This window comes from Labrus bergylta, chromosome 22 (genome assembly GCF_963930695.1).
Source record: "Labrus bergylta chromosome 22, fLabBer1.1, whole genome shotgun sequence".
Classification (NCBI taxonomy): Eukaryota; Metazoa; Chordata; class Actinopteri; order Labriformes; family Labridae; genus Labrus; species Labrus bergylta.
Genome location: NC_089216.1, coordinates 19,218,182 through 19,461,974, shown reverse-complemented (window position 1 = coordinate 19,461,974; position 243,793 = coordinate 19,218,182). Strand labels below are relative to the sequence as shown.

The 243,793-nt window shown below is 41.1% G+C and overlaps 15 protein-coding genes, 1 long non-coding RNA gene and 1 other non-coding gene across 29 annotated transcripts; 9 read left to right on the top strand and 8 right to left on the bottom strand.

Annotated features, from left to right (window-relative positions):
• The first annotated feature begins 1,302 nt into the window (after positions 1-1,302).
• trnar-ucu (transfer RNA arginine (anticodon UCU)) lies at positions 1,303-1,376 on the top strand. Its single transcript has one exon. It is a non-coding gene; the product is annotated as a tRNA-Arg (tRNA).
• Positions 1,377-3,583: 2,207 nt separating this feature from the next.
• Positions 3,584-44,700, top strand: kirrel1a (kirre like nephrin family adhesion molecule 1a). Of its 4 annotated transcripts, none has more exons than XM_029279648.2 (15): positions 3,584-3,858; positions 22,089-22,238; positions 27,161-27,310; positions 27,448-27,605; positions 27,713-27,863; positions 28,207-28,312; positions 29,768-29,916; positions 30,121-30,248; positions 31,579-31,705; positions 32,002-32,102; positions 33,952-34,168; positions 35,968-36,072; positions 36,316-36,443; positions 36,709-36,822; positions 41,965-44,700. In XM_029279648.2, exons 1-15 carry the CDS (start codon positions 3,813-3,815, stop codon positions 42,634-42,636), a joined length of 2,502 nt encoding a protein of 833 aa, XP_029135481.1. In that variant the 5' UTR covers positions 3,584-3,812; the 3' UTR covers positions 42,637-44,700. The 4 variants fall into 4 exon arrangements, with proteins under 4 accessions (XP_029135481.1, XP_065806530.1, XP_029135482.1 ...); XM_065950458.1 differs by having other exon boundaries at positions 3,585-3,858; positions 36,745-36,822; XM_029279649.2 differs by having other exon boundaries at positions 3,585-3,858; positions 35,968-36,075; positions 36,745-36,822.
• Positions 44,701-45,351: 651 nt separating this feature from the next.
• ndufs2 (NADH:ubiquinone oxidoreductase core subunit S2) lies at positions 45,352-61,131 on the top strand. Its single transcript, XM_020645637.3, has 14 exons — positions 45,352-45,504; positions 47,045-47,148; positions 50,255-50,445; positions 51,021-51,141; positions 51,536-51,648; positions 52,885-52,959; positions 53,051-53,128; positions 53,239-53,324; positions 53,784-53,903; positions 55,473-55,602; positions 57,346-57,441; positions 57,706-57,789; positions 58,183-58,240; positions 60,929-61,131. The coding sequence occupies exons 1-14, from the start codon at positions 45,398-45,400 to the stop codon at positions 60,964-60,966; spliced, it is 1,401 nt and encodes a 466-aa protein (XP_020501293.1). The 5' UTR covers positions 45,352-45,397; the 3' UTR covers positions 60,967-61,131.
• Positions 61,132-61,379: 248 nt separating this feature from the next.
• fcer1g (Fc epsilon receptor IgFc epsilon receptor Ig) lies at positions 61,380-70,412 on the top strand. The gene is made up of 5 exons (XM_020645639.3): positions 61,380-61,575; positions 66,145-66,239; positions 67,483-67,545; positions 69,225-69,248; positions 69,342-70,412. Exons 1-5 carry the CDS (start codon positions 61,509-61,511, stop codon positions 69,393-69,395), a joined length of 303 nt encoding a protein of 100 aa, XP_020501295.1. The 5' UTR covers positions 61,380-61,508; the 3' UTR covers positions 69,396-70,412.
• A 136-nt stretch (positions 70,413-70,548) lies between these two features.
• Positions 70,549-91,052, top strand: nectin4a (nectin cell adhesion molecule 4a). Of its 2 annotated transcripts, none has more exons than XM_065950460.1 (11): positions 70,549-72,198; positions 76,740-76,931; positions 77,341-77,508; positions 79,341-79,619; positions 80,353-80,476; positions 85,274-85,428; positions 85,537-85,696; positions 86,057-86,132; positions 86,473-86,535; positions 87,880-88,056; positions 88,211-91,052. In XM_065950460.1, exons 1-11 carry the CDS (start codon positions 72,144-72,146, stop codon positions 88,598-88,600), a joined length of 1,839 nt encoding a protein of 612 aa, XP_065806532.1. In that variant the 5' UTR covers positions 70,549-72,143; the 3' UTR covers positions 88,601-91,052. The 2 variants fall into 2 exon arrangements, with proteins under 2 accessions (XP_065806532.1, XP_065806531.1); XM_065950459.1 differs by having other exon boundaries at positions 87,880-88,080.
• A 1,910-nt stretch (positions 91,053-92,962) lies between these two features.
• On the top strand, positions 92,963-102,637 carry otub1b (OTU deubiquitinase, ubiquitin aldehyde binding 1b). Its single transcript, XM_020645636.3, has 7 exons — positions 92,963-93,059; positions 95,120-95,181; positions 96,346-96,444; positions 96,590-96,708; positions 97,925-98,009; positions 99,404-99,598; positions 102,355-102,637. The coding sequence occupies exons 1-7, from the start codon at positions 92,975-92,977 to the stop codon at positions 102,550-102,552; spliced, it is 843 nt and encodes a 280-aa protein (XP_020501292.2). The 5' UTR covers positions 92,963-92,974; the 3' UTR covers positions 102,553-102,637.
• A 140-nt stretch (positions 102,638-102,777) lies between these two features.
• Positions 102,778-104,831, top strand: cskmt (citrate synthase lysine methyltransferase). The gene is made up of 2 exons (XM_020645635.3): positions 102,778-103,333; positions 104,099-104,831. The coding sequence occupies exons 1-2, from the start codon at positions 103,255-103,257 to the stop codon at positions 104,782-104,784; spliced, it is 765 nt and encodes a 254-aa protein (XP_020501291.2). The 5' UTR covers positions 102,778-103,254; the 3' UTR covers positions 104,785-104,831.
• A 3,638-nt stretch (positions 104,832-108,469) lies between these two features.
• epdl1 (ependymin-like 1) lies at positions 108,470-111,179 on the bottom strand. Its single transcript, XM_020645580.3, has 6 exons — positions 111,032-111,179; positions 110,885-110,919; positions 109,993-110,127; positions 109,721-109,913; positions 109,485-109,572; positions 108,470-108,877 (listed from the first exon to the last, which is right to left on the bottom strand). The coding sequence occupies exons 1-6, from the start codon at positions 111,096-111,098 to the stop codon at positions 108,754-108,756; spliced, it is 642 nt and encodes a 213-aa protein (XP_020501236.2). The 5' UTR covers positions 111,099-111,179; the 3' UTR covers positions 108,470-108,753.
• Positions 111,180-116,249: 5,070 nt separating this feature from the next.
• On the bottom strand, positions 116,250-119,636 carry LOC109975406 (ependymin). Its single transcript, XM_020625830.3, has 6 exons — positions 119,482-119,636; positions 119,294-119,328; positions 119,058-119,192; positions 117,719-117,905; positions 117,533-117,620; positions 116,250-116,923 (listed from the first exon to the last, which is right to left on the bottom strand). Exons 1-6 carry the CDS (start codon positions 119,546-119,548, stop codon positions 116,794-116,796), a joined length of 642 nt encoding a protein of 213 aa, XP_020481486.1. The 5' UTR covers positions 119,549-119,636; the 3' UTR covers positions 116,250-116,793.
• A 1,197-nt stretch (positions 119,637-120,833) lies between these two features.
• LOC109975408 (ependymin) lies at positions 120,834-122,871 on the bottom strand. The gene is made up of 6 exons (XM_065950536.1): positions 122,725-122,871; positions 122,539-122,573; positions 122,299-122,433; positions 121,879-122,062; positions 121,695-121,782; positions 120,834-121,320 (listed from the first exon to the last, which is right to left on the bottom strand). The coding sequence occupies exons 1-6, from the start codon at positions 122,789-122,791 to the stop codon at positions 121,191-121,193; spliced, it is 639 nt and encodes a 212-aa protein (XP_065806608.1). The 5' UTR covers positions 122,792-122,871; the 3' UTR covers positions 120,834-121,190.
• A 1,544-nt stretch (positions 122,872-124,415) lies between these two features.
• On the bottom strand, positions 124,416-133,950 carry LOC109992851 (alpha-protein kinase 1-like). The gene is made up of 13 exons (XM_029279651.2): positions 133,820-133,950; positions 132,235-132,389; positions 131,950-132,148; positions 131,235-131,294; positions 131,049-131,135; positions 130,881-130,957; positions 130,672-130,767; positions 130,475-130,579; positions 127,580-129,404; positions 126,951-127,098; positions 126,709-126,871; positions 126,032-126,218; positions 124,416-125,898 (listed from the first exon to the last, which is right to left on the bottom strand). Exons 1-13 carry the CDS (start codon positions 133,932-133,934, stop codon positions 125,717-125,719), a joined length of 3,399 nt encoding a protein of 1,132 aa, XP_029135484.2. The 5' UTR covers positions 133,935-133,950; the 3' UTR covers positions 124,416-125,716.
• Positions 125,723-136,457, top strand: LOC136177464 (uncharacterized). Its single transcript, XR_010665078.1, has 4 exons — positions 125,723-125,863; positions 126,715-126,825; positions 130,441-130,610; positions 135,131-136,457. It is a non-coding gene; the product is annotated as an uncharacterized lncRNA (long non-coding RNA).
• Positions 136,458-143,213: 6,756 nt separating this feature from the next.
• LOC109975373 (ependymin) lies at positions 143,214-146,561 on the bottom strand. Its single transcript, XM_020625795.3, has 6 exons — positions 146,407-146,561; positions 146,219-146,253; positions 145,983-146,117; positions 144,683-144,869; positions 144,497-144,584; positions 143,214-143,887 (listed from the first exon to the last, which is right to left on the bottom strand). Exons 1-6 carry the CDS (start codon positions 146,471-146,473, stop codon positions 143,758-143,760), a joined length of 642 nt encoding a protein of 213 aa, XP_020481451.2. The 5' UTR covers positions 146,474-146,561; the 3' UTR covers positions 143,214-143,757.
• A 1,204-nt stretch (positions 146,562-147,765) lies between these two features.
• LOC109992830 (ependymin-like) lies at positions 147,766-158,829 on the bottom strand. 3 transcript variants are annotated; one of them, XM_065950316.1, is made up of 6 exons: positions 158,686-158,825; positions 149,462-149,496; positions 149,222-149,356; positions 148,802-148,985; positions 148,618-148,705; positions 147,766-148,243 (listed from the first exon to the last, which is right to left on the bottom strand). In XM_065950316.1, exons 1-6 carry the CDS (start codon positions 158,750-158,752, stop codon positions 148,114-148,116), a joined length of 639 nt encoding a protein of 212 aa, XP_065806388.1. In that variant the 5' UTR covers positions 158,753-158,825; the 3' UTR covers positions 147,766-148,113. The 3 variants fall into 3 exon arrangements, with proteins under 3 accessions (XP_065806388.1, XP_020501254.2, XP_065806387.1); XM_020645598.3 differs by lacking the exon at positions 158,686-158,825 and adding an exon at positions 149,650-149,795; XM_065950315.1 differs by lacking the exons at positions 147,766-148,243; positions 148,618-148,705; positions 148,802-148,985; positions 149,222-149,356; positions 149,462-149,496 and adding exons at positions 156,804-157,281; positions 157,656-157,743; positions 157,840-158,023; positions 158,260-158,394; positions 158,500-158,534 and having other exon boundaries at positions 158,686-158,829.
• Positions 150,618-155,599, bottom strand: LOC136177347 (ependymin-like). The gene is made up of 6 exons (XM_065950314.1): positions 155,445-155,599; positions 155,257-155,291; positions 155,021-155,155; positions 153,642-153,828; positions 153,456-153,543; positions 150,618-152,828 (listed from the first exon to the last, which is right to left on the bottom strand). The coding sequence occupies exons 1-6, from the start codon at positions 155,509-155,511 to the stop codon at positions 152,699-152,701; spliced, it is 642 nt and encodes a 213-aa protein (XP_065806386.1). The 5' UTR covers positions 155,512-155,599; the 3' UTR covers positions 150,618-152,698.
• Positions 158,830-160,376: 1,547 nt separating the features above from the next.
• On the bottom strand, positions 160,377-169,910 carry LOC109975372 (alpha-protein kinase 1-like). Its single transcript, XM_065950309.1, is given in 14 exon segments — positions 160,377-161,859; positions 161,993-162,179; positions 162,670-162,832; positions 162,912-163,059; positions 163,529-165,353; positions 166,425-166,529; positions 166,622-166,705; positions 166,708-166,719; positions 166,833-166,909; positions 167,001-167,087; positions 167,187-167,246; positions 167,908-168,106; positions 168,193-168,347; positions 169,779-169,910. Coding segments are annotated over 14 exon segments (3,399 nt in total). The 5' UTR covers positions 169,894-169,910; the 3' UTR covers positions 160,377-161,677.
• LOC109992852 (RAS guanyl-releasing protein 2) lies at positions 166,400-225,594 on the top strand. 7 transcript variants are annotated; one of them, XM_029279653.2, is made up of 18 exons: positions 166,400-166,522; positions 171,114-171,189; positions 188,978-189,109; positions 190,506-190,608; positions 190,893-190,949; positions 192,679-192,810; positions 193,524-193,674; positions 194,754-194,927; positions 200,677-200,793; positions 201,209-201,490; positions 206,615-206,689; positions 207,210-207,332; positions 209,474-209,589; positions 209,688-209,829; positions 216,015-216,051; positions 220,348-220,506; positions 221,469-221,531; positions 224,108-225,594. In XM_029279653.2, exons 3-17 carry the CDS (start codon positions 189,040-189,042, stop codon positions 221,525-221,527), a joined length of 1,797 nt encoding a protein of 598 aa, XP_029135486.1. In that variant the 5' UTR covers positions 166,400-166,522; positions 171,114-171,189; positions 188,978-189,039; the 3' UTR covers positions 221,528-221,531; positions 224,108-225,594. The 7 variants fall into 7 exon arrangements, with proteins under 7 accessions (XP_029135486.1, XP_029135485.1, XP_065806382.1 ...); XM_029279652.2 differs by having other exon boundaries at positions 166,420-166,560; XM_065950310.1 differs by lacking the exon at positions 166,400-166,522 and adding an exon at positions 167,080-167,099.
• The last annotated feature ends 18,199 nt before the right edge of the window (positions 225,595-243,793 follow it).

The window sequence follows — 243,793 nt, the reverse complement described above, 5'->3', positions numbered from 1 at the left end:
AAACAAACAAACAACACATAATCAATTACAAAAACAAACACTTAGCCTACAAATGGAAACAAAGTGGCTAGTTGGCTATGTACTGTATGTCGGCTAAATCTGCTCAGATTCTGTCTCTTGTTGGTTTACAGTCCAAAATGACTACAATAATTTAGGCCTATTTTTAGATTAATTGTTGTTTTCAGTTGGTCTATGTATTTTTTTTCTGTCCCTATCAAAAAAAAAGATAAATTAAAAAATGTATAAAATATTATCTTTGGTGAGACTAAGAAGATGACTGGACGCAGACTTACATGAGGCTTTAACAGTTTACATAATTATTATTATTTTTGTGACCCTGGTGAGAAGAAAAGGGTTTTGGACCTCACTCTGATATCTTATCTGAAAACTCAACACAGCCAGCAGCACAACAGAACAAAAAAGATCTGCTCCTTTGTTCTGAAGTGTCCTTGACAAAAAGTGAGTTCAAAGACAGCGAGACTACATGAAATGTGTCACAGTGTCACGCTGTGGCGGAAGGCGTGTGCACTGTAATTGGTTATCTGATGCAATCTCGGTGTAACACGGCGATTTCCATATTACAGCAGGACGACGACTGTGTAGGACCCCCCCCCCCCCCCCCCCCCCCCCCGAAAACGTCTAATTTAGCCTATACTGAATAAAATACACGATTTGACTCAGCTGCAATAGAGATGTATGGCACCATCTGATATTTATTAACGCTATTTCTATCTGATTCTGTTATTTCATTGATAAATAGAAATAGGCTTTTTTTTTTTGCTCCGCCTATTATTTAAAAACGGCGATATTCGATTTAAAAAAATACACATTAAAGCTAAATACAATATTGAAACCTCACATAGTCCACTTTTCTTTTATAAACGCCGACAAAACACCCTGATAAATACTACCAAAAGAAAAGATAGGCTACTGCTCCAACGGGCACCATTTTGGCTCAGAGGATGCTGTTAGAAAAACGTTAAAACAGCTTGAATAAAACAAGCTTCCTAATTTAGGCCTTTCAAAATAAAAGCACTGTTAACGATCACATACTGCAGCGCTATGTAAAGGTACGCTGACTTTTATTTCTTTACACTCGTGTCATCCACTTCCCTTTGCATGCAGGCTCACTTGACGCAGCTCCCACTTCAGAGTGTGGCAGCCGCGCCCTCTGGTGGTCGGCCCCCGGTACTACAAACATGTCCGCCATGACTGGTCCTGATGCTGCGAGGATGCAGAGAGCGGTGATATAGGAGGATATGAAGTATCTAAACCGTGCCAGACCCGAGTTATCCTGGCGCAGTCTCTGTGGCGCAATGGAATAGCGCGCTGGACTTCTAATCCAGAGGCTCCGGGTTCGAGTCCCGGCAGAGATGAGTCACTCTGTGGGCCACACGGTAGACCTGCGGTCATTTTTAACTGATTGTAACAAAAGGGATGATGTTTTAGCTGCGGATTCTCAAGGCTTGATATTTGATCCCAATAGTTGATGCAATAACGAGAGATGCCCCATCACTGCTCTTCTACATCCTTTAACTGATTTTACATCTAATACTAAAATACATTTATCATGAGAAATCTGGATTAGAGATTGTCCAGATATAATTAAGATGAATCGTTTAAGACTGTCTGTTCCTTTATTCTATTTTTTTTTACTTCCTGGGATCGAAAATGCAATCTCTATAATATCTAAAAAAAAATGCACACGCTGTATTTGACTTAGCCTTTAATCCTGAGGTCTCTTACAATGAATTTTATTTTCTTAGTGCTGCTTTTTTTTTATCTGGATTTCTCGTGAAAAGGGAAGTTGACATCATAACCCGAGCTACATTGAGACAGATGTTTATAGATGGATGTTTTTGCTCGTGGTATCTTCTGCAAAAACGTAGATGTGTTGGCTCTTGAACAGTGTGGTCTATAAGGAAAACAATTATTGTATTTAAATAAATAAAAAATCCTATTCATCATGTATTGTATGCATAAAACAATATTTAAGATTGTCTTTAAATTAAATGTTTTTCAGATAACTGTGTTGATATGACCACCTATAACCCACATGTTTGACTAATTACGACGTAAATGTTTTCTACCAACCAAATAAGTAAATACCAAACTGCTCCCGCAGGGTCGTTCCGGGTCACGGACGCAAGAGGGCGCTCCAGCATCAGTGTGTGTGTGTCCCCCTCTTCTGAAACGAGAGGAACCGGCTCACTGTGCGAACTTACTGAGCTGTGACAGAGACAGTATCACCAGAATCTGAAGACCACATTATGTTTATTCACAAGTGCTTAATGCCTCATAGGAGGTAAAATGATTCTACAAGTGTCACGTCTTCCTGTTACACTGAGTCACTACAGTCACTACAGTCACTTCATGTTTATTGTATTATTAGTACATTATTTGTAAAATAGTACCCTCATTTTCTCATGCATATCAGCCTGATAAGGTTCGTATCTACAGTCCACTCAAATGAATACATGGATGTGTGTTGGTTCAATAACTAGCCTGTTTGAATGATGAAATAAGGATGATACTGGAGTAGAGGTAAATATTATTCTGTGACCTGATAGCGCAAAACAAAAAGAAAAAACAAACACGACAGCAAAAGTGTCAAAATGATTATGCTTCTCTAAGCTGGTTTATTATTTATTTATTTATTTACTTAATATGAACTGTAGTTTTTTTGTGTGCATGTGTGCCGATGTTGGCCTTAGCAAGAGCCAGAGGAAGAGAGAGAGAGAGAGAGAGAGAAAAGGGGGCAGTGCTGTGGTGCTGCTGACGTGAGAGACAGAGACAGAGGCAAACGAGAGCGAGAGAGAGAGAGAGAGGAATGCCCGGTTAATGATTATGATGTCAAATTAGAAAGATTACAGCGTGGACCAAACCGGAAGAGAGCGTGGTAACACTCAACGAGTTATCTTTAAAATTATTATTATTTTTAATTAAGTTAGGTTGTGAAAAATGAATCTTGAAATGTTAATAAACAGCCTACTAGTCGTTTATGATACAACACACTTTATTGTTGGGGGAATTTGTCATTTGTTTGAATAAATCCAAAATGAATATTTTATGTTTTTATAATTTACCACAATAATATTTTTAAAGTTGAATGTATCATGATTTATCCTCATAAAGCTGAGCGTTAAATAATTAAACATAAAAGTAATTTGTTGTATTTGTTTTACATACTTTATAAATCCCGAGGGGAAATTATCTCCCCCAAAACCCCTGTTTGGAAAAAATGCTCTGCAAAACGACAATTAATAAAGATTGTATTTCACTATTACACCTCAAGAATCAACACAAACCCCTGAGATGCTTTTATTTCGAAGGAAGCAGCTACCTTTTCGTTTTTGTTTTTTTTAAATAACAGTTTTTGTGAGATTATTAGGCCTATAGGCATCATATGACTACTGTGTTTACTGATTATATTAAATTATATTTTTTAAAGGCTATAGATTTAATTCCTCAAAAGAAGTTTCCGTGTTTTTTTTTTTTACATGTTTTGCCAACTTCTTCGATTTTATCTTGAAGGAACAGACCGGAAGTTTCTCGTGTCGTCATCGCCAGCTTAACGCTTCGGTGTAGAGTAGAAAACGGACAGTCGCTGGAGAGCAAAGAAGAGGAGAGAGGTGGAGGAAAAAAAGCAGTGAAATGGTGTAAAAGCTGAGCGACCCTAACCCAAGTCAGGGGGACAAACGAGGAGGATTATTTTCTTTGTATAATTATCCTGAAAGTCAGTAAACTCCCGCTTTTTGATGCTGTCCTCACGGAGGTTTGAGCCAATAACGGACTTATTGGTCGGCTGAACCATGCAGAGGCTGCTGCTCCTGAGTTTGGTGTTGAGTTTTCAAACTGGTAAGAATGCATTTTCTCTCTTATTAACACAAACACATCCGGTGAATAGTGTCAAAAATGTGATTTTTGTTTGAAACTACAAAGGCTTGAAAACACACGGAGCCCTCTGTGCGTCGGCATGCCTTCAGGAGCGCATGTGTGTGTTGGAGAGGAGAAAAAAAGAGAATTTCATTTCATAGCATTCCCTTATGAACCGCAGTAATGGATCACCTTAAGGCGTGTGGGTGACTGCGTGTGTGTGACACCGCACCAATTGATAACCACACTTTTTTTTTTTTTTTTTTTTTAACATCGGCCAAAATGAAATGACCTTTTTGCTTCTGACAAACCCCACGGTGCCACGGTGCCGTGATCGAGACGGTGCCGTGGTGAGGCGCGGAGGACGTGACGGGAATGACAGTGATTGAGCAGACGCTGCTCTACATGCCAGCAGCACTAACCACGCTGCTTGTAAGTCAATGACACCACTGCTACCATCCCCATGTAGTGATCCTGTAGTGAAAGATAGCTCTTAAACCCCCCCTCTGTCTCACCCTCTCCTCACACACACACACACACACACACACACACACACACACACACACACACACACTCACACACACACACACCACCCTTCTGCAGCTACCTGTGTGTCCGACACAAAGCCCCGCTTCTCCCTCTCTGTTGCATTCCTGTGTGCAGTTTTCATCAGCGCAACGAGGCTCCTGCAGCAGCGGCGCCCATGCATCTGTTCCCCCCTGTGTACCTGTGGGGTGCCAGGTAGGCTATTGGCTTAGGATAATCACAGCTGCAGCTGAGTTGCTGGGAGACAGGAGGCTGAAAGAAGAGGAGGATGAGGAAGGAAGGAAAGGATGGATGTCCATTTGTATAAAGCTACCTGTTTGATCGAAGCACATTTTGTGTGTCGTCACTGCAAAAACATCCCATTTTTCATTCCTATTGTCTACCTTTGCTGACTGGGGAGCGTGCACCAGGCGACTGGCTGGACCAGTAGACCACTTCATCATAGGTGGGGGGGGGGGGGGGGGGGGCGTGTTCGGGGAAGGGAAGGTATGGAAAGGGATGATGTCACTGTGTCTGCCAGGCTTTGTGTCGCTCAGCCGAGCTCGCTGCGTTTTCGCATCCACCCATAGTGTGTTGCTGAGGGGTTCAGGCTAAGCACACAGATATGTGCACATAGCGAGGAACACACAGCGATGTGCACACAGCGAGGAGCTTTTCATCAGGTGCTCAACGAGTCCACATGCGACACAGTGTAAAAATGATCCAAACTTCAAAAACAGACATACTTGTTACTGTCACATGTCCTGTTTCATAAACCACCAAGTCCACACATGACTACCTCACTGACACACACCTTACAGATGTGCCTAAACACACACACACACACACACACACACACACACACACACACACACACACACACACACACACACACACGCACACACACGCACACACACAACATGACTGGAACCATGTGTCCTATTGTCTGATGCTGCCGCTGTTACCACACGGTGTAAAATCCATCGTTACTTCATGTTGGACTCTCACACAAACACAGACATTGACTCTCAAGTGTTTTTCCTGGAGACAAGATTAGCAGGCTGCGTTTTGTCCACTAAGATTAAAATGATGTAATGGGTGTAAAATCTCAAAATGTTGCACTACGGAGCATGCAAAGAGTGGTAAACACAATCCAGAGAGCCTCACAAGAGATAACACTCATTTTGGGATTTTTTTTTTTTTTTTTGTCAGAAGAGCACCCAGACTGTTAATCTTTTCATTCGACAAGTAAAACAGTATTTTTATGGGCTGCAATTTGCACACATGTAATTGCCTACTAGTGCTAATGATTGGATGTTTATTAGAGCAGCAGCTAATTAAGCCCGGGAATCTGAGTGTTTTTAATTTATTCATGTTCAATGATACAGATGCAACCAGGACTAACTACGGCCTCTCTGGAGGGACAGATTTAGTACCCCGGCCTTGTGTATCTACATACCAGCCTGGTAATAAGTCCCAAGCAAGCTCCGCCATTAACGCAGCTGTTAAATGTTACTGCATAATCAATCACTGCAAACACACTCCTTTCACTTCCTAATGAGCCGGGAGCCTCGAGGTCGGACTCGCAGCACCTATAGCCCAGACTCAACTGCTGACTCGGACAAAAGGCTCCGACGCAGGTGTACCATTTGTCAGCCTCTGTCCTTTTGTGCGGACCGAGGCCACGAGCTGCTGCTGCCTCTGCCGCCGCCGCCTTGTACTGTACGCTCAGGCTCTGAATCACACAGCCCAGACGTGAATCATAGACCTCAGACGGATTCCTGTGTAGAGCTCGGCAAAGAGGGAAGATTCAGATGTTGGAAGAGTCAGATGCATTCGAGGGGGCTTTTTAGACCCAGAACAAAAAAAAAGGATCCTCAAGGGGTGTTAGATCAAGAAAGTAGTGGATCTACTATTATGTGTTTAATGACTCAGATATGAGCCCAAACAAAAGAATGAGGACGAGAGGAGACTCATAAAGATACTAAAACTCTGGTAAAACTGCTGATTTGTTGGAAGTAATGTGTCACATTTATACCCAAACAAATTCCAATCGCTCTGCTCTTCATCCCGGATTCATAAACTGTAACTCTAAATACATGAAGATGAAGAAATCCGCCGCACATGTTATTTGTTTCTTTAATAAAATAACAAACCGTGAAGTCAGCCCGAGCTAATCTCATGTAGACGGACCCTCCATCTCATTAAGCCTGTGCAGATAGTGAGAAATGCTTCCTCTAAAATTGGTTACAAAAGAATGGGGACACAAACTGTGGGCTGTAATAATGACTAAAACTGCACTTGGGAAAAGTTTCTTTGCTTTTCAGATAAATGGCTGTTACAGTTTAAGAAGAAAACGTGACAACAATCGGGAACCCACTCGCCTTGATCCTCCATTGAGGGTCTTGTGGATTACCCCCTTATGGAACTATTTATAGCTCCATCATGAACCTTCCTGAAAGCCATGGCTTCAAGGCTAACCAGCTATGCTGCGGTGGTGCAAATAGTGAACCCTGTGCGGGGCGTCGAGTATAGATCTGGAGTGACATATGTAGCGAGGCAGAAGTTACTGATTTTTCATTTTGATCCAAGTGAGCGAGACTCTGGAGCATCCTACCGATGGGTTAATGTGGGAATCCAGGTCATGTTTTTTTATTCTTACGGGAACTGAATGAAGCCTGTTTACAGGAGGAAAAAAAAGCATCTCTAATTGACATAAGCCACTGAAAGCAATCAGTGAAGCAGTTGTAAAGCTTAATGTGGGAATGGAGCCCATCATGTTATATTGTACATCCACGCCTCTTGTCCCCCCGTTGGGTTCCCTTCAATCAACAAATTCTTAACATTTCTGTCTTAGCGGGTGTTTGTCAAAGTGTGACATGTTGATATGTTTCCTGTGGACATGAGTGTCCTGTAAAGCTTTTTCAAATGAAAATTAAAGATCTACTTAAGAGTGAATTTGGAATATTTTTATAGAATTTATAGTCGGATTGTTTTGTTGTCAAACTTGTGGTCATAGGTAAAAAAAAAAAAAAAGTGTGCAAAATTCCTTTCAGCATCCCCCGGCAGCTACACAAACATTTCCCAAACGAAGCCCCAGGATTAAAAAGGCCTTGTAGTCTGATTGTGTTTGACAGGCCGGGGGCATCCAAGTTATAAAAAGAAGAAGGCAAAAAAAAACAGGAAAAAAAAACACACATCCCCTTAAAATTGTTTCTTTATGCAGAGTCCCCCGAGCAAGAGAGGAACACTTCATCACATCTGACTGAATCTATTGGCCTTGTTTCCCCCATACTGCATGGGCCACATTCTGCAGTGAGGTGATGGAGAAGGGGGGGGGGGGGGGGGGGGCAGCGGGGGCGTTGGGGTCGGTTACAGCAAAAGTTGTTTTGGGGGAGAAGGAGGGTGGACAAAGAGGGGTGGTCTTGTGGGCAGGTGGGTGAAGCCCGATCGTGAGTGATTAGACTTTTATTTTTTTTTTGGGGGGGGGGGTTTGTTTAGAGGTGGTGAGGTGGAGGGTGAGGGAGGTGGGGGGGCAGTATTGTAGTGCAGGGAAGGAGGGTGTGCTGGGTGAAAAAGAAAAAAAAAAAAGCAAGCCACAAGAGTGGAGCGAGGGACGTGGATGAAGGAGGAGGAGGAGGAGGAGTGGTGGGTTGGGAGGCCGGTGGCAGAGAGAAAGGGACGATTACTCAGGCTCGACTGCTCCCTCAGAGGGGACGGGGAAGCTGCTCATTCACACAGAATATGGTCGAGGCCGGTTCAAAGGCTACAGTGCGCTGGAATCAGGACTGATTGAACCTCAAACGGAGGGCTCTTCCCCCCGCCCTCTTCCTGACGAGGTTAATTGGCATTAATCCGTGTTAATGTTTACTTTCTTTAAAGCGCAATTAGATCCCTTTCCCAGCATGGGACCATAAATGTATTCTCTCACTTCCACTTTTTATTAAATTTGACTTTTATCTTTGCCCCTCCCACGCTGAGGGTAGCATACACTAACCCAGTGTTGCTATCTTTTTTAGCATATTTGTTTCCCTCTCCAACGTACACTAAACCTTTTTTCTGCTTCCCAAAGTTTCCTCTTACTGTCCCTTTCCAAAAGAAGTATTTTTCAGTTTTTCCCATTTTTGTTAACCCTTACCCCGCCTCACCATCACTCCCTAGGTTTTTTTTGGCATTAATCTGTTTTGCTGTTTTCTATCTTTTTAGAGTCATTTAGATCCCTCTCCCAACATGAGCCTTTTTTGTACTTACCAGAGTGAATTCCTTTTCCTCTCCCCGTCCCCTGCTGAGGTTAATTCACATTAATTGGTGTGGCTATTGACTATCTTTTGGCTGACTTATGTTCCTCTCCAAACTTTTTTACCCAAGATCATTCCATTCCTCTTTCTCACCCTTGTTGGACCTTTTTTTTTTTTTAAATTGCCCTTTACCCTTCTCAGTTTCGACTCAGATTAACCGCCATCAACCGGAGTTGGTGTTAACTTTCTCTTTGGTCCCTCTTCCTTCATGAGCCCTTTTTTCTGCCAACCAAAGTTTAAACCATTCCCTTTTTTTTACCCGTCACATTTTTGTCTCAGCCTGACCCTCCCCCCCCTCTTCCTCTGCCCAGTCGCTATCGGGGTTAATTGGCATTACTCTGAATTGCTGTTAACTTTTTCTTTGGCATATTTGGGTCCCTCTCTCAGCTGTCTTCTTACTGAGTTCGTTCCTTTTGCTCTTTCTCTTCATTCTTCAATCTGACTCATCCCCCCACTCTCGTGCCCCCTCCCTGCTGAGGTTAATATGCATTAATCAGAGTTGCTATTAGCTTTCCTTTTGGCGCATTCGGGCCCCTTTCTCAACATGAGCCTTTTTTTTTTAAAACCAAAGTCCATTCCTTCCCTCTGTCTGTCCCCTCCTGGACCTCTTTATTTTTTCAATAGGACATTCTGTGTTTTTTTCTTTGCCCCCCCCCACATGCCCCCTTTTCTGCCGAGGTTAATTGGCGTTATAAGTGTTGCTGTTAACTTTTGTTTTGGCACATTTGGGTCCCTCTCCCAACATGAGTCTTTTTTTTTTGCTTACCAAAGTTCATTCCTTTCCCCTTTCTGTCCCCTCCTGGACTTCTTTTTTCTCAATCTGACTCCTTTTTTTTTTTTCTTCTTCTTCCACAGCCCCCCCACCCCCAACTCCACCACCACCACATCCATTACTTCTCCTTCTCTTTCCATCTACCCCTTTCTCTCTCTCTCTCGCTCTCTAATAAGTTCCAGATGTGGTTCCTGCATTCCTCTGGTCGGTGGAGAGAGAAAGAGACGAGGGGAGGAGAGGGGGTGGTATGAGTTTTTTTTTGGGGGGGGGGGGACAGGAGGAGAAGCACATGAATTAAAACAGGGAGCGCATGATGAGGAAGAGGAGTCTATGTACTGTAACACACTCGCAAACACACACACACACACACACACACACACACACACACACACCAACGTGCGCTGGAAAACACACACAAGCAGAAGGAGGGAGAATGGATGCATTTGTGTGTGCATGAGTGTGTGTGTGTGTGTGTGTGTGTGTGTGTGTGTGTGTGTGTGTTAAGGGGATGGGGGAGGGGGGATGTCGGTCCTGTAACCTCAAAAGTTTTGGGACATTCTCCTCCTCCTCCTCCTCTTCCCTGCCTCCCCCCTCCCTCCCCCTCCCTCCGCAGGAATGTGGCTGACGCTGATGATGTCACTTCATTTCTCTGCTCTCCCAGTTCCTGCTCCTCTACAGGGACAGGACCGAGAGAGAGAGAGAGAGAGGGAGGGAGGGAGGGGGAGAGAGAGAGGGGGAGATATTCGACTTGCTCCATCCATCTTCCCTTTACGATAACAACATTAGGGTCAACCTTCCGACTAAATCCGCTACCACAGTACCGCAATGCCCGCCGTCCCCCTCGCCATGTAGTATAACAGCCTGCAGGCTAAATTGTTCCCGACTACAAATAATGAGTGAGCCATCTCTTAGTGGTAATAATCATCAATGGCCTTGGAGTCCGGTCATTAAAACCATCTTGTGCAGATGCAAAGACAGCTATGCTGGCTTAATATGATACCCTTGAGGCCATGCTTACCTTAACTTAGCTTCCCCATATTTTTAGTTCCTGATTGGCCTTAACCTAGTTTACATCAGAGCAAGTCATGTCCACTCTTCTGGCTTCAGACAGCTTCAGACTTCTGTGCTGTTACACAGTGAAGTCTGACAGAAGGTTATGAATTAGAGTCGGTTGAAAAGCCCCAAAAGAAATGAAACGCTTCAAATCCACATTAGTGTAAAAAAAAATGACTTTGGAGGCTAAATCTTTTTTATTCACTGATCAAGAGAAAACTGTAGCATTTAAACAATGTAACATGATCATTGTGTTCTCTTTGTGCATGTCCACCATCTTGACATTTATTGGTGAGGAGGAACATTGGAACAAACCGTCTATGATTGACGCTGTTGCCTGATTAAGAGGAAAACAATAATGGCGACTACCGCCCCTCGACTGACAATCCAAATCCATCTTCAGGGAGCTAATGAAACACATGTCAAAGAGATGGAGCTGAATGGGTTTGGTGTTGAAAGGTAGGCCTTGAGGAAGATGAATGCATGATGTATTCATCACTTTTTGACTATTTCACACAATTCTTCTGATTAAATTCACTTGTGAACACCTGGGTGTGGGACATCACATCCAGTGTAAACAGGTGTTAAGAAATCTTCAGTTGGAATGATTTCATGATTAGATTGACCCACAGCTCCTGATACTGGTTTAAATGACGTGGGGGAAATGATCTGGAACAGCAAATTGAGGAAATACATTTTTTATGGACCTGTTCATGGGAATCTGGTGTATTTACATGTTTGGCCTTCAACAAAGTTTTACTACATGTAGGAAGCTTGTTAGTGTTCATATGTATACCACTGTGTGCCATAGCTTAAAACATTACCATTAACTGGAACCTATAGGGACCTAGTCACAATTTAGCAGCACAACAACGGACTAGCAGGTCCGCAGACTTAGGTCGTCCAGCTCCAGCGTCGGTGTCGGCACGGTCGGTGAGAGGAATCTCTCTGATTGGCTGTTTGGAGGTTTCATTTATCTGCAGCTCTCGTCACAGGTTCAGAAAAGCCCCTTGATTTTTTGTCAATATAAATGTTAAAAATGTTCAATAAAAGTTTGATAGATTTCAACATGTAATAACACCATCTAACCAATGGGAAACGGGGGGCGCTAATGCGTCTTCAACGCTAGATGCCACCCGATATTAAAGAGAAAAAGAAACGGATGACGAACAGCCAATCATGTCCCAGGGATATGGGTAGGCGGCCTTACAGACGCTGGGAGCGGAATGAAAATACAGTCCAAATTAGCGATCGTGGCACTGAAGGAAACGCTGATCCTACCGGCTCAAAGCAGGAGAAGACACCGTCAACAAGACGACATGATGAAAAATTTTGTCATATCACCCAGGCCTACTTTCACCCATTAGTGTGGTTTCTCCTTATTTGTCTCCTCCTCCTCTTCTTTTCTTTTTCCACTAAAAGATCAAGAGCTGACAACGCCAGCTCCATTTTCTACTTTTTATCAGACATTATTCTCCATTAGTAGACTACCTATAATAGTGGTAAGTGACAGCGGTGTGAAAATGGTCTTCTCGTATCATAACAACGGACTACCGCTGTTATTTTCTCTCACGCATGTGCAGATCGTATGTGGTGGTTGACCGTGGGCTGTAGTCTTTGCGGTGTGTTCAAGAGCAACTTTTTGGCCAAGAGAAACGGCAACGTGAGGCAACACCACAGGCGGCCTTCATCACCACTAGTTCTTTGCCGTCTGCTTCGTGTGTCAGGGCCTTTATGTTGGCGTGCTTTTTGTCACATAACGCCAAGAGTAATTCATGGAAATCATGGAAATCCTTGCTTTTTGGTACATATTTATGTGCATGATGCAACGCTCCTCATTCATTAGGCAATCTCTGCTGTACTTTTTTTCTTCTGCCATCCAAACGCTTTAAAACTTTAAAAGTCGACAGAGCTCATCTCTGATTTATTAACACCCTGCTCACTTTGCTTTCTAGTCATTTAACATTTTTGCTATCGACAAAGAAGCCTCCTCTGAAGAGCGACAGTATATGCAGACGTGGTGTGTTATTGGTGAGGGGCTCTCTGCAGGAGGTCAAGGCCCCTGGCTTTTTATTGGACGGTTTGTGACAGATGACATTGCAAGAAGCTACAGTACATACCAATAAAATTAGATTACAGTGGATTGAATTAAAGCAGACCTTGGAGGAGGTGATTTATCGACAGGACGCTGCTTGTAAAATAGTCCTGCTGCTGGATTCCATTACCATGCTGTACTGTAACGGGACGTGATTTGGTGGAGCATCTGAAAAGCTGTCACAGATGACGGTGCCCCATGTTTACTAGCTTTTATCACGTGGACTGTGGCGGCAGTGTGGCTTTAGGAATGGGTCGCTGCCCGAAATCAATGGGGAACCGCTGCCGTTGAATTATTGATCCATTATCATATGGATTGTGCCGGTTGGGTTCTGTGGCGACCCCTGCGCTACAAACTACAGAGAAGCAGCTTGATATGCATGTATCCCCCCTGTTTGAGCTTATCCAGAGGACGGCTATTGTTAGTTCTGGTCACCCTTGGTTACAGCAGAGGATTCTTTGTGCAGCCGCTCGGCATGTTGGCCGCACAAAGACTCGTGGATTACTAGGGACGGGGCCGGCTTTCCAGCGCCTGAGCATATTCATGCGGCCCGTAATGTGTCAGATGCCTCGTCCATGAATTATCATATTACCCAACACTGATCCTGGGGTTGCTATGGCCACGGTGGCTGTCATTGTGTCAGTGGTCCTCGCTGGCTGTAGCCATGGTTACAGTGTCTGTAACAGAGGTTTGGCACAAATAGAGCTCTTCAGATGTGAAATTCTTGTATGAGAGGAGACCCAGAGGACGGAGGGGTTGCACACACACAAACACACACATTTAAAGAGAATGCACACCTTCAGCAGAGCATGTGCACTCTCATTCACACTGAGTAGTAGACAAAGCACAGGAGTCATTCTCCTCCCGCCATTTCCAAATAAACTTGTTTCCACAGCAACCATTTTGATAGTAATGGAGAGAAAGAAAGAAAGAGAAGCGGACATGCTTGAAGGTGGAGAGGAAGCACAAGAAGGGAATAATGTGGCAGGTGAAGGTAAGAAGACGAAGTAGGAGGAGGAGGAGGAGGAGGAGGAGTGACCATTTTTAAGTAGATGCTCGACAAACAAAAGGAAGTGAATAGGGAACGAGAAGGGGGCAAGGCCACAAAGGAGACGAAGAAAGAGAGAGGTCGCCGACTGCTAGTAAGAGGGAGGACGGCAAGGTAGGAAGACAGAGGAAGGGAGCGAGGAGGCAGACAATGCAGCAAACAAAGGAAGGAGTCTCTGCGTCTCCCCCCCCCCCCCCGATCTTCCCTCAGCTCCGTCCCCACCTCCAGGAGTCACCTTTGTGTTTGAGTGACACCGTGTCAGCACGCTCAGTGGGTCGCCTCCTTTCACTCCCTGCCGCTCTCCATCTATGTCTCTCGCTTGTTCCTATAGCCCCGTCACCATGGTAACAGGTTATTATGGCGATCGTGCAGGCGGCCATGTTGTTGAGAGAAGGCAGGCACAGGTGGTAGAGTTCCCACAGGCTGATAAATAGAGGGAGAAAAGGGCGTGCACTGGAGTACTGCATGGGGACTCTTTTAAGAGGAATCACTGCTTTTTTTAAATTTGGCTTAAAAACATTGATTGACAACAGTTTTGATTTAAGGTGGTTACCCATGCTTACTTTAATTTAAAATGACCATTAAATTACAATCATCTAAATTCAAAAGGAGGATCAGCTTAGCCTGCAGTAGCTCTTCAGGATTTGCGAGTTCAACCAAACCTGGACACTCCTCCCGCTCCTGAAGTCATTGATGTGACTACATTCAGCCTTCAGTCATGTAAAAAATAACTTTAAAAAGACATTCCAGTTTCCGGCACTAATTCCAAAAAGGCAATATTCCTTGTTGTTCCTAGGTGTTTACATGGATAGGGAAAATGAAAATTCTACAAATAATCCTGTTGACATGCTACTGTACATCCTCAGATTAACCCCATCCTTTGTTACAAACACACAGAGCCGACCACCAACAGACAGCCAGCTCCGACTGGTAAAGATCCCAAATTAGACACATATTCTGAACATATCTAAATATTAATATTTCTTATTTACTTTATTCTAAAATTCTGATTCATATCGGCATATACTACATGACCCAGTTAAAGAATTAGACACTTTTTAATGCCATTTTGTTGACATACAAATGGATCATGCTGTTGACATGCTCTGCTTCATTGTCTCCCATATCACATTAATCAACAGACTTTTTTATTAGGGTTATTATTGTACACTTATTAACTAATACTCATGTTATATAGACCCCTGTAAACCCTGTTAAGTAGCGTTCTGACTTATTTAGTCACATTTACAGTTATGTTCATAATATAAACTGTCCCTGAGGGGAAAAGAAGAATAAAGATTTTTAAGCGATCTGGAGCATTGTCATGTTCATAATAGAGGAGGAAAATGGACTCGCAATTTCTGGCAGGGCAGTCGGTGCTTGAACAACATTTTTTAGATTAGAAACCTGAATCATATCTTGACATTCCTAAAACCTTGTTATGTCTAGTTTTGATAAATAGTTTGGGTTGGTTAGTCAGCCCAAGAACATTTCAACTGGTGTCTTTATTCCCTCTTAATTGTGTGTTATGTAGACTGACAAGATATATCAGTGCTGGAGCTAATTATTACTTGCAGGCTTAAATATACAGTTGATACACTTTGCATATATTCATAAAATGTATACAGAAGTCTACATGGCATGCATACACAAACACTATGCTGGTGCACATTTAAAATGCACAGAAATGTTCTTTATTAAAATACATTCATATTTCCTGAAGGTTTACACAAAAATCTGTTTTTTTTAAACTAGTTTTCTCAAATTGAAATAAAACTCCAAACCGGAGCCGCCAGAGCATGCACACAGACTGACTGATGGATTGACATCTGGACTTATGCACGCTCGCATACAGCCGAACAGGGGGAGGGCCAGTCAGTGCCGCATGACTCCTATGGCTGCAACTTTGTCCTGAAACAATGATGTCATCCTCCTCCATCACACTTCACAGCCCCGTGTCTGTGGACCCTCGCCGCCGCCGCCGTCTCTTTGTTCTCCTGCTCCTGCATCTCATTTTCCCGGCAGTCGCTCCACAACACCAACACGTTCGGCCACACGCAGCAGCGGCGATATGGAATTAGACTGATAACAGAATCAATTTGGAGCGGATTGACTAACAGTGAGGAGAGTGTGGAGGGGGGAAAGTGAAAGAGAGGAATAATGAGGCACCAATGCGGCCGCCTGACTATTAATTGGATAGGTGGAGGGAGGATGAGGTCATTGAAAAATGTTTTTTTTTTCAGGAAAATGGGTGTACTGAGCATAAGGGAGGGTTTCATCAGACACACAGATGCACACATACGCGTGTGCGCTCGTACAGAAAACTTTTTTTTTGGGCAGTTACTTTACACGTCAGCTGTTGCTATGGTGACGCAAGCCTGTGATCCAGCCGAGGCTTCGGGATTGGCTGGAGATGAGCGAGGGAGAGGCAGGCAAGGGGGACTTTGTCGGAGGGGTGCAGAGGGGGTACAGGGAGACGGCCAGACACAAAGATAAATTAGATGGATGCATCACAATCCATAAAAATGTTGTTTGTATTAAAACAGCGACCGGTGAACCCTCTCTACTGCATGACATCACTCCTAACTCCATCTCCTGTCCCATTCACAGAGCAGAGGCATGCATGTGTTCAAACGCTGTAAAGAAAGCTTTGACATTCACCACCTTACAGCAGGGTGTGTGTGGCAAATTAAAAAAAATGCAGGGCACATGAGCAGCACGCCGGCTAAAAATAGCTCCAAACATCTTTTGCATGCTTATACCCTTTAAGTCATTTTCAGCCACAAATTGTCGGTTCATTACCTTACTATTAAAGCACCATCGCATGGTGCGAGAGGTGCTCTCGGGCTAAATTGCTGTGGCGGTTCACACTATGGTGGCCGTGCTTTTTGGTGAGTCACCCGACCAAGCTGTGCGTGCTCGCCCCTGGCTTTGTGTCTGCTTTGACAAGCCAAGGTTGGTGTCACTGTGTCTGCAGGGGCTGTTGTCCCAGGATCCAGATTAATCCTAATCCTTTTCCAAACTTTGACTAGGGCTGTGCTTAATCCCAGACTAAACTGAGGCCTGCGCCCCATTGGAGATAGAGATGCTCCACTGAGTTTGACAGTTTAGTCCCAGTGATGGTTGAATCCCTGTTTTGGGAAACCGCCTCGATGTGTCGATTATATGTTTGGGGTTTAGGGTGGTTGTGTTTGTGTGTGTGTTGACAGGAAGTGGTTAGCCCATGTGGTGAAGGTTAGGTCAGCTGCGCCGCCTGTTGTTTTTTTTTGTGGATGTGTGTGTATCCATGTACATGTGGTCACAGCTTTTATGTGACCGTGGTCTTTGTGTGGACGGGGTGCTCCAAGTCTCCCGGTGGTATCTTGGGGATCGGTGACTCAAGGAAATCAGGACACACTCTAAATTTGTCACTGCAGCATAACCCACATAATGAAAGAATACAAGCTCCCTCGCATACACGCTCCTGTCTTGCCTTTTTGCTCTGACTGCTCTCTGCGTGTAGATGAGCGCACACACACACACACACACACACACAAGCAGAAACACTCATGTTGACAAGTGTTAACTGGGTAATATGGAAATCAGAAGGCGATGAGCACATGTTTAAATGAGTCAGTGTTTTCAGTCCTCAGCCTTTGCCTGGGTGTTTTCTCTGCAGATTGTGTAGCCTCCACTAAGGAGTATTCACTTTGGATTATGTTTATGGTTTACTGAGGCAGTTGAGGGAATACCTCCAGCTTGCAAATCTGAAGTGGTGGAGAAAAGGATTTGCTTGCCCTCAGGCTACTGTCAAGGTTGCGGGGTACTTTAAACCCAGCTAAACTCTTTTTTTACACCCATGTATGTCTGAGAAAAGGATTTTCATGCTTTTTTAAGACGGCATAAATCCACACTGTACATTTCAGTAATTAGCATTTGACGGACAAATTAAGTTGCAGGAAATTAAAGTAAATCTCTCTCGCTGTCTGGAATTATCTTTTGTTTCTAATGCCTTCTCCACCAGAATTACCACAACATCACATGTCCTGAATCTTCACACAAGATTTCTCTTAAACCTCAACACTGACAGCATGCGAGATGATGGGTTACAGCATTCTTTTGAATTCATCAGCAGTAAATGGAAAATGAAAAACGTAGTAAAATTGTAAAGGGGTGGGAATCGCGGGGTAACTCAAGACACAATACGATATGTGATATGTGGCCAAAGATAATGGTAATATCACGATACAGCAATTCTGCAATAACTGATGTATGACTAGACGATCAACTGAGGTACATAAAATGCCCCTTTAAGATAAAGTGCCAGATTCATGTATTAATTCACAGCAATTTGGTGTAAATTTCCCCTCATATCACGCTTCATCCTTAAACTTCTTTTCGCTGTTGTACGACATCACCCCACTCTTCATCTTGTCTTTTGGCCAATCCACTTCTGTGCAGGTTCCCCTCATTCATGACATAAGCAGCACCATGAGGAGACATAGAGTAGTGACAGGGTGGATCAAATTAAAGGGAAATCTGGGGCGCCAGTGGCCGAGTGGTTAGGGCATCATGCGCCCCATGTACAGATGCTGTAGTCCTCGGAGCGGGCAGCCCGGGTTAAAAGATCTGACCTGTTTCTCCTTAACCGCATGTCATTGCCCACTCTCTCTGTCCTGGATTTCTGACTCTATCCACTCTCCTATCTCTACAATAGCACAAAAAGCCTAAAAATATAAATCTTCCCAAAATTGGAAGGAAATCTGTTTAGAGCACCATATCTGTTTTTTTTAAAGAATCAATATTTGGCACCAGTGATTCAATGAATGTATTACTCACATTTCGGATGACCACCCCTAGTAAAGATAATGTTTTAGTCATCACTTTAATGTTGAAAGAAGTTCATGACTACTTGAGTTTGAGAAGGGTTGCTCATACTTACAAACTTCTATTAATCCCCAATTTTCTTGAGCCTGCAACTCTGCTGTTGTGCTTCACTGACATCAAGGGTTTTTTTTTAGCAGTTGTTGACTGCAGTTTCAAAAAACAACCTCAGATAAACCCACTGTACAGTACTTGCCTGGCACTAAATACTAGAAATGCTGGAACAGATATTAATTAGCTGGTTGAGTTAAGTGAAAAAACAACATCCCTCAGGAGTTAGTGGAAATAAAGCTGAAGCTTGAGTAAAAAGAAGAGTGTCTGTTTTTTTATTTAGTTTGCAGTAAGAAAAACATCCAATTAATTCTATTGAAACTCAGTTATATTTGACTGTGTGAATATGCAAATCTTCAGTCCTTTGTAGGTTTCTGCTGCTCCCCTAGTGGCCAAAAAATCAATAACTGCAGGCACTAGTCTGTAAAAAGTGATTTGTTCTTCTGATTTGTCAAATGACTGAGGAAAATTGGCAACAATTCTGAAACAATTTTTTCGGCAATTTCCAAGCAAATCATTGTTATATCAAACTCTATATTTGAGATTTAGATTGTGGGTTAAGCAAATATATTCTAATATATCATCTTGGGCCAGGAGAACTTTGGTTCTGCCCGCTGACTTTGGTTGAAACCAGAAAAAAAACCAAGTTTGGGCGAGACAAATAAATGCCAAAGTAAACAGCAATCACACTAAAAAGTCGAGTCCTGATAGAATTAAAACACAGCTCTCTTAAAAGTCCCTGAAAACTTGTTTTGAAAAGTGTTTTTCTGTGATATGAAATATTTATGACTAAATGAGCAACAAGGAAATGTCAAGTATGGAGACAAAACATCCTTATATGTCATTTATTAAAGATTTAACAACAAAAAATGAAGTTAATTTGGTCCTCTTGACATTGCTAAAACATTATTAAACAAGTGAAAAAAGCACTGAAGTAAAGGAAAGGATGAATTTTTAATGGCCACAAAACAAAGATAAAGTTTTGCCGAAAATTTTGTTTTAATATAGGACCTTATGACAATAATGACAGGAGGATTGAAAAAAAAGTGATGATTTGACCTTGAAACCTTAATAAACCAAGACACTCATTAACACTTTCTAGAGCCTAATACTTGTATCAATGAATCAATCGATCTTTATTTGTATCCCACCAAATCACAACAAATTTTGTCTCAAGACACTTTACAAAAGAGCAGGTAAAATACCTTGTCCAGTGGCAAGAAAAAACATCCTTTACGAGGCAGATACCTTGAACAGAACCAGACTCATGATGAACAGCCATATGTTGAAACTGTGTTGTGCTTAGAAAGTGTGATAGATGGAGATACAGAAAGAAAGAGAAGGATAGAGACAAACAGAGCAACAACAACCAATTACTACCACATACATGTTAGTGATACAGAAAATACAGTAACGATTTAGTATTTAGTGGTGATTCAAAGAATCACTTAAGGCAGTCCGCACTGACTCAAATTTCCTGACTGCTGAAGCATGCGTTCTTGTGGTGCAATTTCTTCATGTTTAGAGTTGGAGGCTTTGCTCATCATGATACTTCCTAACTATTCCTGGCTTATTGTTGTTTCTATGTTGTTTTGCTTTTTTTATCTTTACTCGTTAATCCAGTTCATTTGGGTGTTCCTCAGGGAGCAAATTAAGGGCCACATCTTTTTTTCCCTGGTTCACTGCGAAATTATTTTAAGGTATGCATGCTGCAAAGCTCCATCTGCATTTGATTCCCTTTTGTATCCTTGCACATCTCCTTTATCTTCCGCATATTAATGCCCTGCACTGCCAGAAGCCATTGTTATGATTGGTTAGGAAAAATTTTTTTTGCATGACTGGTTCCCTTTTGTATTATCAGGCATATTGTATCTCTGCACATCATACCAAATCTGACATGATAGGGGGAGAGTGCATGTTCTCCGAGTATATGAAAGGGCAAGGAAATGTGAGAGATAGGGTCCGAGGGGTCATCATGGGGGGCCAAGTGCGGCTGGGTACAGAGGCATATGGCAGTTGTTAAAAAAAAAAAGTGAGAGAGATTGGAACCTTTGGAGAAACGCCAGCGGGCTCAGAGGGAGAAGTGTGAGGGAATAAGAGAGAGTGTATGAGGGGAAAAAGTGATAAAAAAAAAGTGGAGAGGACAAGTGAGAGAAGGAGAGATGTAAATGGTATGAGGTGAAGAAAAAGGGAGTGAGGGAAAAAAAGTGAGAGAAGAGAGAGAGATGGGTAAACGGAGGGATGAGAAAGAGAGAGAGAGAGAGAAAATGCTGGAGGGCTGATATTTAATGTGATAAATGAGTTGTGACAGTCCGCCTCTAACCCCCTTCCAACCAGCGAGGAGGAGGAACACAGAAATAGAAAGCATTATGGGTAAAAGGACATATACAGCATTATGTATGTATATAGAAAGAAGGAGGAGCACAGCGTACTGTAGAGCGGGAGAGGTAGAGAGAAATCAGTGCAGGCAAAAGGACATTCATAGACAGCATTATGGATGTACAAAGTGAAGGAGGCGAGTGGGGATGCATACATATTACAGAGAGGAAAGCAGAGAGAGAGAAGCAAGGCAGTTTAGGTAAAGGACATGCAACATTATAGAGTGCGGGGGGGGGGGTAGGTAATGGGGGAGGAGGGGGTATACAATGCAGCATTGGGTTAATGATCTACAGTACAAGATTCTTGGGAATAAATGGGCGAGGGGGAGAGACAACATTGGGAGAATGAAAATCTAAATCCTCCACTGTGATTGCCTCTCCTCCATTGTGCGGGTGTCATGTCTTCAAGCGACGGCTAATTACAACTTGTCATCAAACAGTGTGGAACAATAGCAGCTGAGCGTGCTTTATAGTTTTTTTGCCTTATTTTTTTGAGAGTAAGTCGGTGGGCCAGTGTCGGTCTATCTTCCGTGGAAGTGGACTACAGACTGAAGAGGGAAAGAGTCTAGTAGACAATGACAGCCACTGTAGTTTTGGGAGTGGAAGCCTGGGAGATGACTCATTGGGAGGAATGAAGAAACAGAGAGACGGGGAGGGAGAGCTGGAGAGTTTTGAAGAAATAAAAAGTCAAGCGTGAGCAGAAAAGGGGTGTGAGATACCCCTATAGCTGAAGTTTTTGTTGTTTGATCTCTTCTCTACTGAGTCAGCGTTTACCATCTCTTTTGTCTTCCATCTTTTTTTTCTACCCTAACTCTGTTCTGATTTCCTCGTCTTTGACACCTCCGTCTTTTCCATGCTGTTCTAACTCCTCTCCGGCGCTCTGTTAATGGCCGCAAGCCAACGTGTGATCAAAGATGGCAATCGAGGCATTCCACTTCAGCTGGGGGAATGCAGTTTCCAATCAATTAAGTATAAAACCACAGACACAAAAATATGTGATATCTGTGGTTGGGGGAATTTTTACAGTGGCTTGTCTGCCTGAAGTGTGTAAACAGAGAAAATAAAACAAAAGTCCCTAACTTATGTTCCTCTCTTTCTCCCAATCCCTTCCCTCAATCTGTTTCTCCAGTGTGGACAGCAAGGTTCTCTCAGGAGCCGGCAGACCAGTCGGTGGTGCGGGGCCAGAGGGTGATCCTGTCCTGTGTTGTCTTCAACTACTCAGGCATTGTTCAGTGGACCAAGGATGGCCTGGCTCTGGGAATCGGAGAGGACCTCCGGGGTGAGACATCACACAACCACCTCAGGCTTCCTGTGCTCTGTGCAGCATGTGACTAAGACGGGTTGATTCAAAGCTGACTCTGATACTTTTGGATCGGAGCTGCTGATAGGCAAATTATTATGCAGCATTGTTGAGAGTTATGAAAGTGGAAAATTGTCAAAGTTATTTTAGAGTTCTCTCTGGTTCTCTTGCACCACCATTTACTCGCTTAACTTGCTATACCACATTTCAGAGGGGAAGCATGTTAAATGTTTAAAGCCTGTTTTATGCTTACTGTGGCATCTGCAACATTTGCAGTGCAGAGGCTCAGAACTATATGGTGCCACAAATAACATTTCTCAACTTAGTTTAGAATTTCATATATTACTTTAAAGTAGATCTAGGAAATACAATCCAACCCCCAACTACAAAAGCACTCGTACCACTGTTGTTGCATGCATGCTATCTATTCTGTAGTTGCTAATTAGACCTGTGTTTTCAAATCAACGGTCCTTGAATCTTAGTGCGTCTTTCTGAAGTGACTGGGGTAGTTGTATCGCACTTTGCAGAAGCATACACATAATAAAACTAGGGGGTATGTGGATACATTGAGGAGTAACTCAGCTGATAAGAAACCAGACTAAGGCCCTATCATTCCCCTTGAGCAGTGTCACTTGGCCATACCCCTCTCTTTTACCTGCTTTAAGGTAGGATGTTCCATTACTCCTGAGACTGGGGGATGTTGGTCATTTTGTCCCACAAATGGAGGGTTTACATAGACCAAACGTTTATGTTACTTCCTAACTATTCCTGGCTATGTTGTATATGTTGGCATATGTCTATGTTGTTTGCTTTTTTACCTGTTAATCCAGTTCATTCGTGTGTTCCTCAGGGAGCAAATTAAGGGCCACATTTTTTTCCCCCTGTTCACTGCGAAAATTATTTTACGGTTTGCATGCTGCAAAGCTCCATCTGCATCTGATTCCCTTTTGTGTCCTTGCACATCTCCTATGTACAAAGCATAGAGAAGCAGGGGACATAGTTACCTGTGTGGGGAGAGAAGGCAATATCTTTGCAAATGGTCATGCAAAAATCTTAAAATGTGCAAAGATATATGTAATGTGTCATTATGATAAGGGTTTCAGAAAAAGAGCCTTTCACCTTATGAAATTAAACTGTAGATTAGATTTAAGTAGATATCTTCGTTGTTTAGTGTAGAAGATTGAAAATGTACCCGTTTGATTCCAGCATTTCTAAATTGAATGTTCATTAATCTGCCATTATATTACAATGAAGCATTATCTGAGTAGTTTTACATCAAAATATCTGTACAAATATCTGATGACTCATCCTGCCCTCAGGGACGTTTACTGATATTTCGACCAATTAAAAAGCTTTGTCGAAGGTCACGATCCAATCCAATCATCCCAACGTTATGTCCCGCCATCTATCTTGTGACCGGTTCTATCCCGTTTCAGTTAAAAATATGTCACGGCCCGGCAGTTAGATACTAGTAATGCTAAAAACAGTAAGACTACAAAAGCCGCTCTCCAATCAAAACCATAATGTGACAAACTGTGCATTGATTTCAGTTGATGTTAACTTTAGCCACCTTCTGCATAAATCATCCAGTGTTTCATGGGAAAGTCTACACTCCCCCGGGCACATTAAACTGACACCCTTCAACTCGCTTTAGCAGCATCACGTTATTGAATCTGTCATATGAGCAGTGGGTGACACTGACTGGCTAATATCTCGTTTTATCGAGAGCCCAATTCATCGGTTCATTTCATCCCTCTTTTCCTGTTGTGTAGCTCTTTGCACTTTTAGTTCACTTGTGTTGCATTTTTGTCCCCGAGTGAAGACACTTCCAGTTTGATTTATGAAGTGTCCCGCTTGTCTGTTTTGTCAAAAAAACAACAATTTGAGACGTCTGTTGTCTGACTTTGACAAAAACTGGGGGGAATGATGCATCTTATTGCTGTGTTGCAGAATTTCCAGAATTGCACTGATTAGCCCGGGGGGGGGGGCAATTACTGGTCAAAACAATTGTGCATATTTTTAACTGATTGGTCCAGAGGGAGGATGTATCATTTGTGACTTGCTGTTGTCTTGTTTTCCACATGCTCCATTCTCCATATTCTCCACGTATCTTCCTCCTTCTTTTACTTTTCCTACCTTTCATACTTAATTTCTTTTCTTTTCTCTGCTGCTCTTTCCTGTCATACACTGCACGCTATGAGCTTATTTTTGTAGTCCTGTGGCCTCAGTAATGACTCTCTGCTCCTCTGCTCGTCCCCTCTCCTCACCTCTCCTCTCCTCCACATGTCTGTCATGCTATTCCACTGCGACCTCCCCATCCCAGCTCCCTCTTGTTCCTCTCTCTCTCTCCCTCTCTTTGCTCTCCTTCTCTCAGCTGCCTCTGTTGTGCAGAGCCCTCTCTTCTCGTCTCCATTTAACTTCCCTACCTTGTCGCTCCTTCTCTCTCTCCTTACACTCACCTTGCTTGACACACTCTCCGCTCGCACTCTCCTCTTTCCTCTCAACCCCTTCCTTCCTCTCCTCTTTTATGTCCTCTCCTGTCCCTCCTCCGTTCTTCCTGTCTCTCCTTCTCTCCATTCTTTTAATCAAATTGTTACTGTAATGGTCCAGTGCTTCAAGCCAAAGCTTTTAAATAAAAAACATGTGAATGAACACTGGCCGCTTCATGCATACATACACTCAGTGTGTGTGTTTGTGTGTGAGGCTCTGTCCCTCTGTGTCCCCCCCCCTCCCTTATTCTCTGAGCTTTTCATACGCTCTCCCCGCTCTCGACATTTCACATGCAAATGCACGTATATACAATGCACACACACACTCTTGCACACATGCATGCAGAAGCAAGGACACGCAAGGTTAGGCAGGCAGCGCTGCTCAGTTCAGACGCTGCACATGGAAGCGGCACAGAGAATTTCACATGCGATCTACGTCTGGGCAGCAAACATGAATTCTGCACCACGAACTGGAGTCGATTTGAGTCCTCTAAAACGTTGCTGTCATAATGCATTCGTCTTTTTCCCCTGCTGGTGAGAGAGAGAGAGAGAGAGAGAGAGAGAGAGAGAGAGAGAGAGAGCATGGATGCCACCTAATGGTGAGAATGTACGGCAGTGACACAGCTGGGCCGTGTGTGGGATGGGGGAAGGGGAGTGGATCGGAGAGGCTTGTGTGTGTATGTATATGATTGTGTGTGAATGTGTTTGTTCAGTCATGCGTTTGTGTTTGTGCAGATCTAGCGCATTAGGGGCCACACATGTCTCTGGGGTCATTTAAGCTGAGAAAGAAAAAAGTCTTGATTTCACTTCATGCATGACACAGATCTGATGTTTGCTCATAGCAGGACGCACTACAAGCTGTGCGCTGTGTGGTTTTCTTTTTTTTTTTTTTTTTTGCATTCTGGCACAAACCACCAGGGTATGTGAGGAAACAGGAAACATGGGATGAACTCGCTGTTTGTAGTTAAAGTTCAGATATTAAAGTTGTAGTGACATGAATTCCCCTTCAGTAAGCAGCTAGCTACAACAAAAGGATGAAAAGAAGGGTAGGAAATGTAAACTAACCTGATCAGCAGTTTTAGGAAAAGTTAAGAGATTTGAAACTAGCTACAAGAGAAGCTCTAACAGTCACCATAAAATCAAAAAATCATGGCACCAGTGTTTGTGTTGTCTGAGCCAAGGAATTTAGATTTGCCTGTATTAGTATCGTTTTTTTTTTAGCACAATAAAATACTGTTGGCTGATATTTTGAGGTCGATGTTGGTCTATCAAAATGTACCAAGATCAGAGTATATGATTTCCTATTATATGCCACAATGACAATACATTTTTTTTTCTTGACTGATGAATAAATCTGGTATCAGCGCATGTCTGCGATAAAATTAGCCGATAACGATAGCCACTTGTGCTAATATCGACCAGCCGATTAATCAGTCAGGCTCTAATATGGATATATTGACACCTGATGAATTGGTGCTTGAATTTGAATGAATTTACGACACTCTCAGTTTATTTTGGATTCAGAATGGACATTTTGCTTACACAGATATTGTGTAAAACATGAAAGACAGCAGATTAATATAGAAACTTTGAGAATAGCTGCTAGGCACTCTATAATTAGTGTTGATTAATCACACTTTATATCATTATTATTATTATTATTATTTTTATTAGGTGCAATAGAGTGACAAACTGGTGACATATACATAACAAATGAGGCACAAATAAAACAAACAGACAGGGGCGCGCTGGTGGCGCAATGGTTAGGGCGCGCGTCCCATGTATTGAGACTCTCGTCTCGAGCAGCAGGGTTCACTTCCACCCGTGGCCCCCTTCCGCATGTCGTTCCCCGCTCTCTCTCCCTGGTTTCCGACTCTATCCACTGTCCTCTCTCTGCATTAAAGGCACGAAAAAGCCCAAAATAAATCTTTAAAAAAAAACAAAAAAACAGACAAGGTTAGGACAACGACTCCAAAATACAGTAAATAATAAAATAAAACAAATAAAGACAGCAAAATACTAAGACATCAATAGACACACATCAGACTACAACCAGCAAATACATTACAAAACTATATGAAATACCTAAGAAGGGATACAAGTGAAAGAAGCGATAGAGAGAAAGAGAGAAGGGGAGGGAGAGAAGGTGCTTTGGAAGGGGGACTTGAGAGGTAGAAGAGAGTTGAGGAGTTGAGCAGTGTGTATGGTATGTGTTGAATATGTTGACGTTAAACAATGTTGTGATGTGAGAGTTTGTGTAATGATTATGTTTTAGCGGAAGTTGACTGCAGCTGGGGTTTTGGGTTTGGTTTGAGCGTTTGATTTGAATATCATTATTTTTGTCTAATTGTACAGACCTTCTACGTATCAGATCGACTAAAACAGGATCTTCTGTGACTTTGTGTTTCCCAGCCTGGCCCAGATACCGTGTGCTCCGCGTTCAGGACTTGGGTCAGTATAACCTGGAGATCCTGTCGGCTGATCTGTCTGATGACTCTCTGTACGAGTGCCAGGCCCCTGATGCTGCCCTGAGGTCAAGAAGGGCCAAACTCACCGTCCTCAGTATGTTTGAATTCAGGTGTCAGTGTGTGTGTGTGTGTGTGTGTGTGTGTGTGTGTGTGTGTGTGTGTGTGTGTGTGTGTGTGTGTGTCTACAAAAAGCATGTGGGATGTTTCTTACGCTGTCCTATCCTGCTTCAGTCCCCCCAGATGAACCGGTGATCGATGGGGGTCCAGAGGTGTTGCTAAACGCGGGGGAGTCGTACAACCTGAGCTGCGTGTCTCGAGGGGCGAAACCTCCTTCTGTGATCGAGTGGCTTAAAGACGGTTTGCCTGTCGAGGGGGCCGCCAGCATCACTGTAGGTCCAAAAATAGAAAGACCCACTAAACACACATTCAGAACATCCAGTTACCTTCTCACCGTGCTTCATCTTCACTCAATGTTTCCTCCCTCCGTCGTCACCAGGAGGTGCTTCCAGACAGGAAGAGGGTGACCACACGCAGCTACCTGCCCATCCAGCCCGTCGACACCGACACCGGGAGGAACTTCAGCTGTGTGGCCACAAACCTGGCTGTTCCCAGTGGAAAAAGCACAACCGTCACCCTCAACGTACACCGTAAGTAGTTAAAAAACAGACAAACAACAAAGCCAAAACTCAAGAAGTATCAGTTAAAATTCAAAATCATAAAATGTATTGCATTTCTATTGAAAGAATTCCAATTTTTAACACAATATATGATTATATTTTCTTGTTAATTGCTACATAAAAAAACATTTTCTGAATCCCAGCCTCATTAAAAGTGTCATATTTTGAAATATAAAACATCTGGCAGAAGCTGAACATTTTATAGCCATTTTAAGTAATGCACAGAAGCCATTTTACACCCCACAGTCCAGATTGCAGCATAATATTAAATGAAGCAAGGCTGTTTTTATGAGACTCTCTCTCTCTCTTCCAGATCCACCATCAGTGACCTTGTCCATTGAGCCTCGTTCTGTCCTAGAGGGGGATAGAGTCACCTTCACCTGCCAGGCATCCGCCAACCCTCCTATTATGGGCTACAGGTCTGAATCCACGAGCGAGCACACTCTCATTTATACAGGGCCTCTTAAAGCAGCAGTTACCCCCCCCCCCCGTTTTTCATATGTTATGCTTTAAAGGAATGTTATTCTTTTACACTGTTTGTCTTGGACTCTAGTGCTGCAAACATTTGGCTGCCTCCCCAATAGCATCTAAAAATTTACTCCATTGAGAAAATGTTTTGGGAAAAAAAGACATTTAGATAATTGTAGTTTTGATTAGAGCCCAACCAAAATGGGATTTCTGAGATCGTAAGCTATTTCAGAACGGGAAAGTTAATTGGTTACCAATATGACGACCCATATTTAACGTTTTTTGGCTTGGAATGAAATATACATTTTCTCTGTGGATTGTTCACCATATTTGCACCGATATGTTTTTGTACACGTTGACAGATGGCTTACACCAATACTTTAATTGAACAACATTATTACATATTATCAACCAATTGAATCCAACACCACAGTCAGCTTAGCCTTGATGCTCTTTTTGCATGTGCTGCAGGCAGTGTCAAGAGTATTTTTTTTAACTATGCAGTTGCACAAGCTACTTTTTAAATCTAATGAATCCATTACTTTCAGGATTAGATGTTTTTATATGATATACATATATAAATTGGGAACACACTTGACAAAGATTCAGTGGGACCAACATTTTGTGTGTTTTTTTCTGATACATTGGTGATGCCTAGCAAGAGCAGTGTGAAGGTTTCTTCTTTTCAGAGTGATGGTTCAATGCCCAAAGCACCTACTTCATGAGATAGTTGGATATGCAAACACCTCCTTTAAAGGCTTTATATTTGATGTTTTGATCCAGCAGATGTCGCCCTTGAGCACCAGCATGAAACCAAAACAACTCTCGCTGCGTTGTTGTGTTAGCATGCTAATGCTAGCGATCTTTATTGTGCTCGTATAATTATTATGCTAACTATTATAATTATTAATTAATGATTATTATGCTAATATTATGCTAATCCTACACTGCATGTAAATTTACCTGAAATGAGCGTGATCTAGAAACACAGTTAAGCAGTGAGTACAGTATGTTATTCTTCTTTTCTCTAGTCCCTCAATTAAACAACTTTTATACATGAGGGGAGGAGTCAGCCGGCCGTCCGGGCGATGTAAACAAACTGAAGATAGGACTCTGAAAACTCTGAAAACATCACAGACAGTGGGACTCGGGTGTTACACCCATTGTAGACAGTCATGACTCACAGAGTTATTTTCAGAGGATAGACTTGATTTATATTACATTTAAGTGTGAAAAATCACATAGAAAGCCTTTAAATCAGGCAAATATAAACTGTCATCTGTTATGGGCCTTTATTTGCCTGTCCATGTATTGCTCAGCCCTAATTTACAATTTTGTCAGATATGTTTTCTCAGGGATTTTGCATAATATTATTTAGTATATAACATGGTGTGTTTCAATCCCAGGTGGGCTAAAGGAGGCGTGGTGCTGCAGGGTGCCAGGGAGAGTGTGTTTACCACCAAAGCCGACCACTCCTTCTTCACAGAGCCCGTCTCCTGTCTGGTCTTCAACGCTGTGGGAAAGACCAACGTCAGCATCCTGGTGGACGTTCACTGTGAGTCACACGCTGCTCGTCTCACCTCGTTCACTCACTTGTGGCCCACTTCGCTCACTTCAGTGTAGTGTCAGAGGGATGAAACACACCGCTGTTGTGTTTTCTTCTTTCCTCCGAGCGGCTTCTCCCCTTTAGTCCTACTGCATTATTACTCAGGCACAACAAAAAGAACATCTCTTTGTGTGTTTTTCTGTGTGTCTCCAGTCGGTCCGATTCTGTTGGTGGAGCCGCAGCCAAAAACCGTCGACGTTGACTCTGATGTCACCCTCAACTGTAAATGGGCTGGAAACCCTCCTCTCACACTCACCTGGTTCAAAAAGGGTTCAAACATGGTAAGAGAATCAAAACGTACGCTTCTCACATTTCTTTTCTCTTCTAGTATTCACACTTTTTTTACATTTCACACTTCTTCACTGTTTACAAAAGCAGCCTGTCATTCATGGGCTTTCTCTTGTCTGTACACAAAGATGCCTTTCTTCCATTCCTCGCCATCAGGCCCTCTTTCTATCAATTTCACCTATTATCAAGGAAACATAGGGAGAGAGTGAGTTTGACATTATTAGCAGTCTTGCAAAAAGAAAATAAAGGAAGTACAAAATTGATTCAACCTCTGTGTCTTTAAATGAACTAGGCGGCTAAATTCATCAGCAGGTTAGCTTAGCATTAGCACAAAGGGAAAAGCCACCATGGCTTAGGCTAAAGGTAAAAATCTACTCGTATGCTTAAATCAGATGAAAAAAACAACAAACTGGCTAGAGTGCTTAAAACACTGATTGTGGGAGCGTGTCTATATCCCCTCAGCCCTATATCCCCTCAGCCCTATATCCCCTCAGCCCTATGTTCCCTCAACCCTATGTTCCCTCAACCGTATGTTCCCTCAACTATATGTTCCCTCAACCCTATGTTCCCTCAACCCTATGTTCCCTCAACCCTATGTTCCCTCAACTATATGTTCCCTCAACTATATGTTCCCTCAACCCTATGTTCCCTCAACCCTATGTTCCCTCAACCCTATGTTCCCTCAGCCCTATCTTCCCTCAACTATATGTTCCCTCTGCCCTTTTGTTCCCTTCCCGAGTACGGTACGTTTGTGTTGAACTGGACTTTGGGGTCAAGCGTACTCGGATCCAGGCCCGGGTCCCTAGTTTAAAACCCCCCTTGGACAAGTTGAGTAGGTGTTGTAACTTTCACAATGTTGAGTAGGTGTATGTAAATATCACTATTGTTTTTAGTCAACATCAGGACTAAACACAAGACAGTTGGAGCATAGTAAATGTAATCGGCCTCATTACAAGTCTGCCTTAGCAGACCCTGGCCTGACTCGGCCTACACCTACTTCTATATACTCAGCCTTTTGCAGGTACATATCTCTCTCTAGGTGGTTACATATTTAGACATCATTTTCCCACAGCTAATTTCCACATCGATGACGTTGCTAAGCAACTGCAAAAACCTCTGTGATGGGTTAAAAGCAAGTTTGCATTGTTAGCCAGTAAGGGTCAGAGTAATAGAAAGTATACAAGATGATTAATTACAATGATAAGGTAAACAGGTGGAGGTATAACACGTCTGCACATGTGGGCTTCTGTTTTATTTATCCCCCCGTCCTGCGGTTTAGCCGACTTGTTTATATTTATGTCCGTTCTGTTCACTCCCCCACAGGTTCTGAGTAACAGCAACCAGCTGTATCTGAAGTCGGTGAGCCAAGCTGATGCCGGCCAGTATGTATGTAAGGCCATCGTCCCACGGATTGGAGTAGGAGAGACTGAGGTCACGCTCACTGTTAACGGTCAGGAAAACATCCACACAAATTTAATATGACACTGCCTGTAGATGAAAAATTGTGCACTTTCTAAAAGGTCAGCTTGTCAGTAATTGAAAAAAAAGTTTGTATGTCCAAAGTGGTGGCCAGTTATTTTTTAAAACCATACAATTGTGCTTGAACACACTGACTAAGGTCTTTAAAGGGAATGGAAAAATGCCACTCTTGAATCATGTTTTTTGCAGTATTTTAAGAGTCATTTCTTTTATTTCTCTCACCCAAGCACTCAATTGTTCCCTCTTTTTTTTTTTTAACCCATACAGGTCCACCCATCATCTCCAGCGACCCAGTCCAGTATGCAGTGAGAGGGGAGAGAGGCGAGGTGAAATGCTACATAGCCAGTACGCCTCCTCCAGATAAGATTGTGAGTAAAAAGACTCAATGAGAAGGTCCAGATCTAAACCCAGCATCAATTATACAGACAGAACAAGGAAAAGCTTTGGCCACAAAGAGCTCCAGTCTGACAGCGATTTGTATTCTACTGTACCTTTCTGTTCCTAAATGGCTCCACTCCTGCCCGGTAATGCTTTTAGGCAATGTCCCTTTTTTTCCCCCTTTTTTTTGTTTGAGTGGTGACTCACCCTTAAACTCTCCCAGAATTCTCCTCCATCCACATCACATAAACAAACCAACACTAACACTAAGCCGGTCTGCTTTTAGCTCCCTGCGTCAGAATCCATCCTGAACGCTCTCTTCACTCTCCTGTATCGCAGAGCGGCAGCAGCAGCAGTAGTAGTAGTTCCTCGGCTCCTCCGGCCTCTGTGACTGATCCGTCCTGACTCGCGGTGCCCGCCTCTTAATGCAAGTGGCGTAGGTTGGGACAGAAAAAGATTTATAAAATATAAAGGACTGGAGAGGAGCAGTTGTCCCTGTGAACGCAACAGCCAGGAGATTATCCTTCTCTGGAATAAGTGGGCAGATTATGGGAACATGTGGGCTTATGCATAATTAACTCGCTCTGGTACAGTACTTCTGTGCTGAATAATACAGTTGCTTTTAGTGGCTTTAGAGTCGGAGAATGTGTAAAATTCTCACCGGCTATGTCAACCTCCACCAACCTCCACCCCTTGTCTGTGAAAACATACAAACTGTTGCTGTTCTTGGCAAGTCGTGCAATGTGTGTGTTTGGATGTGAGTGTGTTCTGGTGGTAAATCTGGATGTGTCAGATCTTTCTGCACTTTGTATCTGAGTTAGACTGATAAGGACAGTAATGGCTCTCTCCCTAAATAAGATATATGTATAAACCAGTCAGTCCTTTAAGATGGACGAGATCAAAATCTGTTATCAAATAGTTTAATGATTCAAATGTTTGGTCATATTTTCATTTTCGTTTCGTTTTTTTCTTTCTTTCTTCCTAAATGTATTATTTAGGAGAGACAGAAGATAACCTATCAAACCAAATTAATACAGCTGATTAGCTTAGCTTACCATGAGAACTAGAAACAGTGGGAAACAGCAAGTCTAGATTATCTTAAAGAGGACATATTATCGCCCTCCTCCACCTTTTCAAACAGTCCCCTGTGGTCTAAATGAAACATCTGTGCTGTGCTTTGGTCAAAATATAACATGAATCAAGCACCAGAGGAGGTTTGTGACCCTGTATAAACCAGCTCTCTCAGAACGCTCTGTTTTGGTGTGTGTGTCTCTTTAAATGTAATGACCCCCCCTGAGTTTTCCCCGTAGACATCACTCCTCTGTAGCGAGAATAAAAAGGAGAGCACATTTGAAACTGAGCATTTTTCTCTGTAAGACTTATGCAGACCACAAACAAAGGACTGGATGGGTTTATTTCACATGTTGTGGTTCAGTAGACACTCAGGTTACCCAAATATATGTTCAGAAACACTGTACAAGTGGATTTTTCACAATATGTCCCCTTTAATACTTTTTCTGATGCGTTTAGACCCTAACAAGAGAGGACGTTCTAACGGTTAAAAGCAGCCATGTTAAATATTCCCGACTAATATGTTCATGTGTTTAAATACATAACTGGATGCATATGACCTTAGTGTGGGTGATTTTATCATCAAACTTTGTTTGAAGCAGTGATGGCTTGTTATAGCTACAACAAAATAAGGTTAAAATCATGAAAACGTGTCAGGTTTCAAGTGTGGAGTTGGGAATAATTGATTCATCGGATATATTCAGATTTCTTTAACAACATACCTGATGTCTCATGACTTCATCTGATGTGGCCTCCTGTGTGCTGCAGGTGTGGGCGTGGAAGGAGAACGTGTGGGAGAAGGAGAAAGGGACCCTGCTGGAGAGATACACGGTGGAGCAGAGCAAACCGTCAGCGGAGGGCGGCGGCGTCCTCTCCACCCTCACCATCAACAACGTGATGGAGTCCGACTTCATGTCCACCTACAACTGCACGGCCTGGAACTCGTTCGGCCCGGGGACCATGATCATCTCTCTGGAGGAGACTGGTGTGTTTTTTTTAAATGACCTTACCTGACACAGCATGAAGTGGTTTCAGCCGGATATTTTACAGAAAGATAATAGAGTTAATATGAGTTATCATACAACAGTCATGTTTTAAACTCCTATTCCCAAAAATAATGTCAAATATGAATACACGAGTAGCTTTCAGGGATAAAGCGATATTAGAAAAAGTCCATCAGGACATGTTTCCTATCCACAGAACTGTGGGCAGAAACTTTCACTGATGATGTTTTTTTGGAAAGCAGAAAGAAAAGAAAAGAAAAGCCAAAACCAAATGAGGTTAAAGAAACAAGGGGTTGGATGTCGGAGAAATTGACCAAACAGAAGAAGACGTGTGAAGTAAAACTCTCAACGTAACATGATATACGTCAACAGCCTTCGACATGTACGGGTCAGAGAGGGAGCGAGGAGTGGAGTAGCTGTGGAAGCTCATGAACTGTTTTTGAGCAGAAGTTTAAAATCACTTCTTCTCAGTAAATGTAGCCCTGTAATAATCCCTATCCATTACAGTACGCTTGTTTTCACAAAGGAAATAAACTCTTATAAGGTAACGCACCTGCTTATTGTACATTATCCCTTACTCCCCTATGAGCTAACTAAAGAGCGCTAACATTAGCATGCTTACACAACAACGCAGCTCGAGACAAGGACAATTTTGTCAGCAGCTTTGCGCTTAATTGTGTTAAATTAATGTGTGTTCTATTTGATAACTCCTTTGTGTGAATGTGAGCTGGGAGAGGTGGTTGGAGGTGTGCTGCTGGAGGACAGGGGAGGATTCAGAATAGAGGAGGTGTCACCAAACAGCAGTTTGTTTTGGTTTCATGCTGGTGCTCAAGAGCGACATCTAATGGATCAAAAAGTCTTCTTTTCACAAAATATCAAAAGACGTTTCATTCATCTGTCCTGTTAGATATTCATTAACATAGTCAATTACAAAAAAATATGCAATAATTAACAAGGATGAACAACTGGTACAGCTACACACCTGCACACTTATACACACACACACACACACACACACACACACACACACACACAGATGACACATGATTAGTTCAAAAGCACTTCACTCATTCCCTTTCAGTATTTATTCATCTGTTATTACAGCTAAAAAAACAATAATCCAAAACCATCACACAACAAACTACAACTACATCTCACTGGCGTCCATTTCACTGCAGGTTAGCGCCATCTTTTCTTCCAAAAAGAGGTGAAATTAACACCAAATAGCGGTAAATAGAAACATTAATCGTCCACTTGACCTTTTTTTAAAAAGGTATTTTTGGGGCCGTTTGGCCTTTATTGGACCAGACAGCTGAAGAGAGACAGAAAATGTTGGGAGGACAGGATGACATGAAGCAAAGGGCCAAGGTCGGATTCAAACCCACGGCCACTACGTTGAGCTCTATTGCCTCTACACATGGGTTGCCCAACATAACCACTAGGCTGTCCGGCGCTCCTGACACTTGACCTTTTTAGGAGTATTCTGTGTTCTTAAGTTAACCAGAGAGCCTGATTTATCGTTATATGGTTTAAACAGGAGAAATCCTGACTCTACATGTAGTCTATATTTTTCATCACAAACGGATCTGGAACTCCATATTTAGCAAAAATAATTTTCTCTGCGACTCTTATGCAATTTAGGTTTAAAGATGTGTTTTTTTTTTACAGTATATCTTGGATTATGCAGCTGAATATTTGGCATCCCTAACGCTCTCTCTCTCTCTCTCTCTCTCTCTCTCTCTCTCTCTCTCTCTCTCTCTCTCTCTCTCTCCCACTTCAGAGGAAGTCCCAGTGGGGATAATAGCTGGTGGGACGGTGGGCTCCACCATCCTCCTATTCATCTTCCTGCTTGTCCTGGTCCTTATCTTCTACAGGCAGCGCAAAGGCAGTGAGTCATACCCTCCATGTGCTGAACACATACATAATAAAACAAAGAGCATATATCTGCATGTACAGTACAAATCTGCATCCTTTTTTTTTTTTTTTTTAAAGGATTATGATTTAAATCCTCCTCACTAAAGCAGAGTAAAAAATCAGACACCTACAACTTCCCCTCTGACATATGACAAAAACACAGCACCACGCGTGTTCCAGCTGTATTCAACCTGGACCTTTGTTTTGCTTCCAGGTCGGCGCGGGGTCACCCTGGGTAAGCCTGACATCAAGGTGGAGACGATAAACAAAGAGACCCACAGCTTGGAGGAGGACTCCGGCAGCGTGTCCACGGCTTCGCGCATGGTCAAGGCCATGTACTCGGTGAGCAGCGGCGGGATATGTTTACACAGCCTGTAGTCGTAGAAGAGAAAAACCTCAGATTAACTCAGTAACCTCTCCCCATTCTCAATGAAAACAAGCCATGTTTCCCCTGTGAGTGCTCCTTTTAACTCGTTTAACAACCCGTTCTCTCTTCTCCTGTCATACTCTGTTGCCTCCTTCCCTCTTCCTGTTTTTTGTTGCGGCACCTTTTTCTCCTCTTTTTTTTTTTGTTTTTGTTTTTTTGTTTTGTTGTTTGATGGTTTAGTTTCTCCCCTCTGTGTCCTTCTCTCCTTCCAATCAGCCCTTTAAGGACGACATAGAGCTCAAGTCTGACCTGCGCAGCGACACCCTGGACACCCGCCAGGAGTACGACCTGAAGGTGAGCTCACACAGATGCAGGAGACACATTTCTATCAAAACCAAGGGAGCAGATCGTCCTCACAATCTAAGCTAACAAACCTTTTCCTTGTTAAGATACTTAGAGTTCTTAGAGGTGCAGAAAAAATGAAGAAAAACACTGATATAGCCAGGTCTTGTGCAACCACTTTTTGAGCAAGATTTCGTTTGAAGAATACCTCATATCCTAAACATGACGGACATGATGACTCCTCCTCTCTCATGGAAATGATGTCACCCAGGACAACACAGAGAATGTCACCAGGCAGACATTAAAACCAGATGTATAGCATTAGAATAAATGAAGCAACAAAGTCATTACTGACATCTGATGTGTTCTTAGAGGTGACATCACTTTTAGTCAATACACCAAAAAAGGTCATCTAGAGCCCTCTAGAGGTTGCACATGTGCACCTGAAGTATCCACAAGAGGACGAAGAGGAGAGTTTCTGAAAACACAGCCTCTCTCTGGTTTTCACAGGTAGAATTGATAAAAAGGTGAATATTGTCATTATAGCGCTGTTTTCACATTTGCACTCTTGGAGTTATCTATATAGCTTCAGGAGAACTGCTGCGGATATCCTCCTGACCTGGCTGTTCACTTACTGTTCTCCTCAGAACGACATACTGAAGAACTGAAAATGTAATGCAGCAGGTTAATTACACACACCGAGATGATAGTGGTCGCCTGCATACAATTCTACAACTCACTTAGCAGACGCTTTTATCCAAAGCGACGTACATCAGAGAGTAAGAACAACACAAGCAAGGATCTAGAAAAAAGGGAACAATGTCAGTAAGAGCAAACGATCAGCTTTGAGTCTGATTGGACACACAGGTGCTGACAGGAAGTGACCAGAGGCAAAGCACAACATTGAGGGCAGTTCTTGAGAGCTCTAATCAGTATAGAAACCATCTTATAAGATGGTCGTTATCAAACAAAAACCATCATCATCATCAATAATATGGAGACCATCATCATTAAGTTAGTAGGTATTCATGAAAGAGCTGGGTCTTTAGCTTTTTCTTAAAGGTGCAGAGGGACTCTGCAGATCGCATACAGTCTATGCACCGTGCAGCACTCACTGTATATACTATAAACGCCACTCCCCCTCCCATTGGCTCGAGGTGAATTTGAAAAAAAATACTGTCTGAGCCAAAAATTTGTTTGTTTGCGTTCACACATACATCTCCTACGATAAACATCAGGAGTTTTTTCAGGGGTCTGCTGTCTCTGCACCCCCCCCCCCCCCCCCTCCTGTCTCACAGCTATAGTGTGAGGTGCATGTGTTAATCACCACATCAGGAGGGTTTCAGGAGCAATTTTTTCAGGAGTGCATGTTTAGAATCTGATAGATTTTCTTTGTGTGTTCATCGATCGCCTCACAAACACTGTAACACTTCACAAGACTGTCAAGAAGAATGCTTGAAAGCTGATTTAATAGATTTTTCTTTGGTGGTGAAAGTCAACCTGAAAGGTTTCAGTAGTTCCATTTTCCTTTGACTTTCAAACCTTTTTATCTTTTCTCCTTTAGCACAGTGCTTAAGAGTGAAACCTACAGCGCTGATGTTTGTTTAACTGTTGCTAGACAGCCAGGATGACTAACAAATATGACTACGGTCCAGTACAACTATCCCCCCCCTCTACATCAGTACAAACTCCTCTCTCTCGCTGCAGCTGTCTCAGGCCTGGAGAATTTTGAGACCTCTATCTGTCCTCTGCTGTTAGGTGTGTGTTGATGCATTCCTGGCATCAGCTGCTTTTTCAGGGGAAAGCAGTTCAGTTCAACGTCAGCGTGTTCTACTTATGCACTGATGTTGTGTTGGAGGCTCGTAATGTGTGTGTTACTGTTGCACAAGAGGAGGATATTAAAAACAAAAAAAGGATGATTGGATTTCTTTAAATCTGCTGCTCCTCTGTTCTCCTTCTGCCCCTGAAGTGTCCGTCCAACTGTTAGGCAACTTCTCTGATTACTGACAAAGTTGGCTTACTCATCGTGGGGATTGTTAGAGACAAAGCAGGAAAACAATCAGAGTACTTTTAAACAGATAAATGATGTTTTAGTCGTACTCTGCTCATTCAGCTGGCGTAAATCATTTATACATTTTGACACCGGGGGGAGGGGGGCAGGGCTTAGCTGGTGGATGTATTTTCACGCGTGAAGCTGCCAAAATGTTCTGCTGAAACCCCCCCATGAATATTTTGTGAGGGCAAACACACCACCCCTCTAGCTGGAGTGCTGCCTTGGATCACTTTGAAGAAACACAGACATGAATCCACCCCAGGAGGTGGTTAGATCACCCCAACAACAGCCTCAGCCAGACTCTCTCTCTCTCTCTCACAGCTGCCTGAAGCACCAAAAGCAGTGATACAGAGTTAGGAGTGGGGTTGGGGTTTGGGGGGGGGGGGGGGATGGGTATGTTAGAGACAATGAGAAAAGCAGAACCGTGTCAGAAGTGATAGTGGAGTACTCAGCAGGGGGTGCAGTGAACAGGAAGACCATCCTCCACAAGAAGCCTCCTGCTGGAGAGGCCCACAGTTAAATAGAGATTTTTAACTTGACGAAAGCTTTGGGCAAAGAATGTCCAAATCAGGATTTCAGATTTTTTTTGTAGTTAACTTGTTCAGAGAAGAGAAAGCTCAAACTCTATATTAAATATCGTTATATTCCAAGCATTTTTTCAGAACTCAATGTGTACAAACTGAAGTATGGAGAAAGATAACTTCATATAGGAGCCCGACTGATATATATGAATTCTAACTCCACTTTACTTATATAGCACTTTATATGCATGAAAGCATGAAGCCAGAAGTGCTCCACAAAAGAACAGACAGGCAGGAAATAAAAACAGACATGAGAGACTAAAACAGGAAAGACGTTAATAAAATCATTAAAACAACAAATTAAAATAAATACAGAAGGATATGATACAATATGTAGGAACAATCAATACATTAAAATCAATCCTAATGTAAAAACAATGACAGAAACGTTGACCAAGGCTATACAACGACTCCCAAATTAAAGGCCAGACTAAAAAAATGAAGGTTTTAAGATGACTTATTTTCAATGTCTGAAGATAGTGAGTTCCAGAGTTTAGGAGAATAAGAACAGAAAGCTCTCTTCCTGTGTAGGTCACATGAGGGACATTTAAAAGGGAAGCATTCGAGGACCTACAGTTAGTTAAATGATCCGGCCTGTCACAGATATTTTGGTATTTGCATATATGTTTGTTTGTTTTTTTAGCATTTCTTAGCATAGAGTTGGAAAAGGAGCACAGGTCACAACAACAGTCTCCACACATCCTCCTGTTAATGATCGTTGTGCAACCTCTTATATTTAATTTGGGTTCATTTAGTCAATTTTTTTGTTTTTAGGGTAATTTGTTCTTTTTCATATTTTAAACATACAAATATATTCCCCCTGTCCCCCACTGTCTCGACCCACTGTGAAGCTGTCGTTCTGTGGGAAACGCTGATCCATCTAAAATGCTTCTCGGCTTGTTTGGCAGAGGCGTAAAAAAACTGCGATGTGGTAATTCCAGTTGAGGACTTGTTTTTCTTCACACATCAATTTGCATACATTTGTGAAAAAGGACTCTGATCCCAAGCAGCTGAGTCACAAAGAAGAGTGCAAAGTGCCCTCGCAGCACAATCCTGATGAATGTGGACCTGGATGCTGAGCAGCCGTATACACTCGGTTCACCCTGACCTTCTGACGCACAGACACATGCTCTTTGGGGATCAGGGAGGAGCATCACATTATTAATGTTATTATAGAGACCTTTAAAATCGACTTTGGCATGTGCACAATTATTTGACAACTACCCTCCTTAACTTCCAAACTTTTGGAACTTTTTAAACTAATGTTTAAGTGCAGAGAAATCCCAAAAAGTCGTTCTGCCTTTTACAGTTTGCTCATATTTTGCGTCAGATTGCAGAGTTGAGCCGTCAGCACATGCTCTCTTTGCTTCAGGGAGATGCACTCTGCACTTTTTATCAGAGCTCAACTCTGTCCACATAAAGATGATGAGCTGGATTGAAGGGGGGGGAGTTTATTGTGCAGTCGAGTCCTTACACATGTGATACAAGTTTCACATTTTATAACAAAGCTTATGTAATGAGCCAGAGAGAGCAACTCAACCAGATAGATAGATAGATAGATACTTTATTGATCCCGAGGGAAATTCAAAGCATCCAGTAGCAGGTTACAAAGACGTACATGACATGAAACATTTGATACAAATTAACCACAAAACCGACGCCCCCCTCCCATACATATATATTAACCCGAAAAAAAAAGATTTAAAGAATACCCCTATGAATCAAACTTAAACTGTGCATTTAAATAAAGAATTATTCAAGAAATGTACATAACCAGTGCAGGGATAAAAATATATGTGAGATTTAAAGAGATAGGATAAGAAACACTCCCATACCTATCCTGCGTTACGACCAAGCCTGTCTCTCCATGCTGATTAAGTGTGTGCCAGGGTGAGTCTCTGGTAGTCCTGGTGTCAAAGTCATATTTACATAGACGGCAGACCTTTTACAACCTACGGACGGTAAAATAAAAATTTCCCTCTAACTGCGAGTTTGTGAATTTCACCTCTTTTGCATAAAATGGGCCAATTGAACTCAAAAAAACAGTACGGGCACATGGAGACTGCATCAGTGAGAGCTGCTCAGTGGCGCAGTCTGGAGTGCATTTAACCCTTTGTGTGGCTTTCTTTCATTTGCTCAGATTTAGCAGGTGCATAAGCCATGCATCTGTTCTTTATGTGTTACATTAACGCCCACTGGACTTTAAAAATGTATTTTCCTTACATGCACTCTGTGAGTAGGTTATATACACATAGTCCATATATATTTTTTATATTTAATATTTTACATTTTTAAATTCAATTTTATACATTACAATATCTTCTTATACTGTATTATTTAAGTTGTTGCTAGTTCTACTTTACTTCCTTGTTAATTGTTTAGCACCAAGTCAAATTCCTTGTATGTGTAAATGTACTTGGCAATAAAACCAGATTCTGATTCTGATTCTGATTCCTTTTGTAGACCAGGTCCTTAATGTCACCTCTTGTGTGTTTGTGTTTTTTTTATTTCTTGCTACAGGATCCCACAAACGGCTACTACAACGTGCGAGCCTCCACCCACGATGAAGGCCGCCCCGCCTCCCGCTCCACCATGCACTACTCGGACTACCGCTCCCCTACAGGAACACCGGGGGGCGCGGCGTCCATCAGCAGCAGCGCCGGCGGTTCAGGAGCCACAGCCAGCGGTGGAGCCCCCGTTCCCCCTGGGCCCCTGACTTCCCCTGGGCGCCCGCAGGCCTGCTACGACCCCAGACCGCCATCCAGACTCTCCCACATCAGCTACGCCCAGTTCAACACGTTCACTCGCGGGGGGCAAAGCCAGCAACCCCCGACTAACCCCGCCCCTGTGGCTGGTGAATTCCAAGGGGACTGCAGCCTGTTGGACTCCAATTCCCAGCTGGCCTACGATAACTACGGATACCCCTCCCATTACCAGACGTACCGCATGGGTTTCGCCCCGTCCAGCCTGGCCCCACTCGAGGCCGGCCCATCCTATGAGATGTACGGGGTGGGGTCAGGTGTTGGGGCACCAGCGGTCAGCGTCAGTCCCGGGGGTCCTCCTCCTCCCCCTGCCCCGGGATCAGAGACTGGACTTGGGAAGTACGGCAGCTCCACTCGCTTCTCCTACACCTCGCAACACTCTGACTACTCCCACAGCCGACACACACAGAGGATGCAGACTCACGTGTGAGACGCAGAAACACACCTCACAGTCTGAGCAGAGCACGAGGACGCATCTTATAAATAGTGTCACACCTTAAAACCCACACACACACACACACACACACACACACACACACACACACACACACACACACACACACACACACACACACAATCATAGAGGCACACATTTTCACACACTAACACGCCCTACAGAACCCCCCCCCCCCCCAAAAAAAAAAAAACACATCACACATGCACAGAGTCAGAAGACCATGCCCGTGAGACAGGGAGGGGAAAGAAGGAGTTTTTTAAGCGAGACAGGGAAGGGAAATTCCACACAATTTTTAAATTCCCAAAACTCCCGACGGACGTGTTCGTATATATCCGAGCTCTGAAAGAGAGCGGACAGCGCAAGTCACAATCAAGACTGGGAGAGAGAGAGAGAGCGAGAAGCAGAGAGGAGACGAGAGATCACAGATCTTTTGGAGCTCTATGAACTGACTTTGTAAATGATGAGCGAGAACGTCTTAAGGCAAACCTGACTGACTGTCCAATATGGTACACCCCCCGATCAGGAGAAAACCTCAACCAGTGGAAGTCATTCCTGGCCGCCATTATTTTTTACTTTTTTTTTTTTTGCTGGTTGTCTTATCCATGATCATAGAGCACATATAAATGTAGTCTCCCATACTGCCCTTTGGGTGCATTGGTACATTCCATCCTGCCTGTTAGGCGGCGGCGTGCAGACGGTGGAGTGTGAGTGAGTCGGGGAAGGGGTTTGTCATCATTTTTGCACTTCATCTACAGTATTCATGCATAGACGACGTCCCTTATCTATATCTGTGTATTGTCTTCTTTTTATTTGCACACTTGACTAGAGCTTTGTATTCTATTTTTTAACATTACAGAATTATTTTTGTCAATGTAAAACATGTAAATGTGTATGTATGGACCAAACGTTTTGAACACGAGCCCACATAACTTTGGGGAGTTTGCCTGGGTGATTCCATTGAGACAGGGTGAAGAGTTGTGCCAACAGAAAGATCCTTCATTTCAGGATTTTATTTGAGAGAAGGGTATATCAGTGTATAAAAGAAAAACCTTGTGCCAAGTGTTCATGTTGTTCTTCACCTTAGACCATGTATATGCAGTAGAAGCTCCTTCTATTGGTGACTGTTGCTTTACAAACCAGGCTCCGGGGGTCTTGAGTCATTCCCAGACATTTTTTTTTGTCCGAGCTCTTAACTACACGCCTGGTGCAGACAGAGAGAAAAAAACAACACAGATGTTGGGTTTAGAACTGAGTGGCCTTATAGAGGAACATGTCGTACATTTCCATTTTGAATCATTCCTCATCGTCTGTCTGCCAAAAACGGCCAGAGGAGAAATGCGTAAGGAGAGGTTCAATGAAGGCTTGTCCACAATATTGACATGTAGTAGTGTATGACTGTGACTGTGTGGGTGTGCGAGAGTGTGTGTGAGAGAGAGAGAGAGAGTTCAAGAGGGAGTGTGTGGGCGTAGGCACGCACATCGATTTGTACAGTGTGTTTGTATAGATGTGTGAATGACTGCGCGTGTATGGAAGGCATACTGTAAACACACAGCGCCCGACTCACCTGCGTGTGATGAAAGTATGCATCTGTGTGTGTGTGTGTGTGTGTGTGTGTGTGTGTGTGTGTGTGTGTGTGTGTGTGTGTGTGTGTGTGTGTGTGTGTGTGTGTGTGTGTGTGTGTGTGTGTGTGTGTGTGTGTGTGAGTGTGAGTGTGAGTGTGAGTGCATGTCTGTGTCAAAAGCGTGCGGGTGTGAGTTTCAGTATATGTCCATATCATTTCTCTCACAATCCTGTTACAGTACTTTTATACCTCTGGTAGGACTGTATCCTGTATTATTGTGTCTTTGAATTTAGGAAAATCCAATGTTTATCTTATTGTACTGTTCTTCGTAGCAGAGAAAACTGTTCAAAAGATGTACAACGAACGTTATCAAACTCTCATTTTTTAATTTCATTATCTTCAATATTTTTTAAAAATGGTATGTAATTATTTTTCCACAGTATTACATAAATAAAAGCACTGTTTTTTATAAGAAATCGGACTCTGTCCTCTTTTTGGGTGGAAGTGATCACTTCACAGACTACTCTGCGTAAATTCATGCTAAATGTAGACATGATGTCAAAAAATAGTTATAATAAAAATAGCTAGCTTGTTTTTCTCTGGTAATTATTTGAATTGTTGTTGTTAACCTTTCATGGGGACAAATGGTATGAATGAGAATGGATGCATAATGTAGGATAAAGATGGTCAAGTAGCAATATTATATATGTTGGTCTATAGCTAGGTAAAATAAAAAAGCAGAATTACAAGAGACATTGAATATAGAATTAATATAATAAAACAAGGGTGAAGTATCACATAATTTTTAAGATAAGATAATCCTTAATTTATCTCACAACGGGGAAATTTACAGTGTTACAGCAGCAAAGAGCAAAGATTGCAAACAGAAAGTGAACACAGCACAATTTAAATAAAAAAAGAAAAAATAAGAATTTACAAAAAAATAGAAACTAAAAATAGATAAAAATAAATAAAAATAACGTAATAAAAAAAAATAATGTACTTAAAAACGCATATATAGGCTTGTACACTGCATTAACAAGTACGCTTAATTGTATGTGTGGTTATTAGTCATATCGATAGGTGGCAGCACACACCCTAAACTGTTAAAGTCTAAACAGCAAAAGAAGAAACTACAATACGTCATTGGCCAGAGGTTGTCTAACAGCCAAGATGGCTGCCACGATGTTGAGGTCGCTCTCCAAACTAGGACGTCCTTCAACAAAACTTATATTAAATAATAATTTACTGAGCCCTGGCTGCACTGTTCTGCAAAACAGGTAAGATAACAAAGAGGCCAAACAAGACGCTTTATGTCTCCTGTGTGCTGCTTGACGCTTTAGCTTTTAGCTCCTTACAAACACAGAAAGGCTAATGTTAGCATAGTGCTAAAAAGAAAAGAAAAAGCCGACTGGGTGTATTCTCTTTTAAGTCAATATGTAATTCATTTTTCTCAATGGAAGAGAGTTTCTGCACACATATAAATATCGTTGCATTGTCCTCCTTAAAGCTCACATGTCCAGATGGATTATCTGTCCTGTTGGTGCTGCTAATGTCCTCATGCTAAGCTAGCATACAGATTAGCCACCGTGTGTCAGTGTGTACCACTTCACTTGTTTGTTATATTTTCTTTACTCTGTGAGGTCAAATTATGTATCACATTCAAACAGATCATAATAGGTTTGTATACAGTTTAAGGTTAGGAGATTATATCCTAATATATCTGCTTGTTGTTAACTAATGTGGACGAGTAAGAAGTGTCTGTTTACATCTTATGATCAAAGTTTATTTATAAAACAAAACAAATACAGTGATAAGTGAATTATAGCGACTGGACACAAGAAAAAGCTTAAAATAATGACAAATACTTAGGTACAAAAAAATAGAGACAATTGCACACGAACAGCAATAAGAAAATATGTAATTAAAACAATAAAAGGTAAAAGCGTCAACAAAAGAATTAAAGTAAAGCATCAAAAATAACCCAAATATAAATAGTAAAAATATAAAGATAAATAAAAGCATTTAACATGAGTTGATTGAAAGATAATCAGTCAAAAACAAAGTAAACAACACCAATATTATGTAATAAAATTGTAAAACCTTACATACAAGCGAGACTGAATATTTATGTTTTCAGTTTATTATTAACAGTAGGACATTTAAAGTTACCTCTAAGTAGTCCTTTATATTATGTATGTTATAAGAGGGTTTTACAAAGTGGGGATCCCGACCCCCTGGGGGGTCATCAGGGGTCATGGAAACTTCACATAACTGAACATAACATTGTTATATTTATTTTTAGACATCACTGATCACTGTATATGGAAGTGTCAGTTCTTTACTATGACAATCTTTTAATTTAATATCACACGACACATTGAATGTACAACATGAGAAATAAATGTAAGAAACTGTGTTTACTGTTACTATCACTGTTGATTACAACAAAAGACATTGAAATAAAATAAAGAAACATATTAAGAATTTGTGTATTTAATTTTAGATTTTCGCCATCCTAACGTACAGAGAAGGGTAAGTTAGCTAACCTCTGTGTTACAACAATTTATATTGACAGATTTAGTCTTTCTACATTGACCTTTATCATTAGTTCAGTGCACGTTTCTCTCATCATTTACTTCTGATTATAAGTAAGCCAACACAGTACAGCACGGGATCCAAAGAGCAGCCTCAACAAATAAGATTAAAGCCTTTCTGGTTTCATGGCTCCTACACTGCAGTGTTTATGTTGGCACAGAGCTGAGTTCCTGTCAAAACATCCTTCCCCTCTGTTAAGAGAGTTTGTAATGTCTTTTACAGGCAGAAACAATGGCAGCCAGACGTGGAGTGGACAGAGCAGTTTGCCGGGGCCGTGATGTACCCCACTGCTGTTAATGAGAATTGGAAGCCACCCCCATGGAATGGTACTTTCAACACACAGCGTTAAGCCGTTTTGCTGAAGATGTCTAGAGAACTAAAGGCCGACTGCCCCTGAAATCCTCTTGATCTGGTTGTTGACACATACACATAACAGCAGGAGACTGTCCCTGGTGGGCGGGGTGGGGTGGGGGGGTCTCCTGGGGCAAGACATGAAAAAAAGTGAGAACACGGCAGATGAAGCACCAGAATCCGCTGTACGACAATATAATGAGAATATTTTCCTTTATATACAGTATCTCACAAAAGTGAGTACACCCCTCACATTTCTGTAAATATTGTATTATATCTTTTCATGGGACAACATTGAAGAAATGACACTTTGCTACAATGTAAAGTAGTGAGTGTCCAGCTTATATAACAGTGTAAATTTACTGTCCCCTCAAAATAACTCAACATACAGCCATTAATGTCTAAAACGCAGGCAACAAAAGTGAGTACACCCCTAAATGAAAATGTCCAAATAGTGCCCAAAGTGTCAATATTTTGTGTGGCCACCATTATTCTCCAGCACTGCCTTAACCCTCTTGGGCATGGAGTTCACCAGAGCTTCACAGGTTGCCACTGGAATCCTCTTCCACTCCTCCATGACGACATCACGGAGCTGGTGGACGTTAGAGACCGTGCGCTCCTCCACCTTCCGTTTGAGGACGCCCCACAGATGCTCAATAGGGTTTAGGTCTGGAGACGTCCTTGGCCAGTCCATCACCTTTCCCCTCAGCTTCTTTAGCAAAGCAGTGGTCGTCTTGGAGGTGTGTTTGGGGTCGTTATCATGTTGGAATACTGCCTTACGGCCCAGTTTCCGAAGGGAGGGGATCATGCTCTGCTTCAGTATGTCACAGTACATGTTGACATTCATGGTTCCCTCAATGAACTGTAGCTCCCCAGTGCTGACAGCACTCATGCAGCCCCAGACCATGACACTCCCACCACCATGCTTGACTGTAGGCAAGACACACTTTGTATTTGTATTCCTTACCTGGTTGCCGCCACACACGCTTGACACCATCTGAACCAAATAAGTTTATCTTGGTCTCATCAGACCACAGGACATGGTTCAAGTAATCCATGTCATTAGTCTGCTTGTCTTCTGCAAACTGTTTGCGGGCTTTTGTGTGCATCATCTTTAGAAGAGAAATCCTTCTGGGACGACAGCCATGCAGACCAATTTCATGCAGTGTGCGGCGTATGGTCTGAGCACTGACAGGCTGACCCCCCCACCCCCCCCCACCCCTTCAACCTCTGCAGCAATGCTGGCAGCACTTATACGTCTATTTTCCAAAGACAACCTCTGGATATGGCGCTGAGCATGTGCACTGAACTTCTTTGGTCGACCATAACGAGGCCTGTTCGGAGTGGAACCTGTCTTGTTAAACTGCTGTATGGTCTTAGCCACCGTGCTGCAGCTCAGTTTCAGGATGTTGGCAATCTTCTTATAGCCTAGATCCTCAGAGAGTTCTTTGCCATGAGGTGCCATGTTGAACTTCCAGTGACCAGTATGAGAGTGAGAGAGTGATAACACCAAATTTAACAAACCTGCTCCCCATTCACATCTGAGACCTTGTAACGCTAACGAGTCACATGACTCCGGGGAGGGAAAATGGCTTATTGGGCCCAATTTGGACATTTTCATTTAGGGGTGTACTCACTTTTGTTGCCTGCGTTTTAGACATTAATGGCTGTATGTTGAGTTATTTTGAGGGGACAGTAAATTTACACTGTTATATAAGCTGGACACTCACTACTTTACATTGTAGCAAAGTGTCATTTCTTCAATGTTGTCCCATGAAAAGATATAATACAATATTTACAGAAATTGAGGGGTGTACTCACTTTTGTGAGATACTGTAAATGCTGTGTTTAGTTCAACAACAGAGCAGAGCAGAACGTTCTGTTGAACAGAAAACATCATGCAGCCTTTTCAAAACGTGCACAGAGATCACACCAGTCTGTGGTCGTGCACTGTTGACGGGGAATAAACGTCACCACCCCCTCCAACTCGCTCAACGGTTTTTTTCCTGATTATATTATATCCTGCCGTGTTCTCATATCAGCTCATTTAGACTTTGTGCAGAAGAAGTACTCGGGGGGCCGGCAGGAGAAACTCTGGTTGAAGTCTGTGCAAAATGTCTTAGCCGTTCGCTTTCACAGGTACAGCTCCTCCGATAAACATCAGCACTTTTTCAGGGGTTTTCTGCAAAGAGTGAACAAGCTTAACAGGTTTCAAGCTAGATAAAAAAAATTGATTGCAGAGTAAAATATAAAAAGCAGAAAATGTTCTATGTTGTGCTTACAGTATAAAAATCTTCCAGTATAAATCTCCTCACAGTGTGCATGTTAACAGAAATTATCAGCGTGCATTAATGTAACACACAAAATCTGTTTCAGCCTTCACATTACTGTAATGTACTCTGACTGAGCTGGGGAGGAGGGAGGAGGGCAGGGACATTATTAATGAGGCCCAAACTGTTCTTGTGGCGAGAGGTTTTAGTCTTAATGTACCTCAGCCTCTTACCAGAGACGAGGGTCTTAAACAGTCTGTGTCCGGGGTGAGTCTTTGTGTGTTATGTGGAGAGAAAATCATATTACATCTAGTTTCAAAGTGATCTTAATTATAATATTCAACATTCGTGGGAATTATCATTTTTGTGTATTTGCAGCGAGGGCAGCTCTACAGTAGTTCATCACAGCGCTGTTTTATCACTCTGAGGTTTCTTTTATCAAAAACAAAATCCAGCCTCTCTTGAATCAGGCTGTTTCAAATGGCCATATTCAAACTGTGGTTCTAGTTTTACAAATAGTGAACCGGACCCCTACATTAACCCCACACATTCCACATGTCTGAAAATGTATTTTCAAGGATCTCTGTGCCAGAACGTAGCTGGAAAAAAGTTTCTTGGACTCACTTGTAAATATTGTTTTGGTATGACATGGACACCAACTTGATGAGTTGCAATATGTAAAAATCAGCTTTTTTTCTCCTAATTTCTGTTCATGTGTAGATTTGGAAATGACATCCTTAAGTGATCCCCACCATGTCATCCTGTATCATTTCCTTTACCTTTCCTGAGTTATTTTGTTTTCTCTCCGCAGACAGAGATCCTAACGCAGAGAAGGATGTGTCCAACCTGACCATAAACTTTGGTCCCCAGCACCCAGCAGCTCACGGCGTGCTGCGCCTCGTGTTGGAGCTGAGCGGAGAGTCCGTCAAGAAATGTGACCCCCATATCGGACTGCTCCACCGCGGCACAGAGAAACTCATCGAGTACAAGACCTACCTGCAGGTACTGAACAACTTGAACCATCTCTCCAATGTGTTGTCTTTTTACTTCTATCTTAAGAATTGTTGGGGCATTTTTTCACCACGTGAAGAGGTACAGGAAATATTGTGACGTGTCAAAACACCTGACCACTGAGTGAAACCATCACCCTATTTCTGTATTTTCTAATAAATTAAAGAAGGATGTGAAATCAGGAAGTGTAGAATTAGTGGTGCTCCTTTTTGGTTTTAACCAGGCTAACAAACAAAGAACAACACAGCGGATTTGCAACACACAAACTATTACAAATATTTATGTTTTTTATATTTCAGGCATGGCACAGTAAATTTCGTTTTTGGATTCTTGTGCAATGACAAAGTCTATTCTATTCTAAAAATACTGACTCACATACTGTGAAGCTCCATGACCTCACTGTGATTAAACTAGAGCAAAGTAGCACCTCCCCCCCGATCTCTCAGAAAACACAGTTAAAAATTTTTTGGAGCCAACTGCATTCGATCGATGAGGAGGAGCTACCTGTTGCATTTTTCTTGAAAGTCCCTTACCCAGCATCACTTCCTCTTGGTTTAATGTCACAGGCTCTACCCTATTTTGACCGTCTGGACTATGTTTCTATGATGTGCAATGAGGAGGCTTACTCTCTGGCTGTGGAGAAGCTGCTCAACATCCAAGCTCCGCCCCGTGCCCAGTGGATCAGAGGTACAGAGGAGAGGACGTCTGCATGTTCTGCAACGGCCGTTAACAAAGACAAATAGAAAGAAGGCCATACAATGCTTATGATATTAGAATTATAAAGGTCTTGTTTGTTCTGCACTAAAGAAATTCTCTTGTTACATTTTATTGTTTTAAATTTGGAACAAACTTTAGTTTGACAGAAAAAAGTGCATCAGACATATGCACACTGCCTTTAATTCTACTCTCCAGTGTGTGTGATCATCATGACATATAAACTAATTTATGCTACTTTTAAGGGTCACATGACGTTGAAGTTACTCAGAGTTCAGAAAGCCAAGACGGGGACCATGATGTTAGAATCGTAAGCTTTATCGTTTTAGCTTCAAATGTTTGAGTGTGCTCTTTGTTTATTTTGTAGTTCTGTATGGAGAGCTGACTCGCATCCTGAACCACATCATGGCCATCACCACGCACGCCCTCGATATCGGGGCTATGACCCCGTTCTTCTGGATGTTCGAGGAGAGAGAGAAGGTCAGGAGTGCAGCTGGGGGATGTCAAGCACCCTCCTCTTGTTTTGTAGCCAGTGATGATGGAAGGGGAAACACTGTAATGGTTGGAAAGACTACAGAAAATCTAGTGACAGTGATACCTGTTTCAATAGCATGGCACAAAAAAGTCATAAGCACCCAATCATATCCTGTTTTTAATTATCAAAACAATTGAAGAACTCCTGCACACTATCTGAATTGCACAAACACATTTACCACCTGTTTGTGATGTTGATACAGTGTCACCTCCTGTCGTCCGTCTGTAACAGACTTCATGTGACGTTAACGCCTAAATGACTTGGAAAACCTCAGCACATACAAATCTGTTTGTTCTAATGGATCACTGCTGCTCACTCGTCATCAATCAATCATTATTTGTACAACAAATGTTCTCTCAAAACATTTCACAAAAATGCAGGTAAAATACCTCACTCTTTGTTTTATTATCCACAAAGACCCTGACATTAATCCATCATGAGCACTGAGCAACATTTATTTAAGAGGCAGAAACCTTGAGCTGAACCAGACTCATGATGAACAGCCATCAGCTGAAACTGTGTTGGGCTTTTAAAAGTGAGATGCAGGAAGAAGGAGAGAGACAAACAGAGCAACATCAACATCCTGGCAGCTTTAGGCTAAAATTTAACTGATCTGTAGTTTATTTCTTTAAAAAAAAGCTTCTGAACCTTTCAATCCCATTGTTCATTAAAGTAACAGAAATTGTAACGTTTTAAAACATGTGGTATTTGACGACCTTCTATTGGAGTGCACCAGTTATACCTGGCAGAACTTGCAGACATATAAGACAGCTTAAACTGGGTTTAGAGTTTAGAGGCCAGCACACAGAAAACCGTCAAAAAGTAGATGCGTAGAGTGCTGCATGGGTGTTGGAAAATGTTTTAAAAATAGTTGAAAAGAATGGGTGCTCTTCAGTAGGTGGCTCCAACTTAGAAGCTGTTGAAGAGGTCTGATGCAGTCAGAGGGGAATGCTTAAAAAGCCTTTAATTCATCAGGGCTACAGATTCATAAAAACATGTTTCAGTCATACTGACCTTCATCACAGAAAACTGTTTTGTTCTTTACAAAAAGGTCTTCTAAAATAAAATGAGAGCTCCAAGATGTTATCTTTGTCTCCTTTAGATCAGACTCTGTAATGCATTAACTATAACTTCTTAATGTTGAATACTTGATGTCTTGTAACCTTCTTGTCTCCGTGCAGATGTTTGAGTTTTATGAGCGAGTGTCAGGAGCCAGAATGCACGCCGCATACGTCAGACCCGGTGGCGTTCACCAGGTGGGAAATATTCAGAAGAAGAAAAATAACGGCTCTTCTCATGTCGGGAGAAGTTTTTGTAATGTAGCTAATGATCTTATCTCGGTTTCAGGACATGCCCCTCGGCCTTATGGACGACATCTATGAGTGGTGCAAGAATTTCTCCATCAGAATCGATGAAGTAGAAGAGGTGAACGCCTGCTTTAAAAATAAAAATCCTCACAATCCTGTGATAAGCATGCAGTGGAGAACAGTTTGTGAATATTGGATTATGTTTTATTTTTTTAATTTTTTTGGCAGATGTTGACCAACAATCGTATCTGGAAGAATCGTACCGTGGACATCGGGGTGGTCACTGCAGAAGAGGCTCTGAACTATGGCTTCAGGTAACACACCAATACAATGAAAGTGACACCCTCCTACCTCACTGATCTCCACTGTCACACTCTTTTTTTTCTTCTTTTTATTGATGATAAGGTGAACAAAATGAAACAAGAATATATAGACATGACAACTAAAGCGAGAACAAATAAACAAAGAAAAAGAAAAAAATAAATAAATAAAACGGACAACCTCGATACAAAATAGCAAAACATAAGCAAATATACAGAGCAACAATACAGACAAATACATTTACATTTTACTCCACTGTCATACTCTTTCCTGTAGCCATCTTGTCTCCACCTAACAGAGCCTTCTCCATAGCCCCTCCCTCCCAACACATATTCAACACTCCACATTCATTATTATTAAACGTTGTTGCTCAGATGTAAAATTAAGGTTTAATTATCAGCAATGTGTGTGGACTGTGGTGTTTCTCATTCTTCTTCTCGTCTTTCCTCCAGCGGCGTGATGCTGCGAGGGTCGGGCATCAAGTGGGACCTGAGGAAGTCTCAGCCGTACGACAAGTACGACGAGGTGGAATTTGACGTCCCCATCGGAAGCAATGGAGACTGCTACGACAGGTGAGAGAGGAGCAGATGGCTCTTTTTTTGTTTTCCTGACTCAGCTTCTCTCAGACGACGGTACTTACTAAATGTTGCAACACGCAAGCTGTTCATTTAGAAAACCTTTGTGGAGAGGAGAAGCGACGCAGTGGCAGATGAGGGCACACATTTGACATGTTTGATGATATGTGTGAAGATTCATATCGTGTGTTTTCTTTTTTTTAAAGCAGCGACTTTCTTAATCACTTGAACGCAGCAGTTCCAGTTTTTCACTTGTGAAAGAGATTTTTATTTTTTTTGAATCTTTTAGTTTGTTTCTTGATGTGGAAGCTACATGTGGGACTGAGTCAATGAGTCGTCTTATATCAAAGAGAAGTTTGAATGAATCTTTAAATCATAAGAATGGATATTTGCAGTGATTGAAGTCAAATTAAAAGGGATTATTTTATAAACTTTTATTTATCACCTTATTACTTCTTATTTGCACATCGAGCACATGAAGACGTTTTGTATAATTTAATAATTTCACATTTGGTGGTAGTTAAAATATATATTATCGTGTGTATTTATGTGTTTTATTTAGAAACTTTTGTCACCAAGTTCTGTTTTAAATGGGGTAGTGTGGGGTAGTGTGAATGTTTGATAAGTTTATTTTAGAAAAGCATACAAAGTTGTGTTTAAACTTCGACTGGATCAATGTGTCTAATGGCAAAGATTTCATGTCACAAAGTCACAGTTAAAGTGCAGATACTGTACAGCTCAGTCATTCTAACTTAACAATTAAAATGAGCAATCAAGGAGAGAGAGAATGTAAATCCACAAAGTTCAACTTCTCACCAGTTTGGGCGACTATGGCCCAATAGTCCAAACAGTCATCTCTCAGTTTGAAGGTCGGGGGTTTTCATCCTCAGCTGTAGTCACATATCGAAGTGTTCTTGGCTAAAGACTCTGACTGAACCCAGAGTGTTACTGATGGCAAAGCCAGCAGTGTGCGAGTTATTAGTGGTGATGAGTTAGTGCTGATGAGCTTTACATAGCGGCCTCTGCCATCAGTGTTTTAGGGTGCCCTCACACTTGGCAACCGGTACCGTGCCCGAGCGATTTTACCCTAAACGTCCAGTTTGTTGGACGACTGTGAGTGCTCCGATCTGTGCTTTTACACAGTTCACTTCCTTGGCCCTGGCACGGATGGAAGAGGTGTGCTTAATCACTGCTCGGATACACAACATGAGTATGAAGTATAATAGATCCATACCTTCAATTATCGAGAAATCTTGGTGTGTTATGGCTATATCTGACCCAAATAAGTCAGTAAATGCAGATTTAATTTTTTAAGTTTGCCTATCTTGTAATCTAAGCATGCTTCATGTGCATGTCAAGCCATGCATTTGTTATATTACAACATTAAATAGTAGCCACACTCAGGCCCGGTTAGTCCTGGAGCAGTGTGAGTGAAGCTGTTGTGTGAATGTAGTATAGAAGCACTTTTAGGGGTCAGACGACCAGAAAAGGCTCATATAAGTTCAGTCTTTTTACCACTGAGCTTCACAAAGATGAAATGTGTATGTGTTTGTTTGTTTGGTGCAGGTATCTGTGCAGGGTGGAGGAGATGAGACAGTCCCTGAGGATCATGCACCAGGCGCTCAACAAGATGCCAGAAGGAGAGATTAAGGTGGATGACGCTAAAGTGGCCCCACCCAAGAGGTCTGAGATGAAGGTACGTTTCCGACACTTGGACTCTTTTTCAGACAGTTTTTCTGACGCCCTGCAGCCCGTTCGATCTCAAAACATTGAACCCTGTTTCATCGGGCCAGGTTTTTTCCTCTGCGCTGTGTCACTTTTGGCTTTTTAATTAAATTTCAGCGGTGTCACTAATTTGTCTTCAAAACTTCCATCTTGAAAGAATTAGGCCAGTGAAGCTGACTTTAATTTGGCTTCCCCCCCGAGGCTTCAGATCACCTCTAGTTCACCTCAGAGAGCGAAATTAAAGTGTATTACATTTAAAGTCCACAGTCGTAGATAAAACTTTCTAAGTTTTGTACGGAGTTCGAGAGATGCGGGATGAGGGTGTGGGAAAAAAACTGCTGGTGCTTTTTTCTGCTCTGTATTGCAACAGGAAGAGAAAGTTTGACTAGAGACATTGTAGAATTTATGATTTTCCTACTTCACTGGTCTGCTTTCTTCAAACAAAACATCCCTCCTTATTTTTGGTTCAGTCCTCTATCAGCTACTGACCACGCGACACAGAACCACTGAAGAGAGATTTGTTCAAAAAAACTTGTTCATGAACAAATAGAGTAGAGGTTGTAGATGTATTCTGATATTTCTGAATGTCTGTTTAATCTGCATGGAGGAATTGAAAGAGGCCTCTTTGAGTGTCTGAGGATGTGAAACTGAAGAAACGATCAGATATGTCACTTAGCCTCCAGATAAATATCACAAGTTTTTGTACCTCGCGTATATGAACTTGTGCTTTTATCGACCAACCTTTATTACATGTAACAGTAGATCTGCTGTCATGACACACACACACGCACTGCATAACAGACTGCACTGACTTATTGCTTCTTATTTTACACCACACGTCTGTGACTATTGAAGTGGATATAATGTGCTGACTCAAATCAATATCAGCCCCTTAAGCCTGATTTATACTTCTGTGCTGAATCACCATATCAAAACGTTGCACGTTGGCATAGCCCTGTACCTAGAGAGAGAAGCCGACATAAGCAGCCTGATGTGTAGCTCCTCAAAAATGTAACTATGCAGTGAAACGACTCCGTGATTGGACAGCTGGGTGGCATTGCATTTCCTGCTTTTACAACATTTCCTGGTATCGCAGCTATTTTCAAAATTCTGCAGAAGGGAGAAGACTCATCAACTCACACTCCAAACATCATACGCTCAGTCAGTCGACATGGTTTCCTGTAGAGAATCAAACAGAGAATGCGGCTGAACCGGACGCTGGCTATAAAACTAGCACTGAGTCATCACACTGCCAACTAGCGTTTGTTAGGTGGGGAGTTGATTGAAGAGCTATGCAGACACAACCCAGGCACAGGTAGGGGGGGGGGGAGTGGCTGTAGAGCTCACAACGGCCAATATGGCGTCGCTACAGCGTAGATTCTACGCAGAAGTATACATCAGGCTTTACACGTTGCCAGTTCATGAGGGGATATTTACAACAGTAAGGCCTCATCTGCAATGTTTATGCACGGTAGAGGAATAGTGGGGTGCATATGAGGTTAAGAGGAGGAGACAGCAGGGTGGAACAGCGCTGTGTGTGTGTATGTGGAGCTTCTGATGTTGGTTTACATGCACAACATTTTGCACATCTTACACTTTTTCAACACTGTACCGTGAGTCAAACAAAACACTGCAAAGCAAGAGTGAAAGTGCCGTAATGGCAGTGTAGCAGTAGTGTTGCAGAATCATGTGTTGTGTTTGCTCTTTCTCCTAGACGTCCATGGAGTCTCTGATCCACCACTTCAAACTGTACACAGAGGGCTACCAGGTCCCCCCGGGGGAAACATACACAGCTGTGGAGGCCCCCAAGGTCAGACTTTTACACCATGTGTTTTTAAAACATATTTTTAAACAATTTTCAAAGTAAATAATTCTGAAAATGGATTCGCTGTGGTTTACCATTTGAGTTTTATCCTAACAAACAACAATCCTACTTTTGTAAGCACTCTGTTGATCCTCAGTATACATGAGCTTCTTCCGGTCCTAATTAATTAAGAAGCCTTTGTAGGCCTTCAGGGACTGGTTGTGATGTAATATGCTTACTGGTTTGTGTGTGTGTTTGTGTCCCTCGCAGGGAGAGTTTGGTGTTTATTTGATATCTGACGGCTCCAGCAGACCCTATCGCTGCAAGATCAAAGCTCCTGGATTCGCTCACTTGGTACACACACAGAAACTTCACAAAACACTGTGAAATATTAAACACATCCATTATTCAGCGTGTTTAACGGCTTGTCCTTAAGGCTACTTTTACTTCATTAAGTATGTTTATCAAGCGCTATAGAACCATTTTTAACAGCGTACATAACTCCCCCCCTCACATCCCTCCTTCCTGTGCATCTCTTCGCTCGTGGCTAAATGAATGTTGAACACAGTCAGTTGCATTTCGTCTGTGAGGCTAAAAATGTCTTTATAGTCGCACAAACAAACTATTAGAGTCGTTAGTGCATTGACTGGAGGCTTGAGTCTTTGGAGCTATGAATATTCACTTTTACAGGAGCTCCTCTAAACAGAGCTGTTGTTAAGAAATGCTTTCTTTCTTCTTTCTTTCTAGGCTGGTCTGGATAAAATGGCCAGAGGACACATGCTCGCTGACGTGGTCGCCATTATTGGTAAGAACTGATTATCGGTGGAGAATGCAGCTTCAGGAGTAAAGTCATTCTGATGCCGCATGAAGTGTGTTGTCAGTCTATTCTCTGAGCTCTCATCTTAAAGGGATACTTCACCCATTAGCATTAATCTTTGTATCATTAGAAACCTGGTAGTATTTTTGAATGGTCGTGCATCCCGCCCTCATTTTCCCCTGAGATGGGAAATCTTTGTATTTCTGAGTCTGAAAAGGAGCTTCCAGTGACGCAAAATGACGATTTTTGCGTCACTGGTTAGCGAGACGCAAAAAATCGTTGCTGGTTTCAGTTAGCGTTGTGAAACTACAACGCTAGTTCCTCATATATTCGACCAATGAAGCTACAGATCAGTGCGGGGAACTCACTCCCAGAATCTAAACTTAACGTGCGCCATATTGCTTGGAAGCTGTGCTAACAGGCTCTATGGAGAAAGCTGATAATGGCGAAAATATATCAATCCAGCGGTGAGATGGCCGAGAGGACGAGGAGCCCGAGCTGGGGCGTACTGGTAGTGTCGGTGTTCTCGCTGTTTGCCTATGGACACAGACATAGAGTTTGTTTTCTCTGAATCAGTTGTGTAAACGGTAGGGGTGTAAAGATACACGTACTCGGACCGGAACGTTTTGGTACAGGGCCTTCGGTCCGGTCCACACGTGGACCGATCCGAGTACGCGCAGAACAGAAGTACTTTAATCTGTGTTCCCACACGGACCGCAAAGCAGAAGCACACCTCAGAGTGGAGGAAGGCTGCGGCCGCTGGTATGGCACACAGCTTTTAGTTAGTAAATTGTTAAAAAGTTCAAACATAAACTGTACAGATTACTAGTTCCTCGAGTTCTGTCGGTTTGGACAGTTGCATATAACCGGGATGGAGTTCTTTTTACAGACTTACTCTTAAGTTTCGTTTTCAGCTGCGCAAAAGGGGAGACGCGTCTGTGTGGGAGCATAACCTGCAGCATGATAGAATGAACACCCTCCCTCCCCAACACACAGCCTTTTGCTAGTAATTCTGAACGGGCCAAAGCCATAACAAATGCTGCTGAAGTTCTACTATACTTCTTCTATATCGACAGAGGGAAACATTAATAGTTCTGTGATGAAACTGTCCCAGATGTGATTATGTTTATTATGTGCTCAAAGGGCATTCAAAAAACAGTTGGCTTAATAAACTAAAAGGTGTCAGTGTAATTTAAAATAAACATTTTTACATATAGGCTATATTAATTACTCCATTTCATTCTAAAATATTTTTTTTCATTCATATCTTTTATTTATTGGAGACTCTTTTGGTTAAAGGATGCAGCATAAGTTTATTTTTTTTACAATGTTTAATTTAAAATGTTATTAAAAAGTAACATGAGCAGGTGTACAAGTCTGAACTGTTGATGCTGCACTTAGCACAATGTGTAAAAGGGGAATTCTAAATGTTTCTAATAAAGAAAAAAAGTGTTGCATCAGGTCCCTTTATTGTACCGAAACCGAAGCTTCAAAACTTGGAACCATACCGAAGCAAAATTTTTGTGTACCGTTACACCCCTCGTAAACGGCCTTACTTGTTGAAGTAAATATGTCTGTAAACCTGACCTTAGTGGGAGTGGCCTGCGGTGCTGTGCATTCTGGGATTTGGTGTCTTTCATCCACATGAGCCAAAAAGACACTTTCTGCCTTTTCTCGGCCAAGAAGGCACCAACTTCAAAATGTATTTCACATTTTTACATATATGACCCAATGTCAATACAGATTCATGTTTCAACGGGTGAAGTATCCCTTTAACTGTTTTTGGACTGGAAAATAATGTTTCTGTCTCAGTGGAATTCAGTTCAGGTAGTTAATCATTAAGATGAAGAGAATGAAAGGCTGGTTTTCTCATCACAGTTTCTTATGTCTGTTCTGTGCATTTTATAGGAGCAACCTGTAAGATATTTAATCATTAAATGAACTCACTATATCATCAGACATTTAGGAAACATCCTTTAAAATGTAAACCATCTCACAGTGAAATTGTGCAAATTTAACCATAGAAAAACAGTGCAATTATATAATGTGAAAAAATCTGTGTTGCGACTACAACTTATTTATCTTTATTCTACCCTCATGTTTATATTGCTACTCTATTTTTTAAAAATATACTTTTAACTTGTCCTGTACATCTAATCTCATCTAAAGCACCCTTTCTGTAAGACGGTATAAAATACAAAATAAAAGCACAGCTAAGATCATTTTGCAGAGAGAATCATTTAGTTTAATTATTTACATTAACGGGGATACTTAAACAAGCGGTTTCATAATAAGCTCAAATATGAAATCAAACAGATAAAAGCGATTCTTAGATCAGGATTCATGAGGGGGACTTGAACAGTAGATCTTTTTCTGCTGTTCTTCACTGAGGATGGGGATTGTTGAACAGTGGGTGTATGTAGGGGGGCTTCTGCTGGGTCAGGTTTGGCTGACCCTGTCCCATTCCAGCCCTGGCAGTCGGTGAGCAGCGGGATATAAATGTTCTAAAAAGAAACACACAAAACAAAATGACGCCTGAAATAAACCTGATTGTGATTATAAAACCGTGCAGCTGACTTGATGTTGTGATGGTCGTCAGGAAGATGTTTTCTGGTCATCTGTTGGCAGCTTTTATATGAAGCACGTCTGAGTCTCTCCTCCTTCTTCCTCCTACAGGTACACAGGACATCGTGTTTGGAGAGGTCGACCGTTAACGTGATCATGTTTGTTCCCACGATGAAGAGGATTCAACGTCTGTGTCGCACATCTATTAGTCAGGTTCTCTTCCTGTTAACTGTTTGCTCGTAGTTGTGCTTTTGACAGAAGAATCAGTGATGTACAATGTCCAAATAAACCCTAATAAATATTTTATGACCGAACAGAGAGTTTGTGTTTTCACCGTCCCGCTGGACAAAAAAGATGATTTCGAAAAGACTTTGTTGATTTTCTAAAGTTTCATGTCCTCGCTTCACTTATCTGAAAAAAAAAGTATTAACAATGAGAGCAGAGAGAGCAAACCCTCGGCCTTCTGGGTCCTTCCTCTGGTTTGGTGTTGAAAGGGGTGGGGGAGTGGTCTGATGAGAGCTCAGACAAATGGACTAAATGCTCCGACCACAACTTCCCCTCCAGGCTGTGAGGTATGTAACAGTTTTTATCAGAACTCAGAGGAAAGACAAAAAGCACCCAGAAGTCGTCCGTGTTTGCAGTTCGCTGGCCTCTGAAGGATCCTGCTCGTCTGTATTGAGCCTGTGTTGCCATGGCGTTCTGGGGCAGGAGCCCGCTACTGCTCGCCGTTCCTCTGTGGATGAGCTTTGGGGGAGTGGGTGAGTTGGGACGTCAAATTCCACTCTAACATTGACGTTTTTTTATTTATTTTTTATTCTCACCGTTGCTAAGGCTGGTTGGTAGGTGTCGAAAAACCTCAAAGTTTGGATCACTATTTAAAATCTAATGAGAAAAAGAAACTTGTTTAGATAAAGTCTGACTGAACAGAGTCAGTGGAAACATCATGAAGATTTTATTAGACGACTTTTATATTTTCTCTGCCAAAAAAAACAAAAAACACAGAATTAGAAAAGCTGTGAGTGGATGTCAGTCTTTAGTGTTTCTTTCAGAGCGCTGATGTTTTCTGACATCTGCGGCCTCGTTACTCAGGCGGCAGAAATGCTCTCACACGTTCCAGTTCCTGTGTAAGACAAGCTGACCCTGTTACTTTTTTTTTTTTTGTTGCTCTGCAGCGAGGGGCACAGAGGCTGATGTTCAACGCCACTTCTTTCTTTTTTTTCCTGCTCTTGTTGAGCCAGTTTTCACACACACACCATACACAAACAAGAAGTTCTGTTGATCAGGTTCCTCATATTTCAGTGAAGCCATTTCCGTATTTCTTCAATGTTTCAAATATGGTATTAATCTGGATCTACTTCATTATACAGATCAAAACTGCAGAAAATCAAGGAGGTATCTTTTATTATCCGTTGAATAATCCTGACATGATGTTAGTGAGAGAGAAGTCAACTGAAGGAAGTTTTTTTGATCAACTTTTAAAAAAAAATGTAATTATAATGTATGTATAGGTCAGTGGATAGAGGCAGAAAACATAGGGAGAGAGAGAGAGCGGGGAATGACATTCTGGATTCAAACCCGGGTCACATGCTTTGAGGACCTCAGCCTCTGTATATGGCGTGCGCAGTAACCACTAGGCTCCGCGCCCCAACAAGAGGAAGTTTTAATGCTTCTCTCAGTACGACAACAGATCGAAACATTGACTGTAAAAATGTTTGAATATAAGAAAGGCTTTATCGAGGCGCTGGTGGCGCAGTATGGGGGCTGTGGTCTTCCGGGTTGGCGGCCCGGGTTTGGGTCCGGCCTGTGGCCCCTATCCCGCATGTTGTTCCCCTCTCTCTCTCTCTCTCTCTCTGATTTCCGGCTCTATCCACTGTCCTGTCTCTCAATTAGGGGCACAAAAAGCCCAAAAATAGATCTTAAAAAAAAAAAAAGGCTTTATCAGGGGAAGAAGACATTAAAGTAGACGCATCACAGAAGAACTAAAACTGTTAATTAAATGCTTGATTTGTGAACATTTTATTTATAATAAAATATAATCATTTAGGTAATTTATCAGGCAAAATATAAGATGTTATAATGTTGAAGATTTGTCTTCAACATTATTAGAAACGACATCATATGGGGGGTATTTTGGATTTATTGATGGATGACTTTATTTCAAATGTGTTAAATAAAAAGTAGAAGAACAACTGAAACCGAAAAATATTAGGATATATGAAAAATAAAAACACCAACAGCCATATTCAACAGGAAGCAAACACTACAAGTTTATTACACTTAAAATACAGACTGTATCTACTATTGTGTCTGTGTATTCATGTTGAAGTGTAATTAAAATATTCATAAAAGCACTAAAAGTTTGAAAAGGAGTATTTTTAAATAAGTTACATTTACACTTAATTAACCTGCAACTCAAATATAACTCAAGAAAAACTAAAAGACACAAAAAAACAGAAAATAAGGAAACTCAGGGAAATGTAACTGAATTTAAGGAAAGTTTGACAAGCATTTTTCACAGTTTTTTTTCTAAAGTAGGCTATTACAGATGAATTAATAAATTATTGAGAAATAAAGTGAAATCAGTTAAGCTCCTTGTGACATGTTTCACTTTAAATTTAAAGCCACATTGAACTTTGCCCACTTACAGTGTCGCTGATTTAGGTGTCTCTACGGGTAAGTCACAATAGAAGTGGTTCATTAATGTGAAGCTGTTTAAATATTTGCAGGAACCTGCTCAGTCTGACTCTTAAAATGTAACGACCCTCCACTGATGTAAATGTAAAACTAAGAGAAAGAGAAGTTTCTTACAGCACCGACACCTCGTTTGAAAAAAAGGTTCCTAATTTAAGCTCCATGTTGAGTTAGACTTTGGTCACATACTCACATATTAGTCATATTTTATTGTCAGGCTTGATGTTATTTTTGGCTGCTTATAGTTTACACATCGTATTTTTTTTGTTTCCTTTGCGGAAACCAACAGAGATGTTGAAGTAGATATTGCACCACATCTCTCATTTGCGAAACACGCACACTTAGAGTTAGAAAACCAAATGCAATATTTCCTCTCAGCTGCGTGACTTCAGAGGAAATCTGTCCATCCATCCATCCATCCATCCATCCATCCATCCATCCATCCATAACCCCGCAAGAGCCACAAAGTGTCCAAAAAGGATCAGTCAAAAACAAATCAAGTGTGATGGGCATGAAGGTGATTTTTTTCACATCCTGTTTTGTTTTCCTCAGCCTCAGAATAAGGTACCACCAGGAGTGATCCCTCTTAGTGGGAGACGATCATTGCATCATAGATAAAAGAAAAAGATGAATTTCCATAAATGTTAAAGAAAGCAGGAAGTACTGTGACGTGACAGAAACGGATGTCTGTGCTCAGAGGATTTCATCATGGAGAAGTTGTCAGTCAAGGTTCTTGTTTCTAAATATGAGGGGGAACAGACGTCAGCGTTATATAAAATAAATAAAGTCAATATAGTTCAAATTCAAATTCGGTTTTCTGAAGTTTTTGGTGTTAAATATTCTCAATATGAAAAGCTCAGACAAATCAGTCACATTACATTTAATATAAAAAAAGCCAATTAGACATAAATGTGATTTCAAAATGTCCTATAAAGCCCAAATGTGCCTGAAAATGGGCCTGACTGATGAAGCTAAAAACCTAGAAACAAACTAATAATTAGCAACTCCTGTCATACTGTAAAAAAAGAAAAGAAAAAAAAAGGTGTAAGTCAAATGCTAAATCCCAGAACGTAAGACCTTCTCGCGCCATCATGCAAAACTGCTGCAAAAGTTTTCTTTCAAACACCTATAGGGTCAGGGTGCCAGTGGCCTAGTGGTTAGTCCGCGCTCCAAATGTACTGAGGCTGTATTCCTCCAAGCGGACAGCCTGGGTTAAACTCCAAATCCACTCTCAAGATCTTTCCTGCATGTCATCCCCCACTCTCTCTCTCTCTCTCTCCCCAATCTCTCACTCTATCCCCTCTATGGACGCTGATGAAGGCCTAGTGCTGAAACGCGTCACTCTTATCCACATAAAGGAAACTTAAAGGACATTTTGTGTGCTGACTTTTCTGTCTCTCTTTTTAGTCTTGTTGCAGTCGTGCACTTGAAGCTGTGTTTACTCTTGAGTATTGCTCCTTTTTTTTGTTGTTGCTGTTTTTCACTCTATCCACTGGCCTACCTATACATAAAAATAAACCTTAAAGTACATTGCTTGTCATTTTAACACGATATTCCCCATGCAAAAGGTTGATGAAACATGAAGGCCTTTTGAATGTGAGATGTGTGAAGAAGAAGAAGAATAGCCTGCACACTTGCTCAAGTCTGCGGGCTCTTCTTCTTCCTCATTCTGCTGTTTTTGCACGGCTCTTCACCTTCCTCCTTTTTCTCAGATGTGCGTTTAAGACAGTCACAGAAAAAAACCTTATGTACCACAAAGTTGTGTTTTCTGTTGAATGCTATGGTCCTGATTAGTTCTCAGCTTAACGAGCAGTAAAAGCAACATTGAGGTTTTCTGTACAGTGAATAGGAATGATGTCCTGTGTGTGCACTTCTATGCCGGGAGGAGAAATAATATCTTGAAGCCACAAGAAAACATGGAACACATAGTGACATAAGAACATTTGAAATACTCACTACCATTTAAACTATCTTTAACTCCCAGCAGTAGATCAGAAACTAAACATCAGCCACATCATCAGTTCAAGTACACAACCTGATTGACTTCGAAAAAAAAAAAGCTCTACCAGCAATATCAGGTCTTATTTCTCCAAACGTATGAAAAAATGGGATTGTGGGAAACATGCAGAGCTTTAAAAAGTCACTCCCAGAAGATGTACAACTGATTTTTGCGACACTCATATTCACTTAGAGCCCTCCATAATCCTTTTTCATTTATTTAATAATACATTCTCTTGTCCATTTTGTCTTCAAATGATTGTAATGCTCCTCCTCTTTGTCTCCCTAGACGACGGTGTCATGACTTTTTAAAGTACTATAACACAGTTTGCTCTACTTTCTGTCTTAGCTGCTGTTGCCGGGTTGTTTTTTTTGTTTTTTTTCACAGTCTTAAAATGATGAAACCACCATTACTGTTATAGCAACAAACCAGCCTCGTCGTCCCATTAGGGTTTTATTTCTGGATGCATGCTTTATATAAGGAGGAGTAGCTCTGAAACAAGTCGTACACAATGATTTATCACATTGCAATGAATTATTTTTTTCTGTAATTCCTTCAAATATGAAGTTGTTGAGATTTTTAACATTGAATGTGTAGATTCTGGTTTTGCTCCTGACTGCCGTCTCTCGTCTTTCAGCCGCTGCTCTTTCAGATCCAGAGGTCTGTTACATCCTGGATGGTATCCTGTTCTTGTACGGCATCATCCTGACAGCGCTCTACTGCAAAATCAAGGTTTGGACGCCTCATTTTGACCTTTGCACAACTATAGTTATACAAAAAGTACAAATCAGCAGGAACAGACTTTACAGTCAAACAAAAACGTTATATTTAAAATCTTTTAAAAATAATATGGCAGATTTTTTTATTGCGTGAGTAGAAAAACGGGATGTTGTCTGCAAAAGACAGCATGTTGCACAATCAGAAAGAGAACACAGTGGTTCTCATCTTGTGACCTGGAACCCAGAAGTCGGTTGCAAAGGTTTTTTCAGTGGGTTATGAAAGTGTGCTTGAAAGGTGTCAAAAACACATAGAAGCACTTTTTTGTGCTTTTGCCTTTATTTGATATGACAGTACATAGAACAGGAACTCAAGAGAGAGAGAGAGTGGGCAATGACCTGTGGGTAAGAATGCACAGGTCAGACTTGAAGCTGTGTCGTCTCCTTGGAGTACTACAGCCTCTGTACATGTTGCGCAATCTAACCGCTAGGCCATCTGTGCCCCTGTGAAGCACTTTTTTTTTTATAACACGCATGACTTGTTCCGTTTCTCTGTTCTGTCAAATGTTTTGAACCGTTTGAGACACATTTTCATGAAGTAAAGCTGATTGGTTGAAAAAATACGAGAATAAGTGTGCTCAAGACTTGGGACCCCCACAGTCCCTATATGTTTATCTAATATGTAAGTTATTGTAAGAAAGGCTTGAAGAATGTTTCCATGAATAAACTGTAGGACTGAGTGGACATAGAAAATGTAACAAACAGAAACTCAGCTGATGTCTGTGTGTGTTTTTATTCATAGGCAGCAGTAGACCCTCACATTGTTGCATTTATGTGCAAATTTACCTTTAAATCATTATTTTTACAGATTACTTTCAGCCTAAATCTTACTTAATGACACTTGTATTTTAAATTCACCTACTTTTTCTATTTATTTTCACAATCACGGTAAAATTTGGTATTTTAAATTATTTAAATTGTTTTATTTGGTTGTGGAAGGCATCTCACGACCCTTCTCTCAGTGTCTCACGGCCCCTCAGGGGGCCCCAACCCCCACTTTAGGAACCACTGCTTTAGGTCACTAAAATGAAGATATCAACAGGAAAGAAAAATATGTGTTTGTAAAGTGACTGTTTTTAGATGATTATCTTTCGCTCTTAAGATAAAGCTCTCATATCAGTAAAGAGAAGTGAAAAACAGAACGAGAGATAACAGACTGAGACTGAAGTGATCACTCACTGAAGACTTTCTTCTTACAGATCCAACAGACTAGGGAGGCTGAGGCTATGGCTGAGACCAAGAAAGCAAAAGGCAAGAAGAAGGTAAGAATAATAACACACAATGTTTGTACATGACTGAAATAGACACAAAGACATGGAGTGAGGTTTAGACACTTTGGAGCGTCACCACAAAGTAAACAAACTTGAGAATAAAGGTCAAAAGAGAGAAGACATGCAGAATTAGATTAACGAACAGCAATTCTTTATATCCACACAAGCTAACTGTACTTGTCTAGGTCTGATTAATGCAGGAATACTTTCTTGAGTACACAAGAAAATTCAGATGTTTAGAAAGCTACAGAGGCCCTATAGGCAGAATTACATTCATACATTTTATGTGATTCCATTTTCCTGTGATGACGAGTGAATTTCAGTTGTTTTCAGGAGATCTTGACTTATATCTCATCATCTCGGGATAACAATGAGTGTTTTCTTGTGATAACAACAATATAACATTTGGGAAAAGAAGCAGTGTTCTCCGGAGATGAAAGATTTAAGGATGTCATGAAAACAACCCAAATTTACACATTTTCCCAGGAAAATGTAATAAAATGAATTAGTGGATGTATGTCCTCTTAGGCCAGATATACAGTCTCTTTAAACTACACCATGGGGCATGATGGCTGCCTCATGTCCCCTGCGTCTGTTTGCCGTGTTAGCTGTGCATGTTTTCAAAGGTGCAGTACTCACATGAACAGTATGGGGGCAGTGTAGAGTGCAGAGGGGAAGTGACACACTCAACACAACAATGGCCGAAAAATTTGAATCCAACTTAATAATTAAGTCCATTATTATCCACATCTAAAATACGTGTCATTGACACTCCAGCTTCAAACATACCTGAACTAGCTCACAAGAAATTAGTTTCATTTTTAGAAGTCGACAATCAACATGTGATCCTGTAAACCGGGGACAATGGCGATTCTAGGGTCTGTTGGGGCCCTAGGTAAAATTCATTGGGGGCCCCTCCAACCAGCGTTCATTATTATTTTCCTCCTTATTTTTTCACTCACAGACAGATTATTTCCTCTTCATTTAACCTTCATTGACAAATGTTGGTTTTCACAGCAATAATGCATGTGACACAGAGAGTGAGTGCTAGCAGACGGTGGGGCCCCCTTAGGGTGGTTTCCTACTGCCATTACCAACTATGCAAATTTTGAGGCAATGCTCAATGCCAGCCGTTGGGGGCCCCTTTACTGATCTGTGGCCCCAAGCAGTTGCCTGCCTTGCCTGTTGACAAGCGGCACCTCTATGTGTTTGTTTAGTTTTTCATTACAAACACATCTGATGAGTATATTTTGACATTATAACACATGTGGAGTGAAGTCAAGTATGTGAACAATATCAAGAAAAAAAGTTTGGACACCACTGCTCTAAGATGGTGACTTTAATCACAGCGTTCTTGTTCTGTCATGCATGCTGCTTATGGTATGAACTTTCTTGTATTCTTAAAAACTCACTCGCCAAGCATGTAAATATAGAGGTCATGTTTCATTACAAGAGGTCTTAACCAGCTGTTATACAACATCGTCTTATTTAAACGTTTATTTCTTATAAGCAGCCACAGACTGCACGCAGCCATAGCCCACTGTGATACACATAAATACACTCTCTACTCTCTACACACACACACACACACACACACACACAGAGTCTCCATGTTTAACTCATCTTACAGTCATCTTCTATCTAACCCTGTTGTTTTCTATTCCTGACAGATTCCTGAAGAGAGCATCTATACGGTGAGTTTTGATTCCATGCATGATGTAGAGTAGATGAAGAATATAATCTTAAATGATTTTGATATTGATCTTACTTCTCTGTTTTCCTCTCAGGGTTTGACTCCTCACGCTGCGGACACGTATGAAACTATCGGCACGAAGAAGTGACGTGACACGATGCATTAAAGTCCGAGACATGCGCTTCTTTTCTATATTTAAATATTGCATATTATAAATACATATATATATATATGCATAATCAGCTTACATTTAAAAAAAGATTGTGAGATTGTTAGCATCAGAGTCTTTTTGCTTTTGCTTTTGTAAAAGTTTGTTGAGCGTGAAGGGTGAAAGAGAAAAGGGGGGGGATGAGGCGGCTACTTTGAAGAAGAAATAACGCACATATTTAATTTATACTTTGCTTTAAAGACATATTGCATAATAATATTTAAAATGAAAAAATATGTTGTATCCCTTTGTGTATATCTGAAATGCTTTCTGGCACTGACCTGCTTAAAAGGCAGGGTTGGTAATTTTCAAAAACTAGCATGATTTTAAAAGTAGCATCCCCTCTGTGCTCCGTCTGCACCCGCCCCCTCTCCTCATAAGCCACGCCCCCTCACTTACAAGCGCCATTGGTCCAGAAGTCGACCTCAGCTCACACTTTGAGTGTGGGCTCGTGCATGCATGGGGTAGAGAGCAAGCAGGGAGACAGGGAGGCGTGTGATTGGTTCATCAGATTGATACCTCGTGGCAGACATTGGTGGAAGTTTTTCATGCTTACAACTGATACAGATGACAGATTTCATTTGTTCCTTTTTCAGAGCACAGGAGTTATTCATTTCTGTCAGGACCTAAAGACAATTTCAACCAGAATCTTAAAAAGTGGATCTGGAGGAAATGACCAACCCTGCCTTTAATGTTTATTACTAACTTTAATTTTTTAGGCATTCTGAAAGGGTCTAAAGTGCAAAAGTTTCATGCAACATTGTGATTGAGTGATTATAGTTGTAATACCAACCTACTCCATAACACCTTAGGGATACTGAGCAGTGTTTCCTACACACCACAGGGTGGCAGTCAAGGTGTCTTTGGTGAAGTTTTTACCTGTGAAACACATCCACTCTGCAGCCTCTCGCACCAGTACAGGAGCCTAAAATAAATTCAATAAATGACACAAACGGCTGTGAAGTTTTGTTTTTCCACAAGAGGCGAAAAGCTGTTACACAAAAACAAAAACACAACTCGTATAAAAAAGAAGAAGAAAACACCTATGATTTAATTGTTGATTGCAAACCCTGCCTCCAAGACACGTATGATTATGTAGGGAGTGGTTAACCTCCAGTCCTCTTAGGTAAACGACATGAAATAATAATAACAATTACATGAAAGTGGTTCTGCTGCTAAACGATGGTTCACAGCACACAGTCAGATCTCACTGATAAAAAGTGTGTTTAACATTTATCCAGTGAAAGAAAGAAAAACAAGGACACAACAAACAGACCGATGAGTGATTTAAAGCTCCTGAGAGGAGTTTATTCACTGGTTATGAAACAGAATGAAGTTAATGTTGAGGTACAAAAGCAAACAAAACCATCAGCATCAAGACTGATTACTTCTATGTGCAGTTGTTATTTTTAATGCACAGAATCTCTGCTGCAGGGTAACTGTCAGATGGGATAACTAAAGGCCCATAACGGCTCGTCGATCCAAGTGAGCGATCGACGCTCTTGTTATTGCAGTGTGTCCGGCTCGACCATTTGTGCCTCTTGGGAGCTTAAAGAGGGGGTTGAGATTTCATGAGGAATAATCCATTTTATTGGTCCATTATAGTTCCTGTGAGGAACCTTTGATTAGTGGTGATTCTGGCGCCCCCTGTGGACAAAGCGCTATTTGCTGATCTTGTCATTTTTTAGAAGAACTCCCTGCATTACTTGAATTGTCATGTGAATAACTCAGTGTGACTTTTTACTGTAAAAAAAGAACAAAGGCTCTGTCACACTTACCCTGCACCTTCTTTAATAACAACATAGAAAGAATCAACCTTCTCCATAATGCTCTTGTTTGCTTTTGTATGTCATCTGTATCAACTTCAGTCTGTTTTATAACCAGCTTAAACCTCCTCACAGGAGCTTTAGATAGTTGCATTCTCATGTTTTGTATTTCAAAAACGTTTAACTCTAATTAGTGTGTGAGGAGCTCGTATTTGTGCTTGTATTATCCCCTCAAAATTAAAGGATTAATTTTTTTTTCCCCAATGGGAGGAGGCACCAAATTATTTTGGCATTAACCTGGCGTGGTTGCCTTTTATAATATACACTTCAAACTGGCTCTCCATGCGTGCTTTTCACCTGCCTCTCCTCTGAGCAGAGCAAGTCAATACGCGAAAATAACTGTCATGTTGCCTTCACCAAACCGGAAAGGTGACTTTTGACGCAACGCGTGAGCGTCTGTGGTGTGTGTGTGTGTGTGTGTGTGTGTGTGTGTGTGTGTGTGTGTGTGTGTGTGTGTGTGTGTGTGTGTGTGTGTGTGTGTGTGTGTGTGTGTGTGCGCGCGCGCGTTTGTGTGTGGGGTGTGTGTGTTTGTGTGCTAGAGAGAGAAGGCGAGAAAGAGAGGTGTAGCACAAACAGGTGTATCCAAAGCAGGTAGAGCTGCACCTTCGTTGAGCCAACAACACTGAATGGATTTCCGCTTTTAACGGACTGATTTTCCACAACCGAAACTTTAAAAAGAGACTTTATTAATAAAGATAAAGACACGATTAAGGATGACCCGGCAGCAGGAGGCGTGAATCCGCCTGATTGCTTCTTGAGCATAACCTGTCATTACGGATACTAACTACCTGGACAGATGAGCGTTATTCCAGCGCGGATATCGTCCCAATTTGCGCACATTTCAAAGTAACTGAGGAAGAGGATGAAACCGTTGTTGAACACACTCACTCTGTGTCTCTGTCTCCTCCGGATCTGTGGTAAGAAGCCTTCAGACACTTTCCAAACTCCTGTCATTTTTAAGTCTACAGTATGTCTGCCTTGTGTCTTTTTTTATGGGATGCCTTCAGGGCCAAAATGTGCCTGCAATGTGTCTATGTGTTAATGTGTTTACCAGTTTATAAAGTCCTTTTAGGAACCTTCTAATATGACTTTTTAATGAGTCTGATCATAATGACATTGCAGCCTGACCTTCTTTGTTCAAATGTTTTGTTAAACATTACAAAAAGGTTTTAAAGTAACTTTTGGTTTGTGTTGATTTTAGCGCCACCTGTGGACAAAAGCAAAACTTTTCTGATGTTTTCCCTGTACGTCAGAATAAGTACATAAGAAAAGAAAACAACCAGTTCTTTTAGGAGTCAGTAGGAGTCTTTACCTTAATGTAAAAAGCTGTTTTCAGGAGTGTGATGTTAATTATTTCACCTGACGCCTTCCCTGCAGCAGCATTCACAGGTATTAAAAATAACTATATGGAAATAGTCTATGGCTATGCTGATGGTGTTTGCTCAGTTAATTCGTAAAAATGTATTATAATTAATTTCAGTCATATTCATAGTCAGTCAGAAAACTCCTCATGGAAGAGTTAACATGCAGCTGTAGTGTTTCTGATTTTAATGGGCTGCTTACAGTATCAAATGCAGAATCAGTAAGCTGAGTTCTGCTCATTCTGGACAGGTGACCTGCAGCTTTTCTGAGGATTTGCCTTAGGGTTAGGGTATAGTGCTGTTAAAGAAAACACTCGCAGCGCTCGTCTTATATTTCAGGAAAAACAGGTTGCTGTAAATGTTGTTTTTGAATCCCCCTCCTGTTGCTGTTAGAGGACTCGTGTGGACCCTCCTAGTGTGTCAGTGTGAGTGTGTATTCCTCTGACAGCTCTATAGTATTGCACAGTTTATTTTAATGATTTTACCACCTAAATATGTGAGTGTTGTGGAAGCAAACACTACAGCTGCATAAAGACAGGCATTGATAAAGATAAAAGGCAGGAAAGCCAAAATAATATGCCAGTAATGCAGAACAGGCAGATTCCTCTGAAGGCTTAAACCTCAGGGTGACAAACACACGCTCTCTCTCTCTCACACACACACACACACACACACACACACACACACACACACACACACACACACACACACACACTCATGGAAAAACACACCTGTCTGCAGCGTACACTCATCTCTGCTGATGGTAAATGCATGAATCACATCCCAGGCACTGACGTATCTCAACAGATTCTCCCACAGCAGGTATTGACGCAACACCTGTAATGTTGCCACACATGAGACCCCCCCCAGCCCGTCTAACTAGGAGATTCTCACGCTTAGAGGTGCATGTGTGATCAACCAGATCAGATTTCAGGGGAATTCTGTCTGAAATTCTCTAGAAATTGGCTTTGGATGGATTGCTATGGATTTGGTATTTGTTTCCGTTTCAGGAGGAAATGTCGACAGCGGAATTTCTAATCTAGTAACATCACCAGGTCAAAAATACTTTGGTAACTATGGTAACTACCAAATACCTGCAAAATACACTAAATTTCCAACAACTCAACTGTACCCAGTGTTGACTTCTAATTAGCAAGGGTTAGCATGCTAACTCTTCATCCTCACCTACAAAGCCCTCCATAACCTGGCTCCCCCCCCCCCACCTGTCTGAGCTCCTCCACCGACACACTCCCACACACACTCTCAAGGTCTGCTGATGCAAACCTCCAGTCCACCCCCTGCAGGACAAACCATCGGTCCTGGGGGGGACAGGGCCTTCTCCATTGCCGCTCCCACCCTCTGGAACCCACTCCCAAAAAACATTAGAGACTCCAACACACTCACTTTGCTTCAAGCAATCCCTAAAAACTCACTTCTTCAACATCGCCTACAACGACTAACAGTCTCAACTCTCATCCTCCTTCTTTTACATTATATCTTCGTTGTTTTGTTTTTGTTGTTATCCCTTGTTGAGCGTCTTTGAGTATTTAGAAAAGTGCTGTAAAAGTCTAATTTATTATTATCATAATATACTTAGCTAAGAAAGGGACAAACATTAAACCTGCTTGACAGCTTGCTGATATAAGCATTTAGCTCAAAGCCCTGATGTGATAAGTAGGGAGAATTTGGAAAGTATTGTGACTGTGTAATTGTGCTTACTTCTTGAATTGAAGCAATTGGTGCTGAGAGCTTAACTGCAAAAAAAGTGTAATTTTCTAATTTCTAGTCAAAAATATTCTCTTGCACTTATTATCAGACAGATTCATCTGACAAGTCCAGATACACATCTTAAAGGTGCAGAAAGCAAAGACATGAGCATGCTAATATTCAAAACTGAATTGTTTATTAAAAAGGACCAGATGTGTCACCACATGGTCAGCCATGTTGTGAATTGATAGATAAGTAAATCCATGTGAAATCCATTTGCTCAAATTAATTTCCTGTGCCAGCTGTTTTTCCTCTAAATAAATTCAGAGTAAATCAATCATCAGCATCACCTGATGCCAAGAGCAACACTATAAAAAAACACAGTGTTGATGAATCACATTGTCCACGTTTTGAGATGGCAAACAATACACTTACAGCTTTATGCACAAACAGGAATGTCAAATATCTTTATTGAATTTGGCAACATGTTGGAAGAAATTGGCGTACCTGCTTGTAGATCAAAACTATGGAAGCCCAAAGAGGACATGCATACATACATTTTAATTTACTCCATTTTCAGAATCAGAATTAGAAATTGTTTATTAATTCCGAGGGGGGAAATTAATACATCTATGTTCTTTTCTCAAAATCTCCACTTATCTTGTTTACCTGAGATAACAATGCTGTTTTTTCCCCAGTCGTTTTCTTGAGAATTTAACCTTACAAGAAAACCAGTGTAGTAATCTTGAGGTAAGAAAGTCACACAGCCAACTGCTCTGGCATGTACTGTATAGGCCTACCACAGTGTTTTTAGTCGTTTTTGCAGATCCATGTGCAAAACGTTGTTGTCTGAATCCAGACCTTTTCTTGAACGACTCCATTATCGGTGGATTTTTCTCGTGTAAACAAGGTCCAAGTCAAGATCTTGAGATAACTGGAAATGACTCGTTATCATAGAACAAAACTGAGTAAAAAAAATATTGATTTATGTCCACTTAGGGCTTCCGTACAAAACAAGCTGTTCCCTCTGTTTTCTTGTAAACCATTCAATAAAGGCGGGGTCCGTGTGTGTGTGTGTGTGTGTGTGTGTGTGTGTGTGTGTGTGTGTGTGTGTGTGTGTGTGTGTGTGTGTGTGTGTGTGTGTGTGTGTGTGTGTGTGTGTGTGTGTGTGTGTGTGTGTGTGTGTGTGTGTGTGTGTGTGTGTAAAATGAGATTGCTGGAGGACACCACTGACACATTGTAGTCCGTCCACATCAAACAGATCAGCACATTTGATCTGTGAACAGACAGCCAGAAGGAGAGAATAGCTGATAGCTGAAAAACTAAATATATTTTGTGGTTTGCATTAAGACAGTGTGACACACTATACATCGCGTGTAGACTGCTTTTTTTTGTCCCGGATGTTTTTTCCTGTGGACTCGTTGAACGTCTCGAACTGTCCAGACATGAAAGTAAACCTCTGTGTGTTTCCTTTGAAAGTTTATGTCGAGCAACTAGTTAAGCGACATATCTTCATTTGTTTTCTGCTCCACTGATAGACAACCAGTTTACTCTCTCCTCCCTCTTTCCTGTCTTCACCCTGTGTGGACTCTTTAAACCCCATCTGTGCTCCTCGAGCCTTAACATTACAATACTACATATTCTGTTGTCATTTAACCTTCTTGTTCCTGACAGGACCCATGCAAGTGAAGCTAATAAATGACAGACTGTTTGTAGTCCTTGTAGGTGAATTTTGTAAATTTCAGACAGAGGCTAAAAGCTGTTTTACTGTTTATGTTAAGCCAAGTTAACTGACAGCTAGCTGCTTCCTTTTTACCCTCAGACAGGCGTCTAAAACATGGTTAGAAATGATAAAAGCAAAGCTCAGACTCACATTAAAGACAATTCAAGTTTGTTGTTTCAAAGGTGAGACTAGGACAGAGATGTTTTTGAGTTGTTTTCCATTCACTTTAGCCAGCGCTAGTAGCAATACAGGTAGCTTTAAGCTACAGTATTGGACTTAAGCAAGGTTAAGCAAGGATTGATTTGCAAGGCTAGACCACATTCTTTGGCGGCAGAGGTCTAGCTTCTTTTCTTGTTCTCGCTTTAAGCTAACAAATTGGCAAGAGCATGTTTCTTTTGCAAAAATGACAAACATTTGATCTCTTGACCTTCTCCTTTTGTAGAACTATAAGTACCGTAAATAACTTCAGGTCAAGATTGAAGGTCAAAGTTAACTAATTCCAGCAGCTTTTGAGCTGGTAATGGTTTTCAAAGGGTCACGGGTTAAATTAAACAAGTTCATATATAGACATTTGCATGATTGGTGGAATGAATGTGATTATTGAATATGTGGTGTAGTATCTCTTTCCCTTTACTCATATCTAATGGTCTTCCTCTTTTATTTCCAGTGATACAGGGGGGCTTTGTGGATCTCCCTTCAGAAGATCCCATTCGCTCCTTAGCTGAAGAAGAGACTGCCCTGCCCTGTCGATACAAGCCATCTGGTGATGATGTGGTGGTGCAGGTGACCTGGTATAAAGAGAGCGCTGATTCAAGCAAGGAGCAGATCATCACTGCACATCACACAAATGGACAGACAGGTTGGCAGCGTTTATTATCGGTTTCTTGAGGCCATTTTGTCCTTTAAGGCAAATGTTCACAACCATGTTTGTGTGTAAATGAACTGTGGTTTGTGAGAGACTCTGACAATTACCACAGAGTGTAGTCAAGGACACAACAACTCAGGCTTGTGCAGTTTATTTTTTGCTTTTTTGTGGTGTCTTACACCCACAGTGAGTGTGAGACATGCTGGATAGGACGGTGAGATAATTTCCCAGAATGCTAGACTTTTCTAGCGAGAGTGCAGGCATGTGCATGTCACTGAAAGTGACTAAACACACCCTGAGGTTTATCTTGAACTAGCTACCCTTTATATTTTTCTCACATGGTCCTCTAACTCTCTCATTTTCTGTCTCTGTCTCTCAACCTCTTCGTTTTGCCTCTGTGTAGCGTTTGGGTCGTGGTCTCGACATGTGCGCTTCAAAAGCAGCGACCCCACCGTGGACTCGTCTCTGGTCATCATGCACACAGAGGTCTCTCATGAGGGGAAATACATCTGCCACATCAGCACCTTCCCATCGGGCAACTTTGACACGGAGTTGAACCTCATCGTGTGGAGTGAGTCCCTCAGTCGAAGTTCTGCTGTACACTATTAAAAATGAATAGCTAAAACGAGTGTTTTAATGCAGCAACGGGAGCACATCGTCTACAAGGATCTAAAGTGATAGTAAATGCAGAGAGGATGGATATGACTGTCAACAGGCTTTTTGTTTATCAAGGATACTAAATGACTAATATTGAGGTTACATAGAATAATAACCATACTTTTTTCACCTTATCTGTCTGTAATTCTTCTACATGGTAAATTAACCATTTTTGACAGTCCTTATAAGGTCATGACAGCTGGAACAGGAAACCGTGGTTTATATTATCAAGGCATTCATGATAGTAAACCCCTTATACTGTAGCACCTAATGCCTACCTAACAAGACTTTCAAAAACATAAAAAGACTTGAGCCGTTTTCACATATGCGCCGTGTAAAAATTGAGGAGATTCCAAGGAAACACAAACCCAGTGACTCCTGAAATTATTTTTTACAGGAACATACATGTAGTGCTTTCACATTTGCACAAAACTCTTTCTCCTGAGTTTCTATTGCATGCACCCCTAGTATTTTTTTTCCCATGAAGTCGGATTGAGCTGATGTGAGATTATATCAGGAGAATTCACCTCGAGCGAGAGGGATAGAGGTGTGGTGTTTTTTCTCTGCGATTGGTGCATGACCACAGGTTGTGTGCACGCGACCCTGAACGTAATTCAACAGCATGTTTTCTGTTCACTACGTTTTTGTTGATATTCTAATTCTGTGGAACTACAGATAGCTGACAATAACAGATGATAAGAAGGCAAATATTGTCAGTATAGCATCATATAGCAGACACTGTCGCTTCGTTTGCCACTTCTCAGTGTTTTCTTTTTACGTCATGCCTTGCCTCAGGAGACCCCCCCCCCCCCTTCCTGTCCTGTCTCCTGCTGTGAGGTGCATGTGTAATCAGGAGGAGGAGGATTTCAGGGGCAGTCCACCTGAAATTCTCACAAATCTTTCGGAAGTGCAAGTGGAAAAACGGCTTTCTTTTTGCTGCTTCCTTCTGGAGTGAGTTCACCGATGGTTCACTTTATACAATCTTCACTTTATTGAACTTCAGAACTTGCATTGGCCAAGACTAAATAAAGTACTGAAACTTGTATTGAACAGGTTTTACTTTAAAAGAATGTCAAAAAAAGAGAAAGACTGACTTAAGACGAGTAAGACTGAAAGATGACAGCAGCTGAGGTTTAGCTGTCCTAGAACAAAAAGTGAAACTCAGAGAGGATAAGAGGTTCAAATGTTTTATTGCAGGCTCTGATTATAAGCAGGAAAAAACAGTCTCTGTATTGCTGTTGAGGGAAAAAGGATAATCCGAGTAGTGGGTGTAAGGAATGGTGGTGATTCTGGTGTCGTTCAGAAGAGCGAGTTACTGGGAAAAAATACAAAAACAACATGCAGTTAGAATCTAACGACAATACGCAAAAGCACAACGGCAATCTAATGATGACTCTTAAAGGGTCGGTGTACCAACGAGAGGCAAAGACAATCTGGCAGCTTGTTGGAAGATGAGGAGGAGGTTAAGAGCTGCTGCAAATGGGCCAAACGATCTGGAGCTGTGAGTGAAGGCCCCAGCAACCACACCTCTGAAAACCAAACAACCAGGAAGAACAGAACCACAAACAACATAGAAGCCCAAACCATGACAAAAAAAAATAGAGTCCAAACCATGACAGGGTTGATGTTAAAGCAATGTGTCTGTTTTTATTTTTATGCAATCCAGAATCTGGGTATTGAGTAAGTTGAAAAGACTGTTCTTTTTAATATTCTGTAAACTTTATTTGTTTGTCTTCCCTTCTCCAGCCGTTCCCATCTCCTCCCTGGACCCTGTGATTCTGGTGGAGGGACAGTCGTACCGACAGGCTGCTTCATGCCGCTCTGTAGCCGTCCCGCCCCCCCACATCTCCTGGGACACAGACCTGAACGGCCAGTCCACCAATCGCACCTCGGACAAAGGATCCGTCTCCTCGATCTACTCCCTACACCCCCTCAGGAACATGAACGGCAAGAAGCTGGACTGTCTGGTGTGGCATCCCACTCTGCCGGGTCCCCGCAGGATAAAAAACACCCTGGTGGTTCACTGTGAGTATGCATCAGGATTACATCACATTTTTTGGTTTAGAGGTCAGCTTGTACTTCATTCAACTTCACTTAGAACCACCGTCCTCATTTGATGGCACTTAATATTCACATATTAAGTGTCTTGACCCAAGGACACATCGGACATGTGGCTGCAGGAGCTGGGGATCAAACCCGACCGACTCTACCAACACATCCACCCGATCATCACTTCACTTAGAAAGAAACTTTAAATGGTGCTGGATGACCTGCTGGTTATGTTGTGCGCCCTATGTACGGAGGCTGCAGTCCTCATCTTAGTGGCCTTGGGTTCGGCTCCAGCCTCCGCCCTCCCTCACGCTCTCCTCCCAACATTTCCTGTCTCTCTTCAGCTGTCTAATCTAAAAAAGGCAAAAAGTACTAGATACTAAAAACTTTATAAGCACTCTATCTTTTTACACAAATCCTTCCTGCTGTGGCTGATTACTCATTTTGAATTGTTGTACCTGAGTTTCTTTACCATGTAACATTTTCTATGATTATTGTCAGGTGAAAGGCTGTGAACTTCATTGACGTTTTTTCTAGCTTCTTCTTTAATGTTGCATCTGTAGTTTTCCTTCATAACTGCTTTTAAGCTAAAAACCTGAAAATTCAGCGTTTCTTGTTCCTGCTCTCACATTAATAGTTTAACTCCAACTCATCCGCCTCATATGAACACAGCTGGTTAATAATTGTTTCTCTTTCATGTTCCTTCCAGTCCCTCCACATGCAGAGGTGTCTGGCTACAATGAAGAAGGAGACTGGTCTGTGGGAATGCAGAACGCTGCCCTGGGGTGTGTGACTGGAGGAAACCCCAAACCACACAGTTTCACCTGGATCAGGTAAAGCAGACCCCGCCTCCCTCCCTCCCTCCCTCTCTCTCTCTCTGTCTGTCTGGTACTCCTGTGACTAACTGTCTGATGCGTCTGGACCATGTTACTTTGCTCGTGAATTTCAGAGTAATTAACACAATTATTTTTCTATGATTTCACCAGATAAGAATGCTTCAGTGAGGTTACACTCAGGTCAAAGTAACACTTTATTATCACTCTCGCACTGATGCTAAAAACATGAGTTTAAAATGAAAATGACTCGGGTGTTTTTCATTATTTTTCTACCTGTGATCTATTCTTATATAATTCTGTTGGTTAGACTTCAAAGCAACATCTGCATGCGCTGCATCCGTTTAAGTAAACTTACTCTTACTCTGTACCTTTAAGAAAAAGCTAAAGACCCAGCTCTTTCATGAATACCTACTAACTTAATGATGATGGTAATGACGATGGTTTTTGTTTGATAACGATGACTTATAAGATGGTTTCTATACTGATTAGAGCTCTCAAGAACTGCCCTCAATGTTGTGCTTTGCCTCTGGTCACTTCCTGTCATATTGTGTCTTTTTCAAATTCCTTGCACCAAAGAATCTCAAGAATTTAACATTTTAAATTAAGCCACCAGACTTTGAATCCCGAGTTGAATGAGGTCTAACCTACTCATCATATCCTCTTGCGGCACTGTATTTAAATTGTGTTTAGGTTGAAAGAGAGTTGGGAAACTTGACCTACTTTATTGTAAACTCCCACAATGAATACATTAAATTGTGTCTCTAACATCTCAGTCATGTGCATGCTAATAAACAGCATGCACTTCAATCCCTCTGCCAATCTCATCAGTTATACTGTCTCCCTGATTTGTTAGACAGGAAACATATTTATATACAAAAGACAAAATGAATGTAACTGGAGAACATCTCAGTTGTAACTTTTGAGATTTTAAATCAGAGCAGTTAAGGCTTAAGTTAACCTGTAGACCACTGACTAATAGTTGGCCTTTATAATCATCAAAGAATGAACTTGTGCTGCTTTGATAAGAAAAAAAGGTTGCTTTCAGTTTTTGCCATGAAAAGATTGACACCACTCTCATGTGTCTGTTAAATATGAAGCTGTAGAGCTGGCAGCTAGGGCTCCACTTGGCCTCCCGTAGTTCACATCCTCCCCTCCCCCCCCCCCCCCCCCCCTTCTTTCACTTCCGACACAGTCACTGGGTGGCCCCAGGTATGTGTAATGGCATTTCTGCATCTCTGCCACCCAACCACAAGTATTCTGCTGAAGTCGCTCTGCCAAATATGTTCTTGTTCTGTTCCTTGAAACGGCAAAGTGTCACTTTTAAAGACAAGTTTACAGCTTGCACTTTAACCCCAGAAGAGAAATTCAGGTTTCTTTTTTTCATCCTTTTGTTACATGTTATTGATACAATGAAAGCAACACTTATTTTTAGTCATTCCATTGTTTAAAATTTATTTTTTACGGATTAAAATCATAAATTAAGTTTGTTTTCCAAAAATCAAAATGTTACTTTTAGGCTGTAATGCCCAGCCCTTCAGGCAGCCATTTAATTGAACTTTGCATAAAGACAGACTAGAGACATTTCAGTGAGACACTTAACTTAACTTCTTTTCAGAAAAAAACAAATGTCACAGGGGTCGAATATGTTTTAAACATTTCTTGTTAAGTAGAAAAACTGGCCTCATACGAGTGGATGTCACTTGATCACTGATAAACTTGTTATTGAACTTTCTCTCATGCAGCGTAGACGGTGCTCCACCCTTCTTACATGTCTTAACTAAACATGTCCTGACATTGTCACATCCTCATTCTGCTGCCTCAGTCTTCTCTTGACAATGTTTTTGTGTGTCATTTTTAAAATGTGGCACATCGCTGCCCTGCTCTGATCCCCGGATGGAGGGGTTTGACTCAGCTCTTTCTTCTGCTTCTTGAGTCACCTGCTGTTGTCTCTGTATCTCGCTTTTGGTGCGTTACCGTACTCTTCAGGGTGTGGTATGAGAAGCGACAGTTAGGCCCAGAGGGAGAAATACCTCACACATTAAACGTTTCATTTAAATGTAAAGAAATGGAAGTTAGAAGTCTGGTGAAGTTTAATCTGATTTTTGCCAAATGAGAATGTACTTATTACACACTGTTAGTCACAGGAACACACCTTAGGAAATCAGTATTTGTGAGTAAGGCCCACCACACACACACACACACACACACACACACACACACACACACACACACACACACACACACACACACACACACACACACACACACACACACACACGAGTCAGCACTCCAAATCTCCAGTTACAATCAACCTCTTCTTACTCACGCACGCTTTTCACACCAACACACACACACACACACACACACACACACATCTGTAGCAGCAGCAGCAGCGGGCGAACCTGTTGGCTGTGTCAATAAAAGGCGGCAGGTGAAGTAAGAGCTGGTGTCACAGTGTCGTGTTGCAGCTTGTGCGCCGAGCAGGCAGAGGAGACAGTTTCACACGAAGGAGGAGGGAGGAAGAGGGGGATGAGGAGAGGAGAGGAGAGGAGAAAGGGATGAGTCGCTCCGATAAGGGGGGGGGGGGGGGGGTGAAGAGGTGGGGGCAGGGGTGAGACACGGGGCAACAAGAGGAGGAGAAAGAGGAAGCTAAATGTGTGGATTAGTGCGAGGTGTTATCAGCGGTGTGACTACTGCTTATGTAAAAACACACACAGTTCCTCTTTTCTGCTAGTGGTGAAAAAAGTGCACTGTGTGTAAGCTATGGCGGTCAGTCAGTGTCACCTATGTGTAACAGTGCAACTTTGAACTCTATATATAGTAGTATATATATACAGTATATAATAGTATAATAATGTCAACGCACCAGGTATTTCTAATATGCTTGTGTTGACAACAACAGGCAGCGAGCATCAGATCTGTTGAGACTGATTAAATGAAAATGCAGTCAAAACAACAACACTGGGGCAACACCCCGGACTGTTGCTCATCCAAAACAATGACTTCTTATTTTCACTGAGTCACACACACCAAACATGTTATTGGAATATCTCTTTTATTTTGAGTGAACATAAATGCATAATTCTGCATTACTGTCCTCTAGGGATGTTAATGAAATGCTTTCAGATCTTTTCTGAACATTTTATGGTGATGGTGGTTTTTATGTGTACAGTTTGGTCTGACATGAAAAGCAGGAAGTGGCCGCAGTCACAGGCAACGTGCCTGAACAAAGAAACTGCACCTCCTACAGAAACTTGAAAAACTTTGTGTGTGACAATAACTTTTATGAGATTATTATTTTTTTTTTAAGATTTTTTTTTGGGCTTTTCGTGCCTTTTTAATTCAGAGAGAGGACAGTGGATAGAGTCGGAAACCAGGGAGAGAGAGCGGGGAACGACATGCGGAAGGGGGCCACGGGTGGAAGTGAACCCTGCTGCTTGAGATGAGAGTCTCAATACATGAGACGCACACCCTAACCATTGCGCCACCAGCGCGCCCCATACAAGATGTTTTTTATACACTGTTTACCCAGATCCATGCGTCAGTCTCTAAATAAAACACACACACCACTAAAGCCAATCAGAATGGAGCAGCAGCTATGAGTGACACTGATGTGTCAAGTTGCTCTACCACTGAAACCAATTACTCACTTCCTCTTCTAAAGAAAAAGAAAAAGACCACAACAGGTTGGTTGTTCAACATGACAATGGTTCTGCTCAAGGTTTTTTTTTTTTTTTCTCAGCTTGGATGTTTCTTTTGGATAATTTCCTGTAAGAGGAATTCAAGAAATGTTGCAAGAAGGGGTCCCTGCCAGAGACAAAAACTATATGGGGTAGCACAGCAAAGTACAACTATCTCAGAATGACACCTCTTTAATGAACATGAATAAATAAAGTGAAAAAATGTGAAAGTGTCACAGTGAGACGGACAGATCATTTCTATTCTACTATTGTTAATTCTGTCTCTATTGTTTGATGCGGTGGCTTTGCAAAAAATCATGTCCAGATTGCATGAATTAAATTGTAACTAATTAAAAAAGCATTGCATCATTTTCTAAAGATAAGAGGTGGGAAGAAAATTGATATATGTAAAAATCGATTTTAGGGGCGCGCTGGTGGCGCAATGGTTAGGGCGTGCGTCCCATGTATTGAGACTCTTCATCTCGAGCGGTAGACCCGGGTTCACTTCCACCCATGGCCCCTTTCCGTATGTCATTCCCCACTCTCTCTCCCTGGTTTCCGACTCTATCCACTGTCCTCTTGCTGCATTAAAGGCACGAAAAGCCCAAAATAAATGTTAAAAAAAAAAATTGATTTTAAATCGAGTCATAACTTCCAAAAATATATTTTTTTGGTGGCTAATCAGTCACTACTTGCTAAGTTGCTAAGGCTAGCTCTTTAAAGGAGCAGCCAAGAAATTCAGCCAGTCTCACAGATGACTGGAGTAGATCCTGAAGTATGTACTAAATCATAAATAGACTTTATGAATCCATGGATCAATGAATCCAGAATTATTTTGAATGGAATCCTGACCCCAAGAATCGAAATCAAATCGTGAGACACCCAAAGATTTCCAGCCTTAATAAAGATTATAAGATGTTGCACCTTTTCTCATTTGCAAAAAGAGCGCCTTGCTTCACAAATAGAGACATCGTGTATATACACCACACCACCCTGTCATCTTTTAGCATCCCTTTAAAGTTTCTTCAAATGTTTCACATAAAACTAAACATGTAGTAGATCTTTAACCAAAAAAAAAAGATGGAACATGACTTTGTTTCTTTTTTGTGTGCAGAATCGGTGGAGAGTTACCAGAAGGTGTGATCCCCCACCCGAATGGAACATTAGTCTTTGGCCGACCCCTGAGCTCCTCAGACGGAGGCACCTATCAGTGTGTGGCAAAGAACAAAGTGGGCGTCGGGAAGGCGGAGGTGGAAATTGATGTGATAGGTATGTGACAGCACCGTCATCCACATCACAAACTAAACTCTGTCATAGTAATAACAACTACATTCATCTAATCCTGCCAATTTGCCCACTGACGCTCTCGCTCTGCAGAGACTCTCAAGCAGGGGACATCACCCGAAGACATGGTGATGATGATCGTAGGGGGCGTGGCCGGCGGGCTGCTGATCCTGATGCTTATCGTCGTCATCACCGTGACCTGCCACCACAAACGCAAGAACAAGAAACTGAAGCAGGAGCTGACTGAGAGGAAGTAAGCCCAGATAAACATGACGTGTAATTTAGATGAGATAAGATGAAATTTTAATGATCTCCGCAGGCGGGGAAGCCAAAGAGAATAACTAAGAATGAAGCAAATCGGCGCTATTTAGAAGATTACAAGTGACAGTTACAAGTGTAGAGTGTGTAAAATAGAATTAGGGCAGGGAAGTGTAAAATTCAGTTACAACACGATCGTGTTTTTTTAAGATGCGCAAGTAGAGAATCAAAACAAGAATGAATAGGACCTAAAAAAATTAAAGGAACGCAGTGTGAACGTCAGGAGGATCTCTGTCTTTTTCTTCCATCATTTACATATTTCCTTCTTCCTCTCTCTGTCTCTCGTTTCTCACAGGGAGGAAATAAGCACTCTCTCCAGGCAGGCCTCTTTCAGGAGGATGAACTCCGTCAGCACAGATGTCAGAGGAACCGTAAGATCACTAAATTATTATTTTCACACTCACCTGCTTGCACCACCATATTATGTTTTTTTTTCCTCTCATGTCTGCACAGCGCGAACCCAGGGTGCCAGACTTTGACGCCCTTTATCAGAGTCATGCTGGTCCCATATGTTTTGCACCATCACATTATTTCTTATTTATACATTAAACTGTGATGAATCATAATACTGTGCTCTATAAATGTCAGTTTGCTGTAATGGGAAATAGCTAAGTGGGTTTCAAAATAAGATGAAAAGGCTTGGTGAAGTTTGAGGATGTCCTTATTTCTAGTCCCACTTCTAATCTACCCCCCTGTTTGATTCCATTGCAGACAGAAGAAAACATCCCACTGAGGGTTGAGGGAACCACGAGGACCAGCCTGTCATCCCTTGGGGTCAGTCTACATATCTCTCTATCTCTGCATGCAAAGCCAGGGCTGGTGACTGAGGCGTTACCGTCCAGATGTCAGATGGCTAAGTTCTGAGATTCAACATTTCATATCTGAATGTACTGCATCTCAGATATTAACCTTTGGACTACTTCTGTGTTCTTTGATCTTGTTTAATCTCTTATTTCTTAAACTGTAATGTATGTTTTTCTTCATCTTTTTAAAGTTGCTCATTCTTTTCTCCTTAATTGTGCTTAAAGGAACAGTTTGACTTTCAGGGAAAGGCACTGACTTGCTTATTTTTACTGGAAGGTTGATGAGAAGATTGATACCACACTTACTGTCTCCTAATAAGAAGCATAACAAGAGCTTGTAAAATAAAATTAGATTATTTTAGCATAAAGACCACAAATGGGGGAAACGATTAGAATGGTTCTATAAACTAGTAACCGTAGGCTATTCACCTACGCAAAAAGCACACACGTCTTGCTGACGTCGGCCTCAGAATGGCACATTGGCCCCCTATTTATAATGTCTGACAAGCATCGGCTGTATAGACACATTGTCCAAGATTACCAAACGTCAGAAAATCTCAAACGCTCAAGAGTAGAAGCAACATTCTTAACTTGGTGTGTATTTATGAAACACTCATATTTACTGTCTTTACGTTGAATGAGAAGAGTGATACTGCTCTCATATCTGTCCGTTCAATATGAAGCTACAGCTCAGCATGAAGACTGTAAACCTTGAAGGTTTGCTGTGACCTTAATACAACTTTAAAAACCTCTCAAGACACTTTCTTCATAGACCTGTGTCTTTTTATTTAATCAGCACAAAGAAATCTGTGAAAATCAACAAATTCTGGTTTTGGATAAGGTCTCATTGTCATGAAAAGTTTCAGTCATGGCGTCCAGCTGAGTGATAGCCCAGTGACAACCAAGTCTTGGTACCCCAGAGCTCCATGTGATAAATCCCCCCCCCCCCCCTCCCAGCAAACAGACATGAGAGTTTTGTTTATTCAATTCTGTCAAAGAGCAGAGAGAAAATTGGAAAATGTAGTTTGTACAAGAGGTGTTAAGGTAAACAGAAAGAGTAAACACCCAGCTCAGAAAAGCTGTGTAGAAGCTAACCACTCCTGCTGTCAGAAGCATTATTTCAAAGTACACAGTTTAAAATATATATTTTCAAAAGTCATTTATTTGCAATAAAGTAAATGACATTGATCATGACTCGGCTTACTTGATATAAAAAGTGTTGCTGCTGTATCACTTCAGGGTGAAAAACCACATTGCTATCAGTGCACCTGATCTGTGTGTGAATACTGATCAGTGTCTTTTCCTGCACTGACAGGAGCAAGCTTACTGCCGTGACAGCCGATCCACAATCTCTGGTGGGCGTGGAGGAGGAGGAGGAGGAGGGGGAGCGTTCGACTACCTGGGCCGACCAGTCCTGCACAACAACTCTCGGCGGGGGAGGGAGCGTCTTCTGGATAGAGACGAGGAGAACCGACTCCGAGTGGAAACATATGTGAGAAACAGCTCTATATCTTTGGTAAGAGTGTCTTAGTGCGTTTGTGTATCCGGGCAAGTCAAAGCCTGACTTATTAACCTCTGCATACTTTCTTGATGATGATGATGATGATGCTGTTAACAAGTGTGTCTGCTCCGCGTCTTTACATCAGGAAACCCGTTTCCACCCTCCTCTCACGCCGTCACCCTACCCGGTTGTACAGTCCACCGAGATCGTCAGGCAGCTAAACGGCAGCGTCATCATCCCACTCGAAGGGGGTTCAAGACCGGGAAGTGTCACCAGGATGAACCCACAACCCCCTCCGAGCTGCACCTACCCGCCTGTGACAGACGATGAGGATGAAGTGGATGAAGGTCTGGGTGGTCCCGCCAGTCAGGAGCATCCTGAAGATCAAGACAGCGAGACAAACAGCTCCCAGGTGTCGGACGCTCACAGTACTCGCTATCTGCAGACTAACGGCATGATCAGACCCAAATCTCGACTGAGCCCGAATGGGGTGAACCCCCATGCCTCCCTGATCCACAAGGCCCAGATAGTTTAGCATGACATTGAAAACTACATGAGTGGCCGGATCTCTGGCTTGGAGGTGGTTTAATGGGGGATTCACTGGAAAAAGGTGGTCAGAACCCGTGTTCTACATATCACCACTTGACTCCAATGATGCATCTTCTTTATTGTGTGGGAACATGGTGCAATAGAACCAAGTCTTCAAAGGAGAAAATGTACTCCAAAGCATCTCCAGGACTCTTCCGTACATCTGCCTACTGTTGATGAGGTGTGGTGTTAATCTACCTGCACTACAGACGTTTAAAAAAAAAAAGACACTGTTGCAATATTTTCAGTGCAGTTACATTACGACATTTAATTTCCTCCTCAGCAACACAGACCTTGTTGCTCTTGTACGCTCTACCTAACAGGTGTCTGCAGTTCACATTCCTCTCGTGGGGGATGTCGAAAGCACTCAATGACAGCAAATCAGGAAATGCATGTATAATACTTGAGGATGTTAGTACATCAGAAGAGTGCATTGCGACACCTCGATACAGAGGGTGGATTTCTTTTTTTCCTCTGGTGTTGTTTTCAATTTACCAGTAACTGTGCCGGTGTTAACTTCTTGTACTTGCACAACGCAGTTTGGGATCTGATCCAAAGCAATGGGCTGGTTCCTCACTAGCCACACCTGGAACATGCATACCTCTCTGTATTGTCTTACTGTCCTCATGCCTTTGCCTAAAGCACTGAGACAGTTGGGATTAGATAAAGACATCACACCGCCAGAACGTGACTAAGGAGTCCTTTAAATGTAGTCATTCTGAGATTTGTAAATCTGTACAAAGGTGTAAATAATTCCCTTTAAAAACATTCAAAATATTTGTATAATACATCAATCTAATTATCAGTTATACACTCGACTGACATGCCACAAATTCAGTCGATTGTCCAGTTCCTTTATGGCCTCCATCTTCACAAAGATAACGTTACTAACTTAATTCTCAAATATACACATATTGTAGAAATATAGCCAAGATATATATTGCTGCTTTTTTTTAACCAAAAGAGTTGATTCACTGTAAATAAATCTTTAACATGACACACAAAGTCAAACAGAGTGCATTGTGAACCTTTACACATGCACACAAAAGCTGCCAAATATTTGTACAATACATTTACATTTTCAATGTTTTAATTTTATTGGATAATGTGTCATTGTGTCGCTTGACATGGCTACTTCATCAAAAGACTCTTACACCAGGACAGGTCAGTGGATAGGGTAAAACACCTGGGAGAGAGAGAGTAAGAAAGAGGGGAGCCAAAGGTTGGACCAGGAACCGGGCCGCCAGCACATGGGCGCCACCCAACAACAGCTAGGCCATCCATCCAATGAGACATTGGACTCTTACATCGGAGACCATGAGACAAAAAAGCAACCACTGCCATGGACACACTATCTGTGATTTGTCAAGTTTCTCCTGCCAGCTGTATTATAGAGTTTTAAAAAAAAAACGGGGAAAGAGAGAGGGGAATAACATGCTGTTGCATATTTTTTTAAATATTTGGGCAAAACCAAGTTTGTTTTTATCTGTGGAACACTGATTTTACAACTTTGTTTATACTTTACATGTGCTGGGTAGAGTAGGAAACCGGGGAGAGTAAGAGAGAGAGGAGAGCGACATGATGGAAAGGAGCCAATGGTCGGACCAGAACTTTGGCTGTCCGTACATGGGCATGACCCAACCACTAGGCCATCCAGTGCCCCATTGGACTCTGACACCAGAGACCATGAGACAAAAAAGCAACCACTGCCCTGGACACACCACATATCTGCCATTTCTCAAGTTTCTCCTGCCAGCTGTATTTTTATGAATTCCCAAGAGCAGTAAATGACTTTCCAAGAGGAATGTGACATCAGCTGTTACATTTTTTTTTTTATATATTTGGGAAAACAAGTTTGTTTGTTTGTTTTTCTTTGTGAACCACTGATTTTATGTCGTTGTTCATACTTAATGTGTGCTGAGTATTGGTGGGCTGTGTTACAACCCTGAATTGGGAATCAATGTGCCAAAGGGAAAATATAAAATATTTTGCTGGTTTGGCAAATATGAAGTATTATTTAGTTTTTTGAGTTACCTTCTGTAATTTCTATTTTCCAATGTAAATGTAAAAAAAGACATCAGCGTTACAACTGTTGATTTAAAACTCTGCTTTTGGCTGAGGATAGCTTTGGCAGTGTCAAACAGGTGAGCTCAGCAGTTGATGGGTGTGATGTGTGGATGTAGTTTGTATTTGTTGTGGACTGTGCCCCCTGATGTATACTGCTGGATAGTGCAGGGACCTGAATGAGCCTTCAAACTGCCAAACTATGACAGACTCTGCAATCCACTGTGACTATGCTCTTCCTCCTTTACGCGTCTGGATTTTTTTTAACTTTGAGGGCTATGTGGGCTGTCACCTTGTGTTGATTGGTTGAAATAAATGTGCATGTTTTTCCTTAATGTATGCTGTTCAACACGTTGTCGAAGCTAACATGAGCTTTAGTGGATAAAATTGGATAGTTTAACCTGAAACCTTTTCTGGTTTGTTGGAACACTTTTAAGGCGTTACAAATGTGAACTGTCCTGGGAAGGTTCAGAAAAAACTACAAAGGGAAAATTGAACTATGGGCTCAAAGACCAGTTTCTATCTGTTTAACCTGCTGTATTATTCAGTAACAGCTACACCTTTATGGAGTGTTCAAGAGCCATAGCTTTAGAAAATTTAGGCACAAGATATCATAGAGCACTGATTCCCAAAGTGGGCCCCATGGCCTCTGGGGTGGGGTGGGGGAGGCTGAGGTTTATGGCAGGCTAAATAAAAAAAAATGCACACTGTTTTGCACTGCCAGCAAAGCATGGCAACGTGTGTGAGAGGACTTCCAGGGAAAAGAAAGCTGACAATGATTCAACACCCGACGCCACAACTACTAAAACAAAGACGAGAAAACATGACAGGTCTCGCCCTCGGCTTCCCCTGTATAATGGTGGGTGGCCCTAATGAAGAGAGCCAAAATCCTTCCTTTCGCCACATCCTTACTGAGTGAGTTTTTTCTGCAGTTGCCTCAATCAACACAAAGTACAGATAATTGAAAAACAACCAAGAGCAGCAGTGTTATACCTTAACTTGAAAAGATCTGTAGAAAAAACAAGCCCACACTAGTAATTTAAATTATTGCAGGACTAGAGGTATAAATCTTATAATAAGACTTTTAACCATTTTTTTTTTTTAGGGAGTCATAGGGCGTTAGGGTGTCAATGTCAATGTGGAAATATTTTCATCCATCAAAGTTGGGCCCGCCAGAAAAAATGGGGGAACCTCTGAGATAGGCAATGGTCAGCCTCAAATAGTAGTTATTCCAGACACAGTCCCAGGAAAAGGTGGTGAAAGTAACAGCAGATGAAGGTGATTGAATTGACAGAAATTGATTGCCTCATGGTGATTTTATGAAATTCAGACATGATGACTTTGGTTTGACCAAAATATCTTTCCACATACGTGTGTTAAGCTACTTTTAATAAACAACAAGAGATCCTGCATTGAAATGGATGTCTGTAACAAAAGGCAAATATTCAATTCTCTTTCTGTCTGAATACACCTGAAGAATTTTCCCATGGGCCTGGGCCAGTCCAATTTAGGATGGGCCTACCAAGTTGTCATAATGTATAAAGAGTTTTAACTTTTAATAGTGTTTTAAGAGTTTGGTGAACAGCCCTGTTTTACAAAAGGGTCCTTAATATGTAATTATATCATTGTTGTACTTAAAAAGTCATTTCATATGAGGGACAAAAAATGACTAAAGTATAAATAAATAAAGGAATAAATAAATAAATGTTGGGAGAAATGCATACAATAATGTATATATAAATAAATAAATAATTAAATAAATGCATCAATAAATATATAAATAAATATATTAATATATTCATTTATGTATTTCTGTGTCCAAGTTGTACAAGGAAAAGTAAATATGTAATGTAATACTTTTCCTCTTATGACCTGGACACAGAAATAAATAGATGTGTAAATGTAAAAATACGGAAATAAATTAATAACTCAATTAATGTGGAAATGTATGCATTGATACATATATAACTGTAGAAATACGCTAATAAATGAATAAATACATGTAAAAATACATAAATAGCCTTTTTCATTAACAAAGTGTATTTATTATTTATTCATTGATGAATTGTTTTCAGCATTTATATATTTATTTATATATTTATTGATGCATTTATTTAATTATTTATTTATTATTTATACATTATTGTATGCATTTCTCCCAACATATATTTATTTATTTATTTACATTTACAAGACTACATACATTAGCACCATTAGCACACAAACTATTTTGACTAAGCCCGGAAGTGAGTAATGAATGACGTCAGGCAGAAGGCGGAAACAGATCTCGACAGCTAAGATGGCGGAGGAGCAGCAGGAATCATCACAGGGAGAGATGGAGGGTGAGAGAAACCGTCACAACACAAACATAAATGAAAACGACGCGGGTACTTCTCTCAGTAATAAAGCCCACACACCTGTACGTGAGTCCGCTCCGGTGACTCAGCTGTTGTCCTCTCAGGTGTGAAGGTTGTTGACATGCAGCGGTGAGGCCACACAGCTTGTTGGCTAACGCTAGCTTAGCATGTCGCTGCTACACAAAGAAAAAAACGCTTGTTTAGTTACTTTCAGAGCAACGTTGAATGACAGCCCGAGGACTTTTAATATAAGGATGTGTCTGAAGTAATGGTTCATTTTTTAAACACGGGACGTCCCCTCTTTAATACTTTAACGACGTTTTTCGTCGTGAGCAGAATTTGTTTTTGTTTTTCGCACAGGTCGAGGTGGCTAAGTTTAGCAGACTGACGTCAGCTGCTGTGTGGATTAAACTTGTTTCTATGACAACTGACTGAGAGGTCAAAGGGTCAGAGTAACTTATGGTCACTGAAGATGTTAAAAAATACAATAAGAAACAGTAGATGTCCTATTAGATGATGAATAAATGAAATCACCTGGAAAGCAAATTCAGTGGAAGCTGCATCATTTCCCACCTGGTGTTCACCTCTAGTTTCTGGTGCTTTCTACACTTTGTAAGTATAGGATCACAGAGAGGTTTGTTGTTTGGAAATATGATTCCAATGATTAAAGTTGTGGTTCTCTTTGATGGAGAATGCAGGGCCGTGTTCAGGTTGGTGTCCAGGGCTGTCCCTCTGAAACCTACTGGTCCACCCTGAAATCCAACACAATACCTCTTTTCAGACTGCTTTTATTTTTTGCAAAAGTGTGTTGTCGTCGTACGTTCATATTGATTCCGTGATGGTGTAATAGTCTCGCCCCAGTCCATGAATTCACATTGCGTTTTGGTGTTGAGGAAGCACGGCTTAGTGGGAGCTTCACTTACACACACAGTCAGACATGCGCACACACAGCACTGTGTTCTGTGCACTGACTCTGCAAAAACGGTCTCGCACCTGTTACACCTCTGAATACAGTGCAGAGAGGGGGAGATTATCCTCCCATTACGCATCTGTGACGTTTAGACACTTGCTTGTAATTTTAAAAGCAGATCTCAGATCAGATCAGAGAGAAAAAGAATAGGGAATGACATGCGGGAAAGGAGCCACAGGTCAGATTCGAACCCGAGCCGCCCGCTTGGAGGACTTCAGCCTCCATACATGGGGCGCGCGCGCTCTAACCACTGCACCACCAGCACTTTCAATTTTGATGTGCCACCCCTCCATAATTTTGGACCACACCGTTTGAAACAGTCTGGACAGGCCCCTGAGAAAAATGTTATACCTTGATGGTGTGAACTCTATTCTCTGTTATAACCCATTATCAGCATCATCAGGTGACTGTTGAATTGACACCCCCCTACCCTAGGTGAGGCCCGTGCAATTAACGGTAATTGCAATTTCATAGTTAACCTGATAAAAAGCCTTTTCAGCAAACACATCTCAAATGTCTGAATCTTTCATAATAAATATGACAAAATACTTTGTGTAACAAAAAATGCTTCTCAGTAAGCATACGTTCATGATAGGGTACAGAAGCCTGATTTCACACCATTTTGATGTTGTCCGATAAGCTTAAGTTATCTATCTGCTTCCCTAAGTTCAATTGGTGGTTAATTAAGTCGTTGCGGAAAAAATCTTTTTGAATTTATCTTGGATTCAGGAGAAACATGTTGCAAACTCACGTATTGTTTTTATCATGTGTTGTATGCGTACCTTGAATACTGTCATATAGCATTATCACATATTGCTTGCTTATGAAGTTCCCCTTAAGGATGTGTTTTTAAACCTGACTATTTTCCAACTCTGATATATTTCCTGAACACTGATCCTAACCTCATGTAAATGATTCATTCTAGTTGCAGAATAATCTGCTGGCCTCTTACATATTTTCTTTTATTAGGAGGGTTACATGTCGACCTGACTACAAAGTGATCATGGTGGCACATCAGATTACCTATTGTGTATTTACTGCTGGAGTTTATATCATCATTTTCCCTTTCTCACAGGAGTGAACTGCCTCGCGTATGACGAGGCCATAATTGCTCAGCAAGACAGAATTCAGCAGGAGGTAAAAAAAATCAATTTTTATTTGTTAGGGCAATTATTTTGTACTTTTATTGGTTCTTTTGTTCTGTCTCTGCAGAGCAGAATTAAGTTCTTTTTATTTTTGGGAGCTTTCCGTCAATTTTAGAACATCCAGAAAATGTAGATGTGTAAACTAAGCAGAACTCGTATAAGCAGCAGCCGTCACCACGATTTTTAAAAATATTCAGCTGGTCTGTTTTATGTAAATGTGAAATAGAAGACATGATCAGCACTTAAGCGCCTCAGTAAACATAAAAACATCGGCCTTGAAAATTCTCTTCACAGCAAAATTCATCATATGCATAACTCCTTTTGCTAGTCAACCTGTTTTGAGACCTTTGCGATCCAAGGACGTTTCGTAAAGGCATGTTTCCCACCGAATTACGTAATACCTAGGCGGTAGGGGGGTTGTCGACGTAAAAACATTGTTTTACTCCTATCTTAGGTTATCAATATTAGGTTTTTATTCAAATCAGAAGTGTTTATTCCCTCTGAATTAATTTACTTTTTTCAACAAACAACTGTAATCTGCTTGTTTTATCCACGCACAGACACAAACACCAGGAGCATTGGTTCTGAAAAGTTACTCTCAATATTCCATTAGTTACAGGAGTCCAACACATGATCAGCAGCAAGCAGCTGTACATTAACAATATTAAAACAAAGCCATGGAGAAGCTTCAGTTTTAATAGGACAGGAGCAAGGAACCTTTGTTTGTGTATATGAAGAGCAATGTACCGACTCTCTCTCTCTCTCTCTCTCTCTCTGAAGTTGATGTGATTCTGCACTCTTGGTTGTGCTGCGTCCTATCTCCCCACAGGAGTTGAGAGTGACTTTTTTTAAAAACGGGACTTTCTTTTTGTGGCACAGAGCTGCCGAGGGCTCAGGCACAGTTTAAACTTCTGTGCGCTCAGTGAGGTTTCCCGTGCTCCTGCATTCTCTCAAGCTCTCTATCTGTCCCCTTTCCTCTCTCGTGCGAATATGCAGCAATTTTATAAATAAATAATAATAGGTCAGAAATATACTTGGCCCGCCCAGGTATCGTCTATGTATGGGAGACACTGCATAAGGTCAACAATGAGTTAAGTTTCTTTTTCTTTTTTGGTGCATGGACTAATTTGAACTCTTATTATGTGTGGGTCTCTAGATAGCCAACAGTAACCCTTTGGTGTCGGGCAGACAGGACCTGGCCGTGCTGCAGAGGGAGTACGCTGATGATGACACGGTTTATCAGCTCAAGATTAAGGTCAGTGAAACCACATCACATTCACAATCTCATTGTCTCTCAAACCACACATACAGCTTTCAGTTTCCCACATACTCAAATATCCTTTGAGCATTTTATTGTACTGTGTTGTGTAATTTTTTGCATCTGTGTTTGTTGCTTGCAGGACTTACACAAAAAATACTCGTACATTCGGAAGACGCGGCCAGATGGGAACTGTTTCTACAGAGCTTTCGGCTTCGCACATCTCGAATCCCTGCTAGATGACAGCAAAGAACTTCAGAAGTGAGTGTTGTACTGGTTGCTGTTTGTGCTGACTGTGCGTCTTCAGACTCAAGTCACACTCTCGTCCTCTTGGTCTTACAAATCTTTGTTAACTCTACAAGGTTTTTTTGTTTTTGAAATTGTCATTGTCAGTGTTTTCACACCGACTATAGACTTTATGCATGCGACCGCTGTGATCTCCGTGCATGTGATGAAACTGCTTCATTATGTTTTCTGCTTTCCAGTACTGCATGTTCTTCTCCGCTCATTTGTTGATATCCTGATTATAGCGTCATAAAGAGGACTCTGTTGCTTCGTCAGCCACTTCCGTTCTTTTTACTTCATGTCTTGCCTCTTCCCACCGCCCCCCCTCCAGTCTGACAAGCACATTCTCCCACTGTGCGGTGCATGTGTGAACGACCAGATCAGGAGGGTTTAGGGCCAGCCTTCCTTAAAATTCTCTAGAAATCTTCCGGAGTGCGTATTTGAAAACGGCTTTAGCGTCCAGATTCCTACAGGGTTTTAGATCTCCTTCATTTAGAGAATTCAATAATCATGCTGATGACCATGTTTTAGTTTAAAAACTCTAAAATAAAATAAAGGCTTATGTGCTGTAACAATTTAAGAAGATAGTTCATGATGGGGCTAACTCTAGCTCTCACCTGGATGGAGATTGTTTTGGTTTTAAAATGAAGAAGCACTTTAGCAAAATCTTGGAAAGTTTGTTTTGCCACAGCCTTCTCGTAAGGCCTTGAAACACCAAGCAGGCCGCAAAGAACTAGTGGCGACGAAGGCCGCCTGTGGCCTACTAATGGAGAATAATGTCTGATAAAAAGTAGAAAATGGCGCTGGCGTTATCAGCTCTTGATCTTTTAGTGGAAAAAGAAAAGAAGAGGAGGAGGAGACAAATAAGGAGAAACCACACTAATGGGTGAAAGCATGGAGACTACAGCAGCATGCTCAAGGGGCTTTACTAAACCTAAGAGGAGAGCTGGAGAGAAATGAAACCTCCCAACAGCCAATCAGAGAGACTCCTCTCACTGACCGCCGATGCCGTTTCTGCCAAAAAAAAGGCAGACGGGGGGCGATTGAGCCGGACACACCGCAAAAACTAGGGCGACGACACTCATCTTATCATTTAATAAGCGATGGGATTGATCCGTTCTAATATCGGTATCGGACCTGATATTGAAGTCATTTCTGTAACAGATATAAATACTTTTTTTTTTCCTTCCAGGTTCAAAGCCGTTGCATCCAAAAGTAAAACGGATTTGGTGAACGAGGGCTTCACTGAGTTTACCATTGAAGACTTTCACAACACTGTAAGTTTCCTTCTTGAGCAAAAAATAATACCAGTGCTGACTGATGGATTAGATGTGGATTAGGAATTTTTCAAATCTCAAATATGCAGATATTCCAACCCAGTCAGAAAGATTAGGAGTGCATGTATGCATTTTTTTCCACCTTATTGCAGAGACCATTAAATGTTTCCTGTAGTGAATTTTATTTCTCCCTTATATCTGTATTGACCCCAAAGTTCATCTATTGAGGTTGTGTTGCATGCGACATGCGACATGAGCTATTATTGTGGCAAAACTATTTGAATATGCACACACAGATCCACAAATGCGTAAACTAATCTGCAAATATGTAGACCAATTTTGAAATGTTTACTTATTTTTTTAATGGCAGTGAACTTTTTTAGCTGTAAATCCTGAAAATACACACAAATGATTGCTTACAACTGCGGCGGGCCTCTACATTGGTTGTCATTTTACACATGACTTTTGCAACACTCCTGCCGTGCAAGATTCACAAATGCGTACACATATCTTCAAATGTGTGTCTGACTATCTGCAGACACATTTGTGGGGTTTGTTGCCCTGAGTTCAGTCTCACAGGCTAGGCTGACTGTCCGCGGTAGCACCCAGCCTGGGCTTTGCAGAGTTTGCAGATCGTCAGACACACATTTGAAGATATGTGTACGCATTTGTGGATCTTTTTACACATTTGTGGATCTGTGTACACATATTCAAATAGTTTTGCCACAAAAATAGCTCCATAGCGATGGCCTTGTGGTTGAGTTCTGTTAGGTTGGGTGAGGGGAGAACAATTATTGTGGCAGCTGTGGTTGTGATACGTATGAGTTTGGCCTTGTTTTTAAACTTTTTTTTTTTTTTTGCTTTTTATGTCTTTATTGGAGAGATAGGACAGTGGATAGAGTTGGAAATCTTGGGAGGGAGAGAGTGGGGAATGACCGCTCGCTTGGAGGACTATAGCCTCATACATGGGACGCGCGCACTAACCACTGCCCCACCAGCTCCCCAGTTTGGTCTTGTTTTTAACAGTGAATCAGTACATAAGTGTGGGCTTGATCAAGCATAAGATTTGTGTAGAGTAGCTGACAAAAAGACTTTTCTTGATGCTTCCATTGATCCTGAGTTAAAGCTGTCTCTTTGGTTGCACACTACAAACTGTATATCTTACATCCTGTAGGAATAACTACTGGATACTGTTTAGGTTACGTTATCAGAGTAAACTGTAATTTTCCCGTTTCCCTGCCAACCCTGACTCCTTCATCTGCCAAAGAACATCATGATTTTGAACCAGTCAGAGCAGCCAGAAACACTCGATTTGGCCGGTTGAACAGTAAGTTGGCAAGATTTTGGCATGTCCACATCAATCTAATGACGTAAATAATCGCTCTCCTCCCAAGTTCATGGACCTGATCGAGCTGGCTGAGAAACAGCCGACCCTGCAGGAGCTGCTGAACTCCTTCAACGACCAGAACGTGTCCGACTACGTGGTGGTGTACCTGCGGCTTCTCACCTCAGGCTACCTGCAGCGAGAGCACGGCTTCTTTCAGCACTTCATAGAGGGAGGCCGCTCTGTCAAGGAATTCTGTCAGCAGGTCGGTTCTTTACATTTAATGTTTGATGGATTTTTTTTATTATGATCAACTTTCCCTCTAACGTTAAAGCTGTTTAGATGAAGGGGAAAAAAAATCACCATTGTGGTCATTGAACCTGAGATTCTGTCTTAAGGGTGTTTTTTCATGTATTGCATCATTATTAGATCAGTCTCTTAAGCTGGGTGTACACTGCTCAATTTTAGACCTTTTTAGAATCAATTTTTGAGACTGATTCTAAAGGCAGGTATTTTGTCATGCTGTGTCCAGGGGAGCACGGCGGCTGATGACGGCCTAATCAGCTGTTCCCATCCAGTCACATTAATTTCTGACATTTTAAAATTTTGGTCTTACAGCTGCAAACACTTGCACAGTAAAAACAGCGCCACTAGCTGATTCCCTGACTCAAGGGATTTTTTCTGAATGTGCCTGTGCAAGCTGTCAGACAGCATCTGAAAGCACCAACGGCAGGCGTGCCTCTTTAATGCGTCTCACCCGGTTTATCATGAAAGATATGAATGAGAGAAACGTTCCAGACTTCCAGCTGACAGAGAATATTTGTTTTGATTAAGCTAGCTGGTTAGCTTGTGTTTGTTGGTGTGATGCTGAGTGTGTGGATGTGAGTGAGAGAGGGAGAGCCATGCGTATGAGACAACTGAAATGCACAGAACTCGACCTCAATCAGTGTGAGTTTTCAAAGTATTAGCAACTATTGTCAAGGCCTGCTTCAGGTCATGCCCCGCAATTGGACCGTGCACTGTGGGCACTAATTGTGAGCTTTGGTTGTGCGTAGAAAATTATTAATTCTTAAAGTGTAAGTGTGGCCTTGCCTTGGTCTCGATCCCTAAATATCTTGGTCTTGTCTCGGTCTCGGAGCACTAATAATTTTTTATTTTAAGATAAATTATAAGAATTGTGTGAGAGAATCATGACCTCAGTGCTCAGGAAGAAAAATCCTGATTCACAATTTTTGCTAGAATCATGCAGCCCTGGTGAACGCAGCTTTTTTCTTTCTACTTTTGAAATAAATTCTTTCTTTTGTTTGTTCAAATACACAATGACACCAACATTACTGTTAATCCAAACCTCCTGCAGTCTGTTGCCAAATCTGGCTTTGTTATGCTGCTATTTTAAAGGTTGTGTCTTTTTATGTTTCTGGGTCTGCAAAATGTTTTTTAATTTGTCCTACACAAGGCTTCAAACCTCTTACAGGGTCTTTTAGAAGCTTAGCATCTCCCCAGCCAGATTGAATTTACTTGACTTTCCTTGCTCATATCGACTTGATTTTGACTTTTTTTCTGCGAGTTTTGTTCTTTCATTGTGTGATGTTGAGTTCAGATATATAGTTGGTAGTCTGCACAGCTCAGGGTTTTACATAATGAAAGTTATAATATGTACATTATTGTTTGTACGAGTGTCCACATATCATTTTTATGCTCTGGATTTGTTTTGACCAGAGAACTAGGCAGTTTTATGAAACCCCCACATGGCCACTTTGGACGCCCCTCAGTTTTTCCTGGCAAACGGAAAACCAACAGGTGTTGCAGCGATGAGAGTGGGCAAGCGAACTGGTTATATCTGAACTAGTTTCCTTGCCCAATGATTCTATCCGACCTTAAAAAGCCTCTGCATTTTTTCTATTAAGTTTCCGCAACACATTCTAATAGCCGTACAAATTATGGACAGCGCTTAGTATCATAGGGAGCGTCTTCAGTTGAAGTTAAAACATCACCAGCTTCAATCTGATTCCCTGAACTCCAGAACCTGAATTGGCTACTCGAGTAAAACTGTAGCTGGAAGATGTTTAATTAGTTTGAAATAACAGCTCAATGTCCAGCCTATATCTATACCGCTTTTACTGTTCAGGGTCGGGGGGCTGGAGCCGATCCAATCTGCCATTGTGTGAGAAGTGGAGTACACCCTGGACTGTTCACCAGTCAAACACAGGGCTTAGCACAACAATTTTAATATAATTTACAAACAGTCTGTATTTGGCAATCATCATGTTAGCACCCATACAAAGTGAAAAACAAAACAAATAACACCAAAAATTGTCACCATGTGTACAACCTATCCCACTAGTTTTATTTGACATAATTTTGTTTCTGTACTGTCCCCATGTTTTTCTTTGTCCTGTTTGCCCATTCACTTATTTTGTCCCTCTTTCTAATTCATTCATTTTATTTACTGACCCTTTTCCGTTTGTTTGTTTGTTTTTGTTTTTGTTTTTGTTTTTGTCTAAATCTGATTGCAAAACTGTATCTTACCTCAGTTCCCCTCTTGTTTGTATCTCTTTTTTTTATTGTGTGAGTGTGTGTGTATGCACGTTTTGGTGAATAAAAGTAAAAAAACAAAAAACACAACAAAAACACACAAAAAAACACAGGGCTGACATAACGAGACAGACTCACATTCACACCTACAGGCAATTTAGCGTCACCAGTTAACCTAACGAGCACGTCTTCAGACTGTGTGAGGAAGCCAAACTCCTCACAGAGAGACCCTGTCCAACAGGGATTCCAACCAGGAACCTTCTCGCTGTACGGCAACAGCGCTTACCACTGCACCCTGCAGCCCAACAGCTCATGCATGATTTTGTATGCATATGACTTTTTAAATTTGTTTTTAATACGCAGTCAGTCAGCAATCCTTGGCTACATAAGAATGCAATAATAAATGATAACTGTGTTTAATGTTCAACCCTTGGAATTCTGTTTTCAAACCCATGCTTCATGTATTTTCTTTTTTTTCTTTTCAAGGAGGTAGAGCCAATGTCTAAAGAAAGTGACCACATTCACATCATCGCCTTGGCCCAGGCCCTAGACATTTCCATCCTGGTGGAGTACATGGATAGAGGAGAGGGAGGAACTGTCAATCACCACGTCTTCCCTGAAGGCGGAGACCCACGCATCTTCCTCCTCTATAGACCCGGCCATTACGACATCTTGTACAAATAACACTCCCCGGCCACAGCCCACCTCATCCTTCTCCTGCTGAACGCTACAGTGGTGGATTAAAAAAAAAAAAAAAAAAAAAAAAAAACTTCAGCAGCCACGTGGATGAAACATACATCTGTGTATGAGACTACACTTGTGTATTTGAAAAAAAAAAGAAAATAAAAGATAAAAATCACATTTCATGCCTCCCTTCCCCCCCTCCCCTCGAGTTGATCCTCGGTCATCACAAAATGGTTAATTAAAAAAATCTTTGGAAAAATAGAAGTGACTCCAGGCATTTAGAGTTGTACAGGTTTTTTTTTCTTTTGTGGTTGTAAATGTTATCTACTTGCTTTATGTTGGATTCTTTTCCTTTGTTACACTGCGTTTCATTGAGTTTTATTAAAGGGATTTACATCTTATTTGTTGTAATGTTTTTTTTGTTTTTTTAACAATGTTGAATTGAGTACTCAGCAGGTGGTTGTTTACATTATCATTTAATCAGATTCTCTCTTCAGTAGTTGGTAAACTGAGGAAATTAAGAATATGAAAGTCAACTTTGCAAATGCTTAATATTGATGTTAGATTTTACCCTGAGCTAATCAAAGATCGTCGCTTATTTCACTGTCGTTTTCGTGTGCGTTTATTTCCCTGGAGGCCTCAAGAAAAAACGTCAGAGTGAGAGCTCTCACTTTGGCCCTGCAGTAGAGGATCTAAGGAAAAATGTCTCCGTTTTCAAAGTCGCTGAGGTTATCGCAACGTGTAGCGGCAGCGTGTTTACGACAACACTCCTCTCTTACAAGTACGTTTCAACCCAGATTTAATATCTAACTTTAGAGAGCTATTTTGACTCAAAGTTGTCTTTATCAGGGTTGTGATTTCAAGTTACACACAGTGCTACTGCTGTCAACTAGCTAGTGAGCTAACTACATTGAGTCAGCTTAGGTGTTATGGTTCAAAGAGTGACCGTGTTAATCGGTGACTTTCAGCCGAACGTGTCTTTGGTGAAAATATACGTAAAGTTTTTTTTGTTTCTTTGATTTTGTTTAGTTTTTTTATTGTAGTGTCAAAAAGGCAACGAGGCATGTTTATGTCGTTGGGACACTTGACCTTTTTAACATCGGTTTTAATATTATTTACAGTCTATGGTTGTAACTATGACAACCCAAGACTCCTTCGGATGAAAGTCGCCAGTTAACATGGTCACACTTTGAACCGTAACACCGGTATTAAGTTAGATGGCTAGCTGAAGTATATTTAGGAAAACACTATTCATTTGACGTGAGCTTAATTTGTGTGCACATTTGTGTTCCTGTTTATGTGCCGTTGTCCTTTACACTTATAGTTTTTTATGGTCATTTTAGAAATGTAATTTTATAGTATACATAGCCTACGTTGTATAAGTTATTAAGCTTTAAATGAAATGAATAAACTTTATAAATGTAAATTCATGTTGATATTAGTAGTATAATAAGAAGTATGCATGCACTGATGTTAGTAGTATCTCTGTTTACTGCTAATGTTCATTTACTAGCTCTTATTTAGTCTTCTCTTTATTTCTGCCTAGATGACCTCATTAATAACATGGACAAGAAAGCAACATGGGACCGCTTCTACACGGAGAACAGCAGCAAGACTACCGCCTTCAAAAACTTTGAGTGGTTCTTCGGGTTCGACGCCGTCCGTGACTTAATTTTGCCCCTCTTGCAGACCAAGTCCAACCCTGATGCCCTTCTCCAAACCCTGGATATGGGCTGTGGCACCTCAGCTCTCGGGCCCTGTGTTTACAAACACTCTCCTGTACCAGTCCGGGTCACTTGTGCTGACATTTCCCCGATAGCTGTGAGACTAATGCAGGAGCACGTCCGATCTAAAGCCATTGAACCTCACAGTCTCTCCTCTCAGCTTGAGTTTATAGAGCTGGACTGCACACAGCTTCACAAACACTTTGGTCCCGGCAGTGTGGATCTTATCGTCGACAAGGGCACCACGGATGCCTTGTTGAGGTCTAAGGAAGGGAAGGGGAAGGCAGGACTGGTGCTGAAGGAGTGTTTGGAGGTGTTGCGGAGCTCAGGATCTCTGCTCCAGTTCTCGGACGAGGACCCTGATGCCCGGCTGCCGTGGCTGGAGACTGAAGCGCTGCAGGAGCACGGTGTGAAGGCAGCAGACGTTGGGGTGCAGGAGGTTGGAGAGCTTAGGGGAGTGGTTTACTACTGCTACCAAGTAACTCCTCGGCCTGTTGTAAAGCAGTAACTTTCTGCTTTCCTCATAGTTTGAATTGAATAAATTATTCAACACAACTGCATAAAAAGATCTTCGTTTTTATCCCCTACTCAATCATTCTTCATTGATGTTAGTTTTTTATATCTTTTGTAAATCTCCCACAAAATGTACAAGCTCAAAAACCAGAATGAGAGGTTTAAACTTGTTACAAAAACAGGTTTTCTTTTAATTGCAGTAAATATAGCAATATAATTAAAAAAAGGAATAATAAGAAGTAAATAGTCAAACTTACTGCTGAGGAAAATTGACTGGAATAATAAAATATATTAATATAAAAATATGTACAGTGTATGCGTTTGGTACGGAAGCGTGTGTTACGTGACTTAGTTTTCCCTTTAGAACAGATGAGATTTCCGGTGTTTTTCTCAGGATCTGGACTTATTTATCTTGATATCTTGGGATACAAACAATGTTTTTCCCATGATATTAAGATGCTTACTCGTACTGATAAAAAGTATGGATGTTTGTCTGCTTAGGGGCTTCATGGTTTGGTGTAAGAAAAGTCAAAGTAGTAAATGAGGCGCACACACACACACACACACACACACACAGTTTGATGATTTTTTTATTATTTTGTGCAATTTCATCTCTATCCATTCAGCATTTTTTTTTAAGGGTTAGAAGTTGAAAGCTCTAGAAGTCCAGCTCTTCGTTTCATTACTTGTCATTTACTGACATCTAGTGGCCACTAGAATATTTCAGTCAGTATGATCTATTTTACACACTTACTGTGTGTACTAAAGGAGGCTAAATTCAGTTAATTGAAAATAAAGGAAACCGAAGCAAAAAGACTTGAACACATGAAAAGAAAACTTTTGATTTGAGAGAGTCACAGGATGGGACACTCTGCCTTTTCTTTAGCAGATTAAAACAAGTTAATTAAGAAATAAATTCATTTTGCTCCTCGTGCATGGCAACTTGTTTTTGTATTTACCATCCTTTTTTTTTTTGGAACATTTTTCGATGCAACACTTTAAACAACTTGCCTTGAAAGAAGTTTACAGAGGACGCTTCCCACCTGGGCTCTTATATGAATTGTTTCGACTGGTGATCTATCTCAGGTCCTGCCCCTCTGTGTAGCTCTGCAGGCACTTAAACATCCTCAGTTGTCAAAGGAGAAAAGCTGAGAGGGTTTATATTCTCACCAGGGAGAGAGTCCGGCTGCTTTTACTGGATCCAGGCGTAAGTTATTGTTTTATTACAGAAACAGAAATAAGGTAACAAAGACTTTAGAAAGACCTTTATTTAGTGAATTGGTTACCACTTATCAATGTATTTATATAAATCTGTCTGTGTGCCTAGGATTCCACTAAAGTGCTGTTTTCCTGCAGAAAGGTTAAGCCTTCTTTATTTGGATGATTTCCCACAAGGATTAAGATTCCCACAGTCAAAGTTTGGCAGTTAAGAGAGATTTTGCCTCTGAGATAATTTCCCAAATATAAAATAAGCTGTTTCCAGTAACAGGGTTAGGGAGTTACTCCTCCTGTAAGCTAAGAGAAAAGAAACACAAACAAACTCTACTAAGATGGTGATCTTTAAACTCTGAGCAGAGAATAGAGGGGTGATTAAACTCCTCTCTTCCCTCCATGTGTGTCCCAAAAGTGTGTGCGTGAAACTAGTACATGTAAGATATGTTTGAGCACGTACAAAAACTGGGTTCACAAAGTTCTTCATGAGATGATGATACACTGTGTCCTGGAATGTCAAGTGTCCAGTTAGCTTTCACAGTTTCTGTCATAGAAACCATGACTGGTGGAGAGGCCTGTGGTGTCTGTAAGGCCGGGCTGTGAGGAGCTGCAGTCATCGGTTTCTTGTTACATTCAGAGCAGATTTGCGGGGGTTTAATTTAGTGATAATTGCCTTTATTGCTCACGTCAACAAAAAGCCCCCAAGACCCTAACCCAACATGATTTCTCTCACACACATCCATCCACATAACTGTAACTCAGTGCTGTTCTCAGATTTGATTGTTTTCCACTAATAATGTTATGGGTTAAAATCTGATATGAGCACAATATGGTTTCATGGCTTTACGAGCACCCCGAGCACCCCGTTCAGAAGTTGTGGCTCCACACTGACCAAACCAGGCTGAAAACAAACTGAGTCATGAAGGACACTTTACATACTCCTATGTTCCCGACAGTCCCAAATCATCGTCATGTTCATTTGGAGAACTTTTTGAATCTTGGGAAGTGGGGAGTTTTCTGCACCTTTTGAATGTTCACATCTGACACTCTATATCCGTAACTATGTCTATTATTCCATCTGCTTGTGTTTTTTTTCTTCCCAGGAGCCTGTAGGTTGTCAAGTCTCCAGTAAACAAGTCGTTTCTTCCTGTCAGTGGCGTCTCTCGGCTCCCTAAAGCCTCCTCAGCCTGGGTCAGCGCAGCCTTCGTGTTTTTTAGCTTTCCTTTATTTTCTTCTGAAGAACTTCCTACAGCGTTTTTTTTTTTACTCTAAGCGGTTTATATCTTGCCTGAGCATTTTGTTTTCTGAGCATTATTTTTGCTTTACCTCATGGGTAAGGCTGAGGTTAAGACATTAGCTTATTTCAAACACTAGTGGTGACTGTTGTTAGTCTGCTGTGGTACTTCAGAAGGATGCTGGGTAGTATCCTCTGAGGATAAGATACTTGTTTCTGTTTGACTGCGTGGCATTGTTCTCTTTCTGAACACTGTCTCCTGACTCTTTTGGTTCTCAGTAGAAAAAGGGTTCTGCTGCATGTAGGTACTTTCTCTCTTCCTTTTGCTGGACGTCTGTTGGCTTGTGTAGCCGTCTGATCGTTGGATAGATTGGTTAAAGGAACAATATGTAACTCTGAAACCTAGTGTTTACAATGGGTACTGTGGTCCAAATTTAAAAGCTCGAAGAGAGCTGTCTCTCCCTGCCCCCTCCTATCTATAGAGTCTATTTGAATGCCAGTTGCCATGGTGCAGACACAGAAGCATGGGTGTTTCTAGGCAGGGACCAACAAGGGTCAGTGCCCCTCTAACACGGAGCTTGGTCCCCCCTGTGGCCACCCCTCCATATACAGTATTTGACTAAACAACCGGACTCACAATCTAGTATTAAATTCTTTTACTGAAACAAATATAAATCATGGTATTTAATGATGTTCGCTATTATTTGGAATAATATTTATATTTTTTAAAGTGATCATCTTTGTCTATTTTTCACCTGGGTTTAATGTTCCCCTCTGACAAAACAACTGGCCCCAGTTTGGCCCCCTCAGTAAAAGTGGTCTAGAACCGCCACTGCACTGAAGCTTCAGTGTTTATCCAGCTCTGCATCGGTCTCGAAACCTTTCAGTGTTCTAACCTCTCTTCATTTTTCAAAAAGCATCTCCAATGTGTATCCTACTTTTTTTTTAGGGGGGCTTTTTCGTGCCTTTAATGCAGAGATAGGACAGTGGATAGAGTTGGAAACCAGGGAGAGAGAGTGGGGAATGACATGCAGAAAGGGGCCACAGGTGGAAGTGAACCTGGGCCTACCGCTTGAGATGAGAGTCTCAGTACGTGGGACGCGCACCCTGCCACTGCGCCACCAGCGTATCCTACTTTTAACCCCGTTTCTGGTTGTAGAGCTTATTAGAGAAATGTCAGCTTCCATCACTGCAACACCTGTTGGTCTGGAATAAAGAGCGAAAGGCTTGAAGATCTATTTCATTAACTTTATTAGACCGACGCGTTTCAGCTTGTGGCCTTCATCAGAGTCTTCCCATTACCTTCTAAAGTTCAAAAGATATATACAATATAATATATTTAGATTCTTTAATCACGGTAGTTATACAAGTAAAAGTGCACACAACGTTCATTCCACCCCCACATAGGTCCCCCCTGGCCAAAGAAAAGTATGGATGTGTCCCTGAGCAAATTACTTCCTTAAAAAGCAAAAAGTGCATAGAGTCATATAGAGGAGTCACCATCACAGAGCACAGTTTTTAAAATAAGTCGTAAAAGGTCACTGGGTCCCCTCCGTCCTCTTTCTCCATCTGGGCATCCTTACAGAAAGATGGAGGGAGGAGCTGGCCCGGGTCAGTGAGTCCGATGACGTTGTTGTAGAAGCTATAAGCAAAAAGATTGATTAATGAAATTCTTAAGAAATCAAACAACATAAAACTCTGATTCAACAATTCCAATGCGTGCCACGACATTTAAAGATTTATTTTGGGGCTTGTTGGTCCTTTATGGGAAAGATAGGACAGTGTGAATAGAGTTGGAAATCAGGGAGAGAGAGAGAGGGGAATGACAATGCGGGAAAGGAACCACAGGTCGGATTCCAACCTGGGCCGCCCGACTTAGAGGACTAAACACTCTGTACATGGGGGCGCGCACTAACCACTGAACCACCAGCGCTCCAACCCATGACATTTAGTTGGAAAATGTGTGTTAGTGTTTTTCATTTTTTCTTTCAGATTTTTGTCAAAGTTTGTCCCAGCCGATTGTTTGACTCGGCGTTAGAGGGCATGCATAGATTCCACTGATAACTCTGCTCTAGTTAGGCACAATGCTAAAACTCAATCAGCAAAATGTGTCCCCTGTTTGACTAGCCAACAGAGCTTTAAAAAGGTCTATGCAGTCTCCTTTGTTCCATTTTCTAGATTTATTTATTTTTTCAAGCTAGTCTCTCTTAAACCTAAAATGTTAACCTCTGTGTGTGAGTTTCACTGACCTGGTCACCATCCACCCCCTTCTGTCTGTATGAAACAGATTGCTGACTGGAACACATCCAAACTCAGTGACAGTGCTCATGTACTTCGCTAAAAACAGAATAAGAATTTGATCACAAGTTAGCTTAGGCAACAGAACCAGTCGAACAGGAACAAAAACTCACAGAGAGTCACGTGCTACATAACACCACATGACACTGCATTTTCTCTGGCCTAATTTCCTCTATTGTAGTTTCACCTAGTCCCTTCTTCAGCTGCATCTCCCCTGCCCAGGTGTTCACCAGAACCCCCTGCCCTGGACCGGAGGAGCTGCCCAGCACCACCTGTCCCAGGAGGGTGGCGTTCTCTGGGATCATCAATGGATGGAAGTCTGCACTCAGCGGCTTCTTACAACATGTTTGATTCTTGGAGTTGATCTTATACAAGACACCCTACAGGAGAAGAAACAGTTTGAGTTCAACACCACATCTCCTTATATGGACGCCCCTGTTACACATAAAGTTACATTACATGTTTGAAGAGCAGAAGCATATCCAGGTGGAAGGTCTTATTCTCGTAAAATCCAAACTCTCGGAGGCGAATTCGCTGCCCCAGTGCGTCGTACATGTACTTGCCGTAGACCGTCAGCTTCTCATTTGCGGTCGACTTGAAAAAGTACAAGAACGGAATTAAGTTTTTGTAATACAGCAAGCATACCCGCGTCCAATTAAAGATACTTTTTTCAGTACTTCTACATACTAGCCATACTTTGAATACTTTGAATTGTGTAACTACTATGTGAGAAATATTTTAGCATGTGATGAGCTTTATAGTCGTGTTTTTACCTTGAAAAAAAAACAGTTTCCTAATTAAAGTACTATTTAGATTTATATCATATAAGTACATCTTATATACAAGTGCTCTAGAAATGAATTTAAGCGATTTTCTGCAAAACATACTCCAGATCAGTGGTTCTCTAATTTCTGATATATTACGACCAATCAGATTTATATGCTTGAAAATTGTGCAGTTTGGACCTCAGGCGGTACAAAACATGCGACAGAAGCGAAAAACTGGCACACATTCCCAACCCACCAGTTGGGAATCACTGCTCTAGATATTGACACCTTGAAAAACAGCTTGAGCTTACATATAAAAAATATGACCTTTTTAAGGCTCGTTCTATGACAAAAGTTGTTGTTCAAATTCTCCAATCTGGATGCATTGTAAGTATATTTCACACAAATGCATTTGTATAGTGTGCCCTCTTGTAATGCACATTGATTATATTATTGCTTGGAGTGACCATATTATTCTAAATTAACAGGAAAAATGAAATCTCTGTTATGCACTTTGTGGTCATTTGAAGGCTTACAGAGCTGCATTATTTCTGGTATGGACAGATCAAAATAAGAAAACTTACCACAGAGAGTCCTCCCGACATCAGAGGTGGGGATGCTGTCGGATAAAGTTAGGGTTTTGTTTTGTTACAACATGCATAAACGCCTCAGTGCAATCAGAACAGTACAATCGGATGATGAAGGTTTTAAGTCTGCGTTGTTGTACTCACTGCATTGCTGTGGTCTCTGGGCCAGGCAGCCCACTGACAGGCACACAAACAGGACGAACACTCTCATGTTGTTGTGACACTCCCGTCTGCACAGAGAGAGCGATATGCTGTCGCTCAGGAGAGCTCACTTCCTTATAAACAAGCTAGTGACACTCCCAGTCTGCTTCCACTGCCAGGTTTTCTTTGACACCTCAGAGGCTCAACAACACAAGGGTTTAAAAATAAAGGTATCAGTAATAATGCAGCGGGTTCTCCTTTCAGCATCAGCTTGTGTTGGGTTAGAATGAGGCCTCACTTTTACTTTTTAAACTTTTAATTAGGCCCTACTATCTCTTTTTACATAATTCACATGGGAGAGATTTACATTTTATTACAGAGGTTGTCAACCACATGTGGACAAGGGCCAGCTTTTTTCTTGGCAGACACTGAAGAGGCGGGATTTTAACGACAGGGTTGATAATTTTCTCCAGATGGTACTAGTAGGAGGAAGAACTAGGGGAAAAGCCACACATGCACAGAGAGAACAGGCTAACCCCACAGAGAGACCCTGTCCGAATCAAACCAGGAACCTCCTCACTGTGAGGCAGCAGACCTAACCACTGCACCCCGGTGCAAAAAAATCAAAAAAATTTCAGCCTCTGCCTGAAATGGTTCTTTGTAGTAAAAACTAGTAAGAAAGGTTTTCAACTTGACCCTCCCAAACATTTGTGTCCACACATTTGAAGGAACATATACTTTGTATGTTTCAATGTGTCATGCAGCCTGTGACATAAGAGTCTGTTGTTGTTTGAATCAGAGGAACCAGCTTGAATAATCAAGACAAACAGTGTCTGCTGTGTGTATCCCTCCACCTCCTTCAGAACACCTGGAGGAGGTGGAGGGATACACACAGTGAGCAGTCAGCACTCAGGTAATGCCTCATGATTATTTATTAGGGCTGGGCAACGATTAAAAGTGATACGCAAAATCCAATAATGAATTCAAAAGTAGTGTATAGCGCACATTTATTGTAAATTGCCTTGCTCAACTTAAACAATGAAATCAAAGCAAATAAATACAAAACTAAAGCTTATTGCATTGGTTGCAGTGTGGACGCAGAGTGGTGTGGGTCTCCTCTCCGACTGCAGCTGGGTCTGCTGCTCGAGGCTACACTGACAGCCTGTGAGTGCTTTTGGAAGGGGGAGGGGCTCACGGCAGCACCCGCTGCTCGTTGAGTAACTGCAGAGCAATATGTGCTTTCACGTCAGTTTCTTACACCAAAAAAGTCGCTAGATTTGGCGAGAAAATCGCCTGGTTGGCAACACTGTTTCCTCTTTCCTGTGAGCGCCGCAGCAGTAAGCAACATACGAGGCTCGCTCACGATGGAATTTTACAAAATAAAAGCCAGTAAGCAACAGACTTTTACAATAAGAAAATAAATAATAAAAACTGCGTTAATGCGAGATAAAATAATTGTCTGCGATAATCAATTAATGAGTTAACGCGAAAATAACGCGTTAACGTGCCCAGCCCTATTATTTACTTAACATATACTGTCTGATAAAAGACAGTATTGGCTTTGATTTAAACCAGTGGTTCTCAACTGGTGGGTCGGGACCCAAAAGTGGGTCATGTACAGGAATAAAATTATGTGTAAAAAGTCTATGAAGCGCTCTTAAAACATGTTGGTTTTGTTCTTTCTCTTTGTTTCATCATGTGTTTTGTTCCATTTAAGGTCCTAACTGCACTGTTCTTCATTCAATGAATCTGACTGGTGGAAAAGAAAACAGAAATTTGGGTCACAATTTTTATGAAGGAGTTGGTGGTGGGTCCTTAGACCAGACCAGTTGAGAACCACTGATCTAAACTTCTATGTAAACAGTTTTTTTTTAAGATTTATTTTTGGGCTTTTTGTTCCTTTATTGGAGAGATAGGACAGTGGATAGGGTAGGAAATCAGGGAGAGAGAGAGAGTGGGGAATGACATGCAGGAAAGGAGCCACAGGCTAGATTTGAGCCTGGGCCGCCTGCTTGAAGGACTATAGGCTCAGTACATAGGGCGCACAAACTAACCACTGCCCCACCAGCGCTCCCCATTATGTTAACCTTTAACTATAATTCCTAACACAACGTCAACAGTTATTTTAATAATGTGACATTAAACTTCCATCAGTAGAGAACAGTCAGATTCTGTAGGGGGAACATGTTTTTTTTTTTCATTAAGGACAATGAGGTTTTGAAAAGCAATATTGATTTATGATTGTGGAGCTCAGATGAAGGAAGTGTTCATGTTGTGATGACATGCATTGGTTTTTGAACCTCCTTCCAATCCTTAAATCTGGGTTTTTTGGATTAACCATTTTATGTTTTTGGAGCCAGAAGAAATCTTTTATTCAGACAATCCACATGGGTACCCTCTATACTAGTTACAGCTGTGGTAGCCCCCTAAATCATGTGCTTTTATTTAGCACATAATTGGACCATCATTTATAAATGAATATCATCTGTAGTGAAGAGGGCTTGAAAGTAGTGATTAATGCCATGAACCCATCAGAATAAATTAATACTGAAGTCATGAATCAACTCAGAACAACAAAGAAGTTGGTATTGGTGCCTGTTGGTACAGAAAGTAGTGTCCAAGTATATGGCTAACTAGGCGATAGGAAGAAATGAGTGAGTACGAGATTTTAGATACTCTCAATGAAATGTTGTCTCTTGTTCTATAAAAGAGTACTACAGCCACCATGTACAGAGGCTGTAGAACTCCAAGTGGGTGGCCCAGGTTTGAATCCCACATGTGGCCACTTTACAGTATGCCATTCCTCTGACACTTTTTCCCGCAGATCTCTGATGTAAAGTAAATGACAAAGCTCTGATTTTGTGTCATAGTTTGATTTGATTAAAACATTTTTCAGACATTGTTTTTTTTAAGCTGGCCCTCAATTCTTGCGATGGAAGAAGTCAAAGAAGTCAAGCGGATCCTGGACACACACCGATGACGTTGTTGAAGAAGCTGAAACAGAAAATCCAAAAATCTAATAATTTGGAAAGTGAAATTTGTTACATGTACATAACACTGTACACCTTATTGAGGAAGTGGACGTTAGCTCAGGTTTCAGAAGTGAAGCCAATGCTTTACTCGATTAAATAAAAACCTGCATTCTTTTAATGGCCAGCAGCGGGAGACTCCATTTGCAATCTAATTGTATGAAACCAGGAGGGAACATTAGCCTACTTCTCATTTGATATATCGACTTAATGAACATTTTTCTAATGAGTCTGTGGTCTCAATCTCTATTCAGGGTTTATTCAATACAGCATGATGTTCATTTTGTAAATTATGGTCCCATTTACTGAGTTGAGTTTCCGCTTGAGGCTGGCTCCAGGAGCCCCGGAAGTCGCAGACACTCAACAGGCTAAAAAGCTGTTTTTAAAGCATAGATTAACATGTTGACAGCCTGGTACAAAAAAATTAAATGGGTCTGAATAGTTATTGTCCTCACTGGCACACGCTGTCCGGGGATGAATTTATCTTAAAACGTCTCTGTTTTGATTTTGAAAATGAAACGTGTTATCTATAGTTAGGTGCTTAGCTGACATGATTGACAGGTGGGCGAGATGTAGCTGTTTGTCAAGAGGCTTACAACCCGCCTCAGCTCTCAGCCTGTCGTTAGGTTGACTGAAAGTTAGGCTGAGACAGGATTTCCAACATGGCGGCTGCTGCTGATGAGCACAGCACTCCTTATCATTGCAGCGGATTATTTACTCATTTTCTAGTTGTACATTCCGCCTGAGCACATAGGTTGGTTGTGCTATAGGGTATCCTGTTGGACGTTTGTATTGAAAATAAATGTAATGAACTGAATGTAATGTTCTGGAATTGAATTTCTCACAATCCGACTTCAGTGTGTGTTATTTCAGGGATCAGAGCACCTGATTATTACACAGCCTGTATACATGAATTACTTTATTTGTATAGCACTTTTCTATACAAGTAACAAAGTGCTTTACAACAGAAAATAAAAGCAGAGAGACAAAGCAACAGGCAGAGAGTAAACAAGCAGACAACAAAATCAGACTAATAAAATAAAAATAAGAACAGTTAACGAAATCAGCATTTTGAAAGTAAAAGCATGTCTTGAGTAGGGATGTAAAAAAGGGACTGAATCTGCAAGTCTGATCTCCTCTGGCAGGCTGTTCCAAAGTTTGGGGGCTCTAACAGCAAAGGCCCTGTCCCCTTTAGATTTTAGCCTGGACTTTGGAACAGCCAGTAGGGCTCTGCCAGCGGATTTCAGACTGCGTATTGGTTCATAAGGGGTTAAAAGCTCAGAAATATAAGGAGGGCCAGCCCATGTTGTGCCTTAAAAGTAATTAAAAGAATCTTAAAATCAATTCTAAAATAAACAGGGAGCCAGTGAAGGGATGCTGAAATTGACGTTATATGGACACATTTGTTTGTTCTTGTTGAAAGCCATGCTGCTGCGTTTTGGATAGTTTGAAGGTGGTGGATTGATTTTTTTTACTTAGACAGGTGTATAATGAATTACAGTAATCAAGCCTGGAGGAAATGAAGGTGTGTATGAGTTTCTCCAGATCTTTTTGCGACAGGGATTTGACTTATTTCTGATCTGGTAAAAACAGGACTGTAAAACTTTCTTCACTTGCAGCTCAAAACACAAGTCCTGGTCAAAAACAACCCCAAGGTTTCTGGCTGAGGGCTTCACATAATGGGTTAGTTCTCCTAGGTGTGCAGTAATTTGATTCCTTTTTGATGGGGGACCAATTACTATGACTTCTGATTTTGCGTCGTTGAGTTGTAGAAAGTTGTCCGATATCCATGATTTTATTTCTGAAAGGCACTTGAGGAGAGTAGTTGTATTTGAATGGTCACCAGGTGTAATCGGGAGGTAAAGTTGTGTGTCATCGGCATAACAGGGAAAGTTGACATTATATTTACGGATGATGTCACCAAGAGGGAGCATGTAAATTATATATGTTCAGAAACACTGTATAAGTGGATTTTTCATAATATGTCCCCTTTACAAATGTCAGAAATCAACATTACACCATAAACAAACAAAAAAAAAAAATTTGACCAAAGACTGTGTCCGAAATGACTACTCACTATATTTTGCACTACATAGTGAGTAGGGACTAGGGAATGAGTGTGATTTCAGACACAGCCTACGACCTCAACACTCATCAATATGTGTAATCTTTTTTTCTACACAGAGACAAGGTTAAAATATTTGAGTTGTATTTTTATTATTTTCATTGATAAAATTAACAAGTTCACAGTACATTCTTTGAAATTTGAAGTTTAGATAATTAACCTTTTAATTAAGAAGCAAAGGAGGTTCAGTCATGGATGTGCTGTCACATAGGATAGTTAAAAAGTAGACATACATTTTTAAATTCAGCATTGAGCATGTACTGTTTGACAGCTTTATTGTTTGTCCCTGAAAGAGAGCTGAAGGAATATCAAGCGCAGAGTTAGTTTTTGTTACTTGAGAAAAAGGAAATGATGCATTCAGGGACACTACGCCCCCGAACTCAATACGTAAACATTATATGTCCATCTTTAAGTTCAATCAATCCTGGAGAAGTAAACAAATATTCATTAATAATGTGACATTAATCACATTTTGTTAGGGAATCTAAACTATAGCTAGACATCGAACATTTTAGATTTTATGTATAGTGAATTACAGTGCTGGGTTTAGAGGCTCAGTTTGACTTGTTCCACATGTTGAAGAGTTGGACATATTGGTTTAAAGGAGGCCCTCAATTCTTCCGATGGAACAAACTAAAGAAGCCAATGGGCTCCTCGTCTGTTGAAGCGTCTGCACTCGGGCAGAAGGATGGAGGGTTGAGCAGACCGGGGTCAGAAATCCCGATGATGTTGTTGAAGTAGCTGAAAGAGAAAAAGATCAAATCAGTTTGCTGGTTTCTAAAAGGCAGAATTAACACGTCCCCAACTCTCATATCATTGACTTATCACAATCCTGTTCACAGTTTCAAGTCTCAATACAGCATCATAATCAAAGTGTCCATCATGGTCCCTTTTAGAGTTTAATGATGCTGAAACGGGGCATGCTTTAGGCATGGCGACCTGTGATGCCAAAGAGTAAAGAGACCTAACAATGCATTTCCACATTCTTGTTCAAATAACTTCTGGTTCCAAAAAATGAAGACAGCTAAAATGCTTCAGAAGGAGGGTGGGGTGGGGTGGGGGCAAGCACGGTGCTACATTGGGGCTAGGGGGCGCTATAGCCCCATCACAAATCTGTCCATACCCAGTTAAGCCCCCTCACATATGTCTGCTTTTATTTGAAAAAAAAAAAGAGAGAACTATGAATTCATGAAAATCAACTTTTCATAGCACCCAGATATAAGTCAAGCTCCCCCTCAGCACCAGGAGAAACAAATCCTGGCGCCGTCCCTGGGTGGGGGTACTTAAACAAATGGGCGACATGGCTCGACCACTTCTTTAATAGGTTCTAGGTGCCTGTTATAAACTGACCTGAAGACCATCCATCCATATTGTTTTGTTTGAAATGCAACAGAAACAGGAATGCATCCAAATTCAGTCACTGTGCTCATGTACTTTCCTGTAGGGTGAGAGATAGGGGAAAAAAAAAAAAAGAAGAGTTTTAGAATAGAAGAATTAACAGTTTTAGATAGCTCACACCAACAAATGCTCTCTGACCTTCTTTGTTGGGCAGATCTCCTATCCAGGTGTTGACCAGGAGTCCTTGTCCGGGTCCAGACGAGCTGCCGACGATCACCTGGCCCAGCAGAGAGGCGTCTTTTGAAATGCCCAGAGGCTGAAAGTCCACCTTCAGAGGGATTTTCTTGCAGGTACGATTGTGGTGGTTGATCTCATACATGACATGCTGATGGATAAAAGTTATTAGATAAAAGTGCTCATGATGGATAGGCCGGGTCTTTGTAATATAGCAATAAGTAAGGTCTTTTACCTGCTTTTTGTAACATAACAATGAGTAAGGTCTTTTTACCTGCTTTTTGTAACATAACAATGAGTAAGGTCTTTTTACCTGCTTTTTGTAACATAACAATGAGTAAGGTCTTTTTACCTGCTCTTTTGTAATGTTAACAGACAAAGAGTAAGGTATTTTACCTGCTTTTTGTGAAGTGTCTCGAGATAACACTTGTTATGAGTTGACGCTATACAAATAAAAATTGATTGATTGATTAGATGAGGAGAAAAATGGATTTCCTTCATTTATATTATTTTACACTTGACTTTGACATTTAATGATGGTATAAAAGTTTGCTGTTTAGTTAAAATCACGTGCTAAAAACTAGGATTGTAACGATACCTTTAAATACAATTAAACATCAACACAAATATGGACAATGTAAATCGATATCAAAAAACTAGAAGTGCTATCTTTTTTTTTAACCAGCAGGGGGCACTATCTGCTTCAGACAGAGACACCAACAGACTGGGGACAGGAAAGTGAAGACTTGGAGATTTCGGAGGTGTGATGTTTCAAAATGAGGATGATTATACTTACCGTAACTTTAACAAACTTTTTACCTCAAAATTAAAAGATTTACCTCAATCTCATGTCTTTGACAATCGTGAAAAATTGCAATAAAATTGTATCCTGAACCAAGTATATTTATACATATTGTGAGCAGTGGTAGCTGGTGCATCGTTCTGCAGTGAGGGCACATTTTCTCAAAGACAGACGAGGATATCTATCTTAGTTCATTAGCTTGATGCTAACACATACTGGAAAATGCTGTTAACTGGCTAACTGAATGAGCATTGCGATATTTCAACTTAGGAAACAATCTATTCAACTTAAATGTGGATGTTTGGTATTAATGGAAATAAGTTTTCTTTGAACTATAAAAAATAAATAATGTAAAGTTAGAATTTGACTCTGAAATCCTCAAATGTTCGACATAGGCTACTGTATGAGGGAGTAAGGTGTGAAATTATTCAGTCATTGCAACTTTTCTCTTCTTATCACTCTAAAATAAATATTTAATGTTGCTGTTATTGCTTTGGTCACCTCTTTGTAGAGCAGAAGAAAATCGTAGGTGAAAGTCTGATTATCCAGGTTGCCGAACTCAAAGAGCCTCATCCGTTGTCCCAGTGCATCGTACAGGTATTTGGCATAGACCCACAGCTTTTCATTCTGCGTGGACTGGAGGAAGGAGAATTGGGTGAGTTTAAATCTCCCTCTCTCACATCTTCACACTGTGACGCTGCGTCATTGTGCTCATAAAGAAACAATGAACACCTTACCGCAGTGAGCGCCCCGCTGAGCAGAGGAGGACTTTCTGTGATTTGAAGAAAGATGTGTGAAATTATAACACAACACACAAATGGCTGATTCCCGTGTAAAATCAACAAAGGAAAACATTGCCAAAACAAATGTTTTAGCATTTAGAAAGCACACAATCACTTTTCTGGCTCTGTCAGTGTTTACTTACCGCACGGGTGAGGCCTCTGGGCCAGGCAGCCTGCCAGTAAGCACGCTAATGCCACAAAGATTTTCATGTTTTCTCTGTCTAAGCGACTGTTCTCAGGCAGCAGCAAACACTCTGCTGTTGTGAAGGGGATTCACTTCCTTATATACGAGCCTCTCAGGTCCAGGGGTAGGTCCTGCTTCCTGGTTTTATTTTTAACCCCGACAGATAGTCAGTTCAGTTCACTGTTCTGTTATCAGGCCTGCATCAAGATTAAAGGTAATAAGTGCCATTTTCTCTTCCTTTGAATGACACATGTTCTACTTTCTGTACACTAAATCCTGGTGAAGGTTTCTTTAGGCTAGAATAACATTGTGTAATGTATAGTGCACAGTGGGTTAGGGGATGAAGAGTGTTGTTTGTGTTGACAGGGTCCATGCTATTTCTTCTTATAATAAAGTAAAATCCCATGAGAGGGAGTGGTGTTAAACTGAATATATCAGTATGGCTGTCATTTGGTTGAGTTGATAAATCAGTAAAAAACATGAGGCCTGTACAACGAAGCGAGTTCAACACACTGAGGATTCTTTTTTGGTCATCTGGCTTCACTAACCCCTGACAAAGGTCACACTAAAAGGTCACATGAAGCAGGTTATCAGCCTGATAAGTCGACACAGGGTTTCTATGAGCACGTTCACATTAAAGGGGCCGTGTAAGCAGCATGTGAACATTTATACACATGAACATGAACTGCTGTCAGCAGACTGTCATATTTCAAAAACTCAGAGCAAACTGTATTAGAGAAATATGAAGAAGTTAAACCAGGAGTTAGACTAAAATCACACAGCTGCAGCAACAAATGCACAGAAAACATTCCCATTTGACAAATGCACAAATTGAAGCTTTTAATATCACTTAGAAATGATTAGTGCTCAATGGATCTGAACATATTACCTCCATGTTTCTTTCTTTAAATGTATTAATTTCTGAAATATGGAGCGTCTGATAGGATAATATTTCAGCTGCTGCTAAGACAGTTTAAAGGCCCTGACACACCAAGGAGTTCGTCATAATTCTCGATTGGTACTCTACCTATAATACGAGTGGTGACCCACAGCGGTGTGAAAATGGTCTTTAGTATGGTCACTGAGAACTTGATTTTAGGCTGTGCACTGGTTATCCTGTTGACCATTTATATATATATATATTTGTTTAGTTTTCTTTTATTTCTATAAATAGACGTTAGGTGAGGTCACAGAACATTCCTATAAAGTTGAAGTTGATACTAAAGTAAATTTGAGATGGCCTGTCATGTAGTGCAGGAGGTACAGTCAGGATGATTAAAGGTCACACTGTTAAATAAAACAGACTGAATATCAATGAAATACAGATTTTTATTTTTTATTTTGAAAGAAGCAAATACTGTTTAACAACTTGACTGTTTATGCTTTAAAGAAAGCTGAAGTCACATTTGCAAATCAAACAGACAGTAACATTATCATTCGTTTGTTTGTAAGGAGAAAAAAGGAAATAATTCCCTCGTGGAAACTGAACAATCCCAACAGCAGAGTCGGGTGATTCATTTCAGTTCTTTTTCTAAATTTACTGTCATGATGGAAACATTCCCTTGGTCAGATTCAATCTCAAGAAAATTGTCAGAGTTAAAAAGATTTATGAAAAGTTTAACTTTGATGTAGCCTACAAAAACAATCTGAAAGTGAAAGGAGGACCTTTTAATTCTTTGGTTGGAACAAGCTCATGAAGTCAACGGGCTCCTCATGAGTCATCGTGTTCGCATCCGAGCAGAAGGATGGCGGGTTGAGCTGATCAGGGTTTGTGATCCCGATGACGTTGTCGAAGTAGCTAGAGAACATAAAGACTCAGAATCAATTTGCTGGTTCTTAGAACTCTAGCCTTTCTATTGACTGTATAAAAAAAATGGATGTAGCCTCTGGTTTTAATGGTGAAGCCAATGCTTATTGCCTTCAGCCTGCATTCTCCCAAACAGCCAGCAGGGAGAATACTACTGTTGCAAAAATAAGTCTGTAATTCTCCCTATTGAACATTTCCTTTAGTTCATGGTCTCAATCGATATTTTAAAGTCTTCTTGAATATAACATGATGGTCCTGTTTAAGAGTTAAAATGGCTTTAAACAGGTTACGCTGTGATTGACGAGATGCAGACAACTAAAAAGCCAAAGTCTAGGATTACCCTGGTGATATGAATGTATACTCACCTTACATGCATCCATCCATAAGGCTTGAGTTGGTACACAAAGGTGACGGGAATGCATCCAAATTCAGTAACGGTAGTCATGAACCGTCCTTTAGAGCGAGAGATTAAACAAAACAAAAAAAAGAATATTATTGGACAGAAGAATAAATAGTGGAGACGGTTCTAAAAGTGACATGCTCTCTGACCTATGTTGGGCTGATTTCCTGTCCAGGTGTTGACCAGGAGTCCTTCCCCGGGTCTAGATGAGTCACCTAGGACTGACTGAGCCACTAGAGAGGAGCCTGGTGGGACGCCCATAGGCATAAAGTTTGCCTTCAGAGGGCTTTTCTGGCAGGTTTTGTCTTTTTCGTTGATCTGATACAAGACTTGCTGATGGAAGGAGGGTGAGAGATCAAGAGAGAAATGTTTATATTCAAATTCATGCAGCTTTTATTTTCTTTTACACCTGAGTTTTTCCCTTAACACCATATATTGAATAAACATTTCTAGTGTATAATACACATATTAATTTAATCTACTCAGAATGCTTTTTGTCATTTAAAATCATACACTTCATTATTTTTAAAAGTATTACATTAATACAATCTTATTGCCATTCATGTCACCTCTCTATAGTTCGCAAGAACATCATAGGTGAAAGTCTGGTTGTCCAGGGTGACCAACTCAAACACCCGAATCCGTTCTCCAATTGCATCATAGAGGTATTTTCCCAGTCCGAACAGGTCATCATTCTGTGCAAACTGGAGTAAAAAATAAATAATTGGATGAGTTTAAATCTCCCTCTAACCGTCTAATGCTGAATTATCGTGCGCATAAAGGACACTTTGAAACCAGTATACACTTACAACAGAGAACCCGCCTGTCAGCAGAGGAGGACTTTCTGCAATTTGGAAAAAAAATGTGTGAAATTACAACACTGCATTTGATATTTGACGCAGAAAAATAACATGAAATGCACCTGACTGCTGTGTGCGGACACAAAGGAAAACATTGCATTGTATAAATCAAAGCGTTCCTCTCTGTTTACTTACTGCACGGGTGAGGCTTCTGGGCCAGGCAGCCTGCCAGCAAGCATGCAAATGCTAAGAAGAGTTTCATACTGTCTGTTTTTCTGAGCTACCGTTCCAACCCTGTGCCCAACAAACACTCTGCTGCTATAGATATATATATATATAGAGATCTCTCATCGTAAAAGTCAGTGTTCTGTTAATAAAAGGCCATAAAAGCATCTCTATCCTCATGCAAACTCACCTGTTCTACTCTCTGTTTGTTACATTCTGGGTAAAGTTTTTCCATGAAGCTTTGAGAAAACTTCATATTTAATGATGTGTTGAGGAATATTTGTGTTTAAAAAAATAAGAAAAAAGATAGAGGTAAATAATCCAAGAAGTGGATTCAACAGAGTGTAGAGGGCTCATATTTCAGTGAATGACATCACTGTCATATGATGTGCAGGTGTGGTGCTGTGGTCATAGGAGCACCTGACTGTCACACAAACTGGAGACATTCATTCACAATAACCCCCCCCCCACCCCCACAATGATTAAATTTCTACATGTGTGTAATATTGACATAGACTTTGAGTTATTTTCCTTCATTATCATCACTAATTACATAACTGGTTACACTTCTATAGACTCGTTCCTTTTCTTGGTTCAGCATCATGTGACCGGTATGATATGAGAAATGGAGAATACTTTTTTCCCATATCTATAGTGGCTAATTCTGAGGTTTTGAACAAATGGTTTTCATTTATCTTAGAGGGATAGTTGGGTTTTTAGAAGTGGGGTTGTATGAAGTGTTCTATGTACAGAATCTCAGATCAGAGCTGGAACTATTCAAACTCGGACTGTGCTGACTGATATGTGTGGTACGTAGTACTTTTACAAGTGGAGAGAGCCTTACACAACCCCGCATGAAAAGTGAACCATCCCTTCAACATTGTTATTCACAAGGTCAATTACCCTACAGATTAGCAGCAGTCATATGACTGTCTTAACTGTGGTAACTTAGGTAATATTCTCCCTCAGTTTTTTTGATCCCTTGACTTAAAAGGAGATTTGACCTTTTTATATTCACCTGCACAAAATCAGATATAAAATCAGAACATTTTCTTTGAATAAAAATGGGGAAAAGAGCTGACATGTAACATAGTCTGAAAGTCCCTTTTGATGTTTGCATGTCCTCAAATTATTTTCCAGTCAGATATATTTAAATGATAATAAATAAGATGACTGAAGTTAAAGTTTAAATGGAGCATATTTCGATGGAAGCCAGCTCTAAACTCGTCTCGTGACAGACACATTTGTTTTTATCAAGAGCAACCTTTACTCTCCCTTCAGTGTCACAGTGTCAGGTGATTCTTGCTGAATCCAGTTGAACCACAATCCAGTCACATGGTGAGAGGACAGTGATGAATCAAACAAACATATCAAAAACACAACAACAGGCTTTTACAGAATTTATTGCAACATAAACTCAATTTGGGCTTGAAGAGGATTAGGGCCACTGAAAAAAAGATGTTTGGGGTTATGACTTTTTTCTCAGAATTCTGAGATTAAAGTCAGATTTATCTTTTCAGCGGCCCTAATCCTCTTGCAATTCTGTAGCAAATAGTTGATTTTAATATTTTATTACTTTATTTTTTTAACATCAAACTCATTTTTCAGTCAGCTTTTACAGACACTCAACAAACCTATTTAATGCCCCACATACTTATTAATTCATTAATTTATAGAAGTTTATTGCATTCATCGACCAAACAAAGTAAAATTGAATACAAGCATAAAATCTCAAATCTTGAATGAGAAGGGGGTGAAAGAAGAATCTTAAATAATTTGCAGCTCTTCTACAAGACATTGATTCACAAAGCACATTATTTAAAAAAAAAAAAAAAAGAGCTGAAGGCCGACTCATCCACTCAAATCCCTGAAACTATTAGTTCCTAAATTACAATTCATTTTATAGCATTCAAAGAAGATCATAAAACAAATCAATTCATCCTAATCTGAATTGAATTCATAACGAACGTTATCTCGAGACACTCTACAAAGAGCAGGTAAAAGATGTTACTCTTTGTTATGTTACAACAAAAATAGGGGGGATAGGGGGTGATGCAGGAAGAAGGATCGGGACAAACAGAGGAGGGAGGGAGGAGTCGACAGCAGCAGGCCGTGCCCACCAATGATTCGATAACGCAAAACTTAATTTGATCTTCTTTTAGATCTTCTTCATAAACTAAACATTCACCTCTCTTTGGGAAACTATTTCTATTTAAAATGCATGGCTCAGAACATTTGCAGCCCTACACCCCGTCAAGATCAATCAGATCTTCCGACCAGTTGTTTTAACCACTTGATAAACTAGGATGAAGACTAGAGACCAAGCTTTTTCACCACCACTCAGTGGTAGAGTCGGTCTTCTCTCAACCAGAAAGTCGAGGGTTCGATCCCCAGCTTCCTGCAGCAACATGTCCGTTGTGTCCTTGGGCAAGACACTTAACCCCAAGTTTCTCCCACTGCTTCCTCAGTGGCGTATGAATACATGAATGGGATAATTTGATACTTTACATAGCAGCCTCTGAGTGGTGTGTTCTTGTGTCTTTAACATTTATATCTTGTTCATCTGTTTTAATTTTTTTAATTTATCTCTTTTTTTAATGATTATGACCACTTTATTTTGAGGACTGTAAACTTTTGGTGAACACTGCTTTTTTCAAAATGTGCTATATGAATAGAGTTGGATTGGATTGGAGATTAACACAGCAGGTACCATTGACTGTACATATATGGCAGGTCTAAGAAGTGTCTTTTTTCACCTAGCAGCTAAAAACACAGTTTCATGTTTCAGTTGTATATAAAGTATTGTGCATTTCAAGTCCAGCCCAAAGATTGTAGCTGGGACCATTTTGGTTAAATAGTAAACCTGGATTTTCAGGAATTTGCATGAGCAGCACGATAGTTACATTTTAAGAGCTCAAATATAAGATAAGAGTCATAGTTTCTGAGGCAGAACATGTGGCTGTCAGCCAACAGGAGGCAGCTGAAGCAGCTGACAGATGCCGTTGCACTCTGGTCCGTGTTGCTCTTCTAAGAAATACCTGAGACCTCTGGCAGCAAAGTTGGAGGGGCCTTTGGGGATCATGGTGGAGTGAATCTGGGGGTCTGTAAGGTAGGTCAGCCCTTTGCCATTGGCTGTCACCCACCCTGGAAATTAAAGCGGAAAGATAATGTATAATGATGATTGCTTAAAAAAATCCCAAATTTTTAGATGTGCTTAAAATGTTCATAATGACAAAATCAGAAGGAGTAATTTGATTTATCAGTGACGCACACACACCTTGCAGGTCCACAACAACTTCCTGACAGTCAGAAAACCGGTAGGTAAAGTGTCCAAAGGCAAGGCCATACTCGGTTGCCGGGAAACTCTGGTCCTTCTTTCCAGTGTTGTTGGTCAGTTTGACGAAGTCTCCGAGCATGTAGGGCTCCACTGTGACACAGCCCACTACCTCATTTCCATTCAGAATCTAGAACATAAAAAAAGAGGGAACTTACAATACATGTTGTTATTATTAAAGCCTGTCTGTGTATGCAAAGCATTCATTTAAATGTATCTAGATTTGATATCTATCTGCTGTTCTCCGTGTTAATCCTAATGTAGCTAATCGCTTAAAGGTCACATATTCTCCTCCTCTTCAATCAGTTTAAATAAGTCTCAGAGCTCCCCAAAACATGTGTGTGAAGTTTATTGTTCTAAATCCACTCTGGTCCTGTATTTGATCCTGCCTATACACCCCTCTATTTCAGCCCTGCTCAGAACAGGCTGTTTCTGTGTCTGTAGCTTTAAATATGTAAATGAGCTGTGTTTGACAACGCCCCTCGCTGGAAGGGCTAGGGTGTTTTCCTGCACCATACCCAATTATAATGGGGGGAAATTTCTAGCTATAAATTGGTAACTGGAGGATGTCCAAATTGCTGTAATTGTTTGTAATCTTTTATCTTTATGATTGTCCTCACCAACAGAGCTTCTGAAGGAATGAAGAAGATCTGAGCCATGACTTCCTTGTCGTAAAGACTCTTGTTGAATTCAGTCACATAGTACTGGGCTGTCATCTGTCTCTCCACATCTTTCAGGTGAAACTGGACCTCCTTTGGCTTCAAATAGTCCTTCCCCACGTAGCTAAGATCATAAACGTACACATTAAGTAACGGTAACGTCATTTGTTTAGGTTGTGCCTTTTTAATATGCATCTTATTACCTGCTTAACCTTTCTTCCTGGTGTAAAAACTGCACCCATATTGCCGTTCTCTGCTTGCCCTGCATCCCCATTGGCTCCCCGATGTAAAGGCAGGTCTCCCGGGCTGTCCACAGCCCTGTGGCTTTGGAGAACTTTAAATGAAGACCATCTAATAAGGATAACATTTAGATATTAGCAGACATTATTTTTTTAACTCCTTTAGACACAGTCAGGTTTTTCATTTTTAAATCCAGTTACATCGGAGTGTATTCGTTTAATTTTTAATCATTGACAGGATTATTGTAACTGAACCATGAGGCCAGTAAAGATGCACAGCCCTAATGTTAACATGCTGTGGTTGAGCAGCTATAAATGCACTTTTTAAGGTTTCTGCAGTTCATTTCCAATCACACAACACTGGCAGCCAGCTACTAAGCAAGATCCTGGCCCACATTCAGGAACTAATTTGAATTTAATTTCTTGCCCAAGGATACCAAGAAATGACAGGAGAAAATTTGGATCAAGTTGCCAACCCTGTTTCCGGTTGTCTATTGCTCTACCTCTTGACCACGACATAATATTAACCTCATATGCTGTCTTAGTTAAGTGTATAAAAAGCCAGGGTATCACCACTGAGAATTCAAACTTACTGTGCGCAGTTCTGTGCTTCTTGAGTTTAAATTGTATCTTGTCACTTTGCAATCGCCTCAGAAGACATTCATGGCAAACTCCAGCCAGTAGGGCTTGGTAGTCCTGCTGTGACAACAGATACTGTCTCTCAGGGACTACTCTATAGCTGGCCTCAAGGCAGCTGTAACACATGGGGTTCTTGCTCTGAGGGATATTGACTTTTTCTGGAGAAGTATCTTCACTGCTTTGGTTCCCGCTTTGATTCTCCTCCAGCCTCTCAAATGAACTCTCTGTGGAAGTTTCAGTGGATGCACACTGTTGTGGGAAAAATTGGGAATGTTTTGGGATTGGATTTGCCAAGGAATTCTTGGGCGCAGGTTTTGCAGATACAAAGTCCACTTCAGTGTCCATATTTGGGTCAATGTGTGTGCTCTCCAAAGGTCTTGGCTTGTTCGAGGCTCCGGGTTCCAATCCAGATAAGTGGTTTTTGTGATTCAGATCATCTGTGGAATCTGAGGTTTCTGAATCTAGTGTTTCCAACAGGAAGATGCTCTCATCAGACTCTTGTGACTTGCTGACTTGCCTGGTTCCAGCTTTTGGTAGGCTACGTGGCTGAGGTTTTATGATTGAGGGCGAGTTCAGGTCAATTGAGATTTTCTCCCATGACGACTGCGACCCAAAACTGTTACCGAGGGAGCTGGAGGAGGTTCTGAGAGTAAGCTGGGAGAGGGATTGCACTGCTCCTTCACCTAGTGATGAATTCAGTGGTACGCCAACATCATCAGTCATCCAATCCTCAGTCTCAAGGGTCTCTATATCAGTTTGTATCACTTTTTTATTCTCTGATTGTCTGCTACTATTTGAGGAAGTCGCAGGTATTGCAGCCGTATGAGAACTGAGACCAGAATTACAGTCCACCAAGTCTCGCTTCCCCTTTTTATCAGCAGACTGTAGCATGTTGTCATCCCTATCATCATCAAACTCCGTCGTCAGACAGCTCTTACTGCCTGCATTTGCATCGCATACAATCGCACCACTTCCTGTGTAGCTGTTGCTTGGCCTTGGAGACCCTGAACTACTTAGGGAGTAGTTCTGCCATGAAGAGCCGAGGTTATCCGTGATTTCTAAAGTGCTGCCCAGGTCAGACTTTGGAAGGGGATGAACAGCCAATGAGTTTGAACCTTTCTGTTGTGGTTCATCTTCTTTGTGTGCTACTGTTGACTCTTTGCAAGCCTCCGTGCCGCATTCTGTGTTTGGAACACCAACGGTGGTTCCCAGTGCAGTAATACATACCCTTGCCCCATCAATCTTGTCACTGGTGCCCTTACAGTTTGTGCTGGATGTCTCACACAGTGATGCGTGGTACTTTTTGAACCTCTGCATCACCTTAGCGAAACCGTCCAATGTAAAATTGACCAATGTGTCATCATTGTTTCTGTAGCTGTCGGGTATAAAAGACCCCTTGTCTGAATTTAGGAAAGGCTTCACTTCCAACAGAATCTTGACTTTAGCAACGAGGTGCATGATTTCAGCACAGAGGCCATCTTTGTCTTGAGTATCTGCCTGGCAGTAATCGTAGAAGGTCGCTAAAGCTTTTTGACAAGCTCCAGTTGCCTTCACCACAACCTCCTGAGCAGTGCCGAGCCATTTGTGAGTCACAGAGAGGGAATAGGCCGCCTTGAGGAATGTGTGGAGTTCCTGCTTGCTGGTGACCAGCTCGTCCTCTGCTTTGGTTAGCAGACCGATCTCAAACGCCTCTTTAGCCTGGAGGAGGTAAAACTGCCTTTGAGTGGCAGGGCACTGCACTGAGAAACTGAAAGACAACAAGCAGGTCCCTTGAGTGGCCTGAAGGAAAAGAGGAAAAAGTACTTTAGGTAGGTAAAATGGTAAAAGGGAAAAGTAGTCAAATGGACGCTTCCTGTCTACCTTAAGCTAGGCATACACTGTACAATTTCAGGCTAATTTAGACATAATTCAGCTCGATCATGTGTTATTAGTCGTGCGGTGTATACTGAGGCAAGACAACCAACCACACCCCCGATCAGCTGCTCCTGAACGGTGGGATGGTTTTCTGGCACACTTGAAATTTTAGTCATGCACACACTTCCACAATGAGATCAGAGCCATGATCTGATTCCCTTTGGGGCTTTTTCCCCTGATTGCCCCTGCATAAATTTATCGAAAACGTCCAGAATCACTTCAGCAATGCCTGTTCAATCTGTTTTCAAAAATAAATTAACTCAGGAAATATCTGTGGACCTCCAACTGACTGGGAATATTTGTTATGATTTAGCCGCTAGTAAATCCCATGTAGTATTTTATAGTGATGCTGAGTGTTTGTGAGAGTGTTTTTGCAGGTGTTTGTATTTGAGCTGTGCATATGAGACAACTAAAACACACATAGATCTGACTTCAACCTCCATCCGTGGGAGTTTTCTATTGAAAATTGTGAATGCTCCATCCTGATTTAACTCGTACAGTGTGAGCTCTCAGGTCGTGCCCCTCAATCGGTTTGTACGGAGTGATCACATGAATCATCAATTTTTACTAATTGATTATTTTTTTGCCTATTATATATTGTGTGTTTTATGTTCATGCTTTTAATGTATAAAAAAGTAGATTGGAATTTGACACACCGGTGATATGACTTTCACTGCTGCCACCTACTGGACAAAAGTGGAACTAAATAAGTGTATTGAGGGCTGGCAGTAAATATGGTTCATTTCTTAATTAGAACAAGAGCTGTGGAAAGAATTATAATTGATTGATGATACATATATAGTTTTTAATAACTTTCCTTTTTTTTTTTTTTTTTTTTTTTTACAACTTCTACAACAAATATGTCCAGGATTTAATGAACATTTTCTAATGCCGTTTATAGGACACCATGAGCTGTAATGAGAGGAGCAACATACCACATTGGTCAACACATAGAGTGAAGTGTATTGACTGTACACTACCGCCATCTTTGCCGCCTGGGCTGCAGAAAGAAGACGGCGACTTCTGTCTCCAAGTAAGGACTGCTCCAAACAACAGGCGGACATAGACAAGGTATTATAATCTAAATAAGATGATAACATACAAGGGAACGCAATATTTAGGCTAAACTCACCAAATCAATATCTGGATGCTTCCTAAACGTATGAAAGTCCTCATCATTCATTGACACCAATATGTTGGCTAGTATGCCAAGAGAGGTTCCAATGCCCTAAAACAATAATTCAACATGTAGAGCAGAGGTTTATAGGTGCAATTAAACAGAGGTGTGTGCATGTTTATAAGCTCCTAGTGTGGCAGAGGTTGTTGTTATGTCTGAGCTACCTTTTTGTCAGGTTGAGGAAGAGCATAGTAGCCGACGAGAGAGGCCCAGATTAGCTGTGAAGCCTCCAACCACAGGCCTTAAAATAAAAAGGTCACAAAAATTGACAAAATGTGAATGCATCAGCGGAGGAAACTTTCCCCCCCTTTCATTCAGGATAACAATCTTACCGAGCTTTTGCAAAACCATCCCCCGTACTTGAACACTAACAGCCTGCACAAGAGCCCGATCGCTTTCAGACTGGTACACCCAGCAACCTATGTGAGAAAGTAAGTATGGATTTTTAAAATTGCTTATAAGAAAACAATCAAAATGCTCATTAAAAGTCATTAAACAGTGACATCGCTGGAACGTACCTGTTGCTCCACTACTGTTAATGAGTCTGCTCAGGATGTATTCTGCCTTCTGCAGTTTGCCTGTCAGGAACATGTTTATCATGTCAACATTAATCCAGCGCTGTACAGGGAGACCTAATATCTCTCTGATTAAAATGTGTAATCATGACAAAGTATTGGCAGCATTTTCACATTACGACTTTGCCTCAATCCATTCGCCACAAAACAATGATTAGAGAGATGCATGATGTGTCACTCCTCCATTCTCGTTAGCTCTTTTTCAGACTTCTTGAGCAAAAGTGCTGTAACTAAGCTCAGCCATCATCACGTCTTTGTACCTTCATATCGATTCTGCGACATTGTAACATTACTGTCCCAGTCTGTGGGTTTACATGGCGTTTTGGCATTGCAGAAGAGGGAGCTCTACATACACACACGGTCAGCATGCACACACACAGCGCTGCTCTCCCCCGCTTGCCCTGCTGAACGCTTCTGTTACTACATCAGAAGAAGCTACAGAGGGGGGTTCACTCCCCCCCCCCCCCCCCCACCCATTACCCCTCAGTGACATTCAGTTTGAAGGGGAAACGTCACAGTGGTGTAAATATCACAGCTTGAAACAGCAGACTGAATAGGGCTAATAATTCTACATGAGTGGATCCACATAAAAACTATGAAATCAACAGAGTATCATCCGCACATGTTTCACACAACCACTCCCTTTACCACGCCATACCAGAGTTAAGGTAGACTCTGGCCTGTCGTATAACCAGCTGGGGGGCCACAGGGGTGTCGGGATGCTGTCTGTGGAGCAGCTTGGTGATCCTCAGCAGCCGGCTGGACTCATCTGTCCAGTACAGGAAGCGGTCGACTAAAAAGACGACCGCCAGTGCCATGCATGCCTCCTGAGCCACAATGGAAGCCAATAAAAGAGCCTGGCAACACATTAAACACAGTCAGCAAACGTATTGTCTTTGTTTAAAATCACATGGAAACTGTAAATAAATGAAGTGATTATCACCAGTAGCTTAGATAGGTGCTTGCTGATGAGGTCGTTGAGGTTGGTCTTGTCATTTGCAAGCACAGACTGTTTGTATTGCCACTTCTCGGGCACAAAGGGCCACTTCATCTCTATCGCCTCCTGCAGGAGAGAGGCCAGTTCTGCACACAGCGAGTCTGTAAAAAAAACAACAGAGAAATCTCATGAATCCAGTAACAGTATATGTAAGTGCAAAGTTGAATGTTGAAATCAGGAGTTTAAAAAAAGGGAATATAATGTCAATATTTTTTTTTATGACACTATGAAGACAAAGACCAAATACAAACACAAGACAATACACTACATTACAATCTTTAACTTTGGGTGACTTCAAGGTGGAGGCAACAAAAAAATATTGCAAAATCTTGAGATCAGAGCTCTAGATCATTGGTTCCCAACCTGGGGTCCGGGCCCATCTAGAGCAGTGGTTTTCAACTGGTCCAGCCTCAGGACCCACCACCAACTCCTTCATGAAAATCGTGACCCAAATTTTGCATATTTATTTCAACCCATCAGTTTTATTGAATGAAAAATAATGCAGTTTGGACCTCAGATGGTACGAAACATGTGACAAAATCAAGAAAAGGAGCAAAACCAGCATGTTTTAAGAGCGCTTCATAGATTCTTGACACTTTTCTTTCCAGACAAAGTTCGAGACCCACTTTTGGGTCCCGACCCACCAGTTGAGAACCACGGATTCAGGGGGTCGTGAGGCTGCTTCTCTGAGGTTACATTTTTAAGGTCTGTCGATAAGACTGTGTAAAAAAATACCAAAAAACATGTTTCCTCTCTCAAAAATATCTGTAATTCACTCTATTGTGAAATCAATCAAAATGTAAGTTTATGTTTATTTTTGATATCAATTTCTGGGCGCTTCAAGGCAAAAGGTACTTATGGAATACATTTCCTACTTACTTAAATCAAACCGGAGTTGCCACATTTGCTAAAGTTGTTTGTTTATGTAAGTATGTGTAGGCATTTGTGTTGGCTGTTGAAACTTTTTGACAACCAAATGTAACACAGATTAGCTCTTTCTGGAAGCCTGCTCTCCATATATTTTACATATATTTTATATCAAAGGCCTTTTCAGGGACAGTCAGTGGATTTGCATGAGCTCTAAATGCTGTGGTGTAGTACATTAATTTGGAACATTGTTGTTTAGTTCTCCATGTAAACTGCATCTGTCCTGCCAAATAAACCAGAGATAAAAGATAGTTGGAATGGGACTCACTTCCCAATTTAGTTTGAGTAGTTTTTGACAGCATGAGGTAATCTTTTATCAAGCAGTTACTCAAGTGTTAGGAGGAAATGATTCACGTCTTACACAAGTCAAAACAGAAAACTGTTAGTTCATCAGAGATGTGTTTGAGTTTATAGGAGGGCTTAGAACTACCTTCTCAGCCGGGTTTTCTAAAAAGCATGAGCTAAAAATAGGAAATAAATCCCCCTTTCAAAATCGTTCCAACTCCTGGTAATTCCAGCCCCAAATCTTCTCCCCCAAATCCCAATCTGACTTCATCTCCTGCTGCAACGAAATGTTACCGAACAGCCCCATCTTGTGTCTGACCTCTGCAGCTGCAGTAGTTCAGCCTCTCGGCCTCTGTGGGCTGGTTGGACCGCTGGACTTGAACTGCTGCTCTGAGACATTCTTCCAGTAAATCGCACACCTCCTGGCTGTCCATGTTGGGAAAGTGAAGGATCTCCCCCCTTGTGTATGTTTTTGGAGTGATTCAAGCTGGGGAATCCTGCATGGGGGAAAGACCAGGTTGGTGTTGAGAAAGAATTGCACCATCAGGTGTCTATGTACGTTTCAGAAAAAAGGAAGATTAAACAAATATAATAAAATGAATATCTGTTTTATGGACAGATCATCTTTGCTGAGTGATGAGTCTGTTTGACCAGGGCTAATGTAACTGTTCATTGTGTTTCTTTAAGAGTCTTTCTACATTTTAACCAATTATTTTGTTCATGCCTTTACTTTTATTTATCAAATCAGAATACCTACATATGTATGTGGTACAGCCAGTTTTAAGACCATTTTGAAATTGTTTTGAAAGTTCTTTAGTAAAGGTTTAAGAGCTTAGTTTCACTTTGAAAATAACTTACCAAACAAAGTGACAGGAAATTAAAAAAAACAATCATGGAGTAGACTATGATAACGCTGAAGCCATTTAACACTACACATTTATGTTAAACCACACAGAAAGTGTAGCCTACCTAATATCATTTTGCAATTAAAATTTGAATCAGAGATGTCAGTGACTGGGAGAAGAAGTCATTTAGACACGTTTCCAATAATTCTTTAACTTTCAGTTTGACGTTGACCCGAAAAGATTCTTTTTGCCAAATTGTTAGATTCATCAAACATAATTTTAATATCTAGAAATAAAAAATCCCGTACCGTGTCTTCAAGTTCCCCTTATCTTCCTGGTAGGGGAGGACTCCGTACAATGTTGCCTTCAAAGGCAGTCGGAAATCGCGCCATTTCAATTTGACATGAGGCGCTTGAATGACAAATCCTAGCATTAAATACGATCAAAGATGTTGATGTCTTTGCCAAAGATAAATCCTTCTGCACAACAAGTCTTAGCTTTTGTGAAAGTGTATACCAGGTGAATCAAATATGCTTTTACAGTTTTCATAAAGTTCCTAAAATGTTAATGATCTTGTTTTGATTCAGAGTGAGTAAAAAAAGGGAATTATTAGTCCAACATTGTATTATTATTTTTTATTTAACCTTGTTTAGTTTTTAGAATCCTACCATTTTTATTTCATGCAAAAGAAAACAAGCCTATATAATATTTTTTTTGAATTTTGTTTTATTCTGCATTTTTGTGAGGATTTAAAAAGAACAGCGTGTTTTTCATTTGTCACTTAGCCCTTCTTCATCCGCCGTGACCTGAATGCATCATGTGACGTCACGAAGGGGGCAAGACCTCATCCTGCAGCAACAGGTATGTGCAATGTATGAACATGTGTCAAATAACGGAGGTTGCAAGAACCAGAACAACGATGCAGCGTTTACAGTCTCTACTTAAAACGAGTAACACATGAAACATTTGATGAAAAAATGCATAATTTCCCAGTTATCTACTCATATAGTAACAAATACATTTAAATGAATCAATGCATCATTTCCAGTGTATCACTGCAGCGGCTGCCTGCTTCATTTTTAATGAAATAAAACAAAATAAGTAATTCAGCCCAAAGCATCTGAACACATGCAGGAATGTTTACAATTCTTAAGTTCATGAGGTGTCTTTGAAGGCATCTTTTAACTGGAAGTGCACAGAGTAGAAAGAAGTTATTTAGATTGGCATGTCGCATCGATGTCGCAGAGCAGCCAACATAATGACTGATTGTTGTGGTGCGTGATGGTGCGTAGCAGCTCGTACACATCCAGCATGTGCACAGGCTGTGGTGTTGCTGTGATACTACCAACAGGCGGGACTGTGGCTCCGCAGTGTGTGTGTGTGTGTGTGTGTGTGTGTGTGTGTGTGTGTGTGTGCGAGCTGCACAGCTGGAACCCGAGCAGAAAGCTGGTACGCGGTCCAGCTGCGACCAGATGACTGCAACACCAACACACACATCTCCTCCACAACTTGCTGCATAAAGTGCGCCAGGAGGGGGACTTGTTGGGTTAATGTGCCGTGAAGAAAAAAAAAACCCGCATAGCTCAGTCAGAGGAGCGTCTGCAGCAACTCTGAAGAAGGATCCGAGCGTCTCCTGATGAGTGCCTCTCTCTTGACCTGGTGTCCCTGCTTCGTCGCCTTCACACGCGTTTTGAGTTCCTGCTTGTGATGTAACGTTTTTTCATCTCAGTGCTCACTCTACAACTGTTATCACTGAAGCCTCCTCTAGAAGAGTATGGGACCCTTCAAACTCTAAAGGTAAGAAATGTGCCGTAACTTGCACGTTCGTCCGACAGTGAATGCGCTTTTGGATGGTCTATTTGTTTCTTTTCTTTTATTTTGCGCATGTTGGGGTTTCAAATGATTCGTCTTCCCACACTTAACATGGAGAGGAAACTGCCACAGTGAAATGTTCTGTGTGTAGTCACTACATGATCAGTAAATATCTGTATGAATGTTAACCATTGTTGTGCAACAGTAGACAAGATCACGCATGAACTTGTATTATTGCACCAACAAACCGCAGCATGCAGCTGAAGTAGTTCATGTTGACACTCATTAGGGACAATTTTGTGTTGGGGGGGGGGGGGGGGGGGGGGTGCTCACAGCTGTAATCCTGACTTCTGGAAGACATGGGTTGCGTCTCTCAGATACCTACAGGTTGAACTAATGGAATGAACAGGCCTGTATGGAGACATGTTTTAAAGCAGAGGATTGGAAGTGGAGGGTAGGAGCGCCTATTCATAAATTAGATTGCGGGAGAGGAAAGCTATTTATCCTGCTTTCAAGAATGTGAGAATGATGGTAAACAAAAAAAAGCCTGTTGCAAAGTAAGGGCATCTTGGAAGAATAGGGAATGAGGGAAGATGCTGAAGCCACATTTGAACCAATTTGCAATATAGATTTTGTGGCTGAGGGATCTAATGGCAAAGACTTCAGGCTGTTCTGCTAATCACCAAGCAACACCTGCATTCATTTTCTTCCCACGTGACCATTTTTATCTGACTAAACTCAAATGCTCTGTAAAAATCCCATTCATTATCTCCATTTGATTATTGGCCATAATGTCATAACCATCCAAGGTAGACTTACCACCAGCGACCTGAGTGTGAAATGATGGTATATGCTCCTGTAGAAGACAGACAATATCAACCTCCTTTTAAGAGAAACATGGTTTATTCGTGATCTTGGGTTTAAAAAACCAAAACTACACAGTTTCTGATTGGTTACCATGGAAATGTTTACCGTCTGAGTAAACTTAAGCTACATAGATAAGCTAAGTGACTTTCTATGGGACTTAGCTGTCATATATACATGTTGATTTACCCTCCTATGTGGCACCAAGGGGCCTGCAATGAAGCCAATGCAGAATTGCAAAAAAAAAAAACTGCAGTTCCTCGCGTGTCCACTTTAAGCTAGCTGCAAAAGCTAAGGAATCCCCATCAGGTCCCATTATACTTGTTTTTTGCAGCATAAATAAACATGTTTATAGCCTGGTTCAAAGTTTTGGTCTCAACAGCTCATTTCTTTGTCGGTAAAGTCTGAGGGGGTCATTTTTGATTATATTACAGCGAAGAGTTTTTGCATTAATTTGGATTTTTAGGGGCATGGCTGAGCTGACTGACAGGTGTGTGCATTGTTCAACGGAGCAGTTTGACTGGATGCTAACATCAGAGGAAAACGACCACTGCATGTATTTGATGAATGTTGATGAGCACTGAAGGTCACATATCTCGTCTCATTGTGAGACAGAATTGGCTGCTTAATGAAACAAGCAAGAGGTCAGACGTACTTTGACCACTTAGTTTTTGTTCAATCAGCCCCCTCATTACCTGTCCTTTTTATACCGACTGGAGCTGTCTGTCTACAATGATTCAAGGTGATTTTTTTCCTCCGAGCAGCAAGGATTATAGAAGGCATCTCTGAATGCCGGGGGCTGCTGATTATTTGCTCTACTGCGTCTTTACCAACTCCCCCCCCCACCGCCTTATCCACCCATGTTTTTTGGCATACTAGCAGTGGGATTTGACTTTGTAAGCTGTGACTGGCTGCCTGTCTGGACGTATTTTTGCAGCCCATCTTAGCCTTGTGGGAGGCAGAAACTTCTCTTCTCTTCACTGTTTTCAGTGAGCTTACTGTTGCTGATTAACTGCTCTGTTTTGAATATCAGACAGGTTCGCTTTGTGCCCACTCGGCATATGATTCAGAGGATGCAAATAAGGCAGCTGTCAACATCAGCCGTCATGCTCATGTGCCCACAAAGACTAATCCGTCAACAATCAATAAAACAATTAGTCCAAAGTCCCTTTTAGAAGATTGGCAGCTTGTTTGATCGCCCATGGCTTCTGAGATCTTACGCTCCTGACAAAGTCAAGTGGTGCTTGACTTGGAAAAGATAAAAAAAAGAAAAAAGGAGGATTTCAAGGACTCAGGAACAGTGGTTAAAATCAAGTAGGAGACATTTGTAAAAGAAAAAGAAAAAGGCTCTGCATCTCTGTTTCTCCTTCCTCTCCTCCGCTGCCGCAGTGCAATTACTTTAGGCCTCTGGAGCGGCCACCCTTGATATTTAGCGTCACCTCCTCCACCTCCACCTGCAGCAGTGATGCACTTATCAGTGAAGCCAGCCATAATTGGGTCTATTGTGCAGGGCATGCTGCTTTATGCCAAAAGCCCAACAGCAAAAGACTAAATAAAAAAAAACCCTCTAGATTGAGAAGGAGGAGAGGAAGCAATAAAACGAAGGTTGAACAAAGTGAGGAAGCGAGAACTCAAAACTCGGCAATTACAGAGAGGCCTGCTCTGCCGGAAACGCGTTCTGGATGTTGGCCATCACTGCAGTGAATGCTTGAATGCACTTGTTGTCTCCGTTCACTGCTTTCCCTTTAACACTTTGATTAGCGAATCCCATTTATTCCTGCACACTCCCTTTACTATACTCCTCATTAGCATAGATAACCTTTCCATTTTTACATGCTAAATCCGTTACAAGCCAAGCATGTTCATTAATTTAAAGCTCCTGTCAGCATTTTTTAGCAAATTAAGAAACGGACTGAAATTAATACTGATGCCTCTGTTTTAACAACAAAAGCCAACCAGAGCAGTTACGACAAGTTTGACTATTTCTACAGTTATTTTTATTGCCTGTAAGAGCTGCGATGGGGTAGGTATCAGACGAGGCGGGTTTACAGCTCAGAGAATGAAGAAGCAGCTTTTTTTCTAAATTCCTCAGCAAAAAAACAAAATGAGCTGAGCGATACATTTGACCATCGAAAGGAGGAGGAGAATTTTCATCACAGAACAACTACCTGCTCGTGTACAGGATAAAATCAACAATAAGTGTGGCTTACTGCTTTTCCCCACAGGGGGTGCCAAAGTAGACTGAAACCAAAAGTTCCTCACAGGAGCTTTAAACTGCGGAGTAATTTCTCAATGAAAAAAACACATAACAATCTACATGATGTATTGATTTAAGCATCAGAAGAGAGAATTTAAAGACAATGCCTAGAGTGTGGAAACAGTCTGAAAACCACTAACGTTAAGAGACAGTGATGATTTATCTTTAATAAAAAATGATCTGTCATATTAAAATGTATTCTTCTTTTTAAAAGGTTTCATTTAATGTTCAGGGTTGCTGTACACTTTTTAGAATTAAAACTTAAGACCTTTTAAACCTCAAAGAAAAATGGATACCATTTTTTTACTCCAGTGCTTCAGACTTTATGTGAGACAATTGTGCTCAAACCTTTACAAACCATTAAAAAAAGAGAAACATTTTAATTATAAGCACTAGTGACTGGACTATTATTGCAATTTCTCACAGATTCACCAGGGTGTTTATCTTAGTCAGTTAGCTTGATGCTAATGTAAGAGTGAAAATGGGATATGCAAATAAGTTAGAAACATATGTTTATTATGTTCTTTCTCTATGCAGACATAACTTTAGTATGTTCTTAAATGATTGCTATAATGTTGGTTACAAGTGTTTACAGTAATGTTAATATCCTGTTATTATGTAGGCCACCTAGTGGGCGCTGTTCAGGCAGGAGTGAGCTGTGTAGTGAGGGGAGAGAAAGAGAAGAAGAAGGGAGGTTGTGAAATGTACCGTGTGTCGGAGAAGCTGACTAAAGTTATGAGAAAGACCCAGAACGTGTTTGGACTGATTTATTCCTTCACATACACCCACCTCGCTTACACTAACACAGAATGGAAATAGCTTTAAACGTGGATTAGCATAACGATCGTGGTTAAACTTTGAACTTAAAAAATTATCTTTTGTTGTTCAGCAAATGGTTGTTTCGGAAGTAAAGAGTTGGTAATGTTACCATCTGCAGTTGTGTAATCAGTTAAAAATATCTGGCCTGCAAGCTGAATGAATGTAGCCCAAATGATCAGCAAACCAAGAAGGCGTGCAACGACACCTGCCACTCCTTTACACTTCTGAAGTATAAGGAAGAGGATGCTACAGTGCTTGCTTTATTCAGACAATCCACATGGGTACCCTCTATACTAGTTACAGCTGTGGTAGCCCCCTAAATCATGTGCTTTTATTTAGCACATAATTGGACCATCATTTATAAATGAATATCATCTGTAGTGAAGAGGGCTTGAAAGTAGTGATTAATGCCATGAACCCATCAGAATAAATTAATACTGAAGTCATGAATCAACTCAGAACAACAAAGAAGTTGGTATTGGTGCCTGTTGGTACAGAAAGTAGTGTCCAAGTATATGGCTAACTAGGCGATAGGAAGAAATGAGTGAGTACGAGATTTTAGATACTCTCAATGAAATGTTGTCTCTTGTTCTATAAAAGAGTACTACAGCCACCATGTACAGAGGCTGTAGAACTCCAAGTGGGTGGCCCAGGTTTGAATCCCACATGTGGCCACTTTACAGTATGCCATTCCTCTGACACTTTTTCCCGCAGATCTCTGATGTAAAGTAAATGACAAAGCTCTGATTTTGTGTCATAGTTTGATTTGATTAAAACATTTTTCAGACATTGTTTTTTTAAGCTGGCCCTCAATTCTTGCGATGGAAGAAGTCAAAGAAGTCAAGCGGATCCTGGACACACACCGATGATGTTGTTGAAGAAGCTGAAACAGAAAATCCAAAAATCTAATAATTTGGAAAGTGAAATTTGTTACATGTACATAACACTGTACACCTTATTGAGGAAGTGGACGTTAGCTCAGGTTTCAGAAGTGAAGCCAATGCTTTACTCGATTAAATAAAAACCTGCATTCTTTTAATGGCCAGCAGCGGGAGACTCCATTTGCAATCTAATTGTATGAAACCAGGAGGGAACATTAGCCTACTTCTCATTTGATATATCGACTTAATGAACATTTTTCTAATGAGTCTGTGGTCTCAATCTCTATTCAGGGTTTATTCAATACAGCATGATGTTCATTTTGTAAATTATGGTTCCATTTACTGAGTTGAGTTTCCGCTTGAGGCTGGCTCCAGGAGCCCCGGAAGTCGCAGACACTCAACAGGCTAAAAAGCTGTTTTTAAAGCATAGATTAACATGTTGACAGCCTGGTACAAAAAAATTAAATGGGTCTGAATAGTTATTGTCCTCACTGGCACACGCTGTCCGGGGATGAATTTATCTTAAAACGTCTCTGTTTTGATTTTGAAAATGAAACGTGTTATCTATAGTTAGGTGCTTAGCTGACATGATTGACAGGTGGGCGAGATGTAGCTGTTTGTCAAGAGGCTTACAACCCGCCTCAGCTCTCAGCCTGTCGTTAGGTTGACTGAAAGTTAGGCTGAGACAGGATTTCCAACATGGCGGCTGCTGCTGATGAGCACAGCACTCCTTATCATTGCAGCGGATTATTTACTCATTTTCTAGTTGTACATTCCGCCTGAGCACATAGGTTGGTTGTGCTATAGGGTATCCTGTTGGACGTTTGTATTGAAAATAAATGTAATGAACTGAATGTAATGTTCTGGAATTGAATTTCTCACAATCCGACTTCAGTGTGTGTTATTTCAGGGATCAGAGCACCTGATTATTACACAGCCTGTATACATGAATTACTTTATTTGTATAGCACTTTTCTATACAAGTAACAAAGTGCTTTACAACAGAAAATAAAAGCAGAGAGACAAAGCAACAGGCAGAGAGTAAACAAGCAGACAACAAAATCAGACTAATAAAATAAAAATAAGAACAGTTAACGAAATCAGCATTTTGAAAGTAAAAGCATGTCTTGAGTAGGGATGTAAAAAAGGGACTGAATCTGCAAGTCTGATCTCCTCTGGCAGGCTGTTCCAAAGTTTGGGGGCTCTAACAGCAAAGGCCCTGTCCCCTTTAGATTTTAGCCTGGACTTTGGAACAGCCAGTAGGGCTCTGCCAGCGGATTTCAGACTGCATATTGGTTCATAAGGGGTTAAAAGCTCAGAAATATAAGGAGGGCCAGCCCATGTTGTGCCTTAAAAGTAATTAAAATAATCTTAAAATCAATTCTAAAATAAACAGGGAGCCAGTGAAGGGATGCTGAAATTGACGTTATATGGACACATTTGTTTGTTCTTGTTGAAAGCCGGGCTGCTGCATTTTGGATAGTTTGAAGGTGGTGGATTGATTTTTTTACTTAGACAGGTGTATAATGAATTACAGTAATCAAGCCTGGAGGAAATGAAGGTGTGTATGAGTTTCTCCAGATCTTTTTGCGACAGGGATTTGACCTTAGCCTTATTTCTGATCTGGTAAAAACAGGACTGTAAAACTTTCTTCACTTGCGGCTCAAAACACAAGTCCTGGTCAAAAACAACCCCAAGGTTTCTGGTTGAGGGCTTCACATAATGGGTTAGTTCTCCTAGGTGTGCAGTAATTTGATTTCTTTTTGATGGGGGACCAATTACTATGACTTCTGATTTTGCGTCGTTGAGTTGTAGAAAGTTGTCCGATATCCATGATTTTATTTCTGAAAGGCACTTGAGGAGAGTAGTTGTATTTGAATGGTCACCAGGTGTAATCGGGAGGTAAAGTTGTGTGTCATCGGCATAACAGGGAAAGTTGACATTATATTTACGGATGATGTCACCAAGAGGGAGCATGTAAATTATATATGTTCAGAAACACTGTATAAGTGGATTTTTCATAATATGTCCCCTTTACAAATGTCAGAAATCAACATTACACCATAAACAAACAAAAAAAAAAAATTTGACCAAAGACTGTGTCCGAAATGACTACTCACTATATTTTGCACTACATAGTGAGTAGGGACTAGGGAATGAGTGTGATTTCAGACACAGCCTACGACCTCAACACTCATCAATATGTGTAATCTTTTTTTCTACACAGAGACAAGGTTAAAATATTTGAGTTGTATTTTTATTATTTTCATTGATAAAATTAACAAGTTCACAGTACATTCTTTGAAATTTGAAGTTTAGATAATTAACCTTTTAATTAAGAAGCAAAGGAGGTTCAGTCATGGATGTGCTGTCACATGGGATAGTTAAAAAGTAGACATACATTTTTAAATTCAGCATTGAGCATGTACTGTTTGACAGCTTTATTGTTTGTCCCTGAAAGAGAGCTGAAGGAATATCAAGCGCAGAGTTAGTTTTTGTTACTTGAGAAAAAGGAAATGATGCATTCAGGGACACTACGCCCCCGAACTCAATACGTAAACATTATATGTCCATCTTTAAGTTCAATCAATCCTGGAGAAGTAAACAAATATTCATTAATAATGTGACATTAATCACATTTTGTTAGGGAATCTAAACTATAGCTAGACATCGAACATTTTAGATTTTATGTATAGTGAATTACAGTGCTGGGTTTAGAGGCTCAGTTTGACTTGTTCCACATGTTGAAGAGTTGGACATATTGGTTTAAAGGAGGCCCTCAATTCTTCCGATGGAACAAACTAAAGAAGCCAATGGGCTCCTCGTCTGTTGAAGCGTCTGCACTCGGGCAGAAGGATGGAGGGTTGAGCAGACCGGGGTCAGAAATCCCGATGATGTTGTTGAAGTAGCTGAAAGAGAAAAAGATCAAATCAGTTTGCTGGTTTCTAAAAGGCAGAATTAACACGTCCCCAACTCTCATATCATTGACTTATCACAATCCTGTTCACAGTTTCAAGTCTCAATACAGCATCATAATCAAAGTGTCCATCATGGTCCCTTTTAGAGTTTAATGATGCTGAAACGGGGCATGCTTTAGGCATGGCGACCTGTGATGCCAAAGAGTAAAGAGACCTAACAATGCATTTCCACATTCTTGTTCAAATAACTTCTGGTTCCAAAAAATGAAGACAGCTAAAATGCTTCAGAAGGAGGGTGGGGTGGGGTGGGGGCAAGCACGGTGCTACATTGGGGCTAGGGGGCGCTATAGCCCCATCACAAATCTGTCCATACCCAGTTAAGCCCCCTCACATATGTCTGCTTTTATTTGAAAAAAAAAAAGAGAGAACTATGAATTCATGAAAATCAACTTTTCATAGCACCCAGATATAAGTCAAGCTCCCCCTCAGCACCAGGAGAAACAAATCCTGGCGCCGTCCCTGGGTGGGGGTACTTAAACAAATGGGCGACATGGCTCGACCACTTCTTTAATAGGTTCTAGGTGCCTGTTATAAACTGACCTGAAGACCATCCATCCATATTGTTTTGTTTGAAATGCAACAGAAACAGGAATGCATCCAAATTCAGTCACTGTGCTCATGTACTTTCCTGTAGGGTGAGAGATAGGGGAAAAAAAAAAAAAGAAGAGTTTTAGAATAGAAGAATTAACAGTTTTAGATAGCTCACACCAACAAATGCTCTCTGACCTTCTTTGTTGGGCAGATCTCCTATCCAGGTGTTGACCAGGAGTCCTTGTCCGGGTCCAGACGAGCTGCCGACGATCACCTGGCCCAGCAGAGAGGCGTCTTTTGAAATGCCCAGAGGCTGAAAGTCCACCTTCAGAGGGATTTTCTTGCAGGTACGATTGTGGTGGTTGATCTCATACATGACATGCTGATGGATAAAAGTTATTAGATAAAAGTGCTCATGATGGATAGGCCGGGTCTTTGTAATATAGCAATAAGTAAGGTCTTTTACCTGCTTTTTGTAACATAACAATGAGTAAGGTCTTTTTACCTGCTTTTTGTAACATAACAATGAGTAAAGTCTTTTTACCTGCTCTTTTGTAATGTTAACAGACAAAGAGTAAGGTATTTTACCTGCTTTTTGTGAAGTGTCTCGAGATAACACTTGTTATGAGTTGACGCTATACAAATAAAAATTGATTGATTGATTAGATGAGGAGAAAAATGGATTTCCTTCATTTATATTATTTTACACTTGACTTTGACATTTAATGATGGTATAAAAGTTTGCTGTTTAGTTAAAATCACGTGCTAAAAACTAGGATTGTAACGATACCTTTAAATACAATTAAACATCAACACAAATATGGACAATGTAAATCGATATCAAAAAACTAGAAGTGCTATCTTTTTTTTTAACCAGCAGGGGGCACTATCTGCTTCAGACAGAGACACCAACAGACTGGGGACAGGAAAGTGAAGACTTGGAGATTTCGGAGGTGTGATGTTTCAAAATGAGGATGATTATACTTACCGTAACTTTAACAAACGTTTTACCTCAAAATTAAAAGATTTACCTCAATCTCATGTCTTTGACAATCGTGAAAAATTGCAATAAAATTGTATCCTGAACCAAGTATATTTATACATATTGTGAGCAGTGGTAGCTGGTGCATCGTTCTGCAGTGAGGGCACATTTTCTCAAAGACAGACGAGGATATCTATCTTAGTTCATTAGCTTGATGCTAACACATACTGGAAAATGCTGTTAACTGGCTAACTGAATGAGCATTGCGATATTTCAACTTAGGAAACAATCTATTCAACTTAAATGTGGATGTTTGATATTAATGGAAATAAGTTTTCTTTGAACTATAAAAAATAAATAATGTAAAGTTAGAATTTGACTCTGAAATCCTCAAATGTTCGACATAGGCTACTGTATGAGGGAATAAGGTGTGAAATTATTCAGTCATTGCAACTTTTCTCTTCTTATCACTCTAAAATAAATATTTAATGTTGCTGTTATTGCTTTGGTCACCTCTTTGTAGAGCAGAAGAAAATCGTAGGTGAAAGTCTGATTATCCAGGTTGCCGAACTCAAAGAGCCTCATCCGTTGTCCCAGTGCATCGTACAGGTATTTGGCATAGACCCACAGCTTTTCATTCTGCGTGGACTGGAGGAAGGAGAATTGGGTGAGTTTAAATCTCCCTCTCTCACATCTTCAAACTGTGACGCTGCGTCATTGTGCTCATAAAGAAACAATGAACACCTTACCGCAGTGAGCGCCCCGCTGAGCAGAGGAGGACTTTCTGTGATTTGAAGAAAGATGTGTGAAATTATAACACAACACACAAATGGCTGATTCCCGTGTAAAATCAACAAAGGAAAACATTGCCAAAACAAATGTTTTAGCATTTAGAAAGCACACAATCACTTTTCTGGCTCTGTCAGTGTTTACTTACCGCACGGGTGAGGCCTCTGGGCCAGGCAGCCTGCCAGTAAGCACGCTAATGCCACAAAGATTTTCATGTTTTCTCTGTCTAAGCGACTGTTCTCAGGCAGCAGCAAACACTCTGCTGTTGTGAAGGGGATTCACTTCCTTATATACGAGCCTCTCAGGTCCAGGGGTAGGTCCTGCTTCCTGGTTTTATTTTTAACCCCGACAGATAGTCAGTTCAATTCACTGTTCTGTTATCAGGCCTGCATCAAGATTAAAGGTAATAAGTGCCATTTTCTCTTCCTTTGAATGACACATGTTCTACTTTCTGTACACTAAATCCTGGTGAAGGTTTCTTTAGGCTAGAATAACATTGTGTAATGTATAGTGCACAGTGGGTTAGGGGATGAAGAGTGTTGTTTGTGTTGACAGGGTCCATGCTATTTCTTCTTATAATAAAGTAAAATCCCATGAGAGGGAGTGGTGTTAAACTGAATATATCAGTATGGCTGTCATTTGGTTGAGTTGATAAATCAGTAAAAAACATGAGGCCTGTACAACGAAGCGAGTTCAACACACTGAGGATTCTTTTTTGGTCATCTGGCTTCACTAACCCCTGACAAAGGTCACACTAAAAGGTCACATGAAGCAAGTTATCAGCCTGATAAGTCGACACAGGGTTTCTATGAGCACGTTCACATTAAAGGGGCCGTGTAAGCAGCATGTGAACATTTATACACATGAACATGAACTGCTGTCAGCAGACTGTCATATTTCAAAAACTCAGAGCAAACTGTATTAGAGAAATATGAAGACGTTAAACCAGGAGTTAGACTAAAATCACACAGCTGCAGCAACAAATGCACAGAAAACATTCCCATTTGACAAATGCACAAATTGAAGCTTTTAATATCACTTAGAAATGATTAGTGCTCAATGGATCTGAACATATTACCTCCATGTTTCTTTCTTTAAATGTATTATTTTCTGAAATATGGAGCGTCTGATAGGATAATATTTCAGCTGCTGCTAAGACAGTTTAAAGGCCCTGACACACCAAGGAGTTCGTCATAATTCTCGATTGGTACTCTACCTATAATACGAGTGGTGACCCACAGCGGTGTGAAAATGGTCTTTAGTATGGTCACTGAGAACTTGATTTTAGGCTGTGCACTGGTTATCCTGTTGACCATTTATATATATATATTTGTTTAGTTTTCTTTTATTTCTATAAATAGACGTTAGGTGAGGTCACAGAACATTCCTATAAAGTTGAAGTTGATACTAAAGTAAATTTGAGATGGCCTGTCATGTAGTGCAGGAGGTACAGTCAGGATGATTAAAGGTCACACTGTTAAATAAAACAGACTGAATATCAATGAAATACAGATTTGTTTTTTTTATTTTGAAAGAAGCAAATACTGTTTAACAACTTGACTGTTTATGCTTTAAAGAAAGCTGAAGTCACATTTGCAAATCAAACAGACAGTAACATTATCATTCGTTTGTTTGTAAGGAGAAAAAAGGAAATAATTCCCTCGTGGAAACTGAACAATCCCAACAGCAGAGTCGGGTGATTCATTTCAGTTTTTTTTCTAAATTTACTGTCATGATGGAAACATTCCCTTGGTCAGATTCAATCTCAAGAAAATTGTCAGAGTTAAAAAGATTTATGAAAAGTTTAACTTTGATGTAGCCTACAAAAAGAATCTGAAAGTGAAAGGAGGACCTTTTAATTCTTTGGTTGGAACAAGCTCATGAAGTCAACGGGCTCCTCATGAGTCATCGTGTTCGCATCCGAGCAGAAGGATGGCGGGTTGAGCTGATCAGGGTTTGTGATCCCGATGACGTTGTCGAAGTAGCTAGAGAACATAAAGACTCAGAATCAATTTGCTGGTTCTTAGAACTCTAGCCTTTCTATTGACTGTATAAAAAAAATGGATGTAGCCTCTGGTTTTAATGGTGAAGCCAATGCTTATTGCCTTCAGCCTGCATTCTCCCAAACAGCCAGCAGGGAGAATACTACTGTTGCAAAAATAAGTCTGTAATTCTCCCTATTGAACATTTCCTTTAGTTCATGGTCTCAATCGATATTTTAAAGTCTTCTTGAATATAACATGATGGTCCTGTTTAAGAGTTAAAATGGCTTTAAACAGGCTACGCTGTGATTGACGAGATACAGACAACTAAAAAGCCAAAGTCTAGGATTACCCTGGTGATATGAATGTATACTCACCTTACATGCATCCATCCATAAGGCTTGAGTTGGTACACAAAGGTGACGGGAACGCATCCAAATTCAGTAACGGTAGTCATGAACCGTCCTTTAGAGCGAGAGATTAAACAAAACAAAAAAAAGAATATTATTGAACAGAAGAATAAATAGTGGAGACGGTTCTAAAAGTGACATGCTCTCTGACCTATGTTGGGCTGATTTCCTGTCCAGGTGTTGACCAGGAGTCCTTCCCCGGGTCTAGATGAGTCACCTAGGACTGACTGAGCCACTAGAGAGGAGCCTGGTGGGACGCCCAAAGGCATAAAGTTTGCTTTCAGAGGGCTTTTCTGGCAGGTTTTGTCTTTTTCGTTGATCTGATACAAGACTTGCTGATGGAAGGAGGGTGAGAGATCAAGAGAGAAATGTTTATATTCAAATTCATGCAGCTTTTATTTTCTTTTACACCTGAGTTTTTCCCTTAACACCGTATATTGAATAAACATTTCTAGTGTATAATACACATATTAATTTAATCTACTCAGAATGCTTTTTGTCATTTAAAATCATACACTTCATTATTTTTAAAAGTATTACATTAATACAATCTTATTGCCATTCATGTCACCTCTCTATAGTTCGCAAGAACATCATAGGTGAAAGTCTGGTTGTCCAGGGTGACCAACTCAAACACCCGAATCCGTTCTCCAATTGCATCGTAGAGGTATTTTCCCAGTCCGAACAGGTCATCATTCTGTGCAAACTGGAGTAAAAAAATAATAATTGGATGAGTTTAAATCTCCCTCTAACCGTCTAATGCTGAATTATCGTGCGCATAAAGGACACTTTGAAACCAGTATACACTTACAACAGAGAACCCGCCTGTCAGCAGAGGAGGACTTTCTGTGATTTGAAGAAAGATGTGTGAAATTATAACACAACACACAAATGGCTGATTCCCGTGTAAAATCAACAAAGGAAAACATTGCCAAAACAAATGTTTTAGCATTTAGAAAGCACACAATCACTTTTCTGGCTCTGTCAGTGTTTACTTACCGCACGGGTGAGGCCTCTGGGCCAGGCAGCCTGCCAGTAAGCACGCTAATGCCACAAAGATTTTCATGTTTTCTCTGTCTAAGCGACTGTTCTCAGGCAGCAGCAAACACTCTGCTGTTGTGAAGGGGATTCACTTCCTTATATACGAAGCGAGTTCAACACACTGAGGATTCTTTTTTGGTCATCTGGCTTCACTAACCCCTGACAAAGGTCACACTAAAAGGTCACATGAAGCAGGTTATCAGCCTGATAAGTCGACACAGGGTTTCTATGAGCACGTTCACATTAAAGGGGCCGTGTAAGCAGCATGTGAACATTTATACACATGAACATGAACTGCTGTCAGCAGACTGTCATATTTCAAAAACTCAGAGCAAACTGTATTAGAGAAATATGAAGAAGTTAAACCAGGAGTTAGACTAAAATCACACAGCTGCAGCAACAAATGCACAGAAAACATTCCCATTTGACAAATGCACAAATTGAAGCTTTAATATCACTTAGAAATGATTAGTGCTCAATGGATCTGAACATATTACCTCCATGTTTCTTTCTTTAAATGTATTATTTTCTGAAATATGGAGCGTCTGATAGGATAATATTTCAGCTGCTGCTAAGACAGTTTAAAGGCCCTGACACACCAAGGAGTTCGTCATAATTCTCGATTGGTACTCTACCTATAATACGAGTGGTGACCCACAGCGGTGTGAAAATGGTCTTTAGTATGGTCACTGAGAACTTGATTTTAGGCTGTGCACTGGTTATCCTGTTGACCATTTATATATATATATTTGTTTAGTTTTCTTTTATTTCTATAAATAGACGTTAGGTGAGGTCACAGAACATTCCTATAAAGTTGAAGTTGATACTAAAGTAAATTTGAGATGGCCTGTCATGTAGTGCAGGAGGTACAGTCAGGATGATTAAAGGTCACACTGTTAAATAAAACAGACTGAATATCAATGAAATACAGATTTGTTTTTTTTATTTTGAAAGAAGCAAATACTGTTTAACAACTTGACTGTTTATGCTTTAAAGAAAGCTGAAGTCACATTTGCAAATCAAACAGACAGTAACATTATCATTCGTTTGTTTGTAAGGAGAAAAAAGGAAATAATTCCCTCGTGGAAACTGAACAATCCCAACAGCAGAGTCGGGTGATTCATTTCAGTTTTTTTTCTAAATTTACTGTCATGATGGAAACATTCCCTTGGTCAGATTCAATCTCAAGAAAATTGTCAGAGTTAAAAAGATTTATGAAAAGTTTAACTTTGATGTAGCCTACAAAAAGAATCTGAAAGTGAAAGGAGGACCTTTTAATTCTTTGGTTGGAACAAGCTCATGAAGTCAACGGGCAAGTCCAGAAATTGGTCTGGTAGCTGGAGAGGTGCCAGTCCACTTCCTGAGCACTGCCAAGGTGCCCTTGAGCAAGGCACCTAACCAGCCCAGGAGCACCCACTGTGGGCAGCCCCCCCACTCTGAGACCTCTCCATTAGTACATGTCCATAGGATCCTGTTTGTGCATGTGTGTGTATTTCAGCCTATGTTTGTGTAGCATGTTTACTAGACAGAGTGTAAAAACAAATTTCCCCTCGCGGGATCAATAAAGTATAAAATTATTGTTATTATTATTAAACATTACTTGCAGTAGTTGAGTTGATGATACGGGAGCGAACCGGAGCAGGTGGGAGTTTAGGAGTCACAGGAGCTTACAACTTAAAGCTGACACAATAATGATCTGATAAACAAAAATTAATAAGGTCTACACTATCGATCTTTAGGCCATATGATATTACCAGATCGAGAGTGTGGCCTTTAACATGTGTAGCCCCAGTAGGATGCAAAACAAAAGTAAAGGACAGGAGATCAGAAAATTCAGAGATTAAAGTGGAATTAAATTTTGGTGGACGGTAGACTAAAAGAAATAAAATAGGTGGTGCTTGTTGACATAGAATATAAGGCTTTCAAATGAGGAGAAATCCCCACAAGATATTGACTTGATGAAAAATCTTTCTCTGTATATGACAGCGACACCCCCGCCTTTGCCATACAGTCGAGGTTTCTGAGAATAGCGACCTGCACAAAAGTTTTGTTCTAGGTTGGAGTCCATGGGTGGAGATACCAGGGGAGGGTATTTGAGCAAATTTGAAACGAAGCATTTTTCTCTGTGTTGTAAGACTTATGCAGACCACAAACAAAGGACTGTATGGGTTTATTTCACATTGTGTGGGTCTGTAGACACTCAGGTTACCCAAATATATGTTCAGAAACACTGTGGAAGTGGATTTTTCATAATATGTCCCCTTTACAAATGTCAGAAATCAACATTACACCATAAACAAACAAAAAAAAAAATTTGACGAAAGACTGTGTCCGAAATGACTACTCACTATATTTTGCACTACATAGTGAGTAGGGACTAGGGAATGAGTGTGATTTCAGACACAGCCTACGACCTCAACACTCATCAATATGTGTAATCTTTTTTTCTACACAGAGACAAGGTTAAAATATTTGAGTTGTATTTTTATTATTTTCATTGATAAAATTAACAAGTTCACAGTACATTCTTTGAAATTTGAAGTTTAGATAATTAACCTTTTAATTAAGAAGCAAAGGAGGTTCAGTCATGAATGTGCTGTCACATGGGATAGTTAAAAAGTAGACATACATTTTTAAATTCAGCATTGAGCATGTACTGTTTGACAGCTTTATTGTTTGTCCCTGAAAGAGAGCTGAAGGAATATCAAGCGCAGAGTTAGTTTTTGTTACTTGAGAAAAAGGAAATGATGCATTCAGGGACACTACGCCCCCGAACTCAATACGTAAACATTATATGTCCATCTTTAAGTTCAATCAATCCTGGAGAAGTAAACAAATATTCATTAATAATGTGACATTAATCACATTTTGTTAGGGAATCTAAACTATAGCTAGACATCGAACATTTTAGATTTTATGTATAGTGAATTACAGTGCTGGGTTTAGAGGCTCAGTTTGACTTGTTCCACATGTTGAAGAGTTGGACATATTGGTTTAAAGGAGGCCCTCAGTTCTTCCGATGGAACAAACTAAAGAAGCCAATGGGCTCCTCGTCTGTTGAAGCGTCTGCACTCGGGCAGAAGGATGGAGGGTTGAGCAGACCGGGGTCAGAAATCCCGATGATGTTGTTGAAGTAGCTGAAAGAGAAAAAGATCAAATCAGTTTGCTGGTTTCTAAAAGGCAACATCCAGCCTGCTGTTGAAGTAGAATTAACACGTCCCCAACTCTCATATCATTGACTTATCACAATCCTGTTCACAGTTTCAAGTCTCAATACAGCATCATAATCAAAGTGTCCATCATGGTCCCTTTTAGAGTTTAATGATGCTGAAACGGGGCATGCTTTAGGCATGGCGACCTGTGATGCCAAAGAGGAGAGAGACCTAACAATGCATTTCCACATTCTTGTTCAAATAACTTCTGGTTCCAAAAAATGAAGACAGCTAAAATGCTTCAGAAGGAGGGTGGGGTGGGGGCAAGCACGGCGCTACATTGGGGCTAGGGGGCGCTATAGCCCCATCACAAATCTGTCCATACCCAGTTAAGCCCCCTCACATATGTCTGCTTTTATTTGAAAAAAAAAAAGAGAGAACTATGAATTCATGAAAATCAACTTTTCATAGCACCCAGATATAAGTCAAGCTCCCCCTCAGCACCAGGAGAAACAAATCCTGGCGCCGTCCCTGGGTGGGGGTACTTAAACAAATGGGCGACATGGCTCGACCACTTCTTTAATAGGTTCTAGGTGCCTGTTATAAACTGACCTGAAGACCATCCATCCATATTGTTTTGTTTGAAATGCAACAGAAACAGGAATGCATCCAAATTCAGTCACTGTGCTCATGTACTTTCCTGTAGGGTGAGAGATAGGGGAAAAAAAAAAAAAGAAGAGTTTTAGAATAGAAGAATTAACAGTTTTAGATAGCTCACACCAACAAATGCTCTCTGACCTTCTTTGTTGGGCAGATCTCCTATCCAGGTGTTGACCAGGAGTCCTTGTCCGGGTCCAGACGAGCTGCCGACGATCACCTGGCCCAGCAGAGAGGCGTCTTTTGAAATGCCCAGAGGCTGAAAGTCCACCTTCAGAGGGATTTTCTTGCAGGTACGATTGTGGTGGTTGATCTCATACATGACATGCTGATGGATAAAAGTTATTAGATAAAAGTGCTCATGATGGATAGGCCGGGTCTTTGTAATATAGCAATAAGTAAGGTCTTTTACCTGCTTTTTGTAACATAACAATGAGTAAGGTCTTTTTACCTGCTTTTTGTAACATAACAATGAGTAAGGTCTTTTTACCTGCTTTTTGTAACATAACAATGAGTAAGGTCTTTTTACCTGCTCTTTTGTAACATAACAATGAGTAAGGTCTTTTTACCTGCTCTTTTGTAATGTTAACAGACAAAGAGTAAGGTATTTTACCTGCTTTTTGTGAAGTGTCTCGAGATAACACTTGTTATGAGTTGACGCTATACAAATAAAAATTGATTGATTGATTAGATGAGGAGAAAAATGGATTTCCTTCATTTATATTATTTTACACTTGACTTTGACATTTAATGATGGTATAAAAGTTTGCTGTTTAGTTAAAATCACGTGCTAAAAACTAGGATTGTAACGATACCTTTAAATACAATTAAACATCAACACAAATATGGACAATGTAAATCGATATCAAAAAACTAGAAGTGCTATCTTTTTTTTTAACCAGCAGGGGGCACTATCTGCTTCAGACAGAGACACCAACAGACTAGGGACAGGAAAGTGAAGACTTGGAGATTTAGGAGGTGTGATGTTTCAAAATGAGGATGATTATACTTACCGTAACTTTAACAAACTTTTTACCTCAAAATTAAAAGATTTACCTCAATCTCATGTCTTTGACAATCGTGAAAAATTGCAATAAAATTGTATCCTGAACCAAGTATATTTATACATATTGTGAGCAGTGGTAGCTGGTGCATCGTTCTGCAGTGAGGGCACATTTTCTCAAAGACAGACGAGGATATCTATCTTAGTTCATTAGCTTGATGCTAACACATACTGGAAAATGCTGTTAACTGGCTAACTGAATGAGCATTGCGATATTTCAACTTAGGAAACAATCTATTCAACTTAAATGTGGATGTTTGATATTAATGGAAATAAGTTTTCTTTGAACTATAAAAAATAAATAATGTAAAGTTAGAATTTGACTCTGAAATCCTCAAATGTTCGACATAGGCTACTGTATGAGGGAGTAAGGTGTGAAATTATTCAGTCATTGCAACTTTTCTCTTCTTATCACTCTAAAATAAATATTTAATGTTGCTGTTATTGCTTTGGTCACCTCTTTGTAGAGCAGAAGAAAATCGTAGGTGAAAGTCTGATTATCCAGGTTGCCGAACTCAAAGAGCCTCATCCGTTGTCCCAGTGCATCGTACAGGTATTTGGCATAGACCCACAGCTTTTCATTCTGCGTGGACTGGAGGAAGGAGAATTGGGTGAGTTTAAATCTCCCTCTCTCACATCTTCACACTGTGACGCTGCGTCATTGTGCTCATAAAGAAACAATGAACACCTTACCGCAGTGAGCGCCCCGCTGAGCAGAGGAGGACTTTCTGTGATTTGAAGAAAGATGTGTGAAATTATAACACAACACACAAATGGCTGATTCCCGTGTAAAATCAACAAAGGAAAACATTGCCAAAACAAATGTTTTAGCATTTAGAAAGCACACAATCACTTTTCTGGCTCTGTCAGTGTTTACTTACCGCACGGGTGAGGCCTCTGGGCCAGGCAGCCTGCCAGTAAGCACGCTAATGCCACAAAGATTTTCATGTTTTCTCTGTCTAAGCGACTGTTCTCAGGCAGCAGCAAACACTCTGCTGTTGTGAAGGGGATTCACTTCCTTATACACGAGCCTCTCAGGTCCAGGGGTAGGTCCTGCTTCCTGGTTTTATTTTTAACCCCGACAGATAGTCAGTTCAGTTCACTGTTCTGTTATCAGGCCTGCATCAAGATTAAAGGTAATAAGTGCCATTTTCTCTTCCTTTGAATGACACATGTTCTACTTTCTGTACACTAAATCCTGGTGAAGGTTTCTTTAGGCTAGAATAACATTGTGTAATGTATAGTGCACAGTGGGTTAGGGGATGAAGAGTGTTGTTTGTGTTGACAGGGTCCATGCTATTTCTTCTTATAATAAAGTAAAATCCCATGAGAGGGAGTGGTGTTAAACTGAATATATCAGTATGGCTGTCATTTGGTTGAGTTGATAAATCAGTAAAAAACATGAGGCCTGTACAACGAAGCGAGTTCAACACACTGAGGATTCTTTTTTGGTCATCTGGCTTCACTAACCCCTGACAAAGGTCACACTAAAAGGTCACATGAAGCAAGTTATCAGCCTGATAAGTCGACACAGGGTTTCTATGAGCACGTTCACATTAAAGGGGCCGTGTAAGCAGCATGTGAACATTTATACACATGAACATGAACTGCTGTCAGCAGACTGTCATATTTCAAAAACTCAGAGCAAACTGTATTAGAGAAATATGAAGAAGTTAAACCAGGAGTTAGACTAAAATCACACAGCTGCAGCAACAAATGCACAGAAAACATTCCCATTTGACAAATGCACAAATTGAAGCTTTTAATATCACTTAGAAATGATTAGTGCTCAATGGATCTGAACATATTACCTCCATGTTTCTTTCTTTAAATGTATTATTTTCTGAAATATGGAGCGTCTGATAGGATAATATTTCAGCTGCTGCTAAGACAGTTTAAAGGCCCTGACACACCAAGGAGTTCGTCATAATTCTCGATTGGTACTCTACCTATAATACGAGTGGTGACCCACAGCGGTGTGAAAATGGTCTTTAGTATGGTCACTGAGAACTTGATTTTAGGCTGTGCACTGGTTATCCTGTTGACCATTTATATATATATATTTGTTTAGTTTTCTTTTATTTCTATAAATAGACGTTAGGTGAGGTCACAGAACATTCCTATAAAGTTGAAGTTTATACTAAAGTAAATTTGAAATGGCCTGTCATGTAGTGCAGGAGGTACAGTCAGGATGATTAAAGGTCACACTGTTAAATAAAACAGACTGAATATCAATGAAATACAGATTTGTTTTTTTTATTTTGAAAGAAGCAAATACTGTTTAACAACTTGACTGTTTATGCTTTAAAGAAAGCTGAAGTCACATTTGCAAATCAAACAGACAGTAACATTATCATTCGTTTGTTTGTAAGGAGAAAAAAGGAAATAATTCCCTCGTGGAAACTGAACAATCCCAACAGCAGAGTCGGGTGATTCATTTCAGTTTTTTTTCTAAATTTACTGTCATGATGGAAACATTCCCTTGGTCAGATTCAATCTCAAGAAAATTGTCAGAGTTAAAAAGATTTATGAAAAGTTTAACTTTGATGTAGCCTACAAAAAGAATCTGAAAGTGAAAGGAGGACCTTTTAATTCTTTGGTTGGAACAAGCTCATGAAGTCAACGGGCTCCTCATGAGTCATCGTGTTCGCATCCGAGCAGAAGGATGGCGGGTTGAGCTGATCAGGGTTTGTGATCCCGATGACGTTGTCGAAGTAGCTAGAGAACATAAAGACTCAGAATCAATTTGCTGGTTCTTAGAACTCTAGCCTTTCTATTGACTGTATAAAAAAAATGGATGTAGCCTCTGGTTTTAATGGTGAAGCCAATGCTTATTGCCTTCAGCCTGCATTCTCCCAAACAGCCAGCAGGGAGAATACTACTGTTGCAAAAATAAGTCTGTAATTCTCCCTATTGAACATTTCCTTTAGTTCATGGTCTCAATCGATATTTTAAAGTCTTCTTGAATATAACATGATGGTCCTGTTTAAGAGTTAAAATGGCTTTAAACAGGTTACGCTGTGATTGACGAGATGCAGACAACTAAAAAGCCAAAGTCTAGGATTACCCTGGTGATATGAATGTATACTCACCTTACATGCATCCATCCATAAGGCTTGAGTTGGTACACAAAGGTGACGGGAATGCATCCAAATTCAGTAACGGTAGTCATGAACCGTCCTTTAGAGCGAGAGATTAAACAAAACAAAAAAAAGAATATTATTGGACAGAAGAATAAATAGTGGAGACGGTTCTAAAAGTGACATGCTCTCTGACCTATGTTGGGCTGATTTCCTGTCCAGGTGTTGACCAGGAGTCCTTCCCCGGGTCTAGATGAGTCACCTAGGACTGACTGAGCCACTAGAGAGGAGCCTGGTGGGACGCCCATAGGCATAAAGTTTGCCTTCAGAGGGCTTTTCTGGCAGGTTTTGTCTTTTTCGTTGATCTGATACAAGACTTGCTGATGGAAGGAGGGTGAGAGATCAAGAGAGAAATGTTTATATTCAAATTCATGCAGCTTTTATTTTCTTTTACACCTGAGTTTTTCCCTTAACACCATATATTGAATAAACATTTCTAGTGTATAATACACATATTAATTTAATCTACTCAGAATGCTTTTTGTCATTTAAAATCATACACTTCATTATTTTTAAAAGTATTACATTAATACAATCTTATTGCCATTCATGTCACCTCTCTATAGTTCGCAAGAACATCATAGGTGAAAGTCTGGTTGTCCAGGGTGACCAACTCAAACACCCGAATCCGTTCTCCAATTGCATCATAGAGGTATTTTCCCAGTCCGAACAGGTCATCATTCTGTGCAAACTGGAGTAAAAAATAAATAATTGGATGAGTTTAAATCTCCCTCTAACCGTCTAATGCTGAATTATCGTGCGCATAAAGGACACTTTGAAACCAGTATACACTTACAACAGAGAACCTGCATGTCAGCAGAGGAGGACTTTCTGCAATTTGGAAAAAAAATGTGTGAAATTACAACACTGCATTTGATATTTGACGCAGAAAAATAACATGAAATGCACCTGACTGCTGTGTGCGGACACAAAGGAAAACATTGCATTGTATAAATCAAAGCGTTCCTCTCTGTTTACTTACTGCACGGGTGAGGCTTCTGGGCCAGGCAGCCTGCCAGCAAGCATGCAAATGCTAAGAAGAGTTTCATACTGTCTGTTTTTCTGAGCTACCGTTCCAACCCTGTGCCCAACAAACACTCTGCTGCTATAGATATATATATATATAGAGATCTCTCATCGTAAAAGTCAGTGTTCTGTTAATAAAAGGCCATAAAAGCATCTCTATCCTCATGCAAACTCACCTGTTCTACTCTCTGTTTGTTACATTCTGGGTAAAGTTTTTCCATGAAGCTTTGAGAAAACTTCATATTTAATGATGTGTTGAGGAATATTTGTGTTTAAAAAAATAAGAAAAAAGATAGAGGTAAATAATCCAAGAAGTGGATTCAACAGAGTGTAGAGGGCTCATATTTCAGTGAATGACATCACTGTCATATGATGTGCAGGTGTGGTGCTGTGGTCATAGGAGCACCTGACTGTCACACAAACTGGAGACATTCATTCACAATAACCCCCCCCCCACCCCCACAATGATTCAATTTCTACATGTGTGTAATATTGACATAGACTTTGAGTTATTTTCCTTCATTATCATCACTAATTACATAACTGGTTACACTTCTATAGACTCGTTCCTTTTCTTGGTTCAGCATCATGTGACCGGTATGATATGAGAAATGGAGAATACTTTTTTCCCATATCTATAGTGGCTAATTCTGAGGTTTTGAACAAATGGTTTTCATTTATCTTAGAGGGATAGTTGGGTTTTTAGAAGTGGGGTTGTATGAAGTGTTCTATGTACAGAATCTCAGATCAGAGCTGGAACTATTCAAACTCGGACTGTGCTGACTGATATGTGTGGTACGTAGTACTTTTACAAGTGGAGAGAGCCTTACACAACCCCGCATGAAAAGTGAACCATCCCTTCAACATTGTTATTCACAAGGTCAATTACCCTACAGATTAGCAGCAGTCATATGACTGTCTTAACTGTGGTAACTTAGGTAATATTCTCCCTCAGTTTTTTTGATCCCTTGACTTAAAAGGAGATTTGACCTTTTTATATTCACCTGCACAAAATCAGATATAAAATCAGAACATTTTCTTTGAATAAAAATGGGGAAAAGAGCTGACATGTAACATAGTCTGAAAGTCCCTTTTGATGTTTGCATGTCCTCAAATTATTTTCCAGTCAGATATATTTAAATGATAATAAATAAGATGACTGAAGTTAAAGTTTAAATGGAGCATATTTCGATGGAAGCCAGCTCTAAACTCGTCTCGTGACAGACACATTTGTTTTTATCAAGAGCAACCTTTACTCTCCCTTCAGTGTCACAGTGTCAGGTGATTCTTGCTGAATCCAGTTGAACCACAATCCAGTCACATGGTGAGAGGACAGTGATGAATCAAACAAACATATCAAAAACACAACAACAGGCTTTTACAGAATTTATTGCAACATAAACTCAACTTGGGCTTGAAGAGGATTAGGGCCACTGAAAAAAAGATGTTTGGGGTTATGACTTTTTTCTCAGAATTCTGAGATTAAAGTCAGATTTATCTTTTCAGCGGCCCTAATCCTCTTGCAGTTCTGTAGCAAATAGTTGATTTTAATATTTTATTACTTTATTTTTTTAACATCAAACTCATTTTTCAGTCAGCTTTTACAGACACTCAACAAACCTATTTAATGCCCCACATACTTATTAATTCATTAATTTATAGAAGTTTATTGCATTCATCGACCAAACAAAGTAAAATTGAATACAAGCATAAAATCTCAAATCTTGAATGAGAAGGGGGTGAAAGAAGAATCTTAAATAATTTGCAGCTCTTCTACAAGACATTGATTCACAAAGCACATTATTTAAAAAAAAAAAAAAAAGAGCTGAAGGCCGACTCATCCACTCAAATCCCTGAAACTATTAGTTCCTAAATTACAATTCATTTTATAGCATTCAAAGAAGATCATAAAACAAATCAATTCATCCTAATCTGAATTGAATTCATAACGAACGTTATCTCGAGACACTCTACAAAGAGCAGGTAAAAGATGTTACTCTTTGTTATGTTACAACAAAAATAGGGGGGATAGGGGGTGATGCAGGAAGAAGGATCGGGACAAACAGAGGAGGGAGGGAGGAGTCGACAGCAGCAGGCCGTGCCCACCAATGATTCGATAACGCAAAACTTAATTTGATCTTCTTTTAGATATTCTTCATAAACTAAACATTCACCTCTCTTTGGGAAACTATTTCTATTTAAAATGCATGGCTCAGAACATTTGCAGCCCTACACCCCGTCAAGATCAATCAGATCTTCCGACCAGTTGTTTTAACCACTTGATAAACTAGGATGAAGACTAGAGACCAAGCTTTTTCATCACCACTCAGTGGTAGAGTCGGTCTTCTCTCAACCAGAAAGTCGAGGGTTCGATCCCCAGCTTCCTGCAGCAACATGTCCATTGTGTCCTTGGGCAAGACACTTAACCCTAAGTTTCTCCCACTGCTTCCTCAGTGGCGTATGAATACATGAATGGGATAATTTGATACTTTACATAGCAGCCTCTGAGTGGTGTGTTCTTGTGTCTTTAACATTTATATCTTGTTCATCTGTTTTAATTTTTTTAATTTATCTCTTTTTTTAATGATTATGACCACTTTATTTTGAGGACTGTAAACTTTTGGTGAACACTGCTTTTTTCAAAATGTGCTATATGAATAGAGTTGGATTGGATTGGAGATTAACACAGCAGGTACCATTGACTGTACATATATGGCAGGTCTAAGAAGTGTCTTTTTTCACCTAGCAGCTAAAAACACAGTTTCATGTTTCAGTTGTATATAAAGTATTGTGCATTTCAAGTCCAGCCCAAAGATTGTAGCTGGGACCATTTTGGTTAAATAGTAAACCTGGATTTTCAGGAATTTGCATGAGCAGCACGATAGTTACATTTTAAGAGCTCAAATATAAGATAAGAGTCATAGTTTCTGAGGCAGAACATGTGGCTGTCAGCCAACAGGAGGCAGCTGAAGCAGCTGACAGATGCCGTTGCACTCTGGTCCGTGTTGCTCTTCTAAGAAATACCTGAGACCTCTGGCAGCAAAGTTGGAGGGGCCTTTGGGGATCATGGTGGAGTGAATCTGGGGGTCTGTAAGGTAGGTCAGCCCTTTGCCATTGGCTGTCACCCACCCTGGAAATTAAAGCGGAAAGATAATGTATAATGATGATTGCTTAAAAAAATCCCAAATTTTTAGATGTGCTTAAAATGTTCATAATGACAAAATCAGAAGGAGTAATTTGATTTATCAGTGACGCACACACACCTTGCAGGTCCACAACAACTTCCTGACAGTCAGAAAACCGGTAGGTAAAGTGTCCAAAGGCAAGGCCATACTCGGTTGCCGGGAAACTCTGGTCCTTCTTTCCAGTGTTGTTGGTCAGTTTGACGAAGTCTCCGAGCATGTAGGGCTCCACTGTGACACAGCCCACTACCTCATTTCCATTCAGAATCTAGAACATAAAAAAAGAGGGAACTTACAATACATGTTGTTATTATTAAAGCCTGTCTGTGTATGCAAAGCATTCATTTAAATGTATCTAGATTTGATATCTATCTGCTGTTCTCCGTGTTAATCCTAGTGTAGCTTATCGCTTAAAGGTCACATATTCTCCTCCTCTTCAATCAGTTTAAATAAGTCTCAGAGCTCCCCAAAACATGTGTGTGAAGTTTATTGTTCTAAATCCACTCTGGTCCTGTATTTGATCCTGCCTATACACCCCTCTATTTCAGCCCTGCTCAGAACAGGCTGTTTCTGTGTCTGTAGCTTTAAATATGTAAATGAGCTGTGTTTGACAACGCCCCTCGCTGGAAGGGCTAGGGTGTTTTCCTGCACCATACCCAATTATAATGGGGGGAAATTTCTAGCTATAAATTGGTAACTGGAGGATGTCCAAATTGCTGTAATTGTTTGTAATCTTTTATCTTTATGATTGTCCTCACCAACAGAGCTTCTGAAGGAATGAAGAAGATCTGAGCCATGACTTCCTTGTCGTAAAGACTCTTGTTGAATTCAGTCACATAGTACTGGGCTGTCATCTGTCTCTCCACATCTTTCAGGTGAAACTGGACCTCCTTTGGCTTCAAATAGTCCTTCCCCACGTAGCTAAGATCATAAACGTACACATTAAGTAACGGTAAAGTCATTTGTTTAGGTTGTGCCTTTTTAATATGCATCTTATTACCTGCTTAACCTTTCTTCCTGGTGTAAAAACTGCACCCATATTGCCGTTCTCTGCTTGCCCTGCATCCCCATTGGCTCCCCGATGTAAAGGCAGGTCTCCCGGGCTGTCCACAGCCCTGTGGCTTTGGAGAACTTTAAATGAAGACCATCTAATAAGGATAACATTTAGATATTAGCAGACATTATTTTAGACACAGTCGGGTTTTTCATTTTTAAATCCAGTTACATCGGAGTGTATTCGTTTAATTTTTAATCATTGACAGGATTATTGTAACTGAACCATGAGGCCAGTAAAGATGCACAGCCCTAATGTTAACATGCTGTGGTTGAGCAGCTATAAATGCACTTTTTAAGGTTTCTGCAGTTCATTTCCAATCACACAACACTGGCAGCCAGCTACTAAGCAAGATCCTGGCCCACATTCAGGAACTAATTTGAATTTAATTTCTTGCCCAAGGATACCAAGAAATGACAGGAGAAAATTTGGATCAAGTTGCCAACCCTGTTTCCGGTTGTCTATTGCTCTACCTCTTGACCACGACATAATATTAACCTCATATGCTGTCTTAGTTAAGTGTATAAAAAGCCAGGGTATCACCACTGAGAATTCAAACTTACTGTGCGCAGTTCTGTGCTTCTTGAGTTTAAATTGTATCTTGTCACTTTGCAATCGCCTCAGAAGACATTCATGGCAAACTCCAGCCAGTAGGGCTTGGTAGTCCTGCTGTGACAACAGATACTGTCTCTCAGGGACTACTCTATAGCTGGCCTCAAGGCAGCTGTAACACATGGGGTTCTTGCTCTGAGGGATATTGACTTTTTCTGGAGAAGTATCTTCACTGCTTTGGTTCCCGCTTTGATTCTCCTCCAGCCTCTCAAATGAACTCTCTGTGGAAGTTTCAGTGGATGCACACTGTTGTGGGAAAAATTGGGAATGTTTTGGGATTGGATTTGCCAAGGAATTCTTGGGCGCAGGTTTTGCAGATACAAAGTCCACTTCAGTGTCCATATTTGGGTCAATGTGTGTGCTCTCCAAAGGTCTTGGCTTGTTCGAGGCTCCGGGTTCCAATCCAGATAAGTGGTTTTTGTGATTCAGATCATCTGCGGAATCTGAGGTTTCTGAATCTAGTGTTTCCAACAGGAAGATGCTCTCATCAGACTCTTGTGACTTGCTGACTTGCCTGGTTCCAGCTTTTGGTAGGCTACGTGGCTGAGGTTTTATGATTGAGGGCGAGTTCAGGTCAAGTGAGATTTTCTCCCATGACGACTGCGACCCAAAACTGTTACCGAGGGAGCTGGAGGAGGTTCTGAGAGTAAGCTGGGAGAGGGATTGCACTGCTCCTTCACCTAGTGATGAATTCAGTGGTACGCCAACATCATCAGTCATCCAATCCTCAGTCTCAAGGGTCTCTATATCAGTTTGTATCACTTTTTTATTCTCTGATTGTCTGCTACTATTTGAGGAAGTCGCAGGTATTGCAGCCGTATGAGAACTGAGACCAGAATTACAGTCCACCAAGTCTCGCTTCCCCTTTTTATCAGCAGACTGTAGCATGTTGTCATCCCTATCATCATCAAACTCCGTCGTCAGACAGCTCTTACTGCCTGCATTTGCATCGCATACAATCGCACCACTTCCTGTGTAGCTGTTGCTTGGCCTTGGAGACCCTGAACTACTTAGGGAGTAGTTCTGCCATGAAGAGCCGAGGTTATCCCTGATTTCTAAAGTGCTGCCCAGGTCAGACTTTGGAAGGGGATGAACAGCCAATGAGTTTGAACCTTTCTGTTGTGGTTCATCTTCTTTGTGTGCTACTGTTGACTCTTTGCAAGCCTCCGTGCCGCATTCTGTGTTTGGAACACCAACGGTGGTTCCCAGTGCAGTAATACATACCCTTGCCCCATCAATCTTGTCACTGGTGCCCTTACAGTTTGTGCTGGATGTCTCACACAGTGATGCGTGGTACTTTTTGAACCTCTGCATCACCTTAGCGAAACCGTCCAATGTAAAATTGACCAATGTGTCATCATTGTTTCTGTAGCTGTCGGGTATAAAAGACCCCTTGTCTGAATTTAGGAAAGGCTTCACTTCCAACAGAATCTTGACTTTAGCAACGAGGTGCATGATTTCAGCACAGAGGCCATCTTTGTCTTGAGTATCTGCCTGGCAGTAATCGTAGAAGGTCGCTAAAGCTTTTTGACAAGCTCCAGTTGCCTTCACCACAACCTCCTGAGCAGTGCCGAGCCATTTGTGAGTCACAGAGAGGGAATAGGCCGCCTTGAGGAATGTGTGGAGTTCCTGCTTGCTGGTGACCAGCTCGTCCTCTGCTTTGGTTAGCAGACCGATCTCAAACGCCTCTTTAGCCTGGAGGAGGTAAAACTGCCTTTGAGTGGCAGGGCACTGCACTGAGAAACTGAAAGACAACAAGCAGGTCCCTTGAGTGGCCTGAAGGAAAAGAGGAAAAAGTACTTTAGGTAGGTAAAATGGTAAAAGGGAAAAGTAGTCAAATGGACGCTTCCTGTCTACCTTAAGCTAGGCATACACTGTACAATTTCAGGCTAATTTAGACATAATTCAGCTCGATCATGTGTTATTAGTCGTGCGGTGTATACTGAGGCAAGACAACCAACCACACCCCCGATCAGCTGCTCCTGAACGGTGGGATGGTTTTCTGGCACACTTGAAATTTTAGTCATGCACACACTTCCACAATGAGATCAGAGCCATGATCTGATTCCCTTTGGGGCTTTTTCCCCTGATTGCCCCTGCATAAATTTATCGAAAACGTCCAGAATCACTTCAGCAATGCCTGTTCAATCTGTTTTCAAAAATAAATTAACTCAGGAAATATCTGTGGACCTCCAACTGACGGGGAATATTTGTTATGATTTAGCCGCTAGTAAATCCCATGTAATATTTTATAGTGATGCTGAGTGTTTGTGAGAGTGTTTTTGCAGGTGTTTGTATTTGAGCTGTGCATATGAGACAACTAAAACACACATAGATCTGACTTCAACCTCCATCCGTGGGAGTTTTCTATTGAAAATTGTGAATGCTCCATCCTGATTTAACTCGTACAGTGTGAGCTCTCAGGTCGTGCCCCTCAATCGGTTTGTACGGAGTGATCACATGAATCATCAATTTTTACTAATTGATTATTTTTTTGCCTATTATATATTGTGTGTTTTATGTTCATGCTTTTAATGTATAAAAAAGTAGATTGGAATTTGACACACCGGTGATATGACTTTCACTGCTGCCACCTACTGGACAAAAGTGGAACTAAATAAGTGTATTGAGGGCTGGCAGTAAATATGGTTCATTTCTTAATTAGAACAAGAGCTGTGGAAAGAATTATAATTGATTGATGATACATATATAGTTTTTAATAACTTTCCTTTTTTTTTTTTTTTTTTTTTTTTTACAACTTCTACAACAAATATGTCCAGGATTTAATGAACATTTTCTAATGCCGTTTATAGGACACCATGAGCTGTAATGAGAGGAGCAACATACCACATTGGTCAACACATAGAGTGAAGTGTATTGACTGTACACTACCGCCATCTTTGCCGCCTGGGCTGCAGAAAGAAGACGGCGACTTCTGTCTCCAAGTAAGGACTGCTCCAAACAACAGGCGGACATAGACAAGGTATTATAATCTAAATAAGATGATAACATACAAGGGAACGCAATATTTAGGCTAAACTCACCAAATCAATATCTGGATGCTTCCTAAACGTATGAAAGTCCTCATCATTCATTGACACCAATATGTTGGCTAGTATGCCAAGAGAGAGGTTCCAATGCCCTAAAACAATAATTCAACATGTAGAGCAGAGGTTTATAGGTGCAATTAAACAGAGGTGTGTGCATGTTTATAAGCTCCTAGTGTGGCAGAGGTTGTTGTTATGTCTGAGCTACCTTTTTGTCAGGTTGAGGAAGAGCATAGTAGCCGACGAGAGAGGCCCAGATTAGCTGTGAAGCCTCCAACCACAGGCCTTAAAATAAAAAGGTCACAAAAATTGACAAAATGTGAATGCATCAGCGGAGGAAACTTTCCCCCCCTTTCATTCAGGATAACAATCTTACCGAGCTTTTGCAAAACCATCCCCCGTACTTGAACACTAACAGCCTGCACAAGAGCCCGATCGCTTTCAGACTGGTACACCCAGCAACCTATGTGAGAAAGTAAGTATGGATTTTTAAAATTGCTTATAAGAAAACAATCAAAATGCTCATTAAAAGTCATTAAACAGTGACATCGCTGGAACGTACCTGTTGCTCCACTACTGTTAATGAGTCTGCTCAGGATGTATTCTGCCTTCTGCAGTTTGCCTGTCAGGAACATGTTTATCATGTCAACATTAATCCAGCGCTGTACAGGGAGACCTAATATCTCTCTGATTAAAATGTGTAATCATGACAAAGTATTGGCAGCATTTTCACATTACGACTTTGCCTCAATCCATTCGCCACAAAACAATGATTAGAGAGATGCATGATGTGTCACTCCTCCATTCTCGTTAGCTCTTTTTCAGACTTCTTGAGCAAAAGTGCTGTAACTAAGCTCAGCCATCATCACGTCTTTGTACCTTCATATCGATTCTGCGACATTGTAACATTACTGTCCCAGTCTGTGGGTTTACATGGCGTTTTGGCATTGCAGAAGAGGGAGCTCTACATACACACACGGTCAGCATGCACACACACAGCGCTGCTCTCCCCCGCTTGCCCTGCTGAACGCTTCTGTTACTACATCAGAAGAAGCTACAGAGGGGGGTTCACTCCCCCCCCCCCCCCCCCCCCCCCACCCATTACCCCTCAGTGACATTCAGTTTGAAGGGGAAACGTCACAGTGGTGTAAATATCACAGCTTGAAACAGCAGACTGAATAGGGCTAATAATTCTACATGAGTGGATCCACATAAAAACTATGAAATCAACAGAGTATCATCCGCACATGTTTCACACAACCACTCTCTTTACCACGCCATACCAGAGTTAAGGTAGACTCTGGCCTGTCGTATAACCAGCTGGGGGGCCACAGGGGTGTCGGGATGCTGTCTGTGGAGCAGCTTGGTGATCCTCAGCAGCCGGCTGGACTCATCTGTCCAGTACAGGAAGCGGTCGACTAAAAAGACGACCGCCAGTGCCATGCATGCCTCCTGAGCCACAATGGAAGCCAATAAAAGAGCCTGGCAACACATTAAACACAGTCAGCAAACGTATTGTCTTTGATTAAAATCACATGGAAACTGTAAATAAATGAAGTGATTATCACCAGTAGCTTAGATAGGTGCTTGCTGATGAGGTCGTTGAGGTTGGTCTTGTCATTTGCAAGCACAGACTGTTTGTATTGCCACTTCTCGGGCACAAAGGGCCACTTCATCTCTATCGCCTCCTGCAGGAGAGAGGCCAGTTCTGCACACAGCGAGTCTGTAAAAAAAACAAAAGAGAAATCTCATGAATCCAGTAACAGTATATGTAAGTGCAAAGTTGAATGTTGAAATCAGGAGTTTAAAAAAAGGGAATATAATGTCAATATTTTTTTTTATGACACTATGAAGACAAAGACCAAATACAAACACAAGACAATACACTACATTACAATCTTTAACCTTGGGTGACTTCAAGGTGGAGGCAACGAAAAAATATTGCAAAATCTTGAGATCAGAGCTCTAGGTCATTGGTTCCCAACCTGGGGTCCGGGCCCATCTAGAGCAGTGGTTTTCAACTGGTCCAGCCTCAGGACCCACCACCAACTCCTTCATGAAAATCGTGACCCAAATTTTGCATATTTATTTCAACCCATCAGTTTTATTGAATGAAAAATAATGCAGTTTGGACCTCAGATGGTACGAAACATGTGACAAAATCAAGAAAAGGAGCAAAACCAGCATGTTTTAAGAGCGCTTCATAGATTCTTGACACTTTTCTTTCCAGACAAAGTTCGAGACCCACTTTTGGGTCCCGACCCACCAGTTGAGAACCACGGATTCAGGGGGTCGTGAGGCTGCTTCTCTGAGGTTACATTTTTAAGGTCTGTCGATAAGACTGTGTAAAAAAATACCAAAAAAACATGTTTCCTCTCTCAAAAATATCTGTAATTCACTCTATTGTGAAATCAATCAAAATGTAAGTTTATGTTTATTTTTGATATCAATTTCTGGGCGCTTCAAGGCAAAAGGTACTTATGGAATACATTTCCTACTTACTTAAATCAAACCGGAGTTGCCACATTTGCTAAAGTTGTTTGTTTATGTAAGTATGTGTAGGCATTTGTGTTGGCTGTTGAAACTTTTTGACAACCAAATGTAACACAGATTAGCTCTTTCTGGAAGCCTGCTCTCCATATATTTTACATATATTTTATATCAAAGGCCTTTTCAGGGACAGTCAGTGGATTTGCATGAGCTCTAAATGCTGTGGTGTAGTACATTAATTTGGAACATTGTTGTTTAGTTCTCCATGTAAACTGCATCTGTCCTGCCAAATAAACCAGAGATAAAAGATAGTTGGAATGGGACTCACTTCCCAATTTAGTTTGAGTAGTTTTTGACAGCATGAGGTAATCTTTTATCAAGCAGTTACTCAAGTGTTAGGAGGAAATGATTCACGTCTTACACAAGTCAAAACAGAAAACTGTTAGTTCATCAGAGATGTGTTTGAGTTTATAGGAGGGCTTAGAACTACCTTCTCAGCCGGGTTTTCTAAAAAGCATGAGCTAAAAATAGGAAATAAATCCCCCTTTCAAAATCGTTCCAACTCCTGGTAATTCCAGCCCCAAATCTTCTCCCCCAAATCCCAATCTGACTTCATCTCCTGCTGCAACGAAATGTTACCGAACAGCCCCATCTTGTGTCTGACCTCTGCAGCTGCAGTAGTTCAGCCTCTCGGCCTCTGTGGGCTGGTTGGACCGCTGGACTTGAACTGCTGCTCTGAGACATTCTTCCAGTAAATCGCACACCTCCTGGCTGTCCATGTTGGGAAAGTGAAGGATCTCCTCCTCCTTTTCTTGGCCTCCTTTCCCCCCTTGTGTATGTTTTTGGAGTGATTCAAGCTGGGGAATCCTGCATGGGGGAAAGACCAGGTTGGTGTTGAGAAAGAATTGCACCATCAGGTGTCTATGTACGTTTCAGAAAAAAGGAAGATTAAACAAATATAATAAAATGAATATCTGTTTTATGGACAGATCATCTTTGCTGAGTGATGAGTCTGTTTGACCAGGGCTAATGTAACTGTTTATTGTGTTTCTTTAAGAGTCTTTCTACATTTTAACCAATTATTTTGTTCATGCCTTTACTTTTATTTATCAAATCAGAATACCTACATATGTATGTGGTACAGCCGGTTTTAAGACCATTTTGAAATTGTTTTGAAAGTTCTTTAGTGAAGGTTTAAGAGCTTAGTTTCACTTTGAAAATAACTTACCAAACAAAGTGACAGGAAATTAAAAAAACAATCATGGAGTAGACTATGATAACGCTGAAGCCATTTAACACTACACATTTATGTTAAACCACACAGAAAGTGTAGCCTACCTAATATCATTTTGCAATTAAAATTTGAATCAGAGATGTCAGTGACTGGGAGAAGAAGTCATTTAGACACGTTTCCAATAATTCTTTAACTTTCAGTTTGACGTTGACCCGAAAAGATTCTTTTTGCCAAATTGTTAGATTCATCAAACATAATTTTAATATCTAGAAATAAAAAATCCCGTACCGTGTCTTCAAGTTCCCCTTATCTTCCTGGTAGGGGAGGACTCCGTACAATGTTGCCTTCAAAGGCAGTCGGAAATCGCGCCATTTCAATTTGACATGAGGCGCTTGAATGACAAATCCTAGCATTAAATACGATCAAAGATGTCGATGTCTTTGCCAAAGATAAATCCTTCTGCACAACAAGTCTTAGCTTTTGTGAAAGTGTATACCAGGTGAATCAAATATGCTTTTACAGTTTTCATAAAGTTCCTAAAATGTTAATGATCTTGTTTTGATTCAGAGTGAGTAAAAAAAGGGAATTATTAGTCCAACATTGTATTATTATTTTTTATTTAAACTTGTTTAGTTTTTAGAATCCTACCATTTTTATTTCATGCAAAAGAAAACAAGCCTATATAATATTTTTTTTGAATTTTGTTTTATTCTGCATTTTTGTGAGGATTTAAAAAGAACAGCGTGTTTTTCATTTGTCACTTAGCCCTTCTTCATCCGCCGTGACCTGAATGCATCATGTGACGTCACGAAGGGGGCAAGACCTCATCCTGCAGCAACAGGTATGTGCAATGTATGAACATGTGTCAAATAACGGAGGTTGCAAGAACCAGAACAACGATGCAGCGTTTACAGTCTCTACTTAAAACGAGTAACACATGAAACATTTGATGAAAAAATGCATAATTTCCCAGTTATCTACTCATATAGTAACAAATACATTTAAATGAATCAATGCATCATTTCCAGTGTATCACTGCAGCGGCTGCCTGCTTCATTTTTAATGAAATAAAACAAAATAAGTAATTCAGCCCAAAGCATCTGAACACATGCAGGAATGTTTACAATTCTTAAGTTCATGAGGTGTCTTTGAAGGCATCTTTTAACTGGAAGTGCACAGAGTAGAAAGAAGTTATTTAGATTGGCATGTCGCATCGATGTCGCAGAGCAGCCAACATAATGACTGATTGTTGTGGTGCGTGATGGTGCGTAGCAGCTCGTACACATCCAGCATGTGCACAGGCTGTGGTGTTGCTGTGATACTACCAACAGGCGGGACTGTGGCTCCGCAGTGTGTGTGTGTGTTTGTGTGTGTGTGTGTGTGTGTGCGAGCTGCACAGCTGGAACCCGAGCAGAAAGCTGGTACGCGGTCCAGCTGCGACCAGATGACTGCAACACCAACACACACATCTCCTCCACAACTTGCTGCATAAAGTGCGCCAGGAGGGGGACTTGTTGGGTTAATGTGCCGTGAAGAAAAAAAAAACCCGCATAGCTCAGTCAGAGGAGCGTCTGCAGCTACTCTGAAGAAGGATCCGAGCGTCTCCTGATGAGTGCCTCTCTCTTGACCTGGTGTCCCTGCTTCGTCGCCTTCACACGCGTTTTGAGTTCCTGCTTGTGATGTAACGTTTTTTCATCTCAGTGCTCACTCTACAACTGTTATCACTGAAGCCTCCTCTAGAAGAGTATGGGACCCTTCAAACTCTAAAGGTAAGAAATGTGCCGTAACTTGCACGTTCGTCCGACAGTGAATGCGCTTTTGGATGGTCTATTTGTTTCTTTTCTTTTATTTTGCGCATGTTGGGGTTTCAAATGATTCGTCTTCCCACACTTAACATGGAGAGGAAACTGCCACAGTGAAATGTTCTGTGTGTAGTCACTACATGATCAGTAAATATCTGTATGAATGTTAACCATTGTTGTGCAACAGTAGACAAGATCACGCATGAACTTGTATTATTGCACCAACAAACCGCAGCATGCAGCTGAAGTAGTTCATGTTGACACTCATTAGGGACAATTTTGTGTTGGGGGGGGGGGGGGGGGGGGGGGGGGGGTGCTCACAGCTGTAATCCTGACTTCTGGAAGACATGGGTTGCGTCTCTCAGATACCTACAGGTTGAACTAATGGAATGAACAGGCCTGTATGGAGACATGTTTTAAAGCAGAGGATTGGAAGTGGAGGGTAGGAGCGCCTATTCATAAATTAGATTGCGGGAGAGGAAAGCTATTTATCCTGCTTTCAAGAATGTGAGAATGATGGTAAACAAAAAAAAGCCTGTTGCAAAGTAAGGGCATCTTGGAAGAATAGGGAATGAGGGAAGATGCTGAAGCCACATTTGAACCAATTTGCAATATAGATTTTGTGGCTGAGGGATCTAATGGCAAAGACTTCAGGCTGTTCTGCTAATCACCAAGCAACACCTGCATTCATTTTCTTCCCACGTGACCATTTTTATCTGACTAAACTCAAATGCTCTGTAAAAATCCCATTCATTATCTCCATTTGATTATTGGCCATAATGTCATAACCATCCAAGGTAGACTTACCACCAGCGACCTGAGTGTGAAATGATGGTATATGCTCCTGTAGAAGACAGACAATATCAACCTCCTTTTAAGAGAAACATGGTTTATTCGTGATCTTGGGTTTAAAAAACCAAAACTACACAGTTTCTGATTGGTTACCATGGAAATGTTTACCGTCTGAGTAAACTTAAGCTACATAGATAAGCTAAGTGACTTTCTATGGGACTTAGCTGTCATATATACATGTTGATTTACCCTCCTATGTGGCACCAAGGGGCCTGCAATGAAGCCAATGCAGAATTGCAAAAAAAAAAAACTGCAGTTCCTCGCGTGTCCACTTTAAGCTAGCTGCAAAAGCTAAGGAATCCCCATCAGGTCCCATTATACTTGTTTTTTGCAGCATAAATAAACATGTTTATAGCCTGGTTCAAAGTTTTGGTCTCAACAGCTCATTTCTTTGTCGGTAAAGTCTGAGGGGGTCATTTTTGATTATATTACAGCGAAGAGTTTTTGCATTAATTTGGATTTTTAGGGGCATGGCTGAGCTGACTGACAGGTGTGTGCATTGTTCAACGGAGCAGTTTGACTGGATGCTAACATCAGAGGAAAACGACCACTGCATGTATTTGATGAATGTTGATGAGCACTGAAGGTCACATATCTCGTCTCATTGTGAGACAGAATTGGCTGCTTAATGAAACAAGCAAGAGGTCAGACGTACTTTGACCACTTAGTTTTTGTTCAATCAGCCCCCTCATTACCTGTCCTTTTTATACCGACTGGAGCTGTCTGTCTACAATGATTCAAGGTGATTTTTTTCCTCCGAGCAGCAAGGATTATAGAAGGCATCTCTGAATGCCGGGGGCTGCTGATTATTTGCTCTACTGCGTCTTTACCAACTCCCCCCCCCACCGCCTTATCCACCCATGTTTTTTGGCATACTAGCAGTGGGATTTGACTTTGTAAGCTGTGACTGGCTGCCTGTCTGGACGTATTTTTGCAGCCCATCTTAGCCTTGTGGGAGGCAGAAACTTCTCTTCTCTTCACTGTTTTCAGTGAGCTTACTGTTGCTGATTAACTGCTCTGTTTTGAATATCAGACAGGTTCGCTTTGTGCCCACTCGGCATATGATTCAGAGGATGCAAATAAGGCAGCTGTCAACATCAGCCGTCATGCTCATGTGCCCACAAAGACTAATCCGTCAACAATCAATAAAACAATTAGTCCAAAGTCCCTTTTAGAAGATTGGCAGCTTGTTTGATCGCCCATGGCTTCTGAGATCTTACGCTCCTGACAAAGTCAAGTGGTGCTTGACTTGGAAAAGATAAAAAAAAGAAAAAAGGAGGATTTCAAGGACTCAGGAACAGTGGTTAAAATCAAGTAGGAGACATTTGTAAAAGAAAAAGAAAAAGGCTCTGCATCTCTGTTTCTCCTTCCTCTCCTCCGCTGCCGCAGTGCAATTACTTTAGGCCTCTGGAGCGGCCACCCTTGATATTTAGCGTCACCTCCTCCACCTCCACCTGCAGCAGTGATGCACTTATCAGTGAAGCCAGCCATAATTGGGTCTATTGTGCAGGGCATGCTGCTTTATGCCAAAAGCCCAACAGCAAAAGACTAAATAAAAAAAAACCCTCTAGATTGAGAAGGAGGAGAGGAAGCAATAAAACGAAGGTTGAACAAAGTGAGGAAGCGAGAACTCAAAACTCGGCAATTACAGAGAGGCCTGCTCTGCCGGAAACGCGTTCTGGATGTTGGCCATCACTGCAGTGAATGCTTGAATGCACTTGTTGTCTCCGTTCACTGCTTTCCCTTTAACACTTTGATTAGCGAATCCCATTTATTCCTGCACACTCCCTTTACTATACTCCTCATTAGCATAGATAACCTTTCCATTTTTACATGCTAAATCCGTTACAAGCCAAGCATGTTCATTAATTTAAAGCTCCTGTCAGCATTTTTTAGCAAATTAAGAAACGGACTGAAATTAATACTGATGCCTCTGTTTTAACAACAAAAGCCAACCAGAGCAGTTACGACAAGTTTGACTATTTCTACAGTTATTTTTATTGCCTGTAAGAGCTGCGATGGGGTAGGTATCAGACGAGGCGGGTTTACAGCTCAGAGAATGAAGAAGCAGCTTTTTTTCTAAATTCCTCAGCAAAAAAACAAAATGAGCTGAGCGATACATTTGACCATCGAAAGGAGGAGGAGAATTTTCATCACAGAACAACTACCTGCTCGTGTACAGGATAAAATCAACAATAAGTGTGGCTTACTGCTTTTCCCCACAGGGGGTGCCAAAGTAGACTGAAACCAAAAGTTCCTCACAGGAGCTTTAAACTGCGGAGTAATTTCTCAATGAAAAAAACACATAACAATCTACATGATGTATTGATTTAAGCATCAGAAGAGAGAATTTAAAGACAATGCCTAGAGTGTGGAAACAGTCTGAAAACCACTAACGTTAAGAGACAGTGATGATTTATCTTTAATAAAAAATGATCTGTCATATTAAAATGTATTCTTCTTTTTAAAAGGTTTCATTTAATGTTCAGGGTTGCTGTACACTTTTTAGAATTAAAACTTAAGACCTTTTAAACCTCAAAGAAAAATGGATACCATTTTTTTACTCCAGTGCTTCAGACTTTATGTGAGACAATTGTGCTCAAACCTTTACAAACCATTAAAAAAAGAGAAACATTTTAATTATAAGCACTAGTGACTGGACTATTATTGCAATTTCTCACAGATTCACCAGGGTGTTTATCTTAGTCAGTTAGCTTGATGCTAATGTAAGAGTGAAAATGGGATATGCAAATAAGTTAGAAACATATGTTTATTATGTTCTTTCTCTATGCAGACATAACTTTAGTATGTTCTTAAATGATTGCTATAATGTTGGTTACAAGTGTTTACAGTAATGTTAATATCCTGTTATTATGTAGGCCACCTAGTGGGCGCTGTTCAGGCAGGAGTGAGCTGTGTAGTGAGGGGAGAGAAAGAGAAGAAGAAGGGAGGTTGTGAAATGTACCGTGTGTCGGAGAAGCTGACTAAAGTTATGAGAAAGACCCAGAACGTGTTTGGACTGATTTATTCCTTCACATACACCCACCTCGCTTACACTAACACAGAATGGAAATAGCTTTAAACGTGGATTAGCATAACGATCGTGGTTAAACTTTGAACTTAAAAAATTATCTTTTGTTGTTCAGCAAATGGTTGTTTCGGAAGTAAAGAGTTGGTAATGTTACCATCTGCAGTTGTGTAATCAGTTAAAAATATCTGGCCTGCAAGCTGAATGAATGTAGCCCAAATGATCAGCAAACCAAGAAGGCGTGCAACGACACCTGCCACTCCTTTACACTTCTGAAGTATAAGGAAGAGGATGCTACAGTGCTTGTGATGTAAAAAAAAAAAAAAAGAAGCTTGTTTAGAAATATTGTGGGATTTCCTTGTAACTATCAGGTTGGGTTGCTACTCACCAACATGTAAACCAATCTGTTGTAAGTTTTGTGTCAGCTGATTTTTTGTTGTATAAGAAAGGAAGGGTGAAGCGGCTGTCCCTGAATATAATCACCTCTCATCTTTCTCTGTCCCCCTCCCCTTTGTACTTTGTGTTCCCATGAAAGGGCACAGACCCTGTAAAAATCTCAGTCTGTCAGTGCGCTCTGCTCTCTTCACCTTTAAAGGTTTGGCTGGAACACAGAAGAGAGAGAGAGAGCCAGGAGCAAAAAAGAGTGGTAGACACCGGAGGCTGAAGGAAAGTGTTGGACTTGAGGAGCTATAAATCAGACCGTGGCTGGAATTAAATCAGTCAGGGGCGAAACATGGCGGAGCATGAGCCTGGTGGGTGGGCGGATCGATACTCTGGCTGCTGTATCTTTGCTGTAGTGTAGTGATTACTAAAGCCACTGAATTAGCAGTGGTGCTGATAGCAGCGCTGTGTTAATTAAAGTTTCAGTTGACTGGCATCCTTCTGTGCCACACATGTTAGGCGGGCCTCACTTTCAGAAAGGGAATCGAAAAATGGCCAAGAATACACCGTGTTGTTCTGCACCTGCAGCACACAAATCACTTCTCCACCTTCGGTTTTCTAAGTTTGCAGTTTGTATTCTCTCACGCTTTTTTATCTGAATGTGCATAATGAATGGGGTATTATGAAGACAGGATATTGTGGGGTTCGTGGTCTGCTCAGGGATGTGAGCCGTTTAAGGGAGGAATACATAAACAGGAACTAGCCAGAGCTAATGTTGTTTAAAAAAAAAAACCCTGCAGGGAGGTTTGCTGGGTGAATGTGAAACTCCCAGCATTTACACACAACATGAAACTAGTTCAGAATGAAAGCTCTCTGTGTAACACAGTGACACGGCTCTGACAGGCAGGAGGAAATGAAGCAGATAAGCTCTGCAGAGAACAAATTAGTTTTCAGATGTACAGTATATATGTGCACTGTTCTGCAAACCACAGACACTTCTTAGAAAACCTGCATGTATGAAAATTCAGCATGACTTGTTTTTTTGCCTCACCCATCATTCGCTGTTTTTGGGTAGATGTTTTCTTTCAACATCACAGCTTTTCCTTTATGTTTCTGCATGCATAGTGGAGTGTTTGTTCCTGCAGGCACTTACATCAGCTTACATTGTGGATTATTGTAGTATTATTGCCTTTATTTTTGGTGCTTCTTGAATTGGCATTTGGAAGTAAAAAACAAAAGTTAGACATTTAATGAATTGGCCAGGCTCCTGAAAGGCCAAGTGAATGCGCCCTCCCAGGATATGATATTTCAACATTTGATTGATCAGTACTCTTAGTGCTATTCTCCTGGCTAACATTAGCCCCCTCTGCCTGGCCCCCCATCACCCTTTGGAGCTGACTGAAATACGTTTTTTGACAAGTTCTCATTGGGGTTAAATGCCCGACTCAGCTGCCTCCTCTTCTTCTTTCTTTTCTGGCATCCTAACCTTGTGCAGGTCCTGGCCCACTCACGTTAGTTACATTCCTTAAAAAGGCTCATAACAATTTAAGTTTATATTTTGAAACAGGCCACATTTTACTGCAGCAACAATACATGAAATGTCTATTTGAAATGAGGTCCGTGTTGCTTAAAATTAGGATGGATTTTTTATTCCATCGGCCCTCCCAATGTGACTGGACCCCAGAAAGCTTTCCCCTTTATCCCCCCTTATGTACGGCCTTGCTGACAAGCACCCCATAATGCAATAATCCAATACCTTAATTTACTCACCCCCCAAATATAGATTATTTTCCGCTCCACAACAGTTGTCCTCACAGCGACTGTAAATTTTGTGGCTGACACCAACAACTGAATATGATGCACTAAGACTCGCAACACTACAACTCCCAAAGATATACATTTATTCGATATATGCTTTAAAGAACACAACGTTTCGAGTCTGACCAGGCTCTTCATCAGGTGCTGTGGGAGCCGTTGTGCTGCTAGTCTTTGTGCATCATATCTAGTGTTTTTTTTTTTACGACTCAGCACCTGAATAGTGTTGTACGTGTGCAACCAGCAACTGCTCTTCTGTCAACTACAGTGCGCTGCTAGCAGAGTGTAGCCTTAGTGACGGTGCGCTACTAGCAGAGTGTAGCCTCAGCGACAGTGCGCTGCTAGCAGAGTGTAGCCTCAGTGACAGTGCGCTGCTAGCAGAGTGTAGCCTTAGCAACAGTGCGCTGCTAGCAGAGTGTAGCCTCAGCGACAGTGCGCTGCTAGCATTGTGTAGCCTCAGCGACAGTGCGCTGCTAGCAGAGTGTAGCACAGTGCGCTGCTAACAGAGTGTAGCCTCAGCGACAGTGCGCTGCTAGCAGAGTGTACCCTTAGCGACAGTGTGCTGCTAGCAGAGTGTAGCCTTAGTGACGTCAACGATTACAGATCAGTTGGGATCAGTTTCTCCACTAGCTGCCACACAAACATTTTAAAATGGTGTTGGCCTCTTCTATGGTAATATGCAGTCCAACATCTCATGATGGCTACTGCTCTGCGTTTATGTACTGATATTACAAGACAAGTTTCTATCTCGATGAGAAATGCCTTGATGTTGTAATATCGCAAGATCTAATCACACCGTATGAGTTACCCTGCGAATTCCACCCCAAGAAGGAAGCTAAACTATGAGCCTGTAAGCGCTCTCTACATATTTTCTGTACAGATATGAGAAGGGAACAATGATCTCATCGACCTTTGGCAAGAGCTGTGTGTAAATCCCAAAAGTTTCAACTACAGTGTACTTTATTCACTATTTGGACTCCAAAAATCCTCAAGATATTCTTCAATGTATCCTTAAAAACCAGATTCAGATTTTTTTTCTATAAATTTGCTATTTTCTAAAAAACATTCTTGTTGTAAAAATGAATATTTCAGATCACTGTCATGTCCCTTCTTGGAATGTGTTCACTGAGATGAAACGTTCGGCAACAACAGGAAGTGAGACTCCTGACTTCAGCGCTGCCGAGAGCAGACAATGAATCCTGTTTTCAGCGTGCTCTGAAATAAAAGACGGTTGGCAGGAATGTTCTGGGTGTTCACGGCGTGAAACAAAGCTGTTTTTGCTCTCTTGCAAAAGATGATGGATAACGTTTGCTCTTTTTACACAATGTGCCATGTGGCTTCATCTTTCACTCATCACACAGCGGGAGTTTGAGAAGGAAGTAATGTGTGTGTCAGGGAGATAACTGACTAAGTGAAAAAAAAAAGGGAGGAGGAAAATGTGCAAAAAAGAAAACAACCTTTATGTTAAAGTTGTAATGGTAACACTTTGAAAAGTCCAATCTGCTTCATTGTTTGTAACAGATTAAAATATGTGTGGACACGCTCATACCCTCGCCACATTTCACACACACACACACACACACACATAAACATACCAACACACCCTTCCGGTATTTGTTGTGCAGCAAACTTTCACATCTGGTAAAAAAGGACAGAAGTTTGAGCAGGAAGCCTGAAGACAAAGCAGTAAAAACAGAGTGACACAATGATACATTGTTGTTTCTGTGTGGGTGTCGGAGGCCGATATTACAGCAGCACATGGGATCTGTCTAAATGCCCCGCTCTGTCTCACAAATTACACTTTTTCATTTGAAGTCAGAAAGTTGAGAAGCAAGATATGAGCGTGTGCCAGATGTGGAACAGGATGCGTGACTTTTCTTCTCATTTTGGAGGGGGGACGTAATAAAACATTACACCCCGGCAGCTGCAATGTCTCCGCAAGACATTGTGCAATGTGCTTCTTTTATGTCAACATAATGAAATATCACTGCTTGCCCTTTGCATAAACCATTAGTAAGAGTGCTGTCATTCGCTTTCAATGGGAATTAAATTATTTCTCCTCTGTTCCCCTTCCCTGTTTGATCATTTTCCTTGCTATCCAACAATCTTTTTCCATATTTGACTGCAGCGTGGTGAAGTAAGTTCCTCCGTTCTCCTTTCCTCCCTCCCTCCGCCCCCATCCTCCCTCCCTGAGGAGCAACTGTAGCCGCTAATCTCTGTTCACAGCCGGTGCCCCCCCCCCACCGGTGTGGCATTCTGCGTGTCCAGGGAAAAGGAAATGTTTCCCTTCCTGCTCTCAGTACCCTGCAGTCTGTAAATAGAGGCTGCCATGAGCCGCCCTGTAGGCCCCTCTGGAGAACTATATCTGTCCCATCATACAACACCCTTGCTACAACTTCCTGAAACAAACTAGGGGGTGTTGAGCAAGAAGATAAGGGTGGTGCCGGAGTCATACTAAGTACTGGTGTTCGTATGTGTTGCTGAGTTTTTATACTTCTATCCACATGGCCTCTCAAGGGCTGAACGATGAGATAAAGGGCTCCGACTTTGGAAACTAAAGTCAAATAAAAAAGTAAAAAGTTAGGGCTAATACATTATCATGTAAATTTGAAACATTAGCTTCTTTTGTAGTCACAACCATTTTGATTTATTGTTAGAAATAAAAGCTTTTGAAAGTTTCTGGCATGCAAAAAACAGGATGGAAAATTCAATCTCAACATGACACTCACCAGAAAATGCAATAACAGTGAAAATGAGAAAAAGAAAACTGCGTACTTTTGTACATTTGTCCTTCTGTGTTTCAGCTTGATTGAATGCTTTTTGGGGGGGTATAAGCTGTCACCCTCTAATCAAATAAAACTAAAAGAAGTACTGACTGTCAGAAACAATAAGCAGAAAGGTTAAATTGTTTAAAATAAAATGATTTAACGTCATGATGTCATCATGGAGGGACCCTTAAAAAGGTAATTGCAAAAACAGTAGGACATTTTAATTTAAAGCTCCTTTGAGGAGTTTTTAGCTGTTTTCCAAACAGACTGAAATTAATATTGATGCCTCTTTATGACCTACAAAAGCAAACGAGACCATCAGTGAGAAGATTGATTATTTCTATGCATTTATTTTGAATTTCTGAAGCCGTTGTCTTCGGGTAGATGTCAGACAAGGCGATAAACAGTACTCTGCTAAAAACAACCATTTTTGAATACCACAGCACAGATTATAGGTGAGTGATACATTTGACTGAAACCAAGATGTACAAGAAAATATCATCAAAAAGTAGGAGGTCATGCTTTGTCCACAGGGGGCGCCAAAAACACAAACTGAAAGTTCCAAAGAGGCGCTTGGAGTTGTAAAACTTGTGGAAATCTTTGTCTATTTCTGTCTCTTTTCAAATAAGAGTTCTCTCTAACTCTTAGGGCGCTGGTGGTCCATAGTGGTTAGTTTGCATGCCACATGCACAGAAGCTATAGTCCTCCAAGTGGGAGAATCCAACCTGTGGCTCCTTTCCCCCATGTCGTTTTCCACTTTCTCTCTCTTTCTGATTTCCCACCCTATCCACTGTCCTGTCCCTCTAATAAAGCCCAAAAAATAAATCTTAAAAAACGAAGAATTCCTCCATCCTTAAAGGCTTTATATGCGATTTTTCGCTCTTGAGCACGAAACCAAAACAACTTGTGGTGCATTGTTGTGTTAGCATGCTAATGCTGACGATCTTTATTACGCTCGTATCTTCACACTGCTTGTAAATTTACCTGAAATGAGCGTGATCTAGAAACACAGGATATACTTGATTTCTATTACATTTAAGTGTGAAAAATCACATATTAAGCCTTTAAAGTAGTTAAATCACTAGAAAAACTGCACAAAGCAAGATGAGGATGCTTTTTCCTGGGTTCCTCCCAAAGACTGTAAATATTAATGGATGAAGCGGTCTATTACTGCAGAAAAAACGATACAATACATTTTGATATGATATGATACATTTTATTAACACTTGAACTCCAAGAAAACATAGAAAGCAATGATATGAAGTCATTACTGTCAAACTGATCAACAAAGTCATGATAGTGAGACAGAAACCACACTTCAGTTGCCCCTGTTGGTACTGTATGTGCTCTGGCTAGTGGTGCTTTGAGCTGAATGCAAATGTCTACATGCAAACTTACTCATAACAACTGTTTTAACATGTCTTTGTTTAACATCAAAATGTTTTGCCATCTTAGGTTACTATAAGCATTGGCTGTTGTTTGATCGTGAGTCTCCATGACATTTAACCTGACAACTCAATGACCCTCTGGCTTTTGCTGCAGTGCAATCATCATTAGATGTATCCTTCTGACCACAGACAGTCTATCACTTTGGTTTAGTCTGACAGCTGGACATTGGTCTCCTTGGAGTATGGCCATTATTGTGGCTAAAATACCTGGAGACAGAACCGTTTAACATGTTTGTGTGAAGCAGGGTGACCAGACTGTGTGTCAGCTAATCAGAGTGAATTAATGCAGCCACATCTTTCCACTCATGATGACTGTTACCAATGAAAACATCAATCAGACATGTTTTACTCAAATGCCAATGGGGAGAGGACAACACTAAATCAGTGGCTGTATGGAGACTGTGGGTTAGCTGGGGGTATTTACTAGCATGGAAATGAGGCCATTAGGGGGAACATCGATAGCAGGATGGATATCATTGTCTTTGTGTTTGCCATTGTCTTTTCATCGATCAGGGCTTGTGACATGTTACGACGTCAAAAGGTGGAAAGATTGATACCGCCTGTTTCTTGCTAATTTGTGGCCTTTGCCACATATTCAACAAAGTGTGATGTGACTTAAATGAGAGAATTACTAAAAATAAGATGTATTTTAACAAGTTTCTACATGCGAGTGCTAGCAAATACCTTGGTAAAGTAAATCTGCAGGCACAAGAGCCAAAAATCACAAAGTCTCGACTTTGCATATGTGAAAGTTATCTGCTGATTTTTTTTCCCATAAAATTATAAATTAAGTATCTTTGTGATCGTTTCCACTGCAATAACTTTCCCTGAGGACCAGGGACTTTAGGAGAACCCAGCGCCTTTCCGGCTCAGGGAACAGAGTATACTTAAGGTCCAGAGAACCCCCAAAAATGTCTCTGTTGGGAGGGTAGTAGTGGGTTAAGAACACTTCTGATTGGTCAATATCTTAGAGTATTGTTAAGAGTCTCTGGAAGATCTTCCCAAGTCTTTAAACCACTGTGGAAACGCAAAAAACCAAGTGCAAGAGGAACCTTTTTCTTCTTTGAAAATAGTTCCTGGAACTAAAAGTATTTGCTGCTTTTGGTGGAAATGCACCTTTTGACTATTATTTTGACACACAGAATCTGAAGATGCTTTAAGGCGATCAAACCTTTGTTTTCAACATGCATCATTTTGATTGAGACATGAGCGAGAAGGTGTCCTTCAGTATCAAGCGAGAGGATGTGACATTTTCAGTGCCCATTGCAGATTCTGCAGAGCCAGGATTGACCAGGCACCTGTCAGCTTCCCTTTATCCCCACTGAGCCCCGACCCCACCCCACGTCTGCCTGATCGATGGCCCTGGATCGTCGTCACCAGGCAACCAAGGATGACACCAAAGCTCTCACAGCGTGTGTCACCTGACAATCAATCTGCTGCTTCACAGCTAAAGAACCAGTATTAGAAATCAGACTGTGGGGGAAAGACTTAAAGAAGACAGAAGGGGGGGGGTACTTGTTAAGGGAGAGTCGGTCTCTGAAATCGCCACAAAAAACTGAAAGAATTCTTGTCAAAGAGCTTCTGTCAGCAGGATGATGAATGATGATGGAAAGATAGTATCATGACAGTATGTGTCACTGTGGGAGACGGTTAAAAGCAGGCTGAGCCTTTGCACAGCTGTCATTGAAACCCCAAACTGCCTTACTTTTTTTGTGTTCATTGTTACGGCCTCTGAGGGATGAATACATGTGCCAACAGCCGCTGAGAGAACTTTTACGTCCGCATGCTGCACTCCAGGACAGGCTGTTCTGAACTGAATGGTAAAATGACAGGGTGGTGCCCATTTTTGTCAGAGAGAAATCCGTCTCAGCTCGGATCTGGATGACTCTCATCAGTAATAATGACTCTTGTTGTGTCGCAGTGGTAGACTTCAAGGCCACTCTGCTTCCTATTATATTCATGAGATGTGAGCAGTGGTGTTGGTTTGCGGAGGGGCTACGATTAAAAAAAAGCTGTTTTAGAGATGTCAGTGTTTTTGTCTAAGGACTTGTTTCTCACAAGGGGACATGCATTGGGAATGATCCAATGGACTACACATTTATAGATCTGTCATATCGTTACATCAGTAACATTTATTAGACAATAAGGGAGATCTGATCAGTTGCAGATGTTAAATATAACATCATCTGCATATTATTTATGTATTGGTCTGATAGAATAAGGGATTCATATTGAGAAGAGTTTGCAATTCTGGGGAATGGCACCAATGGATTTGCATCTGCAGATTGAGTTATTTGAAGAAATGTGGGTTTATCATTTGTCTGATCCATATTACTGACCCAGTTGGCCCTTTTCTGAGAAGATCTAGTGAATATGCAACAAATATTTGAAAATATGGAAACCATTTTTAGTGATTTGTTGGAGAGGCTAACATATTATCATATTTTATTTGCAGCCTAATCTGTGCAAATACAAAGTGAGCTACTGGTTACTATTGGATATTGCAGACATATAGATTTTCCCCAGGACATCATAAGAGATGCAAATCACTTTCCCAGCCTTCTTTTTATACAAGAAGACTGGGAAAATGATTTTGGGTGGATTCCAATTGCAATATTTTAAAGGTTGCAATCTTTCATATATATGGAAATGTCTATACAAAATAACATCTTTTTCTGCCCAAGTTTGCAGATGCTGCCTGTATCTTTAATACATATTCACCACCCACTTGCATGGCACAGTATTTTTCTGCATTTATTCCAGTGAAGTGTGCCCTCCAGGTCTGCTCTGTGCAGGTAGAGCTCAGACTAACTTCCTGTGGTGACCTTAGCACAGGAACTTTCATGTCTATCTTTAGCAACAGCACATCACTTCGGCCTGTCTTTGCTCTTCAGTTTTTGGTGCACTTTGGCGCCCACCGAATTAACTTACTATACTGTCATAGACAGCTCAGCCACTGTGTTGCAAAGCTCTCATCAATGTGTGAAAGCCTGTCTGATATTTACTCCAGTTCCGCCTTCTTGCTCTGTCACTCTCTCTTTTTCTCTTCTTTAATCTGTCACCGTCCTCCTCCGACTCTTCACATAAGAAGTCCAGTGGCTCTGTGTGATTCAGGGCAGAAGTTGTAAAAGAGTGGCATTTTTCATTTGGTTTGGTTTGCTTTCACGCTGCACTTTGTCAAGCGTACCAAAGCTGATCAAATGTTGTGTACCATAGCCACCCGTCACTAGTTAGGGTTGTAGCTCCGGTCAGTGGCTACTGCCATCCGCCCTAATGCTGCGAAGTGAGCCAGAAGTAAACAGCAGCACAGTTAAAGAACAGTATTGTTGTAGCTCAGTTTTTCTTTTGTCATATAAAATGGAGTTAAAGTATATCAGTCAAACTGTCAAGTTAAACTGGCATATCGCCTGAGCAAACATATTTCACATCGTTTACAGACGGCCAAATTTAACCCAAAATGCACTGAGTTTTGTTCCCTTACCTCTTTTGGTTTGGAGCGCATTCTCATCTACAGTGAACCAAACTCTGCACTCGTTTGAGAACAGTGACCTCTGTTTTCAATCAGACCAGATTTCAGTTCTTTGGTCCGCATTAGAGTTTGTTTTAGAAGTCACTCCACCCCAAACCAAAGGGACATCCGACCAAGTGCTCCAGAGTTGGACCAAACGGCTCAGGTGTGAATGCATCTCTACCCAGAACTTCCACCAGATACAATGTTTAGCAGATAGCCTCAGCTGTTGAATCAGACGGTACAGAGATGGGCTTACTGGCTTTTTTTTTTAACTAAAGGCTGGTGTGTGAACTTGACTTGAAAAATGTGATGAGTTTCACAGTTTAAAACAAAGCCTCCTCTCTGAAAAGGGCAGCTTAAAACCAACAACAACAAAAAAACAAATTACATTCTTATCAATTATAGTAATTCCATAGTCATATTTACAGACTTAGTATATATCATTTAATTTAAAGTTATAAAAAGGTGAATTAATTTTCTTCTCACTAGAAAGTTTGCACGTGACAGGCATCCCTTATAAATATGCAGTTACCACCTGGTCTCAACAGAGAATTATTGTGCCCCTGTACGCTGTTCTGGTTGCAATACATGCAACCAGAACAGACGCACATGATCTGCAGGCAGTTAAGGGTTCATTTAACCCCCTATGTTTGTTTTATGAATGAAGACTGTGTATTTTTGACTCATTTGCACAGGTTTACAGGGTGCAAAAGCAATGCCATCCTTTTGTGAATCAGGCCTAAGAGTGCATGTAAAACCCCTGTCATTTTTCCACAGTGTAATAATAGTAAAACTCTTCTTCTGCTACAGTTGGTAATGTGTTTACTTAGGCCACTTCTGCTTTTTTTTCCTTCTCATTATCGTACTAACTTTAACTCACCCTCACTGTTTGACTGATGATTGACACTTAAGCTTCACATTTCCCTCTCATTCTTTATCTCTTCCTCACCCTCCATCCATGCACAAAACGTGTGTATATCATGTGTGTAGCTCCGACAGCTCCTGAAGCCTGTAATTGAGTGTGTCCGCCCACCGCGCTGCAGCAGAGACGGCGCAGTGGAAGGCTCTCATTGTGTCGGGGACAATAGATACGTACACAAACTCCTCATCACACCGCGTCTCACTCGCTGTGAAAGATCCACAACACTCGAGAGCCATTAGTGGGGTGTGCTGTTGTGGATTTCGTGGCCTCACTTTGTTCCTCCAGCGTAACCTCAGAATTACTGTCACGCTTATCAGAAATGAACCAAAATATCCTGTGGCTTCTTTTATCTACTGTTTCAGCAGCAGATCGAGACGCGGTCTGTGTAGAAGACAGGATTAGTGTATTTTCGCCTCTTCAGACACAATAAATGCATTTGGGATTATGGCACAAAAATAGATCCCCTCAGGCGTCTCTACCACCACACTTCATGCAGTTAAAAAAAAAAGAAAACATGTATTTTTGTGCATCTGCATTGTGTGCGGAGGTGTGTGTGTGTATATGTTGTGAAATAGTGACTGGGCTGTAAGCTGTGGTTGTCAAGGCTCCCTGCTTACTCAATCACCTAGAAAATACCAGTATGCTTATATTTCCGGACCTGTTTTTGCAACTAATGTGAAATGCCACCATGCATGTGCAGATATAAACGCCGGGCATTCCTCTAACGCAAATGCACTGTGTCTTTACATTGGACTGAATGGAAGCATGTCAAGGAGAGATTAAAACGTTGGTTTCCTGTTGATTGTGTCTGTGGCTTTTTTTTTATCCGGGTTTGTTTTAAAGCCACAACGAGGTCAGAGACTGACTGTGCTGTCAAAAGTCTGACATGAAACGAAATGCACACGAAACTTTTTTTCATGCTATATTTACAGTGATGCAGCATGTATACATCTTGACAAATGCTTGCTGTTTTTATGTGATATGTCATGTCTTTTGTTTAATGTATAAAAGTCTTACAAAGCGTTGGGCAAAAGGACTAAAAAATTTTATCGTGATGAAAATGTTCATATCAGTCGATAAACGATAATTATCACCATGATGTTAAGTCTTTATTTCATTCAAATTTAGAGACTGTTTTTTTTTTTCCTGAGTGAAAGTTGAAGAAACCAAATGGTTAATTGTGGTTTAACCTTCTTTATTGTCAGAACATGAAAAACTACTTGAACAGGGGAACATTTCACAATCATAACAAAGTGCACGGCTGCACACATTTCTTGTTTCCTATATGCTAGACAATCCACTTTTGCATCACTCATTTTATAGAATGAAAGGTTTGTCTTATTGAACAACATTTGACGAAGTATTTCACAGACATAGAATGTAGGTTAACTTAGCATACTGCCAGATGTTTTTTAATTTGCAATAATACAGACTAAAGAATCATGATAATGTTTGATTGTTGGGGATCCAGCCTTTTGAATGTATCATCAGAAAAGAAGACATAAAAGCTCCCTGACTTTCAATTTCCCCATACTCTGTGCACATGGCGGTCTGTCAACGCCACAAGTTTAATCCGTCGGACGTGTCGTTTTCAGAAGTTTTCTTTTTTAAACTATGATTTATTTGCACCTGAGTAGCAGATTAAAGAAGGAAGGGCAAAAACTCGACTCTGGTGTCACTGCTGCAATATATATCACCGCCTGTCACGGGGCTATTTGGCTTCACTTTTGTACAACTTTAATACAACCAGAGGATGTAGAGAATCAACGTCCATCTGTATATTTTAAATTAGCTCCCTTCAAGTAGAACTAGATATGTTTTTAAAGCTTTTGAACAGAGGATATGCAGATTGAATTTGTCGGGTCAAATCAAACCATCACATCAACAGGGGATGACACTGACAGCCTGATATCTCAATTAAACGTACCAGTTAACAATCGCTGATTATCTCGCTCACAGCGGTGTGGAGCAGAATGCTAAATAAGCGACTGCACAGCTATTTCAGACACGCAGCCGTCGCTGATAAGAATGTCATTTTCTTTATGTCACTCATAATCACTCGTCTTTGATCTTCTCTCTTCATCCTTTCTTTGTTCATTTAGAGGCACGAGAGTCGACCCAGAGAGAGTAACGAGGGGAATACCTGAGAGGAGAGAGAGCAAGGATGGAGTCCATACTATCGGAGCAGTCGGCCACAGTGGACGAGCTGGTGGAGGCCTGCATACAAGCATTTGGTATGTCATTTGATGTCTACTGAAGCGTATGACATTCATTTGAGAAAATACACATCTGCTCTGTTTTTCTGAATTAACGAGATCCTTATCTGGGAATTCAGAGTTTTGAGGTGCATGCAGCACCAGGGCCTCAGTTGCACTCTGTGGGGATCCAGTGTTTTCATTTGTCTGATTGTCTCTCGAGTCACCACGTTGCCACTCTGAATGCATCACGATATATCAATAAAGCCATGTCTCATCAGCACGTCTGATCCTGACTGATCAGAGTGAGGTTTGTGTCTGAACTGCAAAGATCTAAGTTGCCAGCGCAAAGTAGGCAAACCAATAACAGTACCGTTAATTTACTGTTGACTGTGTTTAAGGCATTAAACAGACTTGCCCCCGCTTACCTCTCAGAACTCCTGCCCCCATATCAGCCGGTGAGAGATCTTCGGTCATCAGCACAAAACCTTCTGTCATTGCCTAGATCCAGGGCAAGGTACAATGGGGATCGGGCTTTTTCTATTGCAGGACCAAAACTGTGGAACTCTTTGCCCCCAGACATCCGTCTCTCTCCCAGTATTGGTATTTTTAAAACTCGCCTTAAGACATATTTATACTTAATTGCCTTTAATGCTCAGTAACCCATCAAGCACAAAAAAAACATAGCTCTGTTAGTCTTGTGTTACACTGGAATTATCCACTTGTTCTTTTCTTTTTTTTGTTATCGTTCTTGTCTGTTACTTTCTAATGCTTTGTTTCTGCAATGTTCAGCACGTTGGATCAACTATATTGTGTTTAAATTGCTATATAAATAAAGTTCAGTTGAGTTGAGTTAATTTGACCTAAAGACATGAGTACCAGGGTCGCTGGTAGCGCAGCGGTTAGTGCGCGCACCATGTATGGAAGCTGTAGTCCTCCAAGTTGGCGGCCCAGGATCGAATCCCACCTGTGGCTCCTTTGCCGCATGTCATTCACCACTCTCTTTCTCTCTCCCTCCCTGATTTCCATTTCTATCCACTGTCCTATCTCTCAAATAAAGGGACAAAAAGCCCAAAAATAAAACAAAAAAAAGACACTTCTTACATCTTTCCATGTTTTCAAACCCAAACCCTCATCAAACTGTTAAACCAAATTGACTTTGAATATTTACTGCTTTAAGTGCTCTAAATGAGAACTTCTGTCGAGATTTTGAGGAACTGAAGCAAAACAGATCAGAATTAACATTTTTCCATAAAAACAATAAAAATTCTGAAATGTAACTCAAATCTGAGATAATTATCCAGATTTTATCTTCTAATGTGATTGCATTATGCTTCCTTAGACATCGTCTACTACTTCACATTGTATTTTCTTCAACAACAACAGAGGTCATATCTTCATTTGAACGTCTGGCTTGTTGATGTTTCTCTTCCAGATGAAAAGGGCACTTTGAAGGACATTAACTTGGTCCGCATGTTCCTCATGATGCAACCTTGGTACGTCCCTTCAACGGACATGGCTCAGCAGCTGGTGCTCAAGTATCCTTCACCTATGTTTTCTGCTACCTCAGAGATCTATGATGTAATCACTTGTGTGTTTTTCTGTAACTATCTCTTAATATTTTGCTGACAGAGCGATTCAGAGCTTTTTGTTTGGCTTTGGACTGCAAGAGAATAATGCACCTTGACGAAGAACGTCTTTTATTCTATTGTCTTTCTTTGTTGTTTCCTAAATCTGTTAACTCTGAATATGTTAAAGGATGGGAACGTTTATATTTTTGCAGACATTTTCATGCTAAGTTGCACCTTGACTTTTGGATCAGATCTCAAGACGAGAGCTGTTCTGCAGAGCGCCGGACAAGAATATGTCACCTTGTCAAGTAAGTCTCTTTATTCTGAAGAATGAAGCGATTCTTACAGATATATCAACACTTTTAACCTAAAGGCCCTGACACCAAGCCAAGCAGACAGCAAAGAACTAGTGGTGACGAAGGTTGCCTGTTGCGTCGACTCACATTGCCTCACATCTTGGCCAAAAAGTTGCACTTGAACACGCAAAGACTGCAGCTGACGGCCAACCACTTTTAACCTAACTGAGAACAGTTCAGAGACTTGAGTTGTAGAAGATATAAATGTGTGATATAATGGGAAAGCATATACATCTGAACTCTATGGAAATGATATGACTGATATCATTGTTGTATTAGCTGATCCTCACCAGAAAAACAAGCTGAGTGCCGAGGACAGGGGTCAGCAACCCAGGAACCATTTTTGCCTCCTCTTAGCCAATTGAGCATTCAATGCACTGAACATCTGTTAAGATGTTTTACCACACAACATGTGACTACTCTCCATTACAAGAGCGCCCTGTATTCGCTCCTGCAATTATCAGTGCTGGCGTACAGAGTGAGTGAGTGGTCAAGCAACAGAGAGGGAATGATGAATGGAGGAGAGCAGAGCACGGATGTTGAGAATCTGACAGTATGCTCATATGTAACATCATATTACATTTAAAACATGCAGGGTTAAAGGTGACTCTCTGGATCTGTGCGGTACGCTGATATCTCCTCTACCTCGAGTCTGCCCTGGTTCTCAGTTTTGTTTTTCTTAGAACAGATGCTCTGACATTTTGATGACTGTTTATTTCACGCATTGATGGGTTTTTTTCACCCATCTGCAAACGGCTTCCTGATCTACCATAAAAACTTCCTGTTAATTTCTAGGAACAGATCGCACACCACCAGTAAAGACTGGACAGGCGCCGAGCAGGCAAAGGATATGACGCACATTGAAACTGAGAAATTCTGAAATGATTAGGCCACACATTTTTTCACTGGGGAAACACTGGAGAGAGGCATGCTCTAATGTTTTATATTTTGTTTTTATCCTTTCTCTCACAAATCTTTTATGCATTTTATGCAGATCTTGTGCAGTATGGGTATTGTTTTTTTTTATTTAATTGATTTTACTGTAGAGGCAGCTGAATGTGTGCACAACTAGAGTCCAAGACAAATCTCCCCAAGGGGACAATGAATTGTATCATATCGTATGCGGCTCCAGAGCCTCAGGTTATACCGACCCTCGACCTAGAAACATGCTGAGCTAACGTTAGCTGCGGTTCAGCAAGCTATCTCATTCAACATCCTGTTTCCCTCGAAACATTGAATTTAAACATGAAACTGCTTTGTTTTGGGCTTTTACTTGTTTGACTTAAATCACAATTAGATTTGTTTTTAAAGTAACCTAGCTAAAAATGTGACATTGGAAAACAATGATAGCTGACATTAAGCTAGCTGTAGCTGATGTAGCGATCTTTAGCAGCATACCTCTCCTTCCATTAGCTCTACAACAGTTGCTCATTGCAATCATAATTTATTAAACCTCTGTTTACTGTAGAGTTTTGGAGGAGAAGTTAATTTTTGGGGTTTGATAAATTATATTATCATATCAGTGCAATGTAGAGGGAAAGAGAAACAGCAAGAATTTAACTCTGGTGTCACTGCTGCAATATATCAGAGCCTATCACAGAATATTTTGTGAACAGGTCTATCTGTCGACAGCATTTTCATCATCTTCCTCTCCTTTTCATCGCTTTGTTCTGCCCTGCAGGTACTGGATCACTGAGTTTCCAGCAGAGTTCAATCTGAACCCAGAGCTGGCCGACCAGATCAAAGACTTTAAAGACCTCCTGACCACCGAGGGAAACCAGAGCCAGAGTCAGCTCATTGACCTCGACAGTGTGTGAGTGGACAGCTTGCTGAAATTTGTGTGTGTTGTTGACAGTGTGAACGAACGTCTCCTTGTTTGTATGTGTGGGGGTGTGTGTGGGTGTTCAGGTCAGGCTGTAACCTTTTTTATTGCCTGTTCTCAGACTTTGCTGAGTTTTGTCTTTAGGAGTCAGTGACTTCTCCTTTTCCAATAAAAGCCAATTCTGTGTGGCTGCAACTTTCCCTTGTGTGGAGAAGGCATTATGGGGTCAAACTTTGACTTCACAGCAGCTGCACATTTGCAAAACGGCAGAGTGACATTCCTTTGAAAAATCTGCATTCATAAAGCCAAAAGTAGGTTCAGGGCTGCAGTGATTTATAGCTGAAATAAAATAAATTTGGGGATAATCAGCAGAAAAATATCAAACATTTGTTAATTCATGCATTTTAAAAATGATGATTTTCTCTACTTGGGTTTCAAATAGACGGTTTTTAAGCTCTGATTTAATGAGCAGTTGCACATCATTTTAATGACTAGACGATCCTGAAAATAATGAACATATTCACTGAAAATGAAAATAATCATTAGTTGTGATTTTTTTTGTCGTCATTCATCTATGACTAAAGGTGCAAACTAAACAAAAGCTGATTTCATTCAGTTTAAATTGTGTTCTTTTTAAAATAAATATTTAACTGTTGCATTTAAATATTTTGCCGTTTTCGATTGTTTGTCTTTGTCCCTCACAGGCCGTCATATCAATGGAAGCGGCAGGTGACTCAGCGTGTCCCATCAGTGTCCAAAAAGAGGAAGATGTCCCTTCTGTTTGACCACCTGGATTCCTGTGAACTGGCTGAACACCTGACCTACCTGGAGTACAAATCCTTCTGCAAGATCCTGGTTAGATTGACCTCCGCCTCTTTTTGAAAACCCTCTATCTTTAAATTCTCAGTAAATTAGAATGCTGCAGGCTTTTAGAGGTTGCTAAGCAACAGCAATTAAAATCCACTTTAACTGGCAGTTCTTTAATTTATTGCTCTGAAGTTATTTTGGGAAACACAGACGAAGACAGGGTTGTTTAGATTCATATGGGTGATTTCTTTTAGTTCATTTGTGCACGTGTGATGGGTTTGGTGGCAAGATGGGGTTAAGCTAAGCCAAGCCATCTTACTTTAACAAAGCTCTTTAGCTGTCTCCAGCTCTATGTTTACCTTATAGACTTAATCGTGTCATAAATCTTATCATCAGCATCTCTACAGGAAAGCAAACAAGCTCTCAAATGCCAAAAAATGCTCTAGAAGTTGCATTTTTGCAAAGCTTGGGAAAATTCCCAAGCGGCAACTTCCAGTCTTAAAAAATGAAGCCATTGGGAAGTGCAAAATCCTGCAGTTTGTAGAGTGTCCACTTGGAGGCTGGCTCCAAGAGCCCAGGAGTCACATACACACAACAACCAAAGAAGCAGTTTTTACAGCAGAAATAAACATGTTTAAAGTCTGGTACAAAAAAGGATATAGGTCTGATTAGTTATCATCATCATGGGCACTCAGGCTTCATCCTTTAATATTTACAGTCTATGGAAAATACAGGAGCCAATAAATTAAGAAACTAACTGTCAGGGCAAACAAAGACTTCAGAATTGAATTTTCAAGATGAGGCTAAAAGCCCTGAAACACTGGAATTGACTATTGGCAAACTTCAACAATAAAGTGTGTTTTGGGTGTTTTCCTGCCTGGTTAATGTTTTGCAAAATGCACATTCCCAATTTGTAACACGCCCCATAGAAGACACTATACAGCTCAATGACATCCTGTTTTGTTGGTCATAAAAAAGTCAAATGCATCTTCTTTGGAAGTGTCATGGTGAAAGGAAAAAGCAAAATGTCAAAGGATATCATTGGATAGAATTCTTAAGAAAACTGAGATGTTGTGATTTCCTTTAAATAAATGAAGAAACATTTACCAATGCTCCCTCTCTTTTAGTTTCAGGATTACCACAGCTTTGTGATGCACGGCTGCACAGTGGATAACCCCATCCTGGAGCGCTTCATCACCCTCTTCAACAGTGTCTCCCAGTGGATCCAGCTCATGGTGCTCAGCAAGCCCACCGCCCCGCAGAGAGCTGCCGTCATCTCCCACTTCATCAGAGTGGCACAGGTTTGTCCACTGAGCTGTTCACTGCACACGTTTACAGACAGAGCGAGGCATTATGAGAGAAGAGAAGGTGTCGACATTGTGAAATGCAGATCAAACCAAGACATTTTCCCATCATGGCACAAATTGTAAGAAAAAGTGAATTTAATTTTGGAAAGCTTTGGCAGCATTAGGATCTTAAGATGCCCACTGAGAGCTCTTCAAGATAATGCTGCTCAGGGGATAATCTTTTTATAGCTGGGTGATGATGCATTTTTGGCATTATTCACAGGCTTGTATGGCCTGAGGAGCTGTGAAATGGTCTTACATAATGAAGAAGCATGTTGAACTTCTATTTATTTGAGAGAAATATCATCACCTAAATTAGAGGTCCCAAAAGAGAATGAACTGTTTATTGCAGTGGAAGGAATACAAAAGTATCATCAAGTCTTTACACAGTCTGTGCACTGAATGAATTCAGGGATGCACACTACAATAGAGGGATCAGGGGCGAGTGTTTGCTGGGTGCACTGCTCTAAACTGCATATGAAATACCTGATACATAAGGGGATTAAATGAGGAGAAGGAAACATTTCTGTTTTGTGCAGCTTGAGGAACATGTCCATTTTCAATGATGCTAAGGGCACACTCATTCAGTGAATCTGAAGGGTGCTCAAGCAGGTTAGACCCCCAAAGTCCAGTTCGTTCAGGTAGTGTGAGTGTTCCGATCTGCGCTTAAGCATGGTACACTTCCTTGACCCCGGCACGTCTGGAAGAGGTGTGCTTCGGCACGTTACAGTTGCTCATGTACGGGAACAAGGACAGGTACACAACATGAACATGAAGTATTATCAATCCCCGCTGCCATAATTGAGAAATCCTGCAGTGTTATGGCTGTATGTGAATAAAACGATACAAAATAAGTCACAAAGTCACCAAAGTAAGAGTCATGTTCTCTGATTTAGCTGCGCGTCCCCCTTTTTTTTCTTTGTTGGACACCGTCTGTGTTGAAAAACTAACCCAGCTCATTTACATATTTAAAGGTACAGACACAGAAACAGCCTGTTCTGAGAAGGGCTGAAATAGAGGGGTTTATAGACATGATCAAATACAGGATCAGAGTAGATTTAGAACAAGAAACTTCACACACGTGTTTTGAGGAGCTCTGAGACTAATTTAAACTTGTTGAAAATAAGTATAATATGTGACCTTTAAGAGTTTTTACAACATTTAATCTCTTTTGAACCGTTTCCACTCGTGCTATCATTTAAATGTTGGCATAAATTCTAAACACAAGCCATAGAAATAAACTTAAATACACGATCAGGGACAAGAAAAAATAGAAAAAGCAAAAGCCAGGGGAACCCCAAAGTCAGTAAAAGTTATCCACTGGGAACCATTTATGTCGGCGGACGATTTCTTTACTTTTTATCCAACAATTGCTCAGATATTTCAGTCTGGACTAAAGGGATTTACCCATGATTTTCCTGCAGGTTCAGACCTCACTGGGATACATTCATCCCTCTTTAGTAGACATAATTCTTTTGCACATTTGCTTTGCAAAAAGTTGCAAAGAATTCCCTACAGTGACTATGAAAAATACATTGCTCTGAATGCTATAGTAAAAGTTAGACTATTCTTAATCCATCCATCAATCTGTGTATTTGTCAAGTCTGTGCTGAAAGACTGAAATCAACGGCGGTCATCTGCAGGTCAAGATGCCTCTAATCCCTAATCTTTATTTAATTCGAACTCTTTCCACAAATTCTTCTATAAGGCTGCCAACTTGCTGCCTAATAAGGATCTTTGTCCATATGTCTGGAGACTTGTGTCATCATTTCAGAACAGAAAAATCCCTTCAAATGGCATCCTGCCCTGGGCTTCCCTGTTTTAAATGTGATTTCAGTGGGATGTTATCGTTTGCTTTGGTCTGACAGAAGTGCTGGATCCTTCCTCTATGTAACGATGCATTCAGGGAGTGTCGTTAAAAATGTATTAGGAAGTTTCATCCTTGAAGCCTCCAGACCTACAGTATGTGATTGCATTGTCTCTACCTATGATACGACATGTTACATACTTTACATTTCATTACGATATACGGTGTGATTTAATACCTTACAATGCTTTACTGTACAATTTGATGCAACATGATACGATACCATACAACACTATGTTGTCCTGGTAATGACATCTGTCATGGACTTTAGTGCTACTGCCTTTTTTTCTCTTTATCTGATGAATAAACTTCTGTCCCTCATCAAATACTCATCCTGAATTAAACCTAAAATGTCTTTTCACACCACGGCACCTGTCAGTGGAACTCTGCTGAGTGTCTTTTAAGTGTTTCACCTCCTTTTGATTGAACACTTTTAGTTTTTTCTCCAGTGGTGTCTGTCATTCTGACAGTGCAGCAGTGATGACAGATGTCTGGGGTGATGGCTTTGACAGATAAGCATCCCTCTGACCTCCGCCGTCTCCCAAATATCACAACTGTCAGAGCCCAGAAGCAACTTCAGATTATTTATTTATTGTAGACGCTGGACAGAGGATGCAGGTCACATTCTGGAGAAAACTGCAGCTCCCTTCCCAAATATTGACATGGTTCTTAAACGGCTGATTTTTAAAATACATCTAGATGAGTCATGATTTGTAAATCTTTGCTGGCTTACAAAAACCACCACCATTTTTTTATTTTAATCAACAGAACACAATTAAGTTCCAAACACTAAAATGGACTCTCAGTGAACTTGTAAATCATTAGCAGTAAAAATAAATCATTTTCAGAAATCATTTTTTGAAAACCTGCTAAAATCACGCCCATAATGATCTAGTCAGTTTAAGAGAGAGTTGATAGTCATCATACCAGTTCTTTGAATTTGTTTACATCTTTTTGTTGTCTATTTATTCCAAAAGCCGTTTTCAAATCTGCACTCCTGAAAATATCTAGATAATGTCAGGAGGACCGCTCCGGAGATTCTCCTGACCTGGTTGTTCACATATGCTCCTCACAGCTGGAGACTTGTAGCGGTCAAACTATGCACCGTGCAGCAGTCTCAGTATAAAAACGTCACTCCCCCTCCCACTCACTGGAGGTGAATTCTCCGGAGAATATCTTGCTGTGTTCTCAAATCAGCTCACTTGGACTTGCTACGGAAAAACATACTAGGGGGCTGGCAGGAAAAACTCCAGGTAAAGTCCAAGGAAAAAATTGGGCTTTTTGCCTTCCTCCTGGAAATATCAGGAAAAGATTAAGATAGTCCACTTATTCAGCTAAATACTAGATGAGTAAAGCCCTGATTTTCGTCCCAATTTGAAAGTGCATTTTATTTTGGAAAGCTTTGCAGGTGTTAGAATCTTAAGATGCCCACTGAGAGATTATGCAGCCCAGGAAAATCTTTATCTAGCTGGGTGATGACGCATAAGGAGCAGTTCAATTGTCTAACATAATGAAGGAGTGAGGAAAACTTCTATTTATTCGTTGTTCGGGGGTGTGGCCCGATTGAAATCTTGTCCTCAAGTGTGTGGGGTCAACATGATTATTTTACTGCACATGATCTCGTAAATATCTGATGGAGTACATGGACTAGCCAATAAAAGCGAGTAGACGAGGAAGCATCATAAATCGGATACTGCATTCTTTGACAGCTCACAAACATGAACACACCTGTGCCCTGAGCCAAGTGGAGTACTGAAAAAAAGCGTTTTGTTTTTCGCTGCGAAACAGATAGACTGTAAAAAGACAGCCAGCTGAGTACGATCGTCCTCCATATTTGTTTTTTTTTTAAGTCACACCTTTATCATGCCAGTATCTTTGAGATCTCGTGTCTGTGGAATGGCCATTGTGAATTTGTTATGAAAAACGGTAGATGTGCGGTCTCACAGTCTGGCCGAAAAGTTGTCATGTCTGTGGTCTCCCACAGATTTAAAAATGATCCGGTGTGTAGCCAGCATAAATGAAAATCAGATCCAGCTCTCCGCTCAGAGAGGTTTAAAATGAGTGCACACTCATCAGTGGCAGACAATCTGAAACGTTTTCAACTTTGGTATTTAGAAATGTAGCCCGGTGGGAGCAGCAGCACAGCAGGGGCAAAATTTAGGTTCATGCTGTTCATGTTTTTCTCGAGGTTGCACGAAGAGGAAGCCATGACATACTTGACATTTGCAGAAGCTTCCCTCGGGGAGCACAGGCCGTGAATTACACATGACTCACACTCGTTACCAATTATCGTTAATGCAAGGATTTGACTTGGATTTGAAAAATGTTCCTCTCACGCTCTTTTTTAAATGTCTGTTTTAATTCATGTCACAGAGTGTATGTGTGTGTGCTTTCTAGCTCTGATAAACACACCGCATCACCGATCGGCCCATGTGTTAGCAGTGGTTGTTGTTTAGACGATGAACACTTTATTGGACACGCGGTGGAAAGCTTTTGGCGCGTTGACAATGAAACGTTTCCCAGGCCTCGATCACAGCCGCGCGCACGTGCAGTTTAGCTGAAGCTACTCCTCAAACGCTGGCCTGCCCTCCATACAGCTCTGCTCATTGATTGTAAAGGGTGTCTGAGCTGAATCAAATGATCCCCTCTGGCAGCCCTCCCACACAGCTGCGACCTCATTGATTTTCAGTGAGATGCCAGGCAGGCTGAAGGGCAGAGAGGAGCCCCGCCGAGCGCCATTCACAAAGAGTTAGCTCAAGTTTGACACACATAGGTCAGAACATTTAGTTGTAACTTGATATTAGATTATGGTGAATGTGTATGTGGTTTACGGAAAATGCCTAATGTCTCTAACTTTAACACCCTGGGGGCAACATCCCCCTTAGAAAATCTGAAATCTGACATGGTTTACCAATCCCTTCACTAAAAAGAACTCAGATTTTAAAATAACAATGCCACTTTAAATATAAGGACTAAAAGACCACTGCCTTTGAACAACCATGTACAGAAAGGCCCCATAATGCTTTCAGAATGAAGAAAAATAAAAAGGATACACTGTCCTCATCCAAATCAAATCCAATCTGAACAAAATGGGATATGATATGAAACAATACCATGCAGTACAACATGAAAAGACATAATATGACACGATATGATATGATACAGCACCAAGTAGGTGTTTAAAAACGGAGCCAATGCTGAGGTAAAAAAATCCTGCAGTTCATCGGGTGTCCTCTAGAGGCTGGCTGCAGAAGCACCAGAAGCCACATACACAACCCATTAAAAAAAAAAAGAAAACTGTTTTATCAGCAGAAATGTACATGTTTACAGCCTGGTACAAAAAAACAAATAGGGGCTGATGAGCTCATGTCTTAATCTGCACACACTGTAAGGGGAGAGGGGGGGAATTCTTTTGCTATATCATTTGTTTTGATTTTATGAAGGATAAGAGTTATTCTGACCTGATTAGGTCAGCTAGTTAAGGTGAGACAGGATTTCCAGCATGGCCCACAGACATTGGTTTGACTCCTGCAGGATCAGATGTGTGATGTCACTCAGACTTGGTCCATTAATATCGACAGTCTATGTGCAATACGATGAATCACACTGGAGAAATGTGTCCTGGACTCCAGGTCTGCAGACATGTAGCTGCCCCTACAGTTGTACAAATACATCCACATGTAAGCAGAGAAGGAAAAACCAATGACAACCACAGACAACATATATCACACATTACATGTTACAATCTTTACACAATATGAAGTTAATGCACAGCCCTTACAGCCTAAAAAAAAACTTTTTCAGCTTTTTATTCCTCCCTCTCCTTCTCGTCCACAGAAGCTCCTACAATTGCAGAACTTCAACACCCTGATGGCGGTGGTGGGCGGCCTCAGCAACAGCTCCATCTCCCGCCTCAAAGACACGCAGACCCACATCAGCGCAGAGACCAACAAGGTTCAGTATGAGCTGCTGCCCCCCCCCCCATCCTGATCTGATCTATTTCTGGCTCGCACAGCCCAAACAGTCAAACAAAAAAACTCAATACTGACTGCAACGTCTATGCACTTAGTTAACAAGTGGCTCTTGATTCAGTGATCCACTTTCCCTCTGTGTGAGCTGCCAGCCTCCTTTTTTTCGCTCCCGTTACTCCTACACAGTGTCTTTTTTAAAAGTATGAATTTGAGCCATAAAACTTGAAAGTTAAACTCGATAGTCGGGGGAGTTGGAGACTCCTCAGTTATGTAAGTCCATCTGGAGCAAAGTTTTCTGAACATGTCTCGCCAATTCTCTTCTGATCTTCCCCTTATTTTCTAAAAATTATTTCTTTAAAATGATAGAATCCCTTGTTTTTCCTTTTTTTCCCCCGCAGATTTTTAACAACCTGATCGAACTGGTGACATCATGCGGAAACTACAGTCAGTACCGCAAACGCTTCTCCGAGTGCGCCGGCTTCCGCTTCCCCATCCTCGGCGTGCACCTGAAAGACCTCATCGCCGTGCATGTGGCGCTGACCGACTGGGCGGACAAAGAGAAAACACGCGTCAACCTCACTAAGACCCAACAGCTGTACACCATACTGCGAGAGCTGGCCATGATACAGACCACGCCGCCCAGCATCGATGCCAACACAGACCTGCTCAACCTGCTCACGGTGAGTGCAAAAACAAACAAACACTGGCCCTCAAGGTGAGTGTTTGGCGCGCATTAAAAACAGCTTGCAGGGCCTGGATCAGGTGCTGTGAGTTTGTTATTCATTATGAAGTGCAGCAGAATTCAAAACGAGCTCATTAAGCAACCAAACAGCAGTGAAGTAGGAGGGAAAAAACTTTGAGAAGGACAAACACTTTGAGTCCAGCCAGTGGAGCAGGCAGTCTGTTTGATGCTCAAGAGTTTGTTCTGCTTTGAAAAGGATCGTGTGCGTTGGCAAGCTCCTTTTAAAAAAGTCTGAGTGCAGGGAAAGGCTGGAGAATGTACAAAACTGAAGCATTCAAAGTTGGCAAACTGAACTCAGTATGTTCAATGTTCAGATACATACGTGCTCCAGAGGCATCGGAGCAGCTAGATTATCACCTTTGAAAAGGAGATACATGACTGCTGTGAACCTTTTGATTCATTACAAATGAGCAGCTATGTTTGTATGATTTCTGTTTGCTGCAGAAGGAGAGATACTGTATCGCTCTGGACCTCAGATCAGGGGGTATGACTCCCTTGAGGCATCTGCTTTGCTTTTCTGAGAAATTTTGTAACACTGCTCTTATTTGTCCATTTGCTGCCATCTGATGATGTCACTTTCCTATTGAGGCTCATCCAGGGTCTGCACCACGTTCATACAGAGTGCATGCTCTAGAGCAGTGGTACTCAGCCGGTTAGACTTAAGAGCCACATTGACCAAAAAATATTTCTGCAAGAGCCACAATAAAAAAAACCTCTTTCCGTGTGGGAAGCACAGTGACCCTTTTTTAAATAATGACTTTGGATTTTTTTGGCCAAGTTTGACCTAAAAGAGCCAAAAGTAGTCCCAAATGATCCACATGGTGCTCGAGAGCCTCAGGTTGAGTATCACTGCTCTAGTGGGATTTTGCTGCCGCCCACTGTTACTGACAGACTCGACAGGATCAAAATGTTCTGCATCCCGTCTAAGCAGCGCACTCCGGAGCTGATCCGGTAAAAATGCTGGAGTTTCCACTGCTATCCGAAGCATGCGGAGATGAAACGATGATGAAACCTAACTGCAAAAACGGATCCTGTGGAAACCGCCAGATAAGCATTGTAGAGGCACTATTGTAGTAAACCAGGAGGAGCTTTTCAGGAGTTTAGTGCAAACATGATCAAGTCTATTAAAGACAAACACTTACTTTGACTCTGTCTTCAATTACATCACTTTTATTTGGTGTTTAATCAGAGATTTAGCACGCTGACAATAATTATGCTTATGTATGCAAAGCTTTTATCCTTTACTTTAACTGATCCGGAATAACCTCTCTCCATTTTTCAAAAGCATCTCCAATATTGATCCTAGTTTGAGCACGTTTCTGCTCGTGGAGCTTATTAGAAACATGCAGAGGCTTTTTAGGTCGGGTGCAATCACTTCTATCTGAACCACTTCTCTTGACCTCTTCCATCACTGCAACACCTGTTGACCTGATAACTGCTCTCATATCTGACAAACCGAGGGGCGTCCAAAACAGCCGTGTGGGGGTGTCTTAAAAGCGCCTACCTTCTCTGGTCCAAACAAATCCAGAGCATTCAGGAGCAGAATCTAAAGTTAGAAGGAGGACATACTGACTGCTGCTTTGTTGTCAGAGAAGCCAGCACTTCACCAGAGGGTCGCTGGTTAAAGTCTGGAAGTTGGTCTGGTAGCTGGAGAGGAGCTAGCTCACATCCTGAGCACTGCTAAGGTAACCCTTGAGCAAGGCACAGAACCCCCCCCCCCCCCACCCATCTGCCTAGGAGTGCTCGCTGTGGGCAGCCCCCTCACTCTGACATCTCTCCATTAGTTATGTCCAAAGGATCCTGTTTGTGCATGTGTGTGTAACACTGGATTTCCTCTTGCAGGATTAATAAAGTGTATCTTCTTCTTCTTCTATCGTGAGGTCATTTTATGATTTACATTCAGTAGATATCTGACATGTTGGTCCTTTAACCACCATTGACGCAATTGCTTGTGACATCAAAGCTGTTCTTTGAACTGGACTGGAAACATTTTTATTCCTGCAGTAATAATTGACTTTTTAATGTGGGACTTCTTTGTCTTTACGAGCCAACCTCAGGCGGACACTTAAAAACTGCACTTTTCTGCACTTCCACCCTGTCTTTAATTTTCAACACTGGAGGTTGCCGATGTGAAAATCTGCACTCCTCGTAGTCACTAAATCCTAACAGGAAGTTGCCTTGAATAATCAGGATATGAAGAATTACAGGATGACTCCTCGTCTTATATTTAGTCAGAGCTCCTAAACTGGGAATGCTTAGTGAGACTGATCTCAGCTTTGTAGCTGCCTGCTCTTCAGCATGAAAGCTGAGGTGCTGTTTTCACACTAAACCCCTGAGTGTGTGTGTGTGTGTGTGTGTGCGTGTGTGTGTGTGTGCGTGCGTGCGTGCGTGCGTGCCTGCGTGTGCGTGCGTGCGTGCGTGCGTGTGTGAGGATTCTTTTTTGGCAGATGTAGATAAGACTTTCCTGGATTTGAGAAGTGAAGTTTACTGAAGTTTAAGAAACCTCCAGAGATCAATCACTCAATCTGGCGTCAGGTGTTCACCAGAGATTACAGCTGCTTCTCTTCTCCTTTTTTTATTTTTAATCTTTCTGTGGAAATGACAGAAAACAACTTGACAGGTTTTGAAGTGGAGGGAATTTAGGGAAGTTTTGCTGGACAGAGTCAATACCCAATTATCGTATGCCAGCGCTTATTGCAGTTGATCTAAGCTGAGTCCTGCTTGGCTCACAGCAGATGGAAAGAAAGTCAATAAACCGCTCAAAAAGAGACGAAGCATGCCCGCCGAGGGAGCTTAAAAAGCAAAACACACAAGTTTGAAGTCCTTTTTTTTTCTTCCTTTTTTTTTGAGTCGTATTCATCTTTTTAAATATAGGAGATTCTATTTCATCCTCTCGAGTGTGGTGCACAATTTGCAGTTAACCTTTTCCTTGAAAGAGTGGAAGCGGCACTAAATCAGAAGGCCAAACAAGAAGAAAAGCTCTTTTTTTCCTTCCGCACCACTTACCACTTCAACTCAATAAAACTCAGGAAACACAATTACGGTAAGAGAATAACCCCGAGGAACAAATAATGGGAGGCCAACAAAGGATGAAGTGGATGATTACTTTTGGTAACTTGCTGAGAGAACTGGAGGGAAAAAAAAAAAAAAGGTATTCATGAACAGCTGTTTAAGTAGAAAATATGGCTCTACTTTACAATCTCTGTTATTAAGGGGGCTTTTTAAAATATAGATGTAGAGACTGACATGGTGGTGGCCGCCATGACAACACTTTTATCATTGCCGTGGAAACACCGGAATCTTACGTCAAAGACCGCTGCATAAGGAAGCTGCCGTTGCTGTATGTGCTGCTGTGATAAAATTGTTTAATTTAAAATATAAACTTGGATACATCGTCGGTAAACATATTCTTAAAAACATATCATTTTGTGATAAGCCTTCAGAATATAAACATACAGAATGTGAAATATTTTAGTGTTTTCTAAACGAGGTGAGGCAGCTTTCTTCAAGCTCCTGTGAGGCACTTCTTCATGCTCAAGGTACTTCTTGACTCTTTGGTTATCATGTCCTATTCATGCAGAAGTAGAGCCTTTCTTGACACGCTTTCCCGACCCACTTCCACTCCATGGAGCGCGTAAATTTGAGTGCCATCCAAAACCTCAGAGTGTAAAATAAGAGTGGGTAGTTAAACCCTCCAACAGATAGTCTTCACTGATGCTGGCTTACTGAACAAATGTAACACCACTTATTCATGTTCTGCATTCTCACACCCACAAACCTCAAATAACACCTTTTTATTAAATGCTTTTATGAATGCCTTAAATCAGATTTAAATAGTAATATCATACAGATGTACAAACATATGCATTATAATCCGGCCCAGACAGTTCTGTTGTCCTTCTCTGCAGCAGTAGGAAGACTTTGAGGCACTACCAGGTTGGCTGGCTCCTTTAAATGTGTGACGTCACATGAGAGCTGTGAATAGTTGCAGTATGTGTCAGAGTAATGTTATAAAGTGTGTTCACTGCACTTCTATTTTACAGTCTGATGTCAGTTGGCACAACCACGTGACTCTATTCCACTCCCATCAACAAGAACATGCTAAAAACTATTTTAACCTAACGCAAGGTGGTGTGTATGAGGACAAAACAATTTTTTTTTTTTTTTTTATGTTTTTAATTAATTTCATTTTAATTATTTTTATTTGAACATATTTTCAGATTCAATAATTTCAGTGATTTTTTAAATGTTCTATTTTAATGTTTCTTTTCTTTCCTCTGTCATGAGGCTTTTGATGTCTTGTGTGAAGCACTTTGAATTGCCTTGTTGTTGAAATGTGCGACATAAATAAACTTGCCTTGCCTTTAATTCAGATGAATTGCAATTTAGGGGGCGTGGCTGTGGCTTAGTGGTGGAGTCCCATGTCTCAACCAGAAGATCAGGGAATGATCCCCAGCTCCTGCAGCCACAAGTCCAATGTGTCCTTGGTAAAGACCCCAAGTTGCACCTGTTGCTTGGTCGGTGGCGTTTATGGTGGGGACTAGTTAAAACTGATGGACACTTGACATATCAGTGTGTGAATGGGTGAGAATGTGTAGGTGTGACCCTCTACGCACTGATGAGGCTACTATGTGAAATGTCCATCTGTATGAACTAAGACATTCATACATATTTATAAGCCGCAGAAGAAACAGCGTGAGCAACTTGGGGTGAAGAGTCTTGCCATGGGACACATCGGACATGTGGCTGCAGGAGCTGGGGATTGAACCCCCGACAGGTCTTCAGGTAGAGAGATGACCAACTCTACCAATTTTTATTTGTATTTTTTTATTTTATTTCATTCAAACAAACAATAAAGTTAAGAAAAACAAACAAACATAAAATCTCAAATTTTGAATGAAAAGGAGCAGAAAGATCTGCCCCTCTTTCACAAAGCATTAATTAAAGCAAAACAAAACACTTAATTCAGTGAGCCGCCCCTTACCCCTCCACCCCTTGTCTACATAGTCAAATATAAAACGTGAGTAATTGACACTGGCTTTTTATGCCCTGTTCTCTGCAGGTGTCTCTGGATCAGTACCACACAGAGGAGGAGATCTATCAGATGTCTCTACAGAGAGAGCCTCGTAAACCAGCGGTGAGCACAACACTGGTGCACGCTTTGAGTCCCGTATTTGTCAGGAATATACTCCACTCTGCTCCTGTCAGACTATGATGGAAAGTCTGTATTTTTCACTTTTAAGAGGTGTCAACGTGATACATAAAGCTGCTTACCCTTAGCTTTCTTGATTTCAGAATCAGTTGTGTGCCATGATGATCTAGGAGGAGATGCCTTTCATGCTGTTTCCCCAAAGTATTGAATTATGTGGGAAACAATCCATCAGATATTTAGATATATTGCAACTCTCATGTCCTCCAATAGATTCCCTCACAGCTTCTTATCGAGTGCCGCCTTGAAAAATGCCATGAATGCATATCGGAAATCTTTGTTTTCCTCGCCTCGTGACATTTGATCGGCTGCGGTGACCCTTGACTGCCTCTCTGCGTCGCAGCTGTCTTTTTTCCTCGCCTTTGTAGGATGACGAGCTTCAGCTTCCCTGTGTTGATATTGATCTCACGCTCTTTGTTTTTTGTTTTTTTTTATCACCACCTTGTAGCAGAACTCCAGCCCTGCCCCCGTGCCTGAACCCAAGCCCACCATGATCGATGAGTGGGCCGTGTCCGTGAAGCCCAACGCCGACCCGACCATCATCAAGAAGCACATCGAGAAGATGGTGGAGGTGAGTCTCTCAGTCTTAACAAAGTCCCCTCTCTCACAGTGTTAATTATAACCTGTGGGCTGCAAAGGGGGTAGGCAGTTGAAGGGTGAATTATCTGGTGTTATCCGCACCGCCGCCATCTAGACACGATAAGTGTGAAGGGCTCTGGGCTCTGGGCCGATTGGCTAGTAATCTTTCACCATAATTACCCAGGGTGGGGAGGTCATCTGACATGTTTGTAGTTCTATTTCTGGAGATTTTCTCATGTTTTCTCCCAAGAATAGAAACTGCATTCATATGGTTCCCCTGTTGACAATCCTTCTATTGAATTGATTTTAAATTGAGCTGATAGTGTTTATTAGCACATGCAGCCAATTATTGTGGTGCTGAAGTGGTTACATCTGCTAAGCTTTTTTGTTTTCTTATGTTTGACTTTATTCTCAGGCTGTCAGCGTAACTGTGATGCAATTTTATCCAGATAAAAAAAGAAGTGTTTATTGGATTCTATTTTGTCCCTTTTTGGCTCAGCATATCAGTATTAGTGTCTTCCTGCTCCACGCTGCCACAGCAGAGATGAAAAATGACATCACCACTGTGTTTTCCAAACAGCTTCATTTCACTTAAAAAAAAACAACAACTCTCAGACAGCTCAGTGGAAAATCCAAAGTAAAATGCACCTTGTGTCAAACAGCATCAAAACATCACCAAAGTACTTTGAGTTTGAGCTTCCAGCTACACGCTAAGCATTCAGGTGAAGCCAGTCAGACTGATGTCAGCGCACAACCACATCACCAAAGCCTGCAGAGCGCCATTTGGAGTATGTGAATCGACACAGACCTGTGGATGAAAGGAAGTTTTCAACTACACTTGAATGGAGCTATGGAGTATGTTTGAAATGTGCGGCTCATTTTGTACATGCACTACTGCATATTTAAAAATGTGTAACCGTGTTATTCTTTCTAAAGATAAAAAAAACAAAAAAACACACACTATTTCACAGAATCCTGAGTCATGGTTTCAGTCAGCTGTGAAGAGACTGACTCAAAAGAAATATCAAAGATGGAAAGTTTGATCATGGCTGTCTCGTAAACATGCTTGATTTATTCCCATTGTTTAATGAACATGGAGGAATGTAAATCACACAGGGAAACTTCATCAAAGCCTCATAATGAAACACATTATTTCTTTTATATGATGACAGACTTTTGGCTCAGCTTTGTTGTCTTTTGAAACAACAGGATTACACAATGATATGGAACTTTGTCCTCCTCCTCACTGCACACAAAGACGATATTACCACAAATATTCACATGTTTTAAATAGGACATATCATCCCCCTTCTCCCCCTTTTCAAACAGTCCCCTGTGGTCTAAATGAAACATCTGTGCTGTGCTTTGGTCAAAATATAACACGAATCAAGCACCAGAGGAGGTTTGTGACCCTGTATAAACCATTTTGGTGTGTGTGTCTCTTTAAATGTAATGAGCCCCCCCTCACCCCGTCCCTCTCTTCTGCGGGGTGTGACGACAAGTTCAGCTTTAAACTTCAATGGCAACTCGTCAGCGTGCACCCTGGGAAAAACATGGCTGCCAGAGACAACACAGTTTTTTTAATTTTATTTTTACCAGATTCCCACCGTGACATCACATCTGTGTTGTAAGACTTATGCAGACTACAAACAAAGGACTGGATGGGTTTATTTCACATTTTGTGGGTCTGTAGACACTCAGGTTACTCAAATATATGTTCAGAAACACTGTAAAAGTGGATTATTATAATATGTCCCCTTTAAAGAATTGAATCAAATTTGCACATGGAAATATACAAAACACTTTCTCTAAATCATTTAACCCCAAATCTCATTGGGCCTCATTCACCAACCGTTCTTAAGAACAAATTTTAAATCCTACTTACAAACTTTTGAAGAAGATTCTGGGATTCACCGATGTTTTATTATGTGGGATTTGTTCTTAGGTAAGAACAGAAGTAACTAGCTGGTAACTAGACAAAAATACATCACACAATGCTGCTTGTGTTTCTTTTGTGGATATACATTGTTCTTTAAGATAATGTCTGAAAAATTATCAGCATGTTGTTTTGAAGTGAGTGAACTGAGTAGTTCTGAGCAGTGAAACTAACCTTTACATCGTTCACATTCTCAGTCTGTCTTCAGGAACTTTGACACTGACGGTGACGGCAACATCTCCAGGGATGAGTTTGAAGCGATCAGGAACAACTTCCCTTACCTCAGCAAGTTTGGAGAACTGGACAAGAACCAGTGAGCATGTGCAGAATGATCTACCACTGTGTCTTACCAATGCTCCCTACAAGAACGACCCCAACCTGCATCTCTCTTCCATTCCTCTCTCCTCACAGAGATGGGCAGATCAGCCGAGAGGAGATGATCGACTACTTCATGAAAGCCAGCTCTCTGCTCAACTGCAAGATGGGTTTCATCCACACTTTCACCGAGGCGACCTACGTCAAGCCCACGTTCTGTGAGCACTGCGCTGGATTTGTGAGTCCAATTTGAACTTTGACTTCACTTAAAAGTTTCCAAACCACACCCAGCACATTTCCTACATAAAGTACTGGACAGCTTTTTAAGCTGGAAATCTACACAATAACCAAAAAAATCCTAAAAAGCATGAATTCAGTTTAGTATTTGTAAACTTTCCTGATATTGGGTTTGACATATTAAATTACTAAAATAGAACGAGACTCATGCGCTTCAGCCCCTCCACAGATGGAGGCTGGTGTTCTCAGAGAAGGACCCTAAGACGTCAATAATAGTTCAGTGGACTCCTTCACACAGGCAGGATCCAAACACAGTACTGGAGCACATAAATCACTTATGGTACACTTATTGAAGAACAAAAGACTAACGCACTGCATCTTCATCAGAGTCAAAATAAAAGTGCAAGCTCTGTAAAGTCTTTACTTTTTCTAGAAAACATCTTTAAAATGTTTTTTTTGTGAATGGTCGTAAGATCAATCTTTCCTGATGCATTCATAAAAGTAAAGGAAATCTGTCACACAGGTTTGTGGCTCAAGTTGAAATATTTGATCTAGAATGGATTATAAGCTGCACTATAATGCAGATATCTGTTTATAGACCCTGACCATAACCCTAAAGATAACCATAGTTGGAATACTGCAGATAAAAAGCCGGGGGTTTCATTAACACAGATTCTGTTCAGCCTGCTTTTTGCTGTTTATACAGACTGTTTTTCCTGCACATACCGAAGCCTGCTGGTTCTTAATTGGTCAATACAGCTGGGACTACAAATGTAATGTACAAATGAACAGAAACCAGAACACTTCCCATGCTGACAATCCAGACCGCTGTGTGCAGATTCTTCATTTCTTTGTAAAAAATCTGAAACCCTTCAGCCACCAAGCTCTCAAACAAATATCGATCTTTGTTATGTTTACTCTGGAATTCCCAAATGCATTGATTTTAGTCACGCACCCAATCACTGACTCATGCCACAGCTTATTTCAAAAGGTCAGATGTGTCCCCACACATGTGTAACCATATAGAAGACTGTCTGCACTTCATTATCAGCCCCGGCAGCTCGTGAAAGGCTCATCTCTCCGAGGCTCCTCCTGTCAGATCGGGGCAGTGCCAATTACTTTGAGCTACAGCCACACACTGCTGAAGTTGCACTCAGGGAAATATGGGAGGGAAGGTAATTGGACGAGATGATAACCCTCCTCTCCGTGGCTGCGTTACATCTCTCTGTGTGTGTGTGTGTTTGTGTTTGTGTGTGTGTTTGTGTGTTTTCTGGCCCCTTAACATTCCCCCCAAGTCCCCGAAGGAGGCCTCTGTTATTTAGACACAGACAGTGAGTCAGCACTCAGCTGTAATGAGAACAGGAATAGGCTCCTCGTATGGTACTGAAGATTGAGATGACAACCCATCCATTGCTGTATGTATGGTGTATTAAAAAAAGAAGTGTAATGCTCACAGGAGAGATATGTCATAGATTATTTGCATAGACTTCCATTAGCACTCAAAGGAGCACACATTAGGACACACTCTGGAGGGAGCTTTTTTTTTTAAATCATCATGAGGGGAAACTCAGAATATAGAGCGCTGAGAGATAAGGACTCTGACAGCGCTCCTCTTCCTTTGAATGTGTGTGTGTGTGTGTGTGTGTGTGTGTGTGTGCCTGCCTCTGCCTGCTTTGTGCTTCTCCTCTTGGCTCCTGCGCAAAAACAATGTTTTCCCAGCAGCCCTCCATTCCTCAGCACTTGTCTCAAACAAGTCGTACGAGCCGAGCAGAGGCCTCCTGTAAACACTGCAGAGTTCACTCACCTCCACCGCTCTCGCTTGCGTCCTCATAATGTAGTGCTGTCCCCCCCCCACCCCCCGCAGCCACCTAACATCGTAATTACTGACACGCAGATGAGTTTTACTAAACGCAGAAAGCAAGACGACACATTTGTTCGATCTCGGGAGAGTACAACAAGTTTTTTTTTTTTTTGCTGCAGGCTCAGAGTGCTTTTATATCAGAGATTGCAGAGAGTGATGCACAAGTCTCTTTGGGGTTTTTGACAGTTTAGCTCTACAGAGTGAGAACACAAAGAGAGAGAGAGAGAGAGAGAGCTGTCTTATATTTTGTCTTCTTCTGCTGGAGTGTTCAAACAGTCTGAAATGTTCTCATAGGGGGGAAAATGTCTTCAATGTAGCAGATTCTTTTCAGGCTGCCTGTCCAGACAATCTGTCTTATATTAAATCTACAAAATGTTGCAGGTACGTTGGCATTTCCTTTTAGCCAATCAAACCTCAGTATTCATTTCCCTGTTCTAAACTGTGAAGAGCTGTCACACACTGTAGTTATCTGTTATCTGTAGTATTTGGTGACAAAATGGCATAAAAGAAGCTTTCATGGGCATGTTTGAGTGATCTTTCCCTGCTGGGTTGCAGATTTTGGCCGTGGAGAGAATATTTCTGGACACAATAGTATTTTTGTTCTTGCATATTTTCATCTTACATTTTCTGTTCAACCAGTCCTGTGTGTGGACTGCACAAGGCTTGGAGTTTAAGGACTGAAGGAGTCCTAACACAGCACCGACTTTACCCCCTGCGTCTGCATGTAGCAAACGTTAAAGATAATGGACATTAGTTTGGTTATTTCATTGAAGATCATTTAAAGTATCAACACTAGACTCCCTCCTGCCCACTACTCTCTGCAAATGAAAGGCGTCTGATCCAAACTTCACAACAGGGCCCTAAGTCTCTAACTAGACTCTTCTCCTCTGTCGCCCCCTGGTGGTGGAGCAAACAACTACACTACATTCTATCCGCAGAGTCCCTCTGCACCTTTAAGAAAAAGCTAAAGACCCAGCTCTTTCATGAATACCTACAGCACATAATGAAATTTAGGATGATGATATTTAGGACGTTTTAGATGCTGATTAGAACTCTTTTAAGAACAGCCATCCATGTTGATGAAATTATTAGCTTGAACTATTAAAGTGCTCTGTCAGCACTTGTGTGCCTGATCGGTTTGTTTACACTTCCTGACGCTGCTCCCTCCTCTCTAGATCCTCGCTTGAGTTGTCCTTACTCTCTGATGTTCGATAAAAGTGTCTGCTAAGTGAATCATATAAGATCATAGACTTCTAAAAGGGTAAAACAAGGGAAAACAAATCAAACAAGTGATGGACTAACCAAGAGAGGTAGAGCTTTTCTCAAGCTTTTAGAAATCAGTATCAATGAAGGTGCCTTAAAACCTTGCCAAACCCTCTCTGGTCCAAACAAAAACATATAATCTAGGGCCAGAATCTAAAGTTAGAAGGAGGACAAACTGGCTGCTACATTGTTGGCAGAGACTTCAATTGCATGTTTCCTTAATGTCTGATCATATAAGAAGGTTGTTTTATGATTTAATTCAGAAGATTTCTTACATGTTGGAGCTTTAATTGTATTCAATATTTGAAGTTCATGTGGATGGCTTTCTTGCAAATTAGGGATATGGTTGCTGTTGACCATGTGGAGGTAGTTTGTACAATTAAATAAGTTATAGTCGTTGGTCTGTTGAATTGAGGAATTGAGTTAATTTGGCCCAATGACGATCAAGCTGGGCACTTTGTTTTTCGGTTCTTGTCTTTGAGTTTTGCCATTGTGATGTAGTTTGAAAGTAAAAATGAGCCGCTGGGTTATTGAAATATTTTGTAGAGTGGTTTTCTTGGCGATTGTTCAGGCGATCCAGGTTGGCTGTATGTGGTCAGGTGGCGGCTCAACAGAAGAGAAAATCTCCCCACATAAAGATGGGGAGACTGAGACGCTGCAACCTGATAAGAAGGAGAGTTTGTCGGTTACTGTTTTACAGAATGTTTGGACGGGTGGGCAGAGCCAGGTGGCGTCCGCAGAATTTATTATCTAAGTGCCCAAAATACATCTCCTCCAAAATCTTCACAGTAAAAGCATCAAAGCAACATGGCCGCTCATTGTGTTTGCAGCTCTTGTTTGTAGTTGCATTGTGTCACTAAAGGTCAGTCAGAGTAGGCAGAGCTGTGATGAGAGTTGTGTTTAGATGTTCTCCTCCTCGTAACCGACTTCTCTTTGTTGTAGAGCCTCCGGCTGTGCTCACGGCTCCCCGCTGCGTGTGTGTCTTTGTTTGTGTGTACATTGTGCGTCTACATGTGTATTTGTTTGCATGCATGCAGGTTGGTTCCCCGAGTGTGTGTGTGTGTGTGTGTGTGTGTGTTTGTGTATGTGTATGTGAATAGGTCAGGATATTTTGTGCCTCCTTAGATGTGCCAGTGCAGTGTGTGTGATCTGCAGCTCGGCTCTTTCATGTCATTGTTCCCCCCACTGTCTGAGCGCTCCCTGCATCCCGCTTGATCTCGGGCTCCCTCTCTTCCCCCCCGATTATGTCCCGCCAACGTCCCCTTTCCTCTCCCTCTTCATACATCTTTCTCTTCCATTGTGCCCCTTTCTTTATTTTATTTTTCCTCACCATACACTCATATGTGCGTTTCATCATGTTTTACCTCATTAGCTGCTAATTACTTGTTCTTTACCTTGACTGCCGACCATTTTCTAAAGCATAAGTTTTAGATTAATTACCTTCCTAACAGTCAGAGCATGTTTTTCTTCAGTTCACTGTTCATCACATCTCGGAGGCTTGAAACAAACCTAAAAAAGACGTTGGTATTACAATTGTAGCTGAAACTATCTTGAAGGTTGGACAATCAAAGGTAGGAAACATAAAAGGTGCATGAACAGTACAGAAGAAGAAGTGAAGAGGACATTGTGAGAATCGCAGAGTAGCTCAAGGTACGATACAATACATGCAATACAGGACAAGGTAACAATACTATCATGATACAGAGATTCTGCTGTAACTGATATGTTGCTATATAATCATAATTATACATCATAATATCTGATTAACGGAGGAATACAAGATGTACCTAAACAGTTCAATTCCACCAGTTCTGTCTCCGTTTCGCCATGGCAACGGAGCTAATGGGGCTATTATTGATTCAAGTAAAGACCTGTTGCCTCAAAGTGGTCTGGTTTGTTTCAGTACAGTTTAGTACAGTTCAGTGCGGTAAACCCTGATCTTGCTTGCATTTCCACAGCCAACCGTACCCTTATTTGGTAAGCGGAGTGTAAGCCAGATGGAGATAGCTGAGTCAGCTATGTAATAGTGTGACATCATAGCAGCCCAACACGGTGCAGCCCTCTATTAATTAAGTTCAAAGAAGAAGAAGAAGAATGGGACACAGTAAACAAAAGTGCCCCTTTAGAGCCGGATTGGTACCCTTGGCACCCCAACAGAAGGGTACCAAAAAAGTAGGACGGTACAGATCCATTATTTTGGTACCATTCCCAACTTTCAACGGTGGAAACGCCAATAAATGGGAACCGTACTAAACTGAACCAAACTAAACCGGACCGCTTGGTGGAAACGGGGCTAATTGAATGTCCACTGGCTCCTCTACGCTGCGTCTCAGTCCGCTGCAGTCCGCAGCCCCCTGCAGCAGATACGCAAGGCTTCTATTTTTGCCGGATGCTGAAGCATCCAAACCTCATTGGGTTTATTAGCTACATGCCTCTGATCACTTCCTGTCAGCACCTGTGTGTCCAATCAGACTCAAAGCTGATCGTTTGTACTTACTGACTCTGTTCCCTTTTTTCTAGATCCTTGCTTGTGTTGTACTTACTCTCTAATGTACACCGCTTTGGATAAAAGCGTCTGCTAAGTGAATTGTAGAATTGTGTAGAACCAGAAATTCAGTGTCAGTGGTTTAACATCTCATAACATTACAAAGTTGCAGGTTCCTTTCACCACTCCATCTTGAGTAGTGTATTCTGTCTGTTCTCCCAGCAGGCTTTGCAGATATAACCAGCTACAAAAAGCTTCTTCTTCTAAAGCACAGCTCAAGTTTTTCTATAATCGTCTGACCCGAAGAAATCAACATTAGTCAAGGACATTTTTCTAAAAAGAACATCCATTATGTCATCATAGATGTGACAGTAAAACATCCCATATACGTATTTGTTCATAAGATAATTTGGCCAGTGTTTCACTCCTACCATACTGGGCCTCCTATCTGCTCAGAACCATCTGTAATTGCTGCATCGTTCTTATACATTTCAAGTTCCTTTTCCAGAATAGACATGAAAACACATCCTATTTAACACCCTGCCCTTCTGCCTTTTTATTTCTCTGTCTTTTGTAGATATGGGGCTTCTACAAGCAAGGCTACAAATGTAAAGGTAAGAGAGACTGCATTGAGAGTTTGTCTGTCTGCTGCACACATGTGTGGGGGTGAGAGGAATTACCTAGTCTTTTTGACCCCATCAATTCTCAGCACACACACACGCATGCACGCACACACACACCTTGTGTAGATAAAGATTTGTAGAGCTGAAGTGCTGAGTAAATGTCATCGACACAGAAACCCTGGCACACATACCACACTCTTTTTAATGGATGTCCACACACATAGCTCAATTTCCACAAACAGCTGGATAAGCTCCATCAGCAGAGACCACACTTCACGCAGTGCACAGTTATTTGTCCTTTCATGGCTCCCACTAGACCCGGTGTTTAAAGAAGCTGGTTCATTTCACAAATGTACACACAGAGAACCCACAACACCTCCGTCCTGGTAGTCATTAGCCTCTAACAACACACACTCGGCTGGCTTTTTTCCCCCGTGAAGATGAGCCACCAGTGGGCTGTGCTGATGCTAAAAAACTAAGCAGCGATAATCTGCAGACGTGCAGAGCTCTAAATAACGTACACTACATATGTTTTCATCCAGATGTCGTGCAAAGATTTTGTAAATGATGCCAAATCTTAAATGGAAATCCATCTGCTGCCGTCTTTGGAGAAGTGATTGATTACAGCTACAGATTTATGAATGGGGGAAGATTAGAGCGGGCAGATATTTTTTAAAGGATTTCAAATGAGACTGCATTTCTTTGTCAGATCAAACATAAATAAGTTCTTTTGCTGTGGTTTGTGTATTTCTGAGCCCGTTTTATTAGCTCACCAAGTGCCCATTAACAGGACAACAGTTTCAGACGAAAAAAAGGTGTTGCAATTCGGCTGTTTGTTCACATGAAAACAGCATTTTTGGGTGCATTAAAATTCAGTTTTGAAAACGGCTTCCAGAGGGCAAAGTTTTGAAAAAGGCATATCTCCGTTGTTGTGTAAACTAACTTTGCAATTTCTCTGAAGACGTATACATTTCGCACAACGCTTCCAGTCTATGGCCATGGAAGAGTAGGTGGACGACAACAACAATGGCTGAATCCAAAGTTCTGTCTTTGAAAATGTCGACTGGCATGACTCCCAGCCGACATTTCCTTAAAATTGTCTTAGTAGTTTGGGGTCACTTGTAGTAGCAACCCCACCTCATCGCCAATCCACGTTCTCCAACGTTCATGCGTTAGCTAGTTTTCAGTGTGTACACCTCACCGCTCTGTAGGAGGAAAAGTGTGTGCGCTTATGTGTGTAGTTTCATCACATAGTCAGATTGTCCACTATTTGCCTGGCATGTAGGCTACAAGACAGCGTTTTACTTATCGTTTTACTGGCTAGTCCCTCTGTGTTAGCACATCAAGCTAACATATAAGCTCGCTAACTGTTAATTCAATTTACTTTTTGTACACCCTACACACTGTTATAGACCTTTAGTTTTGTTAGCATATTGTTAGCTTTTAGGTTATAGCTGAATTGAAGAGATCTAGCTCAGCTGAGCTTCCAGAAAATATTCCCTTTCGCCTAGTTGTAACTAAGATCAGTTCTATTTTAGTGGAGTAGTGAGCGCTTTCTTAGCATTTGAGCCCTATGAGGTGGTAATGATAGAAAGTCAAACCCTAAGGCCTTACCAGAGAAACAGAGTTACCTCTTCTTTCAAAATGCATACAATCATATATTAATGGCATGTTTGTCTTCTCTAAGTTTTGGGTTAATGGAATTTTACCTGAGAAATGGAACCACCACACACAGTCAGACACCACCCTCAATTACCAACACAATCACTTCATCTCAACATCCACTGCTTCCTCACTCATTAAGGTTCATCTCAGGTTAACGAACTAGAGCTTATTAGACAGCTTGCAAGTTGTCATCCAACATTTGAGTTGCATAGCAACTGGAGTAATTAAGGCTCCTTCGGGCCGTTGAGGTTCTTCTGTTGAGACGAAAGGAGAGAAACTAGGGAAGGAGGTGGAAAGAAAGCACTCACACCTACACACACACCCCACTCACCCATCCAGACATGACACTCTCTCCTCTCCTCCCTAAAGGAGTGTTTGTCTCAGACTGGGAGTGTGTGAGTGTTCAAGTTTGTTCCAGTGCATTAATGACACCACAGGAAGAGAGCCCCACAGCCATTCGTCCCCATTACCATTGTTAGCCTTGTACTCGGGGAGGTAGAGAGAGCAGGAGCGACATAATTGAAATGAATCACCCTCCGCAATGCAGGAGCTGAGTGTGTTGAGAGCTCTGAATGTGAGTGTGTGTCATTGGATGTGTGATTTACATTTAGGATTTTTGGAATTGGTTATCAGAGGAATTTCAGTGTCAATTTTTCAAGTTCTACAAATACCATATTGGAAGAATAGGACAGCAATAAGTCTCCTCCTGAATTTGACCCTTGCTTAAATACTTACATTGCTGATGGCTGTACCCCACAGTTTGTTTCTTACATTTAAAACAGACGCACACAGCCAGTGTAGCCGTTTCCTCCTTGTTTCTGGTCTTTTTGCTGAACTGACCAGCTACAAAAATATGAATTTGGTTGTGATCTTCTTGTCCAGCTTAGCAGGAAGTTCAGTGTTTCCCCTATATGCATCTAGTAGCAGAGTTGCACCGCTGCTGAAATATGCCCACTGCTGAAGTTAAATATACATCACAATGTGTTTGTCTGTTCCTTAAAGCCAAAATCTTCTTGTGCCATGCGGCCACTACATTTAACAAAGTAGTAATAACAAGGGGAACTGAAAACTTTGATTAGCTTGCAGAACAGTAACCTAAAAAAATCTAAACAGTTCCCTCTTTTGAGTTGATATGTGATTATAGATTTACAAAAGATAAACTCAGATGAATTACTGTGCAACTTCCTGTAACCTCAATTGGACTACCAAATGTGTTGATTTGGCGCCCCCCTCTGGACAAAATAGTACCTGCAATGTCTAAGCTGATCTTGTCCTGCACATGCAGTTTCCAAAAAAATAATCCCACTCATTTCTTTTATCAGTCAATCACTCTGTTTAAAGATTTACAGTGTAACATGTACAAAAATTGGCAATTTGTTCTGTTTATTGTAACTAACATTGTCTCACACCTACCCTGTGGCAGTGATTGAAGGTGTTAAAATGTAAATATAGGAACAGTCATTCTTCTCACTGCTGGTCTTGATTGTTTTTGGAGCTCATATAGAGGCATCACTATTCATTTCAGTCTTTTTCATGACCAGCTAAAAACTACTCATAGCAGCTTTAAGATGAACTGAATTGTAAAATCTACCTATTTTTTAAATTAAAAAGTACACTGCGTCCTATAACCGTCTTGTGCTATCCATACACCAGTATAAAATGCTGACAAACACGGCACCATCACCGTGAGCACAGCTGCCATCATCATACACTGGGACACTCAGAGACGTAGAGTAGACGAGGCTGGCAGTGCCACTTTTTAACATTTCCCTCATCAAGATATTATCATGCAGTTAAGAAAAATGGTGGTATACTGTGAAGTAAATAAATCTTGTTGAGGCCTGTTGTGATTGAAAGCATCCTAAATTAAGTTCATAGAGTGTGACTCATGGTCTGTGGGTCTGTACTTCACAACTCTCACCAAAGGCTGAGAGCTACCATACTGACGCTGGTAGAAGTGCAAAGTCCACAGAGTGAAAAACAGACCGTACTAAAAAACGCTACACAGCGGCACAGAAATTGCACGTTGTTGACTTTTCTGAATGCAATGGAAATCATCACGCATGATGTCAGTGTAGGCTATACCATTTTTCTCTCTGCGAGACACCCAAAAACAGACAGACGGGATCCATTTTTTGATATCATTGTTTTACACCCAAAGATTACAGTTTAAGCCAAACCATGATCCCTTTCTTGACCAAACAAGTCGTTTTGATGCTTAAACCTAACAACTGTTCTTCCAAAGGTTTGTTTGGTTTTTTGGATTTGGTCATACTTTTACTGTGACATCCTCTTCTGATCCTTTGCTCAATGACCCATCGCTCCTCTCTTCTTAGACTCCGGCTGGTTAACAAAGTTGTTATCTGGTGTAGTTGGCCTCACCACAGGTGTGTGCCAGTGTTCCTGTGTCTGCAAGACACGTAAAAGCTCATCCCTGTCTGCCTTAGAAGCTCTTCCCTTCACCCCGATTTTTCTGTCTGCATCTTCCCCTCGCCCCTGTGCTTCCCCTTCCTTCTTCCCCCCTCGCCTCCTCTCTCGGCATCGCTCCCTCCCCGTCCAACGATCCCCTCGTTCCCTCCTTACCGCCCTCCTTCTCCCTCCACATGAACGCTCCGGGGGCAGCCTGCGGGGTCAACTGCCACAAGGCCTGTCGGAGCCGCCTGGCTGTCGAGTGCCGAAAGAGGACCAAGAGCATCAGCCACGAGACGCCACCCAGCCTGCAGGCCAGATCCTACAGCTTCCCTCCACCTGCCAACACCCCACCCAGCCTGCAGAACACAGGTGAGCTCTGCTTGGGTTGTGTGATTCATGACATTAACTGTATACTAATATGGACAACACATCTGTCTCCTTCTGTTGTCCAAAAGTGAAGCCACTAACATAAGCTGTTTTGGTTTTAAGCGGACACTCAGTTATGGAAAGTTATATCAATGCTTTTTGTTGTTTCATTGTCTTTTTGATCTCCTTTCCACCTCTATTAATCTGGTAATGAATGCCTTAAGAAGTTAATTTGTCAACAGACCTGTCAATCATGACGTTACCTCCACCTCCCCGCAAAATCTAAATTTAGATGACCTGCATTTTACCTTTACATTTAGACATATATCACATCTGTTAACAAGCAGGAGGCAGGGTTTATGAACTATACTGCAGTCATTCGGTCAGGAGGAGGAGCTCTGAATATTTTGGCTTCACTTTTAAGTGGATGTTTCTCCGTCCATCTTAATATACAGACTTTTTTAAAGGTGTTTTTCATTCCTTCCTTATTCCTAAAAGAAGCCATCTACACTTCAATGTGTGAAAAATAAAGTTTTCTTTTCCAAAGCAGTCCAATGAAATCACCTGTCTTTTTCACTTTAACACCTCCACTTTTTGAAGAGTTCATTTGTCTTAACGCCAAAACCTGTTGAGCGCTGACATTTAGAGATCCTCAAACAAAAGAGTGAAATTTGCAATGGAAATGTGCTCGGCTCTCCAAAGCGGAGCCAGTGACTCATAGGTTCTGTGCTTTCATGAGACTTCACCAAAAGCGGCGCCCTGTCTGGCTCTGTTTTTATTATATTGGCGTGAATCTGAGTAATCAATGGAGGAGACAATGCTGCAAGGTGAACGGATTGGCACGGTAAATAGACGAGGGCCTCACATTTCATTAGCTTCAGGCCGTGCTTGCATGTTGATGTGACAAACCGATCAATGTCATTAATTCATTCCCATTTCTCTTCCTCGCTTTCCGTTGGTTTTAGTAATTGCTGAGGAGGACATAGAGTCAGTGGAGGAAGGAGTGTTTGATGTCCACCTATAACCAGGTAAGAAAAGTGTTTACTTTTTCAACTGATGTGTTTTGTTTTAAATCCATTTAAACCCTCATACCTCCAAGTTTCCTACAAAGTTTATCCTATTCTTTAGCACATACCTGTTTCAAAAGCAACTGAAAACCCTTATCAGTGCGTCGTATATTTCATTAAGGTACTTCTTTTTTGATCATAAGTTACTCTCAATAGATGCTGCAACACACGTAGGCTAATGTCCAGTCACACAATGGTATGGAAGGTATCTGTGTGTTGTACAATGTTAAAATTCTCAGTTGACTAGTTAGTTTTAATAGATGAATATGAGTGTAATCGCTTTCTGGTGAAGCGTTAAAATATTTAAACTATTGGCTACCACTCTCATGTCTGCACGCTAAATATGTAGGAGGAGCTAACTAGCTTAGCTTAGTTTGACTTAATATATAGTCTAGGGAAAGGGGAAGTAGTTTGCTTAAAGTAAAGATAGAAGAACCTGACTAAGAGTGTCTTCACAGCTGGCACAATAACAGGCTATATCTTGTATAATTTATACAAAAACCAAGGACAAGAAAACATACAGTAAGAGTGTAACAGTGGGTCATGTGTTGTTAGTACTTCCTGGCCAGGGACAGTTATCTTCCTGTGCTTGGCTCATCAACAGTTTGGCAAATAACCAGAGGTATTGGTTAGCAGTTCAGTTAGCCACCAATGGACCGACTCTTGCTAGTTGTTTCCTTCTTTTTCCAGACCTTTTGCTAACCTAAAGAACTGTTAGCGGTAGCTTAATATTTACAAGCAGATGTGATAGTGGTACCATTTTTCTTATCGTAACCCTAGGCAACAACAAAAAATAAGCTCATTTGACAAAATTTAAACTTGAATATCTTTATTAGGGGTGTGCGACTAGTCGTGTAAAAAATGAAACATTGTTCCCCTTACAAGTCAGCACCAGAATTACTAGTCGGTTAAATAAATTATGAAAATTTCTATACGTTGGCCCACAATGCCTGTCAAATGTTTTGCTCAAGCAGTAATGTAGCCCCTTGCCGCTAGCTGGGGCTGTAGCCTCTCCCCACTCTACTACCTGGATGTAAACAAGCACAGGAAATGTTTCACATCTTTTAGCGTGGCGCAGGTTGGCAGTTTTTTGATCTAGACAAAGGAGATAAAGTTGTACAGTATGTAGCATGTGTTAGGGGTTAACTGGCATATGACCACTTGTCCCAAGCAATGAGTAACCACATTCAGCACAGCCATGTCGTTAACCTGCAAGGAGGAGAAAAGGCTGGCTATGCTAGCTCTGCTATTGTTAGCCACAGTCAAACCTACTTGGCATCGTTTAACTGCAGTTGCAACCCTAATCTTTATAAAAATAAATAATAATAATATAAATATAAAGATATCTTTTAAATGTAGTTGCACTGGAAATTAAGTTCATCATCATCTACCCAAAACCAGCCTAAAACATGTCTTCACAGGTTGCTTACGAGCTCAAGCTTTGAGTAGTTCAAAGAGAGGTTTTCTCTTCTCATATTGTTTGGTTGGGTAAAACTAATCAGGGTTTTACAAGACAAATGCAGTTATTGGAGACGACAGGAAAAAATTAAACCTGATTTTGCACAGGTGAATTGCTCTTCTGTCATGTCAAATTACATTACCAGCAGCTTATCCTGTGACACCTTGGAGGGTCCTGACTTCCATGTTGATCTAAATATGTACAACCTCTACAGCTTAATCACCAGGGCCAATCAGACAGAGCAATGCAACAGGTCTAAAATTACAAGAGAGAAGAGATAAATCAAATCCTCTGAGGCAAAAAATATGGAATTAGTCTTTGGCAATTTCTTTGAGAACAAATAGCTCTAAAGCCCTGTTTGTACCTGGGGACCTCTGATAATGTGTTATAATTTGAGAGAACATCTGTTTCTATAATCCAATGCAATGTGGCCATGTCTGTAATCTGCAAAGTCAAAATTCCCAGCCAAATTACCAAACAAACATCAGCAAACACAGATGTCCTCGTCTCAGTAATTTGTGGTGTTGATTTTTTGTGATAAGGTTCCCTTTTTCCGATCAAGAATGAAGGAGACAGTGATGCTGCATTTAACACTAATGTGTAATTTCAAAATTACCAGAGGTCCCCATGTTATACTTACTGTGCAAAAAGGTATTAAGATTATGTATTGGACAATGTAAACTAAAGTAAGTAACTAAACTAAAATATCTTAAAACTACATTTTGCCACAGGCCTCATTTATAGGACAATAAAGTCTACTTCAAGGATAAACACTTTAATTGAAAGCATTATTAAGTGTTTAATATTCCCAAATTTACAGATTTGGTTGATGACACATCAATTGACACAAAGTGAATGTGAGGCTTTATGGACCTTGGAGGTATGGGGGCCCACCTGGTCATCCAGCCCTGCAGGGGGATAGCCACCATTAATACATTTTTTGTGACATTGCAATGTGTTATCATGCAGATATTTCTCTCCAGCATTTACTCATTGTATCACAATCCCTGCTGCATCCTTAAACTGAAGTGTGATTTTGATGAGCAGGCCACTGACAGTCTCCAGCTCTCTATTTTAGACTCCCTCCTACGGGTGGTGTGTGCAAGGAGCCAAATGAGCGTCTGTCAGGGGGGGGGGAGGCCAGACACAGAATGTGCAACAGTATGTCAGTTTCACAGCCCTCAACACTTGGGGAGGAATTGCACTGAACACAAGCCAGGATTACTACATGCTGCCACTCGGTGGAAACTTACTGCAACAGCAAGTCCAGCTCAACTCCCAAGGATCACGAGGACCAATGTGAATGGAAAAGTCTCCGTGTGATTTCTGTGTACAAATTTAGATTCTCTTGTCAGCCAAAAGTGTGTCTGTAAAAACTTCCAGAATAATCCACAAATTGTATTTTATTGTTGCTGGAATGTTAAAGTCAGTGGAGTTTGCGGCTAAATGTAATCTTCTTTGTTTTTCTGTACAACATAAAAGGGGTGCTGTTATCGCCAAGAATGTCAACTGCCACCCTGACTAGAAGATACTTTTGTTTGTTTATCATCCTTTTAAAAAAAAAGATTTCTATATGGACTAATATTGGGACCAATTTTGATGTCAGATAACATATTGTTGATTTGTGGTGCTTGCCTGAAGCTTGATGACAAAAACAACCAACAAAAGAAACATCAGACTCTGTGGACATTGATGATGATGAGGAGGATGGACTCCGAACAAAATATTTTTTGTCATGTTTACCTGGATATCAGTAACTGTCCTATCGGTATTGCTTTTGTGATGTTTTCAGTCTGCAGTAGCGTCTTGTATCAGTGCACTGATTGTACTGTGAATGTAGCAAAAAGAGGAAAAATGCTGCTGTTGGATGAAGAACTCATAATCAGCAGAAAGCAAAACAGTTTTAACTACCTGCTAATTCATTCCCATTAGGTTTTAGTGAGCTTTGAAGTTCCATCAGTAAAAAAAAGAAGCCAAAAACTGGAGTAATGAGACTGAAATTGTTGAACAGCAGTGTATAAATATATGATTTCCCTGAGAATCTGTTTTTGATGCAAGTGATTAAGTATTTTGCTGTTTTTTACCCCGCATGCTTCCCTCTTCACAGCTCTATTCTCCGGCCAGACGTCTCCATTGCTGAGGATTTTTTTTATTTCTTAAATGTAGCATGCCGAGTCATCATTTATTAATCAATTGTGAAGTCTTGAAAATGCCTGAGAAGGGAACCGTTTCTGTCGCTTTGTGCCTGTGGAGAGATGAATTCCGACTTTGAGTGTCATATTGTTGACTTGCTGGTTTGAACATTGAATGAGACTCCGCTCGTCGCCGGTATTTATTTTTTTGTCTGTATAAATAGCTGAATAGCTGCCGGTCCTTCTGTGTCACTCCCTACCTGATGAAGGATGTTTGTTGTCATTCTGTGAATGAATCTTTCAGACTGATGTCATGCTAATCCCTGTTGGTCCCCCTGATGATTCCTCAGTATTAAAAGCAGCGAGCACCATTCTAATATTTGTTCTGGTGAGACTTTTGTGACTAAAATGAATGAAAAATGATGTCTTCAAACCGTGGTCATGTTTCCTTTATTCTCCTTTTTAAATGTGTTATTTTTGGTAATCCCAGATGAAAGCTGTCTGTTTTCATGATTTTCCAAATTGACAAATACATCTGTAACCTTTAAAGGTGCATTATGGAGTTTGGTAGAAAAATGTGAAAGTTGGAGAAGTGTTCAGATTCTGTGGTATTTGTTCATAACTCTATACACAAACTGTCCTCAGAGGAACATGTGGTCCCTGGAACAATGTTTGAAGATAAAATGATACGCGAGAAGTTATGGAGGGGGGGTCTGCAGCAGTGAAAGCGTAACTCTCCTGGTCGCTTTTTAGCTCCAAACAGGGTTCCAGGTATCAATTTAATTCCTTTGAAAAAAGTTTGTGTCTTTAGTTCAGAAAATACAACATAGAATTGTTTCACTTCTCCAACTTTAAAATATCACTACCAAATCTACATAGTGCACCTTTTTATGCACTTGTGCAAATCTTAGGCGAACGATCCTTTTAAAAAGTCAATTTGAAAAAAACAATCCATCCAAAGCTTTCCTCACTCTTCCTGATGATGTGACAGTGTGGAGATGCTTGTAATTTTTGTACAGCTTAAATTAAAAAAAAATAAAAAAAAGTCTAGTTGAATAAAATATGAAACAAAGAGGTCCCGTAGTGAGGCGGGTGTGAAATGTTGTATAACTTTAAATACAAAGTGGCCCATTAGATTACAGCGAGAATAGCCCACAGCACTTGGTTATTAATTGATGTAACTTTTTAATCTTTTTGAAACTCCGTCCTTGGAAACAGATTCACAGAAGAATAGTTGCAACCCAAACTTTTAGCCACATTCTTCTCACTCTTAAAAAAAAACAAAAATCTATTCTACAAATGCCAACGCACATTTCTGCCGTCCCTTCCTGTGACCACGACGCAGTGTCCTCTTGACTGTCTATTACAGATTTTAATAACCAACCCTGAATGAGCCTTGCAGGAGATACCACATCTAGTCACTTTCAGAAATTAAGTCAGTCAGGGCCTGTGATTGCCCACCTCTCCTCCCTCTCTTTCTGCATGTATGTGCGGTTCAATGTGAGGACATTGATCCGGCTACACCCGGCCCTGTGACTCGGCTCATATCTCACCCACAGCTGTGATTCTGCGAAACGCTATCGTGTGGGAGCGCGTCAGCTCGCAGCGAGGTGATGAACTGCTGAGGTGATGTGTTCATAACTTGGCCGATCAACCTCGGTTTCACATATGGATGCATACAGTGTTAACCGCATGATTATGATGATGCAGCACTAATGCATTAATTTTCATGTAGCTGCCAATTTGCCCGTTAATTAAACAAGATAAGATCATGCTGTTAAAGGCATTTTTTTGTGTCTTCTAATATGCAGACTTGAGCGTTAAAGTTTTAACTGACTCATAGTGCTTTCACACTTGCACAAAATTATTTAAATTTTCGGGGTGAGATGCATGTGTGAAGGCAAAACTGTCTTATTTTTCACTTGGACTTCATCCAGAATTACTCCTTCAAGGCCCCTATTATTTTTTCTGCAGGAAGTCTGAGTGAGCTGATGCAAAAACGCAGCAGGATATATTCAGAACTCACCTTGAACAAGTGAGAGGCAGAGGCGCAGTTTGTCAACAGGCAAGGCAGGCAACTGCTTGGGGCCCCCGACCAGTAAGGGGCCCCTGAGGGCTGACAAATTTTAAACCAAAGCAGCGACCCATAATGTGCAAACTTTGCAATGACAGTAGGAAATCTCCCTAAGGGGGCCCCCTCTGACAGAATTCACTTGCATTACCATGCTGAATGCTGGTTGGAGGGCCCCCCCAACTGATTTTTGGATTGGGCCCCTAAGGACTCTGGAATCGCCACTGGTGGGAGGGGTAGGTGACGTTTATTTCCTGTGAATTGTGCACGACCATAGATAGTATGCACTATCACTATGCACTATGATGCATTTGCTGCATCATGTTTTCTGTTTACCAGGATCTTCTTCTCCACTCAGTTCTTAATTTTATTATTCTGTTGCGACACGTAGCGTTGATATAAGGCAAATGTTGTCTTTGCTAGTGTCACAGAGCAGACTTTGCTACTAAAGAGAAGAGTAAGCAGACCACACAAAGAAGACGGACAAACTTCTAGCAGCTAGGTGACGATGCTAAGGCAATGTCCTTGAAAGCAATGAAACTAGATTTGTGTCTACCTCAATAGTGGCCGATGCACGGCCGACATAAAGAAGCGGGCACCACCTCGTAAACCTGACACTCTTAACACAATATCCTCTCTGAAAAATATCACACTCGCCGCCTCTCTCCGCGCCTGCTCTTCCTCCAAAGCCTTGTACGATTGTGCCTTAAAGTGTGTGTGTGTGTGTGTGTGTGTGTGTGTGTGTGTGTGTGTGTGTGTGTGTGTGGTCATCGCCTCCTACGGCACTGAACGTCTCCTTTAGCCGAGTGATTGATACCTCCCATTCAGCTGTAGAAAAAAGCCTCCCAGCAGCGTAGCCATTTAGCAGGCAGCCTGCGTGATATTGATCTGAAAAATCTGAAATGAGGGAAATTGAATAGCACCACAGCTAATTACGTAGTAATGATGGCAGGAGTGGGAGGAGGAGGAGGAGGGGGCTAACTCACTGTTAGCACGCTCACACTGCAACCTTGATTGCAAGGATAGGAAAGATTTGAGGCCTGATAGTCGAAAACGCATCCTGAGAATATGTCTCATGCCCCGCTCAGCAGATGGTGCAGGTCTATAGTCGGAGCAATTAGGCAGAGATTGCAGTGCACATTGCCCTGATAGGCAATAGAGAGGGCTATTTGTGCCAGGAATATTGGCAGGTAGGCGTTTTAGCAGCTATAGATACACATAAAAGGTTATCATGGATGGAGAAAAGGATTTGGCCCAATGAGTAACTACATGCGGTATTGATTTGTTTGAGCGGCACATCACTCTTAGATTTCCTCTTGTAAGCCTAATGAACAGATTATTGATTTGATGTCAGCTCATCAAAAATTGGGACCGCCGCCAGGCCCTGCTGCAATTTTGACGTCTGCTCATCTTTTTTTGAACCCGCCACGAGTCGACACCTGCATCTGCAATGCTGTCCCCGTGTGGTGCACGGACTGCAAGCATCTGGAGCTGTTAACCTCCTGCCAGAGTGTGGAAGAGTCGTGACTGTTGTCTACCACTTGGTGGCACTGTTGAGCTGTTTAGCTAAAGAGTGTTTGTGTGTTTGTGTGTGTGTGATGAGAGGAAGGATTCCTACCAGGAAAAGGTGGGAGCGCTGCCAGTGATGTGGCACAAAACAGAGCCTCTGTCAGGGGTTTATGGTGAATCACAATGCAGATAACAGCGCTACATTTCTCTGTTGTTTACATGTTACTTCCCATAAAATCAAACCTTTGCATACGCACAAGCAGATACACCCTGTATATCAAATAAAATGTTTCTTCATGCTTGTGTTTTATAAGCTGACAGTTCTCTTATAGTCGCTTTTTCCCCCCCCCCGCCCACACACAGACAATCTTGGGTAGACCCTCCAGTGTCGCTGCATCTACAAACACTCTGCAGGCACATTCCCATGCAGTTGAGTTATGATTGCCTCCCTCTGTTCTTTTGTCATGCCTTAACCGAGGAAAAAGAATATTCACATTTTAAAAAACGGGTCGTAATTGTGCTAGAAGTAAATTACCAGCAACTGTGACTCAAAAGTAAATCTTTAAATTCAAACTGCACAAATGAAATTGAAGGCAGGGAAATCAAGTCAAATGTTCTCCAGTGCCTCCAGCACTCAAAACTCTTGCTTATCGGGCTCAGTCCACATTTTAAAAGGCAGCTGTGGCAAACGGTCTTTTCACAAATTCGAAAGGCGCTCCATGTGACGGCTGCAGCCTTAATTGCATTAAGCTCATTGGCCCGCTCTTGTGAAGCACTCAACACTGCAGGGGGGTTTGGAATCCTCATTAGAGAAGAATCAGTTGTGATGAATATTGCTTTAAGAAAATTTAACTTATGCCACAGAAACCCAGTGGGATGAGGCCCCTGACCAGTTAGCTCTACTGGGTGAAACATGGACTCTGACTACACGAGTTTTTAAAGGTCTTACACATTTTTCAAAATGGGTTGCATCTTCTCTCAAAACATGCAAAAGCCATATAAATCATGGCACATGACTTGCTATGAGATAATATAAGCGATATCCTGTGTGTCAGAGGGAGCAACACAAGAACTTGGTATTTATCATACCAAGTCACTTTAATCATCACTTGTCACTTTATCTTGCTATTCTCTGCAAACACTGTCTCAATTCCATGCATAGTTAACTTCATCATTCATTTTGTACTTGTATATACCCCCTATTTCTATTTTTATTTTTCTTTATCTTATCTATTCTGTTTAATGTGTATTTTGTATTTTGAGCTACTTGTCTGTGCTGCTGCAACGCCCGAATTTCCCCTCTGGCGATCAATAAAGTATTATCCTATCCTATCCTATCCTAACTCCTGAAATCTCCCAAGATCTCATGTGATTTCCGGTGGAAGCACATGGGAACAAAATGGAGGCAGTCTGCTGAAGTGTTGCTGAGAGAGAAAAACCCAACAAGTTTGGCATGGGAGAATTGTTTTCTGGGCTACATGCTCAATGCCATATTCTTCTAAGAGGTTAGATTTAACCTGATGGTTTCCTGTCAGCAGTAGCATGTTAGCTAATGTCAGACTTAGGGATAAAATGTTTCCCAAGGCTTTGTCTTCCTTTTGTACTCCTTTCGTTAGCTTTTATGACTCAGTTTTAAGCTAGGAGCTAGCAATGTCTGACATCACTGCTAGGTCCCCACTAAATCTGCAGGCAGTTTGGGAGGTTGAGGACTGGATCTATTAAGTCCTTAAACTACCAGATAATCTAGGCAACAACATCAGTTCCAACTAAGGTCTTAAACTAGATTTCCATTTTCATTTTCTGAAGAGGCAAATCTAGTATAAATCTCCTCAAAGGTCCAGTAGTCTAACCCCAGCCTAAGGCTTTTTCTTTTTCTTTTTTTTTTAGTAATCCTTGTATTAAAGAGGAGAGCAGAAATTAAGCTATGTTGTGTAACACTTCTCGAAGTGTCTTGTAAAATCAGTTGACGCAGAGGTGATTTGCAAAGCTTATGCTGTGAAAACCTGCCAACCCTTCACCTCTTCCTCAATTCTCTCCACCCCCTGCCAGGACCAGTCTCATTTAGCCATCAGTGATACCAAATCGAGTTACTGCGGGCCTGAGGGATCGACTCAAAATCAATGGGGCTGAATCTGCAAACGAGGACGACTTGCATATTTAATATTTCTGAAGCTGCTAACACAGTAGAAGGAATCTGGAGAGGTAAAGAAGAGAAGGAGGTAAATCTCAGGTTCAGCATGAATTGACGGATGGACCTGTAGACGCTATCTTGTGACCCTCTGACTTATCTATGTATGATGCTGCACAGCCGACTCGACGCTGTTGTCAAGAGTTTCCTGTGGTAAAAAAGAAAGTCCTTACTTTCCCATCACTTTGCCTTTCATCCTCTGGGGTTTGTTTTCTAGAAGGAGGAAAGCAGCACTTTGGTGCATATAGCATTCAGTCTTTGAGGTATTCATGAAAGCACAGATATGATAGGCTCTAAAAGTATGCATGCAATAAATGGCTTCACAGAGCCCTCTCTAAATGCTGGCCATCATCTCTCTCAAAGGTGAGTTATATTTTATCGCTGAATGCATCTTCTTTCAGTCCAGAGCGCCTCAATAATCCTGTGATTTTTAGCCTTTTGTGGCCCTCATTCATTCATTGTTTGATGTTGCTTTTGCATGTAGTGGAGGTTTTTAGTGGTTGATTTATGACTGAAGCATATTCATTACTTTTTGGAGGTTACTATCCTTGGTACCCTTTGAGCATTTTATGTTTGGTTAAACTCAGAAATGGATTCTAAACACCAAAATGAATGACATAAAGATATGAGAAGATTGTTCGTATTTTAAGTAATACATTACTCCATAAACACAGTAAATTAAAAGTAGCACTCTTGAAAGCATCACTGTTAAAGATATGCAAAGTCTTAGTTTGGTTATTAAGGAGAAGCAAGTCAATAATTCTGAGGTGCTTAAGGCCAGTCCAATCCCTCTCCCATTGGTGCTCATTAGCAAAGCTGTGTTTTTGAATGATCAAAATTCCAGATCTCAATAATTCATGTTGGGGCTTTACTGGGCAAGCTCCAACACGTGTAGTCCAAATATGTAAATTCCTCAGATCATCTGCTGCAAACCCGCCTTCTCATGTGGTCGGTAAAGGTTAATTAAACAACACTTGGTGGACGCTGAAGTGAGGACTGCATCATTTGATGTGAGAATGAGATGGTAAATGATATCTTCCAATGGATGAAGTGTGAAAACCAAATATTTTGACATCTTTGACGTCTCAGGATGACACTTTCCTGCCAAAAGCCAACTTAAACTATCAACCATAAATTATCTGGCCATTTATGATTTAAAAAGTAATAGCATCTTCTAGCCACAACTACTGAGAATAATTGAGTAGGTGGTCTTTGTGCCTGTTGGCCAAACTGTCATGACTTACTCTTATTTAGTTTTTCCTTTTTTTCCTATTTGTCATCTGGTTGTGTGTTATTTTGTCTTTTCTTTGCCTTTGTGTTTCTCACTCTGACTGATATAGTCTTGAGTTCTCTGTGTGTCTTTAGTGTTTCCTGTTTTGTCGTTCTTTTCCCCAGTGTTCTTACTTCGTCCCTTTGTGCCTTTTCCCTCCACTGTGATTTCCCCCATCAGTCTTCCCTGTGTCTTGTCTGTCACACCTCTGATTAATTAATTCATGCTGCATTCACATGCTCCTCGGATGATCCCCGTTTCCGAGTTGAGAAGTCGTTCATCTGACTTCATCATGTTCACATGCTTTCAATTTGTAAAGTTTGAATGTTGTGACAGCAGCAACAAGAAGCGTGGATGCTAGGAAGATGTGAAGTGTCTCTGTTACAAGTTATATTTGAAAAAAGACTTGATGTGCGATATGTAATTAAAAACAGGACAACATAACAGGATCTAAAAATGGGCATTTTAAATGTCAATAAGGCTTCCTTATAATAATAATAATAATAAAATAATAAATTAGATTTATATAGCGCTTTTCTAAATACTTCTTGGCTCTGAAAGATGGCCTAAAATGGACACTCAAAGAACTGCACTCTTTTGAGCGTTCACACTGGCATATTTTTTTATCGTCAGACGTTGCCTCTTGGGTGGACACTGTAGAGGAGATGAGAACTGCTGAACTTGACCAAGGATAGACCAGTTGGGGACCACTGTAAGAAACTCCTTTCCAAACAGGGAGGTCTGCAGGTATTGGTCGAAACATCGTCTTCCTCTTAGAGGTCAATGAGGCAAAAAACTCTGCTCAGCTATGGTGAGAGTGGAGGTTGAGAGTTATTGGTTTGAATCTCTTACCATGTTTGTGGTCTTTGATCGTATTTGTAGGGCATAATTGGCAAGAATTAGACAAGAGGAACACAGAGTGGTGTCTGAGCTCCCCCTTAGGGAGAAGGAGCTCTTGATAGAACTACTGGAAGCTGAGAAGGTTAAGGCATAAAATCAGCTGCCTCCTCATGCCTCCCTGTGGTTGGGAAAATCCAATTGGGAGGAAAAGGGCGGACTTGGGGCACACCAGGGGGATTACATATCCTGTCTAGTTTGGGAAACCCTTGCGATCCCCTAGAAAGAGCTGGAGGATGTAAAGAAGGATATCTAGGCTACCTTACTTAACCTGCTACCACTGAGACCTGGACTTATATTAATAGGAAATGGATGGATGGATTTGTTGTCAGTGTCCTCTCCAGTTAGTACTTGTTCCTGGAAAATCTCTTGTCTCCTCTTCTTTTTGCACTTAAGGACCATGCTTTGGAGAAAAACACAGCCTTTCTATTTAAAATAGTTGTTTGTCTCACCCTTGTTCAGTTGCATAACCCACCTTGACGACGGGCAAAGCAGCGGAACTAATATACATATCATAATGCCTCAATTTCAAGGAGAGGGCACTCATAAGTTATTCACAGATCCTGCCATTACCCTATTTTTCCAATCTGATGTAATCAAACTCGTGACAAGTATAATCATAGATGGTGAATGACAAAAGAGAGAGAGAGAGAATTTGAGAATATTACGGCTGGGCATCAGGGTACATCAGGACACAGTGGCATCGGAGTTCAATTATGCAAGGGTCATGAGGCTCATGGAAGCAGAAAGGAAAAAAAAAACCTGTGCTGAAGAAGATCTTATTGTTGTTGCAGCTAGAGGATGATGCAAAACTTTTACAAGCCCATAAGGGAGAATGACTCGCCAAAACCTTTTAGGGTTTTATGTGAAAATGCCTGAGAGGCATGTAAAGCCTGGCTTTATTAAAGACCACTTAAGCTGCCTTTATGATGCCTAACAGCACTGGCTGATGGATATAGTTCTAACCTTGCTCGAGGCTGGTTTCTGAGGTTCATGTCGTATAAGTAGAATGGCTCTGGGTAGTGCTTAAAGGTTGTGACTGCTCCTGCATGTAATAGTAAACTATGAAAATGGATGTAGATTTATCAAGAAGTTCAAATACATTGACCTCCTATCAGGGGCGTTCCTAGGGTTTGAGGAGAACAGGGGCTTAGCCTAGACATGCGTAGGGGGGCCCAGGGAGACCCTCCCACAGGATTTTGTATAGTTTTTTTTTTTTTTTAAATGTACTCTATTTTAATACTTTTTTATACACTCTGGCATCTTATTTTACATTCAAAGTACATGCCTTATTTACTGAAAACATTAAGAATGTCCTTTAAAAAACTGTTCATCATCTGCTGCAGCCTTTCTCTCTCTCTCTCTTCATCATCTTCTGCAGTCTCTCTATTTCCTTTTACCCACATCTGCTTCAGGGGAAACAGAATATTGTATAGTTTTATGGAGCTATTATTGTGGCAAAACTATTTGAAAATGCGTACACAGATACTCACCTGTCTAAAAATCTACTGATCTGCGAAAATGTAGACAAAAGAATGTTCACTTGAAGTGGGGGTGGGGGGTTAGGGAAATTAAGGAATCATGAGAGGAGGAAGGGGAAGGAGAGAAGGGGCTAGCTTGGTCCTGAGTTGGGGTGGGAGGGGCTGCATATGGATGGTCAGCTTCAACTTCTGCAAGAAAAGATAAAAATCCATAGATCCATAGATATGTAAGAACGTTGAATTTGTCAGTGGTGTAATGCTGTTCTTTCTTTGTTATGAATTGGCGCCATACAAATAAGAGTTAGGGGTTGTTCCCAATCTACCTCATTTGTTGAAGAGCTACTATGTTTGTATGGAATAGAATAGAATAGAATTACTTTATTGATCCTAAACTGGGAAATTGTGATGTTACAGCAGCAGGTTATCAAAGCAAATAAAACAATATAATAATAGATACATAAATAAGCACTTAGAATATAAAAAATAAAAATAGGAAGAGATTTATACATTAAGGATTTAGCTTAACATTCCTTCTGGTTTAAAAAAAAAAAGAAAAATGAAATGCAACATTTATTCAGGCTTGTCAACTGAATGTAAATGGAGAAAGGGCTTTTATTACAATGTCACAGTTAAACTTAATACTAAGTATTGATATATAATGTATGAAAATACAATATAATTCCTTATGCTACTTCTAATACTATTGGTAATAATGCCAGTCATGTCAAACCTGATGTGAAGCAGTAAAAATACAGAGTCAGGCAGACTGGCTTAGAAATGATGAAATGTTACATAGTCTACAGTATCGAGAATATAGAATGCTAATTTGCAGAATGGCAAGCATGAGCTCTGCACCAACATCACAGAATCTTCTAGTGAGCCCGCCTATTATCCTGTCAAGACATTGGTAGACAATGTTGTGGCTTAGCTCATCTCCAGAACTCATGTAGATGTTGTAGATGTATTGCCTTCAGTGTTTCAAGGGAACAGCATCTTTGTACAGTGTCGCCTTTTTCCAAGTCCACATTCTTCTTCTAAGGGTACTTATGGAGCACCTCTGTAGTGGGTAGCATAGAACTGAACAGTGCAAGCATATAAACACTGGAAAATCTGGAGAGTTTTGAAAGGAGCCCAACTGCTGTAGATGTTGCAATCTATTTCAAGCACCTCAAGACCTCGCTGTGAGATGAACAATCACAGCTTTTACTTAATTCAGCTTGCATGCCCACCAAGTTTTAGAGAGCTGAACAAGTTCATTCTCCCATAAGCTCAGGACTTTCTGCCTGACGTAGAATGTCTGATGACGCACAAGAGACATACTGAAAAAAACAATACTCACTCTCCGGGGTTTCAAAGAGATCAGTGGCTTCTGGCACAGCCCTGCAAGTGTTGCAGAGCACCAAATTTATCTGATATGCATAGCAATGCACAAGAAGATAATGTCTTCCATGAAAACGAGCCTGAACTCCACCGACTGAACCACTCATTACTGACGCTCCATCATAGGCTTGAGCCACACATCCAAGGTAATTCACTACATCTGTCATTGACTCTGCATCAAAAGCTTTCAGGTTGCAAAGTTCAAGGAAACCCTCTTTACCTGTCATGTCAGATCCAATATAGAACACGAGCTGCTCAACATGGCCAGCACTCGCTTCATCAGCAATGACTGCATTCATTTTTGAGTCTTTCACTTCATTAATAATGCTTGCCGTAATTTGACCTCAATCATTTCATTCTGTGAGTAAGAGGAGAGGTAGGTGGAATGACAGGGTGGGTTGTAGTTTTGGAGAAAGGGGTTAAACTCCTCAAAGAGTTTCATTATTTCTCTAAAGTTTCCTTGATTGTCACTTGAGTCTGTTCCGTCATGGGCACCAAACGCGATGCCTTGCTTACCCAATAACCTGGTGACGCCATGTATTCTCTGCTCTCAGTAATCTGACCACCATTTGCCACTTTCATTTTATCAATGACATTGCCTTGTATCAAACTGGCTTTGTAACTCTTCTAAGTTCACATTTGTAATGTTTGTGAAACCCCGAGATGAAACAGGCGGACAACGACGTAGCAATGTATATGCTTTTAATCCAGAGGCTGCCGGTTACATTCACAAACAGTGACTAACTAACCATGACTGCTCTATATAAATGTGACACCCATAGATGGCGTTGTTGCTTCACTTAAAGCTGTCATCAACATTACATTGCTCTTTTTTTTTTTTTTTTTAACAAAGAAACAAAATAATGCAAATGTTGCTATACTGAACCTGCTCTTCAAACATGCTTCAAAACTTTCCGGATAACAGAACATTTTAAATCTGAAATTAAAACAGAATAGATCAAATCTGTCTGAAAACAGAAAAATCAAGTTTTCTTCTTTTTTTTTTCTTTTAACTGTTAAACTATAGCATAATTGAAATTAAGAAATAAACAAAAACTGTCCATCTTGGTATTCCAATGTCATTGTCTCTCTACTCCACACATTTCAAGTAGCAATTGTTTATTTGTATGTGGGAGGACATCTGAGTCGTGTGGGGTATCTTGGTGTAGTTGTGGTTGTAGAGGCTTCGCTGTATTCACGACCTTCGTCATCAGGATCAGCTGAGATGTCCAGTAGCTGTGGTGGTATCTTCTTGAAGAATGAAGAATTCCTGACGATGCAGTGCCCATCTCTAGCCGCTGTAACCATGGAGCCTTTGGTATTGGTCACAGTGTATGGCTTGTTGTTGTATGGTGTGGTGAGCTTGTTTTTCTTGGGCTGACGATGAAGTACAGTGTCCCCTGGAGTAAGTGTGTGTGGTTTGGCATGACGATGAAAGTCAGCATGAGATTTCATTTTGTCCTTAGCCTTGTTGTCCTTTGCTCTCACTTCAGAATCTGTACTGTTACTCGGTGTTTGAGTGAATGAAGGAATCTTCGTGAACATCTTGCGTTGGAATAAAAGTTCAGCGGGTGAGCTCTCTGTTGTGCTGTGAGGTGTGGATCAGTACTCACGTAGGAAGATGTTCAGTTGTTGTTTCCAGTGCATTCCCTGTGTGTCCGCAACACGGATAGCTTTCCCCAGGGTCCGCATGAATCTTTCAGCATGAATCTTTCAGCTGTATCTTTCAGTGGAGAACTGATCACTGTTGAATGGCGGTCCATTATCGGTTTTTACAACTCTGGGGATCCCAAACATTGACAAGACCTTGTCTATGACCGGAATGTTTGCCGAAGTTGAGCTTACACTCTCGACAACTGGATAACGTGTGTAATCATCTATGACAACAATCAAATACTCTCCCATTGGGAGCGGTCCATAGAAGTCTGCACTCACACTGTGCCATGGAGATTCTGGTAGAACTGACATTTTTAGTGGCTCATTCTGTGTAACTGGTGTATTGACTTGACATGCGAGACAACTGCGTACTGCTGTTTCTGCTTTTCGATCTATGTCTGGAAACCATACCTTGGTTCTGAGTAGTGTTTTAGTTTTAACAATTCCCTGATGTCCTTCATGGGCTAACCGTAGCACTCTCTCTTGTAGGGAAGTGGGAATAACTATTCTAGTCCCCCGCAGTACGATGTCTGAGTCATGTGATATTGATAGTTCACTGCTAACTTGTTTGAACTGCTTTAGTATGTCTGTATTACGTGACTTGTCCATTTTGTTCCATGTGTTGTGTCTGATGCACTCACTGACCTCTTGAAGGATTGTGTCTTTAAGAGTCTCAGCTTTGATCTCAGTGAGTGTCATAGCTTTTGGTATCGCATTACTCACGATGAAGTTAACATACTCCTCTGCCACTTTCGTTGCACGTGCGTTGTCAGCTGTGTCAAAACAGATGGGGTGACGGGACATGTAGTCAGCAGGGTTGTCAGCTCCTTTTCTGTACTCCATCTTGAAGTCGTAGGGCTGAAGTCTTAGTCCTCATCTCTCAATTCTGGCAGGAGGTTTTGATCTTGGGTTGTTCCATATAATTTCCAGAGCTTTGTGGTCAGTTACTAGAGTTACAGGATGACCATAAATGTACAGATGGAAGTGTTCACAACTCCACACAATGGCCAGAGCTTCTTTCTCTGTCTGTGAATATCTCCTCTCCACATCACTGAGAGATCGACTAGCATACGCTATTATATGCTTTTCTCCTTTTTCATCCTTTTGACTGAGAATAGCACCCAGTCCGACAGGGCTAGCATCCACAACTAACTCAGTCTCTTTGCTTGGGTCAAAGTATGACATAACTGTGTCACTTGTTAGACTGTTCTTTAATGCTTTGAAATGCAGCTTGCTGTTCTGGACCCCATTCCCAGGGCAGGTCCTTTCTGGTTATCTTGCGAAGTGGCTCAGAGATAGAGGCAAAGTCTTTTATAAACCTGGAGCAATAATTGGCCATGCCCAGCAGGCTCTTGACTTCACTGACAGTCTGTGGTTCTGCAGCGTGTTGAACTGCAGCGACCTTCTTGGGGTCAGCTGAAACACCTTGTGCTGAGAAAACAAAACCGAAGAATTGAAGCCTGGATTTGTTGAACTCACATTTTTCACGGTTAAGTGTGAGACCGCTTTCTTTGAGTCTTTGGAACAGCGCTCTTAGGTTGTCGTCATGTTCCTTCTGAGAAGGAACATGACGTAGACGTAGACCGTAGACTATGATGTCATCACTGAGGTTCTTGACGCCAGAGAGACCTTGTAGTGTTTGACATATGGTGTTTTGAAACACCTCAGCAGCGGAAGATATGCCAAAACTAAGCCTTTTGTAGCGCCTCAATCCAAGGTGAGTCGTGAATGTAGTTATGTACCTACTGTCTGGATGCAGCTCTAGTTGGTGATATCCAGCTTTCAGGTCCAGTTTAGAGAACACCGTAGCTCCATTTAACTCATGTATCACGTCGTCCATGGTGGGAGTGATGTGACGTTCTCTTTCTATGGCCGTATTAGCTTGCCGCATGTCAACACAGATCCTTACTTTGTTTGGAGCTTTAGGCTTAGGAGCTGCAACAATGGGCGAGACCCATGGCGCCGGGCCAGTGACCTCTTCAATGATACCATCTGCCTCCAGCTTCCGAAGCTCATCCTCAACCTTCTGGCGGATATGGAATGGCACTCGTCGATGAGGTTGACATGTGGGTTTGATGTCAGGATTTATATGTAGTTTCACCTGAAAATCTTGTAACTTTATAATACCATGGAACAGTTCTGGATTGTTTGCCACCAGCTCATCAGCAGCTATGCTATGCTGTGGTGTGGATGATACTGCAGTGACTATTTTAATCAGACCAAGTGTTTTCGATGTTTTATAGCTAAGTACATTAAAACAGTCACCTTTAATGACATAGAATGTGCACCTTGTTTTTTTCTGTCCCTTTTCCACGCTGCACTTGAATGCACCACTGACAGGCAAAGGAACATTGGAGCGGAAAGGGGTAAATCTTGGTCGCACTGTGATTGAGCTGTGGGCGTGGCATTAGTGTCTCAAAACTCACTTCACTAATACAATTAGCTGAGGCTCCTGAATCGATTAGCACTTGCACATCACGGTCATTCAGCTTGATTTGCTTCTGTGGCAAGTCCGATGTATTGTCATCACTAACTGTGAACACATATTTATCATCACTGCTTGAGGACTCATGTTGTGTTTCATTATCTGGTGCAGCTTTTGTTATGTGGTGGACTTTTCTGGAGTGTTGTTTAACAGTGTATCGGGGCTGTCTTTTAATACTGTCTTTGGATGTCGAGCGACATTGTTTAGCGAAATGGTTTAATTTTTCACAGGCTCTACATTCTTTGTTTTTAGCAGGACACTCACCATCATGAGGATATTTGCCTCCACAGTTCCTGCAGCGGTTGTTGTGAGTGAGACGCTGTTTTTCAGGCCACTTTCTATTGTTTGGATAGTGCTTATCCACGGGTTTCCTGTTAACTGCATTCACTGAAGGCGTAGCTGCTGCGTATTTTTCCATGCCACTCGCTTGCATTTCCGACAGTTTAAGTGTCCTTGCATGATCAAGGAGCTGATCCAAAGTCATATTTGGTTCCCTCAGTGCCTTCCTCCGCAGCCTAGATGACGTACAGCACTGTATTATTTGAGTTTTTATCTCCACCGTAGTATCTGCAAACTCACAATTCTTAGCCAGCATCTTCAGTCTAGTGTGATAATTGTCCAGACATTCTCCTGGTTCTTGCATGGCTTTTCTAAACATATAGACTTGGTACTGTGCGTTCTTCTTGGGAGAGAAATAGCCAGTTACCTTCTCCTGCACGTCTGCATATTTATCATCCTGTGCTGCTAACGTGTCATACATGTCGTGCACACGTTCTCCTGCGATATGCAACAGCAATGCTTTAATTCTCGCATCTCCAGTAATGTTCATAGCAGTCACATAATTCTCAAACCTTTGCACCCATTTGTTCCACCGTGGTCCAATAGATCCAGGATCCGTTTCTGTGTCGAAAGGTGGTAGAGTTGCGTGTGCTGCGGCAGCCATGCTTACTAGTTTTTATCCAAGTTGTACAGTCACGTTGTTCTGCTTTAGCTTCGTGGTCGCTATTAACTTGGTCTCCGTCTGTCCAGTTTACTTTTCTTTCACTGAAAAATGCCTCTTTGCGTCTTTTCCTTTACTCCTCGTCGCCGATGTAATGTTTGTAAAACCCCGAGATGAAACAGGCGGACAACAACGTAGCAATGTATATGCTTTTAATCCAGAGGCTCTCTCTCTCTCTCTCTCTGAATTCCATCACAAACCACTGTCCTCTCTCTCTCTCCATTAAAGGCAGCATAAGCCCCCCAAAAAATGTAAAAAAAAAATGAACTAGCCTTGACATTACATCTCTGGCTTCCCATCTTCTCACCATGACTTAAAGGAACAGAGTGAGGGAGGGACTCAAAGGAAAGGGATCACTACATTCACTTATTATGCTTATATAATCCCAAAGAGAGGTTTTGGCCGGTCCCAGGGCTCACTGGGGCTTTAAACTCAGACAAGGGATCCCTGGCATGGGGAGGTGATTCCGCTCAGGGCCCCTGTCCTCCCAGGCATTAAGGCTGAATGTACAGTGTTTGACTGTGCAGCGAGCCAAACCCAATGGCCTTGTGGCCGGACAGGGCACAAGGCTCTCTCTCTCTCTCTCTCTCTCTCTCTCTCTTTTTATCTCTCACTCTCTCTACCTCTATCCATTTTTCTCTTGCTCTTTTCCCACTCTCGTAGCCTCGCTTTTAATTGCTTTGAAGCCGAGCGCTCACCTCTGGGAGCTCAACAGGATGTTTTACAGAGCTTTGGGGAGACTGACTATTAATAAATAATACCTCCCTATCTACACTACTGTAGGATGGACAGGGGCATGGCAGCTTATTGTAACCTACAATACTTTTACTGCTGAAGGGTAGAGGACAGAACCATTAAACAGCAGTTTTCCCAAAAATAAGAGAACATTTCTTTTAATTGCTTTCTGTTCTTTTATAACCAGCTGCCACATTTGTAGTCAGAGGAGCAAAGTTTGTGCATTAGGCATGAAATACACACAATAATTAAATCCACCCTTATCTGGTGTAACATAACAAAGGGATTTGCCCCGCGTATTGCATATCATAAAGCGGCGTATTATTTTCTAACCTTGTGCCGCCAGTGAACAGACTGCGCTGTAAGGAAGAAAGTTCTAATCAAGTCAGCTTGATTAAACCGTCATCAAAACAGTATGCCTAATTATAATTCCAAATGAAATTGGCATCACCTCCTGAGAAAACAAAAAGAGCCCTTCAGTATATCTTTTTATTCTTGGCTGGCTTTGTTCGCACTTCCCCTGGCTTTCTTACCATACAGGGCTTTTGAGTTTTTTTGTTTTGTTGTTATGCTGTGAGGCAAAGACTTTTATACTGTAAGTGTGTTGTGTCTCTAAAGCGTTTCATAGCTGTATTGACCTTTATAACTGAGATAAACGAAGAGGAAACAATGGTTCCCAAACACCCTTGATAAAAGCCTGCCCATCCACTCTTCCATCCACTGTCTTCCAAAGGATAAGACTTCATTGGAAGCCACCAAACAAAGCAGAGCAGCTTGACGTTTTGTACCCAACAGCAATGTGAAAGACTGCTGGACTGCACGTCAGACTCGTGAAATTTGAAGCTTTTTTACAGGGTAATAATCAATGTCTGAAAAAGAATGCATCTTTTTGTGATCGTTAAGCCTTAATATTTGATTTTTCACAGTTAAATGTGTAACACCCGAGTCCCACTGTCTGTGATGTTTTCAGAGTCCTATCTTCAGTTTGTTTACATCACCGGGACGGCCGGCTGACTCCTCCCCTCACGTATAAAAGTTGTTTAATTGAGGGACTAGAGAAAAGAAGAATAACATACTGTACTCACTGCTTAACTGTGTTTCTAGATCACACTCATTTCAGGTAAATTTACATGCAGTGTGAAGATACGAGCATAATAAAGATCTCTAGCATTAGCATGCTAACACAACAATGCACCGCGAGTTGTTTTGGTTTCATGCTGGTGTTCAAGGGCGACATCTACTGGATCAAAACATCGCGTATAAAGCCTTTAACCTGTTCTCATTTATCCAAAAATTATCCATTTATCAAAGAATTGTATCTGGAAGTTGTCTACAATAAACCAAAAGTGTGCATTTCTTTTAATTGTTCTAGAGCTGTGCATCGAAAAAAGACGATAATCGTTGATTACAATGGCGATGTTTGCACCAGAAATAAAGCAAATCCTTTTCTTCAAGCTGAATAATCTCAATTTATTTACAGTTTTAAACATGTGAGAAAGGATGTGAGGAGTATTATTTATAAGACTTTATGAATTACAATGATTGATACATTAAAGGCAGGGTTGGTCATTTTCGAAAACTAGCATGCTATTGAAAGTAGCATTCCCTCAGTGCTCCGTCTGCACCCACCTCCTCCCTTCTGTGCTCCCTCAAAAGCCACGCCCCTCACTTTGAGTGTGGACTAGTGCATGGTACCTCGTGACACTTTCAACCAAAATCTTAAAAAGTGTATCTGGAGAAAATTACCAACCCTGCCTTTAAGATAAAGAACCTCTTCTTCATTGTTGCCTGTACCTCGGTACCATTGCAAATGAGGGTTCTTCCTCAAGGAGTTTTCCAAGGATTTAAATAAATAAATGATGATAAAGCAGATGGGGGCTGAAAAAGAGCATCACACCTGTCATTTCTTTTTTGCTTTTTTGGGGGGATGCAACTGTTGTTCCAATGTAACAAATTGTGA

Excerpts from the sequence above, each read along its gene's own strand:
- LOC109992830 (XM_065950315.1), bottom strand. The coding sequence starts at position 158,752 with ATGAAACTCTTCTTAGCATTTGCATGCTTGCTGGCAGGCTGCCTGGCC. Across the intron at positions 158,535-158,685 it reads CCAGAAGCCTCACCCGTGCA|AAAGTCCTCCTCTGCTGACA; the intron begins GTAAGTAAACAG and ends TCCAAATTGCAG. Across the intron at positions 158,024-158,259 it reads TTCTTGCGAACTATAGAGAG|CAAGTCTTGTATCAGATCAA; the intron begins GTGACATGAATG and ends TCCTTCCATCAG.
- epdl1 (XM_020645580.3), bottom strand. The coding sequence starts at position 111,098 with ATGAGAGTGTTCGTCCTGTTTGTGTGCCTGTCAGTGGGCTGCCTGGCC. Across the intron at positions 110,920-111,031 it reads CCAGAGACCACAGCAATGCA|CATCCCCACCTCTGATGTCG; the intron begins GTGAGTACAACA and ends TTTATCCGACAG. Across the intron at positions 109,914-109,992 it reads TGCTTCTGCTCTTCAAACAT|GGTGTCTTGTATAAGATCAA; the intron begins GTAATGTAACTT and ends CTTCTCCTGTAG.
- LOC109975408 (XM_065950536.1), bottom strand. The coding sequence starts at position 122,791 with ATGAAACTCTTCTTAGCATTTGCATGCTTGCTGGCAGGCTGCCTGGCC. Across the intron at positions 122,574-122,724 it reads CCAGAAGCCTCACCCGTGCA|AAAGTCCTCCTCTGCTGACA; the intron begins GTAAGTAAACAG and ends TCCAAATTGCAG. Across the intron at positions 122,434-122,538 it reads TGACAGGCGGGTTCTCTGTT|TTTGCACAGAATGATGACCT; the intron begins GTAAGTGTATAC and ends TTTTTACTCCAG.
- fcer1g (XM_020645639.3), top strand. The coding sequence starts at position 61,509 with ATGGCGTTCTGGGGCAGGAGCCCGCTACTGCTCGCCGTTCCTCTGTGG. Across the intron at positions 61,576-66,144 it reads GATGAGCTTTGGGGGAGTGG|CCGCTGCTCTTTCAGATCCA; the intron begins GTGAGTTGGGAC and ends CTCGTCTTTCAG. Across the intron at positions 66,240-67,482 it reads CGCTCTACTGCAAAATCAAG|ATCCAACAGACTAGGGAGGC; the intron begins GTTTGGACGCCT and ends TTCTTCTTACAG.
- LOC109975406 (XM_020625830.3), bottom strand. The coding sequence starts at position 119,548 with ATGAAAATCTTTGTGGCATTAGCGTGCTTACTGGCAGGCTGCCTGGCC. Across the intron at positions 117,621-117,718 it reads AGATCTGCCCAACAAAGAAG|GAAAGTACATGAGCACAGTG; the intron begins GTCAGAGAGCAT and ends CTCACCCTACAG. Across the intron at positions 116,924-117,532 it reads TATGGATGGATGGTCTTCAG|CTACTTCAACAACATCATCG; the intron begins GTCAGTTTATAA and ends TTTCTCTTTCAG.
- kirrel1a (XM_020645602.3), top strand. The coding sequence starts at position 3,813 with ATGCAGAGGCTGCTGCTCCTGAGTTTGGTGTTGAGTTTTCAAACTG. Across the intron at positions 28,313-29,767 it reads CCTCCTATTATGGGCTACAG|GTGGGCTAAAGGAGGCGTGG; the intron begins GTCTGAATCCAC and ends TTTCAATCCCAG. Across the intron at positions 30,249-31,578 it reads TCAAAAAGGGTTCAAACATG|GTTCTGAGTAACAGCAACCA; the intron begins GTAAGAGAATCA and ends ACTCCCCCACAG.
- otub1b (XM_020645636.3), top strand. The coding sequence starts at position 92,975 with ATGACGTCAGGCAGAAGGCGGAAACAGATCTCGACAGCTAAGATGGCG. Across the intron at positions 96,709-97,924 it reads GACAGCAAAGAACTTCAGAA|GTTCAAAGCCGTTGCATCCA; the intron begins GTGAGTGTTGTA and ends TTTTCCTTCCAG. Across the intron at positions 98,010-99,403 it reads TTGAAGACTTTCACAACACT|TTCATGGACCTGATCGAGCT; the intron begins GTAAGTTTCCTT and ends TCTCCTCCCAAG.
- LOC109992851 (XM_029279651.2), bottom strand. The coding sequence starts at position 133,934 with ATGGACAGCCAGGAGGTGTGCGATTTACTGGAAGAATGTCTCAGAGCA. Across the intron at positions 126,872-126,950 it reads CAGGAAGAAAGGTTAAGCAG|CTACGTGGGGAAGGACTATT; the intron begins GTAATAAGATGC and ends TTATGATCTTAG. Across the intron at positions 126,219-126,708 it reads TTCCTTCAGAAGCTCTGTTG|ATTCTGAATGGAAATGAGGT; the intron begins GTGAGGACAATC and ends TTTATGTTCTAG.
- nectin4a (XM_065950459.1), top strand. The coding sequence starts at position 72,144 with ATGAAACCGTTGTTGAACACACTCACTCTGTGTCTCTGTCTCCTCCGG. Across the intron at positions 76,932-77,340 it reads TCACACAAATGGACAGACAG|CGTTTGGGTCGTGGTCTCGA; the intron begins GTTGGCAGCGTT and ends GCCTCTGTGTAG. Across the intron at positions 88,081-88,210 it reads GAAACAGCTCTATATCTTTG|GAAACCCGTTTCCACCCTCC; the intron begins GTAAGAGTGTCT and ends TCTTTACATCAG.
- ndufs2 (XM_020645637.3), top strand. The coding sequence starts at position 45,398 with ATGGCTGCCACGATGTTGAGGTCGCTCTCCAAACTAGGACGTCCTTCA. Across the intron at positions 57,790-58,182 it reads CTCCTGGATTCGCTCACTTG|GCTGGTCTGGATAAAATGGC; the intron begins GTACACACACAG and ends CTTTCTTTCTAG. Across the intron at positions 58,241-60,928 it reads TGACGTGGTCGCCATTATTG|GTACACAGGACATCGTGTTT; the intron begins GTAAGAACTGAT and ends TTCCTCCTACAG.
- LOC109992852 (XM_029279653.2), top strand. The coding sequence starts at position 189,040 with ATGGAGTCCATACTATCGGAGCAGTCGGCCACAGTGGACGAGCTGGTG. Across the intron at positions 190,609-190,892 it reads GCTCAGCAGCTGGTGCTCAA|ATCTCAAGACGAGAGCTGTT; the intron begins GTATCCTTCACC and ends CTTTTGGATCAG. Across the intron at positions 200,794-201,208 it reads TCAGCGCAGAGACCAACAAG|ATTTTTAACAACCTGATCGA; the intron begins GTTCAGTATGAG and ends TTTCCCCCGCAG.
- LOC136177347 (XM_065950314.1), bottom strand. The coding sequence starts at position 155,511 with ATGAAAATCTTTGTGGCATTAGCGTGCTTACTGGCAGGCTGCCTGGCC. Across the intron at positions 155,156-155,256 it reads TCAGCGGGGCGCTCACTGCG|TCCACGCAGAATGAAAAGCT; the intron begins GTAAGGTGTTCA and ends TCCTTCCTCCAG. Across the intron at positions 153,829-155,020 it reads TTCTTCTGCTCTACAAAGAG|CATGTCATGTATGAGATCAA; the intron begins GTGACCAAAGCA and ends TTTATCCATCAG.
- cskmt (XM_020645635.3), top strand. The coding sequence starts at position 103,255 with ATGTCTCCGTTTTCAAAGTCGCTGAGGTTATCGCAACGTGTAGCGGCA. Across the intron at positions 103,334-104,098 it reads ACAACACTCCTCTCTTACAA|ATGACCTCATTAATAACATG; the intron begins GTACGTTTCAAC and ends ATTTCTGCCTAG.
- LOC109975373 (XM_020625795.3), bottom strand. The coding sequence starts at position 146,473 with ATGAAAATCTTTGTGGCATTAGCGTGCTTACTGGCAGGCTGCCTGGCC. Across the intron at positions 144,870-145,982 it reads TTCTTCTGCTCTACAAAGAG|CATGTCATGTATGAGATCAA; the intron begins GTGACCAAAGCA and ends TTTATCCATCAG. Across the intron at positions 143,888-144,496 it reads TATGGATGGATGGTCTTCAG|CTACTTCAACAACATCATCG; the intron begins GTCAGTTTATAA and ends TTTCTCTTTCAG.